The 227569-nt window shown below is 37.8% G+C and overlaps 13 protein-coding genes across 18 annotated transcripts; 6 read left to right on the top strand and 7 right to left on the bottom strand.

Annotated features, from left to right (window-relative positions):
* Positions 1–8909: 8909 nt before the first annotated feature.
* On the bottom strand, positions 8910–14745 carry atp1b1b (ATPase Na+/K+ transporting subunit beta 1b). The gene is made up of 6 exons (XM_057332586.1): positions 14493–14745; positions 12509–12637; positions 11121–11276; positions 10665–10849; positions 9653–9736; positions 8910–9566 (listed from the first exon to the last, which is right to left on the bottom strand). Exons 1-6 carry the CDS (start codon positions 14584–14586, stop codon positions 9309–9311), a joined length of 906 nt encoding a protein of 301 aa, XP_057188569.1. The 5' UTR covers positions 14587–14745; the 3' UTR covers positions 8910–9308.
* Positions 14746–21439: 6694 nt separating this feature from the next.
* On the bottom strand, positions 21440–28218 carry mpc2a (mitochondrial pyruvate carrier 2a). Its single transcript, XM_057331506.1, has 5 exons — positions 27963–28218; positions 27011–27051; positions 26649–26733; positions 25821–25932; positions 21440–22745 (listed from the first exon to the last, which is right to left on the bottom strand). The coding sequence occupies exons 1-5, from the start codon at positions 28003–28005 to the stop codon at positions 22703–22705; spliced, it is 324 nt and encodes a 107-aa protein (XP_057187489.1). The 5' UTR covers positions 28006–28218; the 3' UTR covers positions 21440–22702.
* Positions 28219–31367: 3149 nt separating this feature from the next.
* On the top strand, positions 31368–35330 carry LOC130552989 (OX-2 membrane glycoprotein-like). Its single transcript, XM_057331707.1, has 5 exons — positions 31368–32216; positions 32321–32659; positions 33796–34104; positions 34206–34298; positions 34546–35330. Exons 1-5 carry the CDS (start codon positions 32177–32179, stop codon positions 34581–34583), a joined length of 819 nt encoding a protein of 272 aa, XP_057187690.1. The 5' UTR covers positions 31368–32176; the 3' UTR covers positions 34584–35330.
* Positions 35331–36956: 1626 nt separating this feature from the next.
* LOC130553387 (OX-2 membrane glycoprotein-like) lies at positions 36957–40290 on the top strand. Its single transcript, XM_057332324.1, has 5 exons — positions 36957–37645; positions 37781–38119; positions 38599–38901; positions 39019–39126; positions 39227–40290. Exons 1-5 carry the CDS (start codon positions 37600–37602, stop codon positions 39304–39306), a joined length of 876 nt encoding a protein of 291 aa, XP_057188307.1. The 5' UTR covers positions 36957–37599; the 3' UTR covers positions 39307–40290.
* A 1422-nt stretch (positions 40291–41712) lies between these two features.
* Positions 41713–44768, top strand: zgc:174945 (uncharacterized protein LOC793867 homolog). The gene is made up of 3 exons (XM_057332161.1): positions 41713–42079; positions 42289–42618; positions 42723–44768. The coding sequence occupies exons 1-3, from the start codon at positions 41878–41880 to the stop codon at positions 42806–42808; spliced, it is 618 nt and encodes a 205-aa protein (XP_057188144.1). The 5' UTR covers positions 41713–41877; the 3' UTR covers positions 42809–44768.
* Positions 44769–51269: 6501 nt separating this feature from the next.
* Positions 51270–111370, top strand: trpc5a (transient receptor potential cation channel, subfamily C, member 5a). Of its 2 annotated transcripts, none has more exons than XM_057332345.1 (11): positions 51270–51902; positions 66654–67048; positions 74586–75107; positions 93391–93727; positions 95283–95422; positions 97819–98141; positions 104042–104237; positions 104321–104530; positions 106278–106319; positions 106533–106622; positions 107860–111370. In XM_057332345.1, the coding sequence occupies exons 2-11, from the start codon at positions 66662–66664 to the stop codon at positions 108745–108747; spliced, it is 3135 nt and encodes a 1044-aa protein (XP_057188328.1). In that variant the 5' UTR covers positions 51270–51902; positions 66654–66661; the 3' UTR covers positions 108748–111370. The 2 variants fall into 2 exon arrangements, with proteins under 2 accessions (XP_057188328.1, XP_057188329.1); XM_057332346.1 differs by lacking the exon at positions 51270–51902 and adding an exon at positions 64339–64532.
* A 1064-nt stretch (positions 111371–112434) lies between these two features.
* On the top strand, positions 112435–116325 carry cnpy3 (canopy FGF signaling regulator 3). Its single transcript, XM_057331729.1, has 6 exons — positions 112435–112638; positions 113271–113397; positions 113496–113592; positions 113768–113890; positions 114163–114280; positions 114678–116325. The coding sequence occupies exons 1-6, from the start codon at positions 112539–112541 to the stop codon at positions 114944–114946; spliced, it is 834 nt and encodes a 277-aa protein (XP_057187712.1). The 5' UTR covers positions 112435–112538; the 3' UTR covers positions 114947–116325.
* Positions 116326–118416: 2091 nt separating this feature from the next.
* dachb (dachshund b) lies at positions 118417–148292 on the bottom strand. Of its 3 annotated transcripts, XM_057332805.1 has the most exons (12): positions 147644–148288; positions 135342–135457; positions 129988–130107; positions 125642–125755; positions 125372–125541; positions 124907–125048; positions 124405–124476; positions 123134–123264; positions 122905–123052; positions 122296–122433; positions 122136–122201; positions 118417–120419 (listed from the first exon to the last, which is right to left on the bottom strand). In XM_057332805.1, the coding sequence occupies exons 1-12, from the start codon at positions 148084–148086 to the stop codon at positions 120382–120384; spliced, it is 1698 nt and encodes a 565-aa protein (XP_057188788.1). In that variant the 5' UTR covers positions 148087–148288; the 3' UTR covers positions 118417–120381. The 3 variants fall into 3 exon arrangements, with proteins under 3 accessions (XP_057188788.1, XP_057188787.1, XP_057188786.1); XM_057332804.1 differs by lacking the exon at positions 118417–120419 and having other exon boundaries at positions 121142–122201; positions 124907–125045; positions 147644–148292; XM_057332803.1 differs by lacking the exon at positions 118417–120419 and having other exon boundaries at positions 121142–122201; positions 147644–148290.
* Positions 148293–160622: 12330 nt separating this feature from the next.
* Positions 160623–170221, top strand: LOC130553270 (FERM domain-containing protein 7). Its single transcript, XM_057332136.1, has 13 exons — positions 160623–160885; positions 162969–163073; positions 163194–163236; positions 163540–163618; positions 163711–163808; positions 163893–164007; positions 164688–164835; positions 164921–165016; positions 166584–166747; positions 166994–167062; positions 167177–167252; positions 167325–168374; positions 168905–170221. The coding sequence occupies exons 1-13, from the start codon at positions 160757–160759 to the stop codon at positions 168941–168943; spliced, it is 2211 nt and encodes a 736-aa protein (XP_057188119.1). The 5' UTR covers positions 160623–160756; the 3' UTR covers positions 168944–170221.
* A 204-nt stretch (positions 170222–170425) lies between these two features.
* pip4p1b (phosphatidylinositol-4,5-bisphosphate 4-phosphatase 1b) lies at positions 170426–175418 on the bottom strand. 2 transcript variants are annotated; one of them, XM_057331646.1, is made up of 7 exons: positions 175161–175417; positions 173472–173668; positions 173241–173347; positions 172736–172841; positions 172537–172589; positions 172209–172299; positions 170426–172127 (listed from the first exon to the last, which is right to left on the bottom strand). In XM_057331646.1, exons 1-7 carry the CDS (start codon positions 175261–175263, stop codon positions 171984–171986), a joined length of 801 nt encoding a protein of 266 aa, XP_057187629.1. In that variant the 5' UTR covers positions 175264–175417; the 3' UTR covers positions 170426–171983. The 2 variants fall into 2 exon arrangements, 1 of the variants encoding a protein (XP_057187629.1); XR_008962798.1 differs by having other exon boundaries at positions 172013–172127; positions 172695–172841; positions 175161–175418.
* A 358-nt stretch (positions 175419–175776) lies between these two features.
* Positions 175777–181454, bottom strand: zgc:77880 (zf-DHHC domain-containing protein). The gene is made up of 9 exons (XM_057331679.1): positions 181311–181454; positions 179395–179483; positions 179018–179091; positions 178693–178805; positions 177982–178043; positions 177720–177837; positions 177495–177567; positions 176888–177032; positions 175777–176654 (listed from the first exon to the last, which is right to left on the bottom strand). The coding sequence occupies exons 1-9, from the start codon at positions 181433–181435 to the stop codon at positions 176563–176565; spliced, it is 891 nt and encodes a 296-aa protein (XP_057187662.1). The 5' UTR covers positions 181436–181454; the 3' UTR covers positions 175777–176562.
* Positions 181455–181703: 249 nt separating this feature from the next.
* eif3f (eukaryotic translation initiation factor 3, subunit F) lies at positions 181704–184851 on the bottom strand. Its single transcript, XM_057332256.1, has 8 exons — positions 184717–184851; positions 184451–184521; positions 183896–183975; positions 183589–183726; positions 182661–182752; positions 182430–182566; positions 181932–182045; positions 181704–181821 (listed from the first exon to the last, which is right to left on the bottom strand). Exons 1-8 carry the CDS (start codon positions 184826–184828, stop codon positions 181744–181746), a joined length of 822 nt encoding a protein of 273 aa, XP_057188239.1. The 5' UTR covers positions 184829–184851; the 3' UTR covers positions 181704–181743.
* Positions 184852–202619: 17768 nt separating this feature from the next.
* On the bottom strand, positions 202620–208067 carry npy2rl (neuropeptide Y receptor Y2, like). 2 transcript variants are annotated; one of them, XM_057331883.1, is made up of 4 exons: positions 207334–208067; positions 206385–207040; positions 205631–205787; positions 202620–205104 (listed from the first exon to the last, which is right to left on the bottom strand). In XM_057331883.1, the coding sequence occupies exons 2-4, from the start codon at positions 207017–207019 to the stop codon at positions 204778–204780; spliced, it is 1119 nt and encodes a 372-aa protein (XP_057187866.1). In that variant the 5' UTR covers positions 207020–207040; positions 207334–208067; the 3' UTR covers positions 202620–204777. The 2 variants fall into 2 exon arrangements, with proteins under 2 accessions (XP_057187866.1, XP_057187865.1); XM_057331882.1 differs by having other exon boundaries at positions 207800–208067.
* Between the last annotated feature and the right edge of the window lie 19502 nt (positions 208068–227569).

Genomic DNA, 227569 nt, shown 5'->3' with positions numbered 1-227569 from the left:
ATAGACACAAATAAGATCATTGTTGACAAACAATCCATGTCGTGAATGTGAATGGCAATTTGGTTTTGGAGAAATTTGATGTGAAATGCTAGATTTCATATTGATATCTCTCATTTTATGCAATTATAATCACAATATGAGACAAGTCTCCATTTGCTCTCTGTGTAATCTCATTGTTGGGTTGGATAAACAACTACATTAAAGGTCCAGCGTGTAGTTTTTTTGAGAATCTATTGACAGAAATGCAATATAATATACATAACTTCGTCTTCAGAGGTGTATAAAGACCTTACATAATGAAGCGTTATGTTTTTATTACCTTAGAATGAGCTATTTCTATGTACATACACCACGGGTCCCCTCGCGTGGAATTCGGCAAAGAAGTGAAAACGCCACGACATCTTAGTTCTGTGTCAGCCACCGTAGTGCTTCGAAAGGGAGGTTCGAGTGAGCCGTTGATTGCTATTTGCAACCTCACCACTAGATGCCGCTAAAATCTCCACATTGCTCCTTTAAAGAGATGTAACTTGTGACTTTGTTCCCACTGTACTGTACTGTCCTATTTATGGCGTCACGTTTTTTGTTTATGCAGGATAGATCTAGTTCACTGCTCGAGTCTTCCTAAAAATAAAGCTTTTGTCATGCATCTCCCATAGGACTGAATTTTTGTTCCTTAGTTTACTTTTAAACCACATGAGGTAAAAAGCCCCATCCTCCATTAACCAATCACAAACCATCCCCATTATCTGCCAGGCTTTTATTTGCAGCACGAGTCGTGACCACGACTGTGAAATATCCGGGTGTCTCAGTAATGTTCTGCGGTGGCCACTCTCATGCTAATGTAAATGTCAAGCTGTATTGACATTTTTCATTTGCCAGAGTCAGCGGCTGTTGTTGTTATTAATAAAAATCCTTAATGTTACTGTGACGCTGCTCGTATGAGCAGAGCAGCTATTTTAGGGCCCTTTGACATTGCTCTGACTTTGCAGCATGGTGTTATTTGACCGATGAAGTAGAGCGTGACAACAGCCTCATTCAGGCTCCAAACCTGTGCCATATGTCCGCTTTACAATGAGTCCATGCAGACTGCATAGATGATCATTTACATGCATTACGACACAAAAACAGTAACAGTGCTATCATGAAAGCAAAATAAGACTAAAATCACACTGTAAAAAAAATCCCGTAAAAAAACAGATAAAGCACTGGCAGAAAATTACCAGTAGCCGACATTTTCCTTTATTTTACAGACATTTCCGTTAATGATAAAATGCAATTTAATGCAGTGCAAAATGTAAAATACAGGCAAAACAACTGTAAAAATGAATACAGAAAATTCCTTCATATTAATACAGTATATTGTGCCCTATTTTTTACAGATTTTTTTTACAGAGTGCAGGATGCATGTCATCTATTACTCCTCCCATCGGTGGATTGTTCATGTGGATGTGAAAATGATTATTTTTATACATGTTGGCCTATATGTTTTTTGGGGGGTACTTAGTTATAGTTTGGGTAAATGCTTTAAGTTTTGGCAAAAGTAAATTGAAGCTTATAATTTTCTTAAAACGTACAAAAGCATAAATCTGTTATCAATAGGGTTAAGAACTGAAGTGTTTATTTGTAGTATGACGTATATGATTTGTAGCAATGAATTTATGAAGAGTAGTATCATCCCAAATGGAATAGGCCTACTAAACGGTTTTATACCAACCGAAAGTGTGTGTGGTTTCCCAGTTAAAGACCGTTAATGCGCGCTAAGTGCCCCCGGTCCCTTTACCAAAATCACATTAACAAAATCAACGCAACCATACGCGCCAACCTGTTGGCTAAGGCTGTTCTAGCCCCACTGGCACCGTTAATGCATGCTCAGTGCCCCCGGTCCCGTATGGCATAACAATACAACACAACACCATTTTATTACGTGGTCACTTGGCAGCCCATATTGCATCCTTCCGTTATATTTATTCAATAAGACTGTTAAAAAACAAAAAGTTTGTGAAATGTTTAAAATATGATACACTCTTCAATCTCCCTGGTACGTTGTAATATTCTTATTCGAACTGAATGTGTGCTATGCCTTTTTTTACTTGCTATTTTTTACAGTTATTAATTGTATGTTCCTGTTTCTGCAATAAAAAATAAAATAAAACTGGAACTTCAGCATAGTCACATGACTTTACAGCTCACGTGATTGGCTTATGAGCACCAGCAAGGATGAATCAAGGATGGATTACAAATCAGCTGCGTCCTTCGGAGGTCTCATTTGTCGGCCCCCTACATCTTCGAGGCTTATTATTTCAGATAAAGCAATCATTACATTTCAGGGTAAGAATGAAACTACAATGATTACGTCTTAAGAGAATTAACAGTTAATTTTATATTGTTTTTAACTGAAACGAGACCACCTCGATGACATATGCCGTCGACAAATGCAGTCTACCTCCGGAGGATGCAGCTTTCGTCTCCATTCTGCACCAACCGAGCAACAGCCATTGAGAGGAACAGGAACATAACTGATAGCTTGTTTCAGGTATTATGGCTCTTCTTGTTGTGCAAAGAATTTTATGCAGCACGCAGCAAAGTTTTGTTCCCTTTTCCCTTTGAGGCTGAGCGTACGTAATATTTCTCTCAGTGAAAGCTGGCTATAAAGTTCTGCCACAATCAGCATATGTTGGCTTTACAACACATCACCGAAACACCTGCTGATTCAGATTATTGCACGAGACGGGGCGGAGAGAGGAGGTGTGAGGATGATGTCACAGGGTTTGTGTGGTTAACTGGTGACTCGAGCTAGAATGGGCAGTGTCATATCAAGTGTTATATCAATGTCTTGGTTAAATATATATATATATATATATATATATATACAGTATATCGTGTGTGTATGTGGGCCATTCTACAGAATTGGTGCAAAATCAGAGTTGGAAACATCTTCAAAAATGTGTTTTTTCCCCAGACATTTTTTATGTATGCAAATTGTATAATATCAAAGGTATACATTTCTAGTATTTGTGCAGCTAATTTTCATATTGTAATTTCAGAAAGTTTTGGAAAATTCTTCCATTCCCCAAAATATGTCACTACCGAAACACAATAATATACAATTTAATAAGAAGGATTATAAGATTTTGTTTAAATCTACTTTTTAAATATATTTTTTGCTATTTAAATTTTTTTTCCCACATGTAAATCAATAACAGTTACAATTTTAACAATACTTCAAGTGTAATTTATGAGATTTGTTGTATTATGAATCCAATCTTTCTTTGTAAAAGGCATAAAATTGATCATACCGATTTCAAAGTTAAGGATTCATTGGTTTGTATATACATGTACATTGAACCAAACACTATCATGACATCTTAGTTGATAATTTAATATACTCTATTTTTGACATAACATCCCATGGTTCGGTCGTGACACACACATTTTCAGCAGTGATGGTAATGTTTTGGTTGTGATCACAATATTTAATTTTCACAGCTAAATCAGACTTTCAACATTTTATGTTAATACAAATAACTAACTATGTTGCACAGACGCAGCCAGCACATATAGCAGACACACATCTGACAGTAAATATCTAATAGAAAACCTACTCACATACTATATATCACTACTAAAACATACTAAAATACGAATGATTTGCATAACTGTACAGAGTTTTGTTTATTTCCCCAAATAAAGGATTAAGTGTCCCTTTTTCTCACTACCGAAACAATTTTTGTCACTACCGAAACAATAATACCCAGTGATACGTTTCGGTTGTGACTGTTTTGGTAGTGACAATTTTTTGAATACTTTTGAGCCTAGCTCAAAGATGCAAATCGGCACATGGTTTGCAAGCACAGTTCTGAACCGATGTACACGGATAAAAACAAAATTTTATGGAATAACGCCCCAAAAAGTTTGCTTAATTGCAGAAAAAAAGACATTTGGTAGTGACGTTCCTTAAAGTTACACACAGATTTTCAGACTTTTGAACATATTTACTTCAAAATGATAAGACCGATCTACTCACCATGTAGCTATTAGAGAGAGGGCCACAGTAATGATTCTTGATAAAAAATGTAGGGGTGTGGCAAAAATCGGTAGTGACATGAAAATCCGGGACAATTTTTTTAACATAAAGATTAATCATTAAAAATAAACTATAAAATAAATATATTTTTGATCTTTACTTAAAAAAAAATCAAAAAGATATTTTTAAAAACAACAATGGAATTTTTTTTTTAAAAAACGTTTAATATAATTTTCATAAATTGAAATTTAGGGGATTGGGTTTGGGACACCCATTTCCCAATTGAAAGTACCCAATAAATTATGATTTTATATATATTAAGCTTCTGATATTATAAATATAATTGTGGGTTTCAAAAGACGATAGAAGGATCTTAGTAAACAACTAAGATTTGAATGCCTTTTAAATGTGTTTTTTTATGTTGGGCAGCACGAATTCTAGTTAGGGTTACTCTAGTCATTACACAAAATTGTCAAAAAAGTGAAAAAGCCATTGGAAATGAAATGTCAGTGGAAATGGAAAGTCCCCACCCTGATAAAATCTGTGTGTGCATGTAAGGGAAAAACACAAGATCTTGCCTGAGCGTGAGGAAGCAGAGGACATTTGAAGGTAACAGTTCCAGTTATGTTGTAACCCAAGATAGATTATATTCATGATGTAAGCACTAGACCTTCCCAGAAAAAATGGGATTTTATAAATAGCGCAGGTGCATGGTCAGCATGGTTGTACCAGCTGTACATTTCATATTGACTGTAAATGCTGTTGTTCAGGTGAACAGACCTCCACTCTCACTTTATAGGACTGTTGAAGATCAAAAAAGTGTTTATTTAACAGCGGAAATTTATTGTAACCCATGGAGAGCTATAAAAGCATCCAGATGTCTATGTCAAAACAGGTCACATTTCATTTGAAGAAGATATAATCCTTTGGCACTGGACAGAATATAAATGTAGCATTGCTTGCTGATTGTGTTCGCCCCACTGCTTCCTATTCCACACATGCACACACACACACACACACACACACGCACACACACACACACACACACACACACACACACACACATAGGAAGTGCTTACTAAAGCCTAATATCATATTCCACCTACATACAGTACATTTCAGTACAGTACAAAGATGACCACTGTATCCCTGTACGTCCTCGTATTCATTGTCATTATTCAATTGTTGTGATACCATCAGAATGATTTCATAGTCTTTGCTATTAACTACATGCAACAAAAGCACTTTCAATACAATTAAAGCATATTGCTGTAGATAAGCCCATATTGTAATATTATAATGTGTTCATAATGCGTTGAAGGCATCTTGACTTTTTAATTGTTGGTTTCCTGCTGGAAGATCGAAGGAGAGGAAATGGATGAAAGAGATAATGATCAACCAGACCGTAATCACTGCAAAATACACCCCAGCGGGGGGAAAATAGGATCAGGTCTCAGATCAGCGGCTTATATTTCACTAATGACCAGATGATTCTTACTTATTACAGTCTGTGGCTTTTTATGCATGGAATATTTCATGATTGTATGCAATTTTTATTTGGAATTATTTCATTTGAACACAGCCAATGGTTGTGGCTGAGTTGCTAAGATTGTAAAAAACCCACCAAAGATAATAATGGCTTTTATTTTTTAGGTGTAAATTTTTATTAATGAGGAAAAATGACTTTGCTGGATAAAGTCAAGGGGTAAACTGACATTGGGTTTGAAAATAACAACTTTTTATGTTTTATACATCTTATTTTATGTTTCATGTAAAATATCTAGTAATTCCTTCCACAAAATCATAAGATTTGTGTGTCTAATCCTAAAAAAGAACACGGTTCAGAAAAAACTCAAGGGCATAGCAGATATGTGTTTTTTGTCGTTACAGATGTAATAAATTTCACAAAATAATTAACATTTATATAATTTGAATATACTTTTAAATATTTATAGCTCGTATAATTGTCAATACAATGCAGCTAAATTTAGTTATGTTTAACTTTATTTATATTATAAAATGAATTTATTATTGAACAGTGTTATGTCTGGCATACTGGATTGTTACTTAAATATTTAACATTGTACATGAATCAACTGTGTCTGTCTAATTGCAATGACACGAAATTCAAATTGAATGTAAGTGAAATCTGTTCACATTTGAAATGTTATTTTCAGTCTTTTAATACTGTGTTCTCTTTTACTCTTTTCTCTCACACAGATTCTAAAGCAGATATTTTGCTCTCTCTTTGAGATGTTGACATTACACATCAGATCAGGTGGCTCTGCCTGCACATGAGGTTCCTCTTGGGTCCAAAAGCACATTTTTAATTCATCAAGGCTCACATTAGTAAGTGTTTTGTCTAGGCCTATATATTTACGACCTAAATACAAATCTTCCGTGGAAGAAGTCTCATGTTTATAAAATATTCATCCAGTTGGTCCGAATGCAATGATAAAATGTCCTGCCTGTCAACATATTTGTGTCCTCTGTCCTGTAGCTTGCATAAACAACAAACTGCTTACATAACTGCTAAAAGTGCTAACAATAACTATAAATAAGTTGTTTACATTGTTATTGGTATTGTCATGTCATGTGTTTTGTAACATTATGCTCACTGGTGAATGAGACATGAGGTAATTGGCATGAAGAGGCGTGGCTTTGGAGAGTCCTGACAGGGGGGCGGATCATACTCCTTGGATGCTTTCAAAACTAGCATGCTATTGCTAGCCGCTATGAAACTAGCTTCAAACTGTAATATTTTCCATGGTGTGTAGAAATTGGTACAATTGCGCTGTACATTTATTTTACTTCAAAAGACTAGAGCAGTGGTTCTCAAACTTTTCATGGTCGTGCCCCCCTGTAAACCCATTTTAAAAACTGGCGGCCCACCATACTGTACATTGAGGATAGATAAGATAATGTGTAAAATATGTTAGATATATAATTTATATATAAAGAAGCAAAAAATACCTGTATATGACAGATTGATTTTAAGAGATCAGATTGTAAATTTAACAACCCTGCTGATAAAAACAAAAGAAACCATCACAGAAATGAATGGGTTCCATTAAAATACCATTGTGAACCATCAGCTTTTTGCATTAAAACCATTACAAAATTGTAGTGTTTTGGGCATTATTCCAAAAGGATTAATCTGCCAGATCACGAGAATGGTGCGCGTTTCATGATTTTAACACGAGCGAGAGAGTTTATTCGCAGTTTATAATACAGATGCGGTGTGGTGTCATTTGCCTGTCGAAAATAGCGTTTTACATCTTTAATAACTGTCAACAGCTTTAAACAGCCGTCCAAGTTCAGAAATACATGAAAAGGCACTTTATTTACACGCCACTCCCTTCACGCGCACTCTGAACTCATCGGGAGAGAGAGAGATCTGCACTTATATGATCAACCTGTTTCTTAAGATGAAGTAGAGGTAATTGCTGCTGCTTCCTGAGTCGACGTTTGCCTACTTTGTAGATATTAAGCTTTTGTACGCAGCCTAAAATTGCACTGTGCAGGACCTATGAGTCTGCGCGGCCGCTCACGCGCGCAGCAGACGGAACATTGCAGTCCGTCAATTTGCAATCGCGTTCCTACGTGCATTCGCGATCGAGTTCCAAAAGTTAGGGTTCCGGGGAACCGCGACGCCCCACCTGCAGTACCTCTGCGCCCCCTGGTTGAGAACCACTGCACTAGAGTATTACACGTTTCCAAATGAACAGCTGTTGCTAATCTATGCTAACCGCACTTTGTGCTGGTTTAATCTTGTTTGTGTAATTTTTCAAGTAAAAATTCTCAACATTTTAAAGTGAGTGGTTGCCATGGTCTGCTATGGGGTTGCTAAGGTATTCTGAGTGTTATATTATTGCATTACTTCAATATATGGCTGTCGTGGCGGGATTGCTAGCATTGCTAACTGGTTGCGGTAGAGATCCACAGTAGGTGCTTGCTAGATGGTTGCTTACTTTCCCCAAGTAAAAAGAATCACTGTGATATTCTGGTCTCTAGATCTGTCTAATTTGGCAAATATCATAAAACATTGCATGGTTTTCACTACAAAAAGAAGAGAGAAACAGTCCAACTTTTTTCCAAGAGTTTCAGTTTTATTTTGGTTAGTCTTTTCCAGTTGAGTTTCAACATGTGTTTGTGGGACTCATGAAATTTGACATTTCTGATGGTTCACACTGACTGCGCACACCTACAGAGAATCCCGACAGAACAGGGTATTGCATTACTTCTGACAGAAACTAGAATAATCTTAATGGCTTTGGCATTATTAACATTCATGACGATTTTCTGCAGAAAGGGAGCATGTGCGAAAACAGAACGCTGAAGGTCACCACTTAAAATCATTCAAATGCAGAACATTTCACCGCACCACGTGATGTCTTAGATACAACTAGAATAAAGGACTAGGACTAGAATAAAAAGAAAGAAGAACACAAAGTCGTAAAAATACAAGTTAAAGCGTGAATGACACTGTTAAACTGAAGGCGATCTACATTCAGTGAGAACAGGAATCAAATAGAAGTACAATCTTCCCTACATTGTAGTGATTCTGGAGAAAAATAAAGTGAATTACCCACCGAATACACCTAAAAGATGCAAAGAGAGAACATCGATATCCCCGAAAAGAAGGGCAATGATAAGAGTCCAGTGTGTTTCCATTAAGTAACTATACATAGAGTATATGTAGGCACGTTCGACAATGAAGCAAAATCACACACTTGGCATGGCGTGAGACAACCTACATAAGCAACTACCGTGCTCTTTCTAAATATAGGGAAATCACACAAGGCAGCAATACAATACAAGAGGGACAAAACAGGGCTGGCTACGTCAGTAGAGGAATTTACAGTAAAACAACATGCCCCTTTAATCTGGAACAGTTCTCGTTCAGTAGCAGAATAAATATTCTACGCTATGGCTAATCTTTCAGGTGTATACGTTCTAACCTTTAGACTGGTAGAGGAAAAAGCTAAGTGAAGAGTACAGACAATGTTAGGTCCCACGTGTATAAGATGGTATGTTTTAGACTAGCGTTTTTAAATATGCTTTTTTATCATTATTATTCTCTTTTTTTAAAATCTCTCCTAAACTAGAATGAGGCCACTTTCTGACATGAGACACTTGTACATTCAAAAACCAAATCCCCCCGTTAAACGCTGAGGAAGACCGGTGAGACGCGTACCTCTGTTGCCTTCGTATCTCAGGTCAGAAATGGGGCCTTAGTTCGCCTTTTAAATAGGGAGAGAGCGGAGGTACTCTAGTTCAGAGGTCATGACTTGAAAGCGATTTTAACATCGAATCGTCCTTGGTAGCGATCCTTGTCGTTGTAGTAAATGTTTTCCCCGAACACTTTGCACTCGAAGCGGATCTCCGTGTTTAGGGTTATGTTTACGAACTGGATGGCCACCAGTGGCTGCAGATAATGGCCGTGCAGCTTTTTCCCGTAGTAGGGGTAATACTGAAGCGGGAAGCCTTCTCCGATGCCGTAGTACTTCACCTCGCCGAGCTTACCTGCATCTTCTTCTTTCTACAGAGATTTTGGAGAACACGGAGTCAGTGGGAATCTTATTCCGTTTGGAATGTACAAAAATCTGCTGGCCGACTGATGCTCACCTTGTTTGTGCAGTGCATAGGAATCACATTGGGCTGGACTTTGTGCTGTGCCTCTTCTGGAATGGTTTCATTGGAAGTCGGTGGCTAAAGACAAAATATTTATTTAGTTTAATGGTCATTTGATTTAGTTTTATTTAAATAGCGCTTTTCAAAATGTGCAGCTTTATAGAGAACATGGACAGTATGCGCTAAAAATTGCTGGGTTATTTTCAATCTAGTGTTGGGTCAAATATAAATTAATTTAATTTAATTGAACACAACGGTTGAGTTTGTCACTTTTTGACCCAACGCTGGATTGAAACCTCCAACACAATCTCACAGCAAAAAAAGTAAAATCATTTACAATGTGGTTAATTTTGGCTAATTCGTAAGAATTCGTATGATTTCAATCGTACATTTTAGTATGATTTGCTTTCGTGCCAGTGACATTAGGGTTAGGGCGGGGCTTCAGTATTGCTTTTTTCTAGTAATCGTACGTTTTTGTATGATTCACAACATATAAAATTCATACGAATAATCCACCTCTTAAAATAGTTACGAATTCCTGTGAGATCAGGTTGAAACGCCAGCATTTCTTAGAGTGTAATCAATAATCAATAATAAAAACATCAATGTTGTATTTGTTAACAATATTAACAAGTGCATTAGCTAGCATTAACAATACAGCGAGCCATGTAGTTTTTCAGAAATTATAAGTCTTTGTAAATTTTAATGACAATACGATTGTTCAATGTACATTCATGCTACCTCATTGTGCGTTAACTAATGTTAACAACGTTTTCAAAAAAATATTAGTAAATGCTGAAATTAACACAACCTAAGATGAATAAATGAAACAGAAGTATTGTTCATTAGTTCATGATAGCTAATGCATTCACTAATGTTAACAAATATAATCTTAGGGTTGCCAAAAGATCTTACATGCTACAAGCTACTGGTTCTGAAAATCTACTATAGAAATTTCTCCGCAATTACGCATCAAAAATATTTCAAAATATGTAATGAAACGAACCCTGGGTCTGAAGTTCACAATCCTGTTGAGCTTAACAATCACGCAGGGCTTCCCTATACCAAATCCAAAATGACGGTCATCTATACCAGAGCAGGGCCCAAGCCAAGCTCTCGAGAACCGACAGGCTTTCCTCACACCAATATCACTCTCTAAATCACCTCTGTTCTTGTAATCCTGAGGTTGATCTGTGAAAATATAGTTAAATCAAACATTAAACAGAGTATTATAGAATTGCACGAAAGCACAACTGCAATTTGGGTACAAATGAAGATGAGATAATAGTCTAAAAATATACTGATTTTCCTTTAGTTTTCTTGTTTGTTGATAGAAAAAAGTGTACCCTGTATACAAATGTATACAGTAATGGCTTATCAATAAAAAAACATTGAATAAGTGGTAACATCCACATTCATTTAGAAGTCATACATGTATTATGAAACTTGTTCAATTTTATACCTCCACAGTCTTCAAACTGCATTGCATCGTCCTGTTTCTCCACGTAATACTGTGAAAGAAATTCTCTCATGGCTTTGGTGTATTCCAGGTACGTTTCGATACTATCTGGGGAGAACATCAGCTCTGCCTTGTCCAAGCGTGGGTGGTGACTGAGTCCTGTGCACAGGTAAACCGTAATGCTAAATATATGAAATCAAGATATATTTGCGTTGAAACCTAAGTCACTTCGGTGGTATTGTCTCCATTCATAAATATTTTGGAGAGATAATTTTGTCAGGAAGTCCTGTGTTTATGCAACACCTGCCCAACTAATGAATTTTTGGACCAATTAGCATTCATCGTGGACTGTGAGGCGACATTAACAACGGCAAGTGTTATTGCATTAATATTAATAAGGCCGTGTGCTTTCAAAAACAACGATTTCTCAGAGTAATTCTAGATCTAGAACCTTTGCAAGATTGAGTTAAGCAGTGTAAAAAAGAAAATATTTATTTTTGTACAGAATCAACTTAGAAATACATTGTTTCCTTTCCTGGAAGGAATAAGCAATGCACTTTATAATTGTTATTGAATCATTTTAGTTCATCATTTGTGGAAAGCTAAAAACAATGAAAACAAATTTGCTGTAAGCATACAACAATTAGGCCCTCCCTGTTCATAATAGGAGATCAGTTTGCTAAGTGTTTTTGCATTTGAAATAAAATCAAATTAAATCTTTTCTAAAAGAACATGCAAGCGTTTCCCGAAAACTGAGGCTTAAATCCAGCTAGCCATGCAATGATTTAGAGTTTTAAATAAATCATAAGCAACATGCTGGGATTGTTAGAGGGCAGACAAGCGACTGCTGAAATCGTACGCTTCGAAGCATTCAGGTCCTTCCAAAAAAAAGCTCTATCTAGTCTAGCAAGGAAAAGTGTCCTTTGCCGTTAAAAGCCCGTTTCTCATTGTCCTGTTTTCACCGAAGCAAGCTTGTGAAATGTTTCAGCCATGACGTAAATCTAACAGCTTTTCAATTCCCTATTCTCCAGCTCTCTCCCAGCCTGTAATCTGTTCTCTGAACCCACCAAATGTTGTCAAATTACAAATGTCAAGTCCCAACTTCCTGTTTTGATACGTCAACACAAAAAAAGAGTCTGGATAAACACTATGAATAAATACATGACTATATTTGAATATAAAACCAAAGCAATTAGCTATTTACTTTATGCCCTTTCATTTTATTTTATTTTATATGTGATTCAATTTAACGCAGTGTTTCTATCTCAAACCCCCTGCAGTTCCACTGTCAACCACTAGGTGTTCAAACCCTGCTTTTATATGAATTTACCACTTAGGTTTACACACATATATGCAGAAAATAAATGTTAGCATTGAAAGGAGAGCGTTACCTGGAGGAGCTACTCTATCCTGCCAGGTGGGTTTTAAGTCGCTCAGGGTGAGGAGGAGAACCTGGATGGTGCCAATGAAGATCCCAGCCAGGAAGCCATAAAAGATGAGATAGAACAGGAGGATTTTTGCTGTGGAGAGAGAAATGGAAAATATTTCACTAGCCTGAAAAGTGGAATTTCTAATGCCAGCCATTTTGGTGACGTGATGCATGCATCGGGACGTTTGTCATGTGACATTTAAAAAAATGCATTAAATAAAGAAAATTCAAACCAGAACCAGACATTATTTGTGCATATACAAACTATATTTGTACTTAAAATATTGAATTCAACTTGATGTTACATAAAACATACAAATCTGGCACTATCCCTGCAATATGAATGTCCTTGGTACGTCCACAGAAGGCATGGAGGAGCCAGCATGATGAGGTACAATGAGTAATCTAAATGTTTTAACCATCAACAATGTGTAGTGGCATCGCAGTGCAGTAAGGCCAGTACGGTCATATCTTCCAGACCAGTTAAACCAGTCTTCCCACTTTTACCCCAAACAATTCGCTGATGCTCTAAATAATCCACAACAAAATTAGACTCAAATTGTAAACTTGTCAAACTCAAATTGACTCTTAAATTGTTACCCTTCTGTTTAACGAAAATTCGATTTCAATTACCAATGCATGGTCAGACAAAAGCATAAGGATTGTGTTTTCCAGTGGTGCATTAACCAATGTCAGAAGGTCACCGGGACTAAAGCTCTTTGATGTCATCCTAAAAAAAATTGCTTATTGGATGATGTAGTGACTGTCAGATAGAGGATTAACTTCCAGCTTTATATGAGCCATTCCTTGTCTATAAGGTGATGCATTGCTTTCCCGATGCAGATATGTCATGATGACCACCCTTCCTCACAAACTTCTCACACTTAGCAAATATCCACTCATGCATGTATTTTACGTTACAGGTTTTGGTTTCAGACGACGATACCTCCCCATTAAAAGATAAATTAATGGCTCTGTTATTTACCAAGTCAACAATAACAAATTACTGTAGATATATTAGTATTATAGCCTACAAAAATATCAACTTATAAACCTGTGCACCCCTTGAAGATCATGTATGACCTAAAGTGGTAGCTGCCAAGCACATACATTGCAATCAATTGGTAATTGGTAACTGTTGCTGCCACACCACCAATACATTACGTCAATATAATGAAACCTTAGATAAAGAGTGATATCACACAGAGCCAAAAGACAGGCCTTTCACCTTGAGTCAACCTTGAACAATGATGCATTTTTAACCCTTTCTATGTGTATCACATGAATAATGACAAGTATGTTAATTAAATGTCATGCGTATTGATTTAATGGCGAGGACGCTGATAAAACAAGCGCAATATGTGAACAATTTAAGCTTATAGGCTGCATGCGTTTATATCTTTATCTTGTCGGAATTTGTTTTTACTTTACGGGAAAAAGTGTTTTTTGTTTATTCGTTTTAGCAAAAACGAACCGATCAATAATCTGACGCCGTCCTTTCTTGACCTTTTGTGTTTTTTCGCCTGAACTGAATTCGTGCACAACATTCGTTATGCATTAGAAATATTTCCTTAAATCGGGAGAGAAAAAACTAATTACACGCAACCCAAGGTAAGCACGAAAAGCCTGAGGCGTCTCCGCACGAAACAGGTGGGATAAAAATACGCTCGTAAATTGAATTAAACTATTAGGCTTTTAAAATGCATTAATACATCGTGCGTTGAGTCCATACATTGTTATTCACTTATGTAGACAAAGTCCGCGAGACATTTGCTGCAAAGTCAAATCATACAGGTGCATCGTGACCAGTCTGGCAGTCTATCGGCACATGTCATACAAGCCACACCAGCGGTTTATCAGCGATGACAGCCACCACAGCGCTGTCCGACGTGCTGAATTCGACGATATGAAGCGCGACAAGGACGATTTGACATCGAAATACTTACACCAACTCCCACCGGTGCGCCCAAGAAATTCCTTCGTCTCCGAATTCCATAAAAACTTCTTCCATCCTCCGTCGTCTTTGTTTTGAGCAGGCATGATTGATCGTGTCGTTTAGTTTGTCCCCTTGAGCTGCAGATTCCCTCGTGTCTCCTTTCTTGCCTCCTCTGAAACACTACACCCCTTCCCGGAGCACTAAGCCCACCGTAACATTGAGCCGTACCCGGCTCTCGCCAAGGTGCCCCGCGTAATATATCCAGCGGTGCGCGCGTGTCCCGCCCACTACCGCCCGCCGCTCTCCTCCGTGACCGGAACAACGAATCAGAAGCAGAACCTCTGAACACGTAACAAAGTCGTGCAGCACACTAAATCGGGGTGGGAATCACTTTACAATAGGATTGCGTAAAGAGACGTAAAGGCTTCTGTAGGAACAAGGCAGGTTGATAGGAGTGACGCAACAACGCATGACGCAAGAGGGAGATGCGCGTTGAGAAAGCGGTTGATGGGGAGACGGTTCTAAGATGCCCATGGGAAAAACGCGCTGAGCGTGTTTCAAATTTTCAGGGTGCTATATTTAGATTTGTGCCTGCATTCAGATTAAGTAAAACGAACAAGTAAAGTGAATTAAATTAAATTCTAAATACACAACCTTGGCGAATCTATTTGGAAGTACATTTAGGCTACATGTGCATGGTCACAAATAACACAGTGTGCTCCAAATATGAGAGATAATAACACTGAAAATGTAACTATTACATTTAATTTAAGACACTGAATAGACCATTGGGCAAATTAACCAGGTTTGAATAAATGTTTAAGGATTCCACAGCACATTTGTAATACTGACTGCGTTACTTATGTTAACAGTGCACAAAAAGTCAAATGTCCTTGAAGCACACGAGATGCACAAGATGGACTTTGGAACATTCTCAAATCATGCTGCAATGACATAGATCATAAGCACAAACTTGTTAATTCGATGCCAGGACAAGTGCATGCTGTCATTAAAGGAAATTTCTGAAAGCGGAGTTACGCCCCTATACACCTGTATGCACACACGCACACACCCACACACTCACCCTTGACCAAGTACTGAACCACCTTGGTCTGCTGTTTACATGTATACAAAGCGTAGACTGAATCACAAATAAAGCACACGAAAGAGACAGAGCTGTCAATGTCACATATGTCGAAATTTTCAAGATCACATCTGTCAAACTCAAGGTGAATGTGAAGCTAGCCCTTGAGTATTAAGTCATTTTCTGACCATTCATATGTATTATCAAAATGCATGGTTTACACAGTTTGCTCAGCGACACAAACATGTTTGTCTCTCAAACATGTTTAATCCATCTATGATATTGTTTAACTCTGATAAGGAAGACCTAAGAAATTATGTATTGCATGATTTGAAATTAAGAAAATAGGAATACCGCAAATGTCTAAATGCTAATCGCAGGTGGATTTTAACAAGTGTGCTGTATGAGAAAAGTAGAAAACTATCTTTTATTTCAATGCCGGAAAATAGCACACTAACACATGGCCTAGTAGAGATTCTGTCTGACATTGATCTACTCTACTTCACAAATTCTTTAGAATGATCTCATTAGAAGTACCGAGTTGTAAATTGAAGAGAAGTAAAAAGGCAGAATGTCTCTTCTGTCATGGTGCCCCAAAGAGTTGTAGATCCAAAGATAAGTCATTGTGACATCATACACGGTGGACTGATGTTCCTGGTGATAACTACTTTAGATCACTCAGCAAAACCAACTGCTGGAAAGCTGTTTTTAGTCTTCAGTAACCAATTTCCATCATCGCAGTTCTCACATAATGAAACACTTACGCAAATATTTGTAATATATTATTTATTCGTCAGGATCCGTATAATACGTGGGAAAACCTACAGCCGGCTTCTGATGATAACAAGACAAACACAACATTGTGATCGGACCCAGACGTCCATAGATTATCCTCATTACATAATATCTCTCGGACATCGATCACATGACTCAAACGCCATTTGTGCCTGCACCAAATTGAAAGTGTGACAAGAGCACATGTCTCCTATTACTTGACGATGACCGCAAGACGTCCCCAGACCACTTTCAAGGGCCCTCAACATGAATAAAGATCTTTTTTTAGAGCGAGAAGCAGGTTCGCCTCTCTCTGTCAAATAATAATATGTCTCGTCTATTACCTTAGAAGACATTTGCTGAGTCACTGGCTCTGTTGCCAAGGCAACTGGCTCGGCGGTATCTATGTGTGACGGACTTGGAATGTACAGGAGCACGCGAAGTGCTGTCTGAGACCCGTTTGCATCACGTCAGACAGTAGCTTTTTTTGCTGATCCCACTGGTCTAAATGCAGGCTAAATATAACAGTATTGTACTTTATGATCTTGATGTATCTTTGCTGAGTCTAAATGCACCGGCGATTGGCTGCTAAGTGTTGGAAGTAAAAGAAACATACTTAAGGATCGATATGTTTCCTCCATTGTTACTAATGCATACGGAAGTTGATTAGTGTCATTTTACATTTATATCAATTCATATAAAACATGTGTGTGTATTGCATGTATATTTATATGTATATATAAATACACAAACATTTAAGAAATATGAGTAATATGTATAGCCTATGTACTGTGTTTATACTTACACATAATGTAAATTACATTTAAATATAAATTGATATATATTTATGTAAATATTTGTTATATATACACATGTATGTGTGTGAATTTATATATACATCCCACATACATATTATTATATAAACACAAACATTTATTGTGGAATCGATTAATCGTGATTTATATACAGTATATTTTTACATATATATATTAAAATATTCCTATATTTTTTACATATATACACGTCATAGTGTCAATGGTATACTAGCACATTATTCTATGAATTATATTATATTATCATTAAGACAATATCATTATTCACATATATTAATATGATTATTGTCAATTCCAGTATATTGTGACACCCCTAATATAAATACATTTGAAATTCCAACCTTTTTTCGAAATGAAGGAAGGTAATCATTATAGAACTGTCACCGTTAGAAACTTAAAACATTGACTATTTTAAGGTTTAGGTTTATAAAGATGTATATCTTAGGGTTTAACACGGACATACGACATACATAACATGACCTTTGTATAGTCCACCCACCCAGAGCTGTTTTCATGACAGATTCTTTGATAGAAAGGTTTGTGGTGTACAGAAAAGGTTTGTATATACCGTAAAGCTGACTCGAGCAGTATTAGCATGTGTTTAAGCAACATCATTTTTCCTGCATGATTTTAAACATAATGGAACATCCGTTGCCTCAAGGACACCACAACACATTGGACCCCTACCAGATACTGTAGCTTTGCAGGACATTTGTTTCCATATTTACTGTTGCAGCCTGCCGGATCTTAAGCTCCGTTATTGACTGAAACGGCCCTCTTCTGAGAATATCTACTACGTGTGTGGATACTTGGAAAGCTTATGGAAAAATAACATTTATATACGTAGACATAATGTGACATTGTATCAGTGGCGATCGGTGCCTCCTCTTCAGGGGAAGCAGGAATTCAAACTACGTGTTCAGAGCTTCACGTGAACCTATGTGGATCACGCATCATGTCAAAATACGTATTTTGAAATGACACGCCACACACATGACGGGCTATATACATGTTTTGCCGAGCTTCGCATTACTGCTTCCCTGGAAGAGGAGTCACGGATCGCCACTGCATTGTATGCATTTTTTCCCAAATAGTCTGTTCACATTAGACAGTTTGATTTGCCTGTAGTGGAGTGGAGTCAGAATTTTCACAACTAGTTTTGTTATGTTGAATTAGCAGTAATGTGCTCAAATATCTGATTTAAATCTTGTGTTTCATCATTATGAATGACTCTGCATCGCATACAATTTGTTCTACGCCAAGCCTGCACCAATAATGGGATAATAGCGGTTGTCTTGAGTGTTTATATATGTTCTAGTTGAGTGACCTCACTAACCGGCCGTGTGTGCATAAGGTCACCTTGTGCTTAGGGTTTCCTGATCTGAGGCGTTCCGCTCACTCTCGCCATCTGCTGGTTGTTCCTTGTTACTGCTAGTGGCCAGTATCCAGTCAAAACCTCTATAAATTATGAAGTTGCTTGTAAATTACGCAACATTAAGCAATATAGTGGCAAAACAATTGTTGATGTTATTTTTATAAAATACCACAAGAACAAGATGTATTAAACAGTCACATTAATAACCAGAATAGCCAGAGAAAAAAGTTTCAATGCTTTATATTCAGTGCATTTGATTTTAATTTGTTTAAATTGATTTATGTATTGTGTGACGCCATTTTTAAAAATGTGAAAAAGTGTGGTTTGCAAAGAGCCCATTTTTAATGTGTGCTTTATTTCTCGTTTTTTATTCTGTCAAACGTGTGGTCAACCTCCTACATTTACGTCACAGTCAGAGAGCCGCGTTTTGATTGGCTATCAAGGGTACGTTCGTCGTGGCCAAATTATTTATTTATTTTTCTATTAACACGGTGATGACATATTTTAAAAATTACAATATTAAAAACGAATCATTTGAGTAGAGCATACAAACAAGAACAGTGATCCAGACCCAGATTTCTGGAATAGGTTGGGGATGGGTGGCCTGCGCCATAGGTTGCCTACTGCTAACTTACGTACTATAATTTTGTGTGCTTCTCCACGATTTCCATTACAAGTACGATTATGAACCATCAGTCATACAATTAAATCAATTACAAAATTCCCACCCACCAGATAACACCGCAATATAACCCATCACATTACCGACTCACAGAGAATAATTTCCGTTAAATCAACTTTTAACTATTACATACATTTTCTGTATTCGTGTCTATATGTTCTTTCACTGAGCAACGAGGCAGCATGATGGCAACCAACTCACCTTCATGAGCCTCAGTGGAATCAGTTTGAGAGCGCCCTCCAGTGGAATCACTGTATATTTTGCAGGATCATCTAAGCCTAAAGCAAGTGTGCACGCATAAAAATGTAACACGCGCAAATTAGTTTTATTTTAACATCGCAGGTTTTCGTGAAAAGATGTGAGGGGCGTTCAATCACCACGAGAAAACAGACCTGTTTTCCTCTTAACGACAACTGCAAGCTTACTTAAACCCACAAAGGGCTGGTATTAAGGGTGTCGTTGAGAAAAGCCTTTGCACAAAACCCCCGTCTTTCCTAGCGTGTAGGTGAAGCTCTTTCAAGAGATTTTGCAGCCAATTTGCATGAGTCATAAACATAATCCCAAAATAATGAGGTTCACATAAACTCCTGTCCCCGGTGATACGAACAAGCCTGAAGCTAATTTATTCACATCAAGCATTACATTTGTTTCTCATTCGCACGTCATGTTTACATTTGGAAGCAAAGGTGATCATGTATCTTCGCCTACTACAAGGCCTCTCTTTTGCCGGCAGATCTATTTCTTCTCGTCCTTCACGTCTCTTGTCCTTCACGCTGCATTAATCGTGTCTGCATGGTCCTCAGTGAATAGACCTCTTTTTTTCTTTCTGTCTCAGGCACCCTCCAAAGACACACACACAGGCACGCGCACACACGTTCACAGGTTCGGGACATCATGGAAAAAATTCACAGGGAAAACTGGGTGGGAGACAAGCAGGTCTGCCGTATGGTGGAGGCACCACCTCGGCTTTATGACAACAGCTTGCGAAGCTATTTTTGGATCACATCAATTGACCTGTGACTTTAAGAACGCACGCGGTATAGACATAATCATGTGCTTTTAATAAGCTGAGAGGAAGCTTGAATTGCTTTTAACAGTGCATTTTAACAGAGAGAGAGAGAGAGAGAGAGAGAGAGAGAGAGAGAAATAAATGGAACGGAGATATAGTGCCAGTGTCAGATGTCACCGAGATGAATTGGAACTGCCACTGCAGCAATTTAAGGCTTGACCTTGAAAGCACGAGATGGTGTGCAATTCACGTTACCAAGGCAACAATAAACAAAAGTTAAGTGCGGTTAATGTGTACCTGTTTGGCCACTTAGGGATAGTGCTCAGGAAACACATACTTATAAAATATGCACAATAAATACACAGACAATGAAATACACATAATAAAAACACTTCGAACACAGTTGTTCTGTGAATGGCAGTGGTATAGGTTTCATGTTAGTTTGAATAGTGATTACAGAATGAGATTTTGAGCAATGAGTTCTAAAATTTCTATCTGCGTAGGTAATTAAAAAATAGCAAAAATAAAAAAAGATTTAAATTCCATATTTTTACTTGCTGTAATTGAAAACCGTTTATTATTAATTTACTGTTTTTAATACTTTTGGCTATTCATTTAATTTACATTATCCATCTATTCTCTCAATTGATATGAGGTCACAACTGCATACTTAAAGTGATAGTTCACCCCAAAATGAAAGTTCTGTCATCATTTACTCACCCTCTTGACATTTCAAACCTGTATGACTTTCTTTCTTCTGCAGAACACAAAAGAAGATATTTTGAAAACCGTTGGTAAAAGAAAACCGTTGGTCCCCATTGACTTGAATTGGTTTTGTGTCCATACAATAAACGTCAATTGGGGACCAGTGGTTGTGGTCATTCTTCAAAATATCTTCTTTTGTGTTCTGGAGAAGAAACAAAGTCATACAAGTTTGAAATGACAAGAAGGTGAGCAAATGATGACAGAATTTTCATTCGGGGTGTTTAGTTTCCTGTTGACAGCAGAGATGTGTAAAGGGTTGTGATCTTTCCAGATATCAAAATGCTATAAAGATCTGTCCAATGAATTGATTTCTAATGAATTCTACTTTCCAGTAAGTGAGATTTATGTGCCATCATGTCTCAGTGTGTTCAAAGTTCATTGATTTTTCTTGGAGGGATTCACTTAAATGTAAAAGTGAAAGTCAGACGTAATGTTTGCTTTTTTATTTATGCACACAACTGCTTACTATATGTGTAAACACAATACAACATGAACAGGTTTCACCTTTTAAACATTCGACAGCACTCAACACAAAAACAAGACCTTCTTTGTTCTTTTAAGCTTAGTTATCAAACCAACAACTTTTTAAAAATTGTATCATTATCTAGCATACAGAAATCTTAGAATCAGCAAATCCAGTCAAATAAAATGGCTTTTGACAATCAAATTTAACACTACAGTAGAACAGTGTTTAGCATCCCTCGGTTAAAAAAAGCTTCTGCTAAATCAACACAGGTAAACCGAAGTAAAGATTTGATGGGATACTTTGAAATATTAGTGAAAGTCTCTGAAAGTTACTTCTACAAGTAACACAAGTAAGCAGTCAGACATAAAATTCCAGCTCTTTGCTGTTTACATCCAACAAGTGTGTGGGCCACAGAAGTGAAGCGTGACGTACATGGTTTAGGACAGACGAATGATTCATCACCTTGACTCAGACCAGTTTAGTGTCAGAATGTGGAATATACCGACATCAGGTTTAAAGGGAATTATGGGCTCTAATTTAGAATGAGGGCACACAAGCGAGCATGTGTTTGTCATGCACCTTTGATTCCTCATATAGAAGTGGAGAGTGTGTGGAAGTGGGAAGCACCAAATGACCCTTAAGGTTCTATGTAAACTCAGTGTGTAGGCTGCTGTGGAGATAGGAACTTAAAATAGAACGTTTTTGCATTTAAAACTTCTTTTATTAATCCAAGTTTACTTTAATTTCATTAACCATTCCTTGATACAGAGCTGTTGCAATATTGCAACCATTATGTGCAATAGAGTTCTTTAAAACTGACTGAGAAATCAATAATAATGATGAATCAAAAAAGCTTACAGTACAAACAACACACATATGATCGAAGTTTTAAAAGGACCATCATAAAACTTAAATAATTTAATTTTATGTGGGAACATCTGGAATATTATTTAAGGAAAGTAATTCATTTCAAAATTTGCCCCCCCCCTTGACTTTCCATAGTAGGGATAAAAATGACTGTGGAAAGTCGATGGGGGGAGTTTTGAAGTGAACTACTCCTTTAACTTCACACATAGAAAAGGTCTGATTTGTTCATTGGAAAAAGTAATTTGTGCAAAATGCTCCTTAATGGCTTTTACAGTAACAGAAAAAGACAAAGCAAGGCACATTCTTCATCAGTACTCAGCCACACACTGAAGAAAGTCTCCGCTCTGATCGCAGGCAGCTGCACTTTAAGACTGCTGTACTTCCTCTCCTTTCAGCTGCTGGTTGTACCTACACACCCACAAATACAACGTGTGTCACTTGACTTTTAAATGCATAATTGTTCAGCTACAACATTGCAGGAGCTGAAGAAAGACAAAAGCCAGCTGGAAACTCAAGCCTTATCCCACTGCTCTCTCTCTCTGGTTTCTATTACTCTCCATTCACTATTATGTCTACTTGACCAATATGTCCACAATTGTACTATTAAGAACCCCTTAACCTTTCCCATAAAGCTTTCTCATAAAACTCTGATAATGGAATTATAAAACACTTACCACGGTCATTGACTGCATGTATGTATTGGGCCATAGATAATTTAGTCAACTGTGGAAGCTATATCTTTTTATGTGCATAAATGAAATATTTCAGACACCACTGGCCATGTAACACGTAAGGCTATGTTTACATTAGGGCTGGGCGATGCGTTACTTTTTTTTATCGATAATCGACTTTAAAATCATCCCGATATCCAATTATATCGGGTGTGTTTGACTTCATGCAATGTTGCGCAGATGATCAATCTGCGGATACGGACCGGGAGGGAATTCGTTCAGGACTAGGGTTGCACGGTGTACCGGTGCTACGGTAGCATAAAAATACCCGCGATACCTCTCTATTTTTGAAACGGTAGTATCGTAGTACCGTAGTTATTAGTTAATGTTGCATATGCGCATTGATATTTATTTGAACACTTACATCTGCCTTTTTGCGGTGTTTGTCTCCAAAATGAACATGTGTTTTGAATGTCTGGGACGAGTTAATGATTCAAATTGGCAATTTGAACGAGTTGGTTAAATGATTCACTAACTCAGTGGAAAATTGACGCCACCTACTGGCCGTTTTAGTTCTGCATTTAGAGTAAGCCTAATATTTCCCTTAACAAAGGCTGCTGTATCAATTAAATTTGTCCAACATTTGAATTAGTTCCTACGTGAAAAATGATCTAGTGTACTTAAGTATTTACTACAGTAAACTACTAAAACTCATAGGTACTAGTGTTTTTGAGTCTTATCATAGTAAATATTTAAGTATACTACAGTATTTGTAGTATTTACAAATGACTAAATGTAAATGTATTTGCTACAATTTATCCAATTACTACAGTTAATACAACAACATATTCTAGTGCAAAGTATAATACAGTTTACTATAGTAAATACAAAATGTTTAATCTAAATCTGTGTTTTTTGTATAGATTTGAATGATATGGCACAGCATCGTGATTCGTGATACTACTTGGTATCGAAATACTTCAGCTGGTATAGTATCGTAAGACATGTTTATGGTACCCTGACAACCCTATTCAAGGCCCGACAAGTGCCAAACAAAAACGCACCCGTGCACACCCACACACACACACACACACACACACACGCACGCACAGGTGCACCACACGCACAAGCCACTGTTGCAGTGACTTCTTTCATCAGGTAAAGTGCGTAGATAAACCATAAAGATTTTATGCAGTAGAAAAATGTTGCAGATCTCCTGAAATTTCATCCTACCTGTCAGATTATCTTACCAGGCACGCGCACATCAATGTTACGTCATTTTTATAAAACATTCTATAAAATCATCATACCTGTATATTTTATACTGCTACGGGAATATGAAAGTGTATTTTCGTTGTTAATTCATTCTACATATCATTTAATACCTATAGTACAATTTGATTGTGTGTTGCGCCGTAAATGAATCCTACATGTTTATTTTAAGATGGTAGCCTATCTGACAGGGTATTTTGCATTGTTAAATCATTCTACCTGTTTATTTTGTCGATGTGGTTTAGATTATATTAAATTTTGCCCTGCGGTAGAAAAATCTGACCGGGTAGGACAATTCGAATACCGGTACAGACCCGCGAGCGTGAGGTTTTGCTTTGCCGACGCACCTCGTCTTTCTCTTGGTCAATCTGTGCAGCAACTGGCAGAAAACAGCAGCACTTTCAACTGACCGAACAAAACAACGTTTCCAAAATTCTGTCACTGTTACTGACTGCCTGGGCATATGAACATTAACGTTCACGCTAAGGCCTACATTGCATGATAAAGTTATAACGCATATTTTCCATTATTATCGATTATCGTCTGGTATCTGTCTGTTGTAATCGACATCGGGATATTTGCGAGACATCGGCGATATACGATAACATTGTCACATCGCCCAGGCCTAGTTTACATTTGACTTCTTTTCTGAAGCGATTAACGTATGTTTAACATTATAATCCTATGGAGTAAACCGTGTTTTCAAAAAAGTCCTGAGTGCTTTTTTAAATGCCAGCGCCGGCGTCTTTTTCTGCAGCTCAGAGAGTCTTTTGAAGCTGAAAAAACTAGCCCAACGTCAAGCACCTTTTTCACAGCTAGCCAATAACAAGTGAGTAGCGAGACCTGTCGTTCCCAAAACAACATGCGAGAAAGGTGATTGGCGAGCAGGAGCAAGCTCGAACAAATAAAATGGCAGCTGAAACACTGTTTGGAGCATAGTTTTGTATACAAGTTAATTTTCACTTTCAATAATGTTTGATTGCATTTCTAGCGGAAATTAGCATTGCAGTTTTTAAATATGTGATTAGTTGTTGCAAAGATGCTCTCTGTTTGTAATTCAAATAGAATTCCGTTACGCTGCCAATGAAGCCTTTCTCTCTGAGCTGCCTTCGTGCACAAATGCTGCCTCTCAACAATGCCAAACTGCTATTTGTAACCACAACGCTTTTATTTTACTAAAAAAGCGCCATTGTTAACTTTTTCTTGTTAAAAAAGTTAAAAAAATATAGCCTAATATTGTAAAAAAAATCATTTAAAAATAGAAATGGCTAAAGATATTTATACCCGTGCGTGTAATAAGACAAACATCTGATTTAAAAAAAATTCACTGGGACTTTAAATTCACAAAAGATTTTAAACATGGCATGTAAATTCTATTTATGTCAATGAATAAAATCATTAGGCGATTTTAGATGCGATTATATGCGATTGTTAAGCCAAACCGTTGAAAATGCTTGTATCCTATGTGTATTAATTGACAGTAAACAAAACTGACCCTAGAGCAGAATTCTTAAATCTTTTATCAGTTGCCATGACTAACCTCCATATTCTGAAGAGCTGGATGCTGCCACATATCCCTAGAAAGAAGTTAACAGCAAACAGAGCCCAGATTTTAGGGATGATGACCAAGCAGTACCTTGACCAAATAAATCCTAGAAGAGAACAAGAAAGAGATGCAATTCACAAACTGTAGTGTACCCTGATTGAGGAACTGTTTTAAAGAAAATGTCCAACCCAAAAGTTAACGACATGATGCTAGAGGACTGTTAAGCGTTTGCATGGCGTTCTGAGTGATAAGGCTAGGTATACATTTTATTTTTGTATGCCCACTTAACTGAAAAGGTTAAAGTATACAAACTTTGTTGAGATGTGTCCACTTAGAGCAAGATCAGACCTGAATCAAATTTTGATTTTAAGAGAAAAACTGTCAAAGAGAGAGAGAGAGAGAGAGAGAGAGAGAGAGAGACTGTTTCTACTTAATGTTGAATGGGGTCTACTGCTCAGTTATTTAATTTCCTGGATTCATGTCCCTGCCTGGAATTCTATTTTCAGCTGCATTAATCTCAGGTTACTATGAGGCTTTAGTTTAGATACTCTGATCTAGAGCAGGGGTTTTCAAACTTTATGATGCCAAGGATCCCCAAAAAAGATGAACCTAAGGGACCCCCTTTCTGAATATGCTTCTATCATTTTTATGTATAAAGAAACATTTGAAATTCGTCAGATAAATTGTAAATGTGATATTATAAAGAAAACATATTGTTTCTAAATTAAAACAATTGGCTACATTTGTTGGATTCAAATTCAATTCAAATGTACTGTATATGTACTTCAGCAAGCTCTCTGTCACTGCACTTTAAACCTGTACCTGTGGCTGTAATGACGCAGGACTGGGACAAGCTGAGCTTTTCTGCTGGCCGGGTCATATCAGAGAATCCAGCCACGACTAAACCCTGCAAAAATGAAAGAAGGAGAGCAAACAAGACTGAGCCCAAGGCCTTGATCAGCAGGTCCACTGATTAGAAGATTGCAGCATTACAACACTATATGCAAAAGATGCACTGCAAATTTGCAATATCAGTAGCTCATAGTACTAGTTTCAGTACTTTTATTACATTCTGTAAGATTAGGCAAGACAAAACATACAAGGCCAAGACAATGTACAAGCCTAAATAAAATTAGTTGATTAATATAATGCTAAAAAATGTGAAGAGTAGAAGCAAGACTCACCCATTTGAAAACAGGTGCCCAGAAGAAAACGGTCTTCGGCCCTAAAAAGGAGAGAGAGAATTTGTGAGAAATGATGTACAGTACATGTTTAGGCCTAAGAACATTAGGAATTGACTTCATAAGTCATTGCATTATTTCCATGCAATGGACAGAATTGGAAATATTGAAACACACACACACCACCAAGACCAATTTTCCCCCAAACTTTGCACAAAATAGTCAAAGGGCTTGTGCACAGATCAGATCCACCCACCTAAATATGCATGTAATGATAAACTATCATCATAACTCTGTAAGAGTAGGCTACACGCCAAGCAATGACATATTCAAGATGTGTACATCTTAAACAAAAATGTGCATCAATAGCACATAGGCCTACTGTAGGAATGAATGTCTTTATCGACATCTTAGGACAGAAGCAAAATGGAAAACGGTAGAAAGGATCTAGTTCATAGTTCATAATACTCCAGGCAGTGTTATGTATAGGCATCATTTAATGCATAAATTTAACTGCACAGATAAATCCATAGTCATGTAGGATGTTAGTAGTTTCCTCAGAACCAACAACACAATTTTTAAGCAACAGGGTTCCAAGGTCAGTCAGTAATGCATGAAGCAATTTCCATTCAAGCTTATACAGGTGAAGCAGAGTAACCACGTGCATTCAACAATGTTACACGATATTTATTGTTTAATAACTTAAAAGATTAAACATCTTGTGCTAAAGTATACAAGCTAGCTTTCTTTAAAATAAATTCCAACTTTTTTAATTTTATGTTTTATAATAAAATGGCGTTCGTTTATTTTGAACTCATGGCAAGTGTCCGATAGTCACTGCAATCTACAAACATAATACAAAATAAAAGTGCGACAATGCATATTAACCTAATTCCAAATGATAATGATTTAATATACGCAGTTTAATTTCTTCAGACATGTGCAGAGTCTTTACCAGCAGGGTGACTGTAGAGAGGTCTTAATTTTGGCGGTAGCATTAACTCGATCCGGTCCAGGGTTCGGTGATACGTGGCTCTCAAACCTCCGGAATAAAAACGACATGATCACAGTTGTAAATAAAGCCTGCTGCGACTCATGGTCCTCCGTATCGTGCACGCTTCACAGCAATGAATGCGGTCGATGTTCAGTAATGTGGTGCACACACCTCTCCACCCTCCGTCTGATTGCAGAACAGCAGAACCATACGTCACAGCAGTCAAAAGGCAGCAGCGCCATGGCATCAGTCTCATGGAAGTGGGCGGAGCAAACGTTATCAAACTACTAAGTGTTGTGGAGCGTTTCAAAATTGTAAGCTATTCATGTTAAGTCAGTATTTAATTAAAAGGTTTTAATTGAAAAGATGTATATATATAAATATGTATATATATGTATAGGCTACATATAGATATTTATGTGCATGTGTGCGCGTGTAATGAAATGAATGAAATATACTTTATTGTCCTTAGTAAGGACATTTGCGGTGGACTTCAATAGCTAAAACGTTGTGTTTTGACTCCGACCTGATACAATAATACATAAGAAAGATACGCACAATAGATATACACATGATAAGACATACTCATAAAAATAGATGGTCCATGTTCAGCAGTCTGATTGATGATGGCACAAAGGAGCTCTTAAATCTTTTTAGTTTGTAACGAGATGTTATAAATCTTCTAGAGGGTAAGAGTTCATAACATAACAAGACTGAAGTAGGTGAGACGCGTCATTTAAAATCACTTTGGCCTCGTTCAATGTACATATCTCGTACAGAGCTTGAATATAGGGTATTCATTCAGTCCAATAATCTTTGTAGCAGTTCGAACAAATATACAGTATCTTTGATTTGGATTTTACAGAGAGATTACTGTACCAAGTGGACAAGCTGTACCTATAACACTTTCTAATACAGACTGATAAAAGAGAAACATGATTTTCCTGTCTACTCCACACATCCGTAATCTTCTGAGAAATTGCAGTCTCTGATAAAGTCTCTGGTAAATGTATCCTATTGGTAACAGCTAAAAAGTAAATTTTATAATTTTTTTGTTGTGTGTCTTAAAAGATAAACAGTATAAATTAAGTGCAACGCTAAAACAACAACAACAACAAAACACAATTTTGAGCAATAGAACATTTTTGTTTATTTTTTTACTTAACAATCACTTGAGTATTAACCAATTTTTCATAGTACATACATAATACCTTGTGCTACACTACACATCATAAACTAATATTACAAAATCAAACAAAAGTTATAGCACAGAAGGCACACAATTAACAATAATAATCAAAATTAAACCTAACTAAATTAGAATAAGAGATAAATAAAATAAATAGAAATTCTTAAAACATGCAAATAATCCTGAGAGGCATGTTTTATCTAGAAGCTCATTAAGAAAAATGTCCTTATCACCCTTAAATTCAAAGCGAGTCATTCGTTTCTGCCTGTGAAAGCTGCAGAAGGGCTTTTTTATGGTCTTCCTCATTCAGCGTCAGATAATCCAACAACAATCGAAGACAATTTTTTACCGTGCACCCTTTCTCCGCTGTTACATTACTTTACTTCTCACTACTTTCGATCTGAGACTGTGACTCCGCCCACTTCCGGCATGAGACTGCCGCCATGGCGCTGCTGTCATAGCGCTGCTGCGACGTATGGTTCTGCTGTTCTGCAATCGGTCACTATTGCCACCCTCCGCTACGACCTATCAAAATGTCTTCACTGAAAACGAAAACCTTTAAATGTGAATGTGTTGAGGAAGACCGGTTGAGGATAAATAAATGCATGAATCATTTACTGAATATCTCAACCTGTGCTTACATTGAAATGGATGTGTTACTTGGTTAAAACTGTGCGGAGTGAATGTGATCTATTAATAGATGACAGCGTAGTGGAATATTAAAACGCCTGAATTTCAAAGATGTACTGACAGCATTGATCCACCAGGTGTCACTGTCTATCAGTCCTTTAGGACAGTCTTTAAAAAAAGACTGGGCTTAGGTCAAAATAAAACATTTAGAAATGTGAATGATAACATTGGATCAAATTATTGTTTGATTACGTATACAGTTTAGGGTGAGAATATTTCATATTCAAATTGACATGATTAATGTAACAATTGCATTACATTTTGCTCATTTTAAAATGATCATTAGTGTTAATGTTCACAGTTTCATGTAACAGTGTATTCTGTACACAAAAAGTCCAGTATACTGTATTACAACAATACAGTTTATCTGATCCTGCCTTAAAATGAAAAAAAGTTTGTGCAAGTTGAAGGGAGCATAGGATGTATGTATGTAAATATTCTATCAACATCTAGGCTGCCGAAAACCCCATTTTGCGTGTTTTTCACATGTGATCAAATGTTTTTTCATACATGTGATATACTTGTGGCGTTTCTGTAAGGGAAACACAAAAACATGCATCTGCATGTGAGATCTGCCTGAATTTTTTGTTTGGAGGAACTTCTTTGTTTTCGTGTAAAACGTAGGTATTTTCTGTTGTATTCCCTTGGGTGGAGTGTCCCTTTGAAATAAACTGTTACGTCATTTGTTGGCACTAAAGCAAACATTTTTCTAAACAAAACAACTGGCTAGTAATCCTGGATGCTGATAAAAACCTTTACATGAATGTACATTTAAAAATAGCACATATATTAGAATGATAGGTAGATCTTTTTATACCTATACATAGATAGATAATACATAGGTGTATAATTTTAAAGGTTATAAAATATAGCATTTTGAAGTACAGTTTGAAGTAGGAAATAATTTCAGATCCTTATAGGCCAATATACACTAACCCACTGCATGAGAAGCAGAGAAACTGATGAGATCACTGAGTAAAATGCCAAATGCCACAAATGTATTCTGTAAAGGGGGAACAGTTTTTTGTCATGTTTGGTTTCTACCAACACATTACAAGAATCTACTATTTATCTGACCATGATTTATCAGGGTACAGAGACTTCTTCTAATCTCATGGGAACCAGTCAAATGTAATCTTCCAGTCTGACATCACAACTTCATTTCTGACATTTATCTGAAGTCACATCAGACTAAGAAAGCCAAAATGCAACAAAGTAATCACACACATCCACATGTCATAACCTTTGCAGGTTTACGCAGCCTTTCAGAAAAGGAACTTAAGGATGGCGAAACAATTTTAAATAAAAATAGAGCTTGTTATTAAGTTTATTATTAACAATTGCTTTATCCATCCGTTTAACTGGATTTTTCACAACAGCGCTGAATATGCCTAATGTTTTCATCGTCAATAAAACAAGCACCTCCCACCAAAAATGCCCCGGTCTTTTATTTTGAAACATGGGGATGTTTCGTCATGTGACAAACATCTACAGGAACATTTTGGAAAATTCTGGACGCGTTAGAACACGTTTAGTTTATTCATTGAGCATTATATTAGAAGAGAAGAAAAATACTGTTGTTTTACCTGATTTTGCTCTACGTATTGTCACAATAATTACGTTTTAGACTACATGTCGTTCTTCGTTATAAACCTTGAAGCTGAGATAATGACGTGAAACTCTCGGGTAACGTTAACGTTACTTAAAAACTCCTGACAGACAGTGAACCGTAAGGTATTAACCATTATTCCTCTATTTATTATTTTAAGCCACTTGTGACGTAGTTCTTTCAATGTTGGCTAAACTTTCCACGCTTGTTACACACAATTATTGGTTTCCATTGTAATGTAAAATTCCAGTAGATGTAAAAAATGTGACGTTACTGATGCTCACTTTGCATTTGTGAAAAGATTTTGATCTTTTTTATTTGCGTTCAATAAGCTGTTTATTTACTTAAGTTTCCAGTTGTGTTTACTCGTAAATAATAAAAGCAGAAGTCGCAAGTTTCACTGGAAAGCCCTCGATATACCAGAATTGTAACATTGAGACTTTACGTAAATGATGATGCATGCTGTAGCAAACAGGCATCGTTGATTATGTCAGCTTGCTAAATGGGTATTTGATTGATTGATAGTTTATAGATTGTGGGTCCCAGGGTCTGTATATTCGGATGTACAGTTGATTCATAGAATTCCCCTGCGATTCGTGGGTATCATGTGGATGTGGAGATCCCCATAATGTTTTCCCACTCGTTATATAAGTATGCTCATAGATAGAAAACCATACAAAGTGAAACATGTTGCGTCTTATGATTATTTTCATCTTGCTCAGAAGGGGTCGGTAACTAACTATAACTCATAAACCATTATTGTCGACCTGTTTTTGCTCAAACTGGATGGAGAAGGGGGAGATTATAACGACATTGCTTTTTCTTTCACAGTTTGTCTTTCAGATATAATATTAAATGGAGAAACGAATGTTTTGTTCGGTCACAACGCCTCACTCTCTTGCGCCCTCTCGAACCCGTCCGGAGTCAAACAGGTGTCCTGGGAGCGATTGCGCGCCGGTGATGATGCTGAAACTCTGGCTACGTTCAGCGAGCGCTACAAGGATTATGTGCACCAAGAATATGTCGGAAAAGTCACTATCACGGCGTCATTAAAATCTTCGTCTATTGTGATCAAAAACGTAACATTTGAAGATGAGGCCTGCTACATGTGTTCCTTCAAAGTGTATCCATCGGGACCAAAACGGAAAACATTTTGCCTCACTGTTAAAGGTAGGCTGAACATTTGCATGGACTGAGAGAGACAGTAAAAATGCTTAAAAATATATATTTACACTTACTCCATAGTCACAGTGGAACCCCACTGCTTAGTGACAACATACTAGTGAATGCTATATTTACTACAGTTAATCTATTTACAATAGTTAACGCTAGAATATTTTGGCAAAGTCTATACAACATCTACATCAGACTATGGCTTTTCTGATCAATTTAACAATTCATAAAACAGCAAAAACAGACAGGGTAACATATTAAACCATCCATTATTTTGGATAAGATGAATAAACAAACTGTATAATAATAAATAGTTTGAAAGCTTGCCCCACTCTGAAAATAATGAAAAAATACACTTGTCCTGAGAACACAGTTGAACCTTTCTATTAAAATCTACTTTTATTATTTATTTATGCCAGTTTGATTTCATTGCACTTGTTTACCTCAGACCTGTTACAAAATAAGATTAGGTTACAATTATGAGTGAAATACACAAATCAGTATTATTAAACTAGTTGTCTGAAATCAACAGTTCACCCCTGCGCTAAATAATAATGTGACAACTTGCCTCAATCTTCTCTATAATGGTGGGTGCCCTAACATGTACAGTATACTGTATGTTGCGTGATAAGCGATAGCTGAACATGGAGATCTTTTATTAAAATGCATTCATTACAAATGATAATGCTGACAAAAGATGCTCTAGTTGCAGCTGGCACTTTCATTTCATGTTTGAGCCACATTCGATACTGAAGAATTCTTTCCCAGAAATGAAAGAGGGAATGTGTCAGCACTTGTGTCAGAACAGCTGGCATTGCAAAGTTGAATCTTTTAACAGCATACAAGTTGAAAAATGTATACACTGTTAATTGTTTTAATGAACTCGGTTTTAAAGCAAACAGATGATATTTAGTGACTCTTTAATACAGAATAAAATCTAAAAAAATGTATTAAAAAAGATTACCTGTAAGTGTTTCTTCAAATGCAATTCAAGGTTCCTTGAATCCGTTAACCTATAAATTACATTTACAATGTACAGTATATACCATGAATTTAGTGCACTGGTGTGTATGCGTAAAGGCTGGCTTTTAAAAGATTGAATATTTATGTTATATGCTGTTGGTGTTTTTCAGGTATATCAGAAATAACAGCATCAGTAAATTCATCCAGTTCGGATTCAGATGTTACAGTCTCATGTTCAGCCACCGGTAAACCCACACCGATACTCCAATGGAAATCCACAGAGAAAGACCAGAACTTCTCCGCATCGAAAATTTTAACAAAGCTCAACAGTGATGGGTCAAACACCACTACAAGTGTCCTGAAACTTCCACTGTCACAGTTTCATGGGAAACATGTGGAATGTGTGGCGACGAGTGACGACGTTGAGGAAAGGTCCCAGGTCTCTTTGCTTGATGAAGATCGAAATAAAAATGAAGAAGGTAAATATTTAACATAGATATATATACATGGACATTTTTACTTTAACCTGTTTCGACCTGATCAGATATTTTATTAACTGTTTGTTTTGTTTGTTTTACAGAGAAGAGTGTAACATTAAGATATTATACCATTACTATTTCACTCCTGCTTATCGTCAGTATTGTTGTAATCTTCCTTTACGTCAGATTAAAGGGTAAGCAACAATGATTTACATTTACATTTATGCATTTGGCAGACGCTTTTATCCGAAGCGACTGCATTGTACTGTACATTTGTTTCTGATTATGTGCAATCCCCTGGGATCGAACACCCATGACCTTGGCGTTGCTAGTGCCATGCTCTAACCACTGAGCCACAGGAAAGCGTATGATGACATTTTACATTCAAACCCAGATTTCTGTAATGTAATGTTAACAGTGTTATTTTGTTTATTTTTCCAGATAATGCGGAGTGTACACGATTTGCTTCTACAGCATGATCTAAAACATTTCAGACTGCACAGCTGTCACTTTAAAATTTGCAAATCTTTTAGCTGTTCCTGTTGTCTATGAAAAAGTCACTTGATGTTTACATTTCTGAATAAGCTATGTAACTTTAATATTGTGTTATAGACCGTAAATATCTTTTTATATATTTATAAATATATGTTATTATTGTTTTAATAATAACTACAATATTACAGTAAACTAATAATGTAAGGTATATACTGTCATATAATGGTATAATACATTTGAAAAGTTTATGCACTGCTTCACTTTCTGTTCCAAATCACTTGGTTTGCATGATACTGGCCCCCAGGGATCCACAAATCTTGATTTTCCACAAGACAAATATCAAAAGACAAAAATGTATTGCACTAATTGTTTTATCCATTGAAAAGTCCCTATGTAAAAGGTGGTTAGAGCTAGCTCTAGTGATCTGAACTGAATAGGCAAGTTGTTTCAGAGGTGATGTTACATTTTGATGTTACATGAATAAAATATTTGTAAAATAACCTGCGGTGATGAGTCATTTACAGTAAAACTATGACTGCGTACTAAACAGTCATTATGTCAACTAATGTTTATTGCTTTCCACTTATTACTATTGCTGTGAATTGTGATATTATCTTTTAACTACAGCAGGCTGTTGTAACACTGGATTTTCTTATGTACGTATTAGAATTTTGATGTTTGCTTACAATAAAGTTAAAATGTGAACATGAACCTAAGTTACCTCTTCTTATTATATTTTATTAGTCTGTTCAAAGTGTTTTTTAACTCTTCTAGCCAGAGAGCATTCTACTATGTCACATATAACATTGACTAGTGATAGCCTGTTTTTATTTCAAATACTGAAACAGAAAGTGTTCCCAAAAGAAAGTCCCCAAATGAACCAACATTCTCTGAGATGCATGCTATTAGTATCTTCTATTTTGGGTAACATATATTGGTCAAATATAAACGTGAAGTAATTATTTAATGTTTTTGCTTTTTGGCAAACAGACTCATATTTGGTTGGTCTTTCAAAATCATAAATGTTCATGTTCAAATATGGTGCTTTTTTCCATAAAAATTCATCACACTCAAAACAACTACAGAATGCATAAAATAAACTTTGTGGAGTTATGTCACTTTATGGTTAAAAGTCAAACAGTGCGGCATTAGTTCACCTAAAAATGGTCTCCATTGAATTTCCATGGAATAAAACAGACCATGGTTAAGTCAATGGGGCCCATTTGTGGGTGAAATATTCCTTTAACTTTTTTATGATTCCCATAAAGCGAACAGTGAAAGAAAAAATAAATATTACAGAAATTTCTATCAAAGGAAAACAAGCTGATCCACTTTCTTATTTTTGATATTAGTGGCATTGTTTGGAATACTTTTTAAGCACTCCAATAACACTGTATTAATCCGTTTTTTCTTTATTTTTACATTCAATTAGTACTGTAAACTAGGACCTATGTTTTCTAATCATTTTCTTTGCAGACGCTACTTTCTATACAGTTTTGTTAACCTTTCATAGCATTGAAACTCAGTGTTGGGCTAGCTACAAAATGTAGTGAGCTAAGCTAAATGTTACTCTTAAATGAAGCTTCACTACACTCTACCACCCTGGGAAATATTCAGAAATTTTGAAAGTGATTTCCACAGGCAGTTTTTTTCTTCATAAGGGTATTTTTAGTAACGTTAGTGCATTGTCTTTTATATCATGTAGACAGTAAAATATTATCAACAAACACTGCAGAGGTTGCATCTGTGATGACTTATTAATGCTGCTCAAATATACCATAACTGTTTATAAAACAATTTTATAATCTGTAATTTCAGTAACAAGGGCGTTTTCAGTTCTGACACTTACATGATGTTCGCTTGAACGATTCCCTCTTATACAACAAAATCTCGGGTTAAAATTGTGGTTTTAATTCATGGGTTCTTTAAAGCCAGAAATATTTTCTATTTTAACTTTTGATATGCTTCCCCATTTCAGTGAATCATCAGGTAAAAAAAACTTAATGGTGTCATATTAAATTTACGGTATGTTCACAATTCACACCAGGGGTGACTCAGTGATATATCAGAGTGTGAGGATGGTAAATACAGTATGTGTCAATGCTTGGATGACTAATGTCTGATTGAAACACCCTGATGCTTGAGAATCCTAACATCCTTCCACACAGCATCATCCAAAGGTGCAAATTGGATGCCATTGTGACATTATTTAATTGGAAAAATTGAAACTTTCCCTGGGTTTAAATTTTACCAGCATCTTAAAAATTGTAATGACCTCATTTCCAGTATTGCCTATGAACTTTTATATTATAGATCTTAATTTACCTATACATGCTGTAAATTAACCACACAATATATTTGCACCATAAAGTCCCCATGAGACACCAGAAATGTCATTTGGTGGAGGAATACTATTTCATCTATTGCTTGTTTCACTAGTTCTCTTCCCAAATCTGGGAAATATTTCTGTTCCTGGACGTCAGTAATGATTCATGTAAAAGTTATGAGTCGTTTTACCTTAAGTGATACACTGATGCGAATGCTGGTTGTTTCAATCTATGGTCGAGAAAGATATGGACACCGCTAACAGGTTCATTCATTGTTCAAAATGTCTTTGATGTTCATTTCAGTGTGTGAACCATCCCTTTAAATTGAACCCATCGGGTATATGTCCATATTTGACCCAACCATGAGTTAAAACAATCCAGCAAAAATTAGCTGTTGCTTTTCTAACGGGGATTTGGTAAAGGTAAAGATTCAGTGACACCGCAACATGTGGAGGTGAACGTTTTAAAGAATTATATTAAAAATACATAGTTAAAAAAATACTTCCTAGAGAGGTGTAAAGTAGGCTATAATTCCACGTCAAACGAGGGAAAACACATGGGAACCTCTTACCAGTAAGAGGAAACCACGAGTTTTATCGGAAATGTTTTCTTTCACTTTTGGCATACAGTGTATATATACACACCGTCTGACGAACGATGGCAAACATTCGACATGCTGCAGCTGCACCTCTTGATCATTTTAAGCTTCGTAAGTGGAGGTAATAAAAACTTTAATTTACTAAAAAATAATAATGCAGGCGACTTCCGTTTATAGCCCAAGGCAGATTTCTGTCCGGGAAGACATAGAGAAGCGTTTGTAATATCACCCAATAACTTGCTTTTTTATTTCACAGCTTATCTTTCGGTTATTATTGCACGAGGAGACACATCTGTAGAGTTCGGTGGGGATACATCACTTTCCTGCGCCCTCTCGAACCCGTCCGGAGTCAAACAGGTGTCCTGGGAGCGAGTGCGCGCCGGTGATGATGCTGAAACTCTGGCTACGTTCAGCGAGCGCTACAAGGATTATGTGCACCAAGAATATGTCGGAAAAGTCACTATCACGGCGTCATTTAATTCTTCGTCTATTGTGATCAAAAACGTAACATTTGAGGACGAGGCCTGCTACATTTGTTCCTTCAAATTGTATCCATCAGGACCTAAACGGGAAACATTGTGCCTCACCGTTAAAGGTAAGTTAGTACGTCACTCACATCAATTTCTTACGATAAATGTAGTGTGACGACACCACGGTTCCTTTTATATACCATATATAAGGAAACCGAAGAGGACATAAACTTCTGTTGTTGCGTAACGTATTTTATGTTCATGAGCTGATGACGTTCTTATGACCCTGCTGCTCTGAACCTTTATTTAACATATTTAACAAGATTTTACCTATTTTAAGATCATTACGAATCATTTGAATTATTTATCATATAAATGTGTACAATTTCTTTCATACATTTTAGTATGATCTGCGTTCATGCCAGTGGTATAAAAAGGGCTTCAATATAGGCTTTTTTCTAATAATTTTGCTCTTTGTGATTTACATCTTACAAATTCATATGAAATGCCACCATGTGAAATAGTAAATTCCCATGATAATATGGTGGGGTTGACCATATGTCTGTCTTAGCACCTTAATGTTAAAACACTTTTTTATTTTCAGGTATATCGGAAATTACAGCATCAGTCAACCCTGCATCTGGTTCTGATTCAGATGTAACAGTCTCATGTTTAGCCAAGGGGAAACCCACACCGATACTCCAGTGGAAATCCACAGAGAAAGACCAAACCCTCCATCTCTCTGGGTCAAATAACATAATGATCAACAGTGACGGTTCAAACACTACTACAAGTTACCTCAAACTACCAATATCACAGTTTCATGGGAAAAGTGTTGAATGTGTGGCGCAGAGTGACAATGTGGAGAAAAGCTACCAGATCTCCTTGTCTGGAAAAAATGATGAAGGTAAATATTTAACATGGACTCGATCATCCATTGTGAAATTGGAAGGTGCCTGAACAGGACCTTTCTTTAGATGTCCCAATATACTTTTTTTCACTTCCATTTTCATTTTTCTTACAGTGACCAATAATACATCAAGGCGCTATATCACTACAGTTTTGGTCCTCGTTTTCATGCTTATTATAATTTTTGTAATTACTCTCATCTGTCTTTACAAGAGACTACATGGTAAGCAGCAAATACCATTTCACTTGAAGTTAACAGTTTAATTAGTTAATAAAAGTGAAATGTTTATAAATAACAGCAAACCATCTATTTTTTTTTCAAGGAACCACTTTAAGGAAGATATCTCTTTCTGTGGATTCACTTCAGAAACCAGTTGTAATAGAATGTTGCTTGGAATGTTAACTCATACCTCAAAATATGCATTTGCAGTCATTTATTTTTTTGCTATTTATAGTAAATAACTGTGTTATTTTATCATTTTATTATCTTGAAGTATTTTATTATTATATTGATTTATTTATTTAAAGTCTCATTTTCATTACTTTGTTTATCTGAATGAAGCACTTTTTACACTATTTTAATATGTTGGATCATGACTCAAAAACACCATGCTCACATTGCACTTGCACTTTAAGATCCTTAAGTTTTATTATATGTCTCATTCCTTTTAGCTTTTACTATTTATTTATTGTTTACAACACTATTTCACTTTTATAAAACACACACAAACTATCCATTTGTCTTGTTGTGTTACTGTGTTTTTCCCCATCCCGATGCCATGTCTCCTATAGTGAGCAATGAATGTGTTGTTTTGTTTCTGAATAGAAATTATTTGCTTGTAACATATTTTGAACATGTTTAGCAATTGATACATTACGTATCCATAAAATCAGCATGGTCAATTCAAACAGGGCAGCAAGCTGATAGCTTCGAATCTCTTAGATGCTGCATGTAGTATGTTTTGTCAAGAGACACATAAAAACCATTCACATTTGAAGTTATTGTTGTGCTATTATAGTTGAATGTATTACACTGATGTACATGTTTTCAGGGCAAAGTATTGAGAGCTAAATATAAGAAATGTTTATGGTTCCTTGAACAATCATGAAAAACATTCCATAAAAATAAAGATCTGTAAAGCTTATTTGAATGTTGTGCTCTTTAAAATACCATAAACAAAGGACATTGCTAAGTATACAAACAGAAAAAGCCTTGAAATACAGTAGTAATGTGTAAAAGTGAAAGATGTGGTTTATTTCTTCAGGTAATTCTTACATCCGGTCAGATCAGTGATTAATGCTATTAATATCTGTATCATGTCTACTGTTTATGCCTAAATGCAAGAAGAATGCATGACATTGTGTCTAGGTTATTTTTGTATTTTGTTGGAATGTGTCATTAAAAAAAATAAAGAATTACAATAACAATGAGTAAGATGTCAAAACAAATGACATTGTGACATGTTTTCTCCAGGAAATTCTTATGTCCGGTCAGATCAGTGATTAATGCTATTAATATCTTTATTATGTCTACCGTTTGTTGCCTAAATGCAAGAAGAATGCATGACATTGTGTCTAGTCTAATGACTAACATATTTTGTTGAAATGTGTCATAAAAAATTAAGAATTACAGTAACAAGGAGAAAGATGTCAAAACAAAAGTGAAATATAAGAGTACAGTATAAACGGACACAAAATGAAACTAATGTGACGCATGATCGGGCGAATGGTCGAAACGGGTTGTCCAGATTCTCTTAATGAATAATGGGTGTTTTTTGGCCGTAACGTGCAGTAAATCAAACAGAGTCTCATCTCGCATTCCCTTTAAGAGCCAGTTGCGTTCGCGCATGGCGGAATCGCTATACGGCGGAATTTGCAAGAGCAAAGACTTGTCGCTTCTCTAGAGAGGAAACGCATCTGCTCGTGCGTGAGGTTTAAGCGCGCGAGCATATCATACTGTACATGACAAGCCGGATTTTTATCTTTATGTAGGCTACACAATAATAATATTTTACATTGTAATCCATTTATTTTTTATATTTGGCATGTTTGTGTGCTGCTGCGCTTCCCTCTGTGTAATAAGCAAAGTGAAAGCGCGTTGTACGTGTACCTCTCTATTAAAAAAATTGCGACTTTAGACTTTTAAACACTTGCGCCGCGCCACGTTGCGCCGGGTGTACAATAGGGCCCTACAAGTGACAAGTTCATTATTTAGATTTTTCAGTAAAATGTCACAAAAATTTCAAGACTCTTATTGCAATGTTTCAAATAAAGCCGTGACAGTTCTCACTTTCTTATTATAACATTATTTTTTATTAATATTTAATAATATTTAGTTTCTCATCTTCCTACTGCTTGTCAGAAGCTTGCTTAAAAAATACCTATGCACTTGTACTTCCTTGTACAAATGAAATCAGATTATATTGAAACCAAACCAATATAATTCAATAAATATTATATGGGTTTGCATGTAAAGTTTTATGATTGTGTCTTTATGAAGGTGTAGGTGGTGGGGATCCGGTTGGGCTCAAAAAACATGCTTTTCTTAGAAAAGGGGGCCCACCAAAAAATGTTTGGGAACCACTGGTGTACAGGATGATCAACTATTGTTGAGGTGCAACTATGCCATTAAAGCCCATGCGGCCTTTTTAATATATGATCATTGTATTCACCTCTATGTGTAAAGAGTTAAATCATTTTAGTGTATATCAATGAGTCACACATTCACCAGAAAAAGGTCCAATGGAAAGTAATGCACTTCAAGCTGTAACCACAACTCTTATGAAATGTCAGAACCGATGTGCTTATTTCGGTGTATGAGATATTTGAAACACCTTTAAGAATCAAAACATCACCAGTGAAAACTTGCAAAGAGTATTTAGCATTCTGGTAAGACTATTCATGGTGGCCACATCTCAAAGTTTTCAAGGTATTGTTTTGTCTTTTCTCAGCAGGTATGTGATCAGTGACGAAAATGTTGCAACTGTTTTGCATCTGCAAAGTTCAAAGGAAGTCCTCTTTTTGTGGTGGAGCTTTCGACCAACCTTATGCAGCCAAGTTCAGCCACTTTCTCAAACTGTCAGAGCGCTGCAGGTGCAAAATGCAAGTGTCTCACCCTAACTCTATGTTTTTATTGTTTGCTGTTTTTTGCTATTTGCCGTCTTATATAGCAGGGGGTAAGTTTCTTTTGTAGAAATTATGTATGCTTTGTTTAAAAGTTTTTTGACTAAATATTTTAGCGTAGTATATGCCAATTTTAAAGGAAAATATTTAATTAAACAGTAAATTAACACACTACAAATCTATGACAGTTTGACGTAGTAGTTTTTAAAGAAACTTGACTTTGACTTCTTAAGTGTTTATACCAAATATTTTCTCTGAGCAGTGGCTGTGAAGTATTCACGTGAACCATTCACTAAGGCAGAAGGAGCTTCATTGTCGCTCACTTGCATGGTGCAGTTTGGGAAAAAGGCATGCAAAGAAATTCAGAGCAAATGGTGTTTGCTCTTGACACCAGACAACTGTAAGCCCCTTATAGATCCTCACAGGTACATAATCCACGTAAATGAGACGGAAGACAGAGAATATCGATTAAGAAGAATTTTCATCACGTTCAATTCCTTAAATCTTCAAGACAGCGGCTACTACCAGTGTAATGCAAAATGTGAGAGTGGAACTGAAGCCAAAGGCCATCTTGTGCATCTCGCTGTGACAGGTCTGGGTTCATTTTTCTTGTTTCTTAGTTGAAGGTTTCATGCTTTTGTACTATATGTCCTTACGTGAATAAAGTCTTAATATTGCCTGTTCCTCTATACAAAGGTCCCAACGTATCAAAATGGAGCGGCCAGCACAAGGTGGACCCAGCTTTGTTTACACTGAGTGTCATCTTACTTTTGTGGAGTTAATTAAGTACATTTTAAAATGTTTTTATAATTATTATTTACACTTTTTAAATAATTTGTAACCTGAGACAAAATCTTCGATCACATTTGTCTCTATTTTAGCATCAAGCAGTATAAATCCTTACATTGCTGTACTACTGTAATTTTCATTAAGTAAGGTATTTATTTCTAAATATAATTGGAATATTAGCTGGCCGAGAAATAGATGGTTTTTGTGCTGCACTATAAGTGGAACAGTGGTCTGGGCCTATCACCCGTGGCTGAAAATAAAACCAATGGTGTCAAAAGACGATTCTCTAAAATTGTACAACTGATTTTACTGACAAGCAACACATTCTCACTCCCGAGTCCCGACTCGTCATTTACGCTCGGTCAGCGCCCTTCGGCGTCACTTTTGAACGCGCAGGGTACTCCTTTGGCGTCGTTTTTCGACGTGAAGGACACGCGAATTTCACCGTCATTATTAAAATGTATATTAGATATAATTTGCAATGATGATGTTTCGGGGTTTAATTTAAGTTTAATGGCGAGGATAATTGTGTTTACATGACACTATTCAGACAGTTTGAGCAAGTAATCTAACAGTTTATTTATCGTAATATAAAACACATAATACAAGTAGTCACATATTCCAAGGGTACCTTCTTTTAGGATTTAATGGCGATTTCCAAGGGTACCAACGCCAAACGGAACATATGCGAAATGAGGAACATATGCGAAAGCGATCACCGTCCGCCGTAAATCTCAAATCCAGTGAAGACTGAACGACGTTCAAAATTTGCCGCCAGAGGAAGTTACGTCAGCTTCGATGCCATTGGCTGTCCCGTATCTCGTGACCGAATGCGTAATTTCGTTGGCTTTGAACGTGAAACGGTATTGGCTCCCGCAACCTACTGAATCTAGCTGTTCCGGTTTATCTTTAAATGGGTGCCGACTTCATGCATTCACGGACACGCACGGCATCTTCATGTAAAGTTATAGTACGGCTTTGGTGCAAAAAGGTCTTAGAAACGAGTGGTTTGTTATATTTTGTAATGCTTTTGGCCAGTTTGTGCAATAAATACCCGTGACTGTACTTTTATTCGCGTGCTGTGTTTTATATGGCTGATAAGTGGTTAGGGTGAGGTTGGGGTACGTGCTACAAAATATTAAAACCATAACAGCAACGCAGTTCCCTGTTCGTCTAAAAACGACGCCAAAAGGGTACCCTGCGCGTTCAAAAGTGACGCCGTAGGGTGCTGACCGAGCGTAAATATGTGACGAGTCGGGAGTGAGAACGGGTTGATACATACTTTTCTGTGTATTATTTTTATTGTTAATATAGATTGTTTGATTATTTTAAGTGATTTGCAGCGTCATACATTTTCATTTTAATGTGAGATGGATAGTTAAATATTTACTTATCCTTAGGGCTGTCACCATTATGAAATTTGGCTGACGATTAATTGTCTAATAAATCATTGCGATTATGACGAGGATTAATCGTCTGTTTTAGAGCTTTGACCTTTAATTCTCATACATTTTTTATTCAGCTTTGAAACGACCATATTGTTCTGAATATAAAGACTATGTTCTTTTCCTTGGAAATACATAGGAAAACATTGGGTCATCATACTTAAAGTTTAGGCGTTTACCTGTCAATAATACAACCGCCAAATACTTGTAAATTAAGTAAATTGATCAGGAGTGAATTGAAGCCACCATTAAAATGCTATCAGTCATAGAAAAGCTTCTAGTCTGTTTTTTTCTCACTTGCAAGACTACAATAAAAGTTTACTTCTATGTTAATGAGATTTTGGTAGGCCGGTTTTCACACTGAAATAATATTAAATTGTACTGCAGGTTATTTTGTTGGTATATGCTTTAGTTTTTTTTAAGTGATTGTGTTGTGGTGGTACATTTTACAAGTATTACCATGCTTTAGTTGCAATATATACAATAAAATATGCAATATGCAGATGCACTACAGCTCCCACTAGTGTCTTCTATAGAGATGTGCAATAATTGCGATGATCTGAATCCATCGCTATGAGGTCAAACAATCGCGATGAGACGATTATTAAATAATCGTGACAGCCCTACTTATCCTGAACCGCGGACACCCGGTTGAAGACCCATGTGGTAAACCATTTTGTTAATGCAACACTTAACGCTTAGCAGAAGCACTGATCTTATGCCGCTGTTGTGCAGTGGTGTAAAGCATTGGAGTAAATGTAATTACTTAAATTACTTTACTTAAGTATCTTTTTGGCTACTTTGTAGTTGTACTGAGTATTAAAGATATAAGCAACTTTAACTCTCTACTTGACTACATTTTTTAATAAGTATATGTACTCTTTACTACACTACATTTGTAATTACCAATGCAATAACACATTACATTTTGCATGGCACCTAACTTTTTCTGCAGCAGTTTATTTCTGCTACAGAAGAAGCAATATTGCCATTTACAGGGCATTGAAGGTACTATATCTTGTGCATTTTTGCCCTTACTTACTAAAACTTGTCAACATGGCTTCTTTATGCGAATGCGGCTGCATTATCAGGTAGTTGACATCGCTGGTGTTTTATGTGGGAAGAGGACATGACTGCAGCCGGCGATAAGGCCAAAACCAGCATGTCCAGTGCAAAAAGGCTTTGACTTTTGTAATTTTTTACTTAACATTATTTTATTTATGCGTTTTATCGAAGAAACCTTTTTGAAGGATATTGGTTTCCTTATGAGCACTTGAGTTTAACTGAGACTTGGGTGTTTGTAATAGACGTAGGCTATGGTGTCGACCTTGATTTTTTGCAATTTTGAGGTGTTCAGTTTGATGCGATTGCTCTCCTCACGAATCGACTGTTTCTTGTTTTTCACTGACATGTCTCTTAAGTGTTGAGGACTAGTGCTGCTTTGAGCCTACATTCGGGTATGAGTAAAATACTCAAGTACTGTTAAAATCAGATACTCTAAGACTTTTACTCAAGTCATTTGGAATTCGTGACTTGTAACTTGTAATGGAGTAATTTTCACTGCAAGGTATCTGTACTTTTACTCAAGTATGGTTTTCAGGTACTCTTTACACCTCTGCTGTTGTACCACAATTCATTTCATTAGAGGTGGAGTAAGCAATTTATGTAAAACTGAAATCACTCAAACACACTTGTGAATATTTACTAGATGTCTGTTATGTGTTTGTATGTTAAAAGAAACAATGTTTGCACATCCTGGCTATGTAAATAGAAGGAAAAACATAAATATTCATACATATTTATATGTATATTCATTATTTATAGGCTACTTTTTCAGCCTCTGCAACTGTAAAAAGGGTAGGCCTACTGAATTGATGCAGAATTCATACTTAAAAAACTAATAAAAGGTCTCCATTCAGGCATCTTTAACATACTGTGTTCATTGTGATGTTATTTGGGGTTGCAGAAATTCTTGTCTGGCTGAGGATATGTAATAGATAGAATATAAAAATGAGAATAGTAAACAGCCCATGCGTTTTGCTTTAATAAGCCCAAAAGAGTTGGCCACATACTGCCATCTACTGGCTATAGTTGCGAATGTCATTTTGTATCATTGAAACCACATGGGGAAAAAAAACAGCTGGCATGTAGGCCTACATGATTTTGGGGTCGTTTTGTATATTGTTGTGAAAACCATGTTGATATTTTAGACGAAATCACCAAGATACTAGGAACATTTTCAAAATGCTTGTATCTACTATATACTTGTAGATCAAAATTGTATTACAAATTTACCGAATAAACGCGCCAAAAATCACTGTAGCCTATGTTGCTGTGCGATTTTTAATACACCGACGCCAAAGACTGTCATACGTTATGCTCACCTCCACTCGCTGTCCTCTCACAAAACAGGTACAAATCTTCTATTACGATTTTACTCCGTTTTCCCGGACGTTACTCAATTTACTGAGCCATTAAGCCTACTCTTGGGAACGACTACTTTTCTCATAATATTTTTCGCATGAATAAATTTGCCACCACATCAGTTGGTTTGCCAACATTTACTTTTTTTTAGTCAGACTCTTCCTCCCTCTTCTGCTTTCTTTTATTTTCCCTTTCATGATGGACTCATTCAAGGAGTATGCCAGGTAATTTTGAGGTTTCTCATATTGATACTTAGAGGCTAAAAAGAGTTCCCCTAAAACCTACTCCACTCTTATTTCATTTTCTGTGAATCCAGCATTTCTGCTGGAAAAAAATACATTTACATTTGTAGAATTTGGCTCAAACTGTTTTTTAACACACCTGAGCCTATCACTGGCAGGTGAGTTGGAAATAAACACAGGATTGTGCCCATCCTATTTACTGTAATTACTGGATGTACTGTTGTACAAGATCATGTATACATGTGACACAGCCTGTTGTGCATGTCTGTCACCAAAAAGTACAGTACTAAAATAGCTTTGGCTTTCATACTATTACAGTAACAGGAACCACGTTTACAGTATATGTAAATTGGAAGTTAATACTGCATACTGAAAACCAGACAGTGTTGTCATGATACTGGACTTAATGGACCAGAGCTTACATAAATAGTTTTACTTTTAAAAGAGATTAATAAACACTTGAACAAATGTATTGCTCATTCATTGTTCGTTAATGTTAGTTAATAGCCTACATTTATATGATTAACACATTGTAATTTGGCTTTTTTCACATATAATCATTGATCAGCGCACATAGACAGAAACGCAAACTTTAAACGCAAGAATTGTTGCACTGGCCATTTTTCTAACATAAACCACTGTTTACCGGGGCGAATGAAACGATGGATGAAATTATTGATCAGCGCATGGTGAGCGTAAACATGGGGAGCGTAAATGAGCGTGCACCAAGCGCCAGATGTGTTACTGAGACACTGCACTGGCCATCCTTTTTAACATGAACACTATTTAACTGCCGCAAACAAGTCAAGTCTGTGAGGGGAGGCGAGACTCCATAAGGGGCTCTGTTGTCACTGTGTTCACGTTCAGCGTTTGTCAACTCACTGTCGAAAAAGAGAGACAGCGCGGTATCGAAACGTGGGACAAGCGTATATTGGAACCGTTTCAGATTTTTCAGTATCGATACGTATCGAAATATCGATTTTTTTTACAACACCGAGTCAGCCACAAAGGGTAGTTTTACATTTGTGACCCTGGTAAAGTCGTGATTTACCGTTTTCTACACAAAATCATTCATCATAGCCTAATGCATAGAATATTCTGTAAAAAAAAACCTTGATACATTAAATACTGACATTGACCGAGTGAGGCCATGTCAAAGATTTAAGTCATAGTTAAATGAATGCTTGAAATCAAACTTTGATGTTTATGATCAAATAGATTTTCACAGGCATGTTCGCATTGCGTTAGAGCAGAGCAGAGGCCACTTTAAGAGTATTACCAAAATGGCACCAAATCATTTTCACTAAACGATAGACAACAAGGGTTGCAAATGTTTTTCTTTCTGTTACCCTTTCCCATCCTCTTTCTTTCTCTATGTAATTAGATGTCAATGTGATAAACCAATCTCATTCATGCTAGACCCTCACTTTGCATGCATCCAAATTACACCCATGTTTAATTTATTATTTACAGAGCACTCTGGTGTGGTTAAAATGCATCGCTTTGTCAAAGGAGCCCGGAGAGCGTATCCATTGTTAATGCGGCTGATGATCAGTGGTGAGATATAGGTGTCTATTTTGTGGCGGAATGATTTTAAGCTCTTCGTCAATTACTTACTTTCAGAACGGATTGTGCCAAGCAACTGTGGTTATATTGCCATAATACATTATAGGGATGTTAGACTTATCCAAAAGTTAGAATACAAAGTTAACTGGCGTTTGAATGTTTTCACTGTTATAGGGTTTATTGAATCAAATTTTTAATACTATTCGCATTAACATTTTGTTAGTGTACAGTGGACTCGAAATGTACTGGTCTCTGGTCTTTAGATGCTGGTAACTTTTAGTGGATGTATGTCAGTTTCCCTGAAGGTTACACATGTCCCAGCATAGCAACCACAGGTCTAGTTTGCATACAGTTTACAGTCCTCCTATTATGCAAGTGTGACAATCAGAACTTGACTTAAAGGGATAGTTCACCCAAAAATGAAAATTCTGACATCATTTACTCACCCTCAGATTGTTACAAACCCATATAAAGGTCTTTGTTCTGCTAAACACTAGGAAAGATATTTGCAAAAATGTCAGTAGCCAAACAGATCTCATCTCGCATTCACTCACTTAAAGGGAAAATAAATACTATGAGTGAAGGGGAGACGAGTCTGTTTGGTTACTGACATTCTTTCAAATATATTCCTTTGTGTTTAACAGAACAAAGAAAATGTATACAGGTTTGGAACAATCTGAGGGTGATAAATCATGACAGAATTTTCATTTTTGGGTGAATAAAATTGGGTGGACAGGGCTTTCTCATCCGAGGCTCCTAGGCTTTGGAATGCACTGCCTCCTCACATCAGAGACGCACAGAATTTAGATTCTTATTAAAATCTTATTTAAAAATGTATTTTTTTTAGGTTAGCTTTTTCCTGACTTTTATCTATCTATTTGTATATGTATATAACCTGTTTTTTTGTGTGTGTGTGTGTGTGTGTTGTATTATCATTTACTTGTTTTATGTAAAGTGCCTTGAGAAGCTACTATAAAGGTTATTATCGTCCCGGTGTGGACAAGCCCTTACGGATGAAAATCGATACCTTGTGTCGTTCCTGCTTTTACAATTGTTCCTACACCCCTGGTGTCACAGAAAGTCTTTCTGCTTGATAAATAAATGCCCAACGAAAATGGTCAAGTATAACATTCCTGTTTCCCATGTACATACGGTGTACTTGTTATAGTAAATATTATAACTGGGTAATAACTAGGTACTTAACTTGAACCTACCCCTAAACTTAACCTTATCACATTTAGTTACTTTGAATTACCCAGGACTTTCTTAAGTAAGTACACTATAGGCACGTACTGTAAAATAAAGTGCAACCGTTAAACATTATCTGTGTTAAGATAAATTATGCTGAATAAAGGAAACTGTCCAACAAAAGGTAAATGTGCTACTTTTGACTTCACTTTCAGCTTTTCATAACTCTTAACATTAAAATAGATAGATAAAATGTGACGACTAGACAAATTTCAATTTGATGATGGATTGAGTCATGGGAGGTGTGCATTTAATGCTTATTTAATGGTGATGAGATCACATTGGGCCTTTGTAATGTTTCCCTTGCTGTTAGGTCCTCAAGTAATCAGGGTAAAACAAGTAATGTGACTTACACTATCTGTGCATGCCTGGTTGTCAAAAATATATTTTTTAGCATTTCTCCATCCTAACGTCTTTTTATTAGAACCTCCATATATTTCAACTTGACGCATTGCAACTGGTAAGGAGAGTGTTTCCCAAGTCTATCCTGAAAGCCCCTAGCCCTGCTCATTTTGGATGTCATCCTAATAAAAACGATTGAACATTAGTAGGGTCTACATGACCTAAAATGGTAATGTTAGATAAGGCAGACACAGGTTTGGGAAACCTGAGGTTATAAGACATGAACCACTGTTGTCATTGACGTCATTCCAGGTGTCATGAACTGCAGGAAGACACACGGATGAGGATCCAAATGCAGTTTATTAAAAAGGGGTAATCCAAAGACAAAATCCAAAAGACAGGCATAAATCCAAACACAGGTGGTCAGTCCAAACACAGCAAATAAATCCACAAGACAAAAGGCAAACAGAGTGATCCAAAAGACATCAAGGCAAGACAAAAACCAGACATAGAGACCGCTAAGAATTGCAGTATGATACAATACAAGACTTCGCAATGATTGATTGAGACAACCGGGTATAAATAGGCAGACAAACAACAGTTGACAGGACACAGGTGAATAACAGATAAAGAGTCCGGTCAATGGTTATGGGTAATGTAGTGTGATATGACAATCCAAGTGATGAGGGGAGTGCCCTCTAGTGGATTTGAGAGGGCACTGCAGCTGGTGACTGACACCAGGCTTAATGTGGCAAGTTTAATTAGGCATACGTACAAATGGTATTTTAGAGCTAAAACAAAATGAGGGTTAGTAATAAACATTTGTGTGTAAACTACGATATTCCTTCAGCGTTAAGAAGGCAACCTGGTCACTAAATAAAAAACTGATCATCCTGTTTTTTCAATATATCTTTATAATTTTTAATTACACCTTTTCTTTGCCATTTTCCCATTGCTTCATCGATCATCTTTATTTGTGTCCAGTAACAGGCATTTGGCAAACACTCGCTTTTTTACAAGACGCTTGTTATTTTTTATAACATTTAGGGTTAAACTACAAACCCTCTCATAGCGTGCTACTTTAGCGTTAACCAATAATATAAAACTTTATAAACGATTCGCGTTGTGATGTCACGAACCACTCGCCCGCGATCGAGCGCCGCGGCAGCATCAGTGAGATCCGTCTGACACCATGACAACAGCAGCGCGCGAACGCTGGAATCTGTGCAGCTCCCGCGAAGCCAAATATGAAGACAAGATGCCGCTGTACGCGCGCAAGACGCACTTCTTCTCTTAAAATACTCTTCCTTACGCTCGTTCCGCACTTTTGGAGGAAGACAACCGAGATTTGCAAAACCACCTGTATCTAACGCAAGTATCCGTGTCAGTTAAATACCCCTGATGGGCAATTCGTTAAAAATCTGAGCCGTAGGAACTACGCCGATGTCGTCCCTTTATTAAAATAAGGGCTCGGTGGTTGCGCGCTTCGGAGTGATGAAATGCGCATTGGAGTAAGGGATGCTCCTCATGGCGTTTACGCGTGGAGAACCCGTCGGTGTGTGTGTGCCGTGTGCGTAAATGTACGTGTAAGTGTGTGTGAGAGATTGTGAAGGAAAACGAGGCTTTATTTGCTTTCTACGAACCCCGCGCTTCATTTCGCGGTGGAAATATGAGGATCTCCAGAGGACGCGGCTGATAAATAGTATTTCAGACTCCCCTGTCACATAAGAAGACAATACCACCAGCACGGAGAACCCTCCTCAGAGACCCCCTGTTTGATACGAGGGGCGATTAAATATCCATACAGTGAAGCGCATCAGGTAAGCGACGCGTTATCGGGTTTCGTTACGTTCGTATTGAAGTTACGGAGCGTTATTTATCGAGGTAATTCGATGCAGCGCAAAAGTGAAAGCGCTTCTGCGCCTTGGCACCTGCAGGTGCACATGCGAACAGGAATCGACATATCATTTGATGTGTACAGTAAACGAACAAATCGTTTTTAATGCAATGTTTTGGGGTTTTATGAGGTTTGACTGACAGTTGCCAAGTTGTATAATCTGAATCTGTGACGTCAAACAACATGCATGTTTCATTTACCTACACACGATATATATAGCCTACGCATGTATAGAACTAAAAACTTAGATTATGGTTATAATGGTGTAGCCTATATAATATTTAGCGTTTCATCATTATCCTAATGGACTGCATAGATGCTCAATACTGCAGTGTTGGTTTCAGTTCAACTTCCCAGATTGTAGTGGTTATGTAAACAAGGATCATTCTTTTTCGCAGGCATTAATGTGACATGCTAACCAGGCGCTGGTGGCTAAAGAATAATTACTTTATTGATATCGCTCATTGTTGCGTATTGAGCATTGTAATCCACAATTTATACGCTCCATACATGTACATGCACACAGAGGGTAGGATTTAGGCAAGAGCTGTCCCAATGGACTTGTTGCCCCAGGATAACTCATGGGGGAAAAAAGAAATTGGTGTGAGCAATGCTATTAGGAGGTGACAGAAAAAAATCTTTACTGTATACGTGCTAACGTATGGTTTGTTGGCCTGTGATAGATGCTTCAAGTTTGTAAGCCAGGGTTCATTTGGGCTATTGTCTCAAGGGATCGATCGAACCGCGTCCCCAGTTTTTCATCTCTTGGGTTGTAATGAAATTGCACAGGAACCATCAGGGTCCGGCTAATAAAACTGTTGATTATAAGTGATTGACATGGTGAATCTCTCCAATAAGATTAAGCCGCTTAATGGTGCATTACGTAAAACAAACAGATTTTGGACTGGTGACTGGAGGCACATACAGGTGTGCGTTCACAGCCTCGCACGCAGAGAGGGGAGGCATCATCATTTTATTTCTCATCAGATCTCTAAATCCATTTTATACAGTCCACCAACTGATCCAAGGAGAACAAGGAGAACAAAGTGCACAATAAGTTTTCCAGACTTCTTATTTTGGATTTCTCCTCCTTTTATCATTGTGGCCCTTGGGCATCAGTCAGGACACAAGGTTGACTTATTGGCAAGAAAGAAAATACAGGTTCTTCAAAGGTTGTGGCTACAAGTCAATCTTCATAAGAGTTGTAAAGAGTGAACGAGAAAGAATGATAGAGAAGAAGGGACAAAAGGAGAAGGTCAGATTTATTCTGTGAGAAGATAATAAATCTAATAGAGTTGCAGGGTGTCTGGTGGCTTATGCTGTCTGGTGTTGCTGTGACTGAGTGCTTGAGACCAGCACAAGTCACCGCCACCGAGTCCCAGACTCATACAGGCTGCTTACATGGTTTATATCAGATCACAGCCCATTACGGAACCTGCCAGTGCTCTTTAGAAAGAATAATGTGACGTTATAGGACAAACTGAATGTTCCATACTGTTTTAGTCAGTACGAATAGTGCTTTGGATGCAAAAATGATTGTGTTTATTATTGAATTTACATCTGAAGGTTCATGAAAAATCAATCTTAAAGGGATAGTTCGCCCAAAAAAGAAAATTCTGTCATCATTTATTCACCCTAATGTCATTCAAAAATCTGTATATGACACAAAAGAAGATATTTTGAGAAATGTCTGAATGTTTTGTGTCCATACAGTGGAAGTCAATGGGGTCCCAAATTGTATGGTCACCAACATTCTTCAAAATATCTTCTTCTGTGTCCTGCAGAAGAAAGAAAGTCATACAGGTTTGGAACGATGTGAGGGTGAATAAATGATACGAATTAAAATTTTGGGGTGAACTGTCCCTTTAAGTTGAAACATCATATGGTAATCTCATAGTGCTAATTTGACCTATTTGGACAAATATATTTTATTTCATTTGTTTTTTGCATGAATTTTAGTTTTAGCCAAGTTCTAAGTTCTTGTATTTTTTGTGTAGCTAGCAATCCCATAATGCATTTGACAGAAAGTGCATTATAGTGGATGCTAAATATAGATCATAAATGATTAATACGTCATTCGTTAGGCTGCTGAAAAACTTACACTTCATTCAGCATTTGTATATACAGTAAATAAATATTTAATTTAATACAAAACAATGCAATACAAATACTGTTTGGTGTACTTATTTATGTGTGGTGTTTTTTGCTTATATTTATTGCTTAGCTTTGCCAACATGGTTGCAAGTCACCTGTGAACTTCACGTGAGTTGAGCTATTTGTGTGGCATGGAGAGTCACTGTCTATCTAGAGCGCTGCAAATCGGTCAGGGATGCTGTGTTAGAAGCCAGCTGTGTAGTCAATAGACAGTGAGGTTTTGGAAGAGAGCTATACAGACACGCAAAACAGAAACTTTGATCCCATCTCCTATCGATGACACATTCTTTAGACATGACAAAAGCGTGGCTTTGAAGTATAGCCCAAGTTTGCCAGGAAAAGAGTATGTCAACGTGCCTGGCATATTAAACTCTCAAATCGAAGCTCTACATCACTGCCACAGTGTCTCTCTATGTCACGCCGTACAGCTCTTAACCCCGAAAATGACTCACAAGATGAACTCACTCGCTGCTTATTCTTTCTCGTAATTATCACTGCGACTGAATTAAATGATTTAAAACCGTGTTTGCGTGTTTTACAAATGTCAAAGAGACTATAGGTTCTTAATGATCTGTTACACTGAAAGGTTACATTGGAGAGAGGCTGGTAGGAAAGATTCAGGTTGGATTTTGGATATAAAAATGAAGGATACACCTTGACTTTATAGGTTTCTGTTTATGCAACCAAATTTTATAGAGGATTTAAAAACAATGACAAAGCATAGTGATATAATAACGCACAAGCGTCTAATGAGACAAAACAACACATTTCAGCAGTCATAACTGCTCAAAAAGGAAATCTTTGATCATCTGAAATGCGAAGCTCCCACTGTAGCGCTCCCAAAGAAATCTCATTTTGCTGCTATCATGTACAAGCTTTGGAGAGGTATTTCTCAGCTTTTCATCCGTATTGACAGGCATGCTGGGAAGAGAAGCCGATGGGCTGCTATAGCCCCTCTCGTCTTCGCGTTCTTTACACTAGACAGCCAGCTCCGTCTTTGTTTTGGATCACATGTGATTGCAGAGCTTAGCTCCTCATACAGTTTTAAAAGCTCCCAAAACAGCCTCATGGGTTTTCTCTCGGCTTTTTGACACGAGGGTGGAGCACACTGGTGGGTTTTTCCCTAAAAAGGGAAATATATGACGGTGAGGCGTCACTTCGTATTGTTAGAGATTTTGACAGGAAGAAACATTTCTCCTCCTCGTAGACGTACGTTAAATTTTCATTACACGTCAACCCGCCAGCGTTTGTTAGGGTTTGGCGGCTGAGTAATGGCGGAGGTTGCCGTTGCCTGATAAAATAAATGTTAACTGTGGGACAAGACAAATTGACCATGATGATACTTTATGGCTGGAGAAAACGACGGATGTGGAGACAAACTGGCCGAACAAACTGAAGATTGGGAAAGAAAGACAGGCAGATAAATAAATGAGAAAATGGTTTTAAAGGAATAGTTCACCCAAAAATGGCTCCCCCTCAAGTTGTTCTAACCCTGTGTAAATGTCTTTGTTCTGATGGACACAAAAAAAGATATTTGGTAGAATGTTAGCAACTGACAGTTCTGGTGCACCATTGACTACCATAGTAGGAAAAAAACCAATTGGGGTTTTATTGTTCTGTTTAACACAAAAGAAGATATTTTGAGGAATTTAGTAAAGCAAAAAGTTCTGGGGCACCCTTGACTACCATTTTCATTTTTTCTACTATGGTAGTCAAAGATGCCCCAGAAATGTCAGTTGCTAACATTCTTCCAAATATCGTTCTTTGTGTTCAACCAAACAAAGACATTTATTCAGGTTTGGAACAACTAGAGAGTAAAATTGTCCTTTAAAAAAGTTATGTTCATTTGGGACTTATGTACTTTGGGTGGTTTCTACAGTGGATGCAGTTGCTAGGCAGTCACTAAGGTGTGCTGAGTAGTTGCTAAGCAGTTGCTAAGGTGTGCTGAGCAGTTGCTAGGCAGTTGCTGTGGTGTTTTAGGTGTTCCTAGGGTGCTGCTAAGCAGTCTGTAACGTTTCTTGGTGTAAAAAAGCACTAGTGTTCTGGGTGGTTCCTCAGAATACAATGAATGTGAATACAATATAAACTAACTTTGAAATCCAGAAATACTGAAATCTGAATAAAATCAGACATTTGGGTTTAAATGGTCAAATCTCACATAATACATAGCAAAGTTGTGTTGACAGCCATGTCTGAATGAATCTGTTTACAGTCACATGTGGTATTCAGTAAGTAGTAAATGATGAAAGAGCGAGCCGTGCCGGACGCTGCATATGCATGAAAGTATAAACACAGTAATGCCGTTGATGGCTATGTTGTCTGATGCGACTCAAGAGCCCTGCACGGCAGCGAGATATCATAATAGATATGCAGAGGCAACATTTTCAGTTTCCATCCGCTATTGTCATATTGAGAGCTACTCCTGTGTATCTCTGCGTCGGATCTGATTTCGTTGCTTGCAAAATGACATGGGATATTTGAAAAACGAAACCACATTGGGTGCAGTGCACATAAAAGCCTCAGTATTTACACTAAGAGGGTGTTAGCTTTGTCAGGCTAACATCATTTTTTTGTGAAGTTCTGTGCAGAGGTCAAAACCAGCCAGGCACCAAATATCCAACCAGAGCATTTACGCTGGAAACATGGCTACCAGGATCTGCTTTTAAGCATGCCTTTTGCACATCAAACACACATTTTTTTGCACCTAAATGCGACTTGGGAAAAACATAGGGCTTGGTTTATTTACAGGTTTAGATTGCTTCTCTCTAAACACACACACACACACACACACATCCATGCCACTGTTTAATTGAATCACAGTGTTGCAAACATGGCATACTTCGTTTTTTTAAGTCATGTGCTTAAATGTAATACCCGTAAACGTCTGCCCAGTTGCTTTTAGTCCCAGCATGTCGCTTTAGCTCCGACGTGAGCTATATGTGCTAATCTTCCTCCTCCTCGTAATTAAGGGGAATTGTGACAAAGACACCACTGTGTTGTGTCAGGGCCTCTTTGCAATTTAATTTACTCGTCTCAGAGGACCAGGCGAGCCCAGATGAGTTCCCCTAAGCGTCTGTTTGATTCCCCTGAGGTTTCTCAGAGAGATCCATATTCTCTGTCTGATCCAATCTGTAAAATACTTGTCGATGTATTGATTTAATCAGCGCGCCAGTGCCAGACCCCTTCAGCGCTTTCCACCGATCATACAAGATAAAGTTATTTCCCTGAAGAGCGTAGTGTGTCACTTTTTCGAATGTTGTTTTTCTTCACTACCGTCACAATAACTAGGACAATAGAAAGCAGCAGTTTCGGCACACGACATAAATCTCTTGTTGATGAAAACTATGTGTTTGAAATGTACATAAAATATTACATTTCAGTGTCAGAGCAGTTGTATTATTGCAGAAAATATATCGGTCCAAATGTCTGAAATCACTTTTGCTTTTAAGATCACTTCTATTTTGAATTCTATGTATTGTTATATTTTGTATTTTCACACTATTCTAATTTTTTTTAATTTATTGCAATATTTTTAGGTCTTTCAAAACAATTAATCATGATTAATCGATTCCAAAATAACTGTATCTTTATATTATTATAATATACGTGTAGATACAAAGACAAACATACATGTATATATTTGTAATCGGGACGCACCGATACCATTTTTTAAAGGCAGAATACGAGTACCAATATTTTTTTCTGGTACTCGCCGATACCTATGCCTGTACCGATGCCTGTACCTTTTCACAACACAGTGAGACCAATAAAAATAGAATAGCTTAATTAATAGAATTCTTAATTACAAACAACTCCACCTTAAACACATTATGAAAAATAAACAATTTTATGTACTTTTCACAAACTTTCAAAGCAAATTTCACAACAGATTTCTCAGTTATGTCACATGAGGTATCAGTCTTTGGTATCGGTGCATTTTTACGAGTACGAGTACGGGTACATGAGCTTAGTATTGGGCCCACATCCCTATGTGTTTATATTTAAACATAGTATAAATTATTCAATTTAATTAAATATAAATATCTATATACTGTACATATTTAGGTTAATATTTGTTTTGGAATCGATTAATTGCATATTATTTGACAGCATTAATATGTTTTATTCTATACACTTCACATGCATAGCCCTTAAAAAAATTAAACATGATTTTTTATTATAGTAATTATTATAGATTTTATTACGATTTTATAAAAAGTGTAGTTTTTTAGCACATTGATTATAATTACCATAGTTTTACTACTAATTCCATGGTTAAACTATGGTTATTGTGGTGAGACCATTGTAAATTTGTGCTTACTGTGGTTTTACCACAAACCAAAAAACTGTCGTTACTACAGTATAGTTAAATCATGGTTTCGTAAATTTCAAGTTTCGTGTGTATGACGCACACATTTTTCGATCAGTGTAAACTGTTTCAAATCAGTCGCTTCTAAGGTTTCTTTTTTATCTACGCAGCAGACAGTGAGACAGCTCATTAGGTGTTGGGACAGAGTTATTGTTTATTATCGCAGTAAATATGTCATTAAGGTTTGGAGATGCTGCGGAAGGAAATGTCACCGAGTTCAGGCACTCCGAAATGGCTCCCGGTTGTACCAGAGAAGCGCTGCGCACCTCCAATGAATCTTTGGGGATCACTCTAAACACTTCGTTTACAGTACGTCTAATTTATCAGCCAATGCTTGGCCCATCTTATACTCTAAGGATATTCCTTAGAGATAAGCAGCCCTTGGAGAACCGAGAACCACAGATTAATTACACAATTAAGCCATCTGCGATTAGACTGCAGAGATAATTGCTCGGTCTGAGTGGTGCTTAGTAGAAGAGTCACTGGTACTGTACTGTCCTGTCAGATGTACTGCTTGCTTTATTTTCTCCTCGGGGTAAGGGGCAGGGTAAGTAGCAGGCTAAAGGATAGCAGAAGGGTCATTGACTTGTCGAACTCATGTAGTCACTGTGATTTTGTCTGGAAAAGACATAATACTTTTTTTGTCTATCAAAGAAAATACATTTACATGTATGCATTTGGCGGACACTTTTTTCAAAATGACTTACAATGCATTGAATCTATACATTTATCAGTATATGTGACCCTGGACCACAAAAAAAAATTTTTTGGGGAATTGAGATACATCATCTGAGAGCTGAATAAATACGTTTTCTGTTGATGGATGGTTTGTTAGGATAGGAAAAAAATCCTGGCTGAGATACAACTATTTGAAACTCTGGAATCTGAGGGTGCAAAAAATCAAAATATTTAGAAGTTATCCATCAGATGCACTGTAGGACCCGATATGAATTCTTGCGGCGCGGGATTAAAATTTTCGGGTAAAAGATGGTAGCGGTAGGTCTAGGAATCGATTCCATTTCGATATGGAATCGAGAGAATCGATTCCATTAAGTAATCGACTCCTCCTTAAGAGCCTTCAAAAGCACAAGCCCCGCCCCTTAGCTGATGTCATTGGTCAACTAATTCACATTTGTCTAAAACAGTGCAGACTTCGGAAAAAACTGATGGATGAAGTCTAGAGCTGTGGAATGACATGAAATATTCTGCATCCATAAAAGCAAAAGCTTTGTTTGCACACACAATGCAGATATAATTACATGTATCCACACATTTAACAAATCATACAAGTACGTTTGCTTTTCAGACGGACTGTAAACGGACCATCTTCTCTTACTCTCTACCGATGAGCTCAGTATGTGCGTGAAGAGAATTACATGTATATAAAGCAAAGTCTCTAAAGCTGGACAGAACTTTTTCAACACCTGTCTGCACTACTTGCATTTAACAGTAATATTAATATGCACAGTATTCTTACATATTTTTAATACAATTTACTGATTATCGATTCGACTATCTATATTCCTCAAGTATTTTTGTGTACACTGCTGAAACTTTAAAAATAGTAATTTGGCATGTGCTTTATTTTTGAAAACTGCTAGTAAATTAGATTATTAATGATATTAATGATACATTGGAATTGCAGGACAAGATCGACATATTTGGTTAAGGTTTTTGTTATAGAAACAATAAAAATTAATAAATGTAAAAAGTGACAGCTTAGAAAATTGTATTGCATTAAAAAATGTTTTATTAATAATAAAAATGACTCTGTAGTAAAACAGGGAATTGAGCAGAAATCAAAAACAGCAGCTAGGAATCGATTCTTGGAATCGATTCTTTCGATTCCCAAACCAGGAATTGGAATCAGAATCGACTCCAAAAAATTCAGAATCAAACAGCCCTAGGTAGCGGCCGGTTACTGTACTTGGACAGGAGCGGGTCTTTGGCAGGGTTTTTTTTTTAATGCCCTCCTTACCTTACCGCTGTAATGACGACTTGCAGAGTAGATGAACCTGAAGCTTTACATACAAACTTGAGTGGGTAATTCCTAAAGAGCGGGCAGCAGCGAGCGAAGTCTGTAGGCGTGTTTCCGGCCATCTTTGTTTGCGGTTTTGCTGCATCCACTCACAAAAATAAAATTTGGATATATTTCATTAAATATTTAAGGAAACTTTTGGACTAAAGTTGGAAAAGGTGAAACATTTTTATAGTGTATTGTACATGTCTAAGCTCAGGTTGAAAAAATGCCCAGAAAGTGATGCAATATCATTCTTCTGTATCATTAGCATATTATTATAGTGTAAACTCCAATATTGTCTTAATTTTTTAAAACGTCATCTTCACAGTTATCGATCTTGTTGTGAATGGACCGTAAAGGCCAACCCTAATTAAACTTAAAGCTCAATCTTAAATCTGTTTGGCTGATTGGAGTGTGCAGTAGGGTTGTGACGGTGAAGAAATTTTCCCACCGGTTTATCGATATGTGACAACACCGGTAATACCGATATCACCGGGGGGTGGGGGGGGGAAGTAGGGGGGGGTTCGTTGGAATTTCCCTCTTTTCCTTCGCTTTTAAATAGCCTATGCCTGTGCGCATTTCACTTTCACTTTTGAATTAGCGGTTAATTGCCAATTCGGCATCAATGCTTGAATAAACAACAATACAGGAAAACAAAAACTCACTTATATGAAACAACGAACTGTTATTAATATAACAAAGAAAAATACACCATGCTACATAGGCTAAATAAAACGGAAAATCAGCAAACTGTGGTGTGGAACAAAGTAGCCTAAATAATAGAACGTTTATCACGTAGCCTATTAGAACGTTTTTTAAAACGAATAAGGAAATAAAATAGGACTAAATATATATTTTTAATTAAATAAGGTAAAACCAAATAAGTAATAAACGAATGTAAAAAAAAAACCTTCCAAAATCACCTTACATAAATGGCAAGTCAGCAGTCTTTTCAAAATAAAAAATAAATAAAACTAAATTGGCTTGCTTGCAGTTTACATGTTCTTTGCCAGGAAACTCAACATGTTGACCTTCTCTGGCTTAAGGTGGGATCTTGTGGGGGTGACGATGTTTCCCATCGTACTAAACACCCTCTCGGATGCGCAGCTTGTTGCACACATGCAAAGATTTCTTTTGCTACCTTTGCCAAGAGGGGGAACCGACTTTCATTATCTTTCCACCAAACGAGAGGATCCTGCTCTGTGTTTAATGGGTGAATCCTGAGCATAGGTGGCAAGTTCTGTCACCACCTCTGTCACCACCAGGAATGTTGCCTTTCGCATAAGCTGCCGGCTTGCTTCTGGCAGAGCTCCATATTTTTCGTCTAAGATTGAAATTATGCCGGCTTTTAGGTTGGCTGTCAGTTGTCCATCCTCATCCGATGGGGCCAATATGTCCTCTTTAATGAGACGCAGCACAGGGAGAAGAGATGACGCAGTTACATCATTTTCGCCGGACAAAATGTCGGTGAACTCGCTCACTGGCTTCAGCGCTTTGTTCAACGATTGCAACACGTCCCCGTCTTGCCATGTGATGCTCACATTGGCTTTACGGTCATCAGCAAGAACTCGATTGATGGCCGTCCTTTGCTCTAACATCCTATCAATCATTTTCTGCTTGGAGCCCCAGCGAGTTGCACAGTCCTCGGGGAGAAAAGAAATTATTATTATTATTATCAATAATAATTAAGAAAACTGCATGATATATGGCATTATGGGCCTAGACTATGATTTTATTATAGCCTACTTTATTTACGTTTTTTTTAAAACTAATAATAAACTTACCGTCACCAGTGAGTGTTCGGGGAGGCCAAGCTCGACCTGGGCTTTCTGCAGCTCCCTTTTCCTTCTCCAGCTGTGAGAGAACATGCCGTTTATTGTACGACAAACCGCTACGGCACGGTCTGTGCGGGCTTTCTCCGTCTTCTCAATAGTGTTGGACACAGCTAGGTTCAGGTTGTGCCCAAAGCAGCTTAACCAGGGCCAGCCTAAATTACGAACAGCCGCTTTAATGTTGCTTCCACTGTCCGTCGTGATACAAGACACTTTATTGTCTTCTAACCCCCAGTCATGCAGAGCCTCCTGCAGAGCATCGGCCAAGTTAGAGGCAAAGTGGTCCTCTGGCAAAAAACTTGTTTGGAGGCATTTTGACACCAGTTTCCATTCCGTGTCAATAAAATGGAAAGTCAGTGACATGTAAGGTGTCAATTTTGTGCTCGACCACATGTCCGTTGTGAGTGAAAAATGTTCGACTGTTGAAATAGCCTGTTGCAGCTCACCCCGGACACGGTTGTAGGCACTTGGGATAGCGGTGTCGGAGAAATATGACCGCCCAGGCAGTTCATGTTGGCTATCGAGTGTGTTTATTAGTTCTTTGAAAAACTGTTTTTCAACCGTGTAGAACGACACCATATCTTTGCAGATATATTTAGTCACTGCATCAGTACATTTGTTCCACCTCACACTGTCCCTCTTATATTTTGTGCGTCGCGCAAATGCATCACTAATTGATGGCTGTACCTGTGCATCTGGCTTCTGCGGTCGATTTTTTGCTGCAGGGCCCATTTTGGCAGCCTCATTTTTGTGGTGCACTTGAAGGTGTGTGTATAAATTACTTGTGTTTCCTCCGGATGCTGCCACCTTCGCCAGGCAAAGTTTGCAGATTGCTTCGTTAACATTTTCAGGTTGAATGTTTGCATTTGGTTTGAATCCAAAATACTGCCAAATAGGCGCTTTTGCATTGCGTTTTGAAACTAAATCGTCCGCCATTCTCTTTCTTTTTAGTCAGCTCGACTCCTGCCACTGATCTGCGACGTGACTGTCGCTCGACGTGACTGTCGCTCGGCACGCATTGCGCGCGCAGCTGATTTTAGTTTTTAATTAGACACTTTTTAATTAGTGTCTGTTCTCTTCTAAACTAAATGGTTTATTTTACTTGCTTAAATATTTGAATAAAAAAAAATCAAAACAACGGTGAGAGACGGTGCCACGGTAGGGCAAGTGACGTAACGGTGTTGTGATTTAACACCGGTATAACCGCGAACACCGTCTATCGCGGCAAGCCTAGTGTGCAGGACAAACAAGCATGCTGATCTGGGAAAATGTTAGCAGATTTACCATCAGTTTGAAGCATGTATTTCGCTGCTGTCCTTCTAACACGTTGGATGTCCAAATTCACAGTTTTTCAGGAAATGGAAAACACACTGTACTTTTTAAATGATTACTGTAAATACTGTGTTGTCAGAGTTGACAAGCACTTTTTAATACTTTTCATTGGTAGAGATTTGCAAAAACCCAGTGACAAACGTTAAGGGTGACTAATAGTAATGATTTATGATAACGATGGCACCAAAGATTTTTGAAAAATATGGAGATACGAGGTTTCAGAAAGACAGCAGCGATTTGTATCTTGCTTTTTTTACCAACAAGATTGAAACGCAACGGAACCATTTTGAAAACAGCATTGATCCTGGAAAGGTTTGCCTGCACCATGTGCCTATCCAGCATCTCAGAATTAGCATTAAGGAGCAGAAAGCAGTGTGGGTGTATCAGCTGCAGTGAGGGCAAGTGCGCTGAGCGCTGATGTGCTCGCCAGAATAGGATTTACATGCTGTGGATATTTTGTATCTATCTATCTATCTATCTATCTATCTATCTATCTATCTATCTATCTATCTATCTATCTATCTATCTATCTATCTATCTATCTATCTATCTATCTATCTATCTATCTATCTATCTATCTATCTATCTATCTATCTATCTATCTATCTATCTATCTATTTGCAGTTGAAAGTGTCTAGGTGGTTTGGAAAAATTTAGGGACAGCTTTAATGTAAAATGAATGAGGTGCTAATGATTCTGAGCGTATTGATAAGTGTGTGTGTGTGAGTGTATGTGTGGTGTCAGTTCAAGTGAGACCATATGGAAGACGCCACCTGGTGTGTCTGATCATCTTCTTCAGAGAACAAGATCAAAGCAAGAAGCGCCAGCATCACGTTATCAATCACCGTAATTACTCAAGTCTTTCCATTTATTCTGAAATCAGCCAGATATTTTTCACTTGCTCATCTGTAAACTTTTGGAGCATGTCGAGATGTCAAAACTGCAGATAAACTGGACCATCTTCATAACTACAGTGATGTTCTTCAATGTTCTTCAATTTTATATTGAGTTTTCTTCTTTTGCAAACACAAATAAAAACAAAAAACACCATTTGCTCCATCAAGTGAAACAGTTGGCTTATTTTCCCCATGAAGTCTAAGATGAGTATTTCAATGACTGAACTGCTTTATCAGCTTAACTGTATTGCACACTATTACAACGGTTTTTCCTTTTAAAAACAAATTCGAGGAGTTGTAGACACACTAAAGGTAAATAGCTCTAAATTATGCAATGTGAAAATTATTCAATTATCACTGTATCAAATGAATCTCAAATGACATGACTAAAATATCAACCTGTGCCATTATCCAAATTGCTTCCCCTGAAGCAACAGTGATGAGAGTGTCAACACCATCATGTGACCACAGACACATCTACTTGCATTTGTTACGAGATGAGTGTTGTGTCAAATGATGCTTCTGTTTTGGCCTAGCTGAATTACTGGCACTGCAGTATGATAGCTGTTGCTTGTGGCCACATTGTGCTATTAAGAGAAATGACTTGCGGCATCAATCACTCGCGGAAATGTATTAAAAAGTCATTTCGCCACAAAGAGGGAGTCACGATGAAACGAACACAATGTTCACCTATTAATTCCTCACATCCATCTATCAGGATGATCACATCCAGCAGACTGGCCAAATTTGTATCCATTTTTTATTTCACGATAATTGCTAGGAAGGTTATCACGATATACTGTATTATTGCGATGTTGTATTGCTTTTGCATTTTAAATAGTCCAGAAATAAATTATGATTTATATTTAATTAAATGGTGATTTACCGACTGCTGAATATGCAAAGTAGATTTGCATGTCTTGCGTTAGGTTGTCAATAGCAACACTGTTTCATACAAATGCAACTGGCACCAAGTAGCATTTTATTAATGGATTGCATTGAAAAAGATATTAGCGTGCTTAAAAATGCATGCGTCACATAGTATGTTTTGTTTTCACTCTGTCTCTGTTGAATGAGGCACTGAATAGAAGTGTTAAATGGCCCTTAAAGGAACAGTTCACTCCTGAATAAAAATTTCTTCTGAAGAACCCAAAAGAAGATATTTTGTAACATTGTATAGACAAAACCACTGAGACATTTCTCGAAATATATTCTTTTGTTTTCAAGAGTCATATACACATACAACACGTAAAGTTTGTGTCTGATGTTTTAAGGTAAGCTGTGCCAGTGGCTAAACTTAGAAAGATGGTAAGAGGCCCAAATATTGGAAATGCTATTAAAAATACTATTACGAAATGTTGAAATGTATTTAAATTTGCTGTAAGATTACTGATTTAAAGGGATACTTCACCTAAAAATGAAAATTCTGTCATCATTTATTCACATTCGAGTTGTTCCAAACACAGAGAAAGATATTTGGAAGAATGCTTTTAACCAGACAGTTTTTGCCCTCCATTGACTACCATAGTAGGAAAAAATACAATGGTAGTCAAAAGTGCCACAGAACTGTTTGCTGCGAGTCATTTTTCCTACTATGGAAGTCAATGGGGGCAAAGATCTGTTTGATTATAAGCATTCTTCCAAATATCTTTCTCTGTGTTCATCAGAACAAAGAAATTTATACAAATTTGGAACAACTCGAAGGTGAGTAAATGATGTATTTGTCAAATAGCTACCTCTTGTTTGTTAAAGGGATAGTTTCCCCCAAAATAAAAATGATGTCATCATTTATTCACCATCATGTCTTTTGGAACCCGTATGACTTTCTTCTGTGGACCACGGAAAAAGATATTTTGAGAAATGTCTCAAATGTTTTGTGTCCAAACAGTGGAAGTCAATGGGGGCCAATGTTATTTGGTTATCAGTGTTCTTAAAAAAACTTTTTTTTTCTGTTTTGCAGAAGAAAGAAAATCATGCTGGTTTAACATTACTTAATGATGAAAGAATTTTCATTTTTGGGTGAACTATCCCTTCAAATTTTATGATTCAAATTAGTTTTCCTCTCCACCAGCATCCATCATGAATCCCATGTCACACCTGTACTACAAAAAGAGCAGCTACTCTCCGTACCGCGACCGGATCCCACTCCAAATAGTCCGGGCAGAGGTCGAACTTTCTACAGAGGAGCGTTCCTTCCTTTCCGCCGTGGAGAAGGGCGACTATGCGGGTGTCCAGCACGCTCTGCGAGAGGCTGAAGTGTATTACAATATCGACGTAAACTGCGTGGATCCGTTAGGTCGCAGTGGGCTGCTAATCGCCATCGAGAATGAAAACTTAGAGGTGATGGAGCTTCTCCTGGATTACGGGGTGAACACCGGAGATGCCTTGCTCTACGCCATCCGCAAAGAAGTGGTGGGGGCTGTGGAGTTACTGCTGTCCCACAGAAAACCCAGCGGCGAGAAACAGGTCAGTGTTTGTGTGTTGGGAATAGCTGAAAACAATTTTCATGCTGGTCCAGGCGGGTTTGGATGGTGGTCTAACTGGTGTAGCAAGGCTGGAACTTGGGAATTTGGGGATTTGTGCTGAGTTTAATGAGTTCCTTATTGATTACTAACTGGTTAATTACATTACCTCAATTAACCAGTTCAACCCATTACACAAGTCAGTAAATCAATATGAATAATTAATGAATTTGAGATTTATTTTAATTGAATTAATAAAAAAAAACGATATTTTTGACAAGTTCATTAAAATAACTGATTGATTGTGTAATTTCTTTATTAATCAGGCTAAACTGATTGTGCTGTACAGTATGTTAATTGTTGCATGAAACTGATGGAGAAAACGCTATGGAACAGTGTGTGTTGTTTACTTAGCAGCACAGTCTGCAGTACAGATTTATTAAGTGTGCCCAAGAAGTAATTTATTAAAGTTCCCGCTAAATCAAAAATAAAAAAATGTGGCTTTTAGTATGAATATGTAAACTAGAGTGCTCCAAAACTTTGACAGAATTTACATTTAGAATATATGAGCAGTCTCTCACTTTCTCTACAACGGATACATTTTTATGACAATATTCTGCACCTAACATCAAGTTCCAGGCTGCGAGGTAAACTACACACTATTGGCTATTTTAAAAGGGCAAGGCGCGGCTAGTGTTGTAGTACTCAAGACCAGTTTTGGTCTTTTTTGATGGTCTCCGTCTAGTTTTGGTCTCGAATGCATTTGGTCTTGGTCTTGTCTTGATCTCAGACTTTTATTTCAAGACCGGACAAGACCACAACTGTAAGGATATTACTTAATTGCAGGTCTGATTTATTTGAAAACATCTTTAGTGTGATTGGATGTAAAACATTTGGCATCAAATACAATCAATAACTTATTCCCTATTTTACTTGTTTTTTTATACTTATTCCTTATTTATACTGTTTCGGCAAGTTAGAAATGAACAGGGATTATGTCAAAAATGTAAACGAAATTTGTATGAAAGACTACAAAATTGAAGAGACGATTGCAAAAACTACTTGAATAAGATGGTTTATCTTACAGTATATTATTACATCTGATATAATTTAAGAATATCACAAAAGCAAGAGACCTGTTTTTCATGAATATGACCACGACTTAAAATGTGATTTGTTTATATAAACATTAACAAGAAGTTAATAGTTGACTAACATTTTAGACACAGTTTTTGCTCTATTTCAGTGTTAAAATAGTTCCATTCGAACATTGTACATATCAGCTCTTTAGTAATTGTTTGCTCAAAGAAACTTCAGGGGTAAGGTTATGTGGATCTTTAAGACAAATTTAAGAAATGCTGGTCCGGTCTTGATCTTAACTCGGTCTCGTCCGGCCTTCGTCTTGTCTTGCACTCGAACCCTTAAAGTTTTGGTCTTGGTTTAGGTGGTCTTTCAAGGCAGTAGGTTCAGTAGGTTTGCATTCCTAAAGGAAAAATACTGATGTTTAGATTGAGAAGCCATCAATGAAACTGAACATAATGATTCATAAAGTATTTTTATGTATTTACATATGTACAGTATTTTGTCTGTTTTCTTGCTTGTACGTTGCCTAATAGTTTGTCCTGTATATACAGAGTTTGTGTTTTTTTGCTTCCTAACAGCGTGCATGTGAGTGGGAACTGTTCATATGTGTGGTTGTGTATTTGTGTGGATGAGTGGGTGTTCCAGGACAAATAGAAAAGTGACAAGGCAGAGATTTCAGATTGGATTTTCACCTCACGTAGCAGGATAAATCGTTATTGGATTGCATTTTGTTATCCTATAATCTTCACATCCATTCAAGGGTAGATTAACATCAAATGCTTACGTTCCTGTATTCGCACAGATTGGGTTTTGTGACGGGCACATGCTTAGTTTTGTAGCCGGTGAGGATGAAGGAGAACGGAACTTTTTGCTAACACTCGCTGAAAGAGGCCATGTGACAGTGGCAAACAGCATGAAGCTCAAAGTTAGCGCACAGAAGCTTTATGAATGGCCTTTTATGGAGAGGAATCTTAATCATTCGTGCATATCAATCTTGGCTCCAGAAGAGGGGATGATGTAAATAAAACCAAGACCAGAATATGTTGTTGTAAATGATTTTTCTTTATATACAGCAATTAATTTACGAAATCTATAGACCACTTCAGAAGACGTAAACAACACTGGTCCAGAAGAACTTCCTGTTTCATTTTTTAAAAACTAGACAAACGTTTGTACAAAATGCATTTATGAATCAAAATGTTAAATTAATATCTTTAAGATTTTATTATATATGTATGGTTTAAAAATAATAATTATTGCATGAATAAAAATTGAAACCGGAAGTGCTTCTGAACCAGTGTTTACATCTTGCAATAGTGGTCTATACAGAAAATAGGAAATCACTTCTTTAAAAGGATATTTCAGATTTAAAAAAATCTGTCAGCTCATGCGCAGCTAAGAATGAAACTTGTTTTTGCTTTATTTAATTTTTGGCTTATGTCATGAATTGAAAAAAGTGACCATACCTTTGTTTAAAGGGGTCATATGGCGCGAATACGTGTTTTTCTGTGTCTTTGGTGTGTTATAAGTTGCCCATGCATGTATTAGATACGTAAAATTGCACAATTTAAAGTGTCAGAACAAAAGATGCATTCTATCTAAAAGCGAATGCTCACCCAGACCTGCCTGAAACGCCTCGTGTAACCACCCCCCCACAAATGTACGTCATTTCGTGGTATGATTTGACTAAGACCGCCCAAGTGTATACGCAAGTAAGGTGGGCATACCTGTCAGTACAATTGCTCTTGAACCTGATGTTCCAAATATGGTAAGAGGCGTTACTTTCCATCACACGATTGCAGTATTCCACCAATCACTACGCACTGGTTAACTGGCCAATCATAGCACACCTCTCTTTTCAGAGTGATGAGCTTTGTAAAAAATCCATGTGTTTCAGAGAGGCAGAGCAAAGAGGAGATACAAACATGCACGGTATGTGGAAAATACTACGTTTTTTAACCTTAAATTGTGTATACACATTGCATTACATCTAAAACAAACCATAATATTCGTTTTTAGCCGTGTCATATGACTCCTTTAAAGACACAAAGAATTTCAAATGTTTTTACTAAATCCCTGTCTGTCTTTATGCTAGTAGCCTATTTACATAAAAAATGATAACAAAGATAACCACAACTAGCTACAGTATATAACTATAACAAACACATTATTAACATCTACACCAATAGACGCAGTTTCACATTTTTCATTTGTGAGCCTTTAAATTTTATATGGCTTTTTTATTGGTTGTCAAAGTACAGTATATTGTTCATCAGGTGACAGAAAAAAAACCTCATGATGTCAACAATATTGTTCCTCTTCTTATTCTTATTGATATAGTTGTGATGTGCTGTTCTCTTAAATGTACTTTTTTAACTTAATAGTCGTCATTATATATATATATATTTTTAGAGAGAATGGTATGTTTGTCACAACTCTTAACTTAATACTGTATATGTGCCAAAGTACAACAGAGTTAGATTGGTCACAGAGCCTTTGACCTCGACAACAACAACAAACAAAAAAAGCGTCTTCTCATACTTTAAAAAAAATTAAAAGCCCATTTATTTAACATGTGCACAATTGTCTGCTGAATTGCAGTTTCTTTGCTTTCAGCATTTTTTTGTGATGTGCCACTTGAATTGCTGTGCAAATTTTTTTTAAGCGAAGTAATATATCTCTAATGTCGAAGAAAAGAACAGGCCTCCTGTGTTTCAGATGCAAGAGCATTAAGGAAAATAAAGCCGGTAGCTAAGTTTGTTTTTAAGCTTCTTTATTTGATCGAATAAAGTGAGCTGTGGTGGTGCGAATACGTCAGATTGTTGCAGGAAGTGCCGTTGGGCCTAAATTGGAATCTAGCCTGTGTACCGTGTGCATGCCTCTCAGAGCATGGGCTATTTTGCATTGCTATCACTATAGCAACCCTTGCAGCCACTCGGGAGTTCTGGGGGAGGACTGTTATACTAATGGACTGTAAATAAATCTTAAAATAAAATGCGTTTGCAAACCTCAATTACTCACTCGCTGGCTTGTAACACTGCCGTACCACCAATCATATTTCCATAATGTTTTCATGGCAGATATGGCCGGGTTTATGATGGGATTGAGTATTTTGGCCATATATAGCCACTTAAAAATGGATAAATGATGTCATGAGTGTGATGTATGCCTGTTCGCATGCGGTCATGTGAGGGCCAGCTGTTCTTGAAAATACACCAGGGTTCTTAACTTTAAAACAGAGCTAAAACCAGGGGTTATTATAGACGGTTTCATCGGACGAATGCGCCTGGCCTGAAGTTAACCAGTCTGTGTTTGTTGATTGGTCTGGCTAGTGGCTAATAATATAACTATTTCTATTATAATCAATTTATATAGGTATTAATTTATATTAATAGTTTATTGTATAGTAACTGTATTAAATAAACAATTTGTTTAAGTTTAGCCAAGTGGTTCTTCTACTGGTAACCCAAAATAATACTGACTAGACATCATTTTAACTTACATTTTAAATGTAATTTACTTGTTATTTCTTTTGCTCATTATCAAAAATAATCTGCAGGGAATCTATTTTTTGCGGATGTGTACCTGAAATTGAGTTTGGGCCACATAAGCGTGCCAGTAACGTTTGTTTATGTTGTTGCTTTAAAACCATCTATAGTTTACTAAAGACATTAAAACATTTCTGTTCATTGAAATCAATTAAACTTGGCGTAAATATTATTTGAAAAACTTAAACTAAACAAAAGTTTGAAATTTTGTCTCAGCAATAAACTGAAAAAAAGTTGAGGCATTAAAATTATTAACTGAAAATAAATAAAACTTGAAAAAGTTTTATTTAGAAAGCTAAAACTGAAATATAAATTAATTTAACTTAGCAATATAATTAAACGTCAAACGCACATAACAAAATAGCTAAAAATGTAATTAAAATTAACATGAAAACTAAAAATATTAAAATTCAAGATATTTCAGAATATTAATAAAACTACAGCAAAACTGAAACTATAAACTATAAAACTATAAGCTCAACTAAAAATAACTCTGGGTAAAACAATTAGGATAAATGGGGGGAATCGGCTGATATTTGTAAACTACTCATCCAACAACCGATTAGTCAGTTAGTTAAGTCGACTAGTTGATCTAGATTTTTCCTATATACTGTTTATTTTTTAATTGCAACAATAATAAGCAAGCTAAACATTTATGCTGTTACATTTCAAACTTAAGCCCACGGAGTTAAAAAAATTAGAATAAAAAAATTCTCTTTTATATTTTATATATTCATGTCATCATTTAGGTAATTGTAGTCATGTTATGGCACACATAAACAGTCAATGTGTACATACTTCTATCCAAACCATCTTACTACTCGTTCAGGGCTTTATATTAGCACATGCCCTGGGATTCAAACTCGTGACCTCACGGTTGCAAGCGCCATGCCCTACCAGTTGGAAAGCAGATACATGAAAAGACGTCTAAATGTGTGGGTATATAATGTATGGCTAGAAAAGAAAGAAACAAAGGTGAAAGACAGCAAGAAGGAGAGGTTAAACAGAGGAGGGGATCTGACTGACTTGTGATTTATCTTTCTGACAGGGTTCAGCTCCCTCAGCAGCTCACAGCTGCAAGGACAAGTTGTTATACGTGGTTCTCCTCCATCAACTCTCCTCTTCTCCACTCCTTCTGCGCCCGTCTGTCTCTCATGTTCTGTCCATCTCTGTCTGCGTAGAATCAGGCAGAGGAGGCAGGGCTTCCGGTTGTGTCGTGTGTAATATCCGTCATGAAAGTTATTCTTGTTTTCCGTTCTCTTTCTCTCATTTGTTCTTTTCTCTGGCCTCTGTTCTATACTATATGAAATAAAAATCATCACAAATGAGATCACTTTCAGTACAGCAAGGAGATGGAAAACTATTGAAAACTTTTATTAAGACTTCTCGTATTTTCTCCTGAGAAACAGACTGCAGTAAATTTCAAGTTTAATTTCAAGTTTAAGAAAAGATCATTGTCTGAAAATGTGTTTAGAGTCGCAATGATACCAAAATCAAAAGGTTTGGGATTACGCCCAAACATTTATTATGAAATTCTTCCTAAATTAAATTGTCCGAGCAACGCTTTGCACATGAACATAATGTGGGTTGGCCAGAAATCACATTTAAATAAAATGTACATGAGAAATACCTCATTTTATTCATAAGAAAATATGAAGAGTTGGTTCCAAAATGAGATAACTCCTTTAGATTTAAAATGAAACAAATGTTTTTTATTGTTATCATGTTTTTATTGTGTTTTGTGTTAGCTGTATTTTTTTAGTTATTATGGCTTAAATCAAAACAAACCAACTGCAGTTTGATTGATATTAATTGGAATGCAAAATAAAAAAACATGATTTAAAAAAAAAAATTAAACGGAGTTATCACTTTCGGAACCAAACTCTTCATATATTAAACAATAATCTGAAGACCTTTGATGATGCTTGCGTAGTCGGGATTTTTCATAGCATTCTTTTTTATGTTTCGAAAAGACTGTTAACTTTGTCTCAGATGTTTTGGGAAATAAAAATGAGACAAATGATGTGGAGTAAAAGTATTTATTTTTTATTTTATTTTTTATTTCACCTTTATTTAACCAGGTAAGCTACAAGTTGAGAACAAGTTCTCATTTACAACTGCGACCTGGCCAAGATAAAGCAAAGCAGTGCGACACAAACAACAACACAGAGTTACACATGGACTAAACGAGCATACAAAGTATAAAGCTACATTTTAAAATGAGTTATGAATAATTTACAGTCAGTCTGTCATTATTCCTAAATGACCAATGTGTCTCTCATTATTCTGATGGGGTTAATCTTGTGTTAACTGACTGTATATTTTCCATCTTTTCATGATTAATTATCAAATAAATAAATGAAAAATCATTTGTTTTGGACAAAAGTCAATAACATAGTTTGGCAGTTATTATACAAAAACATTTGACCACAGAATTTATTGTGTTACCAGAGATGTGTCATCAGTGTGGATATGACAACCCTAATAGTTTGATCATGAAATAATCTGATGAGAAATATCCCGAAATCTGTGACTTTTGACTGTGACTGTGATGTCTTGGCAAATCTAAGCACACTTTGTGATTTTGTCGAGATCTTTTATTTAGCTCTAGAGGGACCTTTCTCTCAGAAGAAAAATACAAGAAACATGAGTCTTCAGTCTTCATAGCTGTCCAGGAGGAACAACATTTTTTATTTAAAAAGATCTCATTTGTGATATTTCTGTCCTATGGGAAGTGCCGCTTGCCATCTCTCTTGTCCTCTCCATTGTACTGCTTAGCAGCAGGGTTTGCGTTTGTGTGGAGTGTGGGCTGTTGGACTGCCACGCGGCTGGACTCTGCAGCTTGTGCGGGTTAAGCAGTCTATAAATCTTGTATTTTTCACACTTTCTTTCTTGGCTCCCCTCTCCCAGGTTCCATCCTTAATGATGGACGCCCAGTTCTCAGAATTCACGCCCGACATCACTCCCATTATGCTGGCTGCCCACACGAACAACTACGAGATCATCAAACTCCTGGTCCAGCGCAAGGTCACCATCCCCAGGCCGCACCAGATCCGCTGCGACTGCGTGGAGTGCGTGTCCAGCTCCGAAGTGGACAGCTTACGTCACTCTCGATCTCGCCTCAACATCTACAAAGCCCTTGCCAGCCCCTCTCTCATTGCCCTCTCCAGCGAAGATCCCATTTTGACTGCCTTCAGGCTGGGCTGGGAACTCAAGGAGCTCAGTAAGGTCGAGAACGAGTTTCGACAGGAGTACGAGGAACTTTCTCAACAGTGTAAGCTCTTTGCTAAAGACCTGCTGGACCAGGCACGTAGCTCCCGTGAGCTGGAGACCATACTCAATCACCGTGATGACCAGAGCGAGGAGTTGGACCCGCGAGAGGGCAGAGATCTGGCCAAACTCAAGCTGGCCATTAAATACCACCAAAAAGAGGTAAGTGGCTTCTTTAATACACGTTGTTGGTCATTGCTGTCTAGTGTAGCGTTAAATATAAAATGAATTAGCTCTGCAAGTGTAGTCATGCCGGCCCGGTATAGATTGGATATTAATGCAGACTTAACTGGTTTTTGCCAGTATTAAGTGAGAATAAACTGTTGTGCATTTGTGCTTTGATAGTCTGTTACAGAAAGCTTGGAAGTGGTTCCACGCTTCAAATATAATTTCAATCATCTTGTACAAACGTTATGAATACATGTGACGTTATAATTTTTAATATCACAATAAAAACTTTGGTCACACTTTATTTTAAGGTCCAGTTCTCGGTTTTAGTAAACTATTAACTACGACTTTTGCTTAGTTAACTCTTTAATTTGTTGCTTATTAATAGTTAGTAAGGTAGTTGTTAGGTTTAGGTATTGGATAGGATTAGGGAAGTAGAATAAGGTCATGCTGAATATGTGCTTTATAAGTGCTTATTAACAGCCAATATGCTAATAATAGGCATGCTAATAACCAACTAGTTAATAGTGAGAATTGGTCCTTATACTAAAGTGTTACCAAAACTTTTATCGCGGTATACCGAATTATCCTCACTGGATCAATCTCACGGACGGTAATTCGTAACTATTTTACAAGGTGGCTAATTCGTTTGAATTTGTACGACATGAATCTTAAAAAACGTACGATTATAAAAAATGCAATACTGAAGCCCCACCCCTAAACGTTACATCACTGGCGCTAAAGCAAAACGTTATAAAATGTACAAATAACATATGAATGCATACAAATTAGCCATCTCGTAAAATAGTTACAAATTTCCACGAGATTGTGTCAGAATTTTTACGCTATTTAACGCGGCTACAAAAGCAGGTTAAAAAACATAAATGCTCTCTTATGCACAGCTACAATATTTACAGTAGCCGTATCTACTGTGTTTTTTTTAGGCTTACTGTATTTTACACTGCCATGTTAGTACATCTTTTCAGCAGCATGGCGTAGATGCATAAAAGAAAAAGTCATCAATTTTATCACATTTTTCCTCCACCTGAAATTCAATTCAGTGCTGCTAGAGGGAGAAAGTGAATTACTTGCGCGAGCATCGCAGAAGAACCTGAGCATCTTTCTTAAAATATGTTTCTTCAAACCTAAAGCAACAGACACATTGTCCCCTGTCTCAGTCTTGAATAACTCTGATGTGTGAGGGGAGATGAGTGTTAAAGGCCAGAGGCTTGATGAGATTAGAAAGACAGGAGATGGAGAGAGAGTAAGAGAAGAAAACAGCTAGGGCAGATGAAAGACAAGGAGTAATACATGTAATGTTTGCAGACAGAAGCGGAGTGTCTTTGTAGCTGCATGTGCAGAAGTACAAATTCATCTTGAGCACATGTTGAGAATAAAGTAGATTTTCTCTTGATTTATTTTACATGAACTTTTTTCTAAAGTTGTATTACTTGGGCTGTATTACTGCCGTGGGCTTCTTAGAAGACTTTAAACGTTCCCTGAACATAGTTTGTTGAGGTCTTTTAATGGGGTTAAATTTAGCCTGGTTTCTCAATGGAAACGTTGCTACTGTACATTAATGTAGAAATTACTCACATCAATATTGTTGATTATAATAAAAGTGCTGTAAAATTAGATTTAGTTTACTTGGTTGATTACGGAGTATGCTTTAAATGTAAAGAAATATTCCAGTTTCAATGTTAGTCTAGCTGTTGACAGAAATGTGGGGGGCTGTCAATGTAAATTATGTATTAGTCAATATATCATAGACGGTTTCAGCAGCAACAACATAAACAAATGTTATGTGGCCCAAACTTAACTTCCGGTTGACCGCTGCAAAGAATCAATAACTGATGAGTAGTTTTAATTTAATTTAATACAATTAATATACAATAAAACATTAATATTAATGAATATGAATATAAATATAAATATAAATTAAATATAAAATAAGTTGCTTTATTATAACCAAACACAGACCGGCGAGCGCGTGAGTCCGATAAAACTGCCTATAGTAAATAATTTTGATAACTTGTTAACTTGTTTGCAAGTTTTGAAAGTTTGTAAAAACAAACAAAAATGTATGAAAAGTTATTTAATTTTATCCACAGTAACTTTCAAGGTATGATTTTTCCTTAGGAATCGAACCCATGACTTCGCAATGGCGAATGTTCGCAACGAACCGTTCTTTTGAACCGGTTCTTTTCAGTGAACCGGTCGATCCGGTTCACCAAATCGAACATAATCGTTCTAAACAGTTCGCGTCTCAACTAGGCACTTAATCACAAATTACTTTAATTACTCACTTTCTGGCGTGTCTGACAGTCCCTCTGACTCGAAATAAACCATTGTATTATTCACTTACTCTAACTGTACTGGACTGAAGTGGGGTGAAGAGAGAACTAATGAGCACGAGCAGCTGATAGAGTGATTCTTGTTCTCGACAGTTGCAGCAGCGTTCAGATCACCAGTACACACTGAACCGGGAGCTGTTTTTTTCGGACACGTCCGATTCAGAACCGATGATACTGCGCATGTGTGTACTTTTTAAAGAGTATAAAAAGCTTGCGAGTCAGACATTTTATCAAACATCAGAGGTGTGATACTATAAAATACATAGGGAATATATTTAGGACATTACGACTGCCTTATCACTGTATGTACACTGACCTGCTGCGCCGTTTACGTTTCACGCCACTGCTAGAGTGGTTCTCGTTCTCGAGTCAAGAACCGGTTGCAACAGCTTTCGGATCAGCAGTACACTGAACAAGAACTGGTTCTTTCTGATATGTCCTACTGTGAGAACTGATGAGCTGATGGTAGTGAGCATGCGTGATTCACCGTGAGGCTACAGAACATTGCGGACAACTGATGCTGTGCTAATGCAATGAGGTGAACCACCCCGGGACACCTGAGCTCGCACAGGGGGGAGAAGCAGCACTCGAAGGGAACCGAGTGGTTTATGGCAGGTGCTGCCTTCCATAGCCGGACCGACACTGTAACTGGAAGGCCGGGAAGCCCCCAAGCGCAGGAACAAGTCCCACTGCGTGAGGAGGTCCGGAGATCTGGGGACACAGCAAACGCAACGACACAGGAGCCTAGACGAGACAAGAATGGCAGATAATTACAATAAACTTGACAAGACTAGCCGTCAACGCTGAAACACATGCGACGGTGTGACACATGACAAGAGAAACACAAGGAATATAAAAGGCAGAAAATCAGAACACAAACAAGGAACAGGAGGGGAGAGAGAGAAAACAATGACCAAACCCAGGTGAGAGGAATGAAACAATAAGGAGATAATTAATGGGGTAACAAGAGGGCAGGGTCACAACACGAAGACATGAAAGCACATGGCAGACTGTCAAACAGGCCATGTGCTCACAACTAAAGAAAACATCAACACAGAGAAAAAGCAAAGACACACTAGACAGGAAACCTGACAGTGTCAATGTTACAATTTCTTTGTCAAACAGTGTAGTTCACTTTTAAAAACTCTAGGGAGATTCTAGTGATCAACTAACATGTTTTCCAAGCAGAGCGTCTGTCACGCTTGCGTTAAATCACATATTTTCCTGTCAGTCAGAGGTGATGCATTCCCTGTCTGCACCTCCAATTACCTCTAATTGTTTTGTACATCTGAAGGAAATACGCAGAGAATACAGATCACGACACTTAGCAAGATGGTCAAGACAGATACGGGGACCTGAGCAAAGAGCTGCTATACAGTTTAAACAGACTATATAAGGATCCTACGAAGCGGGCTGTTATATTTGTGGTGGTTAAAGTTTTGTAGAATAAGATTAAAGATTGAGGAAATGTTTACTGCTGTTATGCTTAAGATTTCATGCTGAGATTTGTCTTCATTTAATATGGGAACTAAATGAGGCGAGAAAGAGGAGAGCCTGGAGACTGAAGTTTGCCTCAAACGTGACTTAAGGGCATCATGGTGACAGTTAATGCTGCTTATGAATTTCATTCACGAGAGGCGAGTTCACGGGTCCCTGCGAGATGCTGGTTTTGCTTGGAGCTGTACTCTAATGGGACCATAATTCTGGTATCTTTACTTTTTGGATTCTGACTCTATAGGGATTCTTCAACCCTGATGGCACACACGCGCATTGGCGAGATAATGAATGCAACGTGTGCGTTTTCATCTGGTGGATGGAAGTTTTCTGCAGTATGTGAAGAAAATGTCCCGTTGGATGCTAGAATAACGATGCATGCAATGTTTTTAGCAGTGACACCCACAGTTATTTGTGCATATATGCAAGATTGTTGTTTATGAGTGTATAGAAAAAAGATCTGGATGGTTCACATACTGTAGTACCATGGCAACACTACAGTGCAGCTATAAACAAGACACACGGGTGCCAGTTTAACCTGTTATTACTTATTTTACGCTACGAAATACGAAATGTATTTTAAACCAGCATCGACAGAGTTATTTATGCTCATAAAAAGTGAAGTGTCCTTTCTGTGAAAGAAATATATCTGCAGTCCATTGCTTGCCTCTCTCTCTCTCTCTCTCTCTCTCTCTCTCTCTCTCTCTCTCAAGACATACAGTATGTATGGAACAGTGCTCTTCACCAGAGTAAGCCGGCAGATCTCTCAGCGGATTTGATTTTGTCTTCAGTTTTTCCTCTCTCGTCTCCTCCTCACCCCCTCCCCTTCACCTCCAATCTCCTTTTACTGTAATTTTGAAAAAGGGAGGAAAGTTGATTGAGCGCAGGAGGGAACATCAGCAGCGTCAGCACACCCCGTTCCCCCTTTTCTTCCTCGCTTATTTTTCTTTTAAATCGATAAGGATTACATATACCCTCTGTGGCTTTCTGCTCTGCTCAATCTCCTATCTAGGCTCTCACGTGAACCGATGTTACGGAGAGATGCTGTATTCATGTACATCGACAGACACAGCTGCGGCCGGTCATTACTGTACAGAAGGGGCCTCAGATAATGTTATTTGGAAGCAATTTAATGCTTAGCTCATCAGAGATGACAGAATATTTTACCAGCACTGGTGGTCTGAGGTTTTACCGTCTTTGTCTGGAGTTAGGTGTCTGGAAAAATGTCAGAAAAAACACTTTGTGTTAAATGTTTTACCTGTGTTGTAATGATAAATTTCATGTGATATACTGTATAGGATTATCCATGTGGGATAGTTTGAAAGAAACCATATTGAAACGTGGTTTTGATATTGTATAACAATTTTAAAAGTACTCATTTAAAAAAGTTTGACGTAATTTAACTTTAACCCACATAAAAATAAAGTAACCTGCAGTTTTATGTTTAAACCAGAGATGGCGATAAAGAGGCAAAAGTTATGTCGATCTAGTGCTTCACATCTTAAACAACTTTAAACAGCGGTCCAAGTTCAAAAATATATGATAATGCGCTTTATTTACAGTATACAAAACATTCATCTGAACGGGCCAGAAAGAAGATAGAGAGAGACGCACGAGCATTGAAACTACAGTCTGAAAGATGTATTTATACGCTTTTTGTCAAAAGCAACGTTTTCATATAAGATAAGACATAACAACAAAACTTTCTATTTACAATACAACAGTAACCACTGGCACATCGATGTGTATATGCATCGATGCAGTAATCGTTCATGTAGTACAGCAAATGGTTTAGTCCAGGGTTCCCCTGTGTTGTTAATGTAATTGGTATTTGCCAGATTGGGTGTGTATGGTCCTTTAAGAATAGTGTGCGGAGTAAAGAGTCTGAACATGAGAACAGCTCTGTGTTTATGTGTCTTCTGTTAACATGCACATTAATGAAGAACACAACAGTTCACATCTGCATTGTAAAATCGATAATTTTTGTCACCACTCACACAAGGCATGACTTGTATATTTTAAAGAGACGGATCTCAAGCTGCAAGCCAGGTCAGTTCAAGGAGACCACCTATCGTGCACGTTCTTCTCTGTCGTTCCAGCTGAGGCAGATGAAGACCGCAGCAAGAGAACATCAGATCTCCTCTGTATTTTTAGTTATGCGCCCTGCCGGAGGAATTGCTCACTGCGTTCTCACCACTCGCTCACAAACGGCACCCTGGGATTAGAGTATTCTCTCCACTCACGCTCGCTTTCAAATCAAACACACACAGATAGAGGGGTGGCAGAGCGAAAAGATAAAGCAAGATGGTGAAAGTAGATCTGACTGAGAACAAATTGTTGCAGAATAATGCAACACAAATCAATTTCTTTCACCGCCTGTTCAGCAGGTTGCACCGCACTCGGCCAACTGCACAGAACTGTTTCTTTTGTTCTGTTGGAGCGAGATTGAGCAAGAGAGAGAGATGTTTTTTCTCTTACTTTAGAAGTAGGATGCTCTTTTTTGCTCTTGTGGGTCGTAAAATCAATGGCTCTCAGCTGTGATGATGACTTTTCTTCTTAACAGAAATTCAAAGAATTTGTCTGCTTTGTCTGTAACTGTCTTTTTATTCATACTTTTGATTCAAATGTTTATTTTCTGATCTGAACCTGTAATGCCCATGTGAGCACCAAAGCTCAATGTGTAAAGCTGCGTTCACCTTCTTAAAGTCCCAGTGAAATTAAAAATTAAAATGCCTATTTTTTCATGAAATATTGCAGCGTTTATTGTAAATAGTTAATCAATATGGGTCATTATCTTTTTACAATTCGTGTGCCCTCATAATCTTAGGTTAAAATCTGAAAATGCACTTCCTTCCTGTAATGACTATCCATCTTAAGTGACGTATGTTAGACGGCTTGGGCGGAGCATCCGTTAACTCCTCCCCTTCAACGGTCAGTCTGCTGCCAGTTCCATTTCAAAATGGAACGGCTGTTTTTATACATCCAATCAAATCTCAGAGAAAGAAAACCACGCCCACAGTTTTTCTCATTAGAAATTCCATTTCACTCGGGTATGCGTCAAAATACGAAAGTAAAAACGATTGCAACTTATGGTTCACGGGGACTTTAAAGGAAGTGTTCATCCAAATATGATCCAGACGCAGACAGCAGGTGAGGGGTTAACAGAAAACTGTTTTATTAATAAAACAAAACAAAAACCCACGCGGGGGTAAAACAACAGAATAAGGGTATAAAACACGACGGGTCAACAGGAGCATAAGCCCTATTCGCACGGGATTAGTATTACCTGGGGACCTCTAGACATTTGTAATAAATGCAGAGGTTGTCTGTGATCTTAATCCCGTGCGAATCGGCATCTCTGTGATTTGATGGGCTCATACAGTATATCATTTTTCAAGGTTTTATCCACCAGTTGCGAATAATGGAGGCTGTGTTGAAGTGTTTTGATATTATTTCGGGTGCTGGGTCATATCCAACACTGTCGTTTTGGCCGGGAGTCTCCCGTTTTGTTATTTCTCATGGAATTATTATTTCACATTTGAGACCTGCGAACCGAACAGATCACCGCGATCGTGGGTCTCAAATGTTACGAGTTTCCATGAGGGTCTCAAATGCTGACAGGTACGGTCATATATCATTATACACTTAAAACATGTTGAACGTCATGTGGGTGAGTTAAAAATAACACAATTTGGATTTTGAGATGAACTTTTACTTTAATGTGGAGCAATGAGTCACATGACAGGTATGGCTCATGTGATTGGCTCACCAAAAATTGCACCTCTTTTCTTCAAAGTGTTGATGCTGTTTTATAATCATAATTTATTAGCAAATGTTTCTTGTGAACTCCAACTCAGTCCTACTACTGAAGTTGTCACACAAGAGTCCTGTCAAGACTTACACATGCACCATAACCTTATAAAAAATTAACATGGCTTGTAAAATCGACTGGGCAGGAAGGAGGTGACAGGAAATAGAGAGACAGAGAGAGAAAGATAGTGAGAGACACAGACACACAGAGAGATTGTATTCCCACAAGGGAAAAAGACTCCACAAACCGGCTATATGAGATCAGGCTGAGATCAGGCTTATCCACAGCAGCATCAGTGTGATTCTGTTTTCTGGCCGTCTGTCTACACACAAGTGCTTATCCTTTCTCTTGTCATTTATTCATCTCACTTGGTAAGAATAGCAGAGACTGTATACATTAACACTCCAGTGTCTGTTTGACAAGCAGATTGTGCTCAATAATTCGAAAAACAGGAAGGACGTTTTGGTGGCCGGGGATTTCTCTGAAACAACCCATTAGACAACATGTTATCTCAGCTTTTAGTACACAGAAGATGACAATACATATTTGTAAGTGATATCTGGTAGTTTCAGACACACAGTATTTGGTACTGTATGCAGTGTGTTGAAACGGTTGACATGATTGACAGCTGTTTTTTCAGGAAGGCAGGACTTCATTCGCTAGGGCAGCAGTATTTAGGATTGCACTTCACCCCTTCATAGTATGATGTCAATGCAGAATCTTGTTAATATCTCTACTCTGTTTAAAGCATTATTATTTGATAAATATAAATTACCTTATGCCTATGTGAACACCAAAGCTCAAGCTGTGTACACCTTAAAGAAATAGTTCACCCAAATATGAAAATTCTCTCATAACTTACCCACCTTCCCGCCATTTTATTTTAATGAGCCTTTGACAGTATTTAATGTCTTAATAATTATATAATTGCTTGATTGTAATTTTTCCTTTATTATTCTGTCATTTCAACCAAACTGTTGCCAACTAGATGAAGTTTTTATTGTATGAGCTAAAACACAGTAGGCTAGTTTCCAAATCAAACGGGAAACGTGAAGCTATTTCAATAGTAAATCGAATGCACACACCGTGATTTGACGGATCAATGAGTCTTGTGCTTAAATTAATTTGTGATATTTTATTCATCTCATCTGTTGTTTTTCTTTTTCTTTATGGAAATGCCAACTCAATACCAGTTTATCAATTCCTGACAGTCCCTTTAAACTTTTGAAGATGTAGTCTATAAAGAAATCCTGGTAAATTTATGGGAAAAACTGGAAGTTGTGGTTGCCAGATATTGTAAAAATGCAGATTACAATATGTTTACAATATACAGTATAAGGGATAATGAGGATTCATCATTATTCAGCACATTAATTAATTCATTTATTTATTTATTTTAGCTTTCTACCGTCTTTGTTTCTTCCACTCAGACCCACTCTGTGATGTTTCCTCTGTTACAATAAGGGACGATGGATCTCGGTGGAAAAAGCTGCAAGTGATAAGTTTTCGCTCCTGAGTCTTAAGATCTTTGCACATACAGTCCGAAATTTTCAGTGCGTTTTTCGAAACAGTGCGTTTTTTCGTATTTGGCTCTCGTTTGTAATTAGAGACAGTTTGTATTTTGTCTCTGAATTGTTAAAAAAGGCCACTCAAAATGCTTGACGGATGCGAAAAACGCCGAAAATCGAACCCAGTCCAAATTTTTTTATGACGGAAGAAAATATCGGAGGCAGTGTGTAAATGTGATTGACACAATGTGAGGTCGTATTTATTTTTTAGTGCGGAAATTTCGGAAGCAAATTTCGGACTCAATGTGCAATGGGCTTTACACTTGCATTTTTGCATCCCTCTCTCTTTTGTTGGCCTCCGCCTCCATCTCCTAATCTCTCCCTCTTGTTCGGACTCCATCACTGGCAGCGGTTATTTTTATCTGTTCTGTGGGTTTGCTGGTGAGTGAGTGTACAGGTTGTAGATGTTCTTGCTGGCGGATTGTGCCCCAGAGACACGCTGAATCTGTCCTGATGATTCCTTGCTGAGCGAAACAGTGTTTACAGCATAGCTGCACAAAAGTTGTCATACAGTACACTGTTGGGATTACACTGGCACTGGTGTTTACAAGAGCTTGATAAGAAACAGAATCAGATATTTCAAAGCTTAAAGATCTGAGCTTTTTTTGACGGGTGTAGAATGGTTGGAGATGTTTGCGAATGGGAAAACGCTTGGAAGGGGCATTAAACAATGTATTGCATACATTGTTGTTTAGACTAAATACTGTATTGCGAAGTAAACATTAGTAATTAGTAGTTGTAAGTTTGACAATTTTGGCTCAAGTAGCATCCAAAGCGTTCGGGAGCCAACGGTGCATGTTCCGAGCAGAGCCATTGAGAGAGAGAGTCGCGTCAACTCTGTTGACTCCAATGGAACAGTTTTTTCACAGCAATGGAGGCTCTCAAAAGTTCCCGGAAGTTACTAGTTACGCATGGAGCTGCGACTAAACAGACCAACCAAGGTAAACTTTTAACCCATTTAAAGACGAAAGCCATTTAATGAATAAAAAAATGAAAGAAATAAAGCATTTAAAGAGAAAACATAACTTCCTGGAACTATCTGAAGGCTCTATGAATCACGTGACGCTCCAGCGTTTTGGACTTCCATTGGCAGAACTCTCTCTCTCAACGGCTCTGGTTCCGAGTCATTCACGCTAGACTAAAGGGACAGTGACATTGTGCAAACAGTGGTTGTGATCTTGTTTGGAACGCTGCCTGGCCACTACAATATTGCGGCGGCTCTGCAGCAACAAAGCAGCTGGGGGGACTGGAGAGGATAAGTAAATTAGCATTTAAATCACATCTGACCCGAACTGTGCAAAATGAAATTGAGCAAGTCGAATGCTTATTACGGGAAAGGGGGGGGGGGGCTGAAGGAGAACCGGATGGTTGGGAAGGGGAGATTTGAAGTGTAGAGTTTGAATATGCAATGTTGCCTCGGTCGGATCTCGTGTCCTCCAATTTGTCTCTTGAGTTCATCTTGAAGCTTATAACACAAAAATCCAGAAAATAAACTACACAAGAAAAGTAATGATTCATGAGCTTATTAAATTAGACAACTCTGCTTTAAAGGTCAAGTGTGTATTTTTTCATGTGTTATATGCAAAAACAGATGCAAGCCATTTAAGGGTTGGTTTTCACATAAAGAAAATGAAGCACAATCCAAACTTTGGTGCCTAATCCGCAATTCCGCTTTAAATCCATTAAACTGCCCATAAATACTTGCCAATATAAAATTATTATATGTATTATATACTGTACTGTATATCTATTCATATTGATTGAGCGCTATACTAACATAATTCTGTACAAGAAAGCTAGCAAGATTGTATACTATACTATTAGTATAATTGAATAATTATGTTATGTGTATATATATGTGTGTATATAATAATTATTAAATTACATTTAATATAATTAAATAATATTCATTTAATAATTAAATATTAAATTATTAGAGATTATCATTTAAAATAATTATTTGTTATTTGTTAATTTAACCTCTAAATGTGATGCCAGTGATGTTCATATATTTTAAGTAAGTAAATATTTATAAGATAAATGTTTATTAATTGAAAAATGTTGTTAATGAGATCAATTTTATCTTGCAAACAATTTGTTTCACATTATCATCAACAAAAATATATATTTTTATAATAGTGCCATTCTTGATTTTTTATTTGTAATTGATATTGAGCGATATAATAATCTTATGTTGATACCTAGAAAAAAAGATGGTGTAGCATGAAAATAGCAATGAAAACACTTTGAAGAAAAGTTGCATTGAGGGTTTAAAGTGTCTCCAGTCGCTGAGTAGTTTAACATCCTAATGTGAATCGTATCTAAAATATCATTTTTGATTGTGAGATAAATGTTGTTTGTGAGATCAATTTTATGTTGTAAAGGATTTGTTTGACATAATCTTCTGTTTTCATTTGTACCAATACATAGTATGGTATGTTTGTGGTACACTGGCATAACATTAGTATTGTATATGTGACCCTGCCTGTGAAACAGCATTTTTTCATTCAAGTCATTTTTTGTGATTTACTGCTTTCATCATAAAATCATCTTACAGTATATAATGGAAAGAACAATGATATCTTTAATATTGACTGAGTAACGCCATGTCAGAGATTGAAATCTCTGTGAAATTAATGTTTGAAATGAAGCTTTGATGCTTGTTATCTTATATTTAGATTTTCTAAATACCATGACATACCTTACAGAAACGACACACGAAATTCACATGTGCAAAAAACACATGTGATCACATGTGAAATGTGTGTTTTTGGAACATTTTGGTGTGAATTCCATGTGAATTCCCACGTGAAACCCATGGGATAACATGTAAAAACCCATGGGATAACATATGCGACATGTCTCCACATGTGATCACATGTTCTTCACGGCACCACATGTTGCACATGTCATCCCATGGGTTTTTACATGTTATCCCATGGGTTTCACGTCGGAATTCACATGGAATTCACACCAAAATGTTCACATTTCACATGTGATCACACGTGTTTTTTGCACATGTTAAACACATGTTGTATACATGTGATCACATGCGAAAAACATGTTAAAAACATGTGAAATTCATGTGTCTTTTCTGTAAGGGATGGAATATTTAGTTCCATGGTAGGGAGGGCTATACTGTGTATAAAAGTAACATTGTATTACCATTAGATACCATTGTACCATGTACTGGCACTGCAGCTTGGGTTGTTAAAATGTCGCTAACAGTAGCTCTTCAGTACAAAACTTTCATCACATTAATAAATGATGGATGAGATGTGCATCTCATCGCTAGCAGCTAATAATATCTTACCGTACTGATGTCGGTGGCAAGTTTTCACACTTGTTTTCTTCTGATTTTGATAAACGTAATAACAAACTGTCTTTTCAGAACATAATTCCAGTACTGTAGATGCTGTTGACATTCCTATAGCTCATACTAATGTGACTTAAAGTAGCTTGTAGCTAGGACCCGTCGCCCCGTTCCATTACTCAAATAAAATCAAAGTGGCAGCTAAATAGCCCTTGTTCAGGCACTAATCTACAGGGAACGCTTATGCAACCTTTAGTTCATTCTGTATCATATGGTTCACCTTTTCTTTTTATAAGGAAAGAAGACAAAATACTGTAAATTTTTTATGAGTAGCAAAATGCATTTTAATGTTGAGAATATCTGAAAATACTTCTCCCTTCCGTTAATGTGATTTTAATGAATGTTTTCGTAGATCCAAACCATATAAACCCACTATTGAATTGCACTGAGGATGAAAACAAACAAACATCGATTTTTTTTCTGTCTCCCATTTTAACTTTACTACGACCTTAGATGCAACTCCGTACTTTATTGCAAGACATGCAGTTTCTTGTCATGCTTTAAACTGAGAAACTTTGATGCATTTATATAGCCGAGGGTTTCAAGGGGATTTTGGAAGCAATGTACCCTTAAAAAGACGATGTTGTAGACAAGGATAGTTTTTTAAAGAGCTACTGTGTCTGGGGTTTAGGGAAAAAGCAAGCTCACGGTTTACAGTCATCAGTATTATCATGACTTGCTTACGTAACAGAACTCTCAAATAAGCTGCGTTACAAAATCAAGACTTTGTGCTCTTGCAAACAGCTTCATTGGAACTTTAACAAGTTTAATCCACTCTAGCCAGACACCATCACTTCAACGTTCATTTGGCAGAACAAGTGAGACATCAGTCATCGCGTACGTCCCTCTCAAGTGTACCTTTTGTTTGATCTTTGAGATCGCTGTACAGAAGACATTGGTTTGAACATGTGTTACGAGGCAGCGGACCACGGCCCAAAAATGAGTCACAGGTTTATTCTGATAAGGTCACAGAGATCTGCTGTATTTTTAAAAATAAGTAGAAGCTTGCAAACGCAAGGACAGGTTGCATAACATCAATAACCTCATAAACCATGAACAAACCTTTAACCCTTTCACTGTTGTTCATGCATTTACAAAAATGTTAGCAGTATTAAAACAAATATTCAATTTCAATGATATTTTGGTTAAACAGCCATGGAAAAAATTAAGAGACCATTCCAAATATTTATTTAAGCAGCATTTCTAGATGTCATTCAACAGCCATGTGAAAGACTGACAGCATGACAAGACACATAAAAACTTATCAAAATCAAGGTTATCACATAAAAAATATTTTTTGAACTTTTCCTAAATACATGTAGAAATATTACTGTTGAATTGCTTAAAAGTGAATATGAACTTTTTGCAGTATTTGAGGTCTAAAAAGCATCTTTTCAGTAATTTTCTACCTGTTTCTCCAGTTTTCATTTTCTGCAAATAAATGCGAATAGAAACAATATTTTTATTTACAATTTGGTAGAAATATTGTTCGTAGTTCACAGAATGAAACAAATTAATTTGACCAAATAACATACCTAAAAATAGTAAATTCAGAAAAACTCAAAATAATTTAAAAATGGTCTCTTAATTTTTCCGCAGCTGTATACAGCCACTTGATGGTTGAAAATGTTTCTAAAGCCAGTGCAGTTGAGAACCTATTTACATTTCACGTCACATATATTTGTATAGTGCTTTATATTGTATATTATATTGAGCAATTCACATTGATCCGACAAACACCAACAAAACCAAAAAAAGTATATCAGATCAGTGTGAAACCCATGTTGATGTTGGCTTTTCACAGTATTTTCTGTTCTCTTTTATGTATTTTTTGTTTGAAGATGAGTAAAGTAAAACCTGCTACCTTGTGTATATAATGTTCATACATTTGAAGACTTCATTTGCAAAAACAGATAACTCGTTCATGTTTTTTTATTGTGGATTCCAAGTAATATCAATCAAACTGCACAACTGGGTTGTTTTGATTTAGTTATAACAAAAAAAAAAAACTAAAAAATCCATACAGCTAACTCAATCTGTTTTTGCTAATAAAATAAATAATTTATTTCGCAACAAGTGTCTTCTATGCAATCCGAAAACTAACAAATATTATCTTGCTTTCATTCATTAGAAAGTGATTTAGTTCACTACAATATTTGTATAATATTCCACGATCCAACAAATGCTGATCATACATGGTCAACCAGTGAAAAGCCAATGCAGCGAGTTTGTCAGATCAATGTGAATTAGCCTTTACTCTAGTAAAGTCATTTAATCTAAACCAAATAAATTGTGTTGACTAAACTAAACTAATTTAATTAGAATGACCTCAATTAAATCGTGTGTACTTTCATCAATTAAATTAAGCAAAGGTAATAAATTCATTTTTGAGTGAAGAAAATGCACATTTTATGTTACAATTAATCTGTCATCAGATGTGTTAAACTAATGTTCAAATTGCAAAAGTATACATTTCTAAGATATGAACAATGAGAATGTTGTTATAATAATGATTACAATATACAGAATAGGGAATGGTTTTGTATGTTGATTCAGAGTTGCCAAAATCTGAGGTCCTCGAAGAAGTTGACTTCATCTCTTCGCAGGTGTTGGGTCATCTAAAATCCACTGCCTTAATTCATTTTTATCTAGTCCACACCTCAGCCGACATGACTAGACTGCATTTCATCATATGCATATCATGCAAGTCGGATGCATGTCATGTGTAGAGCTTAATGTATTCCTGGAGTCTGCATTAGAGTCAGTGACTCTTCATGAGTGAACCTGCAGCCCAAACTCTTCGCATTATCAGAACCAGAGATCAATGCTCATTAGCATACTGCTCCCTAGCAACCAGAACATGAACAGGACATCTGTTGCTCTGTAATCACTTTCTGTCAAACAAGGCAGATGAACAACATCTTACCTCATAACCTTTCCTTCTGTTCACCTTATGACCTGTCTCACAAATCTGCCTTTAAGTTTACACATGCATGTCAGTAATGATGATTGTGATTCAAATCTGTATCCTTTAATCAAATATATGTTTAGATTCATTGATTAGTGACCCTTTCCCACCCAACATCAGTATAGCTGTGGGTAGAGATCGGTATTATAAGCCAATGGGACAGTTCACCCAAAAATAAAAATTTGGACATGGACATGGACACGGTTGTTTAAACCCTGTGTTACTTTCATCTGTAGCACAAAAAAGAAGATATTTTGAGAAATGTGAGTGGTTTTGTGTCCATACAATGGAAGTCAAAGGGGTCTAATGTTTGGATCCTAACATTCTTCAAAATATCTTCTTTTGTGTTCTGCAGAAGGAAAAAAGTCACACATGTTTGGAATGACATGAAGATGAATAAATGATCAATCATGTTCGTGTGAATAGTGGCTTTTTCCCTACTATGATCGTCAATAGTGCCCCAGAACTGTTTGGTTACAAACATTCTTCCAAATATCTTCCTTTTTGTTCAGCAGAGCAACAAACTTTATACAAGTTTGGGACAACTTAAGGGTGAATAAATGATGGCAGAATTTTCTTTTTTGGGGTGAACTGTCCCTTAAGACGGAAGCAGTAGACCATCCAGGGATTTTCTTGCTTACCGTTTTATTTCTCGCATACTTAGTTTTCGGACATAATACTCAAATCATTAACTGATCTTCACATACTATATAAGATGGAGGTAGGCGATGTAAAATGTAAGAACTAAGTCGACCAAACGCAACTACACCATCCATCTTTGTACTGAATGCAGTGTTACTGTACACATATGAATCCCATCTTTGCCCCCTGACTAATACCCACCGGTCAAAAAACGAAGACGGCATACATTTGCTTGCTATCCACACAATTGCCAACCATTACTACATTGCATAGCAGCGCAAGCCAGCTGGGATGTTATCAGTCTCATTTCACGGCAGGTTGAGGAATGGTGTTGTTAGCTAAGGGGCCGCCTGAAGGTTAGTTCTGATATTGATGGATGAAGAAGGAATTTCCCTTATTGCCGTGGAGTTACCACAGGACCAGAAAAGAAATACAAACAAGTCAGGTATGGAGAACCAAACCAACTCGCATGACCTTAAAGCTCAACTGTTCATTATAAAACAATCCGAAGGAAATTACTATGTCCTATCTTCTTTCCTCAAGCTCTGTTAAATACACTCCCGAGTCCTTTTCCACATTTCCCCGCCCCCTCCCCAAGGGTTCCGGGTGTTTCTATTAACTTACCTCATTAAATGGAGGTTGATTGTCTTTTCCTAAGGGACCTTTTGTGATTGAGGGATTGGGTAGCCAGTGATCGACCGCGGGTTTAGCAGATGTTCGGATGTCCACGGCTGAAAGTCATCACCTACTCAGGACATACTATGGAAATTTTCAACAATGGAAACTTTGGATTTCAAAAAGAGTTGTTACTCATCTATCATACACTGTATGTTGTCATCCCACGCAACATTTTCCATTACAGCCACTGGATAACTTAGCAATAAATGTGCCATGAAATATGAGGCAAGTCAGCTCTTGGCTCGATTCGCTTCAATGCAGATGTTTTAAGGGTCGCCGTCTTTTAAAGACTCCTGCAGCGATCCACTAAATAATAATTAACTTTGTTTGCACTCCCAAGAAGCTTTTCCCCATTTTTCTTCCGCTCCCTGCTTTGAGGACAATTGAGAATAATAATGATGCATTACAATTTGCCTTTGCCGATTGTATTTGTCTTTCTGTCATCGCTTTCCTATTCAGCTGTAAACCATGAGTCACATTTCAGAGCAAAATGTGTTAATGCGCAACAACGGATGCAGATGTGGAGGCGTGGCTTGCGTTTTTCACTGCGAATTGATTGTATGTATAAAAACAGCTGTTGCATTTTGAAATGAAACTGGCAGCAGACTGACAGTTGGAGGGGAGGAGTTCACAGATGCTCCGCCCAAGCCATCTAATTTAAGTCATTTGAGATGGATAGTCATTTCAGGACGGAAATGCATTTTCAGATTTTAACTGAAGATTATGAGGTTACATGAATTTTAAAAAGAAAATGACACACATTGACAAGCTATTTACTATAAAAGCTGCAATATTTCATGAAAAAAATAAGAATTGTAATTTTTTATTTCACTGGGACTTTAAGCACCATTAGCGTTTTGTATAATAAATCAAAGCAGATCCATTATTTTCTCAACTACCAGGCATGACTTTATTAGTTGAATTATAAGTTTCAATAACGTCCTTATCTAATTGAGTATAATCATCAGTCATTTACACAAATTTATAAATTGAGATCATTTTTTCTGCCCTCTTTCTCTCCAGGTTGAATAAGATGTGACTCACATGTCAAACTGGCAAACAATATATCTCATAAGGAAGTAAAATAATTATAAAAACAGTTTGAAATAAATGGAATAGGTTTAGTGCAATGTAGTGAAATACTGTGGATTTGGAACGTTTATAGATACAGGCAATTATCTCGTATTTAAAATGTGCTTCTTTTAACTTACTGAATTGAATCAAACCTTTCAATCCTAATACTCGCTTCGATTCACGATCATTAATTCCTGCCAGAATATCATTGGTACCATTTTGCTCCTAGTTAATTGGTCATTTTGCGTATGGCTCCCATTATTCACCATCATTTATAAGTCCATTTACAAATGTCTCTTTTTCTCTTTTCCGCAGTTTGTGGCTCAGCCGAACTGTCAGCAGCTCTTGGCCACGTTGTGGTACGACGGTTTCCCAGGATGGCGTCGCCGGCACTGGGCGGTGAAGTTGGTCATGTGTATTATTATCGGCCTGCTCTTTCCTGTCTTCTCCATCATCTACCTGCTGGCTCCTAAAAGCACTTTAGGGCTCTTCATCAAAAAACCCTTCATCAAATTTATCTGCCACACGGCCTCCTACCTCACCTTCCTCTTCCTCCTCCTGCTGGCCTCGCAGCACATAGCACGCACCAACCTACACATACAGGGCCCTCCGCCCACTCTTGTCGAGTGGATGATACTACCTTGGGTGCTGGGTGAGTATAATTGTGTGTTAATGTAGTTTGGATATATTAAGTGGCTCTCTGTTGGTCATTTGTGGCATTCTGCAGTAATATACTATGTATGTTTATGTCACTTTTGCAACAGTTGTTTTTTAACATATATGATATATTTAAGCCGTGGGTTCTCAAACTGGGGGGCCCCAAGATGGATCTAGGGAGGCACAGATTTTGTTGCATTTTATGAAATCTAGAAATCTATCATACATTTTATGCAATCAAACATCAGAAAAATAAGCCAACCGACCAAAAGAATTGGTGTTCAAGCATTGTATAACTGAATTTGGGATTTATTTGGGGTGCCGCAAAGCGATGCACCCTACACAAAGGGGGCCTTACAACGAAAAAGTTCAAGATAAGGTTGTGCAATATAATGAATATAGTACCAGCTTAAAAACATTATACTAATATTAAGGTCAAAGATGTTAGTTAAAATTTGATTAAATCTTAAATCTTTTTAAGATATTTAAAAATGGTCAAATAATACAAATAGTATTTAATTGAACAGGTTATACAGTATTTATGCTTTATCATAAACAATTTTACTTAATCATACCTTATCATAAACAATTTTATTACAAATTGTTTTTATTCTGGGTTTCCTTATACTGTAAATTTAAATTTTGTTTTTGTGTATTGTTTAAATTTAGTATTTGTCTGTTTTGCCCTTTTATTACATCTTGTAAAGTATTGTTTGTTGCCCTTCTACCCCATCTTTGCTTGAAGAAAAAAACAAGATAGTTTGATTTCCAATTGTATTCATGATCAATTTATCAATTAATATTTATAGTTATTAAGAGTTGTTCACATATATAATTTATTATGAAATATTAATATATTTCAATTATATTTTGTTTTTAAATTTTAGTTTTTGTGGTCATTTTAATTTTGGGAATTTTGTTACAAAGTGTTTTAGAATCAGAATCAGAATCAGAAAGAGCTTTATTGCCAAGTATGTTTGCACATACAAGGAATTTGTTTTGGTGACAGGAGCATCCAGAACACAGAAACAGCAACAACAGTACACAGAGACCATAACACAATAGAATACAGTACACAATGATTTAAATAAGGGCCTATGGGTATAAAAAATTAAGAAATACAATACAATAAACATAAGATAAAGATATAGAGAGTGTAAAGCTATGTATGTATGTAAATATGTACAAGTAAAAAATAAGAATAGACTATTGTAGTACAAGGTATGTGCTATATACAGCAGAATGAATGAAATATAATTTACAGAAAAAGTTGTATAAAAATAGATAGTGTATTATCTGGGTTTTTTGGGGTTTTTTTCAGAAAAAAAAAGTTATTTATAAATGTTTTCTTTATATTTATAAATGGTTTATTTGTTATGTTGTTATATTAGATTACTTTATTTTTTGTTCCAGTTTTAAGTTTTTTTACATGTCCCTATAATATTTGTGTGCATCACTCTTTATAAAGAAAATTATGCAGGTGTTTATACCCGTGTGTGTGTGTGTGTGTGTGTGTGTGTGTGTGTGTGTGTGTGTGTCTTTCCTCATAGGTTTCATCTGGGCTGAGATCAAAGAGATGTGGGATGGAGGTTTTAACGAATATGTCCATGACTGGTGGAACCTAATGGACTTCGCCATGAATTCTCTCTATTTGGCCACAATATCCCTCAAGATCGTCGCCTATGTAAAGGTGAGCTTCTGCTGGCTAGAAGTCATTAATGTTCACAAGTGAATGCGCACGAGCTCACATGCATGCACGCAAATGTCAGACTGCATGACCATCTGCGCCTGCTTTAGTCAGCCTGTACAGAATGGGTGCCAACTCACACGAGAAAGTGCAACTCTATGTATGTATGTGCATGCACATACTGTATATGAGATAAAATTGGCTATGTGCTCCATATTTTATGTTTGTTTGTGCTTCATTTGGGCAGTTTCTCGAGCATGCACTTCATTAACTATGAATGTTTGCGTGAAATGTGTCTAGAGAAGTGTTTTTATGTTCTATGAGGTTGAATCTATTAAAGTATTAGTCTCAGTTAGAGAGCAGAATTTTCAACTAGTTGAACTCAGCCATGCCTGGCACTGTAAAGCCAGTCTCATTTCTCTGTCCACTGAAACATGGAATTGTGGGATAGTGCCGAGCAGAGAAGGGCTCTCAAACAGTACTAAAATCAAGATCTTGAAATGATTTAAGAACCTGATTGAACCTGCACAGAGGCATATCAAGAAGAAAAACTTTAGCAGTTGTATTTTGAGAATTTAATTCTGTTTTTGATTGTATGTTCTTTATGAACCCAGTTTTTTTTTTAATTTATGGGCAATTCATTTAGAATATGGTGACTAAATGCATAATTTTCATGTTTAACACTATCAGTGTTGTTTATTTGCATAGAAGAGTAGATCTATTATCTCTCAATTGTTTTTCATTGAAAGTAATGACATTAAATGGAGACTGAGTTTGGGCTATGCTTTTCACATTAGTATTCCAGCACTGTACTCTTACTGTATGTTAACAGCTGTCTCATTTCTATTTGCTGTATTTCTTTTTAAGACTAAGATGCAAGATCTAAGCCAAAGTCGATACTTCAATGAATCATGGTTTACAGTAGGAATCCATTATGTCAATATGTATAAGCTTTGAAAGACCCTTAAGCTGTAACAGTTCCTTCTGGGTTTGTCAGCGTTGTCAGCATTTTTAGCACCTGATTTACTAAAGGAATCATAAAATTAGGTCATGGTGCAAAAACACCAATTTGCATTGGACATCTTCCCGTTATTCAGCAGAATAGCATGATTTTGCATAGTTTACTGGGACTGTCTAACATCAGCTGACTACTCCAAGGCACCTGAATCAGCTCATTAAAATGATAAAAGTGAGCTTGACTACACCGTGTGATTGGATATGTGCCCAGTTCTAATGCTTTTCTCCGTATCTTTTGATGAATTACTCCTGGCACGATCGCTAGAACCTGTAAAAAACCTTTCTTTTAAATAAAACAGTCAGTATATGGGTTCATAGCGCAATGCGTTACATTATGAATTAAGCTGTATTACAGTTTGAATAGGCTCATGATGCATTTCAGGATGCAACCTTTTAAATTGCATTTTCAGAGCTACAAGTAGAGTATAAGTTCACAACTAGAGATTTGTTAACATGTCGGCCAATAATCGGTATCTATCGGTCGATAGTTTAAAAAAGCCCATGATCAGGGCTGATATATCCTGTCAATCAAAAGACAACAAGAAAATGCAATAAATTTGCACTGTATATAGAGAAAATGTTAAGAATAATGTAATAATAGTGATTATATGAATTAATAATTTTCGGAAAGTTAAGAAATATTCATTTCATCTTCAGAATCAGTATCGGCAGATATCACTCTGAATAACACAGTGTAACAAATTGTTATTTCGCCCAACCTTTTTTATAGTTCTAATTTTTGTGGTAATATTTATTTTCATGGATCATCAATGTTTTAGTGTATATTTAGCGCAAGTAAATTTTCAGCTTATATCATTAATTACGATACAGTATATCGGTATATTGCAAATAAACAAAAACTGTAAAAATTTCACATATTTAAAAAAATATTTTCCATTTGTCATGGAAATGCGATGAAGCTATGATGGGTGACTACGTCTCGAACTTGGTTTGTGAGGATAGTATTAGTCATAAAAGACAAAAACCATCAAATGTACACGTCTGTAGTTTTGGACGACTCATTTTTAGTAACAGTCATGTTAAACTGTTGTTTTGAGCTCAGTGTTATAGTGCCTTGTAATTTCTGCGTACGAGTTATAATACCAAAATGTATAAACGTGTGAAAATATATATATATTTCTTTGGAGTACTGTCAATGGTAAAAAAAATGATTTCGTATTCAGCATGTTAAACTTCATAAAGAAACAGTAAAAATTAAAGCGAAACATTGTGTAATCCTATCGGTGGACAAATTTAGTATCGGTGCATCTCTACTCACAGCTACAAGCGTTTGGTGTTTGCTAAATACAGCCCATGTTAGTTCTGACATCAAGTCTTAAAATAATTAGTAATGAAATGTTTCTTAATGTGTTTTCTCACAGTATAACAGTTCTCGTCCTCGAGAGGAGTGGGAGATGTGGCACCCGACGCTAATTGCCGAAGCTTTGTTTGCTATCGCTAACATCTTCAGCTCACTGCGGCTCATCTCCCTCTTCACGGCCAACTCACACCTGGGGCCGCTGCAGATCTCTCTGGGCCGGATGCTGCTGGACATCCTCAAGTTCCTCTTCATCTACTGTCTGGTGCTGCTGGCCTTCGCTAACGGACTCAACCAGCTTTACTTTTACTACGAGACCAAGGCCGCAGACGAACCCAACCACTGCAAGGGAATCCGCTGTGAGAAACAGAACAATGCCTTCTCTACGTGAGTGTTTTTCTTTGTCCGAACACACTCCTCCCATTTCCACTTTTCTCTCTTAATGTCTGCCATCCTTTTCTTTTGTCTTTTCTACATTTATCTTTTCATCTTTACGTTTAGTATTGGGTAATAATGGACTGAAAGTACCATTGTATTTCACAGCCAGTTTTTATATGTGAGCCAAACCAAGTAGGCTAATAATTAAAAAAAAAACACGTTGAATTGTCTCGAATGTGCTTACACTCACTCTCTAAAGAAGCATTGGGAAGTCGGATTTTCTACATTCCTGCCTTCTCAAACTCTGCATTGCATCTTTAGGTCAATGCTGATTGGACAGAAAGAATGCTCCTTTTGAATATTCATTACAACCTAATGCTTTTCCAATGATCTGTTAATCAGCATCAATAACCCCATCCTCCAACACTGCACAATAGGTTCACAGTCACCTCATGAATATTTATGAGAAGAATCGCTGCGAAACTGGAAGGATAATCCGTGCTTCGCCTAGCCGCTCTGTGATACAGAAACACCCAAAACATAAAAATCCCCAGCATGTTGTTGAAACGTCTGGGGACTTTCCTGCATTTCCATCAGCATTCCATTTCAGCCACTAGCCGGATCATACGTGGTCTCCCATATCAAATCCCTCAACCCATATCCCTTCACACAAGCACTTCCTGCGGTGATTTTACCAGGTTCAGTCAGCCAGACGTCCCTTTGCAGATTAACACGCTTGGCGTTCTACGATGCTTGTGCCAACTCGAAAAGACAGAGGGTCAAAAGAGATTGTTGATGACAGGGATTCTGCGCACACCAATGCGCCCGAAACATATCTGCATCTGTGCTTTAGCCTTTTGTGTTTGCGAGCTCAAAATGCCAAATGTCGGTCGCAGTGGCACAGGAAGTGGAGTTATTTCTGGACAGCTTCGGGATGAAGGAGGGTGCCAGTTATGTCGCTGTTTCTACGAGTCGGTGAGGTGCTTGAGGCAAACCTGTGTGCCTACATTAGGGCTCCACAGCAGGAGCTGTCACGGCAGCCCTGCGGTTAAGGGTGCTCTCCGAGCTTTATTTGTTATTCACAAATTATATCGGTGACAATGAATGCGCCGAAAATACAGTACGTGGACGCAGCCTTCAAAATCTTCCCGAGCAAATCTTCCTTCAAAACGGAGGACATACTCAAGGCGCGCACACATAATGTATGCATCAGTGCAAGTGCACTGTAGAGTTTATGCATAAAAGGACGAGCGACAGGAGTGTACGACGAGAGAGGACCAGGCCAGGTTTTATTTATGTTTGTGTGGCCGGCAGTTGACCGTGAGGAAGCTGTCAACCCTTTACTTTCGTTTTGTGGTTGGTTTATTTTATTAAAAGTTTGATTTAATGTTCGCCAGTTCCCACCTCCTTCCTTCCTTACTTTGAACTGTATTACAATTACTAATCTTTCAAAAAATGTACATTATTAAGTGAAAAAAACTTTTACACGCTAGTGCACACAGTATATACTGTAGGTCCTCTCTAGTCCTCTCGCAGGCTTAACAAAAACCATAACACTGAACACTGAAAATCTTATGGTTTGCCACCAATAGCAAGTGTTTATTTTCCCTTTTGGTCATGTCTTATCTCGCCTAGGGCACAAAGTGCCTCAGGGCACAAAAAAGATGTATGACGCCTCTGCACGAGCTGTTGGGAATTAAAGTCAGCGAGATGTTTACAAGTCTGGGACAAACAAAAAATAAAAGGATTTTTTTCACCCACCCCGCTGAATTCCCAAACACAGCACATTTTGTTGTCATCCTTCTTACAATAGTAATGCCGAATGTGTCTTTTATAGGTTTGTGCCACTGACGTACCTCCCAAAGCTACTAGATGGAGTGTAATACCTGGTTTCTTATCTCATGCACGCTGCTGCGTCCTTTCGGTCCTTTTTTCCTGTTTTGAGAAAACCAGGTTGTATTTATCTCTGCCAAGACTTTGATGAAAGCTGACACTGTTGAATATTTAATGCAATGAAAAGAAAAAAATCGCATTTCCTTTCACCCTCAGGGTGCACGTAGACACACAAACTGCGAATCTTGGAGGCAGCCGGGAGGTTGCGTTCTGAAACTTATGATGCTATGTACAGTGTGCTTCTAGACAGGTTGCGTCAGACTGATGTCATACCATATGTGCATGTTTGTGTGCATGCAAATCATCAATATCAATTTGTGAGATTCATTAATCATTAAATGTGTTTTCAAACTGAAAAAAGGATGAATGAAAAGTTTCCAAATGGACTAAATATCAAAGTGCAAAAACATGTTTCATTTCCAGATTCAAGTCGCAGGATAGCATTATAAACCTAAACAACCACGAAATGCATTCAACGCTGATTGATCATCAGTCTGTTTTCCTCTTCCTGTTCCATTTCCTCTGGCTTATTGCTATTATAGATGGCAAATGTAATACTATTGACATTTTCCTTTATAACGCATCAACTACGTTTCCCCTTCAGTCGGTCTCTCGACGTTGTGTTGAGAGACAGACTGGGGTTTGATCTTGAGAACCTATCATCTCCGAATTGATCCGAATGGCACACTCACGCCAGTCCCCACCCCGTGCATACGGGTATAAAAGGGAGATGGCGGCGGCCATTCACTCATCCTTTGTTCTTCAGAACCTGCGTGGCTTATGTCAAGCATTATCTCTTCGAGACTCTTCACGATTTCTACTGCTGGATTTACGACACAGAGCAGCGGACTTCGGCTTCGCGGACCACCCATACCCCAGCACGCTCACCTGGCTCGTCCCCGATGGGCGGCGGTGGACCGTCCCATAGCGGGCAGACTCGACAGAGGTATGAGGACGAACTCTCTGTCATAGCATCGGACATCTACCTCCTGGCATCAGATGCGGAAGACCTCTCTGAGCTCCTGCCCCCAGGCGGTCGAGCTCAAGATGAGGCCGACGCTGAGATCTCAGTCATGCCTTCCCGGGCAGCCGCGGATTCATGGTTTCTGGGGTCAAAAGCCACGCACCGCCCGGTGCCATTCTTCCTGGAGGTGCTTGAGGAGCTCACTAAGTCCTAGAATGCACCGTTCACCGGCTAGCGGGCTCGGGGGCTGTTACTTCCCTGGATGGTGGGGCGGCCAAAGGCTATGTCGACATCCCCCAGGTGGAGCGTGCAGTCGTGGTGCACCTGTGCCCCGCAGACAGCTGTCACCTGGAGGGGTCAGCCTAGACTTCCGACCAAGGCTTGTAAGCTTTCTTCAATACTCGTGGCGAAGGCACGTGCCTTGGATCAGTCGATGTCCACACTTGTGGTCCAAGAGAGGCATCTGTGGCTCAATCTCACAAGCTGGGCTGTTTGGTGACACCGTGGAGGATGTGTCACAACAATTCTCCGCGGTGCAGAAGCAGGCTGAGGCGATCAAGCAGATCCGCCCAAGTTTCGGGGCAGAGGGGAGAACGCTTCCGTGCTTCGGGCCGAGGTTGCCGCCCTTCTGGCGAAAGATGCGATCGAACCCGTCCCTCTGACAGAGATGTCTTCCGGGTTTTACAGCCCATACTTCATAGTGCCCAAAAAAGGTGGGGGGCTGAGCCCCATTCTGGATCTGCGCCTCCTGAACAAGCACCTACACAAGCTGCCATTCAGGATGCTGACGCAGAAGCGCATCTTGGGCTCAGTTCGTCACCAAGATTGGTTCGTGGCAATAGACCTGAAGGAAGCATACTTTCACGTCTCCATCCTCCCTCAGTACCGACCATTCCTGCGGTTTGCATTCGAGGGAAGAGCGTATCAGTACAAGGTCCTGCCCTTCGGTCTGGCCCTGTCTCCTATGGTTTTTACCAAACTCGTAGAGGCTGCCATAGAGCCCCTAAGGGAGCAAGGCGTGCGGATACTCAACTATCTCGACAACTGGCTTATCTTGGCACACTTGAGAGATGTGTTGTGTACGCACAAAGACCTCGTGCTCCGGCACCTAGACCGTCTTGGCCAACGGGTCAACCGATAAAAGAGCAAGCTCCCCCCAGCGCAGAGCTCCTCTTATTTCGGTATGGAACTAGACTCCGTATGTCAGCGCGTCTCACCAACGAGCATGCGCAACGAGCAACGAGCATCATCGGTGCTGAACTGTCTGAAACTTGTCAGGCGGACTCCAGAGGTCCCGCTGAAACATTTTCAGAGGCTTCTGGGGCACATGGTGTCCTCGACAGGGGTAATCCCTCTCGGGTTGATGCACATGCGGGCGCTTCAGCACTGGCTTCACCCTGGATGGCGTGGCACACAGGCACCAGGCGCATTACGGTAACGCCTCAGTGCCTTCGCACCCTCATCCCTTGGTCCACTAGGGCAGGTTTCGAGGTGCGACGTGGTCACGACAGACGCCTCCCTGCAGGGGTGGGGTGCCGTGTGCAATGGGCACGCAGTATTGGGGCAGTGGACGGGTCCCCGGCTGCAGTGGCACATCAACTGCCTGGAGTTGCTGTCTGTCCTTTTGGCACTGAGGAGGCTCCAGCCCCTCATGCAGGACAATCAAGTGCTGGTCCAGTCGGACAGCCTGAACCAGACAGCCGATGTTCTCGCTCGTGAGGGGATGCTCAGCAGAGAATGGCGACTCCATCCCCACGCAGTCCAGCTCACGTAGGAGCAGGTCGGCCAGGCGCAGGTGGACCTGTTTGCCTCCCCAAACTCCACCCATTGCCCACTTTGGTACTCCCTGACCGAGGGACCCCTCGGCACGGATGCCTTAGCACACAGCTGGCCACGGGACAAGCGGAAGTACGCCTTCCCCCCAGCAAGCCTCCTTGCACAGGTCCTGTTCAAGGTCAGGGAAGAGTGACATCTTCCCCCCAGCAAGTCTCCTTGCACAGGTCCTGTTCAAGGTCAGGGAAGAGTGACATCAAGTACTGCTAGCTACTGCTAGACTTGGTTCTAAGACCTGGTGGCTCTGACGACAGTTCCCCCCTGGCCGATTCCCCTGACGAAGGACCTTCTATCGCAGGGGAAGGGCACGGTGTGGCACCCCAAGCCAGGCTTCTGGAATCTCCATGTCTGGCCCCTGGACACCCAGTCTGTCTCTCAACACAACGTCGAGAGACCGACTGAAGGGGAACATCTTGGTTATGACTGTAACCTCCGTTCCCTGATAGAGGGAACGAGACGTTGTGTCTTCATGCCACAACGCTTCGCCGACCCGCTGCAGCGACCGGGAGATGGTTCCTCAGCCCAAAAGATGAGTGAATGGCTGCCGCCATCTCCATTTTATACCCGTATGCACGGGGCGGGGACTGGCGTGCATGTGCCATTCGCCAAGCCCATTGGCGTTTTAAAATTCCTCTCGGAGATGATAGGTTCTCAAGATCAAACCCCAGTCTGTCTCTCAACACAACGTCTCGTTCCCTCCATCAGGGAATGGAGGTTACAGTCATAACCGAGACGATTTCAAATCTAACTTACCTCTTTTGGAAAAAGAAACATTTATAGTGAATGTGCCAAATTGTATTAAAACAATTAGACTTGATCATAATACTGAATTTAAAACAGGAAGTTGGACAAAGTACCAGTTAGGCTGGAAACAAACTTAATATAGGAGAAGAAAGAAACACACATCCAAAAATAACTAAAAAACATCACTTTTTTTCAGACAGAGAGAGAAAACTCTACTGAGCGTGTTCAGATAAACTCATTTGGATTGCAAATAGCTTGTAAAGAAATGTAATGCCTCAGTTCTGCCCTATCCCTCATATTCACAGTATTTCACCTGATTTCTGTTTTTACATAAATTGATTCATTTCTCATTTTCTGATCAAAAACTTTTTACCCTTGTGATCTCTGGCCCATCCTAAAAACATCTGGAATATTGTTTGATTTCTATATCATTTACAACTGTCTCTCTCTTTTCTCTTTTCTGTCTGGTTTTTAGGTTATTTGAGACCCTGCAGTCCCTGTTTTGGTCGATATTCGGCCTACTGAATCTGTACGTGACCAACGTGAGGGCTCGGCACGAGTTCACTGAATTTGTGGGCGCCACCATGTTCGGCACGTACAACGTCATCTCCCTGGTGGTTTTGCTTAACATGCTCATTGCTATGATGAACAACTCATATCAGCTCATCGCTGTAAGTACCAATCAATAATCTATGGCCAATATTCGAATTTAATCTATTTTAGGTAATTTTCTTTCGCATCTCTTCCCTTGCAGGACCACGCTGACATTGAGTGGAAGTTTGCTCGGACCAAGCTGTGGATGAGTTACTTCGACGAGGGAGGGACACTCCCTCCTCCCTTCAACATCATCCCAAGTCCCAAGTCATGCTGGTACCTGTGTCAATGGGTGCACAAGCGTCTCTGCGGGTCAGAGGCTGCTCCGCCTGAAGAACCCCACAAACACGAGAACCTGAAGGAATTCACGGTAAGGAGAAATTCTGAATAGAACATGTCTCTCCGGTTCCATCAGTGAACCTGTTTTAAATTACACCTTAAGAACAATTCAGCCGGCTCATTTTAGGATGCATTACCCATTATGACGACTAACAGAACTAACACACACATACGGAATGCATAAAGAGCCGATTTACATTTTTATTGTTTTTTGAACAAGTGTGATGTTGACTCATGGTGGGATGCAGTAATTATATTTAGACTTGAATCAACATGCATTACGTTCAGAAAATATAATAACCTTTGACACGAACAAAGCTAACAGCTTAAAAATCTTGCATGACTTTCAAAACAAAAGAAATCTGACCGCTACTCAAGACGTGAGGGGGTGAATAAATGAACTGTTCCTTTAAGATAAGCATCCTTGGGATAATGTACTATTATGCCGTTTTTCCATGTTAAGTGAGTAAATGATCACAGACTTTTTTGAGGTGAACTGTTTTTTTTTAAGTACAACATTGACAGTATTTAATAGACAGAAAAATAGAAAACACATTGGACATATCAAATGCATAAATGTAATTTAAATGTCAATTTTAGACGCAAAAAACTATAAATGATGTTTAATGTACAGTTATACAAAGCAGGCTTTTAATTTACAATACAGTTACACCAATAAACGTGTCCACTATCCAAAAACACTTTGTGTCAACTACCCATCTGTTACTCCTACTATGGTGAAGGTTCTGTACATGAATAACAATCTTGTTATGTAACCAAGACGGTTCCCTGCTATGTCAGCACAGGAACTCATTAATATTCATGAGATGAATCTTAGCGTTTGGTGACATCATAAACACAGACACACACACACACACACACACACACACACACACACGCACACACACACACAAACACACACACAAACACACACACAGAGAACGTGCTCCACCACCACTGGTAGCTAATTGAATTTCAATTGAATCACCGGAGCGGAACTTCATATGAATGAATAAAACTTCTATGAAGGAAGATCTGTTTCTACGCCGAATTTCTATTTCTCCTTTGATGATGTAATGAGGTGTAAGATGGCCAGGGTTCAACCTCCTCCTGTTTCTATGCAACTCCCTTGAAACAGTCAGGGATCCTTGTCGTCTTTGTTTCAGTTACATCCTCTCTTGTTTGCTCAATGCTTTTATTACAAATCCATCTCTCGGCATGCTCTTTAATAGCATACATCAGTACAGGTGTACACATTCTCTCTCTCTCTCCATCCACACTCACTCAACCCTCTCCCACATGTTTTCAGGCAATGCTGTGTTGGTATAAAATCTTAATGGTTATGTAAACCTGCCTACATGAAGAATTGAGAAGAGAGCGGCTATTCGGGAATATCAGATAAGAACACTAAAAATCTCTGTTTAAACTGCAATAGTAAGACAATTTACAAACATTATACAGTCCTTTTGTACTGTATTATTCACCAATCTCAGTGCACTTCGGTTGTCACAAGGGAAATAAATGCAAAGGCATTGTGGGGCTTTACAGGAGTATTGAAATTGAATTTGAAAATTAATCACTTTGTAATAGTGCTGTCAAATCAATTAATTGCTAAACATTTCCGTTACTGCAGTGTTCTTATCTCTCCCAAATAACATATTATAATATAATGGAACTGAAATGGATAATTAACAAACAATGAAACACAGCCTTTACTCAATTACTAATTAGATCAATTACTTCCCTTAAACAGCGTTAATATTTGTTTCTCCTTTCAGGAAAAGCACGCTGACAGACTGATCCAAAATCAGCACTATCAGGTACGTTAGCGAAAAAAATCTATGATCACACACATATGCACGGATACAAACAATGTGCATGTAATTGCATTACATGATGTGCCGGTGGATTTATTTTCCCTATCTTTCTGTCTTCACACCATCGTACCAAAGACACAGCTGCACATTACCAGATTAACAAGATTATGGGGTGCTGTTTTATACGACTGTTTACCTTCTCCTTAACCCCTCCAGGAGGTCATTCGAAGTCTGGTGAAGAGGTACGTGGCATCCATGATTCGCAGCGCTAAGACGAACGAAGGCCTGACGGAAGAGAACTTTAAGGTACTAGCTGTCCTTGAGGTGTCATGCATGCTTATCAACAGGAACACTGTCCCAAATAAAGGCTCCAGTCTTGTTACTTTACTAAACTGTCTTTCAAACATATTTTAGAAGAAGACTAGCATGCAAATCGATGCATTTTGAAGAAAATGTAAATATTTGAATGCATGTAAAATTGCTGTCATGATGCTGATGTTGGGGGTTGTTGCCAGGGTGTTGTTTGCTTCTGCGATTTTGCCAGTATGTTGCTAGGTGATTTCTTATGGTCCAAATGACTATAACACAGAAAAAAAGTGCCTTTTATTTATTATTATTAAATATTTTATTATTATTATTATTATAAAATATAGTTGTCTAATATTTATTTAAGGATTTGGGGCAACAAAATAGCAGAAAAAAAAGATTATTTAAATATTTATTTTAAAATAACGTGACTTATGCCCATAAAAAATCGTCTTTGTTAAATATTTATTTAAGGATTTGGGGCAACAAAATAGCAGAAAAAAAAGATTATTTAAATATTTATTTTAAAATAACGTGACTTATGCCCATAAAAATCGTCTTTGTTAAATATTTATTTAAGGATTTGGGGCAACAAAATAGCAGAAAAAAAAGATTATTTAAATATTTATTTTAAAATAACGTGACTTATGCCCATAAAAATCGTCTTTGTTAAATATTTATTTAAGGATTTGGGGCAACAAAATAGCAGAAAAAAAAGATTATTTCAATATTTATTTTAAAATAACGTGACTTATGCCCATAAAAATCGTCTTTGTTAAATATTTATTTAAGGATTTGGGGCAACAAAATAGCAGAAAAAAAGATTATTTAAATATTTATTTTAAAATAACACGAATTTATGCCCATAAAAATTGTCTTTTTTATTAATTATTATTATTACATATTTTCTGTATTATTATAAAATATTATTGTCTTTTTTATGATTTATTTAGCGATTTGGGGCAACAAAATCACACAGGTTTTTCAAATATTTACTTTATAAGGACATAATTCACTTAATTTTAAAGTACCTTTGTTTTAGTTATTATTATGAAATATTGTATTTATCATTATGAAATATTTTTGTCTAATAAGGGATTTGGGGCAACAAAATCTTTGAAATTTCTTTTTTTAAATCTTTGTTTTGAAATTAAATAAATTAAGTCCATAAAAGATTTTAATAAAATACTTTTATTCATTTTTATCAATGTACATTTGCAATTATGCTTTGGTGTAGGAGTTAAAACAGGACATTTCCAGCTTCCGCTACGAAGTTTTGGACCTCCTCGGCAACCGGAAGCCGCCCCGGAGGAACTATTCCTCCAGTAGCGAGGCCACGTTCAGAGACGAGGTCAGCGATGACGGCGAGGTGTCGAGCAACAACTGTCACCACAGCGACGGCAGCAGCATCGGAGCCAAGGGCGTGACTTTCAAAACCAACACGCCTTCGGATCCCTCCTATGGCGTCTCCGCCCTCTTCAGCTCTATCTCCGGAATAGAGGTCGCCACGGCGACGGCAGCATCACCGGCGTACAGGGAGGGTAAACCAAAGATCAACGGATTAAGGAAGAACCCCTCGCCCTCCTCTTCCCTTTCCTCCGTGGCTCCGGCAAGACCTGCACTTTCACGGACGTGGAGGCGCCTTTCACGCTTCTCTAGCTCCAAGAAGAACTCCTTCAGACGGCTCGGCCTGCTCTTCTCACGCATGGGCAGTCACCTTCCCCAGCCCGCAGGCGTTACGGCAGCAACCTACACTATCTCAGATGGATTGCTTCACCCACCCGGGGCTTGGCAGGACTTAGGCTTCACCAGGGGTGATGGTCCTGTCACCCGCAGTGAGACCAACCTCAATCGGGTGGATGTGGCCACTTTAAATGAGGGCGACAGTGTTGCCATGGCAACTAATGGACAGAGAGATAACGTGAGGGATGTTTTGCTGACATTAGGACCTCTTTCCCCACCCACCTCCCTCCACTGTGCTTCCAATTTTTCAGCTTCCAGTTCCCGCCTCCTGGACTCCAGCGAGGACGTGTTCCAGGGATTGGTCGGGCCTTGTGAAGGACAGATGCGAGACACCTCCCACTGGGTTACTGAACAGGATGATTCGGTGACCACGCAGCTATAGTATTGCTAGTATGTACTGTACAGCACTTTGATAATAACAATAATCAGTGACGATATCAATAACTATTACCTTAACCACAACCGATTTCTTTCTTTTATCGCATTTAGTTTGCTGCTGCAATATTAGTATTTTCTCTCTGAGATTTAACCAAATCGAAAGCTATTTACGAGGTGGATGGAATGACGGACAACAGAAAGGTTTAGAAGAAACGGAAACATGTCATAACCAGCAGAATAGACAAAAGGGTTCATTAGAAATACACAAATATTTGGATAAGTCATCTGAGACATTTATTCACCAGTTTACCACTTCATTATCTATTTGTGTTGCTCTCTCTCTCTCTGTACCACTTTGACATGCTGTGGAAGCCAGCAGTTCTGTTTCAGACAGTTGTGTGAAGAATTTCAAAATACAGATGCTGATGATGACGGTGTCGAAATGACAGAAAAATCATTACAATCATTTAAAATGAACATAAAATCATGTCGACCAGGTTTCCTTTTTGTCGTATATGTGCATGGTCTTACTACGCACAAATCATCAGCGCACATCACTCCAAAGAGGAAAAAATGTTCGTCTTTAGAATTGTTCATCAAAATGTAACAATTTTGTATCTGAAATTACTTCCTTGTCTGACGTCGCCTAAGCCATGCAGACTTTTGGTGAATGTTGCCAAATCTATTGCTGGTTAACTTCAAAGCTGCAATCTATCATTTGATTGGTTAGTTCAACTTTATTTAAATTTAACCCAGGTAAGATAAGTACTTAAAGTTGCGATTTTATGTTTCAAACAGAGATGGCGATAAAGAGACTAAATTTATGGATTGCATCATTAATATTGACTTTTTTAATTAATATTTAAAAAATCTCTAACAGCCAGTTTATAGAAAATGAATTAAACGCTGTTGACAAGTTCATTTTAATACTTTTTGTTGGTTAAATATTTACAAAATCCACAGACAAACATGAAGGTGGCCAATTGTAATATGTTATGAAAAAATTGGAGATATGAGGTTTCAGTCCGCCAGCGACGATATAATAACATTTCAGCAATAATAGCAAATAATGATCAATTTAATGAAGAAGTTATCATTGGTGAACTTTAAGATGCTTGTGTGTCTCAAACCTGTTGTCATTTTAAATCTGTGTGACTTTCTTTCTTCTGCAGAACACAAAAGAAGATATTTTGAAAAATGTTGGTAACAAAAACCGTTGGTCCCTATTCACTTGCGTTGGTTTTGTGTCCATGCAATAGAAGTCAATGGGGACCAATGTTTTTAGTGACCAACATTTTTCAAAATATATCCTTTTATGTTATGCAGAAGAAAGAAAATCACACTGGTTTAAAATGACAACAGGATGAGTAAATGATGACAGAATTTTCATTTTGAAGGTGAACTTTTCCTTTAAAAAACTATCTACCAATTCGTTCCATTTGTCATCCTGTTCCATACAGTACATCTCACCATTGTGCACTGAAAGCAATGTCACTTCATAATCGTTGGTTTCATTTATTAAATATAGTTTGTGTTGGAACGTGTACATCACAAGAAACATATCTTATATATACTGTATGTGACAGGATATGATGTTCATGCATCTCTCGGTGGTACAGATGTGGTATTTTACGAAGGAGCTTACTTGTAAGCTAATGCTGTTTCTCACCTGGTGTAACAGTAAGATCCTTAACCTTAGTGCTATAATACATGCACATCATAGTCTGGGATTACTCATGTTATGCACCCGGAGGGCTGAAGTTATGCTAGAATCTAACATGACTGAAATCTTATTTTTGTATTTTGAATAGCATGTATAAATGATTTAATTTCAAGACTGTTTTAGTCTAGACAGACTTTATTTATACAGTATATATAATATAATATAATGTTTTGGGAGTTCTCTTTTTCGTTTGACTGCTTTACTTTTTACTATGTGTGAATATTAATTAGTATATTATAATAATCAGGTACAGGGGAAATGTCCAGGGACATGCATCGAATATGAAATCCCCCTATTGTGCGATGATGAATGCTGACAAAACATATACAGCGCCTGCCAAAAGCACTCTGACGTTTAATCAACTTCAAAACACACTAAAATTTGGCATTGTTTCACGATTCAACTTGATCTTTTGATTATATATTTATTCCTTAAATTGAAATAAAAATGTCAAGAGAACCCCATAATCTACACTCTTAGTAGCACATTCTTAGTAGACTGATGCATTCATGGCTGCAACAGTGTGCTCTTTAAAATAATAAAATGTGGGGAGTAAATCCTTTGTGTTTAAACATTTTCTAACATAGACGAATGTAAGTTACAGTGCAGAGTTTCTGTGCCTTGAAATAAAACATCACAAAGCACACAATTTCAGCGTAGGACTGTGTAATCCAGTCAAATGAGAGAGTTGGTTAAGGTCTGAATACTTTCGTCAAGGCGCTGTAAATGCTTGTGTAAACACTTGAATGAAATACACGCTCTCTTGTATGATTCTTACATCAGTTTGTACTTTTCCTTGGAAACGTGTGAACATATGATAAAGACTAAAACGTAGTTCTGACAGCCAGAATCTAAGCTCAAGGGAATGCCGAATATGCAGATTCAATAAAGCAGAGTAACCGTGGTAATGTGTCTTATTTGATGCCAATTCCTGATGAGGTATAGAAGAGATGTACAGTATACACTACACTGCTCTGGATTTGAGTCCAACTGCAGCGTGATTTTTGCCAACATATTCATTTCTTTCCCTGAAGATTTCTTTCATAAAATTTTCGTACAAAAATGTTATATTGTTTAATAATGAAAACGTGTTTGAAATGTATGACTTGGACTGAATAATGAAGAAATATAAGCCAATAGGAGCCATGAAATATATGTGAACTCCTTCCGTACTTTATCCGAGGGTGAGACCTCAAGAAGCTGCTAGTTTGATAAAATGGAGAACATTTTGGTTCATTTGAATCAAATGGTTCACTGAATATGCTAAAATATGTTTTTAAATGTGGGAAAAATATTAATAGGCTACAGAATGAGTGGGTGACCCTAAACGTTTTGGTATAGTGTTAATAAATGTATACCTTCAGAAATGGTTATATTAAAGTAAAAAAATCAGCTAAGGGGTGTGGCTCATTTCTAATAGTGGGTATTTCAATATTTTGATTCTATCCTCCTGGCAAGATGAGCCAACACTGCTGACCTGTAACAGGTGTCGAGTAATTGGAGAACATGACATGGTAATTTATGAGAGCAATTTCAGGTCTTGAAGATAATCTGATTATCTGAAGTGTAGTGCCATCTGGTGGTTGTTTATATGCTTTGCATAAATTAAAGAGTCGAAAAACAATTCATGAGCATAGACTAGATTTAAGTAAAAGCAACCACAGAGCTTAGAGATGCAGTTTAAGTGTAATTTAATAGCTTTTGTTTAATTTAATTGCTGCACTGCATTTAGAACAAACGTGCTAAACTGTACATCATTGCAGTTTGCACATGTACGGACTTTCATTTATTTTTATATATTTTTAACATGTTTCGTTTAACACATTTAATGGATTTTAACGTAACGTTCCCTGCAAAGTGGATTTTTATAATGAAACGCCTATTAAAAACATTCGCAGGCCCGCCCACGCTTTTCATTGGTTCCCCGATGCCACTCCGCCGTCGCCGATTGGTTCACTCGTCAGCGTCAACCTGCCACAGCGGAAGTGAAAGCATCAGACATAGCGGCCACTGAAAAAGGATGTAGAGTGTTTTATAATTTCTCGTTTTCAAATCGTTGACGCTAACAAAAAATGAATGTTTTTATCTACATCGTCTTACTTTTCGTAAGTGCCGCGTTTGCAAACAAAAGCGGGGACGATGACTGGGTGAATCTGCCAAATAAATGTGAAGGTAGGAACACTGTCCTTATTCACAATGAGTCTTGCTCAATATTCAGATACATCGTGAAATGATGTGCATTTCAATGCTTTGTTGAAACAAGAGACGACTGTTTTGCACTGTACATGGGTATTATTGAATCATACAAGAAGTTCTTGAGATTTGTATTTAAGATGCGTTGTGGGGCTTTTGTAACATTACGACTCAAATAACAACGTGTAACGTTACCACACATCTGCCAAATTTATTCTTGACAAATAAAAATGATTTTGCTGTCTTCGCTTCTAAAGGTGTCAAAACTTCTATATATTGATATTGTAAAATTGATTTATAGGTGTATATTTACTAGTCTTACTGTGCATAATTCATACCATTCAACGGTATATATAAGCTTGTGCGCGAGCAGGGTCACAACCGAGAGCATTTCCTAGTCTGTTCAACAGAACTCATGTTTTACATCTGTCATGACACTGGCTGTGTCTCAAACCTAGTGAGCTGCCTAGTAAGTTAGTGTTTTGCATAGGCTGTTTTGTATATTTCGAATGCACTTGTGATGCCCTGAGTAGGCTGCTCACTAGGTTTGGATGTACGGCCACTTTCTGTTCCCTTTTTCTTATCAGTATGTGTTTTGTGTGTTTTTATAGTGTGCAAATTTGTAAGCATTGAGATGAAGTCCGCATTTGAAGAGACGGGCAAAACGAAAGAAGTCATTGAAACCAACTACCGCTTTTTGGATGATAAAGGCGCACCCCCCATCAAATATGTCAAATCGTAAGTCTGCCTTTTTATTCAGTTCCTGTCTATGGGTTAAAATAATAGCGTAGGCCACAAATGACCATTCTATTATTCGGCTATTTCTTTTTCTGTAGTGATATTCGTTTTATAGAGGTGATGGAGAATGTTTGCTCCAGAATTATGCAGTACAATCTGCACAAAGAGAGAGATGGAAGCAATCGCTTTGCAAAGGTAAGCCATCTTTAACATTGATACCTGTTACAACGCTGACCTGGTTTCACCCATTTGCACATGAATGACCCAATTCCACCTGTTTGTGATGAGATGCCTGGCCCCATCACAGTTATATGTCTTCAATAACTAAGTCTAGTCTTTGAGTTCTGACACACTCTCGCTCTCTGCTCAGGGTATGTCTGAGACCTTCTCCACCTTGCATAACCTCGTGCATAAAGGCGTGAAGGTGGTTATGGACATTCCTTTTGAACTGTGGAATGAGACCAGTGCAGAAGTGGCTGACCTCAAGAAACAGGTGTGTGCGAGATCTCAAAATTTAATGTTACTTATATGTAAAATGGATCTGTAAAAATGTGTCACACAGAAAGAGGTTCATTTTGAAATAATTCGCTGGATGTGCATCCCGCTTTTATACGGCCACTTGTCATACGAGTAAATAATTTGACACAAAATATTTTTTGAAACATCTTGGCACCAGTTAGGATATTTAATGTTGGCATACAGTAAGAAAAGTTCTCATAATTTTGTCTTTATTCTCAAAATATTGCAACTTATTTCATTCTTCAGTGTGATGTGATGGTGGAGCAGTATGAAGATGTAATTGAAGACTGGTATAAAGGCAAACAAGAGGAAGATCTCACAACCTACCTGTGTGAAAAACACGTGCTGAAAGGACAGGATACAGGTACAGTGAAACTGATGATACTGTGTTTTACTCCACACTAAAGTGCTTTGAAATGCACAGCTTTGTTCCATGTTTTGACATAATTTCTAATGAAATTAAGTCATTTCTACTGTATTGAATAGCCAGTAGGGTTTAGTTTACCTCACAGCTTAGAATTTGATGAGACACTGAAGTGCCGAATGATGTTATAGAAATCATCAATCTGTGCTGTCTGTCTTCATATCACCAGCTTCGTTTTCTGTTTGCTAAATAGTTTGACTTTGTGCTGTTACTATAGCAACCAATGTAGATGATGTCACTTACTAAATAATGTCGCTGACTAAACAGTTGGGATTTGATCACTTGAACAGTTTGGACAGCTGGTCTAAAGGTTTGTCAACATGTGTACTCTCTGCAGCCTGTCTTAAAGAGAAATGGAGCGGGAAAAAGGGGGACACGGTGGCCATCGCAGAGGACAAGAAGAAAAAGAAGAGCAAGAAGAAGAAGAGCAAAGATGGCGAGGATAGTCAGAAAAAAGAGAAGAAGGTGAAGAAGAAGAAGAAGAAGAAAAAGTCCAAAATTTCAGAAAGTGAGAAAAACAAGCGGAAAACTGAGGAAGCTGGATATAGCTCGGATGAGGAGATTCAAAAGAAAGTTCCTCTTGGCCAGGATAAAACTGAACTCTGACATGTCTCTTAGGTGTGAACATTTTTGTTTATTTGTTTTGAGGACTTTTGTCCCTTTGACAGCTGAATCTCTGATATACCTTCAATTTCAGTTTAGTTTAGAAAATAATAATTCGGAGGTTCAAAATGCCGTTGTCAGATCCAACAAATAGCATCGACCAATCAAATCAGAGCTTTTATTCAAACCTTTGCTTGTGTTTGGGCACATGCTGGTACATGTTGGTAATCTTTGATACTTTTTCAGATTTCCTTTTTTTTTAGGAAAAAAGAAGTCTCGTGGACCATCCCCCAACTTTTGTTGTCTGAAGTATATTTTCAATGATATTGTAGGCTCTGCTGACTAATGAAAATAAATTTTATTTGAAGGTAAAATAACAATAATCTACCAGGCCTACTGTCATTAAGAAAAACATATATCCGTCTTTGTTTCTTGTTTACTTGAAGTGTTAAAGGGATAGTTCAACCATAAATTAAAATGTTGTCATCATTTATTCACCCTCATTTCATTGAAAACCTGTATACGACTCTTTTTTTTCCCTGTAGAAAGCAAAAAAGATATTTTGCAAAAGAAAGTCATAGAGGTTTTGAATGACATGAGGGTGAGTAAATTATGAAATAATTTTATATATGGGTAAACTATCCATTTATTTTCATGCTGTAATGTTATTCTGGTTTGGCTGGAATTTTGAATATTTTCATTCAGTATTGTTATATTGAAGTCACACAGATATATAAGCATAATTAATATTTTTCCTGTCTCATAAAAATATTTGTGTGATTCAAATTCGCATTGGAGGGGTATTTCAATCCAAATTTTATTTATCACTTTCAATTTGGCATCTTGTAAGGCTGGACTTTCATGTCCCACTAATTTTACTCACATGGTAATACAGATAATGGTACAAACAGAAAAAGCGGTTTCGCAATGCGAAAGTTGTGACCTTTTCCTTTTTGTTTGACCAAATAAGGCACAAATTTTGCCTGATCTCTTCATATTTGTTTTTGCTTTTGCAGTGTTTACGTATGTGATGTCAGTTTCCGGGAATGTTCGAGTGCAGTGTTTCTTTTATATTTTTCTCAACAGTATTGTTTACTTTAAATGTTTATCTGATAATCTATGTTGCTGTTTCCAAAAGCTGTGTGTGTGATTGTGAAGCCCCACAGGTGTCTGTATGCAGACACAGATTACCTAAAGCGAAGCTTGCGGATGAAAGTTATTGATTTGGGATTGAACTGTACAGTATATGCAAATCTAATGGGTATAAATATGCAGGATGCGTTTCTAGCCTTCAGGTCATTACTGTACAGTAGATGGTGCTTTTGATAAGCGTTTTATGAAGTGTAATGACAAATGGCGAATAAAAAATAAAAACAAAACAAGTGTTTTATGGGGTTATTTAAAAGAATATCAGTTTTAATGAGTGGATAATTTAGGAAGGAGAGTTTCACAGACTTTGCCACAAGGTGGCAGTAAAACCAATAGAGAAGAACAGATCATGGCTTGTTCAGAGGATAAACTTGAGGAGACTTTTATTTAAAAAACGTTCTTTTGCTGCCTAAATCGTCTCGGGTCCATAATTAAGAGTAAACTATGAAATCCACAATTCTTAGACTGGTAGTCCAGAATAAAGCAATATAGGCCTAAAATAAGCAATTAAAACAGTGTTGCATGTAAAATCTAGCTGTAAAATCAAATAATTTTATTAAGTAGCATGTCTGGTATGCTACATTAACAATATGCAAAGTCTCTCAAAACGTTTGTAATGACGTGAAGATGAAGTGTTGCTCTCGTGCAACTGTTTATCAGTAGGCTCAGTGCAGCGCAGAAGTCTTTGTCCGCGTTGCTACTTCTCAATGTCAAATTCCTACTCTGTTGTGTTTGAGCAATCTGTATTATTTGCCCTTCGATATTGGAGCAAGTGGCTATTCACTTGCACAAACAGATCTCAATGAATAATTCACAAAAACAAACACCTCGCACCCAGCCTTAATTTTTTTTCGTTTCGCTATCAGTAATGCCGAAAGATTCTTCCTTCCACAGACGGAGAAAATCGAGAATTTGATTGTTCTCTAATCTCTGTGGATAAAAATGCAATCTGAAATTGAAATATTGATCTTTTACATTGCAATCGCCTGGTATTACACTAGAGACAGTGTGAGCTGGAATGTGAATCTCACATCTGAGTCCTTATTTATTTATTTACGTTTCCTTCGATGCATTCTCTCCATATATATTTTAGCAATAAAGCTGTATTGATTTTAATTGAATTGATTTTTAATTGAATTAAAGCAATTTATCACTTGCCAATGTTCAAAACAGTAAGTTCAAGTTGGATTGACTTGTACAACCCATTCAGTTTAAAGGTCCAGTGTATGACATTTAGCGGCATCTAGCGGTGACGTTGCGAATTGCAGCTAACGGCTCACTCCACCCCTCCATTTCGAAGCACTAGGCTGGCTGACACAGAACTAAGATGTTGTCACATTTTCGCTTCTTTGCCAAAGGAGATAACGTATTTACGAAACGCGCTCTGTCTGTTTGGGATAATGCACAACCCACGGTGTATGTAGATAGAAATAGCTCAATTCTAAGATAATAAAAACATAACGCTTCATTATGTAAGGTCTTTATACACCTCTGAAGACATAGTTATGTACATTATATTGCATTTCTGTCAACACATCCTCTAAAAAAATACACATTGGATGTTAAAGGTAGCAAATATTTTGTATTTAATATATTTTATATTGTTTGTCTGTACTCATGTACATCTGTGCTCATGCAGAAATATTTTGAGGAAAAGTTTTCTGCTGTGTGTGGATAGCATTTTTTTGAAAATAGAAAATATGTTTTCTTAAATATTTTTATAGTAACATTTATAAGAATAAATATTTTATATATTTGACCTAAGCATTTTACTTGTATTAACTAAAACATGTTTATTCTTATTCCTCAACAGAGGAAGCACAAATGTTGGAGAGGAATGTTGGTCACTTTAAATGAGAAAAAACACTGTTATCTTCAGATGTCATGAGAAAAGTTGTTACTGGGTTCAATGACTTAATAACAATTTAATAATTTCCTTTTCAACCATTTCCTCCCCTTCCATTCCACTGTGCCCTAATATGGGTAATCTTGTTACACAAACATTTTCCATGTCTTTCTGAGTGGTTCCTTCACAATATGTATCTTTATTTGAAAGCTGTGGTGCGTGAAATGGGCCCATATCTCACTCGAGACAGCAACCTTTCTTTAAATCACATTTCATCTCCAGATATTTGTTTAGCGGCATCTTTTCATACATTTCATGAGAAACACAAACTCTTGTTCGTGTTTTGAGGATTATAGGGGAATCAGTTATCACCGAATACCATCCATGGATCTATGGACCACCTTCAGAAAACAGCACCCCCCCCCCCCCACAAATAAATGTACTGTCCTTGAGTAGTTATATTGAGAACAGACCCCTAACATTGTTTATTATTATTTTGTTAACTGCGCCCTCATTTTTATGTCGCAGGGATAAAAGTGTCTGTTAAATGACTACATGTCAATAACACGAGATGCATTTCTGAACTAAACAACCTACCAACTGAGAGAAAAAAAAAACGTGTTTTTCTGAACGTTCATATTAACTGAGGACACAAACACAAGCGTTCGCATTGTATATATTTCTCACACAACAATCATTTCAAACAAATCTGGGTTTCTTGTTTCTTGTATCCTAAACATTTATGTTTGTCCTCCAGCTTCCTTTTAATAGCTGTATGTTTTTAAAGCACACATTTCCCACGTTCCAAAGTGACCATCTCCCATATTTAGAGTGCGATTCTAATTCAGAACAAATGAAAAAAAAATAGTTTCATCATCAACACAGACTGTTTTCAAACCTATTTATGGTCCCCACAGATTTATGGTCTCCATGTTTCCAAAATATGCAGAAGAAAAATATTACGACAGATTATGCAATACGGTAAATGTACTTTGAGTCATGATATCCTTGTTTGGAAAAGGATATGACACAGCCGGAGTTTTCTGGATTACTGTCTGTGAATGCTTTCACTACAATGTCAGTCCTTAAAGCTATTGCAAATTGTTTTCCAAAAAATGCAAGCGTTCACTTTTATACATAGGACGCCGGTCGAACGACAGTTCCTCATTAGACCCTGAGAAGACCAAACTGTGAATGTTAATGAGGACTTTGATATCTGTCAATAAAGGCCAATAGTTTGCCGAGAAGAGACATTTAAGCTCTAATGGGGTCTCATTTGCATGGCCTTAATCAATAGGCTTGTTTGATGGCTTTTGCTTCAGTCAGGAAGGCATTGATAAAGGTGACACCACTGACATGAACATTGCTTTGTTTATTTGTGTAGTCGTCCCGCATAAAACAATGACAGACATTGATCAAGACCTTTCAAGACTTGCTTGAATGTCTATAGGATAGATGGCATCATCCGGGAATTGTGTAGCTTTTTGTATTGCATTCCAAATCAGCGCATCACACACTGCCAACGTCGTAAATGGATACAGAAATAAACTGCATCTCACAAAAAACAGACGTTGAGACTTTCTGAACACAAACGGAAGTGAAAACATGCACCACATCAGGCCAGTTTCCATTGGCTGGTCATCGTATGACTTTTGATTCAAGGGGTATCAAAGTCGGATGAAACAGAAAAAATCAGTCTGGAGGTTTAAAACGTCAAATACATTTAAAAGTATTGTTTGTTTCATTAAGAAAGACGTTCAGTCATTTCTCAAAATGGGAAACAGTCAAGATGGGACTCAGTAGCTTCTGACACAAAGCCCAAAAATAATTCACAAATTCGCAACACACAGTTAGGAAGAAATATTCTTGACCTGCTGCAAATGAATGTTTCAGTATCAGGAAGCTAAACAGACCTACATACAGAAATGGACAGATGAACCAGAAGATGGACATATGAGAGAAAAGCAAGAACAAATGTAACATTCTCACACTTTATTTGAGAAGCACTCAAGTTTTCTTAAAACTTGATAACCAAAAGTTATCCCTCTTCTCCTGGCCCACGGTTATCATCCATTTTTGACAGTTGGAGTGAAGGTCTCCGGTCTGTAACTGTTCCTCAGGGATAATATCAGAACGTGTTTCCATACAAGTAACAGGAAGCCATTACCGCTCTCCATAGAGCAGTTGAACTCAAACAGGGATTTTAGCTAAATGTACAGTACAGTATGTGGATATAAACAAAGACTCTGGAATGCTGTGAGGTTTAGAGGAAGAGTTCAAAAGTGGACAGAGCATTTAAATGGATGTGCTCTCTCTGACAGATCTGATCTTCTATGACCTTTCTTCATTATTTAAAACACGAATGTCCTCTCTGGGTTGGAATCTTCATTTGGAAAGTTGATTGTCCTCGATGTGGAGAACTTCGCTGGGAGGTTGCTTCTTCTTAATACATAATTGGGTTCTTTGTAAACATTCTGCTTTCTGTGAGGAAGAAGTCAAATTTAAGAAAACAATGACCAAACATGTTTCATTCGTAAGTCAGCCCTTAAAAAAACGAAACATACTAAACATACAAGTTCATTTTATTAGATATAATTAAGTAAAATTCAAGTATATTTTTAGGTATAGGCCTCCTTTATGAACTAAGTCTACTAATATCAGTACTATTAGTAGTATTGTTGTCAGTGTACTATTTCAATATTAATGTACACTTCCTCAAGTACATTTTGAAGCAAACTATGTGAAAAAAGTATTTAATAGCCTACTTAAAAGAGAAAACACAACTACAAGCAAAGTATAGTTAAAATAATGAATTATACTGTATGTATGAAATGAATTGATCAAAATGAATTTATTTGAATTCATGAAAATTAAAATTCTTTCGTCATTTACTCACCATAATATCATTTCTTTATATCATAGACAAAAGAAGATATTTTGAAGAACGCTGGTAACCAAACAACATTGCACCCCATTGACTTCCGTTGTACAGACCCAAAACCACTGAGACATTTCTCAAAACATCTTATTTTGTGTTCCCCGGAAGAAAGAGTCATATCAACCAGATCTCACAGGAATTCGTAACTATTTTATGAGGTGGCTTATTTGTATAAATTGATAAGTTGTGAATCATACAAAAACGTACGATTACTAGAAAAAATTAATACTGAAGCCCCACCCATAATCCCGCCCCTAAACCTAACGTCACTGGCGTGAAAGTTAATCGTACTAAAATGTACGAATGAATCTGTACGAATTAGCCAAAATTAGCCACCTCGTAAAATAGTTCCGTTTTTGCCTTGACATTGTATTGGTCATATTCAGGTTTTAAAGCAACACTATAGAACTTTTGCTCAAGGTTCCCCCATGTGGTTGATAAGCGCAATTGTCTGTTATCAGTGTTGTAAATAATTGAGAGTGTGGTTGTAGCCGCTATGAGGCTACTCATGTAGCAGCGGCAGTATAATTTGTCCGGTTAAGAGTTGTTAAAATAATTTTAGAGACATAATTTTAAGGTAAAAAAACTACAACGTGTTGCTTTAAAAGACAGGTATTCTAAACATTAGGGATCCATTTTTAATAAAGTTAGCATGAAGTGTAATTCAAATAATTTATAATTTCTCTCACGAAGGGAGAGTAGGAGAGAGGTCAAACGGGAATATTCCTGTGGTGAGCTTTTGCTTACACAGGAAACTTGCAATTAGTCCCCAGTCTTCTGATTCATCAATGTGTTTATTTGCTTACGGTCTCACACGGAGACAGAGGGAGCCGATGATCTCATCTGTTTGGAGGATGCGGATGAGAGGCACGCGGTGTTGTCGAGATGGGAAGGATAAATGAGGTCAAAGACATCAAAAGTTAATAAACCATTTAACTTCCCGCTGAAATTGTGCATATCCGCACAAATACGCACTATGCTTGTGAGTGTGTTGCATACGAGAATGGATAAAAGGATTACCTGTAGAAATTGTGTCTGCTGATAGTGTTGTTTATTTTTATCTTCTGACCGTGAGGTTCCATGTCTGTCATGCAAATTAACTAATGCCACATACGTGCCTAAAAAATTGGTGCTGAATACGATCTTGGAGGCTAGGTTTTAAACAATGGAAATTCCCAAATTTATAATCTATAATAAACTTATTTACATAAAGAAGAGGCATTTTTGTGATGAAAACAATGATATAAACACAGCAGTACCTTGTAACATGCAGTTGTCCTCCGGGCTTCTGCAGTGTTCTGTCTCCATGTCCAGACTGACTGGATCTGTGTTAACAGATAGCGACAGGTGACCAAATCTGTTGAAAGTGTATCAGTCTGAATGAAACTCACTATGAGTGTGTGTTTGTGTGTGTCTTACCGTGTTTGAGAGGGTCAGATGAGGTGGCCTGTTGTAAAGCCTGTTCGATTTGCCCTCTCCTCTTAGACTCGTATTCAAGCGCCTCCTGTAACCTTCTCTTTGCCTTCTTTTCCTTCTTCAGACGTCTCTGAATGGTGGCTGCAGGACAAAGAGGAAAGTAGAGCAAACCAATTCTGTCATTATGTATTCAGCCTTGTTAAAAAACTGACTCTTTCTTCTGTGGAACAAAAAAGAAGATATTTTGAGAAATGCCTCAGTGGTTTTGTGTCCATGCAATGGATGTCAATGGGGGCCATTGTTGTTAGGTTACCGACGTTTTTCAAAATATCTTCTTTTGTGTTCTGCAGAAGAAAGGTTTAAAATGACATGAGAGTGAAATCATTTTCGGGTGAACTATCCCTTTAATGCACCAAAGGTAAACAATGTGCCAGCCAGTGCCATTGAGATATACAGTAACAGTGTATCTTATTTTGTGTGCCACGTATCAAACACGTGAATGTAACCGGGTAACACGCATACATTTTTTCAGAATTTAAAGGTCTTTAATGCAATGAATGTCCGTGGACACCGCCTCAATTTTATAAAAGCGCTATTGTATGATGTTTGTACCTCGACTGTGTAGCTCAGAGGTCAACTGTCTCTCTAAACTCTCCCTCATCTCTCGTTCTTTGTAGAGCTCCATCTTCAGCTCTCTCCTCTCCTGCTGAAGCTGTTTCTCTTGTAGACGAGCATTCTCCAAAGCCACCTTCAGCAGGCCCTGAAACACGCATAAGACACGTTACAGAGATCATAGATGTGGGTTCACTAGTATGTGTTTGTGTCTGATCCTTCATAATACCTGGACATTAGTGAGCAGAGTCTCAACAGAAGAAAGGCCATCGGTGAACACGAGAGAAGCAGGGAAGCCTGAAGGAAAGGTTTGAGGAGGCATCTTCTGAAATATAGTTGGCTTCACTGCATTCTGCTCAACTGCGTTTAAGAACATAAAGTGTTTGAGCTACAGTACGTTACGTAAATAAATAAGAAAATATTGGAAATAATCTTTCAAATAAATGTATACATTTATAGCATTAAAATACTAAAATATTTTTTAATTTATGACATTTGGTTTATTTTTTGCAATAAAATGTTTTACAATAAAAAAAAAATCTTCTTTCCATGGAATCCTACCGCTGGTCTCACAACACTTCAGCACATCTGACACATTACACTTTTTACATATTTGCTGTTAAAGGGATAGTTCACCCAAAAATAAGAATTCTGTCATCATTTACTCACTCTCGAGTTGTTCCAAATCTGTATTAATTTGGTTGTTTCCATGAACACAGAGAAAGATATTTGGAAGAATGCTTGTAACCAAACAGTTCTTGGCCACCACTGACTACCACAGTAGGAAACATTACAATAAAAGTGCCCCCCGAACTGTTGGGCAATTTCGTGAAAATTAAAGAGGCATCCCTTCTCTATTCATTGGGTACTAATGCTTCAGTTTTGTGCATTTTAATTCACAGAAAGCCTACAAAGTTTGTCATCTCCCAAAAACTGTGTCCTTTTTTTGTCACATCCATAACCTTTTTTAAAATGGAAAATTTGTTCATAGACAGACATTTATCTGATGTTTAGACTCTATCAACAAGGGTTTAGTAAAATATAAACAGATGGTTAAATATCTTCGTAACAAACAATTCTCTGAGCATTTTTGTCACATCCATAACGCAAAATGTCACATCCATAATGCTGGAATTGCCCTGTTAACTTTCCTACATTCCTCAAAATATCTTCTTTGGAGTTCAACAGAACAAAGAAATTTATAAAGCAATTTATGTGTTTACAAGTATTTTTCCAAATATTATTCTCTGTATTCATCAGAACAAAGAAATGTATACAGATTTGGAACAACTTGAGGGTGAGTAAATGAAGACAGAATTTTTGGGTGAACTGTTCTTTTAAAGATAGCATGAATTATGAACATGCTGTTTAATCGTATTGCTTTGAGATGACTTGTGTATCGAAACAAATAAAAGAATGCATTACCGAACGGCACACAGGTGATGTAACTGTGTGTAATATTTGAACTATAATGGTAGTAAATGAGGTCAGAGAGTTTACCCCTGTCATTGGAAAGTCGGTTAATATGCAGAGCTGAATTTGCTTCTCTGTGTTCGTCATGAATGTCATACGCTAAAGGAAGAGAGAGAGATTAAAAAAGTACAAAAATAAAAGCGAAGGTTTCTGACTACCATGCACCAAAACCATTGCAATGCTTGTGGATTAGATTAAGCCATATAGCTTCTCAATGTAAATCATGTAATGTTGTTTGCTGTGGACATTATATGCAAGATGTTATGAAACAAGAATAATATTACAGGATCCCCGTGAATCCAATAAGATTTCAAATCTGCATAAATTGTGCATGGTGCTTTTTTGCTACATTGGGTGTTTCTTGGTTGTAGCTAAGGTTCTCTGGGTGTCTGCCATGTGGATGTTTACTGCATGTTCAATAAGTCCAACCCATCCCTTGAAAAGTTTTTAGTCTACACATTATTTGCATATACTGTATGTATGTAGATGTGTTAATGTCTATGTGGTTTTCTTAAATGTTTGAACTCACCTGGTTTCTGTGGGGAGATTGTGTGAGAGTGTGAGGGACTGCTGGGAGCCGAACTGGTTTGTTGAGGTGATGGTTCAGGTTTCTGAGGAAGTGTTTCCTCCACAGATGGTGTCAAAGAGGGGCTCTTCTCGAAACACTCCTGCTAAAATGGAACAGATGTGTGAACACCAACAAACACCATCTTCAGGACAGATATGGTGCGAATGGGGTCACCCCAGACAATTCGGAACATCATTTATACATTTTTCTCATCTGAAGAGAATGACTGAAACTGAGGCTGTCAGTCACTAACATTCTGTTTAAAGTGTTTTGTTCCATTGAAGAAAGATAGTTGTACGGTTTGGAATAAAATAAGGTAAAATAAATGATAGTTTCTTTTTTTCTCGAAAAATCCCTCATGACCTTGCAGCACAAGAGCCAGTAAGCCCACAAGCCTGTTTTCTTCACGTGTTGTGTGTCTTCTACCTTGATGACAGATGTCGGCCTGGAGACGGGGCTGTGCACTTGTGCGCTGGCAACCATGTTGGCAATTGTATTAAGGTGGTTCATCTGGTTCATTGCCATGGCAACAGATGCGGGAGGAAGTCCAACAGGAAGCAGCGGATGGGGCATCATCATAAAGGGCAGGTCCAGTCCTGCAAGAGAGATACTGATCATTACTGATTTATCAGACAGCAATGGAGTAAATGAAGCTTCTGATGTATCACAGTGTGTGTGTGAATGTTTAATACTGACGGCTGGCCAGTAGATGGGTGTGTTGGAGAGGGTTGAGCTGCGAGTTGTTCACGCTGTGCTGTGCCTTCTCTGAAACAGGTGACGAATGTCGCTCCCAAGACGAATCACTGTGTCCTGTGGAAAATATAAGAGGAAGAAATGTTCAGAATGAAGGCAGTCAAATATGAAATCACACACTAAATTAATCTACAATATAACCATTTATTATATGATTTTTTTGGAATAGTTGATTTAAATAAGTTTTATTTTATCTTCTTGTCACTTGTCACAGTAATCTGCCACTGTCTCTTTTTTTTAACATAATAACCGCTAAGCTGTTTAATGTCCCAGGCAACCATTCATTTTTTGGATGTCATTTTTTAAAGGTTCACCGTAAAGCAAAACATCTCATTTTGATTTGATTTGCATTACCTGTTAAAAAAAATCAGACTGATTTTTTTTTCAGACATAAGACTGATCCATATCAAGGTTGAATTTAACTATTCCAATATGTAGAAAATATATTACTTAAAGGGATAGCTCGCCCAAACATTTTTATCATTTACTCACACTCATATCTACGGCTGCCCGTTTACAGTCGATTATTTGTTATTCGATTAGAAGACACTTATTCGTACAAATTTTAATTAGTCGATTGTCACAGCTTATCATTTCAAAAGCGTACACGCACCACGTTAGTCTTTTTACATAGCCATTCGCTCAAACACTACCGTTAACTTGGATAAAGGGATGCTAGTTTGCTGTATTTCTATTTATCCGTTTATTTACAATTTATATTACTTTCTACGTTTAAAATTATTGCTACAATTTAGGTTTTGAAGTCATTATAGGCTATTTTTTTGGTCTGATCTACCGAGAAAAAAGGTTTCGTTATGTTTTTTGCACTAATATTTTAGTTTGCTGTTTTCGCTACTTGTATAGTGAAATATTCTATTGAGACATCATCACTTGGTGTCACAGCGGACTGCATTATGTGTGTGCTTCAGCACTTAATTTATATTGTAAAGGCTCATTATAATGGTTTTGTATATATAGCTGTAATACAGAACATTGTTAGCACTGTTAAATAAAACTGCACAATATGTTATTTTATATTGTTCCAAAAAAGTAAGCTCAGAATACAACAAACGCAATTGGGCCAAAAGGCAACAGCCACAAAGAGCTGATATAATCTATCATTTGCATGCATGTCAGTGCCACTGTGAGCAGATGGTGTTTAGGTGGCAGATTGTGATGAAAGAAATCAATGATAACCCAGAATAAAGTCAGTCCCCTTAAGACATTCACATGCCCCCTTCAATAAGATCTTCACACAACCGGACAAAAATAGCCTGATTAAAAACAATAAGCTCCCTCATTACAGCAAAACACTAAAGTTATATTACAACACTACAGTACACCTCTGCAGCTCGGACCCTTCACCACGACATGAATACTGTACAAAAGACCGGCCATCTGTGCACTGATCTGCACGTCTGTGGAAATCAAGACTGTGTCAACACACACTCATATATCTTCTGGGACTGGAGCTGTACCGTAAGTGAGAGGGTGCTAATTCACGGTAATCAGGCAGATGAAGATGGATGAGAGGTTGAAAACGCAGGAGCAATCAGAAACAACAAGAGACGCAGCTGTGCTGCGAAACACGCTAAAACAAACACAAACATACACAAGTACACAAACACGGGCGCCAAGTCCTCAAACAGATATGGCTTTCAGATTTTGATTGATGTTGTTAACGGCCTTGTTTTAGATTACTGACGTCTTTTAAAAAGAAATCTGACGGCAGTTTCTGTGAACTGTCAATGTGGGATTAAAGCCGAGTACGCTTACAATAACGCGAAGGTTGTGTTTAAATGGACAAAAACTTCAAGGGCAGTCGAATTAAAGATGCAAGCGAACAAACATCAGATATTGAGCAAGTACATGAAAGCTCGATTCGCAACGGTAAATTTGTGATGATTTATAATCAGGGAAATGTCCATTTAACGTCATTTGAATTGAATCCAAGTAAAGGCGAAGTATGTTTAGTAACAAATTTTAAACAGAGATGCCGATACAATTTCTAAAAGAAATAAATGTATACTAATAATACAACAATCTCACTATTTAATTACAATTTTTAATTTGTAAAAATTCGTACGATCTTATTCGTACGTTTTAGTACGATTCGCTTTAGCGGCAGTGACGTTAGGTTTAAGGGTGGCGTTAGCGGAGGGTCTTCACTATTGCTTTTTTTCTACATTTTTATACGATTCACATCATACAATTTCAAATGAATTATCAACCTTGTAAAATCGGGTTGAATGATGTAATTTATAAATGCAAAATATATTTTTTTGTATTTATAATTTTGAAAGACTTTGAAAGACCAAAAATTCTAAAGTTCAGAGTGATTTCTAACAGAAGAGATCAAAGATGAATTTGTTATTTGTTAACATACTTATTCATATGTTTTAGTACGATTCACTTTAGCGCCAGTGACGTTAGGTTTAGGTGTGGGGTTAGGGGAGGGGCTATAGTACTGCTTTTCTCCTAATAATCATACATTTTTGTACGATTCACATCGTACGAATTTATACGAATTAGCCACCTCGTAAAATAGTTACGAACTCCTGTGAGATCAGGATGAATAATATCATTTGTAAATGCAAGATATATTTTTTTCTGTCCCAAAGCTACAGATTTAAACACCATTGACAGCAATCTAAAAGATGAGGGCTTGTGGACGAGTGAATACAAAAAATGCTCACCCTATGCTCTCAGAGAGAAACAGAGGCGAAGCCGTAATATGTGTGCGGTAAACTATACATGACTTTCTTGCGAAGCACGTGCACACGTGAAAACAAGCACCCGTACCCGCACACCTGTTTCTGTTAACGCAGGCAATCACCCGTATGACAGCTTTCGACCATCTTGTTAAATAATGCATGGAATTTTTCGTTCAACTTGTCAACTAGTCAGGAAAAAAGGTATCTCATTGTCTCTTTCCTCTCTTCTGATGTCATCCTTGATGCTGATTTTCCTTGACTGCATTCCATCTATCTGATGAAGGTCTTTTTTCCTCCTCTCCTAAATTCTCTCGGCAGTTCCGCTCATCCGCAGCTGTTCTCAACAGGAACGCTGCACTTGCAAAACACTCGGCCTTTGAAGTCGATGTTATCTGTGTTTGCTTTAGCCTATGTGTTGAAGTGTGTGATCTCATTCATGCAGTGACGTAACTTTGTTTTGAAAAGTGGTAGGGACAGAGATGACAAAAACTATCCTTTAATAAATTGTTTCTGTAATAACTCGTTGGGAATATTTATCATATATAGAGGGCGGTCCGTCCATTGGCTACTCCGCTTATCAACTCCAGCTCTCACAGTATGTGGTTCCCAAACTGTCATTTGGGGAAGGTCATTGGGCTGTTGCGGTGCACTACACTTACAAAAAGTTTATTCCTATGACTAAAAATGTCACAATGTTCATTGGTTTACGCATTTTGGGCTTAGACACTGGATGCACAAGCAAGCGGAGCGAGTGCGGATGATGCATGCATTTTTATACAGGCCGCGTTTATGAAGTCGCGGCTCTCTGTCTTCTGCAAATATAAGTTACGAGTGTGAGCAATGGGAGATGGTGAGAAAGCAGCGCATCCAGCATTTTCCACGACTTTTAGATGTTAATGGCCCCGAAACAATACACACCTTCCGCAAGCATTTCTTAATTTCTGCCAAAAAGTGGTGGGGACATGTCCCACCTGTCCCACCCGCAAATTACGCCTATGCATGCATGAGTGCATCTGAAGTATTCATACTAGGGATGCTCATTTCGGTTAATGTCCCTAACCGAGAACCGACACTCGTTATCCGAACATTAACCGATAAGATTCTAATAATAAATTGGAATTAAAAAAATACATGCTGCGTCTCATTTCGAAGGCTGCGTCCTCCGGAGGTCGCGTTTGTCCGCCGCATACGCCTTCACATGCGACATCCGGAGGGCGCAGTCTTCTTTTCATTGGTGTACAATTAACCGCTCTCCTGTCTGTTGTTGGTTTTCTCTAAATGCACAGTCAGGCAGCAGTCATTAATGTCACCATTAGTCTCTGTAAACCAAGCGTAGCCCTGTGACATGGGCCCCCTGAGCGAGCTCTGTGATGGGGCTCATCTCACCCAGAAGGCCTAGGTTATTATTGCAAGGCCATCTGTCTAGCACATCTACAGATTGCACATTAAACAAGCTTTTTCTTAAAGGAACACAAACATACGCAACCACGTGCGGATACGCAGCTTACGTTAGTAACACACACATGTGAACGAAAATAAAATAAAAATAATACCATTCCGTTTGCGTGTGTTTACCTGTATGAGCGTTTAATTCATCTAAATCGAATTCTGAGCCGTTGTGGTTCTTGTGCAGATCCATCATCATCTTTATCTTCTGGATTTTCAAAGCTTCAGCCATCGCCGCTGTTGTCAAACCTGTGATACACGAAAGCACCAAATTAACACACAAACAGCTGTGTACACACAAAAATTTAACAATAAATCAAAAAAATGAGAACTCATAACATCTCATTTCTCTCAGGCAGCAATAGGATTTAATGCGGAGGCAAATTGAGATCACTGCTGAAGCCTCTTGCTTTTCTGATTTTTTTCAGAGAAAAAGCACTGCGAAATCAAAGTTCAGAGGATTTCTTAATGTCTCAAACTGTGCTCAGATTTGTTAAGATACCAACAAAAAAGTAACATTACATGTCCATATACTGCTGTATACTAGGATGAATGGCTGCATTGTTAACAATTGTCTAGTTTGTGTCAAAAAATTGATGCAATCCATATAAACTGCAATTTATAACTTTTGGCCCTGAATCACCATCTTTGAAACAAACCACAGGATATTTTTAATTTTTACGTACTTGCTCAATAACTCATTGTTGTTTGTTTTTAACCATAAGTTATAGAATGCAGCTTTAGGTATTTCATATAATACTAACATCATGTATTACATTTTTTGTGTTTTATTGTAAGTATTGCGAAATTGATTGACTTAATTGTAGTATAACTAAGAACTCAATTCTCTGAGCAAACTCACACATCAACATGGTTTATGCAGAACTAGAAGATTGCGGTGACATAAGGAACCTGAATTAGCTTTTGGGTGGACTGTTTTATTTATGGAGCTGGAATTAATGGAGCTTATTCATGGAAGTGGCGCAAGAAATAGCCATCTGCCAATCAATCGCTTCAAACTCCTCCCACTACCAGCACAGTAGCCAGGGTAACAGCTCTGTCCTTGGTTACCCTGGATACCAACAAAAACGAAAATAAATAAAGTAATTGATTTGTGACATGCAGTAATTAATCAATACTCTTGACCAGTGATTGGTGTTAAAATTGTGTTTCCGTCATTTTTGTTCTGATTGTTCAATACACACTCCTGCAACTCTAGAGATTTCTTTTAGCCTGTTACATGCATGAAATGCTCTACATTTAGATGAATATGTAGATGTAATATATACAGTGACCCCAGTGGAAAGATGCAATTCTTCAAGGACGTTTTATTGAACAGCAGGAAACATGTTTTTTTTTAGAAATTCCCCTTTTATTTTCATGTATTATTTATGTTTACTCATTTAATTAGTAAATCGTTTCGATATTACAGTTTTTTACATCAATACGGTTTTGTTTCTGACTGTTCCATGTGGGCTGATAGAGGGAGGGCGAAACATTTTGGGTTGTTTTGAAAGCTGTGCAACTTTATTATGATAACATTTTTAAACGGAGTAAGAAAAACTAAGTTGAAAAGAAAAAGAAAAATATACAGCATGTATTCGGACATAAATACCACTGAATATGTTGAAACATCAAACCAAATTTCATAAAAGCCAAGCTATGATATTCAACCAACTGGTCCCATTTTCTTAATATTTCATTTAGTCAGTTCCTGTCAGTTTCACATAGATGTCCCAGTGGAGTACCCAATTGCATTCAAAGACTTCAAAACGTAAGATCTATAGCATGCACTTTCTGTCTGATTGTATTTGACAAGGTCACCATCTCATCCACACACAGTACCCCTGCAATGCTTTTCTGCCAAAACAGAATAATGCAGGTGAGGCTACACTGCAGCGAACGAGAAAATATAATGGACCATTAACACAAACATACAAACGGGATTCAGCATCTTTATGTGAATGCTGAGGGGGTCTGATGATGTCTGTAGCAAACAGCTGTTGCACGAGCATCGCTGTGGGCTCATGGTTAAAATAATCCACAGAGACTTGAGTTACATAAGTGAGAAAGCACTTGTTCGTGTGAGGTGATATTGTCCTGAGGGGGAAATTCTTTGACGGCACACCAGAAACAAAGCTCACACTCATACACACTAAGAAAATATAGTGACAGTCATTCATTGATCACGTTACCTGCTTGGGCTGAAAAAACAAAACGGTTTTGGTTCTTCTAACCTTCAACTCACCATGACACATATGAAGGGAGAGGATTTTTTGTCGATTAAAAAGAAACAACTGTTGACTGAAACCAATCTGTTGACACTCTTAGCTATGTTAACCCCTCTTGTTATTTAGAAAACAATTAGTGATTTATTTTTGTCTTTATCTTAGATTTAGAAAAAATTTAGCTGTTTCTGAGAGAGCTAAATTATATTTTTTCGATGCCTGTCTAAAAAACCGACACAATCTCATGGCAAAAACGTAACTATTTTACGATGAGGCTAATTTTGGCTAATTCGTACATTTTAGTACGATTTGATTTTACGGCAGTGATGTTAGCGTTGGAGGCGGGGTTAGGGGTGGAGTTTCAGAATTGTTTTTTTCTAGTAATTGCACGTATCTGTACGATTCACAACGTACGAATTCATACGAATGAGCCACCTCGTAAAATAGTTACGAATTCCCGTGAGATAAGGTTGGAAAAACATGTACAGATTTGATAAGTAGTCAATTATTTTACCAATAGAAAAAAATGGATTATGCACTAGACATAATACAAGTCAATATCTTCATGCATTTTAATATTATGTTTAATAATTATTATTGAATAAATAAATATGTTTTTATTATTAAAAAGTATTAAATATTTATTATTATAGTTGACTAATAATTAACAAACAAACAAAACAAATACGTTTTAGTCAAATTAGTATTGTGTTTTAAATAAATGATGTCATCCAATACGTTTTGGGGGACGATACACCGGTGCATCTTTGACCAAAACCCATAATCTCTCCTTTTTCTATCAAACACACAAGCAAAATTTTTATCTTACAATTTCCTATCAAATGGTTTTCGAAGATGTGGAATATAACACGTCTTTCATAGTCCTTTTCAAAATATGATGATTGGTCAACAGCTGTGGTATATTCAAGATATGAGCGTCAACATTTTTATTGAAAGTCAAATATTGAATCCTCCTCTGCTCTCATGCATCATTCACTTGGCTCCACCCCCCGCTGCCTGTCATGTGATAAACAATCCCAAAAATTCTAAAACATGCCAACAAAGCCAGTTATGTTACCATGGATTCACAGCAGCTGCAGATTATAAAGCGTGTGTTGGAAAAATAGTTTAAAATGAATGTCGAAGTCAATCAAATTACACTTCACTAAGCTTTCATACTGAGAGAAACAATATCAATGTCCTTGGTCACATAACACTGAGGGATCTGCTCAAATCCCAGAGGACAATTGTATCACTCTTTCACAGACTTCATGGAGTTCTCAATTGTGTATCATTTTCTTTTTAACTTTGTCCCACGTGTTTCTCCTCAAATCCTTTTGAAACAAACGAGACATTTGTTGACGTTTTGATTGCGGACTTTGATCTTGACAAACCAAAGCACAGTTTGAGACATTCTTCGAATTTCTCCTAAACTCTCCGAGAGAAATGTGAGATAAGGTCACTTTCGCCAAGAGAAAAATCTGAGAAGCATTTACATTTATGTATTTGGCAGATGTTTTTATTTGAAGTGATTTACAGTGCATTCAAACTACACATTTTTTTGAGTAAATGTGTTCCCAGGGGATCAAACTCATTACCCTTGCATTGCTAGCGCAAGGCCCTACCAATTGAGTGACGGGAACTTTTAATTCGCCATTTGTTTTCATTTCTAAATGAGAGAAACAAGTGAGATATTAAATAAATCTCTTAATTTATTAAGCAAAATGCAAAGCTCTTTTAAGTCTCTATTGGGTCTGCTGGCCCGTTGCGTCCTGCGGTTCGAACATAATCACTGAATTACTCAAATGGTGCCAACACCCTTTTTTGAACCCGACTGTCATAGCATCAAACAATGACTGAGCACTCGGCAAATCAAAGCAAACTGCTCGGCTCTCATTCCTAATGAGTCCTGACATCTGGCACTTGGCGATGCCAGGACTCTAAGTGACATCTCCACGGTAACTGCTCAAACATGGCAGAGTATCGCTGCACAGTCCAGCGCATCCTCCATGGTGACCCCATGCACAAGTTTGAGTGTGTGAGGGAAATTTCTTTATGGAATGCTGTTAATGTGCACAAACATGTTCACACACGTTGTGATAAATTATGTGGAAAACGCATACGGATATAGCGTGCAGGGGTGATTTATAAAGAGCCAACCACTCACATAGACTCATCTCTACCATTACACTAATGCAATATCTTATCCCGATGTCGTTTTTTATCATATTATAAGTTATGTGTATTTATGTCAATTCTGTGTATAGGTTATTTATTGTGGCAAACTGCATTATACACATATTTTTTTCATAAATGTTCTTTAAGTTAAATGAAAAATAAAGCATAGCATGCTATCTATGTTGCTTGTCATCAGATAAAATAAACATCTATTAAGTATTTTTTACATAAATATTTATGGCTGCATTGATTTAAAAACCGAACAACACTGGCTGAGTGACAGAAAAACATGAACACCAAACAAGGTTTAAACTTGATCTTTACTTGTATGATGTGTAATGCAAATTACATATTTTTTCTTTTTCAGAATGACAGCTAATTACACCTATGGGTACATGCAAATTACTTAAATTAATAAGAAAAATCTGAATTTACTTGGGGTTTCTGGTCAACCCTGATATTTTACCCTTTGAAAACAATGATTTGATCCTTCGGAGATCATATTTATGGACATCATCAAAAGTTTTGATCACATGGTTCAAATATAATTCAATATATTTACATTTCAATCTCAGTAGAAAAATTCATTAGTAACCATTTTAAGTAAAACAATAAAAAGTACAATTTTATGCCACAATGTAACCATTTCCTGAGATACATTCTCAAAAGTGGACACGTCCCTCCCAGTAAACGTAAATAAGACACAATGTATCTCGTGGCAGATTTCAGCGTCAACCCCTTCAAATGTGATAGAGTACAGTTGAGAAGAGAAGACGGGGGTGTGAAGCTTTTAAGCAGCGAGAGGAAAGAGGAAACAGAGAAGGATGAACAGATGGATGAGTGATCCCGCTGGTGCGTGTCATTAATCACTGTCACCCATAAAAGAAGGTGCGTATGAAAGATGACCAAACAGAGGGATGGAGTGAGAATGAAATATGTGCACAAGGACACCAGTGGAGGGAGTGATTTAAACATGCTCTTCATATGTGTTGAAGGGGGTTGTGAGGGAGTAAATGGAAGCTCATCTGAATTTATTTCACGGTGAAAAATGAGATCGGTGTGTCTGGTTGGTTTTACCTGCGGGTGACAGCAAGGCTGGAGACAGCAGGCTGTTTGCTCTGGGGTGGAGGATTCTGGGGCTTTCTTGCAAGCAGGCCGCGTAGGAACGCTTCGGTGGGCGGCCAGGGCGAGAGCTGTGAGGGGTGCAAACATGTGTTAGTACTGTGGTAGTCCTTAAAGTGACAGTGTGTTATTTCTGTCAGAATTTTAAATCCATTTCCCAAATAATTCACGTTCCGCAATTATTTTTGCCAAACACGCAGTCTCAAAACTTATGTTAGTGGTTGGAAAACAAGTTAACATTGCAGCCAAGCATGTTGTAAAGTCCCTGTTTAAATGTCTTCCCAAAACATTTTAGCTGCTATGAAAGAATGAAACAAACTGAAATGCTTACAAAACAGTACCCATCAATTTTAAAAACAGCAGAAACTATGAAGTGGGTTCAAACATTTTGATGGTCAATCACCAAACATGCTCTAACATCCATGCAGGTCCAACAAAGCACCCACTGATCAAATAAACAAAGACCAACCTCCAAATTGGCGAAACGGAATAAAGACTGCCCAGCTATTCAGTGTAATGGGGGGTAACAAGAGGAGAAAGAGATCGGACAGCCGGTAGCTGCTCTTGCCTGTCAAGCTTTTGTTTATAACTCCAAAGGTTCATCTCAGGGGTAGAGACAAGATTTCTGAACAGTCAAAGGTTAAAAGACACTGAGAGGCTTTTGCCCCGAAAGAATGTGGGAGAAAAAGTGAGAGAGATTTAAACAGAGGCCTGTGATCGACAGAGGAACATCAGAGTTTAACGTTCCTCCGTCGATTTATACGCCGATGGTTGTGAACTTTTACAACGAGAGCATTATGTGTTCACTCCAAACTTCATAACAGTCACGACCCCGTTTGTGATGAGCAATAGTGGCGTTTCTTTAAGAGGAATTGACTTGCGTAGCAATTTATTTCAGCACCACTCTTGCGTTGCGCCAATGGTCAGAAATTGTAAAACTAGACAGTTGACGTTAAAGAGGTGATACGTAACTTTTGTCTCTCTATCGCCATGAAACATTAAAATTGTAGGTAACTACGAATCTTTTTTGTGAATTTAAATCAAATAACCTACATTTCCTGCAAAATCCTACCTGACAACTTAATAAATCATTATTACAAGCTTACTGTCAAGATTCAGGTGCATTATGGGAACAGTTTTAAGTACTGCATGATTGCACGATAACCAACCTGGTCTCCCGGGTATTCGTACGTATTGTATGTACGAATTCCTGTATGATGTACTGTAAATCTACAGAAACTAGAGATGCACCATTATATCGGGTAATAATCGGTATCGGCCGATAAAATATTTTTTTTCAGCTATCGGACGATAGTTTAAAAACAGGGCCGACATATCCTGTCAATCCAAAGAGGACAGAAAAATGCAATTAATTTTTGCTCCTGCATATAGAAAAATGTAAGGAACATCACCAGTTAGATGATCAATATTTATAGTCATTATATGAATGAATAACATTCAGAAAGTTAGAATCTGTATCGGCAGATATCACCATGAATAATCGGGTATCGGTATTGGTGGAGAAAATTTGTAACGGTGCGGTGCCTGTCTAACAAAAACGTACGATTAGAGAAAAGCAATACTGAAACCCCGCGTCACTGGTGCGAAAGCAAATCGTACCAAAACGTACGAAATAAGATCGTACGAATTTCTATGTAAAATACACACAAATTCCTGTGAGATTGTGATTTCTATTCATTTTTAACCCCAAAAAGTGATTGCTGCGGGGTAGTTGACACCACAATGAAAACTGTCATCGTTCGCTCGCTCTCATGTTGTTCCAAACCCGTATGTCTGTCTTTCTTCTGTCACCCCACTTTCATCGGCTCTTTTTTTCACGCAATGAAAGTGAAGGGCGACTAAGGCTGTCAGTAGCAAAAGGCCCTGATCTACTTTCTACAAGTGGAATGAAAGAATGACCGAGTGTGACATCATTTCAAACAAAATCCAGCCTGATCAAAGGTGTTTTTAAGGTCGTTTCTCAAGTTCAAAACGCTAATGTGATCTTTTGAGAAAGTTTCATACTTCCTGTTAAACAACTTTGGAATATTTTTGTTGATGTAAACATTTTTGTTATCACTCCACCATTTTAATGCCGTCATGCGCAGCGTTTCAATGTTTGTAAACAGTGTATAATATCTCTCCTTTTTTATCTCAAAAGTACTGCTAACTGAGGACTTGCATTTTATGAATCACCAAGGATCACAGCTAAAATCTACATTACTGTTCATAATGTCACCTACAGCAGTGGTTCTCAAACGTTTTTGTTGTAAGGCACCCATACACCGTGTCTACACCGGACGCGGCACGATGTGACACGACAAGAGACAATATAATGCATTAGAAACCATTTTAATGTGTTAGGGCGCATTACTTTGTGGCCCCCCGAAAAAAAACTTATGATCTTAAACTTAAAATTGTATTTAAACCAAAACATATACAAGTATTCAATGCTGGAACATCAGTTCTTTTGGTTGGTGTTCTTCAACATTTTTCTAATGTTTGATTGCAAAAATCTATTAAAAATAACTATATTTCATAAAATGCCACAAAAACTGTGGCCCCCCTGGATCCATCTTGGCCCTCAGTTTGAGAACCACTGACCTACAGTACATCTCAGATGGCCTGAGGGTGATAAAATTATAAGCGAATTATCATTTTAAGGACACTAACTTAACATTTCACCCGACATCTCCATTTGGGCCCTTTTACATACACTACACTGTTACGTTTCCAAAACGCAAGGAAAATCTGATTTTCCGGTTCCAAAATCGGATTGTGCACGCTTGTATGCTTAATTAGCCTGACACCTAAAAAAAGCCGCAAGCATGTGATGATAAATGTGATGATAAATCCAAACCGAGAGAAAAGAGCATTTCCACAGCGACCCATCCACTCATATCTCTCTTTTCATCCCTGTGTGTAATGTTTATACATCCACTAACCCGCTGTGTCAGCCCAACAGGAATGCGAGCTGTGTGTGTGGGACGGTATGTTGATGTACGGGGGTGCGAATGGTTTCCTCTTTCTTAAAAGCGCAGACAAAAGGAAGAACGCTGTTTACAAAGCTTACAGAGTAATACGGCGTTCTGAGACGCGCTCATTGATCTCTCGATACCGCTTCTGTCTTGTGCTCGGTCTTCTTCGCACACACAGAAACGCAACAAACCTAATCCAGATCTACTGACAACAGCTCTTTTGTTCTGTATCATCAGAGAGAAAAGGAATCCTTCTCTCTTACTGAACGACAGGGCAAGCTGATGAAGCGATGCAGTCATGCGAAGTTCACTGCGCACACACAGGCGGCGAGTTAAAAAATTCTCATAAAAATAAGTGAAATGCCAAGCTTGGAGACTGGAAACACACTGGCTTTGGAACTCAGGTACCATGGTATCAAAGTACAACATCTGATCCTATCATTGTACGTACTTGTACATGTAACTACTTGCTTTATGAAATGTGCGTACATTTTGTAACCTTAAAAAACGTTGTATAAGGTCTTGTTGTTGTATCGCTGTAAATACACAACAACAGTTCGTTCAAATGCTGTGTTTGCCCAAGAGTCCAAGTAAAAATATAATTACATTGTATCGAAGACTATCCCCCCATTCTGCATAAAACATATATCAGATCACACCAGGAGCCGGTTACTATGGAAACGTCTTCTCAATCAATACGGTGTCATCGGTGATGATTGGTGGCAGATGGAGGACAGGGGAGGATTCCCCACGAGATCAAAGACATATTACAGAAGCTCAGGCAAACACACACACACAGACACAAGCCGTTCGACAACTATCCATTTTGTCCACAGCACACACAGACCCACAAAGTGTCGTGTGCTATTTATTGCAGTGAAAGATACCAGACAGCTGTCATAGGCGTTAACCACAGGTCTTAGTAGGTCCTCTGTCAACAACTGGTAAAGGTGAATTTTAAAAGAACAGGTCCCATTTGGATTTTGGAATAAAAAAAAATACATACAAAGAAACACCTTTAAGGAATTGTTGGTTTATTAGCAAGATGGTTGTTGAGCCTAAATTCAATTTGCATTAATGTAACAGCACTTGTTCCTGTAATGTATTTTTTCCAATCATCACAAATTGATGATAATATGATATATAATTTTGCTGTGATAAATATAACAACAATATTTTTTTCACGTAAAAAATAGGAAGTTTTTCTGTATTGTGTTAATGCAAAAAATAAAAATGTTTATATTAAAAATATGATTAATAAACATATCACTGCTGTTCTTCTGAAACCTAGTATCTCCATATTTTGTGATATTTAATCATTATTATTAATCACCCTTTATGTTTGTCACTGAGTTTTGCGAATATCCACCCAATAAAATGTCTTAAAAAATGATTGTCAACTTTGACAACACAGTACTCAAGCATTTAAAAAGTACAGTATTTTTTCCATAAAAAAAAAACACTCCTTCACTCTAAAAAACATGTTGGGTTATTTCAACCCATCGTTGGGTCAAATATGGACAACCCCCAACTGTTGGGTTAAATTATCCAAGATTATGGTTATATTTGATCCAATAGTGGGTTAAAACAGCCCAGCAATTTGAGTTGAAACAACCCAGCACTGTTGGTTGGGCTTGTCCATTTTTGACCCAATGTTGGGTTGAAATAATCCACTTCATTGCATTAACCTTAAACAGACCAGCGTCCAAATGGCTGTCTTTCAAATCCTTCAACAAACCTGAGAGCATCTGCTTCTTTGTGTTTCAAATGTATTTCTTTTCTACCATGATGTCATAGATCTCAGTTCTGGAGGGAATCCTCCCTTTATTGATTGGATAGGGTCGTCTTTCTTTCTTTTCATTCGAACTAGGTATTGAATTTATGTAGCCTGCTATCACGTATGATAATAAGGACAGACAAGCAGCGCACACATAAACAGACACTCACACACAAGCACACGTTCACACACTCTTATATACACAGACATGCACAATGACATCTATTGACTTTCTTCTCAGAAATACAATAGCTCCATCTTTCCCTGGCCGGTTTTGTGTCGACCGCAGAAGGGCTAATTACGGTCTCTTATTTTCAATCGAGTAAGAAGATGAGCAGAGAGATGACAGAGAAAAGAACCTAAAAGAAAAAAAGGCTTGCAACGAAAAATAACAAAGAAAGAAGTGAGAAGAGAATGAATTATGTGCGAGACTGTTTGAGAGTGGATTTAATCAATGCCCGGACCAATATCATTTACATCCCCTGACACTTCATATTTGTACAGAACTACAAAAGCGTTGGTGAATACAGTATAATATGAATAGAATACAATGATTATGCCCTGAAGTTCAGCAGTTATGTTATTTACAAAATTAAAATAGCTAAAAATGTATATTATTTCAACTGTAAAATGAATAGATCACCAAAAATCTGTAAAACGCTGAATCAGAGGAAATTTAAGAGAATGTTTTTAGCTGTTGTTGTCCATAAAATGAAAGTAAATAGTGTACAAATATCTTATTTATTTAGAAATGTATAGAGATTCATGAGTTTGGAACAGCGTAAGGTCAGTAAATAAACAAATAAAAAGCATTTGAAAAGTACCAGCACAAAAATGATCATTTGAAGTTTCCAACAAAGATTAAAAGAGTTTCTAGTCCCTAATAAAGTATACACTTTGTGCAAAATACAATAATGTAAGACTGCAAATGGATGTCTCATGTCTCTAGTAAGATAATGACAGTAACAGAGAGGGAGAGAGAGAGAGAGAGAGAGAGAGAGAGAGGCACAGTTTATCTGCGGCTCTGATCCTTGACCATACAAAGACAGCATTCATTCTCTTTCTATAAAGAATCACAGAAGACAAAATATAAATGCTGATTTCTATTCATAGAGTGAAAGAGGAAGACGGCCACAACGAAACAAGTGGTGGCTTCCAGCATGTTCTTTATTATTGCTTGTGTAAATATAGAAAGGTTTCAAAGCAACAAAATGACCAAGTGAACAGAGTTTGTGTCATTAGAACACACTTACATTTAATCCATCAGCCCAGAACATTATTGTAGGTTTGTGTGTGCGGGGAGGGGGGGGGGTTGGGGGTTGGTGTTGTTTCGTATGGATTTAATGAAAATATGATGAGAGATACAGTACAGCTACTTTATTCTTTGCTTAAAGACTATTTAATGTGTGCTGTTCTGAGTGCTCGCTACGATATTCTGTGTTTTGTCCCCGCAACTCGGAATACAAGAAATAATAACAGTAATGCTTGCCTTCACAATAATCACAGTCACCAGTGAACTAAATTCTTATTTTCCATCTTAACCTCATGCATGCTTTCTTTATATTTATCTCATCCCGTCTTTCTTTTACTCTTTGCCTGCTGCATATTAAAACATTTATTCAATTTTCTCCACCTTCCTTCCTCTCTGTCCTTTTTAAGACAGAGGACATATTCACCAGGCCAATAAACAATCCTCTGTGTGTGTTTATGGACGTGTGTGTCAGAAAGTGCCAAGTCAGCACAGTCAGGGATGACACCTTGCGATCGGACAGAGAGACGCGAGCAGAATCTCAACAACGCTGCAGAATGGGAATGGGTGAAACTGGAAGAACGGGTTACAATACGGCAGTACAAATATTAACAACTACCACAGGCCGTGTATTACAGTGATTTTATAAAGATTATGGTGTCAAATATGACTTTATTTTAACTCTGCGGAACACACAAAAAAGATATTTTGAAGAATGCGGGTAACCAAACAACACTGGACCCCATTGACTTCCACTATATGGACACAAACCACTAAAACCTTTTATTTAAATATCTTCTTTTTTGTTTTACAAAAGAAAGTCATATACAGGTTTTGAATGACATAATGGTGAATAAATGATGACATAAGTTTATTTATCGGTGAATTATGCCATTGTTTAGGGGACTAATTCTGCAGATGTGTTTCTGTAGCTCAATGGGAAGAGCATTGCGTTAGCAATTTTACAGGGTTAACTTTTACAGTAAATGCAAGAAGTGATAAAAAATGCATACCTTGTCTGGCATCTGCCATAATTTATAAATGTAAACGTCTGCAAAAATGCATAAATGCAATAGTGATGGTGATGCATGCTAAACAACTCTTTTGCCAAGTAATGTACATTAGTCTCTTACTACAGTATATAAAACTGTAGATATACACTTGGGATATTAATATAAAATGCAAATGATGTCACATGTGTGCGTAATATTACAACGACTTCGAATGTGACTTATTTCAGAGTCTAAACTGTCTGCATAAAAACCGGTTAAAAGAACGCCAGAGAACAAAAACTGTATTTGAAACACACCGTCATTCTCTAACCTTCTGCGAGTTTGTTTTCTTCAAGCCTTTAATGAAGAGGTAAGAAGGAAGAGAAGGCTTATCATGCATCTAACATCCATCCATAACATCCACACCTCTACAGGAAAAGGGGTTGGGGAGGAAAGTGTGTGTTTGTGTGTGTGTGTGTCAGCCTGACCGTCTTGAGGGAAACTGACTATTTTACAGCAGCTTATCTTTCTCAGTCAGATAAGAAAGGCGAACAGAAGTCGTTTATTTCATTCGAAGAAACATTATCACAGTGCATCTACCCATCCGCGTGTTACCCGTCTGCACAACCGCACTGCACACACTGACGCACGACACACTCAACAGAAGTCATAAACAGGTCATGATGCTAGCTACGAGAAGTGAGATCTTTGAGTCTGAAAACAAGCTGACTCTTGTTTCGTCTAGACTAGATCATTCATTTATGCGCCTCTGAACCGCGCGAGCTCCGGGTCATGAAAAAAAGATGCCGGATCGCTCCTGTTTCATTCAGTTACGCAACCACTTAACATGCTAACCTGTCACTTAGCACCTCACAATCAGCTAATCGCTTAGCATAACACAGAGGACGTCTCTTTGTGAAATAATCGCTAAACAAATGCTAAAAAGCTCTACACAAACAAGTCGTGTATTTCAGAGTATTTCAACAATGTTTGGTTAGACAAAAACATTTTCCAGAGAACATATTGCTGAAACTTTAATGGTTAACTACATTTAGCAATTCCAACTGTATTATTTTTGTATTACTAAAAACTGAATTATTATGTATTTGTTTTTATTATTGGGCTATTTACAGTTTAAACATTCCTGAAGCAGAGGCTAAATTTGCTCAACGTATTACCGTATTTGCGATCATAAAGGACTAATAAATATTTTACGTAAAACAATGAATATACATTGAGCACTGAAATGCTAAATCTGTCAATTCTGTCGATCTGTCGAAAACTGTGATTCTGGATGCTGAGTGGTCAATGAACTTTAAATGCTAAAAAAAATACACAATATAGACGGTTTCATCGGGGACACATGCCTGACCTGAAGTTAACTTCCGGTCTGTGATTGTTTGTCAGTCTGGCTAGTGGTTAACAGCGTGTCTACACCGGATGCGACTGGCGCATCCAAAATTTTAAATTATAATATGTTCTAATGGGTTCTATCATTTTTTGTCACGGCACGATGGTGTAGACACGGTGTAATAATATAACTCCCGCATCAAGTTTAAATCGCTGACACTGGCCTTCAGAACGATAACGGCAAATTCGCCACTTTACCTTAACTCACTGCTCCAGGTCTACATTCCCTCCCTGTCTGTCTTGTGTCTAAAAAAAATCTTGTTGTTCATTCTCTCCTTTGCTTACTCCAGCTTTAATCCTCCTAGTAGCATGGCCTTGTAAACTAACGGTACTGTTTAGCGTGTTGACAAAATGTTTATATGCTCTCCTACTTGTAAGTCGCTTTGGATAAAAGCGTCTGCCAAATGAATAAATGTAAATGTAACTGTTTATGTTTTATTCATTTTATATTAATTTATATTAATATTTGATTGTATAACAACTGAATTAAATAAACAATTTGTTTAATTTTATTCTATGTTAATTTTATTAAATAACAATTTGTTGAATGGGTCGTGTAACTTTGTCACGTTTAAGTTTAGCCAAGTAACGGTTCTTCTACTGGTAACCCAAGACATACTTTTTACTTGCTAGCTAATGTACTTTACTTCTTTAGCTTGTTTTTAGAAACTCTATTCTCTATTCTGTTTTTAGGACTTTTTATTCTTGCGGATGTGTACCAAAAGTTACAGTATGTTGAATTTCACCTGGTCTGTACAATTTGGACTCTGATAAGAATGTTTTAATTTATTGTATACAGCCTGATGCCTTACAGAGATGCACACTGCGCTGAATGTGACGCAGAAGTCGTACCGCGAAACACCCGCCTCTGATTTGAACAAATGTAATTAAGTGTTATCAAAACGTCCACTGCATGCTACACATTAACCTCACGGAGTACAACTGCAGCTCATCTGTACTGAATGTACTAAACGTCCATGGCCTGAGAAACAACTCAATACAGAACTGAATGAATGCTCTCATAGTCCATCTCACTCTGAGCTCAATACAGAAGTTCAGGAGATGATCCCAGATGCCATTTTGTTTAAAAACAGAAACAATAACCGAGCAGACTCATATTTGTATCACGCAGGTACTTTCTACCTACTCAATCATGACTCAAGGCATTTCTAAGAATGACTCAAAGAGCTCCTTGAATTAAACCTTGAACATTTTTGGTTTGCAAATTCACCTCAATAAATGGTAATGTTTATTAAGTGCAATTTAAGCAATAAAACATACCGGTCATGACTTGTTGGGCAATAAAACAAACCACCCTTTCAGCCGGTGACAATGTGTGTTCTTAACTTGAGATCACATATGGTGAGACATCACTGTTTATTCAGAGGAATACAATTGTGTGTGCGCGCGTGTCTTTTCTGCGATGTGGTACAGGTGATTAAGCAGTTCACTCATGCACACCAGTGTAAACCATCTGCTTGGAAACATAATCCAATTCAGAAAACAAAAAGGTGAAATCTGACCAACACTAAATTCTTAATACAATAATCAAAAATAATAACGCTTTTCCTGGAACCATCTAATCTTATTCTTCTCAGTTATTTGGACTACAAATCCTCAAGTTTATTAGAACATGGCTAAACATTGACTGTGGTTGGAGGCTAAAGCAATAACTATTTTGAATTCCACAGTCTATTTCAAATTAGGAGGCCTGATCTAACCAGCGGCAACAGTTTTGACTTTCACACCTCATAAAAAAGACTTTCTGCAAATCTTTGAATGTATCCAAAACCCCCTTTGAAACATGATGACAGGCTTTCTTCAAAACACATGACCTAATGGGACAATATATCTTCCCCCTATTCGGTTATGGTCTGTTCACAAACGGACCGCAACAAAGAGAAGGATTAAGACATCAGGTTCAAAGCGCCATATTTTAACCTATTGTCTGCTATGGATAAAGCGTGAGAGTAACTCGAGTCTGTAAAGGATACACGATCCCAATGTTTTCACACACTGTACAAAACACACTAAAACACATACAGTCGTTGTAGTAAATCACTAAGAGGAATAAAGATAAAACAAAATTAACCCTATTACTCAGAAAGGAATGTATATATTCTGCATATATTCTATTTCTCTTTGTTATGGTGACATATTGGTTCTCTTTTTCTAGAATGATGGCCCTTGTTGAGTTATTGCTGATGTTATTTAATGAACAAATAACTTTGTTGTTAACTAAAGTTTAAACACAGCTGTATCATTTAGGACAGGAGTTTATAAAAGTGCAGATCTTAAAATAAAAAACACGCTACGCAGTGAGAATATTACTCTAAATATGAATCTTGCTTCATCTAAAAGCGCTTCGAATTTTCATTTATTGTTGACTATCTGCATATTAAACTATACTTACCCAGCCAACAGAAGACATTTCCAGAATGTTCTCTAAACATTCTCTTAAAGATGCCAAAAACGTTAGAAGAACGTTAACAAAATAATTAATCAACATTAGCTAAACGTTGGTGGTTTGGATGTGATTGGTCGAGCAAGGTCGAGTAAAAAAAAAAGGCGGCCAAGAAAGCGACTAGAGCACAGTTTTTGTGTAAATAAAGTTCTAATTTTTCTTTTTTCTTTCAACTTTTGATTGCATTTCCATCGAGAAATTAGTATTGTAGTTTTAAAATAATCAATTAGTTATATCACCCTCTGTTAATATTTCAAACACAGCCAGTGTCACTGTTTAGAATGTCGATTTTCTCACAATTTAAGTAACGTTAGTTGGAAACATTTGAGATATTGTAAGTACTCAGCTGAACAATATATATAACACTAGCTTGGTGGTTTTTGGATATTTTACAGCAAAATTGTTACAAACTGCACCTTTAAGACGTGGCGTATAGATTAAAAACACGATTAAAGACGTCCGTCCAACTGACTCATGCGTGCACCTTCAGTAGGAACGCCGAGCTTCAATACAGACGCTCCTTTAAGCTCCCTTAAAGTAGGAAAAGCAATATGATGTATTTGTGCACCTCATCGCAATATGATGTATTGCACCTCATCGCAATATGATGTATTTGCGCACCTCATCCCATCCACTAATCCACCTGGAAAAGAGCACTTCTCTAGTGCATAAGTACACAATGGAGAGGCCAAATGAGCCCCAGCATTTGTGGAAGATCACGGATGGCCAATGCCCATGCGCTCTCACTTAATACGGAGTATCTGGAAAATTGATTCGCGCAAGGATCAAAAGAGATTGAACAGGACAGGCATGCACTCGGATTCAAAGAATGACAATTACACTTCGGCCACGAAAAATGTACACGCTGACGCACAATGTGTATTGACGGGACTAATGCTTTATGACGGACCTATTCCGTCCAATTAGAGGACAAGGACGCACTTTTAACAAAGTGACAGTGGACTGGATAACATTTTAGATAGAATTTAGATAGCGTTTACTTTAAAAAAAAACCTCTGGATTCTTATTATTTAAAAAATCACACGGATTATAAAAACAAGGCATACGCTCTACTTGTTGCTTTATCGAATCTCGCAACGATTCAGGATTGAGTTTGTCTAAAGCGCTGCGACGGGACACTTTGTTCCTCTTTCAAAAACACAATCTGCCTCTGTTTTTTAACATTTCAATACGTAATCCTTCTATAAAAAGCACGAAAACGACTTTTTCTCTATAATATTAAAAAAAGTTCCCAAATGCGTATTTGAACGTATTTTAGCATCTAAATGCGACTGCAAAGTTAATGCCTACTGTTAACAAGTGTGAAGCTGCCATGTCACTTATTTAAAATATAAAACCTTAGAAATGTACACATTCTTAAACTAACCTTGCGTTGGTACAGTCATTGTACAGCGCTTCAAAATCCTTTCTGGAAATGAGTTTGCATCGGTTCACTCCGGGTTGAATCGCGCCGAGTCCGCGCAACACGCGCACCTGCTCCACGGTGCACACCAGCGGATTTATATCCAAGCGCTTCAGCTTCGTGTACACGGTGTGCAATCCGCCAACGAGGTGCTTTAAGAAAAGGTCGAAGACTTGAGGGAGACAAATCAGCTCTTGTCCTTCCACATTAAAAGAAGCGACTTTCACCCCGTGAACCTCCACGATCTTGCACTCGTTGCTCGCCGCGCCGCTCGGAAGCGTCGCGTTCAGAGAGTTGATCAGTCTCGGAGAGTCCGCGGGACTCGTGAAAAACGGATCAGTCCTGAAGAGTTTACTAGACACCGCAGAAGTCCCAGAGTGCACCGGAAGAGTCGCAGGAACGGCCATGGTGGTCGTTAAGATTGACTTTCCCAGTGTGTTGTATCAGGCCCTATATTTCCCGACCACTCTCTCTCATACCCTTGTGTCCACCCTCTTGTAGTGTTCAGAGAGCAAACTGACACCACTGATCTGAACGCCTCTCTTCGCCCGTGTGAAAACACGGATGAACGGAGAGTTTCTCGGTTCGCTTGGCCCCGCCTCTAAGGGGGAGAATGATGTTCCGTTTTGCCAACCGCATGTGATTCAATTTATGGGCAAAGACTTTACTGGAGGTCGACATATACAGCCCTCCCTCTCTATTGCGCCAGTGTCCATCTCAATGATTTAATGACTCAATGACAAGCTTGTGTGTTCTGTTTCAGGGACCATCCTTCAAAACGAGTGCCAAATTTCATTTTGCATTAATATTTAAATGTTTATTGGAAATCCATGAACTTTTTATGTTACAATGCGTCAAGGTCGTTTAATGCTCCCGTTTTATTCTTTTGTTCAACTGAAAAGTTGGTTAGTTGTGGAAATATTAGTATTGAAATGTATATAGCCTACAACACACATCACATTCTAGAGTCAAGAAAACAAAGCGCAATGTTTGAGCAGGAGAAGAATCAGCGTTGTCTTTTATAGGTCAGGGTACGTCAGGTACTCAAGCGTTTGAATGCCATCTGTTCAGCATCATTGGGAAAACACGCTCGCACATCTGGATGTGTCTGTGGAAAGACTTCTGTGCACCCCTCTCCTGGGAGCAACAAGAAATCCTTTGAGAGAAATGCCATAAAAATATCCCACACATGCCTTCTTCAACCACATTTGAGTTCCCATCACACTGCACATCCCCTTGAAAGTTCTTCAGTCTTCTTCAGTCCAAACAGAATCTGTGGCTAAACATTTTAATAGGACCATGCCTCAAGAAAGTTGGCCATAAGCACCAAGGTTTTATATTTTATGTAATGAAGTTAACCAGAGAGACTGATAGCAAAAGAAAAGAAAAGTTCATTTTGTTCTGATGGTAATAAATCATCTTGCTAAAAGATTGAGGCTGAGTACCAAGGGTGGATTCATTAGATTATTATATTTTGTGAAAGAATTTTGTTAATTCCATATGAACGTAAAATAAAAGTTATATATTTATATTGCAGACAATCATTTGGGCTAAAAATAATTATATGCTTCTTATGTATTTTGATAGTTACTTTAGAAAGTTTTGACCTTTTGATACTGAGACAGCAGTGTAGTACACTGTAAAAAAAAACAAGTTGACAAAACTTTAAATAATAAGGCAACCGATCACAAGCAAATTTATGAGTTTTCTCAACAAATGTGGTCTGAAGTCCGCACAACTCAAAATATTTTGTTAATAAAAGAAGTTGTCAAAACAAAAATATACATGTTTACCTTACAAATAACAGAACAAAATATTTTTTGTTGGCTGAACATAAATAGAGAATATTGATTGGTTATTTAAAAATAAACTTAAAAATAAGTTTGTGTTAAGTGTTTATATACCAACTTTGCTGTTTTGTCATGCACTTACACCTCAACATTGAACACACAAATCTCAACCATGGTAACAATCAAAAACCATCATTCATTAAAAGAACTCTAAACTCAACAGATAACTAACAGTAACAACGATATTAAAGCATAAATTAAGCCAGCAAGAACTAAAACACTAATCTTTAAAAGAAAAACAAATAAGAAACACAGAATTGAACATGCTGCAATGCATCTTGGGAACTTTCAAACTCTTGCAATATTGCTTGTTCAGAATACACTGTTTTGTAAGTTGGGCAAACTTTCTGATGCATTTTGGCCAAAAACTTGAGAATCTAAGTCCAGTCAACAAAATAATCTTTGTTAGAAACATGTTTAGGCTAATTTTGTTCAGTATATGCAAAACAATCATTTGACTCCTTTAACTAAAAATGCTATGTTCAAGTTACTTATTTATCTTTGTAAGGAGAACATTTTGCAAGTTGGATTTTTTACAGTGTAGTTGAAAAAGGAAGAGGCTTTGTTTGAACAAGGGTGCGTTAGGGAACAAAAAATAAACATTATGCTTAATCAAACATTTAACATCATGAACACTTGAAAAACGTATTTCTGCTAAAGAGAAGCAAAAACTTTAACAAAATAAACTTCGGGCGAGACATAGTAGTCAAAAGTCAATAGTGAAGATGTATGACCTTACTGGCACAGTGACCTGAATTTGCATTTCAGTGTGAAATGTAATTATGACTAGCACAAATGAGACTGTGAGATGTGGGAAACAAGACATAAATTAATCCATTTAAATCCAATTCAAAGGAGAGCGTATAACTAGTCTTGCATGGACATGCCTGTTTAAATGGTCAATGGACAGTAAATTAATAGAGTTTTGAAGGGAGCACTACTGTACAGGGTAAAGGAACAACCACGGTGAGGAACACAATAGTACATGGGTATTAATGTTCCAGAAATTTGGGGAATGAACATATAACATATATGTGACGCTGGACAACAAAACCAGTCTCATGGGTCAATTTTTCAAAATTGAGATTTTTACACAATCTGAAAGCTGAATAAATAAACTGTCTATAGATATGTGAGTTGTTAGAATAGGACAATATCTGGCAGAGATACAACCGTTTAAAACTCTGGAATCTGAAGAGTGCAAAAAAATCAAAATATTGAGAAAATTGCCTTTGAAGTTGTTAATCAGGGGCTCTGTGGCAGACCATCCACTCACAAAAATAAAGTTTTTATATATGTAAGGTAGGAAATTTACAAAATAAATTCATGGAACATGATCTTTACTTAATATCCTAATGATTTTTGGCATAAAAGAAAAATCAATAATTTTGACCCACACAATGTATTTTTGTCTTTTACTAAAAATGTTCCCGTGCTACTTAAGACTGGTTTTGTGATCCAGGGTCATATATAAGTAGATCTACAATTATTGTCTAAATGATTGCGTCACCTTTTGCAAATGTTATAACTTAAAAGTCAAGTGTAGGAAATTTAGCGGCATCTAGTGGTGAGATTGTGCATTGCAACCAACAGCTCACTACACCCCTCCCTTTCGAAGCACTATGGTGGCTGACACAGGACTAAAATGTTTTCGTTTCTTTGCCGAGATAAAGTATTTACGAATGAAAATAAAATTTGTTAATATTGCTCTCTAAAAGAACTAACAATACACATTTCAATTTATACTGGCTAATTTGTTAATGTTAGGGGGATTGGGGTACACGCACAAAACAGAGAGGTGAGGCTGGTCAAAGTTTTGGCAATGCATCAAATCACTTCAAGGGCTAAAAGAATGAAAGACTGTGGAACATATTTTAACTCCAGTTTCACCTCTCTTCTGTTTTCTCCCATATCTCATTTCACACACATGCATTACAGACAGACAGACACGGATCTGCCACTCAGGAGAGCATTACACACATGATATATAATAGAAGATCAGACGAGGGGCCAGACGTCTTCAGTAAACGGAAAAACAAATCCAGATGCCGTTGGATAAATTCAATGAATGATAACTTCTATTCTGTAGATGCTCTGTGCATTTTAGGAAAGAAACTATTTGCCAGTGTCCTACAGATCTCTTACTTAAAGCTATACATTGCAAAATATTAAAACATGAATATAATAAATATAACAAATTCCTTTTTATTTTTAAACACAAATTCTCCATTCTCTGCCTTTCAGGAGCTACTCCATATATTAAACACAATGTTTCCATCCCTAGTGCTATTTTTCTCCCTGTGCAGAGAAGACATTTTTTACTTATTGTTAGGACTGTCTGATAGAAGTAGAAACTATCGTTCATCCACTGACCGCTCTCATCCCATCAGTTTTCCTGGCAGATGAGAGGAGTTTCCTCTGAGCTCTCCGAACACTAGCCACTGCAAGGCTTTAAATCACTGCTATATCGCCCCTGACTTGTGTTTCAGCTTCAAGTTCATCTTGGGGTTTGGAAGCCCAGGTAAGACCTGGCACTGGACTTTATGACTTTCCGTTCACTCTTCATAAACCAGAGAGGAAAAAATGCCTGGCCAGGTTTATTTTCCACCATGTTTTAGATATCACTGCCTTGATAAAAGATGAGAAAAACATTGCGTTCATGGCCTGGAGAAAGTTATTTAATTCCAGTCCTGTTATATCACAACATTTAAATAAGTCTCAATGTTCCTTCATACAAGTCAATGGGGTCAATGAATGATACCTCAAGCTTAAATGGACAGTTCACCCAAAAATGAAAATCCTATCATCATTTACTCATTTTCTTTCTTCTGCAGAACAAAAAAAAATATATTTTGATCGAATGTTGGTAATCGAACAATGGTGTCACAAATTGACCCCTATTGTTTGGACACAAAACCAGTGCAAGTTAATGGGTACCGACGTTGTTCGGTTACCAAATTTCTTCTTTTGTGTCCTTCAAAAGAAAGTCATACATACAGGTTTGAAATGATAAGAGGGTGAGTAAATAATGACAGAAATTTCATTTTTGGGTGAACTATCCCTTTAACGCTGAAAACATTGCTTTTTTTAATCAATTTGTGTTTTCACTTGACAGACGTTAAGGTCAATAAAAATATCCAATCATTTTATTTTGAAAGAGGGTCCAGGTCCAAATATAGACAGCACAAAATCATAGGTGAAAACTATCTTTTGACATTGGCAAGTAAGCCATTATCCACCATAAGAACCCCATTATCCACCATAACCGCCCAAATACCCTAGCAACCGCATAGCAACATGCTAAAAACATTAACAACACATTATCAACACATACCAGTTTCCTAACTTTGCGATTTGTTTTGTGTGTTCAAGCTTTACTCACATTTAGAAAATGGAAATATCTAGTTTGCATTGGCATCCTTACATTGTACCCATATGTACCCAACTATACACTTTAAAACATCTCGGTTATGACTGTGACCTCAGTTCCCTGATGGAGGGAACGAGACGTTGTGTTGAGAGACAGACTGGGGTTTGATCTTGAGAACCTATCATCTCCGAGAGGAATTTTAAAATGCCAATGGGCTTGGCGAATGGCACACGCACACCAATCCCTGCCCCGTGGATACTGGTATAAAAGGGGAAGGGCAGCAGCCATTCACTCATCTTTTGGGCTGAGGAACCTGAGAGGCATCTCCCGGTCGCTGCAGCGGGTCGGCGAAGCATTGTGGCATGAAGACAACGTTATGTTGAGAAACAGACTGGGGACCTGTCTTTACACGCCAAGGCACTGAGCCGTATCACGACCTCCAGCGGAGCGACACTGACTGGACTAGCGAGTCACAAGTGAGCGCTACTGCGAGACGTAATCTTCCAGTGGGATCAGTACTTAGTAGCATACCCTGAGAGGCTTGTACCAACGGCCATCACGGACGGTGGGGTTCGTCTCTATTAGCGAGACGCCGCCCGGCGCTGTAAGGAACACTGGGGAAACACTGCTCTCCTCGTTGAAAAGTGTGTTACGGAGGCCACATCCTACCACAAGGGGAGGTTACATGTGGAGACACCAACAAGGTCTCACCAGTGGGGAGAACAACATGCGAGAAATTGAGCCAGCCTGAATAGGGGGGACATAACCCAGGTGGAGTAGCCACCGGAGGGGAGGTCACAGGTTCACCGACAGGGGAACCAAGAGTGAGGAATTCAACATACGGGATGACCCTGCAGGGGAGTCACTACGTATGGGGCAACAGTCCGAGTATAGGGGTCCACCTGAGCAGGGGTGACTCTACCAGTACTGAACTTGATTACAACAGACCGCTCCGCCAAGTCTGTTACCATAATTGCCAATGCTTAGTGATGGATGGAATGCCTGTACTTCACCCTAAGGGGGGAAGTAGGGAGGCTGAAATAGCGTGCCATTTCTGGAGAGCGTGTAAGACACTTGATGTCCCTCTTCCCTAACCTTGCACAGGACCTGTGCAAGGAGGCTCACTGGGGGGGAAGGCGTACTTCCGCTTGTCCCGCAGCCAGCTGTGTGCTAAGGCATCCGTGCCGAGGGGTCCCTCAGTCAGGGAGTACCAAAGCGAGCAATGGGTGGGGTCCGGGGAGGCAAACAGGTCCACCTGCGCCTGGCCGAACTGATCCCAAATGAGCCGGACTGCGCGGGGATGGAGTCGCCATTCGCCCCTGACGAGAGAGGGCATCGGCTGTCTGGTTCAGGTCACCAGGGATGAAAGTGGCTCGCAGGGACTTGATCACCTGCTGACACCAGAGGAGGAAGTGTCGGGCGAGTCGTGACATCTGCAGAGAGCGTATGCCTCCTTGGTGATTGATATACGCCACGGCAGGACCGGACCAGCACGTGTTTGTCCTGCACGAGGGGCTGGAGCCTCATTAGTGCCAAAAGGACAGCCAGCAACTCTAGGCAGTTGATGTGCCACCACAGCCAGGGACCCGTCCACTGCCCCGATACTGCGTGCCTCTTGCACATGGCACCCCACCCCTGCAGGGAGGTATCTGTCGTGATCTGTCGAGATAGTTGAGTATCCGCACGTCTTGCTCCCTGAGGGGAGCTAAGGCAGCCTCTAAGAGTTTGGTAAAAACCAGAGGAGACAGGGCCAGACCGAATGGCAGGACCTTGTACTGATACACTCTTCCCTCAGGAATGGAACCGCAGGAATGGTCGGTGCCGAGGGAGGATGGAGACATGAAAGTAAGCGTCCCTTCAGGTCGATTGCCAAGAACCAATCTTGGTAACGAACTGAGTCCAAGATGCGCTTAGATGCGTTCAGCATCTTGAACGGCAGCGTGTAGGTGCTTGTTCAGGAGGCGCAGATCCAGAATGGGGCGCAGCCCCCACCTTTTTTGGGCACTATGATGTACGGGCTGTAAAACCCGGAAGACATCTCGGTTAGAGGGACGGGTTTGATCGCACCTTTCGCCAGATGGGCGGCAACCTCGGCCCGAAGCACGGGAGCGTTCTCCTCTCGAACCGAGGTGTGAAGAATGCCCCGAAACTTGGACGGGCACCTGGCGAACTGGATCGCATAACCGAGATGGATCGTCCTCACCACAAGTGTGGACATCGACTGACTCAAGGCACGTGCCGTGGCCTTCGTCGCCCAGAGCGCGAGGTCAGTGGCCGTGCGTAACTCGCTCATGCGAGTTGGGTCAGCCTTCCCATCATCCAGGTCTTTGAGGCCTTTAGCCTGAAAAACCTGAAGGACCGCCATAGCGTGGAGGGCAGAAGCGGCCTGTCCTGCAGTGTTGTAAGCCTTCGACACGAGTGTCGAAGAAAGCTTACAAACCTTGGACGGAAGTCTAGGTCGACCCCTCCAGGTAGCAGCTGTCTGCGGGCACAGGTGCACCACGACTGCACACTCCACCTGAGGGTTGTCGACAGCCTTTGGCTGCCCCACCATCCAGGGAGGTAACAGCACCCGAGCCCGCTAGCTGGGAACGCGCAGAGAACAGTGCATTCCAGGACTTAGTGAGCTCCTCATGCAATTCCGGGAAGAATGGCACCAGGGCGGTGCGTGGCTTTTGACCACGCTCCGTCCCCAGAAACCATGAATCCTGCCCAAGCAAGCATGGCTGACATATCAGTGTCGACCTCATCTTGAGATCGACTGCCCGGGGGCGGGAGCTCAGAGAGGTCTTCCGCATCTGATGCCAGGAGGTAGCTGTCCGATGCTATGACAGAGAGTTCGTCCTCATCACTCTGTCGAGTCTGCCCGCTATGGGACGGTCCACCGCCGCCCATCAGGGACGAGCCAGGTAAGCGTGCTGGGGTATGGGTGGTCCACGAAGACGAAGCTGACGGAGCAACATCCATAGGTACCCCCAAATCACCCCCGCTGCTCGCCGAAGCGAAAATTCCCCTTTTATACCCGTATGCACGGGGCGGGGATTGGCGTGCGTGTGCCATTCGCCAAGCCCATAGGCATTTAAAATTCCTCTCGGAGATGATAGGTTCTCAAGATCAAACCCCTGTCTGTCTCTCAACACAACGTCGAGAGACCGACTGAAGGGGAACCTTGAGTACCTCAAGTATTTACTTACGTTTTAAAATTCAAACGCACACATTAAATTAACCTTTAACGCAGTTTAAAGTGTCACTCGGTTTAAGGATAGCATTAGTATGTGTGAAGGGAACCCTGCTGATATAAAATCTCACAAATTTAAGCATTGATTAAACACTAAAAACCTTTTTACTTTTGCTATCTTCGACAGACCAATGCCATCAGTGCTATCGCTTTAATTAAAAAGGATCAAAAAGTCCTGGAGGTTTTAATTGTGACTATAAATATTCCTGGCTCCTGCATCAAACTACATTGAATGGAAACTCTAATGCAGGATATGCAGAAATAATCATTTTGCCAACTTAACTTTACCAGAGAACAGAATATGACTGAGCTTTAATGAATGTATGATACAGATTTTTTCAGGATAGTGCAGCAGGCACAAAAATTCAGAAATCAACATCAACACGAAGAAAAAACTTGATCCATGACAGAACAGAGCATGCACCTACTGCAGCACTTTCATGTGTATTCAATTTAAAATTCCCCAAAATATCAATCAAATGAAAGGTACGTGTCTTGTTTTAATCAGTGTCTATACACATGCACCTGGATTTATGGGTACCGTATGAAAGCAGTTTTGTTTCCATTTCTATTTCCTGCTAGGTCCAGATTAATCGCACCATACATCATTTGTGATGGTACTGTCAATGACCAATATGAAATATACTGTATGACAAAAGGTGATTCACTCACCCCCCATCATAGACCGCCGCAATCGGTTTACATACTGAACACTAAACATTAAATACCACTATTCTATTGAACAAAGTTTAGTAAGCATTTCTCGCCTCTATCTCCCAGACCTTTTGGAAAAGCGGAGGCTCGGCTTGAGGGGTTAATGAGTGTACAGATTTATTCTGACACTGACCTTCTCTCTTTGCGGCAGCACACTTATCAGCGGTATTAATAGATTAATGAAATCATAAGCAAAGCCATTAATCATCTCAGCTTTCAGCAGGTCAACTCTGTTCCTCATTGGCAACACCGTGAGTCTGAACTGAAACAACACAGAAGACATTTCTGAAGGCAACGGGACTAAATGAGACATGAAACCGACAAATCTTAATCCTTAGACAAGAATTTAGTATTTAATATGTGCATGCAGCATCATTTCAAAAAAGCGTAACGGTTCACGTGCACAACCTTGGAAATGTCAACATTGTTGGACAAATCTTCTACGAGAAGAATGCCTTGAAGTCCACCACCCACACAGACAGCTGCTGCGCTACGAGCTCAATGATCAAACCTTTTCAGAAACCTTCGATCGAGTCTCTTAGAAAGCCGTTAAACATCCCAATTAACACACAAAGTAACCATAAAACAGATCCTCTCTTTCCATATAAATTCTTCTCTCTAGTCTTTTAAGCTGTGACATGTAATCTCATTTAAAACACAGGAGAAGAAGATTTACAAAATACGAATCCACATTACCATCCGTTCCGTGGTATGAAACAATAGGGGTTTAAATTTCATTTTAGTGTGGATAAAGGGATTGCTCTCCAATCTCTCTCTCCCCACCTTCTTCTTTAGAGAACCCGAGACAGAATGTGATCCAACAGTGTGGACGATTTTAATAGGCTGTGACATTGTCCTTGATTGTGACATCAGCTAAAGAATGAAGACTTACTTCTCTTGAGACGTGGACCTGAAGGGGGTGTGGAACTCGGGTTTGTCCTGTGAGACAAGTGAACAAGTTATTAAGGACTCACTTTCATATTCTTTTCTAAGAACCGCCTTATATCTGATAGCTGCACATACATTAGCCGGAGGTCTCCGGGGAAATGTTCTTTTGAACTTCTTCAAGTTGGCTTCATGGCTTCTATCCTCAAGGCAAAGACGACGTAAAATATGATATGACATATTCATAAATCATTCCACTTTATTTTAAACTACATTTACATTTAGGAAGCCTTCTAAGCCCTTAAACGTCCATCTCCTAAAGTCAATATGATCTCCTTAACTTTTTTAATATCCAGTGCATACATCAGCTCACATTGTTCTATAGAAAATTGGTAATCTTGCATTAAAATAGAAAGTCACTTACTGTGAAAGGACTTTGCTTTTAGGCTTACATCAACTATAGGCCACACTGGCTCTTGGTTAATGCTACAAGAAGCGTTACTCTCGAGAGATATCTTGACCTTCAGCATCTTTTATGTCCCAGTTGCTATTTCAGTTCCCAGCAGGTAGATGCTCACATAAATACGGCCTGATTCCATCCTTTCCAAAACTAATCTTTTTCTTGTTAAATGTCCTGTTTCACTCAGAAATATGGGGGCTGAAATTTAATATCTTATTGACATTAAAAAATTGTGGTTTTAAATGTAGCTTTTAAACCTAAACCCTTGTGTGCAAATAAGCAGGAAAAATCAACACACAAAATGGATAAGCAAATGGAAAGACAGTTTGAGGAAGATGTTTGGATATCTGAATTTAAGTGTGTAGGTGAATAAATTATCAAGGGCAAAAACTGAAATGGCTTAGACCTTTTATCTATTTTTTTCTTAGACCCCCAGGCTGAGATGAACCACAGGACCCCAGACTCCTTTCTAAATTAACAGCGGAGCTCCAAAATACATCACCCTTCTTATGCCAGGCGGTGTGTGACATTTTCCGAATGGCCCTCTTGACATTTCGTGGTAACTTTTCCTGAGCATTTGTGCTTTTATATCCTTCAAGTGGAAAATGAGTAATAACGAGGAATAAAAAATTTAAGATGGGAGAAACAAATGGATGAGACAATTTGTCATTTACACACATCGGTACGCATGCACACACACACACATTCGCAAAGAGGGGCAAAAACCAACACGGCTTTTACGTGAGGAGTCAAGTGTGTGTTATTTTAAATGTGACGTCCATTATTAGTGACATTTTGTCTTGTTTTTATGGCAAATTACTTACAATACAGTGCTAAAATCTGTTCCGATATAGGCCTTATTGCATGAAAACAATGACTGGCACTACAAAGAAATACGATTTTAGAGTTGTCCAGTGCTCAAGAAATATTGGAAGCATGACAACTGACAGGATTTCTTTAATAGTCCACAACACATCAGTAGATGAAATGCATTATAGGTTATTTCATTAGCCTATAATTTGATTAAAACCATAGTTTTGGTCCAATTATTTTATAATTATCAACTGTATACAAGAATTGTTTGATGGATTGTTTTACTGTGCTTACTTTTCACCCAGCAGCGAATCATAAAATATATTATTATTTTTGCTTTGGCATATAATACTCTGCTATAAAGTTGATGCTCAAACTTCATTGCTTTTCAGAGCGAAAAATGCGAGTAAACGTAATATGGTAGCCTACTTCAGCATGATTTGAAGATTTCTCCAGATGTTGCGCAGTTTACAGAAACATCAGCCGTACACATGCAGTGCACAGGGCTCAAAGTGAAGGCTGGAAAAGAGACCGACAGGTGCACGGAAAATCAAACAGACCCGATGATGATATGTGATGAACAGCAGCAGCTGCTCAGCAGAGCTCCCGCTTCGGCTCCCGTTACACGTTCCGCTCCGTCGTATCAAAACAACAGATTACATTCACCTGCCCAGGTATACAGAGCATAAAAGGTGAGGACGAGAGAGTTGTTTGTTGTGCAAAATACCAAAGTTCTATTAGGCATATTTGCTGCATAAAATGATTTCCTTAAATGGTACTTTGAAAAGTTTACTTTATCTGTTCTAACACAGACGTAAATTGCATTATGACTACAAAGTTGCATGATGATGTTTCTCTATGAATTGGGAAATGCTGCCACCTTATGGCATCGATGAGGAGTTGCAGCTAACGTGGTTTTCTGAGGTTCCTAGTGTCACGTGACTCGCTCCGCACCGCAGTTTGCACGTGAAAGTTAAAACGATTTCTACTTTTAACCTCGGACATTTACAACGTATACAATGCCTTTCAAATGACAGGTCAAACCATTACATGCGTTAACCTCCAAATGATAGCCTATATTTGACAGAGAAATCCAATTTGAAAGACGCTTTTAACCAAAAGTGCAGTACCGTTCATTCAATATATTTAGTTCCCTGGAATACGAACCCATTATACAAAAAAAAAATGGACGAGAAAAGCTACGAGATCTATTTTGTTTAGCTTTAATTCATTTTTATTTAGCCTACGTTCAAGAGCACCCCCTTTTTTAGGTGAAGGTGGCGCACTTGATGAGTTGAAGTACTGATACGAGTCCTTTGAAGGGGCCCTCACAATAAACGAATTGTGGAAATACTGTAGAAAAATAAATAACAATGAAATATATAAACAATTTGATACAAAACGGAAAAAAATAGATTGATTGATAGATAAGTGTTTGTCAATTTAGTTTTCCTGACAAAAACAATAACATTCGTCCGGAGCATATAAAACACTGTAAGTATGTGTGTTTATTACTTGTGTTTTTTCTCTAGTTTACTGGTAACGCGTGTGATGTAAGATGCGCTGGGCTCGGATCTGAAGTGATGCTGATGCTGCGCGGTTTGAGAATAGGATGCGTAAACAGTCGTCACGAGACAGCCGCGCGCAACTCCTGCGCTAGACCATCAAACGGATAATAACCCACTTTATGAACCCGTCATCTCTTATTTAAATTAAAACCGAGTGCTTTTTGCTTAGACAGAATACCATGGGGGATAAGTTCGAGCTGCTGAAGACACCTGTCAACAGGAGAGCTGCGATTAAGAAAAGCAAGAATGAGAAACTGCGTTTGCGCGTGATCTTCTTGGACGATAGCGAGAGAGTTTTCGAGGTGGAGGTGAGAAATCATATTCATCTCACACTGTCTTCAGTGTTTAGTTAAGATGAAGTGCAGTGCAAGTCACCATTATGCTTACTATATGTTTAAACGTGTAAAATGTGTTTAAACATTTCATATATTTGAATGCATTTGTTTTTATTAATAGATCTAATTAAACAGGCACTTTACATTTATAATAATTTAGGGGCATTCAATAATTTTTATTTATAACTTATTATTTCAAATAATTGAATATATCTAATTCTTTTTAGAATCAAATAACTCATTTTAGAAATACATAAAAAGAAATTTTTGACCAGCAGAATTATGTTTAGTTGCCATTGTTTGTGTAAGAGAGAGAGAGGAGAGAGAGAGATTCTCTCACTTTGCTCCATCTGTGTTTTGCTTGTAAAGGGGCATCATTTTATGTCCCATTATCTGCTTGCTGCATCTTCTCCATGGGGGGTGGGTGTTGTGTGTGTATGTGCCTGAGGGACTGCTTTTACGCACCGCAGTCTCGTACCAGTCAGGACGAGGGGGTAAAAAGCAGGTAAGATATAAAATGAGAGAGAAGGGGAAGGGCGAGAGAGGGACAGAGAGAGAAGTGCCTGTGAGGCATATATGTGTCTGAATAGGGTAAATATGATGGTTAACACTGAACACAGCTTCTCTTGGCCTCATTCCATAGAGCATGCCCGAATTTCTCTACATCCTTGGGCAAAACATGCAATTAGCAAAAGAGGCAGGAAAAATAGAGAGGAGAATAAAGATAGGGGTAAGAGAGAAAATGACGTGTTATAAAGAGATGATCTTAAATGAGTATTCTTAATACTACTGCTCATATTTAGGGTTTTGTAAAAATCACTAACTGTAACTATTAAACCTACCGCATCGCTTGAGACATGAACGACGCTTAGGACTTTGAGAAAAATAATATTACTTAAAGCCATCAGACGTGTGCTCGTCAGGCGATAAAATGAGTTAACCAGATATATGGAACCAGAGCAGAGACTCTTTTCAGACCCTTGACATAGGACAGCACCTAGCAACCACTCAACACACCCTAGCGATGACCTAGCAACATCTTTACATCATGACCGCTGGTTTTGCTGTGGCAAGCAAGACTAACTTATCAGCAATATTAAATTCTAGTCTGAGTAATTCAATGAAGATTGTATTCACCGGACGTAAAATTAGCAGTAAATTTATCTGCCTGAAAATCCAATTTAGTCCTGAATAAACCATAAAAGATTGCATTTCAAGTTACAACACAGATGTGTTGTTTGTTCTTGCTTTACTTTTGGGGTCTGTGTTGTAACCTCTCTATCTCATGCTTCTTCCACACTTTCTCTATCTTCTTCTCATGTTCCATCCCTCTGACGGGATAATGTGAGGTTCCATTCCCTGCTGTCACAGTATAAATACAGGGTTTAGAAACACATCCTCGCACACAAACTGTATATATATCCCCACACAAACACACTCATTAGATACCAACCCTGTATTTTAAGGCTGACTCAGTGAGCATCTGACTATCCCATAAATCCATTTGACTTGCTAGAGACTCAATTATCAGAGAAAGTTTGTCTTGCGATCGTGTTCCGCTGAAATCACAATGCCGACTCATTACCACCATCATCAAGTAACAGACGGAGTAAGAACCAAATCTGATCGAGTCGACTCAAAAATAAAAACTGTCATCATTTATTCTCCCTCATGTTGTTCAAAACCTGTTTATGACTTTTTTTTGTGGAACACAAAAGAAGATACTTTGAGGAATGTCTCAGTGGTTTTGTGTCCATACAATGGAAGTCAATGGTGGCCAATGTGGTTTGGTGACCAACGTTCTTCAAAATATCTTCTTTTGTGTTCTGCAAAGGAAAGAAAGTCATACTGTACAGGTTTGAAATGACATAAGGGTGAGTAAATAAAGAAGGAATTATATATTTTTTGGTGAACCATCCCTTTAAGTTAATTTTACAGCAACACTACAGTCGACTGCATCATCACCCAAAACTCAGATTCAGCCATGGAGCACAAACCAAAAATCTGTGTTAAAATACACTTTTTCCTCAACATTGTGTTGTTCATCCTCCCACAGAGAGACATTCTCGGTTCGGATTTCTTCAATAAGGTGTGTGGTCATTTAAAACTGCTGGAGAAGGAGTATTTTGGCCTGGAGTTTCGTCACCATACTGGAAGTTATGTGAGTCCTGTCGATGATGTCAATAAATAATGTCAATGTTTGTTAAAAAACTGCCGTGATTCTAGTCTGTACATGCTGGCTGTTTCTTTCAAGTATTTAAAGGAAATCTTTGCTCTGCAGGTTTGGCTCGAACTCCTGAAACCTGTGGCTAGACAGCTCAAGAGTAAGTTTACAGTGATGATTTTGTGACCGAGTCCCCTCGCTTATTTTTTGATAGATTTCTTGCTATCCTAATTTACAGTAGGGTGAAGTGGGGTCAGATGTTCGATAGGGTTTGATAAAGAAGACAGATGTAAAATAACACAGCTAATTATATTGCATAGTGTCTCTAGAAATCATCAATAATAGGGCCGTAGAAATGTCACATTTCAAAAAAATGTTTAATGAAAAATGTAATGACTTTTTAATGAAACATGTTTAATGCTAAATCAAGTAAGACTGAATACAGTTCTTTTGCTTACCCTAGATACCAGTGATGTGGCATTTCATTTCATTGTGAAGTTTTTCCCTCCTGACCCAGGACAACTGCAGAGAAGCTTGACCAGGTAAACCATGCACATCTTTACATGATAGATAGATACAAATAGATGGCGATAGGTGCTGTGCGTACAGTCTGACTGATACCTCTTTTATACAGGTATCTGTTTGCCCTTCAGATCAAACAGGATCTGTCGAATGGCAGCCTAACCTGTAATGACAACAGCGCCGCCCTGCTGGTCTCTTATATACTGCAAGGTACTACTCTCACTAAATTCCATCCAGATGGTTTTTTCCTGTTTATTTTACACAGAATCAATTTCTCTCTGCCCCCCTTTGTAGCAGAACTCGGGGATTATGACGAGGAATTAGATGCTCATCATCTTGAAAGCAAGCAGTATGTGCCAAACCAGGAGTATCTGGACCACAAAATCCTCCGCTTTCATAAAAAACACAGGTAAGACAGACACAGGTACTTGGTTCCTACTGTGAAAACAATACGATCACAGATAGCATAGTAATTGTTTAAAGCACACGTAACCAGTACGGCAGAATCCTCAGATTAACAACAAATATTTATGACCTTTTCCACTGCTGTTGCAATGCTTTAAAGGTGCTGTGTGTAATTTTTTGGAGGATCTATTTTCAGAAATACAAAATAATATACATAACTATGTCTTCAGAGCTGTATAAACACCTTTTTTATTACCTTCGAATAAGCTATTTCTATCTACATACACTGTTGGTCCCCTTACATGGAATTCACCATGTTGTTTCTACAGTAGCCCTAAACAGACAAACTGCTCTAATGAGCGTGTTTCGTAAATACGTTATCTCCTTTGACAAAGAAGCGAAAACGTGACGTCATGTTTGTCCTGTGTCAGTTGCCGTAAGGGTTCGAAAGGGAGGGGTGGAGTGAGCCGCTGGTTGCAATTCGCAACCTCACCACTAGATGCCGCTAAAATCGCCACATTGCTCCTTTAACAAATAGGCTAACAAAACACATGTAACATATGCAAAGAATAAATAATTTAAACAAAATGTCACTTAAAAATATGAAACATGGTCGCCAAATCAAAACCCATGTTAGGTCACTTTCACACTTAATGCCACAATGCCTTTTTTGGGGGGTGTCAGAGGTCACACTCCTGCTGAATCAGACGTGCACTTGCTGGAGGTCGCTCGTAAAATGGACATGTACGGGATCCGCCCACACGCTGCTCATGATGGAGAAGGCATAAGAATCAACCTCGCCGTCACACATATGGGAGTGCTTGTCTTTCAGGTGCAAAAATATATATTTATGCATGGAAATGTAAATGAAATAAAAATGTTACATTTTAACATTGCTCATCTATCACTGTTATCAGGGCAATACAAAGATCAATACCTTCAGCTGGGCCAAGATCCGTAAGCTGAGCTTCAAGAGGAAACATTTCCTTATCAAACTCCACACTGAGACTGGGGTAAGACACACAATATTCCTCAGAGATAAAAAGTGAGTTTCTCTATCACAACCTTTTGCCTACTACCATAGTAGGACAAATAGCTTTGTAAATGTATTTGTTCTGTTGAACACAAAAGAAGATATTTTGAAGAATGTAGAAAAGCAAACGGTTCTGGGCCGATTTTGACTACCAATGTCATTCTTCCTACTATGGCAGTCAATGGTGGTAAAGAACTGTTTGGTTACCAACATTCTTCCAAATTTCTTTCTCTGTCTTCATCAGCGCCGTATTTATCAAGTTTCTTAAAGTGCCATTTTAGTCTTAAGCACTGAGAATTTATGAAATTTACTCCTCCTTCCAAACTTAAGTGTAAAAGCAACTTACCAAATTTCTTAAAGCTAAGAATTACTCTTACTCTCCCAATTATTTAAGACAGCTCGAGAAGTCTCTCAAGTGCTTAGGAGTTGCCACTAGGGCCTTGTGATGGCGCTGAGGAGACAGAGACATGTGGTGGACAGAGGGATTGGCCAATGGAACCGTAGATTCCACGTTATAAGCACATAAATTATGAAAGAAATTTGATTTTTGGGTCAACTGTCCTTTAACAACTAGCAGAAATGTAGTAAAATCAAATTTTTTAAGATGCAAACCGATTTCATTAAGAAACAGGGGCCAGATTCACAAAACATTCTTAAGAAGGCAATTTTTCTGCCATGTTTTTTCTCAAATTATAATTTAAGAAAAAAGTTAGGAATGTTATGTATTCCCGCAAAAAACTTCTTAAGACAGTTCTTACAAATTTTCTCAAGATTGATCTTGAGAAAGATTGATCCAAATTCTCGAAACTATCATAAATATTGTAAATATCATCTTAAAATTAAGACAGCCTCACGGTTGTCTTAAATCTCAAAAGGTAAGACGTTTTTTACATTTATTTGGTTGTTTTACACGTATTGTATTGAGCCAGAATCATAATTTTGACGTTTACTTGCCATTAAGGAATATTTATTTTGATATAATAAATTATAAGGTCTAGCTCCCTAACTTTAGCTTTCATTAATAAAAACTTATTAAAAAGTACTTTTTACATTATTCTGGGACAAAGTGACTCGAAACGGAGAGGGTCACAAGTATTTTGCCGTAGTAACACGGTAATTAATACAAAAGTATTATAATAAGTAAATTTGTTAACGCTTGATAACATATTAGCTAACATGCGATCGTAAATGCCGTTTAACACATCACATGCTGATATATATATGCTATATAAGAAAGCGATGTGCTTGTTACACACATAAAGTTTATTGTATAGATAAACATATACAGTTACCACACAAGCAAGCGAATGTAATCATATTCATTTATTCTTACGACAAAAATTAAGTTGCTCTTAAGAAAATATTTGAGAACGTTTTAAGAAATGTTTGAGAATCGATCTTACGAACATTCTTAAGAACTTCCTATTATTTATCTTAAGAACAATCTTATATTTTGTCTAAGAACAGATTAGTGAATCCGGCCCCAGATTATTATTGCATGGGATGTTTAATAGTCTCTATCATTTATTCTAATCTTTTTGTGCTAGCTTTCAAGAAGGGACACTGTTGAGTTCTCCATGGCCAGCCGAGATGTTAATAAGGCGTTCTGGAAGTTGTGCGTGGAGTACCACGCTTTCTTTAGACTCGCTGAGGAACCCAAGTCACATCCCAAGTCCATTCTCTCCAGCAAAGGATCCAGTTTCAGATACAGGTATGAGAGAGAGAGAGGGTGAGCAGTGCACACACGAGATTTTAGATTGGACAAACTGTGAATCTGATCCACAGACCCAGATGTGTAAATACATTACGCTTTGAACCTTCCAAAACTGCCGTACCCCAATCTTTTGAGAATACTTGTAATAAGAACATTAGACATGCTGCGATGTTCTTTGCTCAACAAAGTTTCAGATGTCGGTTTATAAGAATGAGGATATACTTTCAACGTTTTGTTCCGTAGCGGGAGGACGCAGAAGCAGCTTATGGAGTGTGTGGGCTCTGGAGAGAAGAAACATTTGCCTTTTCAAAGGTAAAGCTTTTTTTTGTTGTTGTGATATGAATAGAAGACATCTGGAAAATGTATATGACAAATACAACAAACCAAAGACTATAGCTTTGTTTTTCTCATTGTTTTTTTTCTCAGAACTCATTGTAAATCTGAATATGACGCCCGTCATTGCAGATCCTCTCCTGACATCCTTACCGACGTCTCCAAGCAGGTATCGTACTTGCTCATATTGAAAATAGCTTTTTGGATTCCTTGTCTCAAATTTGTGCCCTTTTTTACACAGCTGTACGAGCAGTCCCATCTACCTCCTGACTCAACCTTTGCCGAGCAACCCAGCGAACCAACCTGCGTAGCAAAGCGTAGCCAATCTGCTGTGGAAGTTATGTTCGCTAATGAGCTAGAGCGATCCAGGCCCTTGTCAAGAAACCCTGCCTTCTCAAGCAATTCTGCCTCGCCTAAACTTCGCTCCATGTCCACGTCAGGAGCGGAGCATCGCGGCGGAGGGGCTCAAAGACAGAAAGCAAAGAGACGATTGTCTCCCAGTGCTCAGCATCTTGTTCTCCTCTATCCTAACACGCCCCATCTGCAATTCCACCCAGTGCTACCCACCTTCCCCCTCGCCGCTCACCCGTACCTACTCCAAGACCACACGTCCTCGTCGCTAGACCGCCTCTCTCAAACCCATCACCACTCGGTGCCTCTGCAATACTTGCCTGGACAAATCGGCCACTCCTCCTTACCCTCATCTTGCTTATCACCGCAATTACTGAAGCATCAGGAAAGGCTCCGCCTCGCCGGTCAGGGATTTACTGAATCCAGATTGTACCCCGGAGGAGGGGTAGGGTTAAGGGCAGGGATGAACAGAAAACTGGAATTGGGTAGAGTGGAGGTGGGCCATTACAGCGACGACTCCACCTTTCACACCGGCTTGCCACGTCGAGCTTCCAGCCAACCAGACGTCAAATTTCAGAGACCCACACTCGCCTCAAACGCCGCCGCCTACGCGTCCGAATATCGCCCGCTGGGTTATTATCCACATTTATCACGACACCACGTTCCCACCAGACCCACCTATCTTCCTCTAAGCCCCGCCCCTTTCCCGGAAAGACCGACTTCTTTGTGCGTACTCGGCACGAGCAGTTACAGTGATTCAGATTCTGACACTTTCTACCCATACTTCCCAGCACTGGGCAAAGTGGTACGTTCTGGTCCGCTGGCACGCATGCGCATTTCTTCTGGAAGCCTTCAACTGGATGAAGAGGAAGGAGAGGATGAGGAAGAAGAAGAGGAATGTCAGAAAGAACAGGAGAATACATCTCTCGCTACTGTCAAGGTGATGAAGTTGTAGCTCTCCGGAAAGTCTCAAGTGTGGCTATTGTTGACGGGACTGAACAAATAACACAATAAGCTGTGGCCTGAAGACCAATGCCTAATAATGATGCAAAAAGATAATGCTTACTAATCAGGGGACATGAGGAAATATTACTGTAAATAAGCAATTCTCTATTTGCATATCTAAACTAAAATTATATTTTGTGGTACGTTCATTCACATTTATTTTATCAAGGCCTATTACCACCAAGAACAATAACTTAACTATAAGAATAGTATGTAAAGATAAAGTTTTAAAACGATAACGGAACAGAGCGACAACATTATTGGCATCACTTTAAAGGGACATTTCACACACAAAAAAAATGTCATCATTTACTCTCCCTTGAGTTGTTTCAAATCTGTATAAACCAAACAGTTCTTGGCCACCATTGACAACCATAGAAGGAAAGATTACAATGGTAGTCTATAGTGCCCCAGAACTGTTTGCTTTCCTACATTTTCCAAAATGTCTTCTTTTGTGTTCAACAGAACAAAGAAACCTACTATGGTAGTCAATGGTGGCCATGAACTGTTTGGTTACTGACATTCTTCCAAACATCTGTGCTCATCAGAACAAAGAAATTTGTACAGATTTGGAACAACTTTAGGGTGAGTAAACAAAGACAGAATTTTTATTTTTGGGTGAAATGTCCCTTTAAGAGCGATTTTGTCTAGATAATGAATGATTAAAACATTGATAGCCAATCTAAATCTATAACATTTAAAAGGCTTACACATTTAAAATGAAACTACAGCATGCAAGTTTAGAATCAACATGTTATCGGCAGATCGATATCGTTATAGTTTTATTGATATCTTTATAAATCTTAGGGGCCATTCACATTACACGTATTAAATAGGAGCGTCGCACTTTTTTATAGGCACGTCGGCGCCGCATCGAGATGGAAATATTTAAACTTTTCAGAGTGTTGCGCTCGCACTACGGGTCATGTGACAATGAATCAACCATCATATTCACGTTTTCCAGAGCAGAGAAACGTTTAACGAAGAGGAACAGATGAGCACAGCTTTATTTTATATAACTCATTACTCCATGACTTATTTTTAAAACCAAAGCACACCCACACATCAGCTCTGAGAGCTCGAAGCGTTCTTATATTTTTCGCCATGCGCTCGCTTCCACTTACTTTTGATCGTATGTATATGACATGATTTAAAAAAAAAAGATAAATAGTAGATGTATCACTATCGATACACTATCGGAAAAACATATATTGCGATAGTTACATGTATCTATATTTTTGCACAGCCCACTAAAAATCCATTTACCCGTTGCCGGAACCTCGTCCTCAAGGCAAGCGCAGCTCATGGTTGCTTAGCAACGGCAGATGCCAGGAGAGCGCAAGTACCATAGTGCTCTGGAAAAAAAAAAGAGAAAGCAGCACGTTTTCCGCATGGTTTTAGACACGAAATGTGAATGGCCCCTTAGTGTGTCTTGGTGTTAATAGGCCATTTAGGTGTTTATTTCTCACAACTCGGTTTAAATATGTGCCAAGTGAACAATCATTTTGTGGTAACTGAGTAAATCGTATTATGTACAATTATGTAATGAATAGAAATGTAAAGTTAACAACAAATCTGTTACCTGACTGTTAGCTAACAAAGAAAAGCTAACAATGAAAAAAGATACATATGTGATGATATGATAGAACTGACTATTCTTTCTTTGATATTTGTGCTACTGTAGTGATATGTAGACTGTAGTAAAGACATTTTTGCAAGGATGTGACTTTTGTCAATAAATTTTGTCAATCATCGAGATGTACAGAGTATCTTTAGCACTACATGATTGACTCCCGTACTTTGCTCATACATTTCTTTAGTCTATAAACACCCTCAAAAAATCAAATCCCTAAACCTCAAAAAATCATTTGAACCTTTCCAAGGGTTCACCGTAGTCTATCATCAATTCATAAGATTGACATTAAATGCTGTCTGCCACCAGAAAAATGTAAATGGCCAGAAACAGTAAACAACACATACACATACTCAGAAATAGCAAACATTTTAGTCGCAACGGAATGTACAAAAACAATCCACAACAAAATCACGACATGGGTAGTATCTATCAGCGATATAGCTAAAATGTAGTGCAACAATCTAACATTTTTAACAAAACGTAGAGTGCAAATTAAACAAATAAATGCACAGTATAAATAAAGTGCACAGCCATGTAAACAATTCATAAACTTATTCAAAAATAAACATCCTGCTTTTCATAGAGTAGGTGAATGTTCTATTCTATCTGCGTTCATGAATTATATGCATGGTGCATGTGTTTATATAAACTCTTTCCAGTTCGAATTAAGATCATCATACAGTACATTAACATCGATTGATACATAGATTTTTTAATAATTTACTAAATATCACTATTAAAATATCTATTTTACTCTACTGGGTAATGCTGCAGGTGTAGTTCTCAGTAGCAGATACGGAACATTTTATTGCTGATATACAACCACAGTACAAAACATAGGCATTGACATCAACCTTTAGAAACAGTTTATTAGGAAATCTCCAGAATGTTTATAAATTCTTGGAAATAGCTGGATATTTAGAGATATTTTAGTTAACAAAATGTGGTTGATACCCTATTTTTGAGAGTGTAGACATAGTAAGATACGGTTAATGTTGGTAAGAGGAAAATAATTGCTTCAATTATTTGAAGGAATAATTGACGTCCTTACTGGCTATTATTCATGTAAAGCACATTTCAATAATGTGACATTAAAGTGCCACATTGTTCAAAATATTCTATAATGTGGATTACAGCAGTTTGGTCCTATATATTTACATATTTATCTGTTGTAAAAAATAATGCTTTTGTCATCATCCTCTTTTCTTCTAAATGCTTGTGTGGCATGTTCACTTCCTTTAATTTGTTCTTACTTGCTCTTATGTAATTTGCCAGAACAAAGAAACCTAGTTTGGTAAAGCTAGAAGTGACAACATCTTCATAATACAGAGAAATTAAAAAAACTTGAAGCTTCGCAAGTTATGCTTTACTGGGTATAAAATTAAAGGACGCGGTCACGCAGGCACGTAGCCTGACAGCAATGCGTTCACCTGCATGTATATTTCTGTAATGCTTCCAGAGTATTTTATACAGTAACAGCACAATAAAAACTCATTTTTATATCATAAGGATCACATTTTGCTTCCAAAAGTGGCTTGCTTGTATTTCTTTCTGTGTATATTTCTAAATTGTGTGCCCTGTTTTGGAAGTGGATATCAGATTAGAGAAGATGTTTAGTTCAAGCATGGTGCAATGCACAGAAAACATAACATAGCGACAAACCCCATGTGGTGAATCTCACAAAAAGATGTCCAGGTCACATTTCACCACTAATATTTCATATTTTCCCAGTTCCTTTTTTCATTTGTGGGGTCGAATATGGCTTGGAAATGTTCTATGAGCTTTACCCATGTAAACAAAACATCAGTCTCAAGTCTCTCTGTAAAAAGCTTTGTTCTGTCCATCCCTTTACTTGGACTATTGGCTCTTACGTTTCACTTCTACAGTACCTCCTCTTCGGTCTCTCTTCTACGAGTAGTTGTGCAGTGGTTCACTGATCTTCATGCAGGCCCAGTACAAAGCTCTGACCAAAGTGATCAGAACCAGGACAAGGAGGAACACCCAGGATGCATAAATCCCCTTAAAGTGGCGTGCCTTCCACCACGTACCGGCCTACAAAACATAGAAAAATATGTATGCATTGAAAATTGTAGTGCTTGAAAATCGTAAAGTAGAAACTGGCTTCGTTCTTACCATCAGTCCTGCTGTTGCTATGGTGAAGATCAAACACAAGAGGAAACATATCAGACTCCGCTTTCTAGGGTACCTCTGGCCAATTGATGAGCTATGTGGATAAAAAGAAAAGACATATAACAGATATAGCAATGAGTAACAAGACAGTTTCAGCAATGAAAAGTATTTTCTTAACTTTTTGTTTAGTAAGTAGATTCCTTTAAATTGACATGAGTTTACAAAACCAATTTTAAATATTTAACCATAACCGTTTGTAAAAAATGTCAAATGTGTGCAAATGTTTAACTGGTCGTGTTTACTGAATGTTTGTGGATGGTATTAAACATACACTTTTTTGCAGTGTGGACAGCGTACCAATGTCCGATCTGTAAACTCTGTCCACTAAAGCAACAATAGACAGACATTGTTACATTATGCATTCTCTCATAAATACAATTAAGACTAAATTAATCGATAAAAAGCTATGAAGTGGAAGCTAATATGAACCTGATTTCTTTTATATTGAAGATGACAATGATAACGATTACCAGAAATGTTTCTCCACAGTGGCCACATGAAACTCTGGCACCACTGGGCTGAGGGTTCGGACTCACTGGCCCAGGATGTACTGGATGTAAATTAATAACGCGCTTACTAATTCACAAAAACAAAAACATTATTATATAAATGACAGAATCTTTACAAGCAACATAAATACACAACATTTTTGTTTTGGAAATCTATTGCTGTTAAAAACAAGCTGTATTTATCTTCTTGGTTCTCAAACTGGGGACTGTGGCCCCCTAGGGGGCCCCAAAATGGATCCGGGGGGGACATTTCTTGAAATATATAAATGTATGATTAATTTTGTGTAATCAAATATCAGAAAAATGAGACCACCAACCAAAAGAATTGATGTTCCTGCATTGTACAGTTAAACGTGTTTTTGGTTTAATTAAAATTCTATTTTTCAGATTATAAATCTTTATTGGGGGGGCCACAAAGCGATACACCCAACACAAAGCCTTACTACTCCTTTTAAATGTCTCTCACCAGTAAAGACGGGGACAGGCAATCCTCTGTGACGTCACTTTGCAGATAAGAAGACAGTTACATGGACATCGCACATATTTCTTTCCTGCCGGAGCATTCTTTATGGGCTAAATGGATAAAACAGGAAGTGATGTCACAGTCTAAACTATCACTTTAGCATTATTACTGAAACATTAAAAAGAGAATGAACATACAAAGCATTTTATGTATTCTAAATGTGTGTAAACTCACTGTAGCTTCATTGCAGACGTCACATTTGACCACATGCTGGTGGATCTTGCCCTCTACGCTAATAGGCGACTGACACACTCTGCAGCTGATGACATGAGCGCTATCACTCTCTGGAGAGCCCAGCGGGGAGTACGGTGGAGGAGCCTCTCCCAACATCATTGAGGGCATGGCCGGCGCTGATGGAAACGCTGGAAAACCTGGGACCAAGAGAGAGCAAGGAGAGACACAGAAAGGGAGCAAAAGGCATCCAGTGATAGACAATATTGCAATGAAAGAAGACAGTGTCACACCTTATTTATTATTTGTTTTATTGGTGTTACATGAATCATATGCTTGCATACTGGATAGTGAAGACGAATATAGATTTGTCACAGAATACTATTGACGGAAGTTATGTAACCTGGCATCTATCTGCAGATAACTGTGTGATAATCTGGAATCTGTACAGTTTGCTTACAAGGTAATTTTAGTTTACTAAAATTAAAACTTTGAAAACGTTCTTGTTCATTGAAACCAAATAAAATATTGCGCTAAAAAATTGGAAAAACTTAACTCCACCCTTAACTCAAAAAGTTTAAAAAGCAGTAAAATTATAATAATAAACTAAAATAAAAAATAATTGTTCTTATATAGCAACATTAAAAATAAACCAATAAATTGTAAAATGACAAAAGCATGTACAAAATTGCCAAAAACTTTAACTAAAATGAACACAAAAACTGCTAAAAATAAAAGGTAATTAAAAATATTAATAAAACTAAATGAAACTAAAATCAAAACTATAATAACAAATACCTAGATCACTACATAAACAAATCTACATAGATAAATCTAAATGAATAAACTGCCTTCATAGAAAACATTTGTGAATCAAGGTCTGATGTGATCATTTTGCTCTTGGATATTTTACTAACTCAATTATTTTTGCTTATTCTTTCACAATTTTTTTGAGTTCAAATCATTCATTGGCTTTATACACAACAATAAAAAACACCTGATTTTATTTCTTTATAAAAGTTTTTTTAAGTAAGTTTTTGAGTAAATGTGTGTCCATTTAAAATGTTGCATCATTGTTTTTGTATCATTTCCCTGTTCATGTTTGTATTTCATTTGGCAAGAAACTGGATCACAGATTGGCAAAAGTGCTATCTAGACCAGTGGTTCTCAAACTTTTTCGTTGTAAGGCCCCCTTTGTGTAGAGTGCATGGCTTTGCGGCCCCCCAAATAAAGACTTATAATCTTAAACTTAGAATTTTAATTAAACCAAAAACATTCAGTTATACAATGCTGGAACCTCAATTCTTTTGGGTGGTGGTGTCATTTTTCTGATGTTTGATTGCATAAAATCTATGATAAATTTCTATATTTCATAAAATGCCACAAAATCTGTGCCCCCCCCTGGATCCATCTTGGGGCCCCCAGTTTGAGAACCACTGATCTAGACAGACGGCTGACTAACGTTAGGTGTTGAATCACAGCCCATGTTTCACAAATCCAAGTAAACAAACTCTGGCTGGGTTTCAATCACCCGTGAGTTGACTACGCGTTTTTGGGTTTCATAGAAATTACTTAAAAGTATGCCTATTATGCTAACAAAGTGCCGTATAGATAAACAGGCAAGACAGCTCAGTAGGATTTAAAACAATCGCACAGCCTCTGTCACCAATCTCATCCATGCTTGACTCTTACTTTGTGGTTTGGTCTGCGGTCTGTAGGTTTCATCTCCCGTTGACAGCCCGTTGATTACATCGCGACTGTCCGACAGCAACGGCGATCTTTCCCCGTCAGCCATACCGTAAACGACAAGATTCCGCCGTGAATTCGGGAGTTTTGCTGCTGGTAAATGTTGTCACGTAGCGCAAAAGTGATGCGTGAAACTAAAGTCACATTATCACATGATTTTTGCAACCAGGAAGCGGGCAGGGCAACAAAAACAACATCAGCACGTGATCCGGCATAGGACCAGTCAGCGCACAGCTCACAGAGCGCCTGTGTATTAATGAAAAATTAATATGATCCCATTTTAATGAGTTCTTATTCAATTAAATGCGGTGTGCGTCAATAAAATATTAATGTTTACCACTCAAACACTTTTTAAAGATACGCCTGTGTCAGAATGTCACTGTATGGGCAAGCTAATTTATGGATAATGCAACCATAATTTGCAATGCAATCAATTATTTAAACAATGTATTTATGATATGAATTGATACACACCAATAAAGTGTCTTATATCCCTAAATGTTTTATAATGGATATTAATTTCCACTCGAGCTTGTCGTTGTAAAGAGAAGCAAAGCCAGAATATGAAAGACATATTTTACTTCACTTAAGTCAGAGCAGCACAAATCCACTGATAAATTACAATAAATATCAATGTAAACATTATCAATATACAGGGTTCATTTGTTATGTACACACATCCCTCAAGCTGTCAAACAGTGAAAACATTATCAATACAAACAAAATAAAAAAGCACTTCAACGTATTCCAGTACCCTGAAAATGCAGCAACAATTGATCAGAAACTGAAATCAAAGGTATAAAATACATCTTTATATACAATCCAAATATGTCAAATGGAGCACAGTCCATGTACTTGAACAGGCTAAAACACACAATGACAATTACAGAATGAAAGAGACCCATTGCATTACCTGAAATAAACACGTATGTATATTTAAAAAATAACAACCTTGTGTAAGTGTTAGTGTGCATTACACAGCCTGTCAGTGTTCAGATAAATAAAAGTCGTGGCAAGGTCAGAAGGAGAGAAAACAACAAACTTCTTTGAACATTATCGTCTAACAGCAACCATTAAATGGCCCTGTGCCACTTAAAGAGACAAGAAATCATGATTTAGGCAAAAACTAAATGGGGATATAGTGTAACTTTTGTCCTGATAAGTAACTTGAAACAGTTTGTGTTCAAGAACCAAAAGCAGCATTCTTTGTCCTAATAAAATCACCATTTTTATTCATCGTTGATGAATGTGAGTAAATGAGTAAATCTGCACTTGGTACCACAATATTCACAGTGTTCTAAACATGATACTGATGGAACGTTAGAAAAGAACTGATGACAAAGACGCTTTACACATCATAGTCAGGAAGTGCAGAATAACTGATGCCACCAGCGGAGGGAGGGGCAGAATGAAGTGGGAACAGCCAACATAGTATTGATCCTAAAAATGCAAAAGAGACACATTAAAGCAACTTATATATGGCATTTAAGGTTGTGGTTGCAGCCTTGTTGCATTGGATTTGTAATACACTTTTTTGTAAATTTACTGACAGGGTGACAAGGGTTTAAACAATGTTTACATAAGTAGCAAAGATTTAATGTGATTGTGTTTCTGACAACTGATAATAACCACCTGTAAAGACCAAGACAGATAATTCACATTAATAAACTTACCGCGTCCAAACACCTCCCTCAGCAATGCGATTTTGGGTTTTCTTGTGTGAGCGACATGATTCGGTTGGGTGTTGTTGGACTTGTCTTTCATCAGCCTGTTTCTCATCTGTTCGATCGGCGTCTCATCTGTTATAATGGACACCAGCTTGAGACGATAAAAGACAGAGACAGAAACACATTTAAACTTCAACACTTGGTATCAAGATTACCTTCCTATAGGAAAAAACAGATCAAGGTTTAAGTAAGCTTAGGTTTCAGGCTTTGGCTGTACTGTTGCCATTTCAATCTGCAGGAATCTTATTTTCTTTTGTATGAATCGAAATCAATACAAAATGTGACAAGCCTTTGCAGTAAAGGTGCCTATATGGTATACATCTGATGATATAGTATATACTGGCAAATCCATAAGCAAATATTACAACGACGACATTGAGATTACATTTTTTACAGTTTTTTTTACATCATAAATGAAAAAAATCTATACTTAAAACATTCTACATTGATAAACTAGTCTATTTGTATTCATCTTTCAATTCTAGTTTATTCCATTCTATTTTTATTAATGATAATAAAATGTTATAATTGGGCAAATAATGTTCATACATACCTGGTCATAAAAAATAACCAAGACAAAAACCCCAAACAGTATAGACTCCACCAACAGAATAATATAATGCGCCCTGTGGAACAAAAGATGAAGATCCACAGTCAGAGAGCAGGCGTTAATGTTCTCGGGGCTCTTGTGATCATTGGAAACAAGGCAAACAAGTAAACAAGCTAAATGGGAGAGCATCCAATATATAAAGCATCTCAGAAGATATCTGTGACTTACACAATCAGATGTTTACTGGGAGCTTCTTCTCCTTCATCTCCATCTCCCTCTCTTTCACTCCTTATTCTCCACACCCATGCCGACACCACAAGCGCCATGGAATATAGACTGGCCATGCCTGAAAATCAAAAGATACGCAAGAACCTTCTAAAAAATCTTTACTAAACTAAAACTATATATCTAACAGGACCAACAGGAAAATCTCAAAAGTGGTTCCAAGGATTCAAAAAGCCAATGCGAGTGTTTCAGAGCTAAACCTTACCTGTGTAGAACAGGAACTGTATGAAGTATTTCTGATTGAGCTCTCCAACACAGTTATTGATCCTATAAAAAGAAATGAGGCAAAAAACTGTGATCAGAAAACAGGTTCAGCACATTGTCTTATGGGATACAGCATCTCAAGCAAGCGTGATATTGGACAAGCCACATAATCTATGCATTTAGAATATTTGCATACCACATACAATATGCTGCAGAAAGATCTGCATGTCATTACGCTATTCCAAACACAGCCGGTAACAACAAAATCTGAGATGGAAAGCAAGAGATGTAGGAAAAACAGCAGGGTGGCCAAGTCCACAGTTTTTCCACAGAACTGGGCTACTTTTAAAGTGTTGCCGCAGGTTTTATTATTTTTTATTCCGCAGATTAAAGGTGATAAATGATTTTGTTAACCAGCAGTCTTTTTTAGGCTAAAGGCGAAAATACACTACAAGACTTTTGCTCAGATTTTCAGTCTGGACTTGTTGCAGAAAGTCTGTGCCAGTCTGCAGATTTGATCAGTTAGTGTATTTCTATCTGAAACTTTCAAAAAGTCTGCAAGTGTATGATGTCTGTAGGTATAGCACTGGCATATTTAGAGTTTTGGTGTTTGGGCATTGGATTAGTTTCGATTGGACTGGTTTTGTTAGGCAGATCTGGCAACCCTGAATAAGAGTCGACGTCCTGATGGTAGAGGATAAAGTTGACTGACCACGGGCAGTGATGGTCCATTCGCCTGATGCAGCGCTGACAAACTCTGCAGTGATGGGCACGAGGAGGTCGATACGTCTCACAGCGACTGCACACTGTCCAGCCCTCACAGCCCTGACAAAAACCAACAAGACAAGTAACAAAAACAGATGCAAATCAGATGCAAATATCATACACACTGTGGGTAAGGTTTGGTTTTCCCAATGCCCACATAAATGTAGAAAAACAACTGTAAGAGAAACAAAAACAAATAGTGTATTTGCTACAAACACAACACAGACACAACTTTAATCCAGTTGCATGTCAGGAAGAGAAACAGAACATACTCTGTCATTAAGCCGGTTAGACTGGGACCTCAAGTCAGAAAAGTCGATGGCTGTTTCGGGCAGAGGAACCATACCTACAAAAACAAACGACTGTTAACACAACCTCAGACTAAACTAAAACATGCATCAATGTTTGATCAATTAGACATATTTATCAGAAAACTAATTGAAACAAACAGAAGGTGATGGTGACATTATGACATCTGTATGAAGGAAGCAGAGTGACTTTAGTTTTAATGACTTGATACAGAAAGGTCAACGGTGACTGATTGTTGTGTATATGAACCACAGAGCCAGAATGAATCATATAATTAGATCAAACCAGTTTGGGCCGTAAATAACAAGAAATGGCCATTGTCAGCCCCAAGAACACTCACCAGGGTCAGAGAACACTGCTTTAGAATGGCACGCCAGCAGTAGTAACAGAATAATATTAAACACAGATCCATGGAGAGTGCACCATACACTAAACACAAAGAAAAGAAATAAAAAACAACAAATGTGACTTAAAACTTCCAGGTAGTACATTCAGTCCAGGGCTATGCCCACTATCCTGCAGAGTTTAGTTTCGACCAAAATCAATTCAAAAGTATTCTTTGAATGTGTTTGATCAGGGTTTAAACTGGACTCCACATGACAGAGATGGAGATGTACAGCCCTAGAACAGTCCCTTACAAAAAATAAAAACTGTGGTGGTACCATGGTACAGTGATGGCATCAGATGGTAATACCATGGTACAGATGCATGCCATGGTATTGAATGGTTACCATACTTATACCATGGTCTTTGTATGGTACTATATCAGGATGCACCGATAGGATTTTTCTGGCTGACACTGCTCGCTTTTTCATTAAAATATATATATTTTGATTTTGATTATGTTTTAAATGGGCAAAGTTCAAAAACACATGCATTAAGGTATAATAGTTAGTTTATGGCCGCATCATTTTTTTTATTTAAATATAACCGTCAGATGATGCAGGCGTGTTGTAAGTTCCGGTGACGAACGGGGAATTTTTCGTTTTGTTCCAATAGGATAGCGTGTACTCTGGCGGGAGCTTTCGTCACCGTCATTTGCCGGTGTTACAGCAAATTCTGTGACCGTCGTATTCTGTGACCCTAGTAGGCACTCACTAAATCCTTGGTGTGTGGCTTGTTGTTTTTGACTAAATCCTTGCTGTTTCGAGTCTTACGAAACCCTTACCCTAACCCTAAAGTATCTAAAGTACATATGATTCTTTAACTTGCCTAAAAAACACGGCTGCGTGATGACGTCAGACTCGAAACACCAAGTATTTAGCGAGAGCCGTATTTGCACAGTGACAACAGCGCCTACTAGGGTCACAGAATTTGCTGTTACACCGGAAAAACAAGCCTCTGGTTCACGCGCATTTGAGAGATGACGGAAGCTAGACATCAACGTTAATAGCGCTGTCCATATGGGTATTTCTCCCAGTAACATACACATGGATTTGCTTCAGAATTTCGACCAGTTCTTTGATCGATGGATGCACTTTTTGGAGCTTCAAAAAGTCAACACCCATTCACTCCCATTCTATCGCTTGGAAGTAAAATGATACGTGGTATTATAACTCCGACTGCATTCTTTAAGAAGAAACCCATATTCAGTTAGGATGCCTTGAGGGTGAGTAAAACATGGGGAAAGTTTGATTTGCTAGTAAAGTATGTATCCCTTAAAGGTATAATCATTTTTACTGAACATGAATTAGATCGAAAAAATCAGACAATAGGGCAACTTATCTTTTGATTCGTTATATTAGCCTTTTTCATGCCACAAACTGTACATCAGAAATCAGTCCATAAATATCGGTAGCCGATGTATCAGTGCATCTCTAGTACCATGATACATATCCAAATAATTTCAGTGGCAACAATGATTGAGAAAACAAATCTGCAAACATGCTTTACCTTGTAGTACCTTGATAGTCATACCCTTAAGAAATGAACCAAGGTTTTATTGTACTCAAAGTGTAGGAACCATTTGATGATCAAGTAGCATCTTGATCTCAAATATGATACACCCTGAAACCCTAAACCTACTGTAACAGAGACTGGCAGCGTAGTAGTACAACACGCTGAACGGCACTACTGCACGAAGAATGGCAACGAAGTGTTTCTATAACTTGCATTTATTCAAACGCAAAGAAATCTGATTTCGAACTCAGCACGCGCAATACTCTTGAATTAGCATTACTTCGGATGTTGTTACGGGAGATTCTATAGAACTATAATAAACAGATGAGCTCACCAAATGCGGCTGCCGTTACTCACCTTCCGGAATACGCGGGGATCAAGACGTACTGTATCACGACATAGTCAGCATAAAAAACGCTAAAATAAGTTAAAATGAGACAGATGAAACCGCACGGGTCTCGCCGACAGCGGAACGCAGCCATCTTTCCATCGGCGGTCTTCCTGGTGACGTCATTTCACGAGCATGACGTATGCCTACTTGTCCGCTGACAGCATCAAAACGGACGTCATTACGGTCCAAACGTTAACGTTTTCTCTCTGGTAAATTTCTGTATTTTCCAATAGATTACGTAATTTCTGTTTCTTTTAGATAGTTAAATATAATGTTATTGTTCACAGGTTTTAAGGATACATTTAAAACCGATAAACACACAAACACATACAGACAGATAAAAAATGATCACACAAAGGTTGTTGGAATGACAAACAGGTTTTTATTTAGTATTTCCATCTACAGAACAACTAGTTTCTCATTGAGCCCGATCTGAGCTTGAGTGAGATTGGCCAGGTAGGTGACCATCAGCAGATCCTGTGAGAAACAGAAAGGTTTAAGCATTTCAGAAGCACCAGCACAACTTTTTCTCAGTTTAACATGTTAAAGCACGTCAAATACGCAGAATATTTCAGAATGTCACTCACATTAATGTTGGAGTTCAACATGCTTTCAAAATCTTCTGCTGAGATCTTGGGCACTTTGTTCACAAGATCCATCAGGTAGCGACCAACACTGTTATCTGCCATCACTTTACCAGACTAGAAAAAAATAAAGATAAGTAAAGCAAAGCACTGGATAAACCACTTCAGGTTTTGATCAAACTAAAATAATCTGTATCTAAAAGGAATCCAACTATTGATACCTTCTAGTTTATTCTATGAAAATACTGAAAATGTAGTTGAATATTACTAAAAATTATGGATAAAATGTATTTATGCAGATGCAAGAACTGGTCATATCCAGTTTCTCCTGTTTTAAATCACCTTTTGACAAACAAATTTTATAGGTTTGTATGTATAATCTTAGGCTGTTGGAGTCACTGACATGAAAAGATATTTTAGAAGAATTAACAAAATACAGTTTAAAATTCATTGTTAAGTAATAACTGTAAACTCCAAGTAAACTTCTAAAGAGACACTCACCAGCACATCCTCTATATATGTAAGTACTGTGGACAGCATTTCCTGGATGCGTCCAGCGGCACTGCCCACCTGGGCCAGATCTGTGGTCAGCCCGTTGGTGCGATTGGGAGAAGCACGAGTTCTTTGTAGAAGGTCAACTGTCAAGAGATGGGTTAAATCCATTATGAGAATGCACTCTAAAGTAATAACTAGTGAAATTCATTGCATTTTGTAAACAGGATAATATCTGACCTCCAATGCGCTCTGTGTCATAGTAAATATATTTGACTGTCAGTGGGGTGAACATGACACCAACTGTCTTGCCTGGGACACCCATCTGTGAACTAAAAGCACAAAGCAAAAAGTTATAAAATAAATTCTTTCAAGCATTTCAACAAGGTATTTTGTCACTTAAGATCATTAAAGAAGTTAAAGTAATGATGCTAGTCTATCTAAAGCATCAGTAGTACTGCCATTATCTAGAACAATAATTACTTGAAGCAAATGTTTACTAAACTAAAAAACACTTAAAGCCTCCATGACACATTACAATTTAATGTGGTAATATTTTTCAAATTTAGTTTGTATTTTTGTTTGTAAAAATTGTATAGTTGTGGTTATTAAAGTGATACTTCACCCACATATGAAAATTCAGTCATCGTTTACTCACCTTGGAGTTGTTCCAAATCTGTATAAATTTCTTTGTTCTGATGAACACAGAGAAATATATTTGGAAGAATGCTTATAACCAGAAAGATTTTGCCCCCCATTGACTCCCATAGTAGAAAAATGCAATGGTAGTAAAACCAACTGTTTGCTGTCCTACATTCTTCAAACATCTTCTTTTGTGTTCAACCGAACAAAAAACAGAATAGATAAAGTAATTTTTCCTACTATGGTAGTCAATGGGGGCCAAAATCTGTCTGGTTATAAGCATTCTTCCAAATATCTTTCTCTGTGTTCATCAGATCAAGGAAATTTATACAGATTTGGAACAACTCGAAGGTGAGTAAATGATGACAGAATTTTCATTTTGGGTGAAGTATCACTTCTAAGTAGGTATATACCATTTATTTTATATACATCCTGACAATTCCTTAATGGGTCCATTAAATGAAAAAAAAAACAATAATAGAAACAAACACAATGTGAACAAGAAGAGAAAGACAGGAAAACCGACCTGACGTAGGCGCGGATGTTCATTTTGTTGCTCTGAAGTGCCGTGTCCACTGTGAGGTGAATGGGATTTGTAGCCTCTCGGCTGTAATACTCATGAATCAGAACAGAGTGCTCTGTGATGTCATATCCTGTGGCATACCTATAACAGAGGCAAGATGAACCTCTGAAAGCATATTCTTAAACATGATCAGTGACAGTATGAATGCAAATATACCACAATGGGTAAGTGCATTGTACAGGCACTGATCGAGTAGCCCAATTGTGATGACTCAAATGACAAAGCTCTTTAAAGAAAAGTGACCACATACCATCCAATAATAACTTCACTCGGTGAAACCTTCTTATGCAGCTCATACATGTTCTTGGCAAACTCCATGTCCACAGCCACCTACAAAAGACACACAAAAGAGGTCATTGAGTGGCAATAATGGCTTTGCATCTGCTGTCGTGAGATAGCAGCAATGAATACTTCATGCAACTCAATATTAAATGTTAAGAAATGTTGAAATATCAGCCCATAGTTTAAAAATAAATGGACTGTTTGAACATTACATCTTAGTTTTGTACAGTGCAATATACAAAATGTAAACAGACTAAACCTACAATAACCATTCAAGCTTGTGTTTTTGTAGCAGTTTAGTAGATACTGCAGCATTTTTTTCCAACTACAGCGACTAACAAATACAACCAAAGTACATTGTAATACCATATTCTTTAAAGTACCACAGGGAACAACGTAAAGGTTGTTAAATATAAATATGAAAATCATTCATTAACATCTTATATATCAAACTACCATGGTATTAACAATTGTCATCATCTCTGTACCATGGTACCACCACCACAGTATTGTTTTGTCTCACCTCATCTTCAGACTCATTGTGAGGAACAGAGAAACAGTTGGTGACCTCAACTGAATGTTTTTCTATGGTTCCTGTGAGACACAAATTAAACAATTGAAATAATGACAAAGACAATATGTGATAAATTATCATCTAGCACTTGATCGCATATTCAATACACTACAGTTATCCTGATCGCCTACAACACATGCTTCACAACACAACGACGTGTGTTGCCATTTTTAAACGTAACCTGTTCAAATACGAATACGAATTAAACGCCTCACCTAATAATGTTCCGATCACACGACTTGCCCCTTCATTTCTGCGCTCGTAGGAGTCAACTATCGATGCTAAAACCACCGGGTGGATCTTCACAACCGGGCCGTAGACCGCCATGATTTCGTAGAGGAAGTAGAGGATGATGACACTCACCGAAGAAGAAGTGCGAGTCGTCTGCGCAAAGCAGTTGGTCTGCGCAGGATCTATGCTGTCGCCCCCTCGCGGATGGAGACAGCTGACGGATTCAATGAAATTCTTATTATGTCCATTCCTCTCGAGAAAGACTGAGTAAAAGGGCACGAGATAAACAATAAGCAACCACGACAATGACATATAAACACACGGCTTTTTGGCATTCAGCCAGAGTATCAGACATTGCTGTGTGTACTGTAAACCTGTTTTTAGTACAGCACGCCCAGCAGGTGGCGATGAAGTTCATAAATCCTCAGTACAGTAAATGTGCTTTAAAGGTGTCATGAACTGGGCTTGATTATTGTTTTATACTGTTGCATGAGGTCTACTTATGACGTTCGCCTGGTTTTTACATTCTCATTGAAGACTTGGAAGTAAACGCCCACTGCTATGATTGGATAGCAGTTTGCGTAGTGAACTTAGTAGTTAGTAGCCTTCAGAGACGTAACGTTAGGTTACACATTCGCCCTTTTCGCACGGGATTAGTATTATCTGGGGACCTCGTGTGATATATATATATCACCTCCCAACATCTGTTTTTCATGAGGCGCATTCGCACGGGATAAATGAAGCCTGTGATTTTACTCAAATTTACTGACTTATTTCCCGGATGTGATGGCAAGGCTTTGCGTATAGTTTGTATAGCCTGTAGTTGTATGGTGTTTAATGATATATGACTGTACCTGTCAGCATTTGAGACCCGTGATCGCGAACCGGATAGAAGATCACCGAGGGTCTCAAATGTTACGAGAGTTTCCATGATAAATAAACAAACGGGAGACTCCCGTTAACTTATGGATATGACCCATCACCCGAAATAATACCAAAACACTTCAAAACAGCCTCCATAATTTGCAAACGGTGGATAAAACCTTGAAAAGTTATGTATGAGCCCACCAAATCACAAAGATGCCGATTCGCACGGGACTAATATTATCACAGGACCTCGGTGTTCGTCAAAATATGGTAGGTAATTTGTGGGGCAATTTTTACTTTACAAATTACAGACATGACCGATTCGCACAGGATTAAGATCACAGACAACCTCTGCAATTATTACAAATGACTAGAGGTCCCCAGGTAATACTAATCCAGTGCAAATAGGGCTCAGGGCACATCAAGCGATCTCTAACAAAGCAATAGTGACGCATAGTACAAAAATGTTGTACATAAGATTGCTGATTCCTATTGGATCCAATATTGATGGCAAAGCACTGCTTTTTAATTTTAGTCTCTCCGCAAATCCAGCATCGACCTGTGCCTTGTTCACAAAGGTTTACCCACGTGAGCAGGAACGTCTTTAAAAATAAACTTCAACCACGCATTATCAAATCCATAACTGAAGTCATTGCATTTGGAAACAAAGATGAAGTTCTCAAGGTGAATGCATACCTTGACTCTAGGGCTCAAACAACTAAAAATCAAGTCAAGAATCTTGGTGTGATTCTGGAGTCAGACCTTAGTTTCAGTAGTCATGTTAAAGCGGTAACAAAATCAGCATAAAATGGTAGTATGAGAACATACCAAACCAGCATATGCTGTTTTTTTCAACAGGGGTAGCATTTGGTGCACTTTCGAAATCACATATTGCGACAATAACATCAGGCTAATATGCAAATTTGTGTCGCCTCTGGGTGGTCAACTGTGTGACTCAATGATCTATGAACAACATTTGTGCTACAGGCAGATAGCCTACCTGAAACGCCATTATTGTTCTCAACCATAGCTTGTTGTGCCATCGGGTAATGCCTGCCAGGCCAGTTGGTTCATTTAGTTGGTTCAATTGGCTGATGTTGCCTAGAGGCCTCACAATTTCCATATTATTTAAATATTTAGCAGCATGTTTAAAATTTAAAATTTACCACTGAATTCAAATGAAAAAAAAACTGTGACCGCTGACTCAAAGAATTTTAATACCTGTTAAGCAAAAATCTGGCAATTATTTACATTTTTCCTAAAAAACATTAATATTAATTAACTAATTAGCAAGGTGAACTTACATTCGTGTCAGTCACTTTGGACAAAAAGCATCTGCCAAATGTATAAATGGGTACAATATTTGCATTTGGAGCAAGTGTTCATTTTATTACCGACTGACTGAGTTTCTCTGAGGTGAGACCCACATTTGGACAAAAACAACCGCTAAATGGTGGCACACAGCTGCCCTACATTTAACCATCTGTCTATTTGCACTGCCAACAGACTGTTCTGCCCCACACTTTCAGCTGTATGCTTCGTGTCAATATTGGGTCTTGGAAGATATTGTGTCGTATTGGAATGTGGCTTAGTTCGACGGATAAATCATGCAGAGAGAGATACTGTTAACTGATGACTGCCTGTTCAATTATCTGTTTTCACACATCACAGCATCGACGCTTTTTCACTCAGGGGTCAACAAATAGAAAAGCAAATTGAACGAAATTCCATTACTCTCTCCGCCAGAGTGCAAAAGTTCTTACATAGGCTATTTTAATGATGATTTGCTATTTCGTGGAAATCCTATTGCTGTGCAAAATACATGACTTTAATATATTTTTATATATGTTATATTTACTACAGACTTTTGCTTTTATAAAATAATTTGTTTTTAATCATTAATTACAAAACAAAAATATAAAAGTAATACACCTGCGATTTTAACATTCACATAGACAATGTCAGCAATGCATATACAAGTGAATTTGTATCATGTTTGGATGGTTTTGGTTTGCAGCAATTTAACACACTGCCTACTCATTCTAGAGGGCATATTCTCAATCTTGTCTGCTGCTCTGGTATAACACCTTATAATTGTACTGTTTCTGACTTGTCTATATCAGACCACATGCTGGTGTCATTTAACGCCAAATTGGCAGTTTTTAAGGTAAAACCGTGTCGCCCCATCACATTTCGAAATATTAAGAACATTGATGTGCATACTCTTGCTGGTGAATTTGCAATCTTATCTGATAAATCAGACTTCTCTACTGTTGATGAACTGGTCTCATACTACAATAATGGACTGAACATGATCTTAGATGATTTCGCACCTATGAAAATTCGAACTGTTTCATTAGTACATTCTGCTCCTTGGTTTACATCTGAACTGCGTGAAGAAATGTATGCCGAACATATTCAGGTTTACAAGGAAGCACTATCTAAATCAAAATCTGACTATTACTCAAACATTATTGGAGCTGACAATGGGAACTCCAAGTCTCTTTTCTCAGTTGTAAACAATATTTTGAGACCCCTGGATCCTTTGCCATCTGGTGGCTATTCCAATGACCTATGCGATCGCTTTATGACCTTTTTTGAGTCAAAGGTTAGAAATATTCATCAACAATTACTTACTAGTACCCCTCGCCCTGAGTCAAGTCAATTATTTTTTCATCCACCTCCTCACTCTGTGCTTTCTACCTTTACACTACCTACTACCACTTAGATAATGTGCCTGATAAGTAAATCTAAATCTTCGACATGTCAACTTGACCCCCTACCTACTTCCTTAGTTAAAGTTTGTTTACCTGCTCTGTCTCCATTGATCACTAAAATTGTCCATTCTTCACTTGTCTCTGGTTCTGTACCTTCATTTCTCAAATCTGCTATTATTATACCTATACTTAAGAAACCTGATCCCTCTAATATAGATCATTTCTGTCCGATCTCTAATTTGCCGTTTATATCTAAGATTGTAGAAAAATGTATTGCCATTCAGGTTCATAAACACCTCTCTAATAATGATCTGTATGAACAGTTCCAATCTGGTTTTGGTCCCTATCATAGTACAGAGACTGCTATTGTTAGAATTACCAATGATCTGTTTTTGGCAGCTGACTCTGGATTATTGACTATACTTGTCCTTCTCGACTTGAATGCAGCCTTTGATACTATCTCTCATAAAATACTCCTGGATCGGTTAGCTTCTATTGGGATTACGGGTAAGCCTCTGTCTTGGTTTAAGTCATATCTTTTTGGACGCACTCAGCTCGTTCAGTTAAAGTGTTTTAGATCAAGAACATCTACAGTCACCACTGGTGTTCCCCAGGGCTCTGTTCAGGGCCCTCTTCTGTTCATTGTTTATATACTCCCTATTGGTTACATCTTAAGGAAGCACGGTATCCACTTCCACTGTTATGCGGACGACACCCAACTCTACCTGTCTGCCAAACTCACCGGTTCTTTTTGTCCAACTTTTCTGTCCAGTTGTCTAACCGAAATTAAAGATTGGCTTTCATATAATTTCCTGAAATTAAATGGTGACAAAACTGAGGTCTTACTCGTTGGTACGAAATCTGTTCTGTCTAAATCTAACGATTTTTCCATGCACATTGATAATAATTTAATCCTTCCTTCCTCGTATGTCAAAAGCTTGGGTGTTATCTTGGATACCACATTATCCTTTGAAACTCATATTAATAATGTTACCCGGATAGCAGACTTCCATTTATGTAATATTTACTCTCTCCGTTCTTCTCTCTCCACCGACAACACAGCAGTTCTTATACATGCATTAGTCACCTCACGTATAGACTATTGTAATACTCTTCTCACTTGTGCTCCTTCAAAATTGTTACTTAAGCTCCAGTTGGTTCAGAATTCTGCAGCTCATGTCCTCACTAGAACACCTTCGATTGCTCATATCTCACCTGTTCTCCAGCAATTGCACTGGCTTCCAGTTAAGTTTCGAGTTGATTTTAAGATCTTATTACTCACTTACTTTACACCCCTGCACGTGCTCTCAGATCTTCATCTTCACTTTCTCTCGTGGTACATCGGATTCGATAAACTACCATGGGTGCTAGAACTTTTAGCTATGCTGCCCCCCGCCTATGGAACTCCATTCCTTTAGATATCAGAAACAGCGAATGTCTGCAGACTTTTAAAACACGTCTTAAGACGTATCTTTTTACCAAGGCTTTTTTAAAACATGTTTTACAGAATTCTTACTGCAATTTATTTGTGTATGCCAAGTGTTTGTTACATGGTTTGTCCTGTGCAGTAATCTGTGTATATACTGTATATTGTCAGGGTGCTGGTAGACGGAGAGCACACCACAGAGGTAGATAAGAAAAAGGAGTTTATTCCAAAAACAGGCAAGTATCCAAAAACAGGCAAGTATCCAAAAACAGGCAAGTATCCAAAAACAGGCAAGTATCCAAAAACAGGCAAGTATCCAAAAACAGGCAAGTATCCAAAAACAGGCAAGTATTCAAAAACAGGCAAGTATTCAAAAACAGGCAAGTATTCAAAAACAGGCAAGTATTCAAAAACAGGCAAGTATTCAAAAACAGGCAAGTATTCAAAAACAGGCAAGTATTCAAAAACAGGCAAGTATTCAGAAACAGGCAAGTATTCAAAAACAGGCAAGTATTCAGAAACAGGCAAGTATTCAGAAACAGGCAAGTATTCAAAAACAGGTAAGTATACTTATCGGGGTAAGAATTGCAGTGAAGACAACAAGACTGAACCGGGAAGAACAAAAAGGTGCAAACTTAAATAGAATCCTGATGATGTGATGCAGGTGTGGACTAATCAAAAATGGTGGATGTGCGGTGCATGCTGGGAAACTGAGTTCAGAAATCCGGGGAGAGGGAACGGGTGAAGCGAGCTGGAGGTGACGACATGGGGGACGTGGCCGGTGGTGCTGAAACCGTTACATATATATTATTTTTTCTTTTATGTTCCAATTTTTCTCTTTGACGGCTATGAGGTGACCTTGGGTGTTTTGAAAGGCGCCATCAAATAAAATGCATTATTATTATTACCTGCACATTACATGCACACACACACTTAACACCTCTTTAAACACTTTTTTTCTGTCAGTATTGTGCTTCACTGCACACTGTCACTTCTTTTGCTTGTTGAGTTGAGTGACTTGACATGTTCGAGGACACAATTGTGTTGAAAATATGTGACACAATGCATAAAGAAATAAGGGTAATTGACCCCAAACTGACATCAGGCCCTATACTTTTTTATTTTTTAAAGGAAAAGTTTTCCCCAAAATAAAATTCTGTCTTCATTTACTCACCCTCAAGTTGTTCCAAATCTGTATACATTTCTTTGTTCTGATGAACACCGAGAAAGATATTTGGAAGAATGTTTGTAACCAAACAGTTCTTGGCCACCATTGACGGTTTCACGGCCCACGTTGTCACGGTTACGCCGCAGGAAACGCATCGGCTCATTTCTGATGTCCCCGATGAACATCACGGTAAACACGGATCGTGCTGTTATCTCTATCGCTGCTGTAACCAAACTCCAGAAAGGCCAATCCATTAATCACCAAGCAAAAATACTGATAAGAACGGTCATAGTCACTCATGACAACATTGAACATTGATTTTCAGTTTAGTGCACTAAGTGCCGGGCCTCCGCGCTATACGGGCTCTCACTGGCAGCTCAGAGACAGTCCAGCAAATCCCTGCTGGTTCACAGATTGGCCCGTAATGTATTTTTAATGGCACCGAATCACTCAGTCATGTTTTGGATCCTGGCTCTTATTGGCACATTGATTTTGTGGAACGAATGGCCCTCTCTTTCTCTCTCTCAGGCCACCATAAACTTGGATTTTCCTCACACGGGAAGCATTGAAGGATGCACAGTCAATTAAATATTTGCTTCCTCGCTATCGTGGAAAACACTGAATGTGCAAAGCGGGCTAAGCAGGGAGGGCTTGCTGCTTTGATAAGCATAATAAGGCCATCACCTACGGTAGATCCGTCCGGGGAAAAAGGAATCACAGTCAATTTAGGCCAAATTGCATTAAAATATGTTTCATGCTGGCTAGCATTCAAACAAATAGTATGATAATAAGCTTTCCTGTGGCTTTCCTGTGGCTCAGTGGTTAGAGCATGACACTAGCAATGCCAAGGTCATGGGTTCCATAACAGGGGAACAGGGGCACATAGTCAGAAACAAAAAAATGTATAATACAATGCAATGTAAGTCACTTTGGATAAAAGCGTCTGCCAAATGCGTAAATGTAAATGTAATAAGATGTTCAGCTGGACATTGTTGCCATGTTACAGCAGAGTAGTTATCAGACGTGTAATATTTTTACGGTTTTACTGTTATCTTGTTAGAAGCTAATGTTCTCATCATGCTCCACTGCTTCATTTGCCTAAACGCTTATCTGTAGCATTACCTGAGTCATGAATGATGTTAATCTGAATATTTGAGTTGCTGTGTTTATCGTTGTTTTCCTGACATATAGCGAGGAGGATATTTCAGACAATCTTTACCAACCTTGTCTTAAACAGTTTTTAAAAGCGAATTATATGATATTTTTAAATTTTTAAATTTACTTTAACACCCAGGCTTAAGGGTCGCCAGAGGTCCTGTGTATGTATGTATGTATGTAATGTATAAAAAAGGTGCTGCATGATGTCATAAAAGAACCATTTTTTGCCTGAATGGTTCCATAAAGAACCTTTAACATCAAAAGAACCTTTCTGTTTGAGAAAAGGTTCCTTATAGTGAAAAAGGTTCTTCAGACAATAAAAATATTTACAGTATATTCTTACAGTGATCCTCAAGTGAATGGTTCTTATTATGTACCAGATATACCCTGAATCTAAAGTGTCAAATGTGTACTTTTTAGGCCGATTATTATAGAATGTTTTTGGTTTGTGGGAAATGTCGAGCTGTGGTGTTTTACTGGGCATGCTCGATTGATGCTGTTTTCTATACTGTTTTAGAGCACGGAGAGATTTGTCATGAAATCGTTCTTTTTATCTGCAAACTAGGATGTTTGGTGCAGCAAAAAAGGATTAAATTTTACTTCACTGTTCTTTCTTGCCAGCTGTTGGTAGTAGCCATCTGGCATCTTTACCCATGAGATTTTTGTGGACAAACCTTCTAGGAAAGGCTTTCCTTTGCTGCCCTACATAGCAATGCTGATTGTCCAGCGGATATTCTGCATCCGCTTATTCCATTTGTCTTAAGGACAGATGGCATGCCTCAGTCCACTGCGGTCACCTTCTGTTGAGCACACTAGAGCAGGTGTACACATACTGAGGGTACTCCAAAGTGCTGTGGACAAAAATATCAAATGCTGCGCATGCAAGCTAATGTCACATAGATACATTACCAAAGTTTTTAAAAGTCTGAGAGGGTGAAATGTTCCACCTTTATGTGCTAATGTGTGTAAATCAAGGTAGAGTTAAGTAGATTCATTCACAATAATTTTAGTTCTGAATTATTTTGTGGGACCCACTGCTGTAGGCATGGGCGTTACGAATATCCTGCTGATGACATTCATAAGCATACTAGTAAACACTTACAGTCTACTGGCATGGATTAGGTCAATTGGAAACATGTTATCCCCTCCAGACTGTGGAGGAGGTGCTGAATGATGAGTATCATTTCATTTTGGTGGTTGCCATGGGCAGAAACCAAAATTGTTTGGTGGCTGCTGAAAGTCATTGTCTAGTGTTGTTTACACATGTAATGACATTTTTGCTTTATGTATTGAATAGGTAGGTTTTGGAGATTGGATTCTGCAAACAACAATCACAGCCCAGGTTTGCAATTGCTTGAAGAAATATATATTTTGTGTGTGTCATGCTATTAAAGGTGGGTGCCTACGTTCATGGGTTTGATTCAAGAAACACACAAACTGAAACATTGTATATTGTGAATGCACTGTAAGTTGCTTTGTATTTAAGAAATGAGGAACAAAAACATATCTTCAGTTATTCAAGGCAGAGTTATTATAATTTTATTTTCAGTTTTATTCATATTTTATATTTGCTTATAATTGTATATTTTTTGTTCCGTTTTTTATTTTAGTTAAATTTTTAGCCATTTTGTTATGTGCTTTAGTCATTTTCTTACTTGTTTTTTAGTTGTTATAATTTATAGTCAGTTAACAATTTTAGTCAGTCAACTTAAACCTATTTCAGTTCACCTATTTTTTTTATTTCAAATAAACGAATTATTTTAACAGTTAGTTCTATAAACTGTAGATACTTTGGGTCAACGTTACGTAAACTGGGGGTCTTCTGTTGAATTAAATTCAAATTAAAACATTTATTACATATCATGAAAAGTGGATCTAATTATTGCTTTGTTAAAAGGATGAAGGTCATAAAATCTTAATGTTAAAAAAAGTATATAATCTTTAAAATTGTCATCTTCAAACTTCATCCTTTTGCCCTGACAGAGATGTGCCGCCCCTGTCCAACAGACCATTTTTGGGATAAATTTATAAATAAAAAAGATATGAAAAGCAGATAACACATAATTCTTTGAAGTCGGTCAGTATAAATGCAGACCTTTGGGACAAGGCTTAAATGTTGGGGAATTTTTTTTTAAAAATATATGTTGTTTCTCTTTGAAATAAAAAAAGACAAGCCGAGATAAAAACAGACATATTTAATTGTAAAAGTAAAAACAAGACAAAAAGAAACATTCAACAGAACAACACACTTTACTGTATGTGCTTAAAAATTTAATTTAAACATTTAATTTCTTGCCTTGGCATTTTATTCTTACATAGTATTCGGAATTATTGTAACTTGGAGATACAGAATCTGTTGTTTCTCCCAATTACACGCTACACTCACTGTAAAACTTTGCTGTAGTTTTTGCAGCAGGTTTGCCGGTAACTTACTGTAGATTTAATTACTACCTAATATACTTTCCAATTCTTACTGTTTTCAATTACTTTAATCAAAATTAAAACACTTTGACTTTTAAGATTTAAAATGAGCAAGAAGAGACTGGCATTAGCACAGCAACACTGCAAAAAAAGACATTCTTCCTTAGCATTTTTCGCTTGTTTTCTGTCAAAATATTTAAAACTTCTTAAATTACGATACATTTACATAACAAGAAAAGTGATCCAAGATATTTAGTCTTGTTTTATGAAAGAAAAATATATAAACTAGGTAAGTTTATGCTTAATTATACATTAAATCTACAGTAAGTTACTGGCAAACCTGTGAAATTACAGCAAAGTTTAACAGTGCTGTTTTCTGCAATTTACAGACATTATTATTATTATCTGCTTTGTGTTTATACAGAAAGCATCACTGAAGTATCGATTCCTGATGTATCTTCTCACCTCCCAACACTTGATCCACAGGAGGGCGAGACAGAACCCCATCATCATGTATTTTTTATGCGACTGGAATGTCACAGAGGCCATGGTAACGTTGGTGCACACATGTGTAAATCCATCAGTGTGTGCACAAGCATATTTGTGTACGAGCACTGGCTCGCCTCCAGTCTGCAGCAGCCTTGTTTATCCACTGTGTGTAGGTGAGAGAGGGTGTGAACTGTGACAAATGATTGCCGCACAAATAAACCCTTCTATTACTGCCAGCCCAACACCTGCTTAATAACATCGACAGCACTTTATCATTTTAACACTTTTACATTTGAGTCAATGTGCATTACAATGCGTAATGCATAGCTTAAACCTAGTCATTTTTAGTGAATAAAAGTTAAATTAGAGTTATTTTCAATTCAAAGTTGGGTCAAAAAGGGACAAACCCAACCGTTGGGTTGTTTTAATGCAAAATGCTGGGATGTTTTAACCCATTGTTGATTCAAATGTAAACCATTTTCCGATGTTAATTTAACCCAACAGCTGGGTTTGTCCCTTTTTGACCCATTGCGGGGTTGAAAATAGCCCAGCATGCAAAAACAAAACTGTAAAAGTTAAAATTAAATAAGTTAAATAAAACTGGCTTTACCAGAATTCAAATTATACTTAACTATCTTTAAAAATCTAGTTGAATTTTATATAAATATTTAGTTTAGCCAATTTCAACTTCATTTTATGAAGTCATTTTAATAAAAATTCAATTCAAACGACTTGTAAAGCCAATTTGATTTAACTTCAATAATTTTTTTGTATTTTGAGTATTGCTCATAGTTAGATTAGAGATTTCAGCAAGCACCAAAAATGCAAAATCCTAACTAATTTATATTCTGAATTGAAATTCTAGTATTGATTCTTGGCAGCTGCTTTGCATCAGGATGATGTGAGAGAAATGCCTTCAGAGAAATAATTAAAATTTCTCTGAAGGCATAATTAATTATTAAAATAATTAAAAACTTGCTGTTTGTGTGTATAGCATGGGTCAAGGACTGAATATTTAAAAATCAAAATTGAAAGACATTGGCATGAAGGCATGAAGGTATAGAGCGATTTTCACCTGCATATATATACATTCACAAAAAACAATTCACGTGGCATAATAAAATTATTCTCATAAAATACGTTTCACAAATGCTAAATACAATTTTACGGACGTACAACTGTGCACAAATATTTCAAAAGTTTAAAATGTACTAGTTTATCGTGGAATATGAATGTGCAAATCGTCACTCAAGTGTGAATCGACTTGGATTTGTGTGTGTGTATTTTGAGACACTCTTGGCAGCGCTGTCCCAACCGCTTGAGTTGTCATCCTGTTTAGCCAATCAGATTCAACCTTACCATTCAACATCGTGTTTTATGTGTGAATAATTAATGAGATCAAAATTGCTCCATATGGAGGGGGGGGTTGGGGGGTGTTGAGATCATACCTTTTCCTCCTGTGCTTGTCTGGATGTGCAAAGTTTCAATCTAATTGTCTTGAAGCCTCAAATTCAGACTAAATTCTCCAGGGGGGATTTTGATTGGACAATGAGCTTTTGTATAGCCACCTGCTGTTGATCTGCCTCTGTGGGGCAGTTTTTGACACGGTGGGTTGTGTAAAACAGTTGTCCTTCCTCAGGAGACACAGTGAGAGAAAGAGAGATAAAAATGAGAATGTGATGGATCCCGTTTGAAGACTACGGGAGCTAATGGTCTGTGCAGTTCTATTTGTTTTCTTCATATCAAGTCCCTGCATCAGACGTGTTTTTTTTATATTCATCTATGCGTGTATTACATTTCGCTCCCCTGTGTATCCAGTCTCAATTAAAATGATGTATTGTTGATATCTAATGATGTGCAATGCTTCGATTCAAAATAATATCTGGGAAGTTACTTGGCATGTGTATGTCTCTCATTCACAGTCGACAGTACCATTTTGTTTCCCATGATGGCAGTGCCACAGAACTGTTTGGTTACAAACATGTACCAAATATCTTTCTTTGTGTTCAGCCGAACAACAACATTTATACAGATTTGGAATAACTTGAGGGTGAGTAAATGATAACAGATATTACATTTTTGGGTGATCTATTCCTTTAACACTAGTCATAAAAACACAAAGCGCCTACTTGTCCAGTACAGTAGCTAACTATCTCTATTTTCCCATACTTGTGGATAATTCGTCAGAAATAATTCGTCAGAGTTCAGAACGCCCGCATGTTGATGACTGCAGCAGAGTTCAGCTTGCCCGGGGATGCTTGGCAGACATTACAGTGCACAGTCATCTATAACATTTACAAGGTTCATCGCTCATGAAAACCAATGAAAACTGCCATATTTCCAGCAGCGGAAGTCATTTTCACCCCCTCTGGTAGAATCAACCGCATTTACATTTTTGGGGAAAAAACAAAACACCAAATACTAAAACACGTTACCTTATTATTGACGTATTAGACTTTGGCTAAGAAGTTTTACTGACACCTACAGTGTTTTGTTTTCATGGTAAAGTTGCCCTCTCACAATCTCTTCCTAAAGGACGACACTGCCATCAGGCATCATATTCGTGACAGGAAGCTGGCGCAGCTCCGCTGTATATGAATCACGTTATATCCTAACACAGATGGATTTTGCGTACAGCCCAACAGAACGCATGAGTCTTGATTATGTGTCGTCCTATGTAATGTCCCCTTTAAGTCATTTCAATTTGCACTTTACATCTTGATAGAGAACAACCAGGGACGCCGAACTTGAATTATGCTGACAGCAACGTACCGCAGTTACTATATCAAAAGAATGTGTTCATCAAAACAAGATTTAATGAATCACAATGAACCAAAATAGCCCAAGAAGAAAGCTGGATGGAGAATGAATATAAAATAGCCTCGGGACTGTACGATTTTGCTTTAGCATTTGATTAATGTGTGATGCTGAGTTCAGGATATCTCCTGATGATAATAACTCAGCTGTAACGGAGCATTATTAACATAAATCAAGCGTAGCGTTTGTTCTGGCAGGTCAAGTGAGTCTAGCTTGCATCAGCCGATCATCAGGTGCAGCTAATCAACGTTAACCAATATTCATACACACACACACTAGACTGCGTCCTATTTAAGTTGCATTTCTTTACTCCTTATCAGCTGCTTAACCGTGCTGCACTCAAAACCCACCTCCATCCCCATCTCCCCCATTTCTGCCTGTATCTGTCGGATAATTTACTTGAATCCTTATGCATCATGAACCGTTCTGCACTGTAAAACTTTGCTGTAATTTCGCAGCAGGTTTGCCAGTAACTTACTGTAGATTTAATGTACAATTTTGTTTTAAGCATAAACTTACCTAGTTTATATATTTTTCTTTCATGAAACAAGGCTTTATATGTTGGGTCACTTTTCTTGTTATGTAAATGTATCGTAATTTAAGAAGTTTTAAATATTTTGACAGAAAACAAGAGAAAAATGCTAAGGAAGAATGACATTTTTTGCAGGTGTTGCTGTGCTAATGCCAGTCTCTTCTTGCTCATTTTAAATCTTAAAAGTCAAAGTGTTTTAATTTTGATTAAAGTAATTGAAAACAGTACAAATTGGAAAGTATATTAAGTAGTAATTAAATCTACAGTAAATTACAGCAAAGTTTTACAGTGTGGTTCCCCAGGTGGGGGGGACATGTATTGCTGCGCTCCCACTATGTCCATGCAAGGCGGAGAGTTTGCCCATGCAGTATCATTCCACCAACCTTAAATATATGCTATTGTTAAATATTTAACGACAGTGGTCCTGACATAAATGTCTTTTGTATTTTATTTGACATCTTTAAAGTAGTTCTACGGTTTGTATAGCTATTCTCTACTTTGAAGGAGACTTAATATTATTAGCGTGGAACAACATCTGTACTGTGTTAAAAAAAGTTAACTGATTTCTCAGTAATATTTAGATAATGGACAGGGATGTAAGAGTTGCCAAACTCCTGAATCAAGAAGAATGTGTTCTTGCATCGGCATTGCTGATCCTGAATTTGTGTTGTGCAGTCTGATCCTTGGCAGAAACTCTACTCCGGTTTGCCAAGATTGAGTTCTAATGACCATTTGTAGTGTTATTAGGAATCTCAAATCTGTGATACTCCAATAACAGCATGCATTCATTTTAAACACACATAAACACGACTTTGTTCTGTTTCCAGATGGATGAATATCTACAGTATAGCAACTATACAAGATGTACCTTTTTTCTAAACTTTCACATCTCTTGGAGTTTTTCTTTTTTTGCCAATGCCATAGTCACATTTGGCTTGCTCAATGGGTAACATGTATTCCTGCACAAAATAGGCTAAATATTGTCTTTCTGTGATAAAGTATGATATTACGTGTGTACTATTATGCACACTCTTAAAAAAGTAAAGGTGCTTCACAATGCCATAGAAGAACCTCTTTGTGTCTAAATGGTTCCATAAAGAACATTTTGGTTAACTTCTGTCCCATTCATAAACTGGAATTGATCAACCCTTTGATCCCTAAATAGCCTACTTCGAAGTAGCTGTGTTTTTATGTGCAATATGATAAGCCTTCAGCCTCGAGCATATACTAACCTTAAAATCCAGTTGGTTGATACTGTGTTGCCTTAGGACCAACAAGGATGTTGATCCAGTACCGTGTTTCACTCGAGTAAATCACATTAAGCAGAAGGCGAATTCATGGTTTCAGTCCATATTATCGTTTTTATCAGCTGCCTGAGTTATTAGTATCAGCAGCAAGGTCCAGATGGTTTCTGCAGTAGTTGTAGATCATGCTCCTTCCCTAGATTTATTACATTAACGTGTGCGTGATGAACTGCGCACTGCCTGACCTCTAGCCTATTAGTGCCCTTGTAATGGCACACTGATTTATCTTCTTCAAGTTACGGTTCTTTAGCTATAACCGATGAGTTACAATATTTCATTTGGCAACATACGGTAAAACCTTTGTAGGGAAAAAGACGGCTGTGCAGTTTCTGCATTTGATTTGGAAGTCTATTGTTGTTCTCTCTACATTTATTCATGAGGAAAAATACAGATTGATATACAAATGTTGAATTTGAAGGCAGTTAATACTGGATACTTTCCTTGCTTCGGTCATAAGAAATGATTTCATCCATCATATTTATATTCATCATCCTCCGGTCATGATTGAACGCATCCATCAGTCATCCATCAGTCTTTTGTTAAATTCTCCATGAAAGCGAAAACCATTGTAGGCAATGGCACATTCATTTCATTCTCATGTTTAATTTTCCTGCATTTGTATTGAAATAATTAGGACATTGAACAGGTCATTATCAAGTCATTCTCATAATATTACAGCAATTATAATAAAAAAAATTAATTAAAATATCCCACATCACAGCCTTGATCTTTCCATTTCAATGACAAGCAATAATGAATTCATACAAACTAAAAGGTTTGCTGTTTTGTAAGATTCAGTTATGTACATGTATCAATAAAAAAGTCTAGACTGTTTCCAAAAACATACAATTTTATCACCTCTATTTGTAGTTGTCACATTTTAATATATGGCTAAGTTTTTATATATCTGTATTGATTGTATTACTGTAAGCAAGTGCAAAAGTAAAAGTGAGTTTACAGTGAATAAATAAGCCCAATTCAGACAGTAGTCATCCTGAAGAAAATACATATTTCACAGTTCATGTTTCGCAGACGTATACAGAATTTTACTATACCATCCGAATCTGCCAAATTATTTTTGTCAGACAATATTTGCAATTACTCCACAAAAAGTGCTGGGTTGTTTTTGACCCATGCTGAGTAAATATTGGACAGAACCTGGGTTAAAAATGACCCAATGCTGGTTATTTCAACCCAGCTGCTGGGTTGTTTCCACTCATGGTTGGGTACAAACAACCCAGCAATTGGGTTAAAAATAACCCAGCATTGGGTCATTTTAACCCAGTGTGTTTTGTCCGATATTTACCCAGCATGGGTCAATAACAACCCAGCACTTTTTCGAGTGAAGAGATGACAGAGTGGTCATCTGAGAAACCCAATCACGTCCAAATGTGAATGTCTGTAATTGCAGAGATAAGACACCAAAAAGGTTGGGTTAAAAACAACCCAACGTGGGTTGTTTTCTACCCAAGATGATGAATAAGCCCAATTATGGGTTACAATTTTTTTCTGGGTTGCAGCAACCCAATGTGCGTGTTATGTGTTTCAAACAACCCAAGCCAATGTTTTTAGAGTGGTTATTTTCACAACGTTTCCTTCTATGTTTCGGCCTTACACAACCTAGCGGGAAAGCTCTGTTCTGCCTGCTGCACGTCTTGCATTATGGATGTAGACATCTTGCCACCCGGCGAGGAAATAAAAATAAAATCAACAGCCGAATCACGTAAACTGCTAAGACATTATAATAGGAGTATCAGGCAAGGCACTAAACTTCATCTCTTTAAATATTGTGATAATAAGCTGATCTCATATAGTTTTTCTTCATTTAGGTGGCTTTATTATAAGCAGCCAGATGTATGAAATAATGTGAAGTTTGTTTTAGAGAGCTAGTGAAAGAGAGAGAGAGAAAGAGGTTGGTGTGGTGAAACACCAAGTTATCCATTGGCATTCTCATTTATTTCAATGGCAGGTGCTTGGCAGGCGCCCACAGACCTGCAAGTTAATGACCGGGTCCTGGTTGCTGCCATATTTGCTTCATTGCAGTCAAATCTGGCGCAAATTATGTGAGCATTTAAATGTGAACCTTAGATCCAATTTACACCTGGTATTATTAGAATCAGGTTTAAGTATACCTATGCAAAGAGCGCCATATACATCACAGCAGCAGACAAGGACTGTAAAGAGCTCTACAAAATAGGGCACTAGTGCAGCAACTCCTGAAATATAGTGAAATTTTTATGATTTGTTGCAAAAAGCTCCAAAACAAAACTGTGTAAATGGCCACAGCTTCTATGCAAATTCAGAGCACAGAGATAGGAGAGGGTCTGAGCTTTAGTCTGACCAGTTTTGGAATGACATGAGGGTGAGTAAATGATGACAGAACATTCATTTTAGGGTGAACTATCCCTTTAACAGACGTACCTCAAAGAGACAACTAAAATGTATTATTTGACTAAATAAAATCATTTTCGCACGGCTTGTGTTTTTTGCAGTGAGCCTGTTTGATGTACAAGTACATTAGGGCCGCATAAGCTCTTATCTAAAGCCCCATGTGTGGAAACCATATAAGAAATCTGAACTGAGATCAGGACGATCAATATCAGCATTAGCAAACCTCCTGACCTCAGTCTCATAGTGATTGCTGACCAATTTAAAGGAATCGTTCACCCGAAAATGAAAATTCTGTCATCATTTACCAAACAGATCTCATCCCCCATTTACTGCCATGGTATATTTGTTTTCCTTACTATGGCAGTACATGGGGCATGGGATCTGTTTGTTTACTGACATTCTTCCAAATTTCTTTCTCTGTGTTCATCAGAACAAAAACATTTATACAGATTTGGAACAATCTCATGGTGAGTAAATGATGACGGAATTTTCAATTTTAGGTAAATTATCCCTCTAAAATGTATTTATCTTCTTTTTAATGCATCAAATAAATAGTAACTTACACAATAAAAACTAAAAGAACAATGTTTTGGTATATATCATGTATTTGCAGGTGCTGTCTTTTCAAATGTAAACACATCTGTTCATACAAACACTATGTATAACATTTCACAAAAACAGATCGAGTACACAAATAGAGTATATACAGTATATGTCCATAAGTTGTGTCAATAGATCGTGTTGAATCTTTTCTGAACCAAGTAAACTGTTTCATACTCAAATCTGATTTAAAAAAAAACGCTGGTTAATAAATATCAGCAGCTTTTTGTAAAAGACTTTCACACATAAACTAATTAAAATAAAATCTTTCATGTTTTAAAGATCCCTGAAGAACTAGAAGTGTGATTTTGTTCACTTTGACACATCTAAAGTAATTAGGCAACAGCTGAAAGAGACTTTCATTAGCTGGGCTGTTTGGCATTCTGACTCATCATCGTCTTGTCCTTGTTATAACAAGAATTTTCTGGGGTGAAAACGAGTTAAAGTTCATCTGTGGCATGCTGTCGATCACCAAAAATAATAATGTGGACAATAATCTTTCTAAAAAATGCACTGGGTAGCCACATCTACCCCGAAATGTCTATAGTAAGTTCATTATTGTAAATCCAATTTTTTTAAATTACAGAAAAAGACAGCAAATTTAAACAAAAACTGGCAAAACATGTAATTTTACAGGGAGAATTGTTATTTTACGTTTAATTTCCATTTTTGTATGAGCTTTTTTATTGGAATTTTTTTATATTACAATACCATAATATAAATGCATAAATTTACATAGTTTTGTATTTGATCATTTTTACTGTTTTTAATATCCTCTTGTAAACACCCCAGCACAGGTTGAATTACAACCCAACGGTTGGGTTCGTCCCTTTTTGACCCAACGATGGGTTGAAAATAACCCAACATTTATTAGAGTGTTTCCATCTTTTTGGCCCATTTCCATACAAGCCGGAATTGAATGTCTTTAATGCTAAAATGTCTTTCCTGTAAAGCCGCTTTGCCACAATGGAAAACTGTGAAGAGAGCCATAAAAACAAATGTAAATTGATAATGGACAGCATGCCACGGATATTGTCATCAAAGTAAGATTTGTATTCCATTCAACATACAAACAACGCAATCATAGCTCGGTTTTCTATAACTGTTATACATCCTATGAACAATTCTCAATTTACATACTAAAACTGAAGCGGGATGCACACAGTGTTAATTGAAGCTGGCATTCTCATTTCCTGCATTTAGCAGGTTTAAGAATGTCATCATGTGCTGAAGCGTACAGAAATATGTCAGAAATCTCATAACTTGAATGAGTCATCTCTTTTTGCTTAAAGCAGCTTTGAATTATTTTCTTTCGGGACATCACGGCATATAAGAAAATAAGACGTTTTTCATTTTGATTTACCTTCATGTTGATATAACATCATTCAACACATCTTTGTACACTGTAAGGCAGACTATGTAAGCTTTATGTAATATTTATAGCCTATGTTTTTTTTTTTTTACATATTATTGAGTTATCACATATTACAGTACATTCAAGTGGCAAAGTGGTTGCAAAGGTGATACAAAACAGACATTATACAGAAGTCACATTTTCCATCACAGTACAATGTTGCTGTCATTTTACATCTATAGTTGTTTTTGCTCATGCACATCTGTTTATATAGGGTTATGTTATAAAAAAGGTGATCCGGCCTTGTCCTTTTCTCCATCATCCGTCAAGTGCAAGTCAAAGATGACTCTTGTGCTGTATTTTAGATTAACCAAGAAATACATTCATTGTTTGTGTATGAGAAGTACTGAACCGGCAGGCAGTCCCTCGCGGTTCAACAGAGCGTGCATCGCAGATCTTCGTGTTGAAACATTCATACTGCAGGGGTAAAAACATCTCTCTTCTGCCGTTGGGAGTCTAAAGGTAAGCCTCGGTATTCCTCTGAGCAAATTACTTTCACATGAAAGGAGACGCAATTTGCTGTTAACACTTTATCAGAGCTCTTCGAGTGCACCCTTAAGTCCAAACAAGCTAATGCTTTCATATTCTTTACAGATTCAAAAGTCTTTGTAAGGTGAAGACATATATATATATATATAATTTATAAACATATCCATCAGTCACAGTGTGGATCTTGCTCACGCACTGGTGGAAATGATGAGAAGATGGAATTCGTTGGCCCACCGCACTTGTGAAATGACCTCAGACGTCTGTCGCATTGAGATGCGGCGTCACCATATCTTGGGCTTCCAAAGCCTTTTTGCTTTTTTTGCGGACCGTCGTGCCCTGGGCTTCGGCGTGGAGAGAATTCAGGCGTTCCTGGCAGCGGAAGACGGCGACGAAGGCAGAGCGGTAGTTCCGGTTCATCCAGCCGTATAGAAGCGGATTGGCGAACGTCGAGCACATCGCTACGATGTGGAATATGGTGTAAAGTAGACGGAAGTCCTTCATGACCAGCACGTTGATGTCGATGTCAGTGGCGAGCTGGAAGGCGTGGAAAGGCAGCCAGCTAAACGCAAAAACCACAACCTAAAATAAAAGGTGAAATAGTCTCATTCTTTACCAAACTTTTTAAGGCTAATTCACACTGATCCGGTAAACAAAAGATTGTTGGATTAGTATGAAACCCCTGTTGGCTATTTGGAAGAATGTTTGTAGCCAAACCGTTCTTGGCCACCATTGACTACAATAGTAGGAAAAAATACAACGGAAGTCAAAAGTGCCCCAGAACGGTTTGCTTTCCTTCAGTCTTCAAAATATTTTCTTTTGTGTTCAGCAGAACAAAGAAATTTACAAAGCAATTTTAGTCAATGTTGGCCAAGAATTGTTTGGTTACAAACATTCTTTCAAATAACTTTATTTGTGTTCATCAGAACAAAGAAATGTATACAGATTTGGAACAACTCGAGGGTGAGTAAACAAAGACAGAATTTTCATTTTTGGGTGAACTGTTCCTAAGATAAACAGACTTACAACATAAACATCAGAACGCATTTATGTACTAGTGACTATAGCTAAATTGTCACTGTCATTGATGCAATAGTTCTCTACGCACCATCATCACCAGCATCTTGGTGGTCTTGCGTCGGTGCTGGTGCCTGTCGTTGCGGCCAGCTGGACCGACGTGGTTGCGGAGTTTACTCCAGATACGGATGTATGCGAAACAGATGACTGCTAGAGGCAGCACATACTGCAGCAACAGCATAGAGATTCTGGAGAAATGACAAACCACCATCATCACCACATCTCGGCACAGTTAAAGATGCTTTCATAAAAGAAATGAACAAACTCTGACTCATGTTGCAATAACGAACAAGGTACGGCAAATATAAACATGTGACTTGATGAGTCATAGACCGACCTTGAACCCTATCAAAGAATATACTTTTAAAATTCTGGACAATACTTTAGCTATTTTTTCCATTATGCATGAAGTTTCCTGGTTCAAAAATGGAGAGATCTTTGTGCCATCAGTGTTCTTTATAATCATCATGTCTGGTTATATAAACATCGAAAGCAAATAAATAAGTATAGAGACATTTGAATATTATATACATTTAGTGCAATGTATGAAAGATCGCTCTTTTACACCTCAGGTGACAAAATGGAGTGACAACTATGCTTCACTCAAGAATCAGCTATTTGTCATTAAAAATATAGAAAAAAGTTCATATACAGCAAGATCATTGAGCTAGAAATATTTGAGAACCAGGTGACATAAGCAAAAGGCTCCATTTGTTTTCCATTTATCTAGGAGAAACTACTGAGATGTTAGTTTTGTTCACAGACAGCTTCATTAAAATACTCACGAGTATATCGTGCCATCTGTGCTACTCCCGGGCCACTTCTCCGTGCAAACTTCAATGGACTCATCTGGAGACAGCTCCACAACCCCATACTCCCTAAAGATGGCCAGCGGGCTTGCCAGAACGGCGCTTATCACCCAGGTGACAGCAATGACCAGAAAGCAGGTGTCCTTCGACATGCGGGTATCTAGATGGTAAATGATGCATCTGTGTCGATCCAGAGCAATTACATTTAAAGTAACCGTAGAAACGTGGACGGCCAGACCCTGAGCGTACGGAAGAGTGAAACAAAGAACTTGTCCGAACTTCCATTCTCCCAGTAGAGTGTAAGCCAGAGTAAATGGGAGACACAAGGTGTTGACGAGCAGATCAGCCACGGCGAGGTTTGCGATGAAGAAGTTGGTGACGGTGCGAAGCGTCTTGAATTTGAAGACAACGTAAATCACCAGGGAGTTCCCCACCACGCCCAAAAGAATGATGGTACAGTACGCCAGGATCAGGACAACCTGGACACCGAGAAGCTTGGTGCTGTCCCCCAGCTCTAGCAGGGCATGGTTCAGGGTCACGTCAGATGAATCCTCACCAATGGCCAGGTCTTTGCTCCCAACGGAGCCATTGATTAAATTGAGGGAATCCATTTGTCATATTGCCATGTTACGCTGTGATAGATGATAGATAGATAGATAGATAGATAGATAGATAGATAGATAGATAGATAGATAGATAGATAGATAGATAGATAGATAGATAGATAGATAGATAGATAGATAGATAGATAGATAGATAGATAGATAGATAGATAGATGATAGATATTTCATATAAACAAAATTTATTTGACATGAAGTGTATTGTGTTTCTCTAAAATAAAGAAAAAAACACACCCACATCCAATGCAATGCATGGAAATGCATTGACAACACTGAACCTGGTCAACATTCATATTACACTTACCAGTGACCATTAGATCTCCACCCAGGAGTATGAATTTTTCATATAGCCTTGCAGAGAGCGCACGCCAGAAATAAAACATCTAGTATAATCTCACATTGTTACTTTCCGTCTTCTCTATTCCTGCGCATTCTCGACGACAAAAAAACTTGTCAGGTTCTTTCGTTAAGCCAATATATTTGGCTCGTTGAGAGCTCGAGGCTTTATTCAAGAGCTCAGCCTGAGATGAACAGGTACACTGTACATCAATATCACCAGAGACGCGCGCACATTATAGTCCATAGAAACTTCACGGCACACTTCCTTGTGCGCGGATACGCGCGTTTCCAATGATCCGTGACCGAGCGCAAAGTAAAAGAGGACACAGCGATGTTTACAAACCATCTTATTCTTTGTTAAATATTCCCGTTGTATGGCTGAAAATAAAATGCGTGTTTGGGACACAATAGCGTATAGTGAAATGACTCACCAATGTCTTGCCAGTGTCCAACGATCCGCTCCTCACCTCAGGATGCATAACGAGCAGGGTTATAAAATAGATAAATACAAAAACATATATGCTGAATTAAAAAATAACAACACGTTTTAAATTACGCTATAAGTTGTTTTTGCCCTGGAGGAAATTGCGAGGTTCAGGTGAGGTGGGCAGCTCAAGCGCCTCTGACGCGCACGATGGAATTACACTCATTCACAGTGTGGATGGATGGAAGCCAAACCCACAGTGTTTTCAACAGAGACGAGAGGGAGACAGAGACGGATGAAGATGCTTATGATGATTTATCTTTCTTATATTGAAACCGAACTGACCTGACATCTCCTTTGCGCACACACGTAGCGCAGCAAGGAACATTCAAGTTTTTTTTGAATGGTCATAGGAATTATTTTAATGGGATTTAAAATGAGCTCTTACAGATGAACTGGAGTCAATAAAAAACACTTGAAAATTCATTATAGACAGACTCAAAGAAAAGCCATTCTGGTGACATTGCTTTTTTCTTAAGGTAATCTTGTTTTTGTGCCATATGTGGGAAGTCAATTTAACACCTTAAATTAGCACAAAAACCTAACTGCATTTCAAGCAAATGAGTGTTGTAAATGTGTGTACTTGTTAAAAAAAATTCCAACGTTAAATGACTGAAACTCATTAAGTCTGTCCATCACATTGTGTATGAACTAATTATGCAGAACATGCTACAGCCAACCACCCATAAGCATCTTGTCAGGAGAAATCTTATTAATTTTTTGCTCAACCACCCTTTTGTAAACTGTTGTCATAGCAATAAATCATGTTTATGGCTGTTTATCCCCAAACAGTTCAGGCATAATATTTATCTGAAAATGATCTTGACAGACTGTGTGCTTGGCAAATGTGTGTGTGTGTATTTAACATACTTATTCCGCGGCAGGGTCAACGCTGGCCAAAGACGTTGTCATATATTGTGTGTGCGCTTTGTCATGTTTCTGCACCTTGGTGTCACACTGTGATGTATTACGGTGGTTTAATGATGTAGATTAGCTCAGCTTTTGCCTACACAGTGAACTGAAACCAAATGCCTCATATTACAGCTCAGAAATTGAAAATGTTTTTCCGTTTACCTTGAACTGAAATAGCAGTCTTCTCCAAAACTGTGTAGTTCCCTGCATGCACAATGCAAAAGAAAACAGTGACGCAACCAAATAGGTTTCTCCAATTACAATCAATGGCATCTGCATTGCAAACTCAGATTATCATCAATGCTCACTTGCCGGGGAGATAACATGCTAATGTTGAAGGTCTTAGCTCTGGAAATGATCTCATTTGCATGTCAGCAAATGCATAGCATGTGTGTGTCTAGATTTGTTTTTACAGGGGCAATATTACCAACATTACATAGTTTTCATGATGCTATTTTTTCCACTGCAAGGTCCACTAACAATAAAAAAACTTTTATCACAATGTAACGTAATGGCTATATTATATATATATAGAGAGAGAGAGAGAGAGTATATATAGAGAGTCCAGAACGGAGTATAATCCAAAAAGGGTATCTTTAATAAATCCACAGGAGTATAAAACAGAAACACACGTTAACATAAACACAATACCGGACACTGAACTCGTGAAAGAACAGGGATTAAAATCACAGGGAAACATAATCAAGGGAAACAAAAAACAGGTGCGGGACTAATGAACAACTATGGAAACTAATGAATGAACACAGGCAAAACGGGAACAGAACTAAACCAAAACAAAACAAAACAGAACCGTGACACATGACCACTGTCTAACTTTTTCTAACTCAGATTTAAAGGTGCTGTGTGTATTTTTTGGAGGAATATTACACATAACAATGTCTTCAGAGGTGTATACATGTTTTCATTACCTTAGAACGAGCTATTTCTACAAACCCGATTCCAAAAAAGTTGGGACACTGTACAAATTGTGAATAAAAAAGGAATGCAATAATTTACGAATCTCATAAACTTATATTTTATTCACAATAGAATATAGATAACATATCAAATGTTGAAAGTGAGACATTTTGAAATGTCATGCCAAATATTGGCTCATTTTGGATTTCATGAGAGCTACACATTCCAAAAAAGTTGGGACAGGTAGCAATAAGAGGCCGGAAAAGTTAAATGTACATATAAGGAACAGCTGGAGGACCAATTTGCAACTTATTAGGTCAATTGGCAACATGATTGGGTATAAAAAGAGCCTCTCAGAGTGGCAGTGTCTCTCAGAAGTCAAGATGGGCAGAGGATCACCAATTCCCCCAATGCTGCGGCGAAAAATAGTGGAGCAATATCAGAAAGGAGTTTCTCAGAGAAAAATCGCAAAGAGTTTGAAGTTATCATCATCTACAGTGCATAATATCATCCAAAGATTCAGAGAATCTGGAACAATCTCTGTGCGTAAGGGTCAAGGCCGGAAAACCATACTGGATGCCCGTGATCTTCGGGCCCTTAGACGGCACTGCATCACATACAGGAATGCTACTGTAATGGAAATCACAACATGGGCTCAGGAATACTTCCAGAAAACATTGTCGGTGAACACAATCCACCGTGCCATTCGCCGTTGCCGGCTAAAACTCTATAGGTCAAAAAAGAAGCCATATCTAAACATGATCCAGAAGCGCAGGCGTTTTCTCTGGGCCAAGGCTCATTTAAAATGGACTGTGGCAAAGTGGAAAACTGTTCTGTGGTCAGACGAATCAAAATTTGAAGTTCTTTTTGGAGAACTGGGACGCCATGTCATCCGGACTAAAGAGGACAAGGACAACCCAAGTTGTTATCAGCGCTCAGTTCAGAAGCCTGCATCTCTGATGGTATGGGGTTGCATGAGTGCGTGTGGCATGGGCAGCTTACACATCTGGAAAGGCACCATCAATGCTGAAAGGTATATCCAAGTTCTAGAACAACATATGCTCCCATCCAGACGTCGTCTCTTTCAGGGAAGACCTTGCATTTTCCAACATGACAATGCCAGACCACATACTGCATCAATTACAACATCATGGCTGCGTAGAAGAAGGATCCGGGTACTGAAATGGCCAGCCTGCAGTCCAGATCTTTCACCCATAGAAAACATTTGGCGCATCATAAAGAGGAAGATGCGACAAAGAAGACCTAAGACAGTCGAGCAACTAGAAGCCTGTATTAGACAAGAATGGGACAACATTCCTATTCCTAAACTTGAGCAACTTGTCTCCTCAGTCCCCACACGTTTGCAGACTGTTATAAAAAGAAGAGGGGATGCCACACAGTGGTAAACATGGCCTTGTCCCAACTTTTTTGAGATGTGTTGATGCCATGAAATTTAAAATCAACTTATTTTTCCCTTAAAATGATACATTCTCTGTTTAAACATTTGATATGTCATCTATGTTGTATTCTGAATAAAATATTGAAATTTGAAACTTCCACATCATTGCATTCTGTTTTTATTCACAATTTGTACAGTGTCCCAACTTTTTTGGAATCGGGTTTGTATATGCACCACGGATCCCCTTACATGGAATTTGCCATGTTGTTTCTACAGTAGCCCAAAACTGAAAATCTGCTCTACAGAGCGTATTTCGTAATTACGTTATCTCCTTTTGCAAAGAAGCGAAAATGTTTCAGCCACCATAATGCTTCAAAAGTGAGGGGGGGAGTGAGCCGTTGGTTGTAATTCGCAACCTTACCACTAGATGCTGCTAAATTTCATACACTGGGCCTTTAAACGGGACATTTTGGCTGCGTTTAAAACTTTTACTGTACAGTATGCCAGCTATTAGCCCCTTTTTTCAAACAGTATGACAAAACAATCTGTGCCACAAACTGTTAGGGTTAGACTGAAACGGATAAGGATTTTGTTAAACAGTACGGCCAAGCACTGCTTGAGATCCTTTAAAAGAATATACAAAGCAGCTGCTTTTACTCACAGCCAAGAATAGCACAAAGTTTCTAACCTTCCAGTGTTTAGGGAAAAAAAACTATAAATCTTATGAATATCATTTATAATTGTATTTATACATGAAGTTATGGGGGTGTGATTGGGAAATCAATCTGCAATGTTTTCTGATGACACTAAGGATGCTACAATTGCACATTTCAGCTTTAAGAAAGTGTATTATAAAACAGGTCAGATCACATCTTTCTACAGGATGAGGTGGATTTCGGCATATTTATGTCAAGTTGTCTTTATCCAGTCTTTCTGTCAATCTTACTCTCTAAGCTTCCTCTCATTTACCCTTAGCATAAGTTCATAGAAAGCCTTGAGCTTCTTTCTCTCTCTCTCTCTCTCTCTCTCTCTCTCTCTCTCTCTCTCTCTCTCGCTCTCTCTCCGAGGATACTAACACAAATATACAACTATATTCGGGAGGGAAATGTTGTATATCTTCCACACAAGTGTATAGTGTGGTCATCATTTACGCTACGGTGTGCTTGCACAGCACAGATGTAGCCGGTTTAGCCAGATCCACTGTCATGATCTATATCTGTGTAAAGAAGACAAATTGCTCAAACCCATAACGTCCTAAAGTCCTGACAGAGAAATGAACACTCCCGAGCAGGGACTATAATCTAAAATGAGACAGGACAGAAGCTTTCAGTGTAACAAAACTCAAAACTCAGAATCAAAATATTAACAAATTGCGACGTGGCTTGTGATTAAGAATACATTTAGCCACATAACAGCTGTTCGGTTAAAATGTCTAAAATGGAAAAGGTCCGTGACATTGTTTTTGTCAATTGATTTAAAAGCATTATTGAGCAGGAATGTTTTTCATTCAAAAACACCCCTTCAGATTTTTTTCTATGCTGCTGGCTGGAAAAGTGATTTTAATGGCTTCTGACGTAACTGTGGATGTGTATGTATTTGGTCGCAGATGAATTCAAGCATGTGAGCACTGACGGTCTGAAGTGACCTGTACTGGCAACACAGGAACACACATGGTCTAGAGTGAACATCTCATAGACTTCCATTATTTTCATACTACACTTTGAAAAAAAGGTGCTTCAAAAGGTTTTTTGATGCCATAGAAGAACCTTTCGGTACCATTATGAACCTTTAACATCCGAAGAACCTTTTCGTTTCACAAAAGGTTCTTTGTGGCGAAAAAAGGTTCTTTAGATTATAAAAAAGTAAGAAAGAGATGGTTCTTTGACTGAATGGTTCTTTGTGGAACCAAAAATGGTCCTTCCATGGCATCATTGTGAAGAACCTTTCAAGCACCTTAATTTTTAAGAGTGTAGGCTAATGATATTTTCTATCCCCAAAAATGACCCTCACATAAATCTGATGGCATTAATAGGCATTTAATTTTTAGGCAAAATAAAAGTCAACACACTAATCATTCTTTCCTGAAAAGTGAGGTATTAAAAGTCCAATGTGTATTTTTTGGAGGATCTACAGAAATGCAATATAATATACATAACTATGTCTTCAGAGGTGTATAAACCCTTACATAATGAAGCGTTATGCTCTTATTACCTTAGAATGAGCTATTTCTATCTACATACACTGCGGGTCCCCTTGCATGGAATTCACCATGTTGTTTCTACAGTAGCTCAAAACGGACAAACTGCTCTACAGAGCGCATTTTGTAAATACGTTATCTGTGGAGTGAGTTGCAATCCCTAACCGCACCGCTAGATGCCGCTAAATTTTATACAGTGGACCTTTAAACAAATGTAAAGTATTTATTTTATAAACTTAAGCAACTTAGAAACTTCTTTTCAGTTCAGTATCTGATAACTAATCGTTTTCTTATCAGAACATTGTCAGACAGACGATCTTTATTTGTCTGATGGGAGAAGCTCAGAGCGTTTATGCAATTGTCTGTGTGATTATCATTTCACAGCGAAAGCAATTCTTTGCACCATATAAATGACAGATAGACAGGCAGCCAGAGCGTGGAATGACTGCAAACACACATGCGCGCACACGCACACACACACACACACACACACACACACACACACACACACACACACACACACACACACACACGGAGACAGACATCAGTTGAAGTTTGAAACATGTCTGAATTTTAATGAAATACAAAATAACTTTCCATTTTGAGTGACTTAAAGGTTATGTGTAAAGGGCATGGACTGAAAAATACACAGTCATAACTGAATATAAAAATCAATCGACGGTCAAAATTGGAATCAATTGTATTTGCTTTATACTAGTGTGCAAAGATTTATCAGTGCATGTTATAGCATAGAAGAAAAAAAACAATGTTTATTTTTATAATCTTTCATGAAAGTGTCTGCCTCAAGGCTCAATTTTTCAACTTCACCAGTCATTTTATTTTACAACCCTAACCAAGTGCCCTACACTATGGAAGTGCACTTTAATCCATCTGGATTTTTTTGCTTCTGTTTCAGCTGGAAACAGTATACTCAACACAATGTCATGGGAATTCATAGGTATTTTATGAGGTGGCTAATTCGTATGAATTCATATGATCTTATTCGTACGATTTGCTTTTGTGCCATCGACGTTAGGTTTAGGGTTGGGGTTAGGGGAGGGGCTTCAGTATTGCTTTTTTCTAATAATCGTACGTTTTTGTACGATTCACATCGTACGAACATGAATTAGCCACTTCGTAATATATGTACGAATTCCCAAGAGATCAGGTTTGTATTACGGGCCAACATGACTTTATGGCAATTCGTAACTATTTTATGGGGTGGCTAATGAATTTGTACGTTTTAGTGCGTTGTTTTCAGAGGTGTATGAAGTGAAGAACTGCGCGGGACTGTTTCTTTCATCCCGCTCCTGCCCGCACCCGCTAAATTTCATTCCGCACCCACCAGCTCCCGCTGAAAATTCACTCGTGTTCACCCGCTATCTGCTTAGAATGATTTTCGTCCCGAATTTATATCGCGTTTCCGGATCTCAAATTTAAGAGCTCACATTTAAATTTCCATATCCATAACAAATACAAAATACGCTATACAAAAACATATCAGTTATTTTTTATCGTCATGTCAATAAGCAACATTGTTCTTACATTTTAATGTCAATACAGTAGACAAAATGTCACAGAGAAAAATCTATTAAATACATCAAATCTTTAATTTACGTATTTAATTTAATTTTCTTTAATTTAATCTTTAATTTAATTTTTAATTTAATTTACGTCTTTCACTCAAACTACAAGCAAAATATGAATAAACGAAACCCGTTGGCTTAGCTATATATATAGCTAGCGCTCGTGCAAAATGAAATCACTTTTTTTATCCAAACTATTTAACATTCATGCAAGAAATGTCCTGATGACCGTCTCCCTCAAAAAACACGAATGCTCTCTCTCTCTTCTCTAAGGTGCCCTCGGCAACCTGCCCGCACTGTCAAATTAAACTTAAAACGGAGTAAGAACTGGTCCACGCGCACAGCACATGCATAACACAGTCCTCGGATCAGGCTCTACATGTGGTCAGTTAGAAGGATGTCGGGAGTGGGCACCCGTCCAAAGACCCACTCCCGTCCATAGTACCAGAGTTTCCGACCGCTACCGTCGTTTATCCCAATAATTTGATCCCGCGCTGCAAGAATGCAGACCTCAAGTATGAATACCTTACATAATGAAGCGTTATGTTTTTATTACCTTAGAATGAGCTATTTCTATCTACATACACCGCGGGTCCCCTTGCATAGAATTCATCATGTTTCTACAGTAGCCTTAAACAGACAAACTGCTCTAAGAGCGCATTTCATAAATACTGTACATTATCTCCTTCGGCAAAGAAGTGAAAACGAGATGACATCTTAGTCCTGCAGTCACTGTAGCGTTTGGAAAGGGAGGGGTGGAGTGAGCCAATGGTTGCAATTCGCAACCTCACCACTAGATGCTGCTAAATTTCATACACTGGGCCTTTAAGAGTGGGGCTTCATTCTTCCTTTCTTCTAAGTTGTATGTTTTTGTTGAAATCACCACCGTGTAAATAATTGTTTTCCCGTGAAATCAGGTTGACTTCCGAGGCAAAGTTTGTGATTTAAGCTCCAAAAGAAATGCAAACAGCTGTCCCAAACTCACTTATTACTCTTTCTCAGTCCACCCCATCAGCCATTGTTCAGTTCATCTACTTCATTCCGATCCAAACATCGACTCAGCCAAAAGCTGGCATGCTTTAAAACCACCACACTCTTTAGACCCATCAACGATTTCAAATTCTCTCTGCACATTAAACCGTTAAAAGTTACTCACTTCACTTCTAGAAAATATATCAATTGAACGACCACGGCGAGTGAAACCAAATCTCCCTAAGCTCTGAGATGTTTGTGCAGCGGACGTGCATGTCGGCTAACAAATGAGATATTCTAAGACTAATATGCTAGAGAGATTCTGCGTTTAGTCCCTGCGGAGCGGAAGCAGTCGTTCTGAGAGTCCCAAGTAAATAATGAAGCAGATAAGGGAAAAGTATTGGTGCTGGGAAAGAGCTTGAATCCAGACAGCTGAGAAAGATAATCAAAGCTCAATTCAGGGTTCTCTTCACCCTGCACGGACACCGCGGCCGGTCTGGCAGTGCTGCGGGCAGCCCTACGATCAAAATGATGGAGATTAGTGTGGTTGGTTGGCAAAAGTAATGAAGTTGGCCATCGCCCAAGGGCTTAGACAACCTCACGAAGAATATAATTAGTTACCAAGTCAATCGAAAGTATCATTAAACCATTTTGCCACACACATCAAGATGTATAATACACAAATAACACAAAAAATAAACCAGGTATTCAGACAATGCTTTAATTTTTCATCGTAGCTCATTTGAACTAAATTCCACAGCAGGCATTTTTCCTGATATGAGAACAAATGGGCTGCTTATAGAGATACACCAGATATTGATTTCAAGTGGAGGGTACACTTCTTATAATATGCAGAAAGAATAAATATGCACTAGTGTTCCAGCAATTGTGCATTATGATGGATATGTAGCCTGTCAGTTTGACTCCACAAACATCATACATCACAGCCCAACCCGTTTAACAGCGCGCTTACGTCGTACAGTAGATCCTCATTTGCAAGTTGCTTTTAATAAAAGCATCCGTTAAATAAATAAGGCTGTCTTCTGTGCACGCACATGCAAGTCCAACCAATAACAATCATAAAAAGATTAATGTAATGGTTAAAAGACATAACAAGCATTCTCTCACATGCAATTTACTTCGCCCCTATGATCTTCTGAAATTCTGCCGATGTGCCGCATGAGTCAATGGCGCTCATTAGCGGAGATAATTTTAGATGCTTGACTTGACGGATCACAGCAGGGAATAATGTCTTATAAAACAACCCCAGAGGTCCCTCGAAAGAAAAAAGCATGTAGAAAACTAGACAAGCATTGCCAGATTTGCCAATTAACATGAACTGTCAATGAGATAAACTTTAAAATACAATAATACAACTTTTGTCTGTTCATTATCTGAACATCTCTACCAATTAAATGTGACAAACCAACTAGTCAGGCAGTAAAATGGATTTATAGAATCATGGTGGCTTATACAGAATAAATAAATTAAACACATGATTTCACATTACTATACTTGGCTTGAACAAAATGGTAGTTTTTTAAAAATGGCAACAGTCCTCACAAGTTGAAAAGACACCAAACACTTTATCATTTCAGCGTATTTCACACGCATAAAGTAGGTTGGAAAGCAGAACATACAGTTGTGTTTGATATTGAGATTACTTGCTACCAAGTGGATAAAACTACATTTGAAATATTTTACAAAAATTTGCTGCTATGAATTTCACAAACCAGGCAGTGCTCATTGTCGCCATTCATTGGAATTTCTTTATTTTAAGACATTTGGTCTCAAACAAGCCCAATTACTTATTTTGTGCATTTTTTGTCATGTACCATTTTTTTTGTTTGTTTTTTAATTGTGATGCTCTTTTATTTAAAGGTCCAGTGTATGAAATTAGCAGCATAGCAGTGAGGTTGCGAATTGCAACCAACGCTCACTCCACCCCTCCCTTTCGCAGCACCTCGGCGGCTCTCACAGGACAAAGATGTCGTTGTGTTTTCGCTTCTTTGCCGAAGGAGATAACGTATTTACTTTATACACCTCTGAAGACATAGTTCTGTATATTATATTGCATTTCTGTCAGAAATCCTCCTAAATATTACACACAGCACCTTTAATCGCAGAACACTACAGTCAAATATTACAAACAATTTACCATAATTAAACAATCCAAAATGTTGGCAAACTCATAACCCACATGAAATCAAAAGAATAAAACAACTCATTACAATATTTTTATAAGCCCTTGAGGCTGTTAAGTAACTTTCTTTGAAAACAAATCCTCCTCATGTTTTCTGACCCAAGAAAAAGACAAGATTACTTTTTTATTGCCCTTTATCCAGCATAATAGCCAGCGTTTCTCCATCACGATGCTCTATTAAATATTCCTGTTCCACTGTTTGTCTGCAGTGCTGATGGCACCTTTTTGTGTCTGGGGCAGCAGCTTAGAATGCAAAACACATTTACAAATGTCAAGCTTTTATCAAACACTGAAAACTGACATCTGCGAGCCGCTGCTGCTATCTCATCTGTTTCTTTCCACGCTCGCTCCTTACATTCTTACACAGATTGATGATATACCAAAGACAAGCAAAGACTTCTGTTTGTACTCCCACAACCGGGGGGAAACATCTGGGCCAGCGGCCAGTTAAGGGTCATTAAACAAACACAACACACATTTCTATGAGTCAGCTGGGACATGGACATGGACAGCACAATGTGTGAATGATGTGAAATGGATTGAACTACCTAAAGCCATCAATGCCTTATCAGTTTTAAAGTTAACACATTCCAAATTATTATCTCTATTTGATCAAAATCATAAAAATAATAAAAATGACTGTCAGTGGTATTACCTAATGTAGCCAGGTTAAAGGTCCAGTGTATGAATTTCAGCGGCATCTAGTGGTGAGGTTGCAAATTGCAACCAACAGCGTACTACCCCCTCCCTTTCAAAGTAATACGGTGGCTGACACAGAACTAAGATGTCGTCACGTTTTCGCTTCTTTCCCAAATGAGATAAAGTATTTATGAAACGCACTCAGAGCAGTTTGTCCCTTTAGGGCTACTGTAGAAACAACATGGTGACTTCCATGTAAGGGGACCCGCGGTGTATGCAGATAGAAATAGCTCATTCTAAGGTAAGAAAAACATAACGCTTCATTATGTAAGGTCTTTATACACCTCTAAAAACATAGTTATGTATATTATATTGCATTTCTGTCAATAGATCCTTCAAAAAATGACACATTGGAACTCTAAATCATATTAGTTGTATAAAATATTATTGAAATACAACGTGTTTATTCAGATGTCACCACACACACACCTGTCACAATTGTTTTACAGGGCATCTGAGTCACTCCTTCACGCTACCTCCCATGACTTCACGCAAACACATACACACTCAAATACACGACTGTGTTGTAAATGCACTGACAGGATTATGACTGACTTCTTTTTTTACATGGGCGGCCCAAACGCTAACAGCAGGGGACTTATCGCAGCTGGTCCTGTGCGAAAACTTGAGCATTTGTGCACGTAAGCGGTAAATCCAGTGTGAAGGGTAAAAGAAAACCAGTGAAGCCCACAAATGTCAAAGTGCAAAGTATCTGATTGCACCTTTCTATACCTTGCCATTCACCCTGAGAAGCACGCGATCAGCCATCCAGGGAATATGAGCTTCGGATGTAATTCCCACTTTGGAAGTAATTCCACGGCTGTTACGTCAATTTTCCCCTGTCATGGGTTAGGAACCTCAATTTAACCTCCTTTTAACAAATAAATAAGGCCGATAGACAACTTAATTGTAACGCAATAAACAGCCAAGTAGCTTTTTTAAATGCTTGTCAATGCGGTAGGTGCTACGGATCGATTGGTACAAATAGCCCATAAAAGCTGCGGGTCTGTGAGGAGGTAAACAAACTTTGAGTGAGGGAACATCTTTCAAAGCTTAATGAAAGTGAACTGCTAAAATACAATTTGCCGTAAGGGCAGAGAGGAAAAGACTGAATGTATATCAGAGAAAAGAACATGCTGAGCCTTTCTTATCCATTTAAAACCTTGTAGTCGCTGTATAACTGCACAGACTTTCTGGAGACTGAAGAGATTAGGTTCTTTTTCTGAAACTTGCAGGTGGTATATGGCACATTTGAGCGGCTTCAAATTGACCCTGGGCTTTTCTAACAATTCGATTGCTTCAGTTCTTTTCTATCTTTGAGTAAATCCTAAAGCTTTAATCAATGAGCGGATTTATTTTTGATCAAACTCATCTTTCATGTAAACCATCTGTTGTAACCAAATGTCAAATGTAACCAAATGTTGGGTCAAATGTCTTTAATGAAATTTCAATTATAATCTGCATCCAATCCTCCAGGATTTTTATGGGAACAAATAAACATGATATAGTCAAATCTGAATTTATTAGTAACATGAAACATGAAATCTGAAATAATAGTAATGTCAATTCATTGTAAGGGATTGTAATTTGAATGCATTAGTATGTAGTTCACACCCGTCAAGATTTTTAGATCACAGACTTGAAACAAATGACATTTTTAAGGCAAACTTCAAACAACTGGACAGGCAATTTATTGAGGATCCGGTGGCACAACTGAGACGAAGCACAAGTTTGTCTTTTACACTTTCTTCCAAGGCTGACGAAACGTCAATGGCGATCAAAAAGTGCAGCCATGAAAGAGAGAAGGTTTTCAAAAGTATGTAAAGTTGAGAAATAAAAGTTAATATAAAAGTCATCCTCAAGAAACAACCTTTCAGCTTTCAACAAAACTCTTAAAGGTGCTTAAAAGGTTCTTCACAGCAATGCCATAACAGTGGTTCTCAAACTGTTTTACGCGTACCACTAGTGGTACTTGAAGAGACCCCTGGAAATTAAAAACTGTAAATTCCTTTCGTGTCAAATGTTTAAAACATGATCGATAAATACGGACTACATCTCATATAGCCTATGTGCAACTTTAATACAGTTGTATTAATTATCATTTATTTATCATCATTGGTCGATGTAACTCAGGCGTGACGGGCAGTTCAAACACAGAGCGGTAGCAGACAGACGCTTGTGAGTCTCTTTCGATGAGCTGCGTGCAGATTAAGCTTCTTATGTATTTCTGAACTTGAACCGCTGTTTAAAGCTGTTGTTATAGCTGTAGAGCGTTAATTCAACACGCGTCTGCATCTACTCGAGTTTAAATCAATGAAGTGCGCGTTGTGATTTAGTTTTGACGCGCCACATTGACGAGCTGCTGCAGTAAAGTGTAAGTCTCTGTTTGTTATATACAGCTGTTCTCTTGACGTTGAAGCATATGTATATTTATCTTCTGTGTTAAAGGGGTCATATGGCGCGAATAGTGTCTTTGGTGTGTTATAAGTTGCCCATACATGTATTAGACAAGTAAAATTGCAAAGATTAAAGTGTAGGAACAAAAGATGCATTCTATATAAAAGCGAATGCTCACCCAGACCAGCCAGAAACGCCTCGTGTAACCACACCCCCACAAATCAACGTCAGTTCGTGGTGTGATTTGACTAAGACCACCCAAATGTATACGCAAGTAAGGTGGGCGTACCTGTCAGTAAAATAGCTTTGGAACCTGATGTTCCAAATATGGTAAGAGGCGTTACATTTCCATCACACGATTGCAGTATTCGACCAATCACTACACACTGGTTAACTGGCCAATCATAGCACTTTTCAGAGCGATGAGCTTTGTAAAAAATCTGCACGATTCAGAGAGGCGGGGCAAAGAGGAGAAAAAAAAAAAAAAGAAAAAAGAAAAAAAAAGAATTTAAAAAAAAAAAAAAGTATAAACAATGCATTACATCTAAAACAAACCATAATATTCATTTTAGCCATGTCATATAACCCCTTTAAATATTCTTTCTACATTGTCTGTCTTTAATATAGGTTTGTAGTCTTTCTGCAAGTCCCCACAAAGTTAATAAATCCCCCATAAAAGTCATTTACAGAGCCCTGTTTACTATGCACTACAGAAAAGTGTACTGCTGACTAACTTGAAAAACATGGAAAAACGTTCTTTAGTTTGAAAAATAAAAAAGTGTTTTTGGAGGACGAGGTGTAAAGATAAAGATTCAAAGCTCTACTATAATTTAATGTTTATTCATGTGATTTTTCTATGGCGGTCATTAGGTGGTACTTTGAACAACAAATTTTATTAAAGGTGGTACTTGATCTGAAAAGTATGAGAACCATTGCCATAGAAGAACCATTTTTGGTTCCACAGAGAACCATTCTGAATAAATCTGTATAAATTTCTTTGTTCTGATGAACACAGAGAAAGATATTTGGAAGAATGCTTATAACCAGACAGATTTTGCCCCCCATTGACTCCCATAGTAGGAAAAATTACTTTATCTTTTTTTTGTTCTCTTGAACACAAAAGAAGACGTTTGAAGAATGTAGGACAGCAAACAGTTCTGGGGCACTTTTGACTACCATTGTATTTTTCCTACATTTAACATCATCTAGTGGTGAGGTTGCGAACCAACGGCTCACTCCACCCCACCTTTCGAAGCACCCCACCTTTTTTGTCGTCACATTTTCGTTTCTTTGCGAATGGAGATAACATATATATGAAACGCGCTCTGTAGAGCAGTTTTTCCGGCTGTAGAAACAACATGGTGAATTCCATGCAAGGGGAGCCGCGGTGTATGTAGATAGAAATAGCTCATTCTAAGGTAATAAAAACATAACGCTTCATTATGTAAGGTCTTTCTGTCAATAGATCCTCCAAAAAATTACACACAGCACCTTTAATTTATTACACTACAAAACAAACACTTTATTCAATAACACGTTTTTGAAACAAATGACTTGGACCAAATAATAAAAGAGAAAGCAGCCAATAGGGAACTCATTCAACACTCTCTGCTAGACAAAATGAGGAAAACTAATGATAATGATAATAAATGATTTATTGAATATTAATGTATCGCTTTTAAAAGTTTTGTTGGTGCAAAGTTGACTTTACAGTGTGATTAACTTTCTTTTTAGTAAATCTGGAAACAGCCTAATACAATAGAACAGCAGAATAGAGCAAAAATATTTGCTAGAGAAAAAGTCCACTTACAGGGACATTTTTCATCATTCAGTACATAAATCTCAGAACAGAACAGCAAACCCTTACTCTCACCTGTAATTATACACAACATGGTTTTGAACGTCTATGTGTTTATTTCTGTGGGTGTGCGAATCCTTGTGTCAGAGTCTCTGTATATGTCATTTTTCTTTAACTATATGTTCTTGATCGTCTGTGTCACCATGACAGCAGAGAGCCCAGGCAGTAACACCAGTTAGAGACTTAGAGGACCTTGTTCTCTCCTTCAACTCAGTAATAATTACACTACAGGAGAGGAGCACAACAGGAAAATACTTAATCGACTTTTGCCATGAGGAGTCAATCAAAGACAAGCTCCAAAAGCAAACAGTCCGAGAGAAAAACACACAAGCTGCTTGAATCAAATACTTGATTCCCTAATGTACAAACCTATTGGATTAAGTTTTAATGTACATCAAAACATATCTGATATTTGAAATAAGGCGTAGTTCAACCAAAAAATGTAATCATTTAATCACGCTTATGTAACCTGTATGGCTTTTTATCTTCTGTAAAATAAAAAGAAGAGAAACAAGATGGTGCCCATTGACTCAAAAGCTGATCTTATTGGGTTCCACGGAAGGAAGAGTCATATATTGAACAACACCAGGATGAAGAAATAAAGACAGAATATTTATTTTTAGGTGAACTATCCTTTTTAAAAAGTTATCTCACAACATTGTTGTTCAGTAATTCAAATCATGGACTATTGATTTAGACTAATGTCTTGATGCAAAATTAATGTGAACATGAAGACACACAATATGAATTTCTTAAAAACAGCTGAACGTACATCATCACGTGTCATCTAGTAATTAAGGCTAACTGCAACATGGCATGACTCAACTGGTCATGTGACCTCATCACGGTAGCCAATAAAAGAGGACCCACCTTTATGCATGACCTCACTCAATGTGTGTCAATTTAAACATTTGCCACAATTACTTTCTATTTCTAAACTATTCTATATTTTCCAGAGTAAAACGTACTGCGCCTTTAAACATTACAACATTATTTAGGTCTATGTCAACCACATTGCATTTCAATAAAATGCAATGCAATGAAAACTAAAATAATTCCACTAGAATCCCAATCATGAAGACCTTAAGAGACCCTTTAGCGATTCATCAAGCTCTTACAGTTACACACTTCTGTCCTGCTTCTATTTCGGCTAGTGTTTTTAGAGCGCTTTGTCCTGAAGTGGACATCTTTCTCCAGCTAATGGTTCCAGTATACTATAAGAGAGCCATTTATCTTCAGACTTCATTTCTGTTTTTCATTTGGGGGAGTAATGAGAGTGAGAAAGAGAGAAAGAGGGAGATGATGAGAATCTTAACGACAGAGTCACTTTGTCATCTCCCTTGGTATATTACACAACTGTGAGTATTAAAAACGGCACCAAGTCTGCCTGCGGCAAAGAAGGGAGAGATTTTTTGAGGGCAGGTGGTGAAGAGGACTAAAAAATACAAAGAGCAAATTGATTTGCATTTCTTGTAGTAGACCCCAGAGCTACACTCTTAAAACTAAAAAAGAAGGACCTCAGGAACTGGGTTTCTTAAAAGCAACTAGTGTATTTGTATTATTAGAGAGATTGAAATTCTGATTCGAGAGTACCAGCATACATCTGTGTTGCGTTTCACTTCTTCTTTTTCTTTTCCATTTATGTATTATACTGTATGTGTACTACATAATATTTTCTTTTAAGCAATGTGTTTATATATTCTTGCAACATATATTTTATTGTACTTATACTTGTATTATATCCTAATTTTAAAATAAAGTCCAGATTGTGAAATTTAGCGACATCTAGGGGTGCGGTTACGAATTGCAACCAACGGTTCACCCCTCCATTTTGACGCACTAAGGTGGCTGACACAAGACTAAGACGTTGTCATGTTGTCGCTTCTTTGCCGAAGGAGATAACGTATTTACGAAACACGCTCTGTAGAGCAGTCTGTCTGTTAAGGGCTACTGTAGAAACAACATGGCGTATTGTATTTCATTTTCATTTCATTTATTTACTTATAAAGCACAAATAAACACAACAAAGCTTGACCACTGTGCTGTACAAAGGAGGAAAAAAGAACATAACAAGCATAATACAAAATAAATACACTACAGCAAAAGATAAAATAAGAACTAGAATTATAATGAATTAAATGCATGGGTAAGTAGATGAGACTGTAACTTAAATTTAAAATCATATACAGAAGATGCGGATCTCACAGATAGAGGACGATTGTTCCATAACCTGGGACCGGCCACAGCAAACGCACGGTCACCTTTCAACTTCAATCTTGATCTTGGATATGACAAAGTAATACTATCTGAGGATCGCAGACATCTAGCCGCCCTGTTCACATTTACAAGATCAGACAAATAGGAGGGTGACAGACATTTGTAGACTTAAAAACAAACAGCAAAATTTGAAATTCAACTCTATATTGCACTGGCAACCAGTTAAAATCGGAGTAATGTGTTCTCGTTTACGAACCCTTGTTAAAAATCTGGCTGCGGCATTTTGAACCATTTGAAGCCGTAACAAGGAGGATTTGGGTATACAAGGAGTTGCAATAGTCCAAACGTGATAAAAAGCATGACTTAACTACCGCGTTAATATGGTGATCAAACTTAAGGGAGGAATCAAAAAGAACTCCCAAATTTTTCAACGTGGGTTTGATATAAGAATTTAAAAGACCACAGTTAAAATTCTGCATTCCTTTACCCACAGAGGGTCCAAAGACAATTGCTTCCGTCTTTCCCTCATTTAAATGCAGAAAATGATTTGACATCCAAGATCTTACATCTGCTAAACATGCAAGCAATGTTTCTAAACCATTCTTGTCATTGTGTTTTAAAGGTAAACAGATTTGGGTGTCATCAGCATAAAAATGGAAGGACACTCCATGCTTCCTAAAAATTGACCCTAATGGAAGCATGTACAGCGAAAACAAGATGGGAGCCAAAATAGAGCCCTGAGGAACACCAGAGGTAAAGAGGGGCTACAGATGAAACAGCGTGACCAATACCTACTGAAAAGGTTCTGTTGCTAAGATAGGATCTGAACCAGCTTAGGGCACTTCCTTGGATGCCCACACATTTTTCAAGATGCGATATAAGAATGCCATGATCAACTGTGTCGAAAGCTGCACTCAGATCGAAAAGCACAAAAATGATTGAATTCCAAGAGTCAACAAGTAACAAAATGTCATTTAATACAAAATGTATGTCAGTTCTCAACCTTTTTTGAGTACTGCACCCCATCATATCTCAAATATCCATTGTTCAATAAAAATAAAAATTTTAAACTTCTATCAGGAGTGGACTTTGAACTCTGGTGTGCGATACCTGTGAGTTGTCCAACTTGCCCTGACGTGCACCTGACCTAACGCATTCCTTACAACCGATCTGACGTGAACACCACTCCGAATAAGAGGCCAATCGGTCCGATGTCAGGTGTCGGAAACAGATGAGTGATCTAACAAAGATTGCTGTTTGCACATGCACACTGTGCCACTCTAGAAGGCCTCCGTTTCACTTAAGAGTTCTGATCGATCCGTGTGTTGAACTGATGAGGTGAAACTGATGCCGTTACAGTTTACTGCTAAGAGCTTAAGCTCATGAATATGTTAATGCATGGTGCATCAATGAAAATAGGCTTGTTCGACTTTATGCGGCGGTGCGCAGAACCACCTGACATATGACATCAAAGTACTGCAAGAGCAATTCAAAAACAAACACAGCAGTCGACTCTCTCTCGCGGTGCTGTGATGTCTTTCTTACGTCGACCGCCGCATGACGGGTATGTCAGAGTCAGAAATGCGCAGGAGCTGCGCAATAGGCTAAATATGATTGGGTTTAAATGAACCTTCCCTGCAAAGTGAGTGAACTTAATTTATGAACACAAGTAACCAGTCAATATGGCAATTAATTTAGACTCGGTTGACTTTTATCTGCATCTAGTGGGTGTTATTTCAAACCCTGAATGCACGATAATACTGTAACTCAAAACATTTTTTAAAGAAATAGCCAAGGTAATAAAAACATAACGCTTCATTACGTAAGGTCTTTATACACCTCTGAAGACATAGTTATTTATATTATATTGCATTTCTGTCAATAGATCCTCCAACAAAACACTGGACCTTTAAAAGTGGGAAGTATACGTGCGTTATGAATGTGACATTTTTGAGAAATAACATACTTTGCAAGATTTATGTGAAGAAAAATGCACAAACCAGAAGTCATAATACCCAACAAATGGAGAAGGGATGACTTCATAGACCATAAAATAGTTATTTAATTTTCACGTGCCCATTCATGTGTAATATAGACTGGAGGTGACAAATCTGTGGTTGCTTGGCATCAAAAGGAATCTGTTTCTATTCTGACAAGCATAGGTTTTAGGCTTTAGTTTTACAGCTTTGACATTGCCAGCTATAAAAAGTGAAATACTAGCAAACAAACAAAAGCAAAGAAGTCCACATTCGAGCAGTCTGTACATTAAACAATCAATTAACTATAAACATCACAGTCTCAGTGGATTAGACGTAACCCGAAGAGCAATGTCAGAGGAATGCCAATAAAAGCAGGCACA

Source organism: Triplophysa rosa, linkage group LG4 (assembly GCF_024868665.1).
Source record: "Triplophysa rosa linkage group LG4, Trosa_1v2, whole genome shotgun sequence".
In the NCBI taxonomy this organism is placed as follows: domain Eukaryota; kingdom Metazoa; phylum Chordata; class Actinopteri; order Cypriniformes; family Nemacheilidae; genus Triplophysa; species Triplophysa rosa.
Note: the sequence above shows the minus strand (reverse complement) of the source record. Positions and strands in the feature narration are given on the sequence as shown.

What these genes read in the sequence shown, in the direction of transcription:
- npy2rl (XM_057331883.1), bottom strand. Translation starts at nt 207,019, where the DNA reads ATGGATTCCCTCAATTTAATCAATGGCTCCGTTGGGAGCAAAGACCTG. An exon ending in ACAGATGGCACGATATACTC is followed by an intron (nt 205,788 to 206,384) that starts GTGAGTATTTTA and finishes TCATTTCTCCAG; the next exon opens with AATCTCTATGCTGTTGCTGC. An exon ending in CCAAGATGCTGGTGATGATG is followed by an intron (nt 205,105 to 205,630) that starts GTGCGTAGAGAA and finishes CTTTTATTTTAG; the next exon opens with GTTGTGGTTTTTGCGTTTAG.
- zgc:174945 (XM_057332161.1), top strand. Translation starts at nt 41,878, where the DNA reads ATGTTGCAACTGTTTTGCATCTGCAAAGTTCAAAGGAAGTCCTCTTTT. An exon ending in GCCGTCTTATATAGCAGGGG is followed by an intron (nt 42,080 to 42,288) that starts GTAAGTTTCTTT and finishes TTCTCTGAGCAG; the next exon opens with TGGCTGTGAAGTATTCACGT. An exon ending in TGTGCATCTCGCTGTGACAG is followed by an intron (nt 42,619 to 42,722) that starts GTCTGGGTTCAT and finishes CTCTATACAAAG; the next exon opens with GTCCCAACGTATCAAAATGG.
- LOC130552989 (XM_057331707.1), top strand. Translation starts at nt 32,177, where the DNA reads ATGTTGCGTCTTATGATTATTTTCATCTTGCTCAGAAGGG. An exon ending in TCGAAATAAAAATGAAGAAG is followed by an intron (nt 34,105 to 34,205) that starts GTAAATATTTAA and finishes TTTGTTTTACAG; the next exon opens with AGAAGAGTGTAACATTAAGA. An exon ending in CCTTTACGTCAGATTAAAGG is followed by an intron (nt 34,299 to 34,545) that starts GTAAGCAACAAT and finishes TTATTTTTCCAG; the next exon opens with ATAATGCGGAGTGTACACGA.
- LOC130553387 (XM_057332324.1), top strand. Translation starts at nt 37,600, where the DNA reads ATGCTGCAGCTGCACCTCTTGATCATTTTAAGCTTCGTAAGTGGAG. An exon ending in ATTGTGCCTCACCGTTAAAG is followed by an intron (nt 38,120 to 38,598) that starts GTAAGTTAGTAC and finishes TTTTATTTTCAG; the next exon opens with GTATATCGGAAATTACAGCA. An exon ending in TCTTTACAAGAGACTACATG is followed by an intron (nt 39,127 to 39,226) that starts GTAAGCAGCAAA and finishes TTTTTTTTCAAG; the next exon opens with GAACCACTTTAAGGAAGATA.
- atp1b1b (XM_057332586.1), bottom strand. Translation starts at nt 14,586, where the DNA reads ATGCCTGCTCAAAACAAAGACGACGGAGGATGGAAGAAGTTTTTATGG. An exon ending in GCAGTTTGAAGACTGTGGAG is followed by an intron (nt 10,850 to 11,120) that starts GTATAAAATTGA and finishes ATATTTTCACAG; the next exon opens with ATCAACCTCAGGATTACAAG. An exon ending in TTGTGAACTTCAGACCCAGG is followed by an intron (nt 9,737 to 10,664) that starts GTTCGTTTCATT and finishes TTTTGTCTTTAG; the next exon opens with CCACCGACTTCCAATGAAAC.
- LOC130553270 (XM_057332136.1), top strand. Translation starts at nt 160,757, where the DNA reads ATGGGGGATAAGTTCGAGCTGCTGAAGACACCTGTCAACAGGAGAGCT. An exon ending in TGTGGCTAGACAGCTCAAGA is followed by an intron (nt 163,237 to 163,539) that starts GTAAGTTTACAG and finishes TGCTTACCCTAG; the next exon opens with ATACCAGTGATGTGGCATTT. An exon ending in CATCTCTCGCTACTGTCAAG is followed by an intron (nt 168,375 to 168,904) that starts GTGATGAAGTTG and finishes TGTGTTCAACAG; the next exon opens with AACAAAGAAACCTACTATGG.
- pip4p1b (XM_057331646.1), bottom strand. Translation starts at nt 175,263, where the DNA reads ATGGCTGACGGGGAAAGATCGCCGTTGCTGTCGGACAGTCGCGATGTA. An exon ending in ACGTCTGCAATGAAGCTACA is followed by an intron (nt 173,348 to 173,471) that starts GTGAGTTTACAC and finishes TTATCCATTTAG; the next exon opens with CCCATAAAGAATGCTCCGGC. An exon ending in TAGCAACAGCAGGACTGATG is followed by an intron (nt 172,128 to 172,208) that starts GTAAGAACGAAG and finishes TATGTTTTGTAG; the next exon opens with GCCGGTACGTGGTGGAAGGC.
- mpc2a (XM_057331506.1), bottom strand. Translation starts at nt 28,005, where the DNA reads ATGCTACCGCCAAAATTAAGACCTCTCTACAGTCACCCTGCTG. An exon ending in TCTCTACAGTCACCCTGCTG is followed by an intron (nt 27,052 to 27,962) that starts GTAAAGACTCTG and finishes TCTCCTTTTTAG; the next exon opens with GGCCGAAGACCGTTTTCTTC. An exon ending in CTGCGTCATTACAGCCACAG is followed by an intron (nt 25,933 to 26,648) that starts GTACAGGTTTAA and finishes GTTCTCTTCTAG; the next exon opens with GATTTATTTGGTCAAGGTAC.
- eif3f (XM_057332256.1), bottom strand. Translation starts at nt 184,828, where the DNA reads ATGGCGGTCTACGGCCCGGTTGTGAAGATCCACCCGGTGGTTTTAGCA. An exon ending in AGTGAAGTTATTATTGGATG is followed by an intron (nt 183,727 to 183,895) that starts GTATGTGGTCAC and finishes CCTCTGTTATAG; the next exon opens with GTATGCCACAGGATATGACA. An exon ending in TGACACAGAGCGCATTGGAG is followed by an intron (nt 182,567 to 182,660) that starts GTCAGATATTAT and finishes ATCTCTTGACAG; the next exon opens with TTGACCTTCTACAAAGAACT.
- trpc5a (XM_057332345.1), top strand. Translation starts at nt 66,662, where the DNA reads ATGAATCCCATGTCACACCTGTACTACAAAAAGAGCAGCTACTCTCCG. An exon ending in AGAACCTGAAGGAATTCACG is followed by an intron (nt 104,531 to 106,277) that starts GTAAGGAGAAAT and finishes TTCTCCTTTCAG; the next exon opens with GAAAAGCACGCTGACAGACT. An exon ending in TGACGGAAGAGAACTTTAAG is followed by an intron (nt 106,623 to 107,859) that starts GTACTAGCTGTC and finishes GCTTTGGTGTAG; the next exon opens with GAGTTAAAACAGGACATTTC.
- dachb (XM_057332803.1), bottom strand. Translation starts at nt 148,086, where the DNA reads ATGGCCGTTCCTGCGACTCTTCCGGTGCACTCTGGGACTTCTGCGGTG. An exon ending in AGCCTTGCTGTCACCCGCAG is followed by an intron (nt 130,108 to 135,341) that starts GTAAAACCAACC and finishes CGTGTATCACAG; the next exon opens with GTTTGACAACAGCGGCGATG. An exon ending in CACCCATCTACTGGCCAGCC is followed by an intron (nt 125,542 to 125,641) that starts GTCAGTATTAAA and finishes TCTCTCTTGCAG; the next exon opens with GACTGGACCTGCCCTTTATG.
- cnpy3 (XM_057331729.1), top strand. Translation starts at nt 112,539, where the DNA reads ATGAATGTTTTTATCTACATCGTCTTACTTTTCGTAAGTGCCGCGTTT. An exon ending in TCTGCCAAATAAATGTGAAG is followed by an intron (nt 112,639 to 113,270) that starts GTAGGAACACTG and finishes GTGTTTTTATAG; the next exon opens with TGTGCAAATTTGTAAGCATT. An exon ending in GAAGCAATCGCTTTGCAAAG is followed by an intron (nt 113,593 to 113,767) that starts GTAAGCCATCTT and finishes CTCTCTGCTCAG; the next exon opens with GGTATGTCTGAGACCTTCTC.
- zgc:77880 (XM_057331679.1), bottom strand. Translation starts at nt 181,435, where the DNA reads ATGGCTGCGTTCCGCTGTCGGCGAGACCCGTGCGGTTTCATCTGTCTC. An exon ending in ACAGTTCCTGTTCTACACAG is followed by an intron (nt 177,838 to 177,981) that starts GTAAGGTTTAGC and finishes TTTGATTTTCAG; the next exon opens with GCATGGCCAGTCTATATTCC. An exon ending in GAGGGAGGTGTTTGGACGCG is followed by an intron (nt 176,655 to 176,887) that starts GTAAGTTTATTA and finishes TTGCATTTTTAG; the next exon opens with GATCAATACTATGTTGGCTG.